The following is a 288358-nucleotide window of genomic DNA, read 5'->3' on the forward strand; positions in this document are numbered from 1 at the left end:
CAGTATTGGCTCCTTTGTGCAAGGAGAACAGGATGACACTGGCAGAGCCCTACAAAATGACCTCCAGCAGGCCACTGGTGTGAATGTTTCTGACCAATTAGAAACAGACTTTACGAGGGTGGTCTGAGGGCCCGATGTCCTCTAGAGGGCCCTGTGCTCACTGCCCAGCACCATAGAGCTTGATTGGCATTTGCCATTGAACAGAATTGGCAGGTCCGCCACTGGTCCCTATGCTTTTCACAGATGAGAGCAGGTTCACCCTGAGCACGTGACAGAGGTGAAAGGGTCTGGAGAAGCCATGAAGAACGTTATGCTGCTTGTAACATAGTTCACCGTGACCATTTTGGTGGTGGGTCAGTGATGGTCTGGTGAGGCATATCCATGGAGGGATGCACAAACCTGTACAGGCTAGACAATAACCCCCCAACTGCCATCAGGTATTGGGATGAAATCCTTGGACCCATTGTCAGACCCTACGTTGGTGCAGTGGGTCTTGGGTTCCTCCTGTGCACAACAATGCCCGGCTTCATGAGACGAGTATGCAGGCAGCTTCTGGAGGATGAAGGAATTGATACCATTGAATAGCCCTCACACTTGTTTGACCTAAATCCAATAGAACACCTCTGGGATATCATGTTTCGGTCCATCTGATGCCGCCAGGTTGCACCTCAGACTGTCCAGGAGCTTAATGATGCCCTGGTCCAGATCTGGAATAAAACACCCTAGGACATCCGTTGTCTCATTAGGAGCATGATCCGACGTTGTCAGGCATTCATATAAGCACGTGGGAGCCATACAAATTACTGAGTACCAGTACAGTTTTGAGCTGCTGCAATGAAATTTCAGCAAAATGGACTAGCCTGCTGCATCATTTTTTCACTTTGATCTTCGGGGAGTCTTTGAATTCAGTCCTCTGTAGGTTGATAATTTTTATTTCCATCAAACAATGGGACATACGTACATTCCTAACACATTACCAGTATAGATATCCAGCATGATATTTTCCTCATTGAGCTCTGATGTGTTTTCAAAGTGTTCCTTTAAATTTTTTGAGTAGAGTATAAAAAATATTTTTTTTGTTGAAAACCTGTTGGTTTCAGTTTTTGGCCAGATACATCCTGAATTTCCAGTTTCAGTCCAGAATTTTCATTTTCCCTATGTGTATTACCTGTACTGTTAGGTTCTCTTTAAAATGCCTACTGACCTGCCAGTGTTGTTCTGCTGTGATCTGCTGCTCAGAGGACATAGCTTGGGTGCATAAAACTATTTTTGATCCTCCATACGGATGGGGGCTGGCTGCCTCTTCTGGAATCAACCAGCCCTGATGAAGTACACAGGGCCCACTCTCTGGCTGTTCTGTATTGCAGGTCTTGCAGCTTCCTAAAAGATGTGATATGATACACCGAGGGGCTGAAGGACCAAGGGCGCTTCATTGTTTCCTAGGCGGCAGGGGAGCAGGCTGGATCATTTTTTTTAAATCCACTGTTTCTTTTTGCTTAGGGGGTTAGGGTTGAAAAGTAACAAACTCCTTTTGGGGAGGGAAGGTCAGCATTAATCATTTGCTTCTGCGAGATTTAAAACCCTACTCCTGTCAAAACCCTTTACTTTTTTGGATAGAGCCAGGAAAGCTTTGACATGTACCACAGATGGCATATACTATTTAACATGTAATCATTAAAAAAAACTCTTCAGAAGGGTAAACCACTTTTAAAAATATAAATAATGACAAACAAACAATGATGAAAAAAGTTTTAAGTGTTTTTAAGCTGAACGTTGTCATTTTGGCTATAGGTTAATTCAAGGAGTTTTTGAATAAAGTTGAGTGTTGTTCAAAAGCAGTTAAATAAATCCTTAAACCTCCTTTTATTACGGTTTCCCACTAAAGAAATAAGAACCTGAGAGAAATGTTAACTCTACCCCACTCCTCTCCCCCCCCCCAAAAAAAAAAAAAAAGCAATAATGGTGAATAAAACGTGTTTATAGCCCAGTTCAAAAGTATATCAGAATATAAGTTAATATTTTTGCATTTTTTGTTTTGCACAGAATTACAATAAGTTTTTAACAGGGCAGATAAAAAAACAGTCATTTATAGGTAAACTAGCAATTTAGAGAAAACTGGACTTAAGATATACATATAACTTACATATAACTTTGGACTTAAAAAAATACACATTTTAAACTATGGTTTGAACTGTACAAGGAAAAAAAAAATCCAGAGGAACACTTTTTCTGCGTAGTTTTCCCAGTCCGTACATTAGGAGCTAGCATGCCTAGTCATTCTTATCGTGTTCCAAAATCTTATATGGTGGAGAGGATGATGGTGCTTCTTCTGTTACAACAGGAAGTGTTGCAGGCATGTAAATTTCTGATAAACTATCATTACTTTGAAGAGCTCCATAAGAGAAGGAATTCCCAAAATCAGGCTGAATAGTACTGCCATGATCATGCATGTTAACCACACCTGCAAACAAACACAACAGATTTTTTTTTTTTTGGAAGATAACCGATTTAGTATAAACTTCATATCATGAGGATAATTGTAATCATAGAAGCAATTCATATACTGCATACCCAGCCTAGTACAGACTTTTTTTTTTTTTTTTAACAACTAATAGATAATTTAACAATGCTAGTGATGCATTTGCTTTATATATAGCTTTGTATACATTTGCCCAGTTTTTGTATACACTTTTGTTGAGAACACCACATGTGCTAAAGGCACAGGGCAGCCCTGAATGTCTGACAAGAGCATCAGTTTTTTTTTTTACACTTATAAAACAGATATAACAAAATGCATTCAAAAGGTGTATAAAAAAACCCCCAAAATGGAGCAAATGAGAGAGGCATATTGTTTGGGTTTACATACACAATAGGTCTCCCTATTGTTTGTGGTGCTACCCTTAGTGTAGTGTCAACATATGCCACAGAAATATATAATCTTGGGTAAAAAAATGCAAGTATTAATCCAGGACACGAGAAACCAATAATGAAGCTACTAAAATTAGACAGTAAACACTGAAACAATAATCTAAAAAGGAAAATCCAGAGAAAGCCAAACCAGGTCACTAGAAAAAAACATCCTGAGGCCTGATCTATGTAACCTCAAATTCCTCTGCTTTCTATATTACAAAACACATTGCTGTAGCCAATGTTGTTTTAAATTGGTTTCATGGCAGCAAAACACTTATTACAGATATTTTTTTTATAGAAGGCTTTCTGTATATGAGAGACAAGTAACCTGTAATGGGCATGTCTGGGAATTGCTCTTCTGCATCACAAACTGAAGTTCTCAGATTACCGCATTACAGATACACAGGACTTGGGTAGATTGGCACACAACAGACAATGCTTGGATGAAAAATTTAGGCACCAAGATAAACCAAGCTCCCGGTGTGATTTTCAAAATTTACTCAATTTGTATCACAAAAGGCACAATAGTGCCAATGGTTAGAGAGTTCAGCTTTGGGAATATGCAATTTGCAGGAAAATAGAGAAATAAGATATGAAGAGCATATTCTTATTTTGTACAATATACCAGCCATTGGATTTTAAAACACAGAACATCTGTCTGTCAACTTTTTTACTACTTGAAATCTGTGAGCAGGCAGGCTTTGTATTGCAGATGACACAAGTAATGTCTCTTCTGCAACAAAAGAAAACTACCTGCCTTTCAGTATTCTTTGGAATGTACACCAAGTTGTACAAGTGTAGCTCAGTTTACATTCTGGCACAGCTCCTGTATGTGGGGATAATTGCATTTCTGTGCACGCACAGGAGTGACTTCATCCTGCACTGGCCAATAAGAACAGCTACAGCCCAGCACCCAGGAGAAGATGGTTACAAAACGCCAGTGAGGGACATAAAACCATTGAAGAGAGGTAACTATCATGGATTTTCCACGGATCCCTGAAGTGGTAATGCATGCTCTTGCTGTTTGTTTGTGCCATCTCCAGTATCTGTATTGCCCTAAAACACTTAGGATTGAAGCAAATCAAAACTAAATGGCTAAACCAGTATAGCAAACTAATTTAAAGTGGCTATTAACCCCTTGGCGCCGGTGCCTCCCAGCTCTTTAAGGGTTTCAGAAGTCGGGAGGCGGGTTGGGGCTTTAGGGACATGTGACCGCCGTGATTCACTGTCACATGATCGGGAAAGGTCCCGATCACAAGAGGAAATCAGGACCTTTCCGTGAGTACCGGAAATGTGTGCTGGGAGAGAGCAGGGCATGCACCCTCAGCACATATGTTTTTTTAATTGCATGCAAATGTGCAGCCACTTGGTGTCGAGGCCCAGACGCTGAGCGGCCGAACATTTGCGTGCACTCGGTGTGAAGAGGTTAAAGAAAAAGCTTTTTTACCATAACACATTTTCTACATTAAGGTAAAAAACACTCTTAGCTCAGTCGTCTCTCTGTCAAGCACTAATAGGATTTGATGGCAGCGAGAGCCATTGGCGCTACTGTTAAATCAAATACTCTAAAAAGGGAGCAGGGGCAGGGCCAAGCCACGCTGTGTGTGCCTACGGATGTGCACAACTCGGCTTGCAAGTGGGCTTACACGAGTGTCCCTGTAACAAGCAGTTTGCTATGGGAGCACTTGGATAAGATAAGGAGTGGATAGTGCTCATGGGGAACTCCAGAGGATGGGGTAAAAAAACCATTGTACAGAGCAAGTAAGTATAACATCTTTTTTAATTTAAGGAAAAAAAATGCTTTACAACCGCTTAAATCCGTTTTAGTTTACCTGGCATGGAGTTAATGGCAACATAGGGTTCAAAAGGTTTTGTCTTTTTTCTGCTCCTTGTTATGAAGAACACACCCATAAAGGCAATAAGGCACCTTGGGAAATGAGAGATTTTTATTAGATAAACTAGAACACCACAAACTAAAACTAAATACATTTTACCAAAGAATGCAGTTTAAGCACTGTGTAAAGGTGTAAAAGACTACAGAGCATTTAGCATTTTCATAGCTATAGCTCATCAGCAGTAGTATTCTAGGAGAAAAATGTTAAACGAGTTTACATATTCTCAAAAAGCAGTAGATGAACTTGAAAACGAGCCATCACTGATCTCTGTAGCTACAGGCACTGAAACAATTCATCATTAAAGTTCAGAGCAGAAGCACTCAAGTCCTCACAGCAGCTCACTCTGCTCCCCCAGAGCACCTGCTCTGAGTTTGTATTGAAGATTTGTAGGCTGGAAAGATGCTGAGTCACTACTGGTAAGGAAGGGGGTGTAAAAGCAAGGTGAGCTGTGCTGGTTTAAAGCATGCCATTAGTGCTTCTAATGTGAACTTTGATGATTAGTTACTATGGCCGCAGCTAGAGAGGCCAGTGAAAGCTTGCTGTACAGCTTATTTACAGAATAATAATAATTTAATGTCTGTAGCTTAGCTACTGTCACAGATTAAACTTTTCAAAGACATTCTAAAAGTTATCTTTTAACCGCTTGCCCTCCAGAGGATTTACCCTCCTTCCTGACCAGGCCATTTTTTCTGTTACTGCTCTGCGGTACTTTAAACGGACAATTGTGCGGCTATGCACCCAAATAAAATTTACGTCCTTTTTTTCCCCACGAATAGAGATTTCTTTCGATGGTATTTGATCGCCTGTGCATTTTTTATTTTTTGCACTATAAATAAATAAAAAAAACAACAAGGACCGGACAGTTTTGAGGAAAAAAAACCAAAAACTTTTTGCTATTAAACGTCCAGAAAAAAAAAAAAGAAGAAAAAAAAAAAAAAAAAAAATCAACTTTTGTCATAAATTTAGGCCAAAATGTATTCTGCTTCATGTCTTTGCTAAAAAAAAAAAAAAATCCCAATACGTGCAAATTAATTGGTTTACGTGAAAGTTATAGCGTTTACAGATGTTGGTATATACAGTGGGGCAAAAAAGTATTTAGTCAGCCACCAATTGTGCAAGTTCTCCCACTTAAAAAGATGAGAGAGGCCTGTAATTGGCATCATAGGTAGACCTTAACTATGAGAGACAAAACGAGAAACAAAATCCAGACAATCACATTGGCTGATTTGGAAAGAATTTATTTGCAAATTATGGTGGAAAATAAGTATTTAATCAATATCAAAAGTTCTTCTCAATACTTTGTTATATATCCTTTGTTGGCATGACAGAGGTCAAACGTTTCCTGTAAGTCTTCACAAGGTTGGCACACACTGTTGCTGGTATGTTGGCCCATTCCTCCATGCAGATCTCCTCTAGAGCAGTGATGTTTTGGGGCTGTCGCTGGGCAACACAGACTTTCAACTCCCTCCAAAGGTTTTCTATGGGGTTGAGATCTGGAGACTGGCTAGGCCACTCCAGGACCTTGAAATGCTTCTTACGAAGCCACTCCTTCGTTGCCCGGGCGGTATGTTTAGGATCATTGTCATGTTGGAAGACCCAGCCACGTTTCATCTTCAATGCCCTTGCTGATGGAAGGAGGTTTGCACTCAAAATCTCACGATACATGGCCCCATTCATTCTGTCCTGTACATGGATCAGTCATCCTGGTCCCTTTGCGGAGAAACAGCCTCAAAGCATGATGTTGCCACCCCCATGCTTCACAGTAGGTATGGTGTTCTTTGGATGCAACTCAGCATTCTCTCTCCTCCAAACACGACGAGTTGTGTTTCTACCAAACAGTTCTATTTTGGTTTCATCTGACCATATGACATTCTCCCAGTCCTCTTCTGGATCATCCAAATGCTCTCTAGCAAACTTCAGACGGGCCCGGACATGTACTGGCTTAAGCAGGGAGACACGTCTGGCACTGCAGGATCTGAGTCCCTGGCGGCGTAGTGCGTTACTGATGGTAGCCTTTGTTACGTTGGTCCCAGCTCTCTGCAGGTCCTTCACTAGGTCCCCCCGTGTGGTCCTGGGATTTTTGCTCACCGTTCTTGTGATCATTTTGACCCCACAGGGTGAGATCTTGCGTGGAGCCCCAGATCGAGGGGGATTATCAGTGGTCTTGTATGTCTTCCATTTTCTAATTATTGCTCCCACAGTTGATTTGTTCACACCAAGCTGCTTGCCTATTGCAGATTCAGTCTTCCCAGCCTGGTGCAGGTCTACAATTTTGTTTCTGGTGTCCTTCGACAGCTCTTTGGTCTTCACCATAGTGGAGTTTGGAGTGCGACTGTTTGAGGTTGTGGGCAGGTGTCTTTTATACTGATAACAAGTTCAAACAGGTGCCATTGATACAGGTAATAAGTGCAGGACAGAGGAGCCTCTTAAAGAAGAAGGTACAGGTCTGTGAGAGCCAGAAATCTTGCTTGTTTGTAGGTGACCAAATACTTATTTTCCACCATAATTTGCAAATAAATTCTTTCCAAATCAGCCAATGTGATTGTCTGGATTTTTTTTCTCATTTTGTCTCTCATAGTTAAGGTCTACCTATGATGCCAATTACAGGCCTCTCTCATCTTTTTAAGTGGGAGAACTTACACAATTGGTGGCTGACTAAATACTTTTTTGCCCCACTGTATACTGGGATATTATTTGTTTTTACTATTATTGGCGGCGATCAGCGACTTGACACTGGGGGGAACTCACTTGGTGTTACTGGCATCCCCAGTGACACCAATACAGTGATCAGTGCTAATAAAAAGCACTGACACTGTACTAATGGCAATGGGCAAAAAGGTTTTAACATGTGAGGCTGTGTGCTGTTTTACTTGGGGCTGTGTCTGTGTGCTTCACTGTAAGCACACTGCTTTGCATTCCTGTGCACAGCCATGCACAGTAGTGTGCAGAAGCTGACAGGGAAGAGAACTGTTTTGTTTACAAACTGTTGTCTCAAACCCCTCCACCCCCTGGCAGAGATGCTCGGCATTCACAGGGCGCCGGCGAGTAATCACCGGCTTGGTCCCGGTGATTGACAGCTGCGGCGCAAATGGTGGCACGGGTAAGGCATGCGCATCCCTTGCGCAGAAATGCAAAATCTCGTATATATACACGTGATTTTGCGCACCTGTGCCGCCCTGGAATAGTACTTCTGCTACGGGGTGGATGGGAAGTGATTAAATAATAACAGAGCATACAATACCAAGTGAAGGAAATGTTTTACTTTAGGCTGGGTGCACATGGGTGAATTTTGCTATTACAGTCATTGCCCTTGATCTCCCTTTCATTACTAGTGACACACATAGGTAACAGTAAAAAAAGCGTACTATACAGTAGCACAATGATCTCAATTTGGACAATGAATAGCTACTACAATCAACTTGTTGTGTAGCAATTGTACATGTTCACTCACAATCATTCTTAAAGCAAAATTCACCACTGCGCGTTAGCCCTTATTGCTCACAGAATGTAACTAGTAAATTAAGCAAGAAGGAGAAAAGCAGATGACAGCAGCACCCTTTGTAGTTTATCTAGCAATGGCTAACACTGATACAATAATACAATGCACTTCAATATGAAGTAGTAACATGATTCCATAAACTGAATGAACCAATTTAAAAAGGACTAGTGTGTCTTTATATTACAGGCAGGTGCATGCTCTGACATTTGTGCCTACAACCTCATAAGTTAAACTAAAAGACTACCCAGTTTCAAGACGGTCCATTTTTGTACTTACCCTAAAGCAAACATACAAAGATGTAGAGCATCTTCATTTCGAAAGTCAATGTAAAATACCGCTCCTAAAATGTAAACCATTAAATATTAGTACAACTGCAAAGAGTTAAACAAAGCTCCGAATAAGCAGATGGCTATAGGTATGCTATCATTTTTCATGGCAGGTACACAGTATCAAGGCAATTAATGGCAAAATAAATGTTTAGAAATCTGTATTTATTTTTCCACACAAAGCCAATTTCTTGCTTTTAAAGAAATATAAATATTGAATTAATGGCATAACTTGCATGCAAAGAGTATGTGCCTTAGATAAAGCTGACATTTACTTTGTCAGAAAATCTTTGGCGAGTGAACAGCAGCTTTGTAACCTCTACTTTTGCTCCCACAACACACTGTGCTTAATTGTATTAAATTAGAACAGTCATGAAATATAACCAACTATCCTTTAGCCAAATGAAAAAGTAAAAGAAAAAAAATAAGAAATTTAAGCAGTTAAAAGGGTCTCAGCTTTAGTTAAAATGGTTTACTTTTCTCTGTAGCCAGTTCTTTACCTGGAACTGCCCTCCTAGGATTTACTCTAAAGGTTGAAGTTTTCAGACTGGATTATTGCACCTCTGCCTACTAAAACATTCTAACCTGTCTCTGCACCCTAAAACTGGCAACATTTTTGGCTCATCCTATTACAATGCAAAAATAGGATATGGTTTCAGCTGCCTGTATTGTGTCTGCTGCTGTTTTGCATATTCTCTATCATTTGAGCTTGATTAAAGCAAACCTATACAGACTATTAATTTGTTAGGGAAGCCTGAAGTTAGCATCCTAAGGTGTCAGTGCCTACCTGCACAGCATTGCCTGCTGCTCAGGGCCTTAAGCCAAGTACACGTGGGCCAAATGTCGGGCGACATTGGCCAGTTCAACAGAAGCCGGCCGACATTCGGCCTGTGTGTCGGGCTGCCGGTCCAACAAAATCTGTCGAAGGGGCATGACCGAACAAGGTCTACCAATGGCGGAGAGCGCTAACTAGAGTGTTCTGGTGGGGGGAGCACAATAGCACAGCGGGGGAGATCTCTGTACTAACATCGGATAGTTAGTACAGCAGCTACTCCTGAGCTGTCAGGTTTTTTTCGTTCAGCCTGCTGGGTTGAATGAAAACACAAAAACAAAAAACAAACAAACAAACAATCTAGAAGTGTGTACTAGGCTTTAAAGAGACCCTGTCTCCTTCCCAAAAGATATTTACATTTAACTTTTTTTTTGTATGTTATCAACCGGTAAAAGACTCGCTTGTGTAGACATCCCAAAGTTTCTGAACACATATATACACCATACTGAACTTATCTTACCTGCAGATATAGCTAAGCTTGTAGACAAGATATAATTAATGCTTGCAATTAAGGCAGAATCATAAAGCTGGAATGCCTGTGCCAAAAACCTATATACAAAAACAAAAGGTTCCATTAATTTGTTATTTTAAAAATTCAAAACCTTCTTGCCATGGACAACAATAGATTGTACATTGTGTGGGATTGTAGAGCTATAATAGCAAAGGTCACATCCTAAAGTGGACTTGAGCTCAAAAGTGAAGATTTGCCCTGTTAAAGGGATCATCCAGAAATGTTAATTGTACCTAAAGCTGGCCATACATTATAGAATTTTTTATTTATTTTCCTTTAGCTTTACCTTCAACTATATAGTGCAAAGGCTTGCCTGACTGCATACAAATTGAAAGTGTTTAGGTCTGACCTCATTGTATATGAGTCTGGTAAATCTAAAGGGACATTGTACAAGAAGAATTTATATTGTATGGCCAGCCTTAGTCAGGGCTACCATTTGTCTGGAATTCCTCCTGAAAAATTGCATTGCACTTCCTGGTATGTGAGTGTGCCTAGGAAATCTTATGCTTACACCCTCATAGCTTTATATCTAAGGTGTGAGATTAAAGGCATTGCTACCTAGGACTGCTTGCTTCAGTTGACTTGGTGATGTTACTAATGTGCTGCTAACTATTCTCCTTGATGGAGGCTTCAGGAAGTAAAACCCTGCCTTTCATGGTAATTTAGTAATGGGGAAAAGGTCAGCTGGCAATAATGGTGATTGGTCCTCCATATCTGTTGTGGCACATCTTTCACAGTTTAGTTCTTCTTTAAGACATGACAGTTACATTTTGTCATGTCATGCTTGGCAGTCATCAATGAAGTTTTAGCTGTGTATTACACTTTAAAGCTTCAATTATTCCACTCCACTTTCTTATCAACAGTACAAAGTTTAGCAGGTTCTATAATTCTTTAACTTCTTTTCCAGAAATAGTGTCTGTTGAACTGCTATTGATATTTGTAGCTAAAGTTGTGCCACATATACACTAAATGTAAATGTGTTATGGATGTGGAATAGCCCATGCCTTGCTATAATTTAATTGAAGTATTCCAAATTAACCACTTCCCTTCCGGCCCATGTAGATAAACGGCCAGACGGGAGCGCTGCCGAAGCGGGAAGATGTTTGTAAAAGTCACCCGCGTTCACTGCCTGTGCGTGCTCCTTGGGATGATCGGTGCCCGCTGTGTCCGGAGGAACACCGATCGCTGTACAGGACTGTGTGAGGTCCCAATTCATGTGATCACTGATTGGCCAATCAGTAATCACATGAATAGTAGTAAACAAGATGTCACTTCCTGACATCATTGCTTTCTACTTGTGAAATCTGTGAATGATCACAGAGGTCACATGGTACAAGGCTATTCACAACAGCCTTGTACCATGTGACAAGCTGTGACCAGTCACAGTTCTCACATTATTTCTCAATGGCTGCAAGAATGCAGCCAGAGAGAAGGAGAAATTATTGCTTTTACAGCCTTTATAGGTGTAAAAGCAATCAGTGTAAAAAAAAATAAAAAATCAGCACCCCCCGCAAGTAGTACAGTGTCACTATGGTGAGACTGTACTGCTAGGGTGACAGTATGTAAAAAAAAAAAAAACATAATTTTTTTCTAAATTTTCTAAAAAAAAATTTTATATTATAATTTTTGGTTAGAGGGGATTGTAGCCGTATTAGTGCACTTGCGACAGAAACAATTTAGTACTGTCTGTGATACTTTTTTTTATTTGCACTAACATACAATTTTGAGGACAAGCTTTCGGGGAGTATCCCCTTCTTCAGGTCTAAGCAGTACTGTTACAAAGTTTTAGCAACTTTTGAACTAAGAATTCTATTTGACACAAGAGATAACAGCCTTAATTTGGACATGGGACTCCTCACTCATTATCCAACATATTTATGACTCCCTCTGTGAGTGCTGTTCCCACCCCCCCAGTCTTTGCTTTTGCTTTGTTGTTCTTAGCACTAGGCTAACCTTAGGCTTGTGTTTCTTTCTGCCTTTTTTTTTTCTTTTTTTCTTCTTCTTCTCAATCCCCACATATCTTCTAACATTCTGCTAAAACTTTGTAACAGTACTGCTTGGACCTTGAAGAAGGGGACACTCCCCAAAAGCTTGTCCTCAAAATTGTATGTTAGTGCAAATAAAAAAAGTATCATGGACAGTACTGAATAATTTTTGGTTACAAACTAAATTTTTTTTTTTTTTTAACTAAAAAGATATCTGAATACACTGTGACCAAGATTTATGAAGAAAGATTTATTTGCAAAATTTTATAAGAAAAACACTTTTTATTTCAAAATGTTTGGACTTTTTCATTTATATAGCAAAAAACTAAAAATCCCAGTGGTGAATAAATACCACCAAAATAAAGTTTTATCTGTTTCAAAAAAATGCTAAAAAATTCATACGGGTACAGTGTTGCATGACCGTGCAATTGTCAAAGTGTGATAGCACGGAAAGCTGCAAATTGGCCTGGACTGTAAGGGGGTGAAAGTGTCCGGACTTGAAGTGGCTAAATATCTAAAAGGATGCCGAGGAAAGAAATTGTCTTTTTCATACAATTTAAATCAAATAATGAATGTACTATTATTTTTGTACAATTATAACACTGAAGAAGCATCCAAAAAGAATATATAAATTTCTTACAAGGAAATTCTTCTTAAATTAACAGTTTGACACAGAAAAAAATGCAGAATTAAATGAAATAGTTACATACTAGTATTTAGAAAATATGTCTTGTGTGGGTGTCTACTTACGATGCTTGAGCAATGGCTGTAGCCACCATACACACAAACATGATGTAGAAGATGGGGTACCCCAGCTGCATGCTGCCTTGTATAGAGACCATGATCATACCAGCCAGTGCTTTCACTGTGACCACTGTTGTAGAGCCTATAAACATTGTAGTGTAATAAAAAAAAAAAACACCAAAAATTACATTTCTAAGGAAAATGGGAATTAAAAAACAAATCCAATGTTATCATTTTTTTCCCTAGGTTTTACATTTTTTCTTCTCTCTTACTTTATCCATAATAAAATTTTAGGATAACCTTTTCAGGTTTGAAGAGGAGAGTCCTTGGATACCATTTACCTGCAACCTGTCTAGATGCTACAAATGCTTGGTACACACACACACACAAAGATTTTGTGTAAAGTGGTATAGCATCTTTTCTGTTTATAAAGAAGTGAGCTTCACACATACACTGGATATAAAAAGTCTACACACCCCTGTTAAAATGTCATGTTTCTGTGATGTAAACCTATAAACTGTACAGCTCAGTTGAACAACAAACTGAAATATTTTAGGTGGAGGGAAGTAAAAATAAAAAACTAACATAATATGATTTCATAAGTGTGCACACCCTTAAACTATTACTTTGTTGAAGCACCTTTTGATTTGATTCCAGCACTCAGTCTTTCTGGGTATGAGTCTACTAGAATGGCACATCTTGACTTGGCAATATTTGCCCACTCTTCCTTGCAAAAACACTCCAAATCTGTCACTGTGAGGGCATCTCCTGTGCACAGCCCTCTTCAGATTACCCCAAAGATTTTCAATCGGATTCAAATCTGGGCTCTGGCTGGGCCATTCCAAAAAACTTTAATCTTCTGGTGAAGCCATTCCTTTGTTGATTTGGATGTATGCTTTGGGTCGTTGTCATGCTGAAAGATGAAGTTCCTCTTCATGTTCAGCTTTCTAGCAGAAGCCTGAAGGTTTTGTGCCAATATTGACTGTTATTTGGATCTGTTCAGAATTCCCTCTACCTTGACGAAGGCCCCAGTTCCAGCTGAAGAAAAACAGCCCCAAAGCATGATGCTGCCACCACCATGCTTCACTGTGGGTATGGTATACTTTTGGTGATGTGCAGTGTTGTTTTTGCACCAAACATATCTTTTGGAAATATGGCCACAAAGTTCAACCTTGGTCTCAGCAGACCATAACACCTTTTCCCCACATGCTTTTGGGAGACTTCAAAATGTTTCTGCAAAATTTAGCCAGGCTAAATTAAAAAAGGCTTCAGTCTTGCTACTCTACCCCATAGCCCAGACATATGAAGAATACGGGAAATTGTTGTCACATGTACCACACAGCCAGTACTTGCCAGATATTCCTGCAGCTCCTTTAATGTTGCTGTAGGCCTCTTGGCAGCCTCCCAGACCAGTTTTCTTCTCGTCTTTTCATCAACTTTGGAGGGGCGTCCAGTTCTTGGTAATGTCAGTGCTGCGCCATATTTTCTCCACTTGATGATGCCGGTCTTCACTGTGTTCCATGGTATATCTAATGCCTTGGAAATTCTTTTGTACCCTTCTCCTTTTGCCTGATACCTTTTAACAATGAGATCCCTCTGATGCTTTGGATTCTTTCTGAGGACCATGGCGTTTGCTGTAGGATGCGACTAAGAAAATGTCAGAAAAGACCTACTAGAACAGCTGAACTTTATTTGGGGTTAATCAGAGGCAGTTTAAATGCAGACGTGTGTACGGACTTCTATTTAACATGATTTTGAATGCGATTGCTTAATTCTGAACACAGCTACATCCCCAGTTATAAGAGGGTGTGCACACTTATGCAACCACATTGTTTTTCAATTGAGTTGTACAGTTTATAGGTCACATTAAAAGGAGGAAAATTATTTATCTTTGTCTTTTTTTTACATCACAGAAACCTGACATTTTAACAGGGGTTTGTAGACTTTATATCCACTGTATATGATGATATTTGTTGAAGTGGCATACTTAGCTATATAAGGGGTGGATACCACCTGAGGCCATAGGGTCCAGTATAGACACTCCATTCTTAGCTTTCCATTTACCTTGCCTCCATTAATGCTGCCTGAGGCAGTCGACTCAGTTGGCCTCATGGGTGGCATGGCCTTTGGTGTACTGTCAGGTTACTTTCAAACTGCCCAGTTGCAGAAATGTGGTAAAAATAGGTGCACGTTTTTGCTGTTTCTGATGCATTTTTCACCTGCCATGTGACTTAAAAAATGCGCCAAAAGGCCAACCGAGGGTACTTTTTTGCCACACTGTTTGTGAGTTTACATTCATTTCAATGGGGAGATTAATTTTTGATGCTTTTTCCAATTCAATGGGGAGGCGTGTTTTTGGTGTGGTACATGCACCAAAAAATGCAACAAGCAGGACTTTGAAAAACGCAACGCACCCACAACTGACCAGTGTGAAGAGTTTTGTGGGAATTGTCATGTGATTTTCTTCCACTTTACTTAAAACAAAAAAAAAAAAAAAAGGGAAGAAAAACAAATCAGTATGAAAACTGCCTAAATATACCATTTTTTTTTTAAATGTTAGTGATCATTTACTGTATGGATGTAAATATTTAAAAAATTAATTATAACATGTAATTTCATGCTGTGGCACTTTTTATACACTTTATGATTTATTTAAAATTATAAGGATCCCTCTGCACATAGTATTTTTTATGCATATTCAGAATTATTAATCAAAATGATAATGGTATTCTTTAGCACTCTAATTTATAAACCAATGCAAATTTTCATTTCTTCAAACACAGTGCATGCATCATAATTCTTCAAATAAAGCAGACTAAACAGCTATCTGCTAAAATTATATCATAATATTTAATGTGTAGTCTAGGAATCCAAGATGCATAGGGCTTGGTAAAAAAGGTGATGAGATGCCCAACTCTGGAATTGTACTTTTAGTGCAGAAGCTAGTGTGGTATAACATAATTCTATAGGCTTATAGCAGGGAGCACAGGAACTAAAGGCACTCCTAGGTCCCAAAAGGTGTGATGAACACAGCATACCTTAACTACTCACATGGGAGCAATCTGTGACCTTTACTGCATCACACTGGTAGCAATGGCTGATGGAAGCCTCCTCATGCCATTACTGCCTAGCAGGAGGCTTTACGTTCCAGAAATACATTTTGTGCTGAATATGTTGCAAATACAGGGGGAAACAGAGCTTCAGAACTACAGAGAAAGTCTATGGAATTTCATGCAAATAAAATGGACAGGCTATAAATAACTTACATACCTAATAATGCAACCAGCAACAGTATGATGATCATGTAATTGGCATTCTTCTGTTTGTAGTAATACAGCAGAAAACAAAAGGCAAGGATTTCCACCAGCTGAGAAGACAACACCCAAGGCATAAGAGAAGAACAAATGAGATGTAAAGTCCTAAGGCCTTGTTCACATGAAAGTACTTAAGTGTACACCCCCTGTGCAAGGGCAATGTTTACATGGGGATGCACAAAAGTTCCTTGCATCCCCATGAAGACATTCCCATTCATCTTAATTGGGACACAATGGCTTAACGGGACACAGCTGCTGCTCCTAATTTGACAGCTGTGTGGAAGCGGGTTCCCAAACGTACACTGTCTGCATTAAAGGACCCGTACAAAGAAGCATGTGCATGGATGTCAAATTGGGAGCAGAGGCTGTATTTGTGTGGCTGCTGAGTTCCATTTGACATGAATAGAACTGTCTGCACTGGGGATGCATGGAACACCTCAAAGTGAATTGAAAGGTTGGAGTAAAGAAGGAGTAAGTAATCAGTGGGCACTGTTAAAGTCTACCATCCTGGAGGCAACTAGGTTATATGTCAGACAAGTTAGTAAGACTAAATGGAAGAAAAACCCCAATATGGTTCACTAAAGAGGCAAGTAGGACAGTAAAAGGAGAAAAAAAAAAAAAATCAGCATTTAGAACAATCAAGGAAACAGGAGGTGTAGAGTATAAAAATTTACAAAAAGAGGCCAAACACACTATCAGTGCTGCCAAAGCAAACAGAGGAGAAAATTGCTAATAATATTAAGAAAGGAGATAAAGCTTTTTTTTTTTTTTTCAGGTACATTAGTGATAGAACAAAATAATTTGTACTAACAATAACAGGCTGGGGAATCATATTGGTTCTAGTAATCACAGTTCATTTCTAGGATTTCTGGAGACAGAGGTAGCAGAGGAACTGGCTCGATTACAGCCTAATAAAGCAAAAAGCCCTGATGGTATTTATCCCACAGTTTCAATAGCACTCCCAGGTATAGTGTTTGGACCATTAAACGGATATTTTTAATCAATTTCTTCTAACAGGAGAAGTTCCCCATGACTGGCAGACAATCAACTTTGTAGCTATCCACAAGAAGGGCAACAAGGTAGAAAATGGCAATTACATGTTAGGGAGTTTAACATCAGTTGTAGTAAAGTTGTCAGGTTTCACTATCACTCCTGAAAAGAAGGATCACTGATCACTTAAAAACACACAACTTGCTGGACCCAAAGCAGCATGGCTTTACTGAGGGCAGATCATGTCAGACTAGTCTGAATTTTTTTTTTACTATATTACCAATATTTTAGACCAGGATGGTGCTGTGGACATAGCATATCTTGATTTCAGCAAGGCATATGATACAGTTCCACATAATGATCAAATCCAAAAGTTGTACTAGCTAGGACTTAACTTTTGGGTGGTTAGGTGGATATGCAGCTGGCTAAACGATAGAGTGTGGGTGTAAATGGGGTTCACTCAGAACAGAGACCAGTCACTAGTGGTGTACCCCAGGTCTCTGTATTAGGTCCTGTTCTATTTAATCTACCGTATATGTGAGTAAGTGATATAACTAAAGGGTTGTTGGGTAAGATAAGTCTTTTTGCTGATGATACAAAGGTGGGTAATAGGGTTGATGTCCCTGGAGGTGTTTGTAACAAGAAACATGATTTGGAGTTGCTCGAAGACTGGTCAAAGAAGAAGTGGAAACTGCAGTTGAACGTTTCTAAATATAAAATAATGCACCTAGGGAAAAAGAAAACCTTGAGAGAGTACAACATTGGGGGTACTAAGTTCAGATGATTGCAAAATGAGCAAACAGCGTGACCAGGCAGTGGGGAAAGTGAATAGAATTCTAGGATGCATCACTAGAGGGATCAACAACAGGAGGAAGAAGGTCCCGATTCCCATTACAGATCTTTAGTTAGACCTCATTTAGAATACTGTGTTCAGTTCTGGAGACCTCACTTACAAAAAGATATATTGATAAGATAGTCCAAAGACAAGTAACAAAAATGGTGAAAAGTCTAGTGGATAAAACATATCAAAAGCGACTTCGGGATCTTAATATGTACAGTCTGGAGGAAAGAAGGGAAAGGGAAGACATGACTGAAACCTTCAAATACATCAAGGGGGTGAATAAAATTCAGGAGGGCGGTTTTTCAATATGAAACCAAAATCAAGAACACGGGGACATGACCTCAAACTAACTGGAGGAAAGTTCAAAACTAGTCATAGAAAGTATTATTTTACTGAAAGGGTAGTTGATGCTTGGGACAAACAGATCTATACTGAGACAAGAAAAGTTAATGAAATAAAAAAAAAAAAACCACGCAAAGACCTAATGGACCGCTTGGTCTTTTTCTGCCATCACTTTTCTAAGGAGCTTTCATTTTAGATTTCATCTCCAACACTGTAGGTGAAAGCTGCCACTGGGTTGTGGGCCCAGATTTAGTGGTTCTCAAGACCCATTGTACCCAAGCACTTGGTCTTCACATTTTCAGAAGATATAGAATGATAGAACAGAGAAGATCCCTTGTACCTGACTTCCTTGCAGATGAGTGGAGATTGAACATTGCAACATTTGATATATTATAATATTTTAATTCTATTTTAGAAAAAAGTCAGTAAAAATAAACTTACCATGTACAGCAGGAATGGCCAGCTCACTAAATGCTTGACAATATTCTCTCCAGTCATCTTCTCATGGCTATTGGGTCCAAAGGTTATCAGCAAGTATGTGCCAATGACTGCTAGCCCACAGCCTATAAAGGACAAGATATAACGTCCTTGGGAGGGTAGAGAGAGAAGACATACACATATACATCAGAGGAAGCGTGGTTAGTTAACATGCAGCTAAATGTTTGTAAGTGGAAAAATCATGTAAAAAAATCATGTAATAAGAAAACCATGATAAAATGACCGATCTATTAAAAGCAACTGAAAGTGTAATGGAAGAGCCAAATTTCAGAGATAAATTCATAAGACTTATAGCGAAAAGATATTTCTTAGAAGAAAAAAAAACTAAAATAAAAAGAATCATTTAAAGGTGTACAATATTGTGCTAGCAGGGTAAGAAAAGTTAAGAAAAGCAAGTATTGAAGAACTAGACTACAATCTCCTAATTCGAAAGAGATTACCTAGCATTAATTTAGCCATCAGTGTCCTAATTACCAAAAACAATGGATTAAAACAACCACAAACTGTCCTGTGTGTAAGAGGTCAAATATGCAGAAATATGACAAAGTGCAAATAATTTTAAAATAGATATTGTTATTATGGCATTAGTATATAGGGAGTTAAAAACTCAAGATAAACTCTTGTATTTCCTGTGTGTTAAAAATTAGTCATTCCTAATTTTTTTTGTTTTTTTTTAAATTAATCTCAATATCCTCTGGGCAATAACAAAATAACTAGTATTTAGGACAAAGGTGTCAGGCAGATAGAGGTATGCTTACACTCCAGAAAACTGTTTGTCACATCTTAGCATTCTATATCCTACTACTAAAGTATTGCAGGAGAAGGATGAGAAATTGTGTCTGCTCAAACCTTAAAGTAAATATAGAGTTAAGACATTTTTTACCCTAATGCATTCCCTGCATTAAGGAAAAAAAAAAAAATATATGTCACAGTAGTCGTATCAGCCCCCCTCCACCCCCTAATACTTACCTGAGCCCTCTCTTGATCCAGCACTGTGCACTGGTTACACTTTTTATTCTGTCCTCACTCTTCTTATCACCTCCACAATTCTTTTTCCACCTCTTCTTCCTCGCTCTCCTAATCCCATGTTAGATAGCAGTGTGACAGAGTTTGATCCCTTGTGGGTTTTTAATGCTGTCCCTGACCCTAGAAGTTAACCTCTCCCACTTCTAGTAATACAGAATCAGCTTGACTTTTCATTCAAGCTATTGATATCACTGGCCCAAACCAGGCATGCCACATCATTTAATGTTTAGTGGAATATATGTAGAACCCACATCATGGTTTTACAAGTAGCTCAGTTTATAGACAAGCTCAGACTATCATACCAGTGGTGGATCTTTCATGAATTTTTCACAGAATCTGTTTTACGAACAGTCACTCTACAGAATTTTTTTGTTTTTTTAAATTGGTTTTGGAATTTATAGGGAAAAATAAAGAATCTTCTGGCCTTTTCGTATTGATCAGCCAACAGAGAATAAACAACAGATGAACACAAAACTGCAAAAAAAATATACTCACTTAAGAATTCCTTTGCTCTCCATTTTTCTTTAATAAATATAATGCCTATGATTGAGCTAGCTGAAGAAAAAAAAAAAAAAGTAAGCACATTTCCTTTTAAAAACCGTAAGCACTAAATACTTGAATACTAAGAACTCTGCTTAATACACTCAAATATTTTATATCTTCAGCATACTGAAAAAAAATTTGCCCATGCCATTGTTGCATTGTTAGCATATTTGATGTTACACAACGTAAAAGGTTAGATTGCTACAGCTGCAGAATTCATTGAAAATGTTAGGTTACATAGATCATAAAAGAAAAAAAAATACAGAGCAGCACTGCAGGGTAAAAGAATGAAGAACAATATGCAAATCTTTACTAATTATTTGCATAGATTCCTAGGATTTACATGTCACATAATGCAGTGTATAAGGCACGGCTAAGAAATGTATTACCTTTTAAATATAAAGTGTGTAGTGAATGTGTCCATATAGCGAAGGACAATGCAGTTTTAGAACAAACTTCCTGAAAATTGTCATGTTTAGGGGGTAAAAGCCATTTCAGACTTCAGTGCTTATTAGCAACAATTTGAGCAGGTCAGTGTAGACGGGGAATAACCAATTATGTGTAACTACTCATACACTGTATGTAACTTATGATTTGTTCTGCCTGTTCCAGTTAAATACTAGACCAAAATTCCAAGCAAACAGCATTACCTAATAGATTAGTAATTCTGTGCAGCCAGGTATGCGATCTAATCACCCCTGACAAAGCTAGATCCTCAACCTCTACAGTTGCAGCAACATTGCATGAGCAAGAACAATCCCTGATGGACTATAAAGTAGCAGCAACACACTGGTAAAGATTACAGCTTCTCTCTCCATCAGCACATGTACACTGCAGAAGAGCTCAATCGTCTTTCAAGTGCTTCCCCTCCTTCTCCCAATCTGAGTACTGAAGTAGGAGGACCACCAGAGACTGATATCAAGTAGATTACTCCAGTTGCATTTTAAAATGCATTTAATAATTTTTCCATGAATACGTAAAATTATATGCTTTAAAATACAGGGTGTCCGTAAAGTTTGGACACATAGGAAATATCACTAATGTTTTTTTCTCAATATGCATTTTGCCTACAGTGGATATAAAAAGTCTACACACCTCTGTTAAAATATTAGGTTTCTGTGATGTAAAGAAATTAGACAAAAATATAATTGCAGAACTTTTTCCACCTTTAATGTAACCTATAAACTGTACAACTCAGTTGAACAACAAACTGAAATCTTTTAGGTGGAGGGAAGTAAAAATAAAAAACTAAAATAATGTAGTTACGTAAATGTGCACACCCTTAACGCCGACGTAACACAAATATGCGGCCTCACAGAACTGGGGCAGCATGTTTGCGTACCTGTCTTTGTGCTGGGAGCACGCTGCATGGCACATTCCCAGCACAAAGACTGGGGTGTCACTGAGAGCCCCGGGTCCCAATTCTGGGTCACATGATCGCTGTGATAGTCTCCGATTGGCTATCACAGTGAAGCCCGCCCCCCTTGTTTTTTTTTTCCTCTGACTGGGGGAGAGAGATGCAACGTATCTCTCTCTCTCTCCTTGCATAGAGAAAAACAAAACCGTTTGTTAAAAAAATCAATAAATATTAAAAAATAAAGAGAAAATACATAGATCAAAGTTTGAACTAGTTCAGTGCCAGAGTTAGTGTTTGGGTCAAAGGTCAGGTTGTCCAAAAAGTTCAACCTTGGTTTCATCAGATTAGAACACATTTTCCCCACATGCTTTTGGGAGACTTCAGATGTGTTTTTTCAAAATTTTGCCAGTCTTAGATGTTTTTCTTGGTAAGAAAAGGCTTTAGTCTTGAAGAATATGGGGGATTGTTGTCACATGTAACCACACAGCCAGTACTTGCCAGATATTCCTGCAGCTTCTTTAACTGCTTCCCGACAGCCCTATAGCAGAAATACTGCTACAGGACAACACGGGTGTGCAAAATCACGTTTATATACGCGATTTTGCACTTCCGAGTAGGGGGCGTGTGCGCGCACCCTACCAGCACCGCAGTTCACGGCCATCAATCACCAGGTCCCAGCCAGTGATTGCCGAGCATCTCTGACAGGGAGGACTGTCCTCCCTGTCAGCTCGTGCACACTGCTTTCGATGGCTGTGCACAGCACAGCTATGCAAAGAAGTGTGCTTACAGTGAAGCACACAGGCACAGCACATAGTTAACCCTTTGATTGCCCCTCATGTTAACCCCTTCCTGCCCAGTGCCATTAGTATAGTGTTACTGCTTTTTTTTAGCACTGATCACTGTATTGGTGTCATTGGGGATGTCAGTGACACCAAGTCAGTTCCCCCCAGTGTCAGAATGCCTGCCACAGTCCCGCTACAAGTCATTGATCGCCGCCATTACTAGAAAAAAAATAAATCCAAGTATATATACCGCCATTTGTAAACGCTATAACATTCATGTAAACCAATTAATTTACACGTATTGGGATTTTTGTTTAGCAAAGACATGTAGCAGAACACATTTTGGCCTAAATGACGAAATTTGATTTTTACATTTTTTTTACTGGACATGTTTAATAGCAAAAAGTAAAAAAATATTGTTTTTTTCTCAATATTGTACATTTTTTGTTTATAGCGCAAAAAATAATAAAAACACACAGGCGATCAAATATCCCCAAAAGAAAGCTCAATTCGTGGGAAAAAAAGGATGTAAATTTCGCTTGGGTGCAGCGTTGCATGACTGCACAGTTGTCAGTTAAAGTAACGCAGCATTGTAACGCAAAAAAAGCCTGGTCAGGAAGGGGGGTAAATCCTCAGGAGGGCAAGTGGTTAATGTTGCTGTAGGCCTCTTGGTAGCCTCCCAGACCAGTTCTCTTCTCGTCTTTTCATCAATTTTGGAGGGACGTCCAGTTCTTGGTACTGTTACTGTTGCGCCATATTTTCTCCACTTAATGATGACTGTCTTCACTGTGTTCCATGGTATATCTAATGCCTTGGAAATGTTTTTGTACCCTTCTCCTGACTGATACCTTTTAACAATGAGATCCCTCTGATGCTTTGGAAGCTTTCTGCGGACCATTGCTTTTGCTATAGGATGCAACTAAGAAAATGTCAGGAAAGATCTACTAGAACAGGTGAACTTTATTTGGGGTTAATCAGAGGCACTTTAAATGATGGCAGGTGTGCACCGACTCCTATTTAACATGATTTTAAATGTGATTGCTTAATTCTGAGCACAGCTACATCCCCAGTTATAACAGGGTGTGCAAACTTATGCAAACGCATTCGTTTAGTTTATGTTTACTCCCCCCCCGTTTTTCAATTGAGTTGTACAGTTTATAGGTCACATTAAAAAGGTGGAAAAAGTTCTGAAATTATCATTGTCTCCTTTTTTTAAAATCACAGAAACCTGGCATTTTAACAGGGGTGTGTAGACTTTTTATACCCACTGTGTCCACTTTAGGGACACCCTGTATATTTCTCCATAACTATGTTTTATACCCACAGACAGTAATATAAATAATTTGAGAAACACAGAAAAATATTTTAGCCATTTTAATAAGTAAATATATCATATAATAGTGAATAAGTGTTGATAAACCTAACATCCAGAATTAATCAAAAGTCCATCAAAATTGATTAATTCTGGATGTTAGGTTTATCAACACTTATTCACTATTATATGATTTACACATCTTCAGGGGAAGGTGTTGATTGGAGTGTGGGGGAACTATATATAAAAAGTAAATAATTATTTGGGAGGTGGCTGTTATATAATAAGTAAATATACATTTTAATTTCAAAGACTTTTCAGGATGTTGGATTAATTTCATGGTAAACCTGCAATTTGTTTCATGCAAGCAAATACACCGTAATATCCTTTATACTCACCTATGAGAGAAACAGCACTGAGAGGCACAATTAGAGACATTGGAGCAAAGGCATATGAAGAAAACACCCCTGTTTCTCCTAGTATCACCAAAAAGAGACCAAGCCACCATGTCTTTGTCTTGAAGTAGGCACGAGAGTCTTTGTAAGTAGCCAAACGTATATGGCTGTATTTCTATACATGAAAAAATATGGTCATTAGCAATTGCCACCATAATAAGTCTTATAAATGTCAAACCAGGTAATTCATCCACAGTAATAACAGTAATTTTTAGCAAGGCGCAAACTAGATGCATTTCCAACTAACTCAAATTCATTATGTTTCCCATGTCCATGATGCAATATTGAGATTTCTAGATGGACAAAGTGCACATATGCTGAGATGAGGACAATAAGCTATTTACTTATTCTTAAATGACTTGAACAAGCTTTAAAGGTGAGGCATCACTCACATCTAGCTGCTTTTAATGTGATTTTATTCACTACCAAATGTCCTCAAATATCACAACTCTGAAGCTGGTTTTAATCATTCCCTAACAGCTTAGACATTGTTCACATGGGTGGCATAGGCGCTGTGAAAACAGGCTTTTGATCTGCTTTTTTACCACCCCTGGCCACTTTCCCTTGATAAACTAACATTGCCAGTAGATATACTGTATCTGTATTCGATACCATGTGTGAGTTACGGCACATTTTGTACAGCCTATCACTTTTGGTAGGTGGTACTGCCATCAAAAGCACCCTATTCAAGTGAATGGGACCACTCCACAATTGTGTCTAATGTATGCAGTGGCCGTGCAGTGGAGTTTTCCTCCAAAAAGAGGTGTCAAGGAGGTAGCATATTGCTTCCAAGCTGCCTGTAAACCAGCTCTAAAAAGCAATCTATCCCAGATAGTTTTTCGTAGCTGGCAAAAAACAGCTGCCTTAAAACCACCTGCTTTGTGTTTATATTAGAGTGTTGGCAGGCTGCCAATATTCTGTTCTCATAGAAAAAAATTAAGACTTCATTATGAAATTTAAACATTAGTTTTTCAACAATGCCTATAGATACAGAGGTGTATTACTGGCCAGATCACCCAGTGAGGAAAAGAGCCTAAGAAAACAAAACAAGTCAACATCAGAAGAGCTAGGGAGTCCCACAATTCCAGGTTAAGCTGGAGTTACAAGAAGCCTCCCCAATTACACCATGCAGCAATCTATAACATCCAATCAAGGTCAGCTTTCAACACTTTACAAATAAAAGCTAATTTCTGACTGGCTGGAATGAGTAACAGCCCATCCTTGAAACTCCATTTAATTTAAAATATCTAAAGTTGTATTAAACCCAAAACAAAAAATGTAAAATATTGCAGCTTACCAATCATTAGATGTGGTGGCTGCATTCATTTTATTTTTTAGGCTTTTCCCCCCCTCGGTTTTCACCTGGCGATCTGGTCAGTGACATACCTCTTGTATTTGGTGCCTCCACTCTGGATGATTGAGCACAGGGGGCACAGTGGACAACAGCATTGTCAGTCTGGGGGGAAGGTAGTATTAGTTGTACTAGAAAATTTAGATGCAGTAACAAATTGAAACCAAATTCCAGCTCACACTGCAGTTACAGCAACAGTTTTTTTTTGGGGGGGATAAAAGGTCTTTTTGATCTGGCCAGCAACACACCTTCTGTATTATACAGGCACCACTCTGGATGAAGGAGCACAATGGCACCTTTGGAAAGCAACATTGAAGTCTGGGGAAAGGAGATGTTAGATGAACTACCAACAAATTTAAGCCAAACTCCAGCTCACACTTTATAAGCAGTTTAATCAATCAGTTTTGTTCCTTTTGGGATAAAGGTTTTACATGAATAAATAAAAGCTGGTCATTGTAAGCATCCCTGTCAGTGTAAAGGGTTTGTCACAACACTAACTGCTACATTAGCATGGGCATTTGTTCAGTTGAAAAGCTACAGATTTAATGGCTGGATAGGAAAAAAAAAAGAAATGCAACCAACACATCTAACGATTGGTAGGCTGCAATAAAATAAAATGTTTGCTTTTGGGTTTAATGTTGCTTTAAGCAGCTGAACAAAAACTGGATCACAAGGTTCCAGGAGGTAGAGTAAAAAAAAAGTAAGTTCAAAAAACGAATTCATATTCTTTGCTAGGAATAACTGGCGTTTTTCTGTTTGCTCTAGCCACACTTTTAACTTGACAATTTTGAATAATTTCTTACCTGTAGGTTGAGTGCAATACTGATAACAAGATGTCCAAATATGGCCAACAGAGATCCAATAAGGTTGTCCTGAAAATACCATATGTTGTGAATTAGTGCATAGCGTATTACCAAGTTTTATTATTGTTAAACAGCATCACCAATGAAGCCACAATATACACTGCTGTGAAATTAAATTTGTCACCAATAGCAGTTCTGTTCTCAATAGCTTGAGTAGTTTGCTTTGTTGTAAACAATATTACAGTAAGCAGACACTGCATTATTTTATGAACACCTGGCCTACAATCAACCAACTCATTAAGTATAACCTTCTTTCTCCCCTTCAGTCTAGATTTCGCCCTCAACACTCCTCAGAAACAGCTCTCCTATATAACTCACAAACTATTTACTAACAGCTACTAAAAATGGAAACTATTCTATACTCGTACTTCTGGACCTTTCAGCTGCCTTTGATACGGTTGACCACCCCCTCCTCAAAAAAAAAAAAAAACAACAACAAAAAAAAAAAACCACTTTACTCCTTTGGTCTCTGTGATTGTGCTTTTTGTTGGTTCTCATCCTACCTACCCCACCACACCTTCAGTGTTCCTTACAATTCTATTTCCTCCTCTCCTCTTCCTTTGTCCGTTGGGGTCCCCCAAGGTTCTGTTCTTGGACCTCTCCTATTCTCTATCTGCACCTCCTCCCTGGGTCAGCTGATAGGCTCCCATGGCTTTCAATATCATTTGTACGCGGATAAAACCCAAATCTATCTCTCTACCCCTCAGCTCACAACATCCTCTCCTCACGCATCACTAACTTACTGACAGACATATCAGTCTGGATGTCACACCAATTCCTCAAACTCAATCTATCCAAAAATGAGCTCTTAATATTACCTCCCCCAAGTGCCCCTTCCCCTGACTTCTTTGTCAAGATCAATGGCACAAGCATCAACCTCCATTCAACACCCCCACATGCCAGGGTGCTAGGTGTAATCCTGGACTCAGAACTTTCCTTTCGGCCCCATACCAAATCACTATCCAAAGCTTGCTGTCTCACTCTTCGTAACATCTCCAAAAATAGCCCTTTCCCAACCAATGACACCACAAAGCTCCTAATTCACTCCTAGGTTAGCTCTTGCCTCAACTACTGCAACTTTCCTCTTTGGCTTACCTTTACATAGGCTATCCCCCCTCCAGTCCAATATGAATGCTGCTGCCAGGCTCATCCAACTTATCACCCGTTTAGTGTCTGCCACCTCTCTCTGCCAATACCTGCATTGGCTGGCACTCACCCAACAAATTAAATTCAAACTACTAACGACAACTTGAAAGGCCATCCACAGGACCCCAGCTACATCACTAACCAAGTCTCAAAATACCAACCAAAATCGGTCTCTTCATTCTTCCCAAGACCTCCTGCTCTCTAGTTCCCTTGTCACTTCCACTAGTGCTCACCTCCAGGACTTCTCCCGAGCCTCTTCCATTCTATGGAATTCCCTACCCCAATCTGTCTGACTATCCTGTACTCTGTCAAATTTTAGGCGATCCCTGAAAACTTTTCAGAAAAACCTATCCTGTCTCAACAGTGGGGTTCCCCACTGACAGCTGAATGTAAGAGAATTGCCGGCAATTAAAAAAATGTAAAAAACGGCATGGGGTTCACCCTGCCATCCATACCAAGCCCTTCGGGTCTGGTATGGATTTTGAGGGGAACTCCCACGCCAAAGTTAAAAAAAAAAAAAAAAAAAAAAAAGCATTGGGGTCCCTCCCAAAATCAAAACCAGACCCTTAACTGAGCATGCAGCCCGGCAGGTCGGAAGTGGAGGGCATCGTGATTGACCTGCCGGTCTGCATGCTCAGAAAAGGGTCTGGTATAGATTTTGAAAGGGACACCCATGCCTTTTTTTTTTTAAACATTTTGGCGTGGGAGTTCCCTTCAAAATCCATACCAGACCCAAAGGACTTGGTATGGATGGGAGGGGGGACCCCACACCGTTGTTTCATATATTATGGTGCTGGTTTTTAAATTTAATTACTGTTTTGTTTTTTTTTCACTATAGCTCAGAAATTCAACGGTCACTTTCCCCCCCAGCTAAAAGAGAGAAAGTTTCCTTTTAGTTTATTTCCTGGAGTTAAAAGAAACAAAAGTTTCCTTTTAGTTTCTTAAAAGAAACAGTTTTCTGTAACTCCGGGGAAAGTGGCAGCAAATCTTGTGAGCTATAGTGAAGAAAAAAAGCCAGTAATTGCATTTAAAAATCGGCACTGGCATACACTTCGTATTGCAAAAAAAAAAACTGTAAAAAAAGTGTAAACCGAGGCATTATTTTCAATGGATTTTCATTGGTAAACCGAAAATTACGTTAACCGAGACATTCGTAAAACGAGATACCACTGTACTATGTTATTTTTTAGTGTGCAAACAGCAGTGCACATTACCTCAACTGATGTTGAGTGCTTGTTCAAAACAAACTGAAGTGATGGGGCAAAGCAGAGGCTCAGGACCTCATGAAAGATGTTACAAGGAGGCAGGGAAACACAGTAAGAAATAAGTTAATGAAAAATAGATTAGAGGGTCATTAGGTAGTGGATGTGTATGAACTATTTTTGGAGAATAAGGATTTTGACATTTATTTTTATACTGCACTGTACTACGATCACAAGTCTTCTCCAGATAGCTGTATGTTTTGTCTTGAACTCCATTATGATCATGCTGAAGCAAATAACACATATGTGGATTACAAACATTTATACGTCCACATAAATTTTGTCTTTAAAGCAGAACTCAAGGCAAAAAACTTCTTTACATGTCCTTGTTGCTGATCTCCAACCTTCACTGAATATTAGGGATGCACCGATACAGATACCGTCTAGCCTGTACAGTCATCCCTGCACTTAGAGAGAAAGTCGCAGGGATTTCAAATCCCCAGCTTTTACTTCTGTGACAGCATGGGTTTGGTGCAGGGAGGTTTCCAGCACCGCTCCTGTGTAAACTCAGACTATGACAACAGTGGGTTCACACAGGAGCAGTAGGGAAACTGCATGCGATTTGGATAGAAGTCGCACTCCTGTTCAAATCGTGCTACTCTTTGCTGATAGTACCCAAAGTTGACGATCAAAAAAGGGTATTGGTGCATCCCTACTGAATATGTCATCCATCTTCTATTTCACTCAGTAATTTCTCTATTCATTTTCAAATCAAACCGCTAATCCTCTTTGGTTTCCTGTTTGTAAGACCTGAGGCTGCTATGCCTCCTTTTCCCGCAGCACTGGTCTTGGCCCTTCTGTAGTTCTTTCTCCAGATAGCAGTTATGTAATTCAGCCCCACCTGCAGTGGTGGGTGGACCAAGACTCACAGACACATTCCACATGCACAGGCCTAGTGTACCCACCCACATTCACTACAATTCCCCCATGGTTGATGGGAACTGTAGTTTCCGTATACTACAGAGAGAGAGGAGAGGATATGATGTAATCTCTGCTGTTACACTTCTTCCTTGACAGAGCAGATGCTGTTATCTTTTGAATTACAGAGATGAGGTCATGAAAATTCAGTTAGACTTTTGTCCTAAATGGCAAGGGTTTTCAAAATGTTATTAACTGTATAGTGTAGGGGGGTGTACAAATGGGGGATTTTTTTTGCCTATCCCAGAGTTATTCTTTAAATAAAATTAAGTACAATCAATTTAAATGAAAAATTGTCATGAGAGAAACATGGAGGATGCCACTGCTGAGCGCTCTTCAAGCAACCCAGTGTTACCATATGTACTGTATGTTGGATTAGCTGAAATATATTAGTACCTTGTAGGAAAAATAACTGTCTCCAGGCATTAGGGGAGTGGTGGCTACCAGTTTCTCTATCTGCACCGCGGGAATGGCTGTTTTCTCCATTTTTCTTTCAGTTTGTGATATTTCTACAGCATCCTCAAATCCAGTCTTAAAACATGATCACCAGCTCTCATACACAGAAAAGATTCCTGCTTTGTCATTATAAACGTCTCTTCATCTGCGGCAATATACAGTTAAAGTAGTGTCCCGGCCTAAAATATGAAAAGACAAGAGAAACACATTAAGGGTACATTACAACTTCACATGAACATATTGTCATGAATACAGCCAAAATGATCATTCAGTGCAAATACCTTTTCATAATCAATAACTGGAAAAAAATCAGCACTTTAAAGCTAATTACAAAGACTAGGGACTGTTGCATAAACATGCATGCGCAAATTGTTCTAAACATCCATGTTTATGTGAAGACTACGACTTTGCAGACACACCCAGAACCTGCTTTATCTCAGGGGGGAAACAAAAGCAAATCGGCCAAAGAAGAAAAACTCGATAAACAAATATTTTGGTCAGCCAGTGGTGTCCACTGAACCCAAACTGGTCTTTTCCTATAGAAGCAGAATTTGGGCAGTCTGCCAACCTTATACTGTAAGCCCTGGTTCACACATTTGCGGCCTCGCGGGCCGCGTTTTGCATGGGCACGAGAGCTCATTGATGTCTATTGAGAAGCAGCGGCTGCTTGGACACAGCCTCTGCTTCCATTATGACATTTGTGTCCCTGAACGCATACGGTTTACGTTCGGGGACATGCACCCGCACAGATTTCACATTGGAAGCACTGGCTGTGTCTGTGCAGCCACTGTGTCCCAATAAACAATGGAAATTTCTGCACGGGGATCTTGTGCGGGTAAATATGGTCCTCGCATAGGTATACGCATTGATATGCCCCATGTGAATGAGCCTTTACAAGTCTAATGAAACCTGACCCACTGGGTTAATTATTTTTCAGTCACTGACTTGCATATCAGTCAGATGTCCTATTTTACATACTTTTTCCATGTAAATTACGAAGTAATGAAACAAAGGGGTAAAAATAAGAGCCAGGGAACTAGATTTTGCAGAAAAAAAAGTAGCAAGTGCAGGCTTCACATTTTCCTTAAATATTAACACAAATTTGTCCACTCACATAAACTTGTGAGCACACAAACAATAGACTGGCAGGGCCATAGGTGCCACAAGTGAAAGGAGAATAAAAGCATCAAGAGCTGGATTATTTTAATGTGGTTCTAAAGCCAAGACATTTTTACCTTAATATATTCTCTGCATTAAAGTGGCGTTCTGCCCCCCACCCCCCAAAAAAAGAAGAAAATTAAACATCAGCAGCTACAAATACTGTAGCTGCTGACTTTTAATATTAGGTCACTTACCTGTCCAGGCATCCAGCAGTGTCCACACCCTGAGCCAATTCTTCAATCAGCTGTCGTGTGCTGGTGTCGCCATCTTGACTAAGGGAAACAGGCAGTGAAGCCTTGTGGCTTCACAGCCGGTTCCCTACTGCCCATATGCAAAGTACTTTGGGAATGGGCCACAGTCCTCTGGGACCTGTTGCGTTCCCCAGAGGGCTGTGAGTTGGGGTGGGCGAGCTTCCACTTTTGAATGGAACTCCGCTTTAAAACCATCCCAGTAGCAGTATCACCCCCTCCCCCCTAAATACTTACCCAAGCCCTAACTCGTTCCAGCGCTGTGCCAGTTTGTAGCGGCTCTCTCCTTGCATTCACAGGACAGAGAGGCAGCAGTGGGAGCCATTGGCTAATGATGCTATCAATCAAATTCTGTGAGGATAGAGCGGGAGGTGGTGCTGAACTGTGTGCGTCTATGAATGAACAGCCCAGCTCAGGAATGAGCTTGCGTGAGTGCCTCCATAGTAAGCAGCTTGCTATGCTGGCAGACACTGAACAGGAGGAGCTGAGAGAGGCAGTGGTGGACCCCAGAAGAGGAGGTTCAAACCTGCTCTGTGCAATACCACTGCACAGGGCAGGAAAGTATAAACACTTTAAGATCAGGCCAATTCTGACTTTGTTTACATTTAAAAATCAGTATTTTTTGCTACATTATAAATCTGTATTTCCCAGTCCACTGTATTTCTTCTCTATTATTTGCTAGAAAAGGACTTAGAACTTCCAAACATTATATGTATTTTTAAGCAGAGACTATAGAGAATAAAATGGTGGGTGTTGCAATTTTCTTTAATGTCACACGGTGTGTGCACAGCATTTTTTTTTTTAAAAACACTATTATGAATTGTAATGCACAAAAGAAAAATATAATACCCAATCGCTTGGTAAAAAATAAAAGATGATGTTATGCCAAGTAAACAGATACCTAACATGTCACGATTTAAAATTGCATGGAATGGCGACAAACTACGGTACTTAAAAATCTCTATAGGCGATGCTGTAAAAGCCTTTACAGGTGACCAGTTTAGAGCTACATAGGTCTAGTGTTAGAATTATTGCTCTCACTATACCATTTGTGGTGATACCTCACATATGTGGTGTGAACACCATTTACATATGCGCATGCAACCTATGTATGCATTCATGCTCGAGAATATACAGCCTTCTATTGACAAGAATGGCGTTGCACTGCTCTACTCAGGTAAAGGTCTGTACCATCATAAACACAAGCACAGCATACATTTGCAAAAAATGTAAATAATGTTTGCATGTGCTGTGTGCTATATTTGTTTATGATAGCATCACCATATACCCGAGTACTTGCTTGCTCCTGAGATTTACTATGAACTATGGAATTTGTAGTCTGCGTAAAGAAGTGCACATGACTCCAACGAATATGCTGCTCAATCTTAACAAATGGAAGTGAGGGGGGAAAAAGGAGAGATTCGGGAGCTCACAGAGGACATTACAAGGAGACAGAAAAACAGAGTAAGAAAGAATTTCATGGAAAATAGATAACAGGACCATTGACCAGGGTGCGCAAAATTACACATTTCCGGGTAGGGGGCACGTGCGCCCTACCTGCGCAGCCGTAGCTGTCAATCACCGGGTCCCGGGGGGGGGGGGGGTTTGGGGCTGAGAACTGTTAGTAAACTAAACAGTTCTCCTCCCTGTCAGCTCCGGCACAGCGCTTTTCATGGCTGTGCAAAGCAATGTGCTTACAGTGAAGAACTAAAACAGCACACAGTTAACCCTTTGATCACCCCTCATGTTAACCCCTTCCTGCCGAGTGCCATTAGTATAGTGTCAATGCTTTTTATTAACGCTGATCACTGTGTTGGCGACACCAAGTCAGTTCCCCCCCCCCCCCCGGTGTCAGAATGCCCGCCGCAGTTCCGCTATAAATTGCTGATTGCCACCATTACTAGCAAAAATTTAAGAAAAAAAAATATCCCAGAATATATACCGCCATTTGTAAACGCTATAACTTTCACATAAACCAATTAATTTACACATATTGGGATTCTTTTTAGCAAAGACATGTAGCAAAATACATTTTGGCCTTAATTTTTTGACAAAATCTGATTTACTGGACATGTTTAATAGCAAAAAGTCAAAAATATAGTTGTCTTTTCTTTTTCAAAAACACGCAATATTGTTTTTATTTCAAAATTAACTGCCTTTTTTTGTTTATAAAAAAATAAACCACAGAGATGATCAAATACCACCGAAAGAAAGGTCTAGTTGTGGGGGAAAAAAAATTACATAAATTTTATGTACAGCGTTGCATGACCACGCAATTGCCAGTTAAAATAATACAGCTCCGTATCACAAAAAAATGGCCTGGTCAGGAAGGGGGAGGGGGGTAAATCCTCTGGAGGGCAAGTGGTTAAGTAGTGGGTGTGTATGGATTATTTTTGAAGAGTAAGGATATTGTTTAGTGACAGGTGGGGATGAGATGGACTCTTAGATTGTAAGCTCCAAGGAGCAGGGCCCTCCTAACCCTCTTGTATTGAACTGTATTGCCTCCCGTTATATTGTAAAGCACTGAGCAAACTGTTGGCACTATATAAATCCTATATAATAATATTTACTCCTAGATTGTAAGCTCCAAGGGGCAGGGCCCTCCTAACCCTCTTGTATTGAACTGTGTTGTCTCCCTTTATATTGTAAAGCACTGAGCAAACTGTTGGCACTATATAAATCCTGTATAATAATAATATTTACTCCTAGATTGTAAGCTCCAAGGAGCAGGGCCCTCTTGTATTGAACTGTATTGTTGCTGTATTGTCTCCCGTTTCATTGTAAAGCACTGAGCAAACTGTTGGCGCTATATAATAATAATGTCCCCCAGTACAGCTGTGTCTATGGTGCTACAGACAGTAGGTCACACTCCCCCCCCCAACATTTGTCTATCCATCCTACCCACATACAGTAAGAGGAGTGTATCTATCAGCCCCAGCACCTCATTTCCTGATTACATTTGGTGTGTGTGTGTATGTATGTGTATGTATATATATATATATATATATATATATATATATATATATATAATCACTGATGTGAGTGTTCCTATAATAAGACAAGGCAGCATCACTCTCCTGGAGCCAGTGTAAAGTCCCACAGACACAGCTCACCTGTACTCCCAGCATATAGGACCAGTTTATTGCTACCACCTGTCCCTCTGTTTCTGTCTGTCAGGTCCCTGTGTTCCCCTTGTAGTATGATACCATAGCACAGTGACACCCACATTATACATTACAGACCGTATACATTACCTTCTCTATACCCGCACTTCCGTATTATATACTCCACAGAACCTGGCAACCCCTCTCCTCCGAGTTCCCTGTATACTTCCACTTCCTCCTTGTGATGCTACTGGTCACATGACACTAATCACTCCAATCACCATCCTCGCTCTGTGTGTGGACGCCCTCTTCTGGACTTCCCTTGTCTCAGTTTGTAGCCGGGTGTGTTTGTATACATCACATGTAAAACCAATTGTTCATTGTTAATGCGTAAGAACAAAGGTAGTTTTTTTTCTATATTTTCCTAAATTGTGACGCCACGGAACACGTGCTGCAGACAGCATGAAAACGTGTTTTTCTGGCTGGTGCACTTTTATTTAGGCACTCGTACTTTTTTCTTTACTGATTTAAATGTGGTATCTTGTTTTTAATGGGCCTGTGTATACTGGCACACAAATTTGCATTGCATACAGATCAGTTAAAAAAATAGCTCTGTGTTTTAAAGTATTCTAGGGCCGATTACACAAGGAACAGACATGCTTCTCCCATTCAGGGTAGGGTTGTCGCCAGGGGCAGACTGACAACTCATGGGGCCCCCAGGCAATAGGGGATCATAGGGCCCTGTGTCCTTGCCCACACTTAACCACTTCCAGACTGGACACTTTTACCCCCTTCCTGACCAGGGCAATTTTCAGCTTTCAGAGCTATCACACTTTGAATGACAATTGCGCGGTCCTGCAACACTGTACCCATGTGAATTTTTTACCATTTTTTTTGAGACAGATAAAGCTTTATTTTTGGTATTTATTCACTGCTAGGATTTTTTTTTTTTTGTAATTGAAAAAGTCCAAAAATTTTGAAAAAAAGTGTTTTTTTAATAAAATTTTGCAAATAAATAATATTTCATCATAAATCTTTGCCAAAATGTATTCCGTTATCTTTTTAGTAAAAAAAATCCAAATTAGTTTATAACCAAAAATTATAATTTTTAAACATTTTTTTTTACATTTTTTTTTTTTTATATTATTTTTTATTTTTATTTTATTTTTTTACATACTGTCACCCTAGCAGTACAGTGTCACCGTGGTGACACTGTACTACTTGTGGGGGGTGATGATTTTTTTTTTTACACTGATTGCTTTTGCACCCATAAAGGCTGTAAAAGCAATCATTTCTCTTTCTCTCTGTGTGCATTCTTGCAGTCATTGAGAAGTACTGAGTGAGCTGTGATTGGTGACAGCTTGTCACATGGTACAAGGCTGTTGTGAATAGCCTTGTACCATGTGACCTCACAAGTGACATCTTGCTTACTACTTTGCATGTGATCACTGATTGGCCAATCAGTAATCACATGATCAGGACCTCGTACAGAGGTCCCGCGCGACGATCGGTGTTTCACTGTGTCAGAGCACAGCGGGCACCGGATCGCGGTGCTGCACGGCTTGAGGGAGCGCGCACAAGCAGGGTGCGGGGAGGCCGTTTATAAACAGCCACCCGACCCTGCAGTGCCACCGTCCGGCCTATAAAAGGTACGAGGGGCATTTCATGTGGCCCCTGTGTCCTTACCCACACTCAAAGCACACCCAAAAAAGCCTATTAAAGGTACCAGAGGCATTTCATGGGGCCCCCTACTGACCCTTGGGCAGTGCTTGAATGATCAGTCTGCCCGTGGTTGCTGCCTCATCTCTTTAAAACTGAACACATTACTTAAACAGGTTCTGTGGCTAATTTAAAGTGTTACTAAACCCACAACAGTAAAATCAGTCTGTATGCAGTAAAGCATGCTTGTTAGGCTCCCCAGGTTCACATCTGTGCGGGTGGTGCCGCTGCAGATCCGCACGAAAATCCGTGCAGCCGCACCACCCGCACAGAGAAATGCGGACCCGCGGGCGGGTGCCATTAGTTCTAATGGCATGCTGCCTGCACTGGAAAATGCAACCGTACTGGGAACCGAGGTTCCTCTGCGGGCTGCGTTTTCCAAAGAAGTGCAGGGACTTCTTCCCTGCGTGTCACGGGCACAGGAGGCCATTCAAATGAATGGGCTCTCATGCCTGTGCAAAAACGCAGCCCGTACGGCCGCATATATGTGAACCGGGGGTCAATGTACACTGCAGCTGATGAACTCACGTTTAAGAGCTTTTCTGCGGTTTTTTTCCAGCAGCCCCTGAACTCTCCCTAATGTTTTCCTATGTGTCCATGTACACATCGTCGTTTATAGGCTGTTGAGTTTACAGTAATTTTTTGAACGCACCAAACTTGCATTCAGGAGTAGATTTTATCAGCGTTTCAAATGCCAAACGCATGTAAACGCGGTTAACCGTGTTTATAAGCATTTGGAAAATTTTTAACTCTTTCATTTCCAGATGCTGTTCAGAGCCTTTTTTCATCATGAAAAATGCATGGAAAGCGTTTTCCCGGTACTCAAATGGACCTGGTACACCATACTTTGAGGTTTTGCATGAAAGAAAATATGTTAGACACTGCTGCAATAATTTCTGCACAGAAATGAGCTGGAACACATCCAAATACTACAAAAAAAAGACAGCTAATCTTAACACATACTGCTCTCTCTGCTTCTCTGTTTCTCTCAAAATGTGTACAATAGTTATTTTTTTACTGTTTTTCAGTGCATTCTGGGCATTTTGGAAGGTCTCCTGAGGTTATATTTAAAAAAACTCTTCTAAACGCAAATGCACATAAACGTGGTATGCAAACGCGGCTACACAGGCGTTTTTTAACCTACATTTTCCAGCAGTCAGTTTTCATCAGTGTGTCCCATGTACATGGAGCCTTAGGGTTCATGTACACTGCAGCTGATAACCTCATGTTTAGGAGCTTTTCTGGTTTTTTTTAGCAGCCCCTGAATGTTTTCCTATGTGTCCATGTACACATAGTCGTTTACAGGCAGTTGAGTTTACAGTTGTTTTGTTGAACACACCAAACTTGCGTTCAGGAGTAGATTTTATCCGCGTTTATAAGCGTTTGTGCTTAGGAGCATTTTTTAACTGTTCCATATCCAGATGCTGTCCAGAGACTTTTTTCATCATCAGAAATGCATGCAAAGTGTTTTCCATGTACTCAAATGGACCTAGCACACCAGCACAATCAGTTCCAGGTTTTGCGTGAAGGAAAAAATGGTGGAACGTGCCGCATTATGCTCATGATGGGATCCATAGTGAATTCAACCAGAAAAGACAGGTAATCTCAACACATGCAGGTGAAACTCGAAAAATTAGAATATCGTGCAAAAGTTCATTTATTTTAGTAATGCAACTTAAAAGGTGAAACTAATATATGAGATACACTCATTACATGCAAAGCAAGATAGTTCAAGCTGTGATTTGTCATAATTGTGATGATTATGGCTTACAGCTCATGAAAACTCCAAATCCACAATCTCAGAAAATTAGAATATTGTGAAAAGGTGCAATATTCTAGGCTCAAAGTGTCCCACTCTAATCAGCTAATTAAGCCACAACACCTGCAAAGGGTTTCTGAGCCTTTAAATCTCAGTCTGGTCTCTCAGTCTGGTTCAGTAGGAATCACAATCATGGGAAAGACTGCTGACCTGACAGTTGTGCAGAAAACCATCATTGACACCCTCCATAAGGAGGGAAAGCCTCAAAAGGTAATTGCAAAAAAAGTTGGATGTTCCCAAAGTGCTGTATCAAAGCACATTAATAGAAAGTTATGTGGAAGGGAAAAGTGTGGAAGAAAAAAGGTGCACAAGCAGCAGGGATGACCGCAGCCTGGAGAGGATTTTCAGGAAAAGGCCATTCAAAAGTGTTGGGGACTTTTACAAGGAGTGACTGAGGCTGGAGTCAGTGCATCAAGAGCCAACACACACAGACAGATCCTGGACATGGGCTTCAAATGTCGTATTCCTCTTGTCAAGCTGCTCCTGAAGAACAAACAATGTCAGAAGTGTCTTACCTGGGCTAAAAAAAAAACAGACCTGGTCTGTTGCTCAATGGTCCAAAGTCCTCTTTTCTGAAGACAGCAACTTTTGCATCACATTTGGAAACCAAGGACCCAGAGTATGGAGGAAGAATGGAGAGGCACACACTGCAAGATGCTTGAAGTCCAGTGTGAAGTTTCCACAGTCTGTGTTGATTTGGAGAGCCATGTCATCTGCTGGTGTTGGTCCACTGTGCTTTATTAGGTCCAGGGTCAACGCAGCCGTCTACCAGGAGATTTTGGAGCACTTCATGCTTCCTTCCATAGACGAGCTTTATGGGGATGCCGACTTCATTTTCCAGCAGGACTTGGCACCTGCCCACACTGCCAAAAGCATCAAAACCTGGTTCAATGACCATGGGATTACGGTGCTTGATTGGCCAGCAAACTTGCCTGACCGGAACCCCATAGAGAATATATGGGGCATTGCCAAGAGAAAGATGAGAGACATGAGACCGAACAATGCAGAAGAGCTGAAGGCCGCTATTGAAGCATCCTGGTCTTCCATAACACCTCAGCAGTGCCACAGGCTGATAGCTTCCATGCCACGTAGCATTGAGGCAGTAATTGCTGCAAAAGGGGCCCAAACCAAGTACTGAGTACATATGCATGCTTATACTTTTCAGAGGTCCGATATTGTTCTATGTACAATCCTTGTTTTATTGATTGCATGTAATATTCTAATTTTCTGAGATTGTGGATTTGGGGTTTTCATGAGCTGTAAGCCATAATCATCACAATGATGACAAATCACGGCTTGAACTATCTTGCTTTGCATGTAATGAGTCTATCTCATATATTAGTTTCACCTTTTAAGTTGCATTACTGAAATAAATGAACTTTTGCAGGATATTCTAATTTTTAGAGTTTCACCTGTACTGCCATCTCTGCTTCAGCTCTCTCTATTCCTCTCAAAATGTCTGAAACAGTTATTTTTTTTACTGTTTTTCAGTGCATTCTGGGCATTTTGGAAGGTCTCCTGAGGTTATCTTAAAAAAACACTTCTAAACGCAAACGCTCATAAACACACATAAATGCGGTATGCAAACTCGGCTAAACAGACGTTTTTTAACCTACTTTTTCCAGCAGTCATTTTCCATCGTTCAGAAGTGTCCCGTGTACATGAAGCCTTAGGGTTCATGTACACAGCAGCTGATAAACTCACATTTAGGAGCTTTTCTGTGTTTTTTTCCAGCAGTCTCTGAATGTTTTCCTATGTGTCTATGTACACTGTGTCGTTTACAGTTGTTTACAGGCAGTTGAGTTTACAGTAGTTTTTTTGAACGCACCAAACTTGCGTTCAGGAGTAGATTTTATCAGCGTTTATAAGCGTTTGTGTTTAGAAGTGTTTTTTAATTGTTTCATATCCAAATGTTGTCCAGAGCCTTTATTCATAATCAGACATGCATGCAAAGCGTTTTCCATGTATTCAAATGGACTTAGCACACTAGCACAGTCAGTTCCAGGTTTTGCGTGAAGGAAAAATGGTAGACCGTGCTGCATTATGCTCATGATGGGATCCATAGTGAATACAACTACAAAAGACAGGTAATCTCAACAAATACTGCTCTCTCTGCTTCTGCTCTCTATTTCTCTCAAAATGTATGAAACAGTTTTTTTTTTTTTACTGTTTTTCAGTGCATTCTGGGCATTTGGGAAGGTCTCCTGAGGTTATCTTAAAAAAAACACTTCTAAACACAAACGCTCATAAATGCGGTATGCAAACGTGGCTAAACAGCCGTTTTTTAACCTACGTTTTCCAGCAGTCAACTTCCATCGTTCAGAAGTGCTTTCCAAACGTCCCGCGTACATGGAGCCATATACTCACTGTGGAACCTAAAGAGTTAATCCTCTGCATATTTGATCCTGTCTTCTCTGATCCTCCACTTCTTCCAGTGTCCCCCCTCTTATATCCTGATAAGACATATCTTGTGCAGATACTCTGTACATGCTACGTTTGGTGTGTATTGCTATAGAGGTTTTTGTTTTTCTTGAGAGAGTGCATGTGATCAGCACAAGGCCAATCAGTACTGTCCAGACAGAGGTCAGGGGACTTCCATCCTCCAAGAGCAGAAAGAAAACATCCTACAAGCTTTAACCAGTGCTCTGCTGGATACTGATAGAAGTCACAAGACTGCTGTAACTGCTGATAGGAAAAGATATTTAGCAGTTTATATTTACTAAAATAATTGCATTTCCATGTTGTGTGTACTATGGGAGGCCAGATATAGTGAATGCAGGGTCCTGGGTTTAGTATCACTTCAATGTGTTAACTTGATTGTTGCAGCTATTTGTCATTTGTTCCCACACCAAAGAATATCTAATGAAATAAAATAAGACTCAGCACAATCAAAAATTATTTTGCCTGTGAACTCATATGGCTACATAAAACTACCTAATACCATACAAATACAAATGTGAGTGACCCCAAAATTATCATTAAACATCCAAATTAAATATATTAAAAATGTATATATAGTGAATCAATAAAGATAATATCCCCCGAAACGCTGTATAATACAGTCTAAAAAGTCCACCACCTTTTAGTCCGTTTATATATTAAATCCACCTGTGTTGAGATCAATCACTACAACAAATAGTTCTTCCACCACCTTCCAATGATGCCGCTTACCTTAGATATTAGAAAAATAACAGGTGTGGTAACAAGTAGTGCCGTCATCCCTTGTAAGCCATATATGGAGTGAATGCAGTTTCCTGGGTTTAGTGACACTTTAATGCAGATAAGGCACTGAGTTTAATTACTACCTTATTCAGCCACAGAACCTGTATAATTAATATGTGTTCAGTTTTAAAGGGATGAGGTGGCAACCCTAGATCAGGGCCATCTTCTACCAGCACGAGGATGCACAGCTGTTTCATAGACCCCCATGCTGGCATTCCATTAGTTTCTACTGGAACACATGGCTGCACGGGCATAGCTGCCATGTCCTACTATAACATGGGGGCGGGTGCAGGCCCCCAAATGCATACAGAGTATGTTTGGGAGTCCGCACTCACCCCCATGGTATATTAGGACACAGTGGTTGTGCCCAACACAAGAACTGCATTCCCTTATAGTAAAGGATTGTATATCTGCTCCTTGTGTGAACGGGCCCTATCACACAAATACACGCATATGACACAACCCAAGAAAGCTAGAAGAATATTTACGCACATGTATACATACAGGGAAAAACACATGTTTAACCATTTAAGTACTGCAGTGTAGGCAAAGCTATAGTTCTGGAAAGGGGTCCATGGATGCCCTCCCTGGACCCTGTGTGCTGTGACCGCTGTACCCTTTGGACACAGTTGATCACAGATCGCGGTAAAGGGCCAATCACAGTGGCCATTTACCATGTGATCAGCTGTGTCTAATCACAGATGATCACATGCAAACAGACTTGTGGGTTATCAGCAGCATTTTCATCACACGCTATGTCTGTGTAAGGAAAGGACAGTCGATAACCAGCAAGGCTGTCAGTACTTTGTTTACACTGATAATCAGGGTACTAATCATCAGTGCCCTAATTATCAGTGCAGCCCCATCAGTACCGCCTTATCAGTGCAGCCTCATTAGTTCCCATCATTGTGCATCAGTGCCCATCAGTTTTTTTCTTTTAAGGATAAAAGGTTTTACATAAATAAAAGCTGATCATTGTAAGCACCCTTGCCAGTGTTAAATGGTTTGTCTCAACCCTATAATTGACACTTGTGTTGCACAGCCTGGTCTGTTACAATAAGTTGAAAAATAACAGACTTATTGGCATGATCAGGTGAAAATAAAGGAAAAGCGCCTAGAAAGACAACTAATGCAGCCATCACATATAAAATGGAACAGAACCCAATTTAACAGTTTCCCAACAAATTACATTCAAGGCATGCCTCGGATGATAACTATTACAGTTACTAGTGTGCTTTTGTTAGATTTCAACCGATCTGTGAAGCCATCAAATAATTGGTGTCAATGCTGATCACTTATGTAGTACCATGGCAACTACTGATCAAACAAAGGCTAAAGACTTGTACAAACGATGAGAATATCAGATAAATGATCATCCTTTTTTTTTCTGCATGCTAGTTTCATATTGAAAATGAATAGGTTATTAAAGTTCCGAAAATTCTCGTATGACAAAATACAACTTCGGAAGTGATGTAATGTATTCTTTAATTTCTGAGCATGTGCGGTCTTGGTCTTGTTTTTTTTTCCAGATGAATACTGTACTGATTAAACAAAAATTGTACATTTTGGTATCATATGAGTAAATTTTTCATGTTTATCCCTTCAGATAATTTCACATGAACTGTCGCTTTCGAAAACTGTGTACTATCAGATTATCATACGATTGCTTCAAAAGTGGTATTTTTTTGTCCGATTTTTTTTTGATTGTGTGCACTAGCCATAGGATGGCAGTTTCTATGGCTGCAAAGGATAGGAGGGTTTAGTTCCACTTTAAGCATGGGTAAGCGGCATTATATACATTTGTTTTAGTTCATAAACACTTTAACCCTTTGGAGTGCATTGTCCACGGTCTTTTCCATTTGGCAGAAGGTTTTAATGGTGTTAACCCCTCTCATATGTGGGTGTAGTGTTTGTATCCCCGTAAACCTCAAGTGCCCAAAGTCACTATTGTTTGAGTAAAGTGCACTTATAATGTTTTTTGCCCTTTTTTTCATGTTTACAAACATATGTGTTTTTCAATCTCTGAGCCAGGTTTCACATATTGCAATTTGTAAAGCACTGCTCAAACTGTTGACGCTATATAAATCCTGTATTATAATAATAATATAATTGCTTCGGACATTTACATTTTAGTACATTTGTATCACCTCCTCAATTTTAAACTATTCATCTATTATAGAAGAGACCACCGTATGATGGTATTCTGACGGAGAACTGAAAAAAAAGAAAAAACTATTTCCAGCATGGCGCACATGCACCTTGTAAATTAAAATCTATGTATTACCAAAATCCTTCTTTCCTTCTTTTCTGGGCTGTTTTGGTTTTGCATCATCCACACCCCCTAGATCTGTCATTCACAGCCCCTTTTGTTTCAGATGTCATTGATTAAAAACAAAGCACAGCTCAATGAGTCTGTGAGGAGGGGGAGCTGGGGAGGAGACCTAAGACAAGATCTAGTACAAAAAGATCAGAGCTGGTTTTTCTGGTCAAACCAGTCACAAAATGACATCATCTGCATTCTACTAGTGGATAATTAAATATATGTATATACTGTTTACTATAACTAAATTGGCTCATGTTATATAGGCAGTAACAATGCTTTAACACATCTGTGGAATACTTGAATCCATATGACTCAGAACCTCCTCTTGTGTATAAAATGTGCACTCTCTACTGAGCCTGAACTGATCAGGGTGTAGCAAGATGGCTGACTTTGTACAGCACATGCCTGCTTGGTGGTTGCTAAGTAACTAGTATACAGAATTGTACTAGCAAATATGCTCAGAGATCCAGCACCGTTCGCAGCATGGAAGGTATGAATACAGGAGATGTGTGTGTGTTTACTGATATTATGCACTCGATCAAAGTGCTATTGTTTATACATATCCAAATTTTATTTCAGGGGCGAAAAGGCATATACTATGTTGTTCTTTTATAGTTGTCCAACTGAAGCACTTGATCTACGTGCTAAAATGCATACTACTGAACTAAAGACACCCTCCAAAACATCATCTTTTTGGAAACCAGGGGACCTAAACATTAAAAAAAGACTATAGTCTCCTTAAAGTTGCAAATGTTTATGAAATCATTACAAAAAAACCCTCTAAAATTAATTTTAACACACACAAACACAATATAATCTCCAATTTTCCGTTAAGCCTGGGTTCACATATATGCGGTGCGATATATCGCATGTGATTCGCACAGGAACCGCACCGCATTCCTGTGCAAATCACGTGATTTGTATGCGGTGTGATTGGAGCCATACATTTTGAGTCCGCACTAGAATCGGATCGCATGGATATTCACACCTATGCGATCTGATTCTGCACATCGCAACGCGTTTTGTGAACCGCTTTCGGGGTGTTTTTAGCTTAACATACACATTCGCAGCGGTTTGCATGAATGGGGTATGATTCTGATGTGGTACGTAATTCACACAGAAACCACTGCAAATTCCGCACCACATCAGTGAGAACCAGGGCTAAATGTAATTGACAATGCTGAGTTGATAAATATAAAATATGTCAAACCTCAAAAATTTAGTCCACCTGTAAATTGGCAAAAAGCTATGATACTTAAAATTGTAATACATTCAAAATATAAAATTGTGATACATTGAAAACATAACATTGTAATATAGTTAAAAAATAAAACTGATACATTTAAAACATTATCAGCTTAGTGCTAAACCGAAATGATGACTTTCAAATAATTTCCTCAAACTTTGGTATGCGCAGAGATACCTAGTATGTGTCATACAATTTTTTTTTTTTGGGGGGGGGGGGGGGTTTGTTTTAAGCATGCACACACATCCTAGGTGTGTGTGTGTGTTGGGTGGATTTTAATTGTTTCTTTGTATTTATTTATTTAAATCGGTATTAAACCCAACACCAAAAATTTAATATATTGCAGCTTACCAATCATGTGGTGGGTGCATTATTTTTCTTTTGTTTTAGGCTTTTCCCCTCTGTTTTTATGTGGCGATCTGGCCAGAAACACAGCTCCTGTATTATACAGTCACCATTCTGGATGAAGGCACATAGGGCACCTTTGAACAGCAGCATTGCAGTCTGAGGAAAATGTTAGATGGACTAGCAGATTTAGATACACTAACACACTGAAGCCAAACTCCAGTTCACACTTTATAAGCAGTGTCATCAGTCTATTTCCTTTTGGGATAAAGGTTTTACATACGTAAATAAAAGCTGATCATTGTAAGCACCCCTGTCAGTGTAAATGGCAAGTCTCATCGCTGTAACTGACACATTCTGCTGGAAAGCTTGTCCTTTTAAAAAACAACAAACTTAGTGGCTGAATCACCAAATGAAAATAAAAGAAAGCCTAAAATGAAGACTAATTCAGCCCTCAACATCTAAGAATTGGTAAACTGAAGTAAAATAAATGCTGAACTCTGGGCTTATTCAAAAATTGAACTGAATGCATTTCTGTATTCATTAAGGTTCCATTCACATTTGGGCATTTTGTATCATGGGCAGACACTGTGAAAAAATGATAAATTGCACCACGTGTGTTCCATTCAATATCAATGGACTTAAAACGCAGTGCAATTCTGCCGCGATTGTTGCATGATAAGTGTCCCTGCAATTGCAGCAAACCACATTACAGGATGCTTGTCACCCAAAAAGAGCAGGAGCTTATTTTGGGGCGACAAGCTTCATGGGTAGAACCACCTCGCCCAGATGTGAATAAGGACAACTGCAGCTTTTATTTAAAAAAACCCCCACTATATTAAAGAGCCAAGCACACTTATTACATTTTCAGTACAGTAAGTACTATACTTTTTTCCACAGGGACTAAAATTGTGCCATGGTCTGCTTCAAGAGAAATTAAGGCACCCTATTACCATATGTGCATACACAGCTCAGTTTAAATGCCAACTACGAGCAGGATAGTTGGTTTACGTTATTGCAGCAGAGACATTGCATCTCTTCTGCAATAAATAGCCTGCCTGCTGATATGTTTTTTTTTAATTTTACCTTTAGTACCTGTCCCCGAAGATACACCGGTACTTACCTGCATTTGAACAGCACTTTCACTAGCAGCAGCCTTGCTTCTTGTGGTCAAGTGGCTGCACTCTGGCATTTCCATGCAGAAACCGGTGTCGCAGTTAACCCTCAGTGCATTCGGTGGGAGATCGTTCGGTAGTATATCTAGCAGCGCTTCCCCACAGAGATCACCTTCCTGCATCGCCTGCATATATATGGCCAAGCACCCTTTGTGTGATAAGTAAACGCTGGTGTCTGTAAGCAATTCCTCCTCCAGTTCTGCCAGCCAGTCTGCGGCATCACCCTGGATAGTCATCGCAGTCCAATAGCCAAAGAATCATATATGCGCCACCATCTTGGCACTCTCATTCCACATGTACACACTAGCTCCTCTCACTTCCACACTCTCACCATGCAGCTCCATATATCACCCCTCTTCCTCCAGTCTCCTTGGAGCCAGAGCCTCTCTTGCTTTACCCACCTGATCAATGAACTCTTTATGGTCCACTAGAAAATGTGCCCACCTGATGGCTAGCTTCTCCAGCAGAATAATACTACTGCAGCAATTCTCTGTTCTTACACACACTGGATAGTTCACAGAGCACCCCAACTTTATTCTTCCCATTGGGAAGAGAAATCCTGGACGAGCCCCCATATGTAGTGCTCACTTCTGAAAGGGCTCACTGATTTGTCACAGGTTCTTTTCCCAAGCTAGTGTCAGTCACACTTTATGGCTCAATGAACAATCTAGGAGTTTGTCTTTTGAGATTTATTGCTGAATAAACTCGAATGGGGTAAAGGGAGCTGTGGGACACTCCAGCAACACAGTGAAGAAACACTAGGACATGCTTCACTTGGACAAAACTTCTTAGTATAGTCTCTCCAATAGCAACTAAGGGAATCAGCAGCACTGGAGCACCATAAGAACGGTCCTAATTTAAAGTGGTTCTAAAGGCAAAAAGGTTTTTTTACCTTTATGCATTCTCTGCATTAAGGTAAAAACACTTTTAATGGTGGTTTCTTCCCCAGCACCCCCTAAATACTCACCTGAACCTGATATCAGTACAGCAATGTGCACATATGCAACAGCTCTTCTCCCCTCTCCCAGCTCTCACAGGCTTGGCAGAGAGCAGCGGGAGCCATTGGCTCCTGCTGCTGTCAGTCAAAACCTGTCAGCAGAGAACAGGGGGTGGGGCCAAGCCGGGCTGTGTGTCTGAATAGAAGTTTCAATCTTTACAATCACTTTAAGCAAACTCGGCACTGATGCACAAGAGACAGCAGCACACTGTCTCTAGGATCACTCAGGTCTGTGCTCACAATGTCCCTGGATACTTGGAAGCTTCCTTCCAGATATCTCCCCCTTGAGCTCTCCTGATCAGATCCTCAGTGAAATCCCTTGATTAGCTTCAGACATTCTCAGAACAGTAGGCCCCAGCTCTAGCTTAGCTGGTACCTGATTGAGCTCCTGTAAGAACTTCATCTGCACTGCCCTTTAGGCTGGGAACTTCTCCTCCTGGACAAGAGCAGGGCTGCCTCAGTCCCTCAGAATATTTATTCACTCCCCAGCCACCTACTGGGCATCCTCCCCCAGGGATTAGTTGAAACCACATAAATATTCAGGTTGCAGATTTGCTTTTTCCAGTCTACTACATTCCAGAATCAACTAGAAGGCAGGGGGAAGCAATCAAACCTGCAGCCAGTGAAACCTAGAATAGACCAAAGTAATAAAAGTCTGCTCCACTGATTACAAGGAAACCAGAAAGAATACATTTACCTAGCCTGTCTAAAAGCCTATCTAAGAGGGTGCTACACAATGATAAGAAGGGTATTTACTTTATTATTATATGTAAAGCATTTGTAAAGTTTGTAAAGTGTTTTTCTTCATAAATTAATCTCTGGTAGTGTGCCTGTCAGGGAACTATTTGGAACAAACGTGAGCATGTGCTGAGAAGGAGACGGCAGAACAAGGATATGTATGTACTGAGGAGAAGACCTGGCATGATTGCCAATTCTGTATATGGCTATGCTCATTTGCACAGGAGCATTCGTATATTGCGGCGGCTCACATATGCGTTAGCATAGGTGTGAGCACTGGCACACTTTCGTGCACATCTGCTGCTGGAACTGGCACCAAATGCTCTATATAAGGACAGTGGCTGTGCTCAGTTTGCTGGATGATCTTCAGCTACCAGTGCTCCTTGCTCTCGTATATCCTGTATTCTTTGGACAACCTGTTACTGACCCGACTTGCCTCTGGACTTTCCTTCTGCCTGACTCCTGGTTTGACCCTGGCTTGTTCAAAGGACTCTGCTTCTCTTGTTCAAATGTGTATGACTCTGGTTTGCTCCATTGACTACTCTTCTGCCTGCTCCAGTGGATCCTTGCGTATGACCTCGGCTACCATCCTGACTACACTTCCTCAGTCTGGACCTGCTAGCCTGACTTCACTTCTGCCTTGGGTGCTACCCCGCTTGTGGTCGCTGCTCTGGTCCCGCTACATCTCCAGGGGCAACAGTTCTTGCCATCTGTCCTGACAGACTAGCTGATAGCTATCTATAGGACTCCGCTGCAAGTAACTTCCAGCAGATCTTTCTAAATGGCATTGTGCTTATTTCAGCCTAGCAGTCCCTGTTCTCACCTTCAGGGGTGCTCAGCTGCAAGGGAATCCCTTCCGTCAAATTAGCTTCAGACCAAGTATGTGACAGTGACAGTGACAGTGCCCTATCCTTACAAGGTGGGAAAATATCTGGGTTCACAAGAATTTAATCTCCTTAGCATGTTCTCCAATTGGCTAGCAGGTAGGCAGGATGAACAGGGAAGGGGGTGTGTGTGTGAATGTTTCTTCATGTGCACTGAATGCAGGAATTTGTAATTCCTGCTTGTGATCTTTAAAGCTTGATTTACATGCATTTCCATGTGTTTGCATAGGGCAGCCCATTCAATTCAATGGGCTGTCCTGTGTGTGTTTGTGGCCCAAAAGAAGCTCCTGCTCCTTTTTTATGACAAGCTTTGTGCAATTTTTAAACAATTGCGGCAGGATTGCGCTGGGTTTGGGGTGCCATTAAGAATAATGGCACCCAAATGCGCATTTTGCCATGATTTGGAATCACAGACACAATCGTGGCAATTCTTCCTGCAATTTCAAATTGCATAATGTGAACGGGGTCTAAAGCGCAGGATAGTACTTAGTACTTCCTGTGTACTTGTGCCTCCACAGGAACCTGGATGGTCAGTTAATGATGTCAGCCTGACATGATTAGGTGATTTTAGCATCAGAATTAAAGTAAGGCACAATATTAATGTGGAAAGAATTATTTAACATTTAAATTGCTAATGTAAAACATACGTTTATTCAAAAAATATCGAACAAATAGAATACAAGGGCATTACATACAAGTAGTGTGCTGTGTCCCTTGTGCTGCTATCTGCTGCTTTAATTGAAATCTTCAGTCCTCTCAACCTCCACCCCAGCCGTAATCATTCAGCAAAGCGTGGTTAATAGAGCCAAGGGACCTGGCTAAATTTAAGCTGGCCATAGACTAATTGAAATTTGCCCAGGTCACCAGCAACTAGAGATGAGCGAATTATTCAAAAATTCGATTCGGCTGATTCGGCGAATTCGCGGAATAAATTCGATTCGAGTCGAATATATTCGCTGCGAATTTAACTTATAAAAAGGGTGTTTCTAGGCTTCAGAGAGCCTTTATATTAGTGCAGAACACTGTACCTTTAATTTAAATGCCCTTGGAGTCTGCTGGGGAAGAGAAATAATACTGTCAGTCAGTATGACATGCAGATGAGTGCCGTCGATCTTAGAATCACTGCACACTTCACTCATTTGGGCAGTCACGGGGCCAAAACCAGAGTGTGGAGCCACAGTGTGGCGGTGGAGGCAGCAGCAATGGGAGGCCATACAGCACCCTATGACAAAATGGAACCCACCAGCAGTGTGAGGAGACCTGAAAATGGCACATGGCAGAGTGTGGCGATGGAGACAGCAGCAATGGGAGGCGGTACAGGGGCCCATGACAGATTACGGGCCTGGCAGCAGCATGAGGAGTCGGTACGGGGGCCCATGGCAGATTACGGGCCTGGCAGCAGCAATGGGAGGCCCGTAATCTGCCAGCACCCTATGACAAAATGGAACCCACCAGCAGTGTGAGGAGACCTGAAAGTGGCACATGGCAGAGTGTGGCGATGGAGACAGCAGCAATGGGAGGCCGTACAGGGACCCATGACACACTCTGGACCTGGCAGCAGCATGAGGAGGCGGTACAGGGGCCCATGACAGATTACGGGCCTGGCAGCAGCATGATGAGTCGGTACGGGGGCCCATGGCAGATTACGGGCCTGGCAGCAGCAATGGGAGGCCCGTAATCTGCCAGCACCCTATGACAAAATGGAACCCACCAGCAGTGTGAGGAGACCTGAAAGTGGCACATGGCAGAGTGTGGCGATGGAGACAGCAGCAATGGGAGGTCGTACAGGGACCCATGACACACTCTGGACCTGGCAGCAGCATGAGGAGGCGGTACAGGGGCCCATGACAGATTACGGGCCTGGCAGCAGCATGAGGAGTCGGTACGGGGGCCCATGGCAGATTACGGGCCTGGCAGCAGCAATGGGAGGCTCATAATCTGCCAGCACCCTATGACAAAATGGAACCCACCAGCAGTGTGAGGAGACCTGAAAGTGGCACATGGCAGAGTGTGGCGATGGAGACAGCAGCAATGGGAGGCCGTACAGGGACCCATGACACACTCTGGACCTGGCAGCAGCATGAGGAGGCGGTACAGGGGCCCATGACAGATTACGGGCCTGGCAGCAGCATGAGGAGTCGGTACGGGGGCCCATGGCAGATTACGGGCCTGGCAGCAGCAATGGGAGGCTCATAATCTGCCAGCACCCTATGACAAAATGGAACCCACCAGCAGTGTGAGGAGACCTGAAAGTGGCACATGGCAGAGTGTGGCGATGGAGACAGCAGCAATGGGAGGCCGTACAGGGACCCATGACACACTCTGGACCTGGCAGCAGCATGAGGAGGCGGTACAGGGGCCCATGACAGATTACGGGCCTGGCAGCAGCATGAGGAGTCGGTACGGGGGCCCATGGCAGATTACGGGCATGGCAGCAGCAATGTGAGGCCGTACAGGGACCCATGACACACTCTGGACCTGGCAGCAGCATGAGGAGGCGGTACAGGGGCCCATGACAGATTACGGGCCTGGCAGCAGCATGAGGAGTTGGTACGGGGGCCCATGGCAGATTACGGGCCTGGCAGCAGCAATGGGAGGCCCGTAATCTGCCAGCACCCTATGACAAAATGGAACCCACCAGCAGTGTGAGGAGACCTGAAAGTGGCACATGGCAGAGTGTGGCGATGGAGACAGCAGCAATGGGAGGCCGTACAGGGACCCATGACACACTCTGGACCTGGCAGCAGCATGAGGAGGCGGTACAGGGGCCCATGACAGATTACGGGCCCGGCAGCAGCATGAGGAGTCGGTACGGGGGCCCATGGCAGATTACGGGCCTGGCAGCAGCAATGGGAGGCCGTACAGGGACCCATGACACACTCTGGACCTGGCAGCAGCATGAGGAGGCGGTACAGGGGCCCATGACAGATTACGGGCCTGGCAGCAGCATGAGGAGTCGGTACGGGGGCCCATGGCAGATTACGGGCCTGGCAGCAGCAATGGGAGGCTCATAATCTGCCAGCACCCTATGACAAAATGGAACCCACCAGCAGTGTGAGGAGACCTGAAAGTGGCACATGGCAGAGTGTGGCGATGGAGACAGCAGCAATGGGAGGCCGTACAGGGACCCATGACACACTCTGGACCTGGCAGCAGCATGAGGAGGCGGTACAGGGGCCCATGACAGATTACGGGCCTGGCAGCAGCATGAGGAGTCGGTACGGGGGCCCATGGCAGATTACGGGCATGGCAGCAGCAATGTGAGGCCGTACAGGGACCCATGACACACTCTGGACCTGGCAGCAGCATGAGGAGGCGGTACAGGGGCCCATGACAGATTACGGGCCTGGCAGCAGCATGAGGAGTCGGTACGGGGGCCCATGGCAGATTACGGGCCTGGCAGCAGCAATGGGAGGCCCGTAATCTGCCAGCACCCTATGACAAAATGGAACCCACCAGCAGTGTGAGGAGACCTGAAAGTGGCACATGGCAGAGTGTGGCGATGGAGACAGCAGCAATGGGAGGCCGTACAGGGACCCATGACACACTCTGGACCTGGCAGCAGCATGAGGAGGCGGTACAGGGGCCCATGACAGATTACGGGCCCGGCAGCAGCATGAGGAGTCGGTACGGGGGCCCATGGCAGATTACGGGCCTGGCAGCAGCAATGGGAGGCCGTACAGGGACCCATGACACACTCTGGACCTGGCAGCAGCATGAGGAGGCGGTACAGGGGCCCATGACAGATTACGGGCCTGGCAGCAGCATGAGGAGTCGGTACGGGGGCCCATGGCAGATTACGGGCCTGGCAGCAGCAATAAGAGGCCCGTAATCTGCCAGCACCCTATGACAAAATGGAACCCACCAGCAGTGTGAGGAGACCTGAAAGTGGCACATGGCAGAGTGTGGCGATGGAGACAGCAGCAATGGGAGGCCTTACAGGGACCCATGACACACTCTGGACCTGGCAGCAGCATGAGGAGGCGGTACAGGGGCCCATGACAGATTACGGGCCTGGCAGCAGCATGAGGAGTCGGTACGGGGGCCCATGGCAGATTACGGGCCTGGCAGCAGCAATGGGAGGCCCGTAATCTGCCAGCACCCTATGACAAAATGGAACCCACCAGCAGTGTGAGGAGACCTGAAAGTGGCACATGGCAGAGTGTGGCGATGGAGACAGCAGCAATGGGAGGCCGTACAGGGACCCATGACACACTCTGGACCTGGCAGCAGCATGAGGAGGCGGTACAGGGGCCCATGACAGATTACGGGCCTGGCAGCAGCATGAGGAGTCGGTACGGGGGCCCATGGCAGATTACGGGCCTGGCAGCAGCAATGGGAGGCCCGTAATCTGCCAGCACCCTATGACAAAATGGAACCCACCAGCAGTGTGAGGAGACCTGAAAGTGGCACATGGCAGAGTGTGGCGATGGAGACAGCAGCAATGGGAGGCCGTACAGGGACCCATGACACACTCTGGACCTGGCAGCAGCATGAGGAGGCGGTACAGGGGCCCATGACAGATTACGGGCCTGGCAGCAGCAATGGGAGGCCCGTAATCTGCCAGCACCCTATGACAAAATGGAACCCACCAGCAGTGTGAGGAGACCTGAAAGTGGCACATGGCAGAGTGTGGCGATGGAGACAGCAGCAATGGGAGGCCATACAGGGACCCATGACACACTCTGGACCTGGCAGCAGCATGAGGAGGCGGTACAGGGGCCCATGACAGATTACGGGCCTGGCAGCAGCATGAGGAGTCGGTACGGGGGCCCATGGCAGATTACGGGCCTGGCAGCAGCAATGGGAGGCTCATAATCTGCCAGCACCCTATGACAAAATGGAACCCACCAGCAGTGTGAGGAGACCTGAAAGTGGCACATGGCAGAGTGTGGCGATGGAGACAGCAGCAATGGGAGGCCGTACAGGGACCCATGACACACTCTGGACCTGGCAGCAGCATGAGGAGGCGGTACAGGGGCCCATGACAGATTACGGGCCTGGCAGCAGCATGAGGAGTCGGTACGGGGGCCCATGGCAGATTACGGGCCTGGCAGCAGCAATGGGAGGCCCGTAATCTGCCAGCACCCTATGACAAAATGGAACCCACCAGCAGTGTGAGGAGACCTGAAAGTGGCACATGGCAGAGTGTGGCGATGGAGACAGCAGCAATGGGAGGCCGTACAGGGACCCATGACACACTCTGGACCTGGCAGCAGCATGAGGAGGCGGTACAGGGGCCCATGACAGATTACGGGCCTGGCAGCAGCAATGGGAGGCCCGTAATCTGCCAGCACCCTATGACAAAATGGAACCCACCAGCAGTGTGAGGAGACCTGAAAGTGGCACATGGCAGAGTGTGGCGATGGAGACAGCAGCAATGTGAGGCCGTACAGGGACCCATGACACACTCTGGACCTGGCAGCAGCATGAGGAGGCAGTACAGGGGCCCATGACAGATTACGGGCCTGGCAGCAGCATGAGGAGTCGGTACGGGGGCCCATGGCAGATTACGGGCCTGGCAGATGACGACGAGGCTGCCAAGTGCGATCAGCCTCATCATCATCAATTAGGGTCTCCACCTCACTACTAGCCCCCTCGGCTGCGTGTGGGTCAGGAGACAGACCTGTCTCTAGACCGGCTACCGAGCCACTCTCCTCGCCAGTACTTCTTCGCCTGGCTGCTGAAGAGGCGGATGTCTCCCCCCGTTCCTGACCGCACTCTGTTAGCTCTTCCTCACTGTACAGTGGGGCTGAGCCCACAGCATGCGATACTTCGCTTGGTGAGGGAACACCAAAGGACAGGGGCAGGTAGAGGACACGTGATTTCAGTGGGCTTGCTCCCGGGCCATGCCAACTAACGGTTGTGTCTGACGTACCCACCGACCGTTGGCTGTAGGTGTCAGAGGTGACCTGGGAAGAGGAAGACAACCGAGCCAACCAATCGATGACGGCAGGGTTGTCGGTGGAGACACGACCGCTGGATGACACCGGGAGCACTGGCCTCTGGCTGCGACTAGTGCTGCCTCGACCCCTTCCTCTGCTGCCACGTCTGCTCGCTCCTGAAACATTGCCTCCTCTGCCACTCCTCTGCGTGTTGTCTGACATACTCTTTAATTCAACGATTCTGTGTCCCTGAGTAACGATTCTGTGTCCCTGAGTAACAATTCTGTGTCCCTGAGTAACGATTCTGTGTCCCTGAGTAACGATTCTGTGTCCCTGAGTAACAATTCTGTGTCTGTCCCTGAGTAACGATTCTGTGTCCCTCAGTAACGATTCTGTGTCCCACAGTAACGATTCTGTGTCCCTCAGTAACAATTCTGTGTCCCTGAGTAACAATTCTGTGTCCCACAGTAACGATTCTGTGTCCCTGAGTAACGATTCTGTGTCCCTCAGTAACAATTCTGTGTCCCTGAGTAACAATTCTGTGTCCCTGAGTAACAATTCTGTGTCCCTCAGTAACGATTCTGTGTCCCTCAGTAACGATTCTGTGTCCCTGAGTAACAATTCTGTGTCCCTGAGTAACAATTCTGTGTCCCTCAGTAACGATTCTGTGTCCCTGAGTAACAATTCTGTGTCCCTGAGTAACAATTCTGTGTCCCTGAGTAACAATTCTGTGTCTGTCCCTGAGTAACAATTCTGTGTCCCTGAGTAACAATTCTGTGTCCCTGAGTAATGATTCTGTGTCCCTCAGTAACAATTCTGTGTCCCTAAGTAACAATTCTGTGTCCCTGCGTAATAATTCTGTGTCTGTCCCTGAGTAACAATTCTGTGTCCCTGAGTAACAATTCTGTGTCCCTGAGTAACAATTCTGTGTCCCTCAGTAACGATTCTGTGTCCCTCAGTAACAATTCTGTGTCCCTGAGTAACAATTCTGTGTCCCTGAGTAACAATTCTGTGTCTGTCCCTGAGTAACAATTCTGTGTCCCTGAGTAACAATTCTGTGTCCCTCAGTAACGATTCTGTGTCCCTCAGTAACAATTCTGTGTCCCTGAGTAACAATTCTGTGTCCCTGAGTAACGATTCTGTGTCCCTGAGTAACGATTCTGTGTCCCTCAGTAACGATTCTGTGTCCCTGAGTAACAATTCTGTGTCCCTGAGTAACAATTCTGTGTCCCTGAGTAACAATTCTGTGTCTGTCCCTGAGTAACAATTCTGTGTCCCTGAGTAACAATTCTGTGTCTCTGAGTAACAATTCTGTGTCCCTCAGTAACAATTCTGTGTCCCTGAGTAACAATTCTGTGTCCCTCAGTAACGATTCTGTGTCCCTCAGTAACAATTCTGTGTCTCCGAGTAACAATTCTGTGTCCCTGAGTAACGATTCTGTGTCCCTGAGTAACAATTCTGTGTCCCTGAGTAACAATTTTGTGTCCCTGAGTAACAATTCTGTGTCCCTGAGTAACAATTCTGTGTCTGTCCCTGAGTAACAATTCTGTGTCCCTGAGTAACAATTCTGTGTCCCTGAGTAACAATTCTGTGTCCCTGAGTAACAATTCTGTGTCCCTCAGTAACGATTCTGTGTCCCTCAGTAACGATTCTGTGTCTCCGAGTAACAATTCTGTGTCCCTGAGTAACAATTCTGTGTCTGTCCCTGAGTAACAATTCTCTGTCCCTGAGTAACAATTCTGTGTCCCTGAGTAACGATTCTGTGTCCCTAAGTAACGATTCTGTGGCCCTAAAGTCTCTCTGGCCCTAACTCTGTCCCTAATACAGACAGGTCTGTCTCTCTTGAATGACCGGAGGCTAATGGAGAATTGTAAGATGGCCGCAATTTATAGCTCCACCATTACACAGTGCTGGCTGGCTGGCTGCTGATTGGCTAATGCGATCACATGTCATGAATGAATGCATTATGGGTCAGCGCGCCTTGTCTGCGCGCCTTCCCAGAGATCCCCGCTCCGTCGCCACACATGTCGCCGCCATTTTTGGGAAAATTCGATTCGTGCATCTGAAGTTTGCTAATTTTCGGATTCGGCGCGAATCGAATTTTTCCTGATCTTCGAAACGAATTCCACTTCGCCATGTTCGATTCGCTCATCTCTACCAGCAACCAAATGAATTTTTATGAATGGGCAGGCTGGTTGCACTGAAGTCGATATATCGATTGACTTCAGTAAACCAATCAGTTTTTTTTTGTTCAATCACCTCCAGCAGCTATAGCCGCAAGCAGTGATCATTATATTCTGATGACTGGGAAACCTCCCGCTGTCAGAATACAATAGCGTAGAGTGAAGGATTGTGTTGATGGGGGGAATGAAGCAATTTTCTTTCCTTTCAACCTGTGGTTGAAGGAAAGAGAATTTGGTTAATCTATGGCGTGCCTTTGTTTTCAAATGAACAATTTAAAATGGTTCTAAACTTAAAAGGTTTGCTCCCTCTTCTTTAAAGGTTAAGTTCTTTTTTTAAATAACAAACATGTCTATACTTACCTGCTGTGTGCAGTGGTTTTGCACAGTGAAGCCTGGATCTTCCTCTTCTCGGGTCCCCCGCAGGCTCTCTAGGCCCCTCCCTCCTGTCGGGTGCCCCCACAGCAAGCAGCTTGCTATGGGGGCACCCACTGCTGCGTGTGCCCCCTCTCTCTCCTCATTGGTTGACTGGCTGTGATTGACAGCCAATAAGGAGGCAGAGACCCGGGATAGATGAGGCTGTCATTCACATTGCTGGATCGCGATGAGGCTCAGGTAAAGATTGGGGGGGAGGGGGCTGGGGGGCAATGCTGCACACAGAAGGTTTAGAATGCATGAAGGTAAAAATCCTTCAGCCTTCTCAACTACTTTAATTTCTTTAATTTTATTAATTTAATCTTTCATTTGAATGAAGTGTTAAGTGTTGAAAGAAGAGGGAGAGTGACAACTGGCGGCCATTATTGCATCTAAAAACAAATCTGTTTGCGATTTTCTTTTACTTCAATGATAATGGTAAACAGGACAAAAAGGGTGAATCTCCTTAACGGGGGCACAGACAGCAATAAAAACTGACAGGCGTTCTAATCCATCTCCACTCTATCCAAAACTAAAAAAACTTTTTGCCTTTATGTACCGCCTCTCTAGTTAGCTAGGGTTTTTTTTTAGTTAGAAAGGCTGAGTAGCAGCCTGAGATTAAGTTAAAGGGTCATATTTAGGTCAGGGCTGAGAGGCTGTATAGATCAGTTCCTTGTCACCTCCCCTGCTCTAGACACTTGGAGAAGATTCTAGAAGCAGAGGGTGAGGAAGGGCTGATCTGCATACTTAGGGGATCCTGACCAATCCCTAGGCAGGAGGCTTGGCATGGGGTCAGGACAGCCCTTAGGTAAAACTAAGCTTGCTCAGCAGCAGGAGCGTTTGGGTGGAAGATGTGAGGAAGGTTGAGATGCAAGAGCCTCGGAGGGGACCCAGTGAGAAGAGGCCTACCTACAGGCCAGGACCTGGAAAGGAGGATCACTCAACCTCATGGGTCCCCAGAGGGAGGACCACCTGTGGAGCCAAGGAAGGAGCCAGCCCAGCAGAAGGCCTGAAGGCAGCCACCAACCCAACCAGCTCACAGACAAGGACTGAGTGAGTAATCTTGCACCCCCTGGGCAAAACAAGGGAAGAGGGCATTCTGGTGGGAAGCCTGACTAGCTCTAAACCCGGGACTGTTACATTTAAAGTGAAGCTTTGGATCCCTTTGCCCAGAGATTCCTTCAGACAGCTGGGTAAAGGAGAGGTTTTATCTGGAGTGGTACAGCAGGAGAGGCTGGAGAGCTCTCCTAGAAGAGAATTTCCTATTTTGGACTTGTACATAGTTGCCAGGATGTTTTCCTCAGTTTACTGTTCCTTTAGTATTCCATACACCCCTTAAATACAAAAGAAGGAGGTGTAGAGGAGGAAGGAAGAAAAAGAAAGCAGAAACAGTAGAGACAGGCCTATTTAATTTGAGTGATGTCCAGTTCACAGCAGATGAATTTGCAGTGCTTAGTCAGGGGCTGAAATATGACCCTAAAAAAGCATTTGGACAAATTTGAAGCCTTTGTAGATGTGGAAAAATTTTCTAGAAAATTAAACATCAAGAATCATTTTGCTGGTAAACCTACTATAACGTGTGTATGAAATACCAATAGCGCAATGGATCTCCTATATATCAAATATTGCAGCTAGCATGTAATGTGTTCCCACATATAAATCATAAATCAAAAAAATGCAGGTCAGTACTTCAATAAAGTGCTAAAATAAATAAATATACATATGTGAATACAATCGTGCTTTGCGACAATAATGTGTGCTACATAAAATGAATATCAACACATATATAAATAAACTACATATGCCGAATAGTAATGTATCCAAATACCAAATGAATAATATAAACGGTGAATTGTCCCTTAAATGCTCCAAAATCTTCACATGTGGTAATGCGATATGCCTCCTGTGCATCATATACCATCATGCAAGTATCCCAAAACAAAAAAAAAAAACATTTATTTGTATCAAATTGCTAGTGAACTGTCCCTTTAAGACCACTGTGCTCCAAGTGAATACGTGTGGTCACTCTATTACACACATATATACACACACACACACGGTGCTCCTGTGTCACCCCTCAGTGCTTATTCACCTCCGACACACTTTTGCGCTCACCTTCTGGTTTGATTTGAATATGCAGGTCAAACTGCGCCTTTCCCTTTAACCCGGGAGGGTATGTTGGTACAAAAGCTCTCCACCTCCTTCAGCTCATCTAAGCTCCAAAACGCTCCGCAGATAAATGAAAGGCTCCATATAGTGAAGTATATCCAAAATGTATTAAACTTTTATCAAAATATGTTAAAATGCACTCACATATGTAAGTGTCCACCTGGGACACTACAGGATTCAATACTCTTTGTACAGTGTATTTTATGAATGGACTGACTCGGATCCCTCATTCAAAATGGCGTTATGTACACTTCCGGTCTACGGCTTGACGTCATCAGTGTACCCTACGCGTTACGTCACGACATGTGACTTCATCAGGAGTAGCCGATTGGATGTCAGGTTATTGGAGAAGAAAAAGCAAATAGTTGTAAGGCTAGCAGATTAAGGGGGAGGGCTTGTGATCCTTACCAGGGACTATTGTGACCAAGAAATGATGAGACTTCTTGGGGATGCTACCATTTATGTAAAACTAAAAGGGGATCCAACAAGACATTTAAAGAGGAAATGAAAAGATTGGGTGAAAAAAGTTAAAACCAAAAGGTATCCTAACAAAAAAGGAACCCAAATACCTAATTCCACAAGCTCCTAGAATCCCTATAATATATCATGTCCCTAAAGTTCACAAAAACAAGGAATTACCAACAGGACGTGAGTGGTATCTGTTATGAAATATAAAAAATAGAGTGAGCGCTCCTGTAAAACAGTAAAAGTAAGCAGCTAATAGCACTAAAGGAGATCACAACCGCCTCAAGTATAAACAAATAAAAAAAATGCTGCGCTAAAAAACAACAAGCAGAAAGTTCGATCTAAAAAGTTTGATCTTAAAATTCGTTATCAAATGTTCGTTAATTCATCGATATAATAATAAAGTGGGCACAGCTATGAGGAATCCGGAAGAAATGGCAGAAATGCACACTCACCGACAGCGCATAGGAAATGCGCATGTGTGTATTAAATTCCGCAGATATCGATCTCCCCCAGGAAGGGGTGTCATCAAACGATAGTCTGCTCTGCTCACAGGACCTCCTTAAGATCAGGATGGATCAACCGGGTAAAGACTCCCTCCAGGTGAAGGCTTCCCTCCTCTGGATGTGGTATATATTGGAAGCTGTGTCTGCTGACCCCTCAATGAGGGGCAAAAAATGGAAGAGTACCCATAGTGTAGTATGTCAAAAAATTTTATTGGTAACAAACTCAGTGCAGGGTAGGTCAGTAATGGTGCTGGCAAATGCCAAAAAACAAAGTGCAAGAAATAATGTTACTGACCCTGAATAGTAGAGTGGCCGCCAGACCTCCTCGTGGTCTGGGCGGCAATAAGGTGTCACAGGCTGTCAGTTCCTCCTGAGGCCTTTCGTGCTAAGGCACATCATCAGAGGGGATACTGACAGCTCTGTGACGGAAGCCAAATGTTCAAATAGTAAAAAACGGGAGTCGCGCATGCACACTAACTCACCTCCATTTTCGGAAAGACCAGGCAACTGCGCATGCGCGCACGGCTAGGCGCCATTTTGCCGTGGATATAAGAAACTGTCAGCTGAAGTGCATTACACATCGCTGGCAGAGCACACAGAACGGTGCATTTGAGCCAGAAACAGTGGCTCATAATCCCAGGGGAGATGATCAATGTAATAACCCCAGTTTCCATTGAAATAATACAGCCACAAGCCACTTCCCAGATAATGCAGCACCAAATTGGTGATTAAATGAGGGGAATAATACTAACATACCCACGGCATAAAAAGGTGCTCCGGGTGCTCAAGTCTGTAATCTAGTTAAAATATTGCATAGAATATACATTATTATGTACAATTATATTAACAGCCGGTCAAAGAACGGGGACAGTCTCTAATGTACAAAAATCACCACCGCCAAAAGAAAGGACCGGTTTAACTGCATTTTGAGACACCATTTTTTTGCTGAGGAAATTAAAATGATAGCTGAAATATGTTTATACGCAGCGATCTTAAGCGCATAAAAACGCTTATATGCCACTGAATAGTGGTACTCAGTCCCAGGGAGGTTATCATGGATAGCGAATCCCCCTACTTATCGGGGGAAATAACACTAATTTATCCATGGCATATAAAGGTGCTCAGGGTACAGCAATAAATAATAAACGTAATAAAAATGCACAGATACATGAATAAAAAGAAGGAAATATATTCCTATGTGAAAACACCAATAATAATTCACTAAAAACTATTCATAAAATAGTGAATAGGATAGCATAAAATGAATAGAATAGCTATAAAAATCGTAAACTAAATAAAAAGCCCATATTTGTCAATCCTAAATGTACAATTGATAAAAACCACAAAAAATGACTGAAATATATTAATGGGTGTACAGGATGCTAATTATTTGCTATAAAGCAATTAACATCGATCTCGATATTGTGTCCCCTAGGGTATAGGGTATCCAATTCATAGACCCATTTTGTTTCTGATTGTGATACGGCTCTGGTTTTATTCATGCCTCTCCAGTGTGGTGATATCAGATCAATTCCCACAAACTTAAGGGAGGAGGGATCATTATTATGGAACATTCTATAATGATTTGAAAGTGAATGTTCCCTGTAGCCCTTCTTGATGTTGGCTACATGGTCTCTTAAACGGTCACAAAGTCGTCTAGTCGTGCGCCCCACATACTGTTTATGGCATGGCCATTGGAGGAGATACACCACAAATTTACTGTTACATGAAATGAACCGGTTGATTGTGTATGGTTTCCCAGTTGTGAAAGATTCAAAGGTATTGATTCTACATTTCCTAATACCATTGTATTTACAGATGACACACTTATTACAAGGGTAAAACCCTTTTAGCTCATCAAAAAATGTAGTGCCAGTCGGGGGGTTCACTACGTAATTCACTAAGGTCGAACTTTCTGCTTGTTGTTTTTTAGCGCTGCACTTTATTTATTTGGTATCTGTTATGGACCACCTGGTGTACTCTAGCATTCCACAGGACAGGATTCCCTAGGGCGCAGAGTCTAAGCCCCAGTCCGCTTGTTCACCAGAGCCCATGATGGTGGGGATGGGCTTGGAGCGGACAGTGACCAGGTCGCGCCCCTGAGTACACCCACCTGAGGTAGAGGAATCACCAGAGGTAATGACAGGTAGAGAGCCTGGTGTGAAGAGCCAGACAGGTCTGTAGAATAGCAGCTAATACGTGTGGGTCAGATGGATGGCTGAGCAATAGCGTGGTCAGATGGGCCGGGTCGGTAACGGGCGGACAGCGTGGTACAAGACAGTAGGCACAGAGGAATCAGGTCACTTGCCGGGTCTGGTAACAGAAGTTCAGATCAGAGGGGATATCCAGAAGAGTAGCCAAACGAGCCAGAGGGTCAGGGCAGGAGAATATCAGCAAGGTCAGGTTCAAGCAAAGGTCAGCAACAGTCAGGAATCAACTCACAGATTACAGGAACAAGATCAGACCATACAGCAACTTGTGTCTGTGCAGGGCTGGTTTAAGTAGCCCGCCCTGCGCCTGACAGGCGCAGCCTAGGCCTAGTGCCTGCCCAGCGCCGTCATAGGTGACGGGTGCGCCTGGGTCCTAGTGCCCTGCTGCCTGCATGTCTTGACAGACACCTACGCATGTGCAGACCCATGCGTCGCGAAGGTCCCTCACATTGCCCCCCCCGTGGGCATCCTCCGGGTGCCCAACTGATCTCTCCTCCGTGGGTGGCTACGATGGAACTCTCGGACAAGTCTAGGGGCGTGAACATTTTGAGCTGGCTCCCAGGAATTTTCCTCAGGGCCGTAGCCCTTCCATTTTATCAGGAACTGTGTCTGGCCGCCCCTCTTCCTGCAATCCAAGATTGATTCTACCTCAAATTCCTCCTGTTCGTTGATGGTTATGGCTTCCGGGGGTTTGGATCTTCGATCAAGGAAAGGATCCGGTACTGCTGGCTTTAGTAGCGAGACATGAAACACTGGGTGCATCTTCCAGGTCCCTGGTAACGAAAGTTCATATGCCACCTCGTTAATCTTTCGTTTGACCCGAAATGGACCCATAAACTTGGGCACCAATTTCCTCGAAGGACAAGACAACTTTAAGTTGGTAGTTGCCAGCCAGACCTGATCCCCTGGTTTCAAGATTAGTTCCCCTCTTCTTTTCCTGTCAAAAGCCCTCTTACTCTCTTCTTGGACCTTCATGATTGCTTCTTGAAGCACTTTGTTATTGGCAGAAAAAAAACTCAGCATATCCTGCGTGGCAGGAACTGGACCTTCAGGAATTAGGTCGGGCAAGAATGTGGGGTGGAACCCATAATTCGCAAAGAATGGGGATTGCCCCGTCGTGGAGTGATTCGCGTTGTTGTACGTGAATTCGGCCAGTGGCAAGAGCGTCAACCAATCGTCCTGGAGGAAGGATGTATAACATCTCAAGTACTGCTCAAGTGTCTGATTTGTTCTCTCTGTCTGCCTATTGGTCTGTGGGTGGTAGGCAGACAAAAATGATAGTTGAATACCCAAAATCTCACATAACGCCTTCCAAAACTTCGAGGTAAACTGGACCCCACGGTCAGAAACGATGTCTTAGGGAATTCCCTGAAGCCTTACTATTTCCTTCACGAAAATCTTTGCTGTTTCCAGGGCAGAGGGCGTGTCCCTCAGTGGCAAGAAATGGGCCATCTTTGATAGACGATCAACAACCACAAAAATCACTGAATGGTTTTGAGATGGGGGAAGCTCCACTATGAAATCCATAGAAATCATCTGCCACGGCCGACTTGGTATAGGTAAAGGTTGTAGTGAACCCCAGGCCTTGCTTCTGGTGGGCTTGTTCCTCTGACAGATGGCGCAGGACTTTACATACTGCTCACAATCTTTGAGCATGCTCGGCCACCAGAAGGTGCGCTGGAGCAACTCTAGGGTCTTGGTGATTCCAAAATGGCCCGCTAATGGGTGATCATGACAATATCCTAGAACTGAAGTTCGGACTTCCTCGGGTACCACAACTCGCCCTTCCTTCCAAAGGAGACCCTCCTTGTTCTGTAGAGAAACCCCGGGTTGGCTTGCCATTTCCACGGTTGTAGACTGAAGTCTAGAGCGGAGCTCTGTTTGGAGGGCAAGAAAGTTCCCAGTGGACAAAATTGTGTCGGGTTTAGTGGTTTCTTCTGGATCCTCAAACATTCGGGAGAGGGCGTCCGGTTTGGTGTTCTTGGACTCGGGCCTATACGTGATGTGGAACACGAATCGGGAAAAGAAAAGTGCCCATCTAGCTTGGCGTGTTCTCAGGTGTTTGGCTGTTTGGCTGTCCTCAAGTATTCCAAATTCTTGTGGTCCGTAAAGATTAGGATTGGATGTGTGGCCCCCTCCAGCATATACCTCCATTCCTCTAGTGCCGTTTTAATGGCCAAGAGTTCCCGGTTGCCGATATCGTAATTTCTTTCGGCGGATGTAGGTTTCCTAGAAAAGAATGCCACTGGGTGGCTGAGCTCCTTGGTCCCTTTCCTCTGGGACAGGATGGCCCCTACCGCGTTCTCAGACGCATCGACCTCCAGGATGTAGGGAAGCGGGGAATCTGGATGAATCTGGATGAGAATGGGGGCCGTAGTGAACAGTTTCTTCAGGGTCTCTAATGCGGACTGTGCCTTGGGCGTCCACCGAAAATGTACCACTTGTTTGGTAAGCTGGGTGATGGGGGACACAAGGCCTGAGAAGTTCCTGATAAATCTCCGTTAGAAATTCGCAAACCCAATGAAGCGTTGTACGTCCTTTTTGTCCGTGGGCACCGGCCATTCAAGAATTGCCGAAACTTTTTGAGGATCCATCGCAACCCCCGTGGTGGAGATAATCAGCCCCAGAAATGCAAAACTGTGCTGCTCAAAACTGCATTTGTCCACCTTAGCGTACAACCCATGTTGGCGTAGACGCTCCAACACACTTCTAACATGACCCTTATGGGACTCCAGGGAAGGCGAGAAAATTAGAATATCGTCTAAGTAGACGACAACAAAAATGTCCAGGTAGTCCCTAAACACATCATTGATGAAGTGCTGGAACGTGGCTGGGGCGTTACAAAGTCCAAAGGGCATAACGAGGTACTCAAAGTGCCCAAATCGAGTACGAAACTAATCCCCCTCTCTTATGCAGACCAGGTTATACGCGCCCCTCAAGTCTACCTTAGTAAACAGTACCGCTGACTTTAACCTCTGGAAAAGCTCTGGGACCAAAGGGAGGGGATAGCGGTTCTTAACCGTAATTTTATTTAAGTCCCGGTACTCTATGCATGGTCTTAAGGACTTGTCTTTCTTCTCCACGAAAAAGATTCCAGCACCGGCTGGCGAAGTGGAGGGCCGAATGAACCCCTTCTGTAGGTTTTCATCTATGTATCACTTCCTTGCATTCCAGATTGAAAGAATACCTAGATATACTGTATACCTACAACTTCTGGCTAGGTTGGGACCCTCTTACCTTGAAAGATAGTAGAGATGTAATTAATCAAATACGACATGTACAGGTAAATGAATTTAGCATATTGGTTACCAGTGACATTGAGTCATTACAGTGAAGGAAATAAATATTTGATCCCCTGCTGATTTTGAATGTTTGTCCACTCACAAAGAAATGATCAGTCTAAAGATCGAATGGTAGATGTATTGTAACACTGAGAGACAGAATAGCAACAAAAAATTCAAAAGAAATGCATGTCTAACAAATGATGCACTGATTTGCATGTTCATGAGGGAAATGAGTATTTGATCCCCTTCACAAAGCATGACTTAGTACTTAGTGGCAAATCCCTTGTTGGCAATCACAGAGGTCAGACTTTTCCTGTAGTTGGCCACCAGGTTTGCACACATCTTAGGAGGGATTTTGTCCCACTCCTCTTGGCAGATCCTCTCCAAGTCATTAAGGTTTGATGGCTGATGTTTGGCAAATCTAACTTTCAGCTCCCTCCACAGATTTTCAATGGGATTAAGGTCTGGAGACTGGCTCGGCCACTCCGGGACCTTAATGTGCTTCTTCTTGAGCCACTCCTTTGTTGCCTTGGCAGTGTGTTTTGGGTCATTGTCATGCTGGAACACCCATTCACGACCCATTTTCAATGCCCTGGCAGAGGGAAGAAGGTTCTCACCCAAGAAGGTCCATCGTCCGTTTGATGCAGTGCAGTTGTGCTGTCCCTTTAGCAGAAAAACACCCCCAAAGCAGAATGTTTCTACTACCATGTTTGACAGCTGGGATGGTGTTCTTGGGGTCATAGGCAGCATTCCTCCTCCTACAAACACGGCAAGTTGAGTTGATGCCAAAGTGCTCGATTTTGGTCACATCTGATCACAACACTTTCAACCAATCCTCCTCTGCATCATTCAGATGTTCAGTGGCAAACTTCAGAGGGGCCTGGATATGTGCTTTCTTGAGCAGAGGGACCTTGCAGGCACTGCAGGATTTCAATCCTTGTCAGCGTAGTGTTTTACCAATTGTTTTCTTGGTGACTGTGGTCCCAGCTGCCTGGAGATCATTGAAAAGATCCTCATGTGTAGTTCTGGGATGATTCCTCACTGTTCTCATGATCATTAACACTCCACGAGGTGAGATCTTGCACCAGACCTAGGGAGACTGACAGCTGTTTTGTGTTTCTTCCATTTGCGAATGATTGCACCAACTGTTTTAACCTTCTCACCAAGCTGCTTGGCCATAGTTTGGTAGCCCAGTCCAGCCTTGTTTAGGTCTACAATCTTGTCCCTGACATCTTTGGACAGCTCTTTGGTCTTTGCCATGATGGAGAGTTTGGAATCTGATTGTTTGATTGCTCCTGTGGACAGGTGAGATTAGCAGCACTCCCTTTAAGAGACTGCTTCTAATCTCAGCTTGTTACCTGTATGAAAGTCACCTGGTAGCCAGGCTGAATGATAGGGGATCAAATACTTATTTCCCTCATGAACATGCAAATCAGTGCATAATGTGTTAGACATACATTTCTTTTGAATTTGTTGTTGCTATTCTGTCTCTCAGTGTTACAATACACATACCATTTGATTTTTAGACTGATTATTTCTTTGTGAGTGGGCATTCAAAATCAGCAGGGGATCAAATACTTATTTCCTTCAATGTATATGCCAATATCAAACAGGCAAATGTACTTTTGGCCACAAAGTGGGCCCTAGAATCTTTTTCTACCATTATCCCGACTCAAATAGAACATATCCTGGAGGATCTAGACATGGAAATGCAAAATAATTATTTTTGCTTTAAGGATATATTCTATAACCAAATCAAAAGGAGTGGCCATGGGAGCTCCTAGTATAGCCAGCATTTTCTTAACAAATAGGAACATGAAAGTATCTACATGAGGGAATGGAGAGGCCTTAAGCTCTATAAAAGATTTATAGATGACATAATGAAAAAAAATGCAGATTTTTGACAAAATTGTCCTGGGCAGAATGTGGTTAAAGTAATTTTAGAAATTATTAAGTGTGCTGGGCTCAATACAATATTTATTTTGAACACAACGATGTAGTTGTCCTTTGAATGCAGGTTTTATTTTTAAAAATACAAGTCTCTTGCTGTAGAGCATAGCCCAGATTTGGAGAGGGAGGAACAGTACAAGGAGCCATTGAATTGTGCTGTATATGTTAACAAGAAAAATGCTGATAGGAGACAAGAGCAGAATTACACAGGGATGGGTTCATCAGTCTGCTGCTTCTCCTTTTACTGTCCAGTTACAGGCTGAACACAGTACCACTACATATCTTCTGTATGCTGTTGCCAGTATCTGTTCTTGTTCTGTGTACGGATGCTGCGCAGTTGCATCTCTTGTTCTGTATGCTGGTTGCAATTTTCAGTAGGTTGTAAGCTTTTACTAGCAGGGACCTCCTAACCCTTCGTATTATAATACTAGTAATAATAAAAAAATGTTGTGTCATAGTATCACTTCTATATCCTTGAAGTGATTCTTGGCATCTGTGTAACTTCAAAATACTCTATAATAATAATAATTTCCTGCATGTGTTCATCAACTTCTTCTTTACTGTAGGCATTTGTAAGTCCCTTTCCCCCTTAAACAGTCACAACGTGTCATTTCCTTATCAACCTCGAAACCACCCTTTCTCAACCCTTTTAACATAGGGGAACCCGTGAAAAAAGAATATGGTTTTGGGGAACCCCTGCTAATAATTACTATAGCTACAGCTCAGTGTGCAGTACATTAGTGTAATGGTCACTGAGAAGAATGTCCCCTACATTTGTGGTCAGTGGGAAGAATCCCCCTCTTGCAGATGGCTAAAAAGATCATTGGTATCTGTGGAAGCTTAAATGAGAGGCAGAAACTGTTCCTTGCTGAAGCAACTCCAAGCAACCTCTGAAGGAAACATATGTTAAGATTATCTTATGTAGTCAGTTTAGATGCATATAGTAATTTGTTGATTTCTTCTTTAACCTCTTGCTGACCACATAACACATACCGGTATGTATGGCAACAAGGATGGTTAAAACATCCACATGCCACACATATGCGTTTGTGGGGCAGGCGGGTGACACTTCCTTCATGTTTCCCTCCTCGTTGGGCACCAAGTGTGGGTCACATAGGAGGCCTACCTTGGGTTGGGTTCTTCTGGACTACGCTAGGTACCTATAACTGGATAACTTTACTTCACACATAAGGGGTACCTTTACTCTGTGCTGTTTTCACCAATACCCCTGTCAGGGAATACTCAACTTCTACACTTACCATGTATACTTGCACAACAACTGTTCTCCAGTTACTCTTGGGTCATCATGTAAATGTACAGTACATCTTCTCACTGTAGCTTGCAATTAGGCCAGCCATGCCAAACACTGACCACAGCCACCTGTCCAGCATTTCCCATTATTGGTCCCGGTAGCAGCATGGAACACCGCAGTGCACAAAGCGCGGGCTCCAATGTGCACTTTACTTTAACTCATGATCTTCCATACCTCGGTATAGCATGGGGACTTCTGCAGTGTAGTTCTGTTCTGATTGCTATGGGAGATAGAATGCAGCGTAGGGAGTGCCGACGACATCTCCCTTGTGGCTAGAAGCAATTCCACCTATAATAGGTACACATTTCCAACAGGCTGCTTGCTGGCTGTACCTTCGTTGCTCATGATAACCATGTGTATAACTTGCATTAAGGTGACTCTTAACATGTTAACTCCTCATACCCCATATGCTAGTGACCCAAGCTGTAGAAGAAGTATGTGACAGTACCGGTTACTTGTAGTGCACCCCTTTTTTTCTTCTGACCAGGCAGAAGGCACCGTTTCAACATTTTACTGTAGAAAATCACACCCCGTACAAAACAGTCCAAAGCAGACAAGACAGTCCAGCAGAACTTCAGTAAAACAGTAATTATGTCTAAGTCCCTAGTCTCTACTGCTAACCAGGCTATGTGTTGCCCCCATTGTACCTGTAGAGGTAGAATCCATGCTCTGATGTCTTTGGGGTGAACGCCAGGTTGGATGGCTCTCACATTCTTTGGGCTCCTAAGTGGCTGTACTTCTCACGGGGCACAGCTGATGGACCAGCTGCAAGGCTCTTGGGCTTTTGCCGGGGGGAAATAGGGAAGAAGGCATCCCTGGACATGGCCCACTATCCCTTTTTATACATAAAAAGGTTTGGACCCAAAGATCCTGCCAAAATAACAAAGAATTGGGAAAGGCATAAACCCTATTCCTCCTGTCTGGGGCAGGACTTATCTAACTAATTTCAACCTGCTTACACACCCACTGAAGCTGAGGTTTCTCAGAGTGTGCAGGCAGGCTGCTAATCTTGAGACGGATGTGACAGCCAATTGCAGTGGTCATGTAAACTGGAGGTTCACCCCCCACACCTCATGTCACAGTTGAACGGACATAGCAAGGAAGGGGTTAAAAACTAATATGTGTGGTGAGGGTTGGGCGGGCAGCACCAAGCAATTCCTGTTGCTACATACCCACTAAGTAACTTTACAGAGTCCCTGAAGTAACATGAAATCCTGGGGTACACTATAAAGGAAATTGCAAACAGGTCTTGCAAGATTATAGTTTACCTTGCTTATAGTTTACTCTTTAGTTCCACACCATCCTGCTACCTGGACATACCAATTGGGCAACATGTGTGACTTTACTAAGAAATACAAAGCCACAAGTGTGGGGAAGGAGTGGTGCTAGTCACTTTTTCTAACTACACTGGTGCTCTACAAAAGGTACTGAATATGAGTGTAGGAACCTTGAGACACCTACTATTCGAGGACAGGATACAACTTAAATTGGCTTTCACCTGAATGCATTAATGCTTACCTGTCCCACCACCCACACTACCAGTCTTTGATCTCCTGTAGAGCTAAGGCCCTATTCACAATCCGCGTAGCAGAAATGCATGTTCCCACTCACATTTCTTTTTTCTGATTTCCTCGCTTTTCCGCATGACACACATAGGGCAGGCCATTCTCTTTTACATGGGTATTTTGTCGTGCGGCAATCATTCAAAATCACACTGTTTTTAGGGTGCCAGTAAGGATGACTCGCACCCAAATGCCTGTTGAGCTTTTTGCTGAGATTTTAGCACAATGTGCCCTCGATTCCAAATCGCTAAGTGTGAATGGGTCCTTAGCTATCTGCAAAATGTACCCTTTTCTTGACATGCAGTCTTTTTTTAAGTTTTTTTTTTTATTTATGTACTGTATATAGTGACAGATTCACTTTATCACCACAAGGGTTAATTTATAGAAATGTCTGAAAAATAATTACATACTGATAAAATGTAAAATGATGTGTACACCTATTTGATTTAAATAGATTGTAACTTTTTTGCACAGGCATGATGTCATCTCGTGTAAGAACTCAAAGTAAGAGGAGCACAAAGAAGAAAAACCACCTATGGGAAGAACACTTGCAGAGAGGTAATATATTAAACAAATAATTTTTCATTCTCCTTTAAAGCATTTTCTGGACAAATTCAGAAAAGCCTTTACAATTGTCTGGCAGTAGTTCCCTTTAAAACTATTTATGCTTCATTCTTGCAAGCATTTGCGCCAGTTTCTATAATAGTACCAACATGTGCGGCAAATTTAATAGTTCTAAGAACTGCCACTTTAGAAACCTGTCGCTGTAGCTGCAACAAATTCCTGAAAAAATATCACCAGTTCACAGATTAGAAAATGGACAGTAATTAAGACTGGCACTTAGCTGGCATGCAAAGAGATGCTAGTGGGCAAATCTGTATGCTGGGAAGCTGTCATGAATACAGAGGGGGTACAGGGGTAAAAGAAACAATAGATATCCTGGTAAGCTGTAGAAGAGTGCAAACAGTATGATTATACACTGCTCAAAAAAATGAAATGAACAATTTTTAATCAGAGTATAGAATCAAGTCAATTAAACTCTTTGGATATTGATCTGGTCAGTTAAGTAGTGGGGAGTTGTTAATCAGTTTCAGCTGCTTTGGTGTTAATTAAATTAACAACAGGTGCACTAGATGGGCAACAATGAGACGACCTCCAAAACAGGAATGGTTTTACAGGTGGAGGCCATTGATATTTTTTTCCCTACTCGTCTCTTCTGACTGTTTTTCACTAGTTTTGCATTTGGCTAGGGTCAGTGTCACTACTGGTAGCATGAGGTGATACCTGGACCCTACAGAGGTTGCACAGGCAGTCCATCTCCTCCAGGATGGCACATCAATACATGCCATTGCCAAAAGGTTTTCTATGTCTCCCAGCACAGTCTTAAGAACATGGAGGAGATTCCAGGAGACAGGCAGTTACTCTAGGAGAGCTGGACAGGGCCGTCGAAGGTCCTTAACCCATCAGCAGGACTGGTATCTGCTCCTTTGAGCAGGAAGGAACAGGATGAGCACTGTCAGAGCCCTACAAAATTGCCTCCAGCAGACCACTGGTGTGAATGTCTTTGACCAACAATCAGAAACATGAGGGCGGCCTGAGGGCCCAACGTCCTCTAGTGGGCCTTGTGCTCACTGTTTGGCCCTATCGAGATCGATTGGCATTTGCCATTGAACACTAGAATTGGCAGGTCCACCACTGGTGCCCTGTGCTTTTCACAGATGAGAGCAGGTTCACTCTGAGCACATGTGACAGACGTGGAAGGGTCTGGAGAATCCATGGAGAATGTTATGCTGCCTGTAACATTGTTCAGCATGACCTTTTTGGTGGTGGATCAGTGGTGGTCTAGGGAGGCATATCTATGGAGGGATGCACAGACCTCTACAGGCTATACAATGGCACCCTGACTGCCATTGGGTATCAGGATGAAATCCTTGGACCCATTGTTAGACCCTACGCTGGTGCAGTGGGTCCTGGGTTGCTCCTGGTGCACGATAATGCCCAGCCTCATGTGACGAGAGTATGCAGGCAGTTCCTGGAGGATGAAGGAATTGTTACTATCAAATGGCCCCCCATGCTTGTCTGACCTAAATTCAATAGAGCACCTCTGGGATATCATATTTCGGTCCAGCTGATGCCGCCAGGTTGCACCTCAGACTGTCCAAAAGCGCAGTGGTGCCCTGGTCCAGATCTGGGAGGAAATACCCCAGGACACCATCCGTCATCTCATTAGGAGTCATTAGGAGCATGCCCGACATTTTCAGGCATGCATACAAGCACATGGGGGCCATACAAACTACTGAGTACCATTTTGTGTTGCTGCAATGAAATTTCAGCAAGATGGACTAGCCTGCTGCATATTTTTTTCAATTTAATTTTCTGGGTGTCTTTGAATTCAGTCCTCTGTAGGTTGATAATTTTAATTTCCATCAAATGATGGGGCATCATTACATTCCTAACACATTACGCAGTCCATATCAGTATAGTTATCCACCATTTTATTTTTTCCCATTGAGATCTGATGTGTATTCAAAGTGTTCCTTTATTGTTTTTGAGCAGTGTAGACATGGCAGGAAGTGTTTGGGGACAAGGACTGGTCAGTGCCTGCATAATTTTACTTAACCATCAGTGGCATATAATTATATCAACAAAACAGCACTGATTAACCCCTTCACGCCGACGCCTCCCGGCCCTTTAAGGGTTTCAGAAGCCGGGAGGCGGGGTTTAGGGTCATGTGACCGCCATGACACGCCGTCACGGTGGTCACATGATTGGGAAAGGTCCCAATCGAAAGAGGAGATCGGGACCTTTCCGTGAGTACCGGACATATGTGCTGGGAGCGCGCTCTGAGCACATATGTTCTTTTTCAATAGAATGCAAATGTGCGGACACTCGGCGTCTAGGCTCAGACGCCAGGAGGCAGCACATTTGCGTTCAGCCGGCATGAAGATGTTAACCAATAAATGAACAATCTGTAAATCCTTAAGTGAAAATTTTTTGTACAAATGAAACATGCAAACGAAAAAAAATATACAAAAATGTCCAATGGTGTATAGTTCTTCAACACAATCAAAAATTATTTATACTAATGAACTCGTATGGCTACATAAAACTACCTAATACCATACAAATACAAATGTGAGTGACCCAAAAATTATCATTATACATCCAAATTAAATATATTAAAAATGTATATATAGTGAATCAACAAAGATAATATCCCCCAACACTTTGCATAATACAGTGTAAAGAGTTCACGGTAAGTCTTCTTCTACCTTTATGAAAGTCTGTTTATTTATTAAATCCACCAGTGTTGAGATCAATCACCACCACAAATAGTGCTTCCACCACCTTCCAATGAGGCCGCTTACTCAGATATTTGGCCTGTATACTAGGTCAATATGCGCCTTGCCCTTTAAGGGTTCTGCTGCATACAGCTATGCTGATGTCATATTATCACAAGAATTCCAATTTCTTCAAATAGATGCTCATAGGAACAAAAAAAAACATTGCGCAACATGTAAAACTCCCGTATATCATTTATTAACCACTTGCCCTCCTGAGGATTTACCCCCCTTCCTGACCAGGCCATTTTTTGCATTATGGCGTTGTGTTACTTTAACTGCAAATTGCACGGTCATGCAACACTGCACCCAAATGAAATTTACGTCCTTTTTTTCCCATGAATTGAGCTTTCTTTTGATGGTATTTGATTGCCTGTGAATTTTTTATTTTTTGCACTATAAAAAAAAAGCGACAATTTTGAGGAAAAAAAACAGTATTAAATTGGTTTACGTGAAAGTTATAGCATTTACAAATGGCGGTATAGATACTGGAATTTTTTTTTTACTAGTAATGACAGTGATCAGTGACTTATAGCGGGACTGCGGCGGGCATTCTGACACTGGGGGGAACTGACTTGGTGTCACTGACATCCCCAGTGACACCAATAAAGTGGTCAGTGCTAAAAAAGCACTGACACTGTACTAATGATACTGGGCAGGAAGGGGTTAACATGAGGGGCAATCAAAGGGTTAAATGTGTGCTGGGATTGTTTTACTGGGGGGTGGTGTGTTGGTGCTTCACTGTAAGCACACTGCTCTGGATGGCTGTGCTGTGCACAGCCATCCAGAGTAGTGTGCCCGAGCCCACAGAGAGGAGGACTGTTAGTAAACAAAGCAGTCCTCCTCCCCGTCGGAGGTAATCACTGGGCACCAGCGGGGAATCACCGGGCGGGACCCGGTGATTTACAGCCACGGCTGCGAATGGCGCACGAGTAGGGAGTGCACGCGACTCGCGTGCACCCCTTCCTGGAGATACAAATTCATGTATATATATGTGATTTCACGCACCCCTGCTGCCCTGTATATACTTCTGCTATAGAGCAATCGGGAAGCAGTTAAAGAATAAAATAACACTCACAAATTAAGTGCACTATATCCAGTAAACATAGAATAGATCGTCTCTTTAAATCAGTTTCTCCATTAAGACTGGATAATGGTTTCAGATACCTCACCAAGGTGGCCAACGTCCGATCCCTGCACGTGACGATGTGGTCCGGCCACGTGTTTCATCATCTAATCATGACTGCTTCAGAAGGATGTGGCAGGGAAGTGATGTGTCTATTTTATACCAACGCCTCGTAACTAAGCAATATGCACCATTTTGTTGAATATTGGGCGCCGTTTTTTTGTGTACCATATGTCATCCACTAGAGGACAAACAAGAGATCCATATTGGAGCCCCAATCATGGTACAGTAGATCCAACCAACATAAATCCACCCACCAGCCTCCATTTTGTAGTCCTAAACAACAGGCACCATTTTCTCATAGCCAGCAGAGATAGCTTAAAAACTATTTTAGCATTATATTAATATTAATGTACGTCTTGTTAAATACATATTCTTACAGGTATACCCTTAAAAAACTATATACAGTGCCTTGAGAAAGTATTCATCCCCCTTGAAATCTTTCACATTTTGTCATCTTACAACCAAAAACGTAAATGTATTTTATTGGGATTTTATGTGATAGACCAACACAAAGTGGCACATAATTGTGAAGTGGAAGGAAAATTATAAATGGTTTTTAAAATTTACATTTTAGCTGCAAGTCTTTTTGGGTATGTCTGTACCAGCTTTGCGCATCTAGAGAGTGAAATGTTTGCCCATTCTTCTTTGTAAAATAGCACAAGCTCTGTCAGATTCATTTTTTTGAGCAGTGTATAACTAGAGTGTCTGTTAACAACAATATTCAAGTCTTACCACAGATTCTCAATTGGATTTAGTTCTGGACTTTGACTGGGCCATTCTAACACATCAATATGCTTTGATCTAAACCATTCCATTGTAGCTCTGTGTGTTTAGGTTCATTGTCCTGCTGGAAGGTGAACCTCTGCCCCAGTCTCAAGTCCTTTGCAGACTCTAACAGGTTTTCTTCTAAGATTGCCCTGTATTTGGCTCCATCCATCTTCCCATCAACTTTGACCAGCTTCCCTGTCCCTGCTGAAGAAAAGCATCCCTACAACATGATACTGCCACAGCCATGTTTCACGGTGGGGATGGTATGTTCAGGGTGATGTGCAGTGTTAGTTTTCCGCCACACAGCATTTTGCTTTTAGGCCAAAAAGTTCCATTTTGACCAGAGCACCTTCTTCCACTATATCCAGTAAAGGGGGCTGAAAGCACGCCACACTTGTCAGATATTTATTTGTAAAAAAAAGGCACTGTAATTAAAGACACTTACATACTGTGTGTGTGTATATATATATATATATATATATATATACCGTATTTTCCGGCGTATAAGACAAATGTTTTTACTTCAAAACATACCCCAACAATTGGGGGTCGTCTTATACGCCGGGTATAGAACCGCTGGATGTGTGGTAATACTGTACGGTAGCTTCAGTTACATACAGTGTACCGCGCTGAGCCAATCACGGAGAGTGATGTATTCTTTTAATGAATACAGAGCCTGTTCGGATTGGCTGAAGTTGTGACATCATCAGCCCGTCTCTCTGACGCAGCCAATCCGAGCAGGCTCTGTATTCATTAATAGAATACATCACTTGCCGTGATTGGCTCATATGACGTCCTCCCATTCTCCATGCAAGCACAGTGGTCAGTGGTTTCTCCAGCCCAATCGGCGTCCACATATCCAATCAGTTTTGGGTTTGACGATGCTGGAAGTCGCAGCTTCATTCGATTTTGTTCCCTTTAGGTACTGCATTACCCTCTTTACTGCATTCGAGTCGCGTTGACACGGTGTTGCGACTTTCCTGCAAAGTATGCCCACTGCTACGGTGATGTCTGGTCTTGTCACGGTGGCGATGTATAGCAATTTTCCGATTGCCCTGCGGTAATAATCATTGTTAGGTAACAAGTTTTCTGTTCCATTGTTTTTTGGATAATCTGGTTCCATTGGTGTTTTCGCTTCCTTTGCATCTTGCATGTGAAACTGTTCTAACATTTCTGTAATTTTCTGACTTTGGTTAAGAAGATAGCTTCCATCCTCTTCATTCATATAGTCCCCTCCAATGTCAGTGCGTATTATTACAGGTTTCCTTTGACACTTGTTGCTTGTCATAGCTACAAACTCTTGAAGTTTTTTTAATGTCTCACTTTTGTGCTTCATTAGATACGTTATTGTGTACCTGGAATAATCGTCGATGAAAGTCAGTAAATATCTGTTCCCGCCAGGTGTGATGGTTTTCATTGGTCCGCACACATCACTGTGTATCAGTTCCATGGGTTTAATGGTTTTACTCTGACTGGTCTGTGGAAGAGAGGTTCGGGTGGCCTTTGCTTTAATGCAACACGTGCACTTGCTGAGTGTGTGGCAAGGCAATATTTTCATGTCTTCTGATAGACCTCTCTTTGCAAAGTCCTTTATAGCTTCTGGGTTTCGATGCCCCAATCTTCTATGCCACAGGTGGATGCACTTGTCATGTGGGTTATGAGTTGCCGCATTAGCCTTCTCACTTTCAGTGACGATTTTGTACAGATGTTCATTTAACCTTCCTCTTGTTAGAATTTGCTTTCCATTTTGAATTGTGCATTCATTACCTCTGAACTGGACAGTGAGTCCATTGCTTGCAAGGGTTTTAACTGATAGGAGGCTTCCTTCTAGGCTTGGAACATATGGCTTGGAACATATAGAACATTCTTTACAAGGATGCTCTTCTTGCCTCCCGATGACGTTTTGCAGTTCAGAAATCCCTGACCATTAACTTCCGCTGGAATACTTTTCCCATTTGCTAGGAAGACTTTATCTTTTACACTAAAATCAATTTCTGTGAAGAATGTCTCGTCGCTTGTCATGTGACTTGTTGCCCCTGAATCAATGCACCATCCATGTGAGGTACTATTCTGAGTCACTTTAAAAGTACCACTCCATGATGCACTTTCATTTTCATTCATGACCGCTTTAGCACTTTCTCTTGTGGATAGCTCCGGCTTTCGCTGCTCAGCTTTCCAGATTAAACAGTTCTTTTTCAGGTGACCAGGCTTTTTGCAGCGAAAACATACCCTGGTTTCTTTGCTTTGTCTTATGCCTTCATGCACCTTCAGAGCTGCCTCTGGTCTCTCCTTCACTTCACTATGCAAATTTTCCTTTCTTCTGCTGTATTCATCAATTAATTTTCCCTTAACATATTCTAGCGTCAATTCAGTTTCCGGTCTAGTTTCTAGAGCATTTATAAGGGCACTGTATGATTCTGGAAGGCTGCATAGCAGTAGTGCTACTACATGATTGTCTTTCATTTCTATACCTATTGCACCCAGCTGGTCCACAATTTCTAGCATAGCATTTACATGTTCACCCATTTCCTGCCCTTTTTCCAGCCTCATCTTATACAGTTTGCGCAGCAGATATAGTTTACTGTTTAGGTTTGCACGTTCATGCAGTTTTTGTAATGCAGTCCACATACCTTTAGCTGTATTTTCTTTCCTTATATGAATGAGTTGATCGTCCTCCACTAACAGGCTTATGACTGCTTTTGCTTGCCTGTTTTTTCTGTCCCATTCTTCCGAGTTGTCATTGGGTCTGTGTGTATCTAGTACCTGCCACAAGTCATCTTTGGATAACAGCATTTCAAGCTTAAACTTCCATAGCTGGTATTGTTGAGCTTTGCTATTGTAAACTTCATATCTGAAGCACTTGCCATCTTTCAGTGAACTGGATACAGCTCTTGTTTCCTCACACAGGATTTGGTAGGATTGTAAATGCAGCACTTACTTGCTTGTAGTTTTCCTCTTTCCAGTGTCTGGAGCTGGGCCCATAACCTATTGGTTATGTGTTAGAGAAGACACTAGTAGCTTGTGATGAGGCAGAACTTGGTTTACTTGTGTGGCTTAAGTTGCAAACATACAAAACATTTCAGCAAACTGTAACGGCAGACATCTTGGTTTTGAAGAGAGAGAGAAAAAGAAAGAACCAACAAGTTTTTCAGATATGCACAACTGGTAACCTTAGTGTACAGTGCCATCTACTGGTCAAGTGATATTAACACACAATACTGTATATAGTACATGCTGTTGCATCCCCAACAAGTGTCACCTATCAATTTCAATCAGTGCCACCTATTAGTGCCAGTCAGTGCCGCCTATCAGTGCCATGTATCAGTGCTGCCTTTCAGTGCCCATCAGTGATGCCTGTCAATGCCCATCAGTGCCACCTATCAGTGCTGCCAATCAGTGCCACCTATCAGTGCTGCCAATCAGTGCCACCTATCAGTGTGCATCAGTGCCGCCTATCAGTGCCAGTCAGTGCCACCTATCAGTGCGCATCAGTGCCACCTATCAGTGCCAGTAAGTGCCACCTATCAGTGCCAGTCAGTGCCACCTAACAGTGCCAGTCAGTGCTGCCTATCAGTGCCATGTAGCAGTGCTGCCTTTCAGTGCCCATCAGTGATGTCTGTCAATGCCCATCAGTGCCACCTACCAGTGCCTCCTCATCAGTGCCCATCAGTGCCACCTATTTCATATGGGTACAGTGTTGCATGACCGCGCAATTGTCATTCAAAATGTGACAGCGCTGAAAGCTAAAAATTAGCCTGGGGGGAAGTGGGTATAAGTGCCCTGTAGCCAAGGGTTAAATGGTGTTGCCTCAGAAGGGGGGTAGTCTTATACGACGAGTATAGCCCAAAACCTATGTTTTAACTGGAAAATTAGGGGGTCATCTTATACACCCAGTCGCCTTATACGCCGGAAAATACGGTATGTGTGTACATGCATGTATGCGCACATAAAAAGCTTTATCTATAGAAAATTGATCTGTAAAAAAAATTAATAATTTTAAAATTAAAACATAAAAAGGAGGAGTGGGACCTAAAACCACCATACAGCCTTTTAAATCCATTATATATACTGTATATAACAATATAACCCTACATCTTAATGACATCTAGTGGCTAGAAATAAAAATGTATCCTTAAAAAACACCAATACAATCTTTACAGCAAATACCTAAAATTCTTCAATAAAACAATTTAAATCAAAGTCCACATTGAAGCCATGATGTTTTAAAGTCTTCATCCCATATATCCACCTCTTTCTGATATAGTGTTATTATTTTATTGGAACCTCTCCAATGGGAATGATATTTTTCTATCCCCCAGAACACTATTGCTGTAGGATCCTTATTGTGTACATCCCTAAACTGCTTTGATAGTAAATTATTTTTATATCCAATAGAAATGTTTTATATATGTATTCTTGTATGTGTTTCCTTTTTGTTCTACCTATATGCTGGAAACCACATATACACCGTATACAATAAATTACTCCCTCCATGTTACAAGTAATGCAATCATAAATTATATATTCTCTTCCTGTGTATTCGATGTAAAACATTTTCTCCTTTTCATATTCCCAATAGTCTTTACGCATCCATTTCATCTACCACATGCTTAAAAACCTTTTTGGGTTAAGAGGAAAGTGTTTTGTACCATACTTCTTGGGGGGTTTATAATGGTTCTCACTACTTTATCGCTCAAAGTGGGGGCTTTACGATATACAAAATTGGGTTTATCTGATAGTACCTTACCTAAATGCTTTTCAGACTTCAAAATAGACCAATGTCTATTTATAATGGACTCTATCTTCTTGTGTTGCTGATTATAATCTAATATTATAGCTGTAGTAAAATGTATAGTCTGACAAACTTTCCTATTATCTTTTAATAATTCTTCCCTTTTTTAAATTTTTTTATCTGGCATATCTGCTTTCTAATGGTTTCCTTATCATAACCTTTATTTATAAATCATCTACCAATCACTTCTGCCTGTTCCACATAATCCTGTATTTCTGTACAATTTCCATGTATACAAAGAGAGATAGAGAGACTTATGAGATTTTAACCAATAACCATACTAAGGATTTTAAAATGTAATTTTAATGTTTGGTCAAAAGAGGGGTAAAAAAGAAAATACTAAATCAAAAAGAATAAACAATTCTGGTTCCAGATAGTTGTAAAGTACATATTACCTAAAATACATAAGAGTAGGCACCCACTTGGGCGCCCTATAGTAAATGTGGTAGGATCATTATACTCGAGAATGGGGGAATATAAAAATGGCTTGTACAACCCCTGGTAAATAAAACCATGGCTTACTTGAGAGATTCCAAACATTTGCTACAATTACTTCAATAAATAAATATAGATGAGAATGTTATATTGGCAACTGCTGATCTGGAATCACTTTATACCATCACTGATCACAGTGAAGCACTGGAGGCAGTAAAATGGGCGATGAATGATCAGGGTCTATGCAATTCAAAAGTGAAAGGTATAGCCATGGGAGCTAAATTTGCTCCAGGAATGGCTAATCTTTTTATGGCAGAATGGGAGTCTGAGGAAGTTTTTTTCAAATAGACCCAAGGAACTGGTGTAATACTGTCGATTTATTGATGATCTGTTAATTATATGGAAAGGGGGACATGATAGTCTAAAGTCCTTTGTAGAAAGGTCAATCAAATGATGCCAAAAATAACAACGCTCAAAACTTGGTGCTTCACAATTCCACATGGCATCTGTCACTTGATGAAGTGCAACCCTCCCCAGATCGGGCAATCCAGGAACAGTTAAAAACAAAACACAAGAGGGCGCACTCTCCTCGTGCATTACTGGAATATCAAATTTATTGAAAGATAGATCACAAATAGATACTCACAAGCCAACCATAAAAACAGACATAGAGCCCGATCTTTCAGTCCCAGACAATGGGGTCAAATACTGTCCGGTTGGGAAAATCTGACACGTTTCAGGAGATGAATTCCCTTCCTCAGAGCTGACAGAGTTGCCACAATTTTATCATGATTTTATCCATTATTTTACCACATTTAGGGTGCGGTTATGTGACTCAAAAAATGCATCAAAACCACAGCACGTGTGTTTTTGATGCATTTTTTTAAACGCAAAAATGCAAAACGCACTGCAAAAAGTACAGCAAAACTGACAAAACACAAACTGCATTGGTGTGAACCAGACCTGAAATGCATTAAAACGCAGCAAAAATGCTTCGAAAAAAAACCACACTTGTTATGCTTTTGATGCTTTTTGCATTTTTAAACTGCCCAGCAACAAGTTGGACAAAAAAAACATAAAAGGCATAAAAAAGTGTAAAAAAAAAAACGTGCATGCAAAAATGCAAAATGCACTGCAAAACGGACAAAGTGCAAACTGCATTGGTGTGAAACAGGTCTGAAATACATTGAAAATGCAGGAAAAACACACGTGCTGTGGTTTTGATGCTTTTTTTTTAGTCACATGACCTATAAAAAATGTACCCTAAACACTGTAAAATCGTGGCTAAAATTGCGTTAAAATCATGCCAAAATTGTGGGTAAAATTGCTGCAAAATTGTGAGTAAAATCACAGGTAAAAATACGGCTAAAGCACAGCAAAGTGCGTTTGTCGCACGGAAAAATTTGCCGTGGTCATAGCAAAAACGCCCTGCGCTGTGAACATGTGAAAAAGTATGATCACGTGTTCAGGTGGCATTCATTTCAGTGGCACCTGAACATGTGATCACATGTGTAATCACACGCAGCGCAATTTCAATTCCCTCCGCAATTTAAAACGCCCTAGTGTGAACGGAGCCTTATGTCCCAGTGTTTTGTCTCTGTTGAGTTGTGGTCGGGGAAGTGATTACATGGAAGCATACAAGCAGCGGCGTCCATTAGAAAAATAGGAAGAAGAATTCTAACAGTTAATTCCAACAGACAACAGTGGATAAACAATCTAATTCTGTGGCCATATTTATTCTGGGATTAAAAACCGAATGTCAGGACAATTAGTTCCTATTCATATTCTGTTGTGACTGGAGGGTGAGTGATCACATGTGGGGATAGTAGTGGCAGCTAGGGCATGTTTGGGTTTGTTTTCTGTTGAAGTGGGCGAGTACACATTCACCATGTACAGACGTGGTGTACCCGCCCACATTCACTACAATTCCCAAAGGTTGTTGGGAAGTATAGTTTCCTGAGAGGAGAGGATATGATGTAATCCTGGCTGTTACAAAGCCTTGGCAGAGCAGATGCTGTTACTTTTTTTAATTATAGAGATGACTTCCTGAAATTTCAATTAGACTTTTCTCTTCAATGCTAAGAAATTTCACAAATGTATTAACTGTTTAGTGTTTTGTGTAGGGGGTGTACCAATGAGTGAATTTTTTTGCCTATCCTGGAGTTCTTTAAGTTCCAGTTATCTCTGCTGGCTATGGGAAAATGGTGCCTATTGTTTAAGACTACAAAATGGAGGCTGGTGGACGGATGTATGTTGGTTGGATCTGCCTTGAGCGTTGGGGCTCCGATATGGATTCCTTGCTTATCCTCCAGTGGATGACATATGGTACACAAAAAAATGGCACTCAATTTTCAACAAAATGGCACCTATTGCTTAGCGATGAGGGGCAGGCATAAATTGGGCACATCACTTCCCGGCCACATCCTTTTGAAGCAGTCATGATTTGATGATGAAACGTGTCAAGGGCGTGGCCGGATGACATCATCGCATACAGGAACCAGAAGTCGTCCATCGTGATGAAGTATCTGAAGCCAATATCCATCCTTGAGGTAGAAACTGATTTAAAGAGGCAATCTATTCTATGTGCACTGGATATAGTGTACTTATTTTGTGAGTGATTCCATTTGTCTACTCATATAAAGGAAAGCATACTTCCAGTGAAGGCAACTGTATGTGGTACAAAGGATTTCCAGTATGCTTTGAAAGTTAAAGAGGGTAATTGTATATTATCCTATATGCAGAGTGGCACCTATTTTGGCACTATTTTGTCACTGATCACAAATTGTGTATTTGTAGAGTGTCACGCATTGCAGTGGTGGTTTCACAGGACCACTAGTCAAGTGGTGTGTTGTTTTCTCACTTCACATGTGTGATGTTTATTTATGTCACCAGTGTGGCTGCATGTTATCACATATTGATTTCTATAAAAGATAATGCACTATATCTAGTATATTTTTTTTGAGGTACTTTTGGAGTGAAGGGAAGATTTGGACATTTTCACAGTTGGAAGATTGAAGAGCGAGGATCATTATTTGCACATTTTATTTTTATTTTTTATTTTTATTTTATATTTTTTATTTTTATTTTATATTTTTATCATTTTAATTATTTTTGGACTTTTTGTATGTGGGACTTTATGATGGACATTATGTTAGCAGTATGAGACTGCGGGATAGGGTGTATATGTTTGTAGAATATGAAAAGGTAGTTTGTTTTGTTTTGTTTATTTTGTGAGTGTTATTTTATTCTTTAACCACTAGCCTACCGGGCACTTTTACCCCCTTTTTGCCCAGGCCAATTTTCAGCTTTCAGTTCTGTTGCACTTTGAATGACAATTGCACAGTCATGCAACATTGTACCCATATGAAATTTTTATAATTTTTTTCACACAAATAGAGCTTTCTTTTGGTGGCATTTAATCGCTGCTGGGTGTTTTATTTTTTGCGCTATAAACAAAAGAGAGCAACAAATTTGGTAAAAAAAGTTTTTCTTTGTTTCTATTATAAAATTTTGCAAACAGGTAATTTTTCTCATTCACTGATGTGCGTTGATGAGGCTGCACTGATAGGCAGCACTGATGGGCACTACTGATGAGCACTGACAGGCCGCACTGATGGGCACTGATAGGAGGCACTGACAGGCGGCACTGATGAGCTGACACTGATGATACTGCCAATCGAAAAAGAATTCTCCTGCGCTCTGGGACTCAGACAGGTGGCAGACAGATGGAACCAGGCCTGAAGGAATCGTCCACCAATGCATAAAGGGCTGTGCGGCTCCAAACCAAGGCTGGGGAAGCCCAATCAGCACTGCAGAATGAAATAAAAAACAAGAAGCGCACCAGCCTTGCGCATTACCTCAGTAACCAAAATTTATTACTTGTAAAAAATATACTCACAAACAGCGAATAAAATCAAGCATATAAGTCCTCACAGGGACTTGAAGATAACATGAGTCCCATCAGGGGAATGGGTGTTCAGTACAGCTGACGCGTTTCGAAGGGGGTCCCTTCTTCCTCAGAGCTAACTGAACTGTGAGTGCTCTCTCCTATATATATACACTTCTGGACTAGACCTAGGCCCTCCCTAATGGGTTGGGCAGTCTCAGGTTGATAGGAGGGGCCAAGATATTGTCAACAGACCATCGATATTTGCAATGCCATTAGAGAGAAATAACATATAAAATATAAAATGTAAAATGCATAAAAAACATAAAAAACCACATTTTGCATACACCACTTAGTGTGCATATAATCCATCAATTTAGCGATGACACCATAGGAGATGATGATCATGGCTAATGCATGATGAAGCATGATATATTATAAATAATTCTCGTGTTCCATGTTTCATTAGTGAGCAATGTGTCCCCTGGACACTTCATCCAGAGGACTTGTTATGAAGCTGGATGGATATATAGCAATAAATGTGACAATAAACATAGATTATTAATAATGATTGTTAATCAACAAATGTCTTGATGGTTGAGTGTCCATAGTGACACAACCACATGTATATATATGTATAAACATATAGACATATACACCCACAATCAGACCTTCAACCCGAAGCTGTGTGTTTTGTGCTACCAGGCAACTGCATGCGTTTCATGATCCGATGATGAAGAAGATTAAATCAGTGCTCTTAAATCCATAATGCTGTATAGTCAGCCGCAGAGGGAGATCTTGGACTTCCCTCCTTGGCTGCAGGTTTACCCAGTGTATGGAACGCACGCTAGTGTACCATGCTCGTCACTGCGCATGCGTGAACCAACATGCGCATGCGCAGTATAAGGAGGAAGGTCCGTCTGCGCGATCACGTGAGCCCGCATCACGCGTATCTGACGGCCACTCTGTACGCGTGCGCCAAACCCGCTCTACTGGGTCAGATACCAGAACTGCTACCCCGCCCCCATCCTCTGACGAGGCTCTCCTTAGGGGAAAAAGACCTGTCTGGAGATTCCCCTCTGACGGGCTTACTGTTATATGCACCTTATAACGGATCAAATGGGGTGGTCAGACGGCCCTGGCTGCCCCACTCCAGGAGTATATTGAAGTGAAGGACATTATCATAAACATATATATATACATGTGTATACACGTCATGCGCACGCGTGTAACACCTTCAGTGCATATGACAGTAATGTTGCCGGTGGGTGTAGAATGTAAAACATATAGGCATACGTTCACATGGACGCCTTCCATGCTTCATGTATACAACACATGTGATGCATGATGATGAATACAGTAAAGTAAAAATAATAATAATAGAAATATAATAATATGGTATGAGATAAAAACTATAAAATACAACTAAGACCCTATACACATAATTACGATTAGATATTAAGGTAAGGACCACGTTATAGGCGCTTATGTACCCTAGTGCTTAATTCAATGATATTACTCCTGATCGTGGGAGAGTCTCCTATTGGGGTACTATGATCAAGCATATAAGGCCATCACTTGCACCCTACCCCTAAGATACTCTAATATTTTTAGTTTTAATTTTACTTCCCACTAGGGTGACTGATATTACCAACATATGTGACGGGGCCCTATGTGGAAGATCTATATATTAGGTATGGCCATAAAGAATGTTCTACATACAACAATTATGTAAAGATATGATAGACTTCACATCTATACATTCGGGAGATCCATCAACCGTGGACTTGCAGTATATTAACAGTCTTAAGGAGTCACTAGTTCGCACCAAACTACTAAAGAGACCATATATGTCCTTGTAGTATGGGACAGTAGGATGAAAGATTATTATTGTCAGGGCTAGTGATAGGTAACCACATTCCTTACACTCAGAACATTCCTGTTGACAACAATATATGTATTACTAGATACAATTGATATATTAAATCGCAAACTGAAATTGGGGTGGAAAAAAAGTAGAGATAACCTGATTGCGTTTGCACTACCTAGTGGCTAAATAACGCCAACGATGTACATCTTCCACCGAATTCTCCCGTGTTAGATGTTTTACTTGAAAAGCCTATTTTAAACATCCTTGAAGACCTTTACACGGAAGATGCGTCTACGGATAGTGATTTAGAATATCTTACTCTCACAGAGATGGCGACTGTCTCTCAGGGAGAAATTATACATACGGGGTTTAAACCCAAATCCATGTTCTATCCGCATTGGGTCAAAGGTCATTTTGTACCTACCTTTTACGAGACAGTACTTGCGGATTTTAGGAAAATCTGTAATACGAATGCATTCACACGGAGGCATTATCTACAACAGGACCCACTAAAAATCCCACTTAAGATCCTCAAAGAGAACAAGGATGTAGTGATTAGGCAAGCAGATAAAGGAGGAGGTCTGGTCATTCAAGACCGTGACACTTATATTTCCGAAGCCCTGAGACTCCTTAATGACCGCCAAACCTACGAAATCCTACCCAATGACCCCACAGTCCAATATCAATCTAAATATAAATCACTCTTAGAAACAGCACTAAGAGAAGAAATATTAACCAAAGAAGAATTTCTCTTTTTATTTGTCAAACACCCCACCACTCCATTCTTTTATCACATTCCAAAAATACATAAGAACAAAGACAATCCCCCTGGGAGACCCATTGTCTCTGGCATAGGTAGCCTGACAAGCAATCTAGGCAGCTATATCGATCACTTCCTTAAAGATATAGTAGTAAATCTTTCATCCTATGTCAAAGACTCCAGTCACATACTGGATATACTGGCAGGGTATAAGTGGGAAGAGGGGTACAGATGGCTTTCTTTGGATGTGGTATCTTTATACACGTCCATTAAACATGATCATGGTCTCCGAGCCATTCAGCATTTTCTAGCCATAAATTCACCACTCCACTATACACAAATGCAATTTTTATACAACTGCATTGAATTTGCCCTAGAGCATAATAACTTCTCCTTTCTGGATAAACACTATCGCCAGATTCAGGGCACCGCCATGGGCGCAAGATTTGCTCCTAGCTATGCAAATATTTTCATGGGTTACTGGGAAAATAACTATATCTGGACGAATAATCCCTACAGTGCAAACCTTATCCTATATGGAAGGTATATTGATGATATTATTATCATCTGGAATGGTACAGATTCCCAGCTGGAGGGGTTCCTTAAACATTGTGGAAATAATCCGTATGATATCACATTCACTCATGTAATTGATGATGACAATCTAGTCTTTTTAGACTTAGAATTAAGACATGATATCAACGGCCAGATATGCTCAAAAACATATTTCAAACCTACAGCGGGTAATTCATACCTACACGCCAAGAGCAACCACCATCCCCAATGGATTCGTAATGTTCCCTTTGGACAGTTTTGTAGGCTACAACGTACGTGTACTATGAAAAAAGACTACTTAGAACAAAGTTTGATCCTTAAAAAGAAATTTGAGGAGAAAGGGTATGATGTACAGCTTATTGAAACAGCCTTTAATAAATATCTAGCCCTTTATGACAGCAATCCCATAGATTCTATTGTCACGGAAGCTGGCGCTAACTCTCAGACTACCACTGGCACTTATATTAAGAACGAAGTACGTTTTTGTACTAGATTTAGTAACAAAGCCTGGGATATCAAACACACTCTGTCGAAAAATTGGAACATTTTAAAAAACGATCCAACTCTAGGAAAGGTACTCCCTGATAAACCCACACTAATTTTCAGGAAACCTAGAGATCTCAGGAGCATAATAGCGCCTAGTAGAGTACGTAAAAGGAACCACCAGCCGACATCTAACCCAGGTCCATGGTCAGTGATATTTGACCAAAAGGGTAGCTACAGATGTAGCGTTCCTAATTGTGGCACATGTGGAGTCATATGGCATAGAAAAAAAGATTTCTTGAGCACAGATGGCAGGAGATTTTCCATCAAACAGTTTATCAACTGTGGGACGTCGTTTGTCGTCTATGGCCTAATCTGCCCTTGTGGCCTACTATATGTAGGCCGGACCTCACGGTGTCTAAGGACACGCATCAGCGAGCATAAAAGTAATATAAAATTGATAAAAGATAAATACTCAGTCCCCCGTCATTTTAAAGAAAAACATCAGAGTAATTACGATGGACTGAAAGTCTTTGGAATAGAGGCAATTACAAAGGATTTAGATAGTGGGAGGAGATACCAAGAGCTCTGCAGAAGAGAAAGTTTTTGGATCTTCACATTGGGTACCCTGTCTCCTAGAGGTTTAAACGATGACCTTGAGATCCATACTCTTATTTAGCCACTAGGTAGTGCAAACGCAATCAGGTTATCTCTACTTTTTTTCCACCCCAATTTCAGTTTGCGATTTAATATATCAATTGTATCTAGTAATACATATATTGTTGTCAACAGGAATGTTCTGAGTGTAAGGAATGTGGTTACCTATCACTAGCCCTGACAATAATAATCTTTCATCCTACTGTCCCATACTACAAGGACATACAGTCATGGCCGAAATTGTTGGCACCCTTGATATTTCTCCAGGAAATCATGTATTTCTCACGAAACGTATTGCATTAACACATGTTTTGCTATACACATGTTTATTCCCTTTGTGTGTATTGGGACAAAACAAAAAAAGGGAGGAAAGAAAGCAAATTCGACATAATGTCACACAAACCTCCAAAAATGGGCTGGACAAAAGTATTGGCACCCTTTCACAACTGCGGATAAATAAGAATGTTACAAGCATGTGATGCTCCTGTAAACTCACCTGGGGCAAGTAACAGGTGTGGGCAATATAGAAATCACACCTGAAAGCAGATAAAAAGGAGAGACGTTCACTTAACCTTTGCATTGTGTGTCTGTCTGTGCCACACTAAGCATGGACAACAGAAAGAGGAGACGAGAACTGTCTGAGGACCTGAGAACCAAAATTGTGGCAAAATATCAACAATCTCAAGGTTACAAGTCCATCTCCAGAGAACTAGATTTGCCTTTGTCCACAGTGCGCAACATTATCAAGAAGTTTGCAACCCATGGCACTGTAGCTAATCTCCCTGGTCGTGGACGGATGAGGAAAATTGATGAAAGATTGCAACGCAGAATAGTCCGGATGGTGGATAAGCAGCCCCAAACATGTTCCAAAGACATTCAAGCTGTCCTGCAGGCTCAGGGAGCATCAGTGTCAGCGCGAACTATCCGTCGACATTTAAATGAAATGAAACGCTATGGCAGGAGACCCAGGAGGACCCCACTGCTGACACAGAGACATAAAAAAGCAAGACTACAGTTTGCCAAAATGTACTTGAGTAAGCCAAAAGCCTTCTGGGAAAACGTCTTGTGGACAGATGAGACCAAGATAGAGCTTTTCGGTAAAGCACATCATTCTACTGTTTACCGAAAACGGAATGAGGCCTACAAAGAACAAAACACAGTACCTACGGTAAAATATGGTGGAGGTTCAATGATGTTTTGGGGTTGTTTTGCTGCCTCTGGCACTGGGTGCCTTGACTGTGTGCAAGGCATCATGAAATCTGAGGATTACCAAAGGATTTTGGGTCGCACTGTAGGGCCCAGTGTCAGAAAGCTGGGTTTGCGTCCAAGATCCTGGGTCTTCCAGCAGGACAATGACCCCAAACATACGTCAAAAAGCACTCAGAAATGGATGGCAAAGAAGCGCTGGAGAGTTCTGAAGTGGCCAGCAATGAGCCCAGATCTAAATCCCATTGAACACCTGTGGAGAGATCTTAAAATTGCTGTTGGGAAAAGGTGTCCTTCCAATAAGAGAGACCTGGAGCTGTTTGCAAAGGAAGAGTGGTCCAAAATTCCGGGTGAGAGGTGTCAGAAGCTTATTGATGGTTATAGGAAGCGACTGATTTCAGTTATGTTTTCCAAAGGGTGTGCAACCAAATATTAAGTTAAGGGTGCCAATACTTTTGTCCAGCCCATTTTTGGGGTTTTGTGTGACATTATGTCATATTTGCTTTTCTGCCTCTGTTTTATATTTGTTCCAATACATACAAAGGGAATAAACATGTGTATAGCAAAACATGTGTTAATGCAATACCTTTTTTGTGTGAAATACTTGATTTTCAGGAAAAATATCAAGGGTGCCAACAATTTCGGCCATGACTGTATATGGTCTCTTTAGTAGTTTGGTGCGAACTAGTGACTCCTTAAGACTGTTAATATACTGCAAGTCCACGGTTGATGGATCTCCCGAATGTATAGATGTGAAGTCTATCATATCTTTACATAATTGTTGTATGTAGAACATTCTTTATGGCCATACCTAATATATAGATCTTCCACATAGGGCCCCGTCACATATGTTGGTAATATCAGTCACCCTAGTGGGAAGTAAAATTAAAACTAAAAATATTAGAGTATCTTAGGGGTAGGGTGCAAGTGATGGCCTTATATGCTTGATCATAGTACCCCAATAGGAGACTCTCCCACGATCAGGAGTAATATCATTGAATTAAGCACTAGGGTACATAAGCGCCTATAACGTGGTCCTTACCTTAATATCTAATCGTAATTATGTGTATAGGGTCTTAGTTGTATTTTATAGTTTTTATCTCATACCATATTATTATATTTCTATTATTATTATTTTTACTTTACTGTATTCATCATCATGCATCACATGTGTTGTATACATGAAGCATGGAAGGCGTCCATGTGAACGTATGCCTATATGTTTTACATTCTACACCCACCGGCAACATTACTGTCATATGCACTGAAGGTGTTACACGCGTGCGCATGACGTGTATACACATGTATATATATATGTTTATGATAATGTCCTTCACTTCAATATACTCCTGGAGTGGGGCAGCCAGGGCCGTCTGACCACCCCATTTGATCCGTTATAAGGTGCATATAACAGTAAGCCCGTCAGAGGGGAATCTCCAGACAGGTCTTTTTCCCCTAAGGAGAGCCTCGTCAGAGGATGGGGGCGGGGTAGCAGTTCTGGTATCTGACCCAGTAGAGCGGGTTTGGCGCACGCGTACAGAGTGGCCGTCAGATACGCGTGATGCGGGCTCACGTGATCGCGCAGACGGACCTTCCTCCTTATACTGCGCATGCGCATGTTGGTTCACGCATGCGCAGTGACGAGCATGGTACACTAGCGTGCGTTCCATACACTGGGTAAACCTGCAGCCAAGGAGGGAAGTCCAAGATCTCCCTCTGCGGCTGACTATACAGCATTATGGATTTAAGAGCACTGATTTAATCTTCTTCATCATCGGATCATGAAACGCATGCAGTTGCCTGGTAGCACAAAACACACAGCTTCGGGTTGAAGGTCTGATTGTGGGTGTATATGTCTATATGTTTATACATATATATACATGTGGTTGTGTCACTATGGACACTCAACCATCAAGACATTTGTTGATTAACAATCATTATTAATAATCTATGTTTATTGTCACATTTATTGCTATATATCCATCCAGCTTCATAACAAGTCCTCTGGATGAAGTGTCCAGGGGACACATTGCTCACTAATGAAACATGGAACACGAGAATTATTTATAATATATCATGCTTCATCATGTATTAGCCATGATCATCATCTCCTATGGTGTCATCGCTAAATTGATGGATTATATGCACACTAAGTGGTGTATGCAAAATGTGTTTTTTTATGTTTTTTATGCATTTTACATTTTATATTTTATATGTTATTTCTCTCTAATGGCATTGCAAATATCGATGGTCTGTTGACAATATCTTGGCCCCTCCTATCAACCTGAGACTGCCCAACCCATTAGGGAGGGCCTAGGTCTAGTCCAGAAGTGTATATATAGGAGAGAGCACTCACAGTTCAGTTAGCTCTGAGGAAGAAGGGACCCCCTTCGAAACGCGTCAGCTGTACTGAACACCCATTCCCCTGATGGGACTCATGTTATCTTCAAGTCCCTGTGAGGACTTATATGCTTGATTTTATTTGCTGTTTGTGAGTATATTTTTTACAAGTAATAAATTTTGGTTACTGAGGTAATGCGCAAGGCTGGTGCGCTTCTTGTTTTTTATTTCATTCTGCAGTGCTGATTGGGCTTCCCCAGCCTTGGTTTGGAGCCGCACAGCCCTTTATGCATTGGTGGACGATTCCTTCAGGCCTGGTTCCATCTGTCTGCCACCTGTCTGAGTCCCAGAGCGCAGGAGAATTCTTTTTCGATTGACTGTGGTGTGTGTGTTGGGGCTCCTGCAGCCTGGACTCAGCCTCTGAATACCTTTGACCTAATAGACTTCTATTTCAGCATTTTCAACTGTTATAAGACACACTAGACTGTAAAGACTCTCCTCTGTTTTATTATGGTCTTATCGATTGAAGAAAGGGAAGTCAGGAGAACTTCCCTAGCGAAAGGTTTTGCATGTAGCATTAATGCATTTGAACATCAGCCAAAAGGTTGTAATAATGAAGCAACTAGTGCAAATACTAAGTCGGATCATGCTATGAGGGAAGATAAAATGGTATCACTTTTTTATAATTTGAAACATGCCTTAGAGAGAGAAATTGTCCAATGGTGGGACATACTATTGTTGCAAAAATATCTAGAAACCCATAGGACCCCTAGAGGTCTTAGAATCACCAAACTATGTAGCTTCCTAGATGAAGATCTAGGTAGCAGTTGGAAGGATGAACTCCGCAAATGCAACAGAATCTGGATGAATCTTATAATCCAACAAAGAGAAAGGAATCTATTAAATATTAAATCAGATATTGCCGGTTTACAAGAAGAACTGGCTGCATACACTGATATTCCTACCTTCAATGAATGGGACATCAAGGTCAATGATCAGATTATGTATTTTGAAACCAACACCATTAGCAATAAATCAGATAAATTTGAAAGGGATAGACTGGATTACTCACATGGGTGTGAGTTCAATTGGAAACAGAAGTCTTCCAGTGCACCTGCTTCACAGTCCAATAGCTTATGGAACAATACACATCCATCTAGACCTGAAACCACAAATAATATATCAGGTCATAATTCACAAGGGCCCTCTAAATCAAAAAATGTGTATAAAGGCTCCAAACCTACCTATAATCAGTCTAAGACTCATCAGTATAACTCTTACACACAAAATAAAAAACAAAATGCTAGTAATAAAGGACATTATTCCACCAGGCAGCCATATAAGACTACGCACCATAAAGCTCATTCATCACACATCAATCACCCCAATGGCCCAGTATCATCATCCACTAGGAACCATACGGGCACTCAGTATAAGGGGTCACTAGCCTATGAAAATACAACATCGGAACCACTATCTCCTTACAATTACAGAACAGCTCAGAACTGTCCTAGTTTTCACCAAGATTTCAACCATGTGTCCAGTTATCCAAATCATATGGGCCCAAAGGGACCATTGGATACGGATGGTCATGGTAATATACATTCAGACCAAAATCAATTTCATTTTTTAAGGGAAGCGGCTGCGAACCACTCATTGTCCGCAGCCCCAGTAGATCAAACATTACCATCAATTCCCCCAAGGAAAAAGAGAGAAAGCGGACGAGACGAGGGAAGAGAGGGGGAAAGAGACACCAAAAGAGGAAGGAGATGAATAGCAAAGTTCCCCTCTCTACTACTAAAATCTATAATCTATCAAAATCAATTTTTTCTGACTCAGAACTTGAACTCCTGAAAAAGGGCCTTAATTTTGCACCTCCAAATCCACCTAACTTATTTGAACTGTTTGTGGATTTAAACAAGTTCATTCGGAATCTGACAGTAAAGAGATTTTTTCTCCTCAAAAATGACATTACTACAGACAGCGCCAACGATGTACATCTTCCACCGAATTCTCCCGTGTTAGATGTTTCACTTGAAAAGCCTATTTTAAACATCCTTGAAGACCTTTACACGGAAGATGCGTCTACGGATAGTGATTTAGAATATCTTACTCTCACAGAGATGGCGACTGTCTCTCAGGGAGAAATTATACATACGGGGTTTAAACCCAAATCCATGTTCTATCCGCATTGGGTCAAAGGTCATTTTGTACCTACCTTTTACGAGACAGTACTTGCGGATTTTAGGAAAATCTGTAATACGAATGCATTCACACGGAGGCATTATCTACAACAGGACCCACTAAAAATCCCACTTAAGATCCTCAAAGAGAACAAGGATGTAGTGATTAGGCAAGCAGATAAAGGAGGAGGTCTGGTCATTCAAGACCGTGACACTTATATTTCCGAAGCCCTGAGACTCCTTAATGACCGCCAAACCTACGAAATCCTACCCAATGACCCCACAGTCCAATATCAATCTAAATATAAATCACTCTTAGAAACAGCACTAAGAGAAGAAATATTAACCAAAGAAGAATTTCTCTTTTTATTTGTCAAACACCCCACCACTCCATTCTTTTATCACATTCCAAAAATACATAAGAACAAAGACAATCCCCCTGGGAGACCCATTGTCTCTGGCATAGGTAGCCTGACAAGCAATCTAGGCAGCTATATCGATCACTTCCTTAAAGATATAGTAGTAAATCTTTCATCCTATGTCAAAGACTCCAGTCACATACTGGATATACTGGCAGGGTATAAGTGGGAAGAGGGGTACAGATGGCTTTCTTTGGATGTGGTATCTTTATACACGTCCATTAAACATGATCATGGTCTCCGAGCCATTCAGCATTTTCTAGCCATAAATTCACCACTCCACTATACACAAATGCAATTTTTATACAACTGCATTGAATTTGCCCTAGAGCATAATAACTTCTCCTTTCTGGATAAACACTATCGCCAGATTCAGGGCACCGCCATGGGCGCAAGATTTGCTCCTAGCTATGCAAATATTTTCATGGGTTACTGGGAAAATAACTATATCTGGACGAATAATCCCTACAGTGCAAACCTTATCCTATATGGAAGGTATATTGATGATATTATTATCATCTGGAATGGTACAGATTCCCAGCTGGAGGGGTTCCTTAAACATTGTGGAAATAATCCGTATGATATCACATTCACTCATGTAATTGATGATGACAATCTAGTCTTTTTAGACTTAGAATTAAGACATGATATCAACGGCCAGATATGCTCAAAAACATATTTCAAACCTACAGCGGGTAATTCATACCTACACGCCAAGAGCAACCACCATCCCCAATGGATTCGTAATGTTCCCTTTGGACAGTTTTGTAGGCTACAACGTACGTGTACTATGAAAAAAGACTACTTAGAACAAAGTTTGATCCTTAAAAAGAAATTTGAGGAGAAAGGGTATGATGTACAGCTTATTGAAACAGCCTTTAATAAATATCTAGCCCTTTATGACAGCAATCCCATAGATTCTATTGTCACGGAAGCTGGCGCTAACTCTCAGACTACCACTGGCACTTATATTAAGAACGAAGTACGTTTTTGTACTAGATTTAGTAACAAAGCCTGGGATATCAAACACACTCTGTCGAAAAATTGGAACATTTTAAAAAACGATCCAACTCTAGGAAAGGTACTCCCTGATAAACCCACACTAATTTTCAGGAAACCTAGAGATCTCAGGAGCATAATAGCGCCTAGTAGAGTACGTAAAAGGAACCACCAGCCGACATCTAACCCAGGTCCATGGTCAGTGATATTTGACCAAAAGGGTAGCTACAGATGTAGCGTTCCTAATTGTGGCACATGTGGAGTCATATGGCATAGAAAAAAAGATTTCTTGAGCACAGATGGCAGGAGATTTTCCATCAAACAGTTTATCAACTGTGGGACGTCGTTTGTCGTCTATGGCCTAATCTGCCCTTGTGGCCTACTATATGTAGGCCGGACCTCACGGTGTCTAAGGACACGCATCAGCGAGCATAAAAGTAATATAAAATTGGTAAAAGATAAATACTCAGTCCCCCGTCATTTTAAAGAAAAACATCAGAGTAATTACGATGGACTGAAAGTCTTTGGAATAGAGGCAATTACAAAGGATTTAGATAGTGGGAGGAGATACCAAGAGCTCTGCAGAAGAGAAAGTTTTTGGATCTTCACATTGGGTACCCTGTCTCCTAGAGGTTTAAACGATGACCTTGAGATCCATACTCTTATTTAGCCACTAGGTAGTGCAAACGCAATCAGGTTATCTCTACTTTTTTTCCACCCCAATTTCAGTTTGCGATTTAATATATCAATTGTATCTAGTAATACATATATTGTTGTCAACAGGAATGTTCTGAGTGTAAGGAATGTGGTTACCTATCACTAGCCCTGACAATAATAATCTTTCATCCTACTGTCCCATACTACAAGGACATATATGGTCTCTTTAGTAGTTTGGTGCGAACTAGTGACTCCTTAAGACTGTTAATATACTGCAAGTCCACGGTTGATGGATCTCCCGAATGTATAGATGTGAAGTCTATCATATCTTTACATAATTGTTGTATGTAGAACATTCTTTATGGCCATACCTAATATATAGATCTTCCACATAGGGCCCCGTCACATATGTTGGTAATATCAGTCACCCTAGTGGGAAGTAAAATTAAAACTAAAAATATTAGAGTATCTTAGGGGTAGGGTGCAAGTGATGGCCTTATATGCTTGATCATAGTACCCCAATAGGAGACTCTCCCACGATCAGGAGTAATATCATTGAATTAAGCACTAGGGTACATAAGCGCCTATAACGTGGTCCTTACCTTAATATCTAATCGTAATTATGTGTATAGGGTCTTAGTTGTATTTTATAGTTTTTATCTCATACCATATTATTATATTTCTATTATTATTATTTTTACTTTACTGTATTCATCATCATGCATCACATGTGTTGTATACATGAAGCATGGAAGGCGTCCATGTGAACGTATGCCTATATGTTTTACATTCTACACCCACCGGCAACATTACTGTCATATGCACTGAAGGTGTTACACGCGTGCGCATGACGTGTATACACATGTATATATATATATGTTTATGATAATGTCCTTCACTTCAATATACTCCTGGAGTGGGGCAGCCAGGGCCGTCTGACCACCCCATTTGATCCGTTATAAGGTGCATATAACAGTAAGCCCGTCAGAGGGGAATCTCCAGACAGGTCTTTTTCCCCTAAGGAGAGCCTCGTCAGAGGATGGGGGCGGGGTAGCAGTTCTGGTATCTGACCCAGTAGAGCGGGTTTGGCGCACGCGTACAGAGTGGCCGTCAGATACGCGTGATGCGGGCTCACGTGATCGCGCAGACGGACCTTCCTCCTTATACTGCGCATGCGCATGTTGGTTCACGCATGCGCAGTGACGAGCATGGTACACTAGCATGCGTTCCATACACTGGGTAAACCTGCAGCCAAGGAGGGAAGTCCAAGATCTCCCTCTGCGGCTGACTATACAGCATTATGGATTTAAGAGCACTGATTTAATCTTCTTCATCATCGGATCATGAAACGCATGCAGTTGCCTGGTAGCACAAAACACACAGCTTCGGGTTGAAGGTCTGATTGTGGGTGTATATGTCTATATGTTTATACATATATATACATGTGGTTGTGTCACTATGGACACTCAACCATCAAGACATTTGTTGATTAACAATCATTATTAATAATCTATGTTTATTGTCACATTTATTGCTATATATCCATCCAGCTTCATAACAAGTCCTCTGGATGAAGTGTCCAGGGGACACATTGCTCACTAATGAAACATGGAACACGAGAATTATTTATAATATATCATGCTTCATCATGTATTAGCCATGATCATCATCTCCTATGGTGTCATCGCTAAATTGATGGATTATATGCACACTAAGTGGTGTATGCAAAATGTGGTTTTTTATGTTTTTTATGCATTTTACATTTTATATTTTATATGTTATTTCTCTCTAATGGCATTGCAAATATCGATGGTCTGTTGACAATATCTTGGCCCCTCCTATCAACCTGAGACTGCCCAACCCATTAGGGAGGGCCTAGGTCTAGTCCAGAAGTGTATATATAGGAGAGAGCACTCACAGTTCAGTTAGCTCTGAGGAAGAAGGGACCCCCTTCGAAACGCGTCAGATGTACTGAACACCCATTCCCCTGATGGGACTCATGTTATCTTCAAGTCCCTGTGAGGACTTATATGCTTGATTTTATTCGCTGTTTGTGAGTATATTTTTTACAAGTAATAAATTTTGGTTACTGAGGTAATGCGCAAGGCTGGTGCGCTTCTTGTTTTTTATTTCATTCTGCAGTACTGATGATACTGCACTGATAGGTGGCACCGATGGGCAGCACTGATGGGAGGCACTGATGGATGGTCCTGCTGGGCACTGCTGGGCACAGGTGGGTGGTACTGATGGGCACAGGTGGGTAGCACTGCTGAGTAGAGGTGGGTAGCACTGATGGGCACAGGTGGGTGACACTGATGGGTACAGGTGGGTGGCACTGCTGGGTACTGATCATCAGGGCACTGATCATCAGTGCCCTTATGATCAGTGCTGATTGCTTCTTTGACAATTTCCTGTTATCAGCAGTACTTTCCTCATGCTGTGACAGCGTGAGGAAAGTGCAGCCGATAACCGGCAACTGTATTTACCCGGTGATCTGCTGTGTCATTGGACACAGCTGATCACGTGGTAAAAGGCTGCTCTGATTGGCTGTTTACCATAGCACGTGATCAGCTGTGTCTGTAGGACACAGCGATCACCAGCGGCACCTGGTATGTGCCGCAGGGGGCGTGTTCTGGAATTACGTCAATGGACGTTATCCCAGAACTAGACAACTGCGCTGTAGCCGTCTTTTGGCTATAGCGTGGTAGGGAAAAGGTTAATATACAATATACAGGAGTTTTACATGTTGCACAATGAGTTTTTTTTGTTCCTATGAGCATCTACTTGAATAAAATGGGAATTCTTGTGATAATATGACATCGGCATACAGTAGCTGTATGGAGGAGAACCCTTAAAGTGCAAGGCGCATATTGACGTAGTACATGCGAAAATCTTTTTTGATTGCGCCAAGTTTTATTTTATTCGATATTTTTTGGTGTGGGAACACATGACAATAGCTGCTACAATCAAGTTAACACATTAAAGTGTTACTAAACCCAGGACCTTGCATTCACTATATCTCGTCTCCCACAGTACACAGAAGTGCAATTATTTTAGTAAATATAAACTGCTAAATACCTTTTCTCATCAGCAGTTAGAGAAGTCTTGTGACTTCAGCAGAGCACTGGTTAAAGCTTGTAGGAAGTGTTTTCTTTCTGCTCTAGGAGGATGTGAAAGTCCTGACTCTCTGTCTAGACAGTGCTGATTGGCCCTGTGCTGATCACATGCACTCTCCCAAGGAAAAAAATTATAGCAATACACACCAAACTGAGCATGTGCATGTGACTATGGATTCAGTCTGTATCAGGTGGTCATTTCAACAAGAGGAGTATCAGAGAAGAAAGGATTAACCTAATGCAGAGGATTAACCCCTTAGGATCCACAGTGAGTATAACAAGCATGTTTTACGGCATATACAGACTGATTTTACTGTTGTGGGTTTAGTAACACTTTAAGTATAGATATACACTTAACATTTTAGAGTTTGTTTTGATTCACATACAATTGAGTGGTAGCGCGGGAGTTTGAGAAAGAAAATTGTAACTAAGAAAATATAACAAAGAAGACTGTAACAAAGTAAATTAGGCAAACGCAGCTCAAATGATTCCAAGGTCAAAACAATGGAAGCTCAGGCTTTCCCCTTAGGACACAACTTTCTCCTCCTCCAGCAATTAGACTACCAGCACATACTTGTGGATATAAAAAAAAGCCTACATACTGTAGTGTAATACTGCAAAGCATACTTTATTGAACCCAACCAAAATATACTGCCAGGAAAAATATTGTTAATCAGCTTCCTGAAGACTCTAGCAAGGAGAGCCAGGGATCATGTACGTGCTGATGTCACTTCCGGTGATGTCGTTTCCTGCCTGTGTAATGCACATTGCTTCCACAGTTCGGAACAGGAGTGGTCGGCTACAGGCAGTATCGCAGTATGCCACTTTGTCATGTCAGTGCATACCCTCTGTTTTTATGTGATTTTTGATTGAAATAAATACAGGGTAGGCTATGTTGTCTGTCTTTGGTCTCTCCACTTTGCTGTCTCCACTGTCCTATGGGAACGAGGAGACAGCAATGCTCATCTGGGCATCTTAACTTGTGGCACAAGACCGACAAGCATATTATATATCCCATGCAAATATTGACCCATATATATTCAGGGTCACATCCATTCAGTGTGTCTCTATGTGTACAGGGGTTGTGGTGACATAGCACTGAAAGTTCAAGCCACATTGGTCATCACTGTTTTAAGTGTGTGGAGCTCGTCTTTTCACAGCAGCATTTGAAGTTTCTGAACAACATTGATGCACATTATTAGAATACAGTGGCCATTTCACGGCAGCATCTGAAGTTTATGGACACTATTGGTGCACAATATTAGTATGTAATTTATTTTATTGTATACGAAAGACACTTATATTATGGTTTATACAGTATATGTTCTACTGTGTTAGACAGGAAAACACAGTCACAGCGTGGCAGCTTTAGGGATTGAATGTTGTATTTATCACTTTTCTGGCATGGTTATTCTTTAATTTGTTATTATGTACTCCAAAAATGCAGTGATTCCTGTAGTGTCGAAACAGAATATTGCCTCCAGTCTATGACAATAAGACTTTCTGCAGGATTAAGGAGGTATAGGATATGATGCTTTTGGTAACTACTAATTCATATCCATGTAGAATTAAATAATAAAGTCCAGTGCAACCTGTAGGCAAGTTGCCTACTGTGAGCTTGTTAGCATGGCTGCCCTAGTCAGGGGGAAGGGGTTGATGTCTTTTGCCATGGTTCCCTGTCTGAATTTGCAGGCTTTTTTGGGTCTAAGCCACTGGTCCTGTATTAATATAAAAGGGGACAAGGGTCTGGATCCAAGATCGGAGTCGAGCCTGACCAAGTCTTGAGTTCCAAAAACTGTTGCTTGAGAAGAATAGGCTGACGCATCGGAACACCAGCATCTGGGATATTGCCACTATGGATTTTGCCTATATGGGTACTATTTGTGCAAGTATGCTGGGGCAGCCACATCTAGAGTCAGGTTTAATTAGGGGAAGGACATTTTGCTCTGTTATAATTGTCATGCAATGTTTACAGCAAAGCCTTGAAACGCCTGGTCTGAAGTTATTCAAAGAGGTGTATGAAAGTGACCAGTACTCTACACATCATCTGCAGCTTGGGTCAGTTAAACACATTGGGGTAGGAAGACAGCTCTGCAAGAATTAACATGGTACAGAGTCAAAACGAGTAGTTTCTAAGGGTACCGGAGGTCTAGTAACCAGCACAAGCAGTCTGTTGTGAGGCATGGTACCTGTGCCAGACAAGGCATACTCTGGCAGCGTGGGGGGTTGTCTCTGGGACTTCCTTTCCCTAGTGGTCCATCTCCCATGGCAACAGGAGCAGATCAGCGTTACTAAGGTACGGGAAGGTAAGAAGACAAGGTGCGTGCATGAGGTCCCCACTAGGTTCACAGCGGGACCCCATTCTATCACTGGGAGTGAGGTGACAGAGATATGCCGGATGGGTGGAGTGAACATAGGCTCAGCATGTCCCTCCTAAATGAAAACGGTTACATTCAAGGCCTGCCTTGACACAGGATCAGAGAGTTAACTGAAGTCTAGTTTATGCACTCGGTGTACACCGTGTACGTCTATCTCTAAATTAGAGGACCGTTTTATGGATGAATTTCCCCGACAACGGTCCCCATCTTGTCCCGGGCATTGATGAGTATGACACAGCAAAGGTATGTGTAGGGGTAGAGACCACATCCCCGATGCCTGGCCCAAAAGAACCTGGTGGGCTTACAGTCACTTGGAACAGTCAACAGCCACCTGTCCACAAAGCCTTGTCCCTAATTGATTCTAGTATGTGAGTCCAGTAAGGACTCATTCATATGGGCGCAAAGGCCTATACAGGATGCAGAAAAGCCGTGTTTATATGCCCCCTAGGCACAGAAATACTTGGATGTGTGTGAAGATCTGTACAGCCACTGCATCTATCCGCTTGCCATTCATTTTAGGCTTCATGCACAAAGAGCTTAAAAAAAGTAGCTTTTATAGACATTGACCTTTTTTTTTTAACCTGTAAAAGCACCTCTATGTAAGCTATATGTCCATGCACACATTGGTGTTTACAGGCTTATTAGAAGAGGAATGTTTGCAGGCAGAAAAAAAAACACCAAAGACATGTTCAAAAAAGGAGCTGAAGAACAGAAAAAACTTGGAATTCACCTAAATGCTAGATGTATAAATTAATATTCTGGCCATTAGAATGCATTAACACTCCAATGCTAGATGCACCTAAACATACCTTTTTAGTGCATTTTTTTTCAGCAGAATTTTCTTTTCTGGTATTCACATGGTCTTCTACTGTGTTCATGAAACCTTAACTGGCTGCCAGTGGCAGCAGCACAGAACACCTGTCACCCTAGAGTATACTGTATCAGCAAGATAATAATTTAAAATTGGATTCTTCTATTTTAGAACTAATAGACAAGGCACTGGTCCTCTAAATTACATGCTTGGGAGATGCCTTTACAATCTATATGTTGTGTTGCTAAACGGTACAATTTTGACAGTAGTGCTAGGGACACTTATTTCTTGCATCGCATATTTTGAATGTAGATTTGGCTGCAACACCTGATTTTTTATCCAGTGGTAACAATCCTGATTTAAATGGTTGCTGTAGCAGCCAAAACAAATCTAAAAGTTTAGGAAAGTTTATTTTACAAAAAGTAAAGCTTGACCTCCACACTGCCAAGCAGGCCTATTTTATCACTTTCAGTAACACCTTCTCATCCAGTCCCCCTCAACTCTTCTTTACCTTTAACTCTCTTCTTTGTCCTCCACTGCCTCCACCCACTAACTTACTGCCCAGGAGATCGCCAATCACTTCAAAAATAAGATTGATGCAATTCATAATGAAATCTCCACTCTACAGATAATTCTCCCACATAATGCCCTATGTTCACAGGTACACTCAACACCAGGGGCGGACTGACCATTTGGAAACTCGGGCACTGCCCGAGAGCCCGGGATCAGTAGGGAGCCCCATGAGATGCCCCTGGTACCTTTTTCATAGGCTTTTTTTGAGTTTGGGCAAGGACACAGGGGTACCATGATCCCCTATTGCCCGGGGGCCCCATGAGTTGTCAGTCCGCCCCTGCTCAACACTACCCTTATTCAACCCTGCTACTAGAGACAAGGTTGCTAAACTTCTTAATGCCCACATAACCACCTGTTCCCTGGACCCTATTCCCTCTCAAATACTGCAGTCACCCACTGGCTCTATCCTACACTCTAACTCACATCTTTAATCTCTCCCTCTCTTCTGGCACCTTTCTCAACACTCTAAAACATGCACTAGTCACCCCCATACTTAAAAAGCCTTCCTTGGACCCCAACAATCTTAACAACCTATGCCCCATCTCCTTGCTCCCTTTTTCCTCCAAACTCCTTGAACGCCTGGTCTATAACCAACTGAGCGAACACTTCATCAAGAATAACCTTCTTGATCCCCTTGAGTCTGGATTTCGCCTTCAACACTCCACAGAAACTGCTCTCCTAAAACTCACAAACTATTTTCTAACTGCAAAAATCAATGGACACTGTTCTGTACTCCTACTTCAGGACATTTCATCTTTGATATGGCTGACCACTCCCTCCTCCTCAAAAAAGGTTACTCCCTTGTTATCTCTGAGTGTGCTCTTCATTGGTTCTCATCCTACCTATCCCACCACACCTTCAGTGTCACTTACAATTCTACTTCCTCCTCTTCCTTTTTCCTTTGGGATCCCCCCAAGGTTCAGTTCTTGGACCTCTCCTGTTCTCAGTCTACACCTCCTCCCTGGGTCAGCTGATACTCTCCCATGGCTTTCAGTATCATTTCTATGCTGACGACACCCAAATCTGTCTCTCTACCCCTCAGCTCACAACAACAGTCTATTCACGTATCACTAACTTACTGACCGACACATCAGCCTGGATGTCACACCACTTCCTCAAACTCAATCTGTCCAAAACCGAGCTCCTAATATTTCCTGCCCCATGTGCCCCTTTCCCTGACTTCTCCTGGACCTTGAACTCTCCTTTCGGCCCCACATCCAATCACTTTCCAAAGCTTACCACCTCAAGCTATGCAACATCTCCAAAATATGCCCCTTCCTAACCAACGACACCACAAAGCTCCTAATTCACTCTCAGGTTTTCTCTCACCTGAACCACTGCAACTCCCTCCTCATTGCCTTACAGTCAATCATGAATAGGATAGCAATAAAAGGTGAGCGTTTTATAGAGTAAGCTGCTGGACACTCAGTCAATCATGAATGCTGCTGCCAGACTCATCCACCTTACCAATTGTTCAGTGTTTGCTACTCCTCTTCCATTCCTTCCATTGGCTGCTGCTCACCCAACAGATTAAATTCAAAATACAGTACTAACAACTTAAAAAGTCATGCACAACTTTTCCCCCAGCTACATCACTAACCTAGTCTCAAAATACCAACCAAATAGCACTATTTGTTCCTCCCAAGACCTCCTGTTCTCTAGTTCCTTTGTCACCTCCTCCCATACTCGCCTGCAGGACTTCTGAGCTTCTCCCATCCTATGGAATTCCCTACCCCAATCTGTTCGACTGTCTTCTACTCTACCCACTTTTAGACGATCCCTGAAACATTTTCTCCTCAGAGGAGCCTATCCTGCCTCCACCTAACAACTGTACATGTATTTTCTCCATTGGCTCATCCTCCACAGTTATTACCTTTTGCATCACTTGACCCTCCCATTTTAGATTGTAAGCTCTAACGAGTATGGCCCTTTGATTCCTCCTGTATTCAATTGTATTGTAACTGTAGTGTTTGTCCTCACATTGTAAATAACTGCTCAAACTGTTGGCGCTATTTAAATCCTGTATAATAATAATAAAAAAAAGCTAAAGCCCTCAATTTCACCAGTGGCAAAACAGTTTTAATAGTAATGCTCAGCAGTAAAGTGTGAATGGGCCCATAATGACAGCTAGCAACATGTTTTTTTTTATCAAACTCTGTGTAAACCCTGGCCTTTGTTGGCTGTATTGAAATTTGTGTACTCACTGTGGTTGGTTGATTTATTGGAGATTTTTTTCTGTCCTCATACACTGCTCAAAAAAATGAAAGGAACACTTTTTAATCAGAGTATAGCATCAGGTCAGTTAAACTCCTGGGATTTTTATCTGGTCAGTTAAGTAGCAGAAGGGGTTGTTAATCAGTTTCAGCTGCTTTGGTGTTAATGAAATTAACAACAGGTGCACTAGATGGGCAACAATGAGACAACCCCCAAAACTGGAATGGTTTTATAGGTGGAGGCCACTGACATTCTTTTCCCTACTCATCTTTTCTGACTGTTTTTCACTAGTTTTGCATTTGGTTATGGTCAGTATCACTACTGGTAGCAAGAGGCGATACCTGGACCATACAGAGGTTGCACAGGCAGTTCAACTCCTCCTAGATGGCACATCAATACATGCTATTGCCAGAAGGTTTGCTGTATCTCCCAGCACAGTATCAAGAGCTTAAAAGGACCGTAGAAGGTCCTTAACCCATCAGTGGACAGGCATCTGTTTTTTTGTGCAAGGATGAGCAGGATGAGCACTGTCAGAGCCCTACAAAATGACCTCTAGCAGGGCACTGGTGTGAATGTCTCTAACCAATCAGAAACAGACTTCATGGGGGTGTCCTGAGGGCCCAACATCCCCTAGTGGGCACTGTGCTCACTGCCCTGCACCATAGAGCTCGATTGGCATTTGCCATTGAACACCAGAATTGGCAGGACCGCCACTGGCCCCCTGTGCTTTTCACAAATGAGAGCAGGTACACCCTGAGCACATGTGTCAGACATGAAAGGGTCTCAAGAAGCCGCAGAGAATGTTATGCTGCCTGTAACATCTTTCAGCATTACTGTTTTGGTGGTGGGTCAGTGATGGTCTGGGGAGGCATATCCATGGAGGGATGCACAGACCTCTACAGGCTAAACAATGGCACTCTGACTGCCATTAGGTATCAGGATGAAAGACTAAAATCATGCCCCCCATCTAAATTTGTCCCACCCCTTCCTATTTAGGACCCACCCCTTCATTTGTAAACTCAGCCCCTTCCACTTTAGGCTCCACCTCTTCCTATTACAGCTCCACCCCAGGAGATGGCCAGAAACTGCGGACAGAATACAGGAGACGATCAGAGACTGCGGACAGGATACAAGAGACGGCCAAAGCCTGCCGACAGGATACAGGAGAGGGTCCCCACAACCCCTCCCCTTGCATCAGGGTCCGCAAAGTTTCCCCTCCTTAAATCAGGGTCTCCAGAGTTCTCCCTCAACATTAGGGTCCAAAAAGCCCCCCCAATAAATCAGGATCCTCCTTTAAATTATGTTCTCCAGAGTCCCCCAACCTTATGTCCATCAGGGTCCTCATAGTCAGGCCCGGACTGGGACAAAAAATAGACCCGGGCATTTTAGACTGAGCAGCCAATTTCCAGGAGAGGGGGATGCAAGGGCATTCGTGGAGGCAGTTGGTGACGGATGTTCACAGAGTCAATCCTCTGCACTGTAATATAAAGGGGCACTGTGGTATAAAGGGGACTGCACTGTAAAGGGGCACTGTATTGATTACAGTGCCCTTTACAGCGCAGTCCCCTTTATATCACAGTGCCTCTTTACATTACAGTGCCCCTAGAGATCTAATCACAGTGCCCCCTGTATATTCAAAGAGATGGCCCAATCCAACAAAGAGACATTCCCCATCCAGCAAAGAGACATCCCCATATAGCAAAGAGACAGCTCAGCCCAGCAAAGAGACATCCCCATATAGCAAAGAGACTTGCCAATCCACAAAGAGATGGGATGTCTCTGCTGGACAGCGATGTCTCTTTGCTGGATGGGGATGTCCCTTCTTGGACTGGGCTGTCTCTTTGCTGGATTGGGATGTCTCTTTGATGGACCCAACTGGACAAAGAGACAACTCAGTCTAGCAAAGAGACATCCCCATCCAGCAAAGAGACAGCCCAATCCAGAAAAGAGACATTACCATTCAGCAAAGAGATATCACAGTCCAGCAAAGACAGCTTTGTCCAGCAAAGAGACTTCCTGCCCAGCAAAGAGACAGCCCATTCAGCAAAGAGACAGCTCATCCAGCAAAGAGACAGCTCATCCAGCAAAGAGACATCCTGCCCAGCAAAGAGACAGCTCATCCAGCAAAGAGACATCTTGCCCAGCAAAGAGACAGCCACATCCAGCAAAGAGACAGTCCGTCCAGCAAAGAGACAGTCCGTCCAGCAAAGAGACAGTCTGTCCAACAAAGAAACAGCTCAACCAGCAAAGTGACAGCCAGTCCAGCAAAGAGACAGCCAGTCCAGCAAAGAGACAGCTTGTCCAGGAAAGAGACAGCCCATCCAGCAAAGAGACAGCCATCCAGCAAAGAGACAGCCCATCCAGCAAAGAGACACCCGTCCAGCAAAGAGACAGCCCCATCTAGCAAAGAGACAGCCCATCCATCAAGAAGACAGCCCATCCAGAAAAGAGAGCCCATCCAGCAAAGAGACAGCCCATCCAGCAAAGAGACAGCCCTCCCAGCAAGAGACAGCCAGCATATCCAGCAAAGAGCCTGTTGAGCAGAGAGACAGCCTGCCCAGCAAAGAGACAGCCTGCCTATCCAGCAAAGAGCCTGTTGAGCAAAGAGACAGCCCATCCAGCAAAGAGACAGCTCGTTCCAGCAAAGAAACAGCCCATCCAGCAAAGAGACAACCCCATATAGCAAAGAGACAGCCCATCTAGCAAAGAGACAGCCCATCCAGCAAAGAGACAGCCTATCCAGCCAAGAGCCTGTTGAGCAAAGAGACAGCCCATCCAGCAAAAAGACAGCTTGTTCCAGCAAAGAGACAGCCCATTCCAGCAAAGAGACAGCCCATCCAGCAAAGAGACAGCCCATCAAGCAAAGAGACAGCTTATTCCAGCAAAGAGACAGCCCCATATAGCAAAGAGACACCCCATCCAGCAAAGAGATTGCCCTTGCAATCTGCAGCAGGTGTAATTTCAATGCTATCGACACCCCAAACACAGGCTGCAAACTCAGTATGTTTGCCTGCACCAAATCACATGGTACAAAACTACCATGCAATCCAGTTGTAGTGTGTTTACAACATACTTCATGCACAACTTTGGTGTGTTTTGAGCCCATTAAAAATGAATGGGCTCAAATTGTGCTGCACTAAATCGCATGTGAATTGCACTGGAATGTGGTGCACTTCCTGGGCAATTCATAGTGTTAACCAGGGGTGTATCTACGGGGGTCGCAAGGGTCGCAATTGTGACCCGGCCCCATTCTGCTGGGGGCCCATGATGCCTGGATAGGAGTTGGGGGTGTGGTTGAATATAGAGTAACCAATCTCTCCACTGAATGCTGGCAGAGGGAGTGGAGGAAAAGCTGGCATTCAGCAGCTGCAAGAGGAACATGAAGAGATTGGTTCCTCTATATGCAGCTGTCCCTGCTGCTCCTCCTATTCAGCTTTTTTCTGCTGCTCCTCATGTGCTCTCTAGTCCCCCTGAGCTCCTTCCTGGCCCCCCCCTTGTCCCCCCCAGTTCTGCCGGGTTCCCCCCTCCCCTCTCCTGCCAGCTGCTGTGGGGGATTTGTCAGGATGAAGAGTAGCAAAGGGGGCTGGTAAATGTGTCATTTACCGTCTCCTTTGTTTTCTGAATAGAGAGTCAGTGATCCGTACCGATCACTGACTCTATCCATTCATAACTGAAACATAGTAAACTATTTACTAGTTTCAGTTTGTGAATGGACAGCAGCAGACTGTACAGAGCTATTTCTGTCCATTCAGTGCTGCTAAGGCTGCAGAGATGGAGATTGAGGGCTGTGTTCTCAGTCTCCTTTCCTTGTCTCAAAGGTGGAATATTAGAGGTCTGTTTAGACCCCTGCATATCTCACCAAAGCTCCCCAAATTGTAAAAAATTATTGAAAAAAAAGGTAAAAATAAAATACCACAAATAAAATAAAGCTACTGACACCAGTGGCGAAACTACAGGTCACACTGGGAACTACTGGACCCTGGCATTCCAGGGGCCCTTCATGGTTTCTTGCACCGAGGCCTCTGAGGGCTCTAGTTACACCACTGGTGTGAACCTAGGCTTAATGCTGCTGAAGAGCTTTTTTTTTTTCAAAGTGGCTTATGGGAGTGGTAAATAATAACTTAAACAGTCCCTGTCAGGTCCCTAAACAAATGCAAACAGCAATTTCCCGGCATTAGAAGAAGTGGTATACTTGCCTCACTGGTGGACCATGTCCCCTACCTTACCTCTAGTGCTACAATCTTCATAAGACACTTTGGCCTTCAGCGCTCCTGGCAGTGTCAGATGCTTGCGCACCCTGTATGCTGTGGTTCTTCTAACCCTGCATCACTGCTCTGTCCGGTAGCAATCAGGATGCAACCACGGCATGCTGTGGGAGACACAGATATCTAACAATCCCAGAGGTTTTGAATACCAAAATGTCATAGAGGCTGCAGCAAAACATGAACCATCGGAGAGGTGTGTATACCACCTCTCCCATTGTACGAGATTGCCATTTCCATTTGCTTAGTGACCTGATAGAGTCTTGAGAAAATTGATGTCATATGGTGGTAGTGCTGGAGGGAATATTTTCCCACACATACTTGGCTTCCAATCTGCTAATCCTATAGAGGAAAACTACCCTGTGCCATTTTGTTGTCTTTTTCTGCTTACATTGAGCAATGGTTAAACAACAAGTTATTTGAATGTGAAACAATACAATTTCTGTATGGATATTGTGACACTAACATGTGCTGTGAATGTTACTAGGATCCCTTTTAGTAATACATTTCATCTTATTTTTTTTTTTTATTCCACCTGCTTATAGTATCATGCCATTCATTTTTTGAAGTGCTTGACAACTGGAATGTAAATCACTTTGACACAATTTCCATCTCTAAACATTTGCTTCTGGCAAAAAATGACTCCAAAAGAGAGTGTCTTATATTTAGTATATTATTTCCTACTTGTCACTAGAGGGCAGGGTTGAACCAAATGTGGCCCCAAGTTGAAACTAAAGAAAAAATTTCAGTATGTTTATAGTGACAAGAATGTGACATTATGATTTATCAAGTTCAGCTAAACAGAACATTTTAGAGTCGCAGAACACCCCGTAGGGAAAGATAAGTATTTGAATTCAACCTTTCCTCTATTTATACCTCTTGCTCTCCAGCTATTGTTCCTACAGCCAGCCTGTTATGAGCAGAATTTTAGCATGGGTCATTTCTTGTATATGTTTTGTTCTCTGACCGAGTTAACACAGTCAGATGTTATCAGCAGATCACAAATTGCAGAGGTGCAATAAGCAAAAAATTATATTATGATTTACATACCTGAAAACAATTCATTAATATTAAAACAAACATGCAAAAGTGTGTCGAAAGACATGAGTTGAGGGCAAATCTCTCCAGTGGTAATGAAGACAGAAAAACTCATCTCGACTGTACTGAAAAAAAATATATATATACATGAAGTTGGATTTGGATTTAAAATCAGAAGCCTGTCAGTATAATACTTAGTAAATTGGCCCCAAGATTATTTACTTTATATTTAGATGTGTTCCTGGGTGACCCAAATCACAAGGCACTCTAAAAAGCAAATACTGACACATCCTCTAACCTTTCTTTTTGTATTAACAATTTTTATTGATTTTCACATATATACATATACAAAGAACACGTTGAAAGAGAACAAAATAAAAAGAAGGAACACATCGATGGTAAAATCTGAATGGTTACAAACATAATAACGTCACATAGCTACAGTGGGGAGGCTCTCAGAACAGTACAGTTGGAGAAAGGTGGGAAGGGGAGAAATTATCCCATGGGTGCCACACTGTCTCAAACACAGCTGTCGAGCCGGAATGTAAAGCAGTCAGGTATTCCATCTGTCGTACATCAGCAATAATTTTAAACAAAGTGGACATCGAGGGCGGTATAGCGGATAAGCAACACATAGGAACGCTTCTTCTGGCCGCAATAAAAATATGTGTGGAAAGTTTCCTGGACACCTTGGGAAGACCTGGGAACGGCAAGCCCAATAAAAAGTATAGAGGCTAAAAAGGGAGAGAGGTATGCAATAACAATTGTAAAAAAGACAAAAGCTCTTCCCAAAAAGGGACAATGGATCTACAAGTCCAAAAAATGTGGAAGAGGGAGCCAAAGTCTTTCCCACAACGCCAGCAGGCAGGAGAAGCATTCGGGTTAAAAGCATGAATAACCTCAGGGGTTTTGTACCACAACATCAAAACTTTGTATGTATTCTCTTTATAAACCACACAGACAGAGGATTTAGATGCGTTTTCCCAAATGTTCTTCCACTGTGGTAGATCAATGTCACATTGTAGAAACTGGGACCACTTGCACATGTAATGGTGAGTGTCGTTAGAGAGGAGGGTAGCGTCCATTAAGAGTTTATATGTTTTGGAAATTATATGTGGGCCCTGTATACATAGACGCTCAAAGGGCGAAGGTTTCCCAAGAGTCAAAGTGGGGGACATGGTGGAGAAAAAATGGCGTAGCTGAAGATATATATAAAAATGTTGGGAGGGCAGATCCTTTTTCTGGAGGTATGAGAATGGTTGCAACTTCTGAGTAATAGGGTGTACTAGATGGCGCAATTGGAAAAACCTGGCCTTTACCCAAGGGAGCAACCGGGACACGACCAAACTATCTGGAAGATTGGGATTAAAGAGAATATTAGTGGGGTTTGTTAGAGAATTCGTAGAATTTCTGCCTAACCCAGAGGAGAGATTTTGTGGACTTACAAGCATCGAGGGTTTTGATTTGGTCATGTCGAGAGGTCACTTTATACAGCCGAGGAATAGACGGCTTTGCGAGAAGTCTATGTTCAGCTAGGGTTAACTGGCAAACTAGGGTAATCCTGGCATGCTCTGAGGATTTCTTCAGGCGAGAACCCATGGAGATACAAAGACCTTGAAATACCGCCTTGTGGGCTTCCCATACGGTCGAGGTAGATGGAACAGAGCCTACATTGTGTTGAAAATACAGATCAAGTCCCTGTGAGAGCTCAGCACGGAGATGTTCCGTGGTCAAAAAGGACTCATTGAGATGCCAATGGCCTGATTTTGGCATAACATTGGGGAATAATAAATTTAAGGTCAGGGAGGCGGGGGAGGGGAAGGGACGGGGGTAAGGGGGGAAAGGGGGGGGACACTGTAGAGAAGCATCAAGCAGGCAAGTCGCTGGAACGAGAAGGACGAGGACGTTGAAAGTATGTGAAAGACGCTTCCGGCCCCTACGACCTGGTGTCCAAATCTTGTCGGGGGTAGCGGAAGGACGAGATGGAGAAGGCGATAATGAGGAATTGTCTTCAGGCAGAGGAGGTAGTCCCAATTGCTTCAGGAAGGAGTCCGCCTCAAAAAGATCTCGTAGAGAAACTTGGGAATTATCTTTGGAGACGACCAACCTGAAGGGAAAACACCAGCGATAGGGGACACGGTGGTGCTGGAGATGCGTGGTGAGTGGCTCCAGTGTTCGCCGTTTAGCCAGGGTAATCGGAGAGAGATCACAGAAGAGCTGAAGCCAGTCCCCTTTAAATTCCAGGGACGAGATGTTGCGTACAGAAGCTAACAAGGCTTCCTTGCTCTCAAAAAAGTGAAAGCAGATGATGACATCACGTGGTCTGGTGCCGTCAGCAGGTCTGGGACCGAGCGATTGGTGGGCCCTGTCCATGCGCCAATCCGCTTCTAGGACCAAGGGGGCGGTTGCGGTGAAAAAGGACAGGAGATGCCGGCAGAGTTGGGAATCGGCAATAGATTCAGACATACCACGAATGCGGACGTTTTGCCGGCGTTCCCTGTTTTCCAGGTCCTCTTATTGGAGCTGAATTTGGGACATGGTGTGCTTCAGATACACATTATCTTCTTCTAAGACATGGACGTACTGCACCCATTCATCAAATTTATTCTCCAATTGATTTGCACGTTCCACAATTTGCGCTATTTCTCCCCAAAGATCCAAAGCCAACTTGCTCACTTCAGCGGATATAGTGGCGGTAATATTGCGTAAAAAAGCCTGCAATTTTTCCTCCAGCACAGATATCGTGAGAGTATTAGTATAAGGCAGCACAGGAGGATTGGCAGAAGCAGGTGGTGGAGGGCTCAGCGGAGAGTGCACCACCGCCCCCCACTGGGGGTCCGCCGAAGCTCGGCTGCATTGCAGAGGCAGCTGCTGCAGTACCTCCGGCCACCACTGGGGGTCCGCCGGAGCTCAGCCGCGGGATCGCGGCCGAAATTGAGGCCGGGGATTGCGGCCTATGGAGGAACCGCTGCAGCGGTGACGGCCGTGGCTCATGTGGCGGCAGGGAAGGGGGCTTCTAGCGCCCGATTTTCCCCATGAGGAGGCTGGGGTCTGCTGACCTCGGTGCCCCGCTGATATGACTCACCCAGGGACGCCTGTGGAGCAGCGATGCGCCGTGGGTGAGTTTCTAGGGCCGGGAGAGGAGCGGAGCTCAGGAAGATGCGGCCATCAGGGTTCCCGGCCGTGCATGCGTCCCCCCCTCTAACCTTTCTATTGGACAGTAAGGCCAGAAAACATGAGGAGCCAATAAGAACATGTAAAAGGCAAAGTCAGCTTTTGCTAGGAGCAATGTCTGGTATATCCATCACCAATTTTAGGACCACTAAAGCTATGTGCTCTCTTGTGCTGATGGGATTATGCAGCTTGCTTTCAGGTGCATTCTGCTTGCATTTTAGATCAGACTGAGAGGCATCTGGGATTATTCACAGTTCAGTGAGAGGTGCATTTGAGCTGTATGTTGGTAGGTATTCAGCTGCAGTTTACCTGCCGAACTGAAGTTGGCACTGTGCCTTATCTTCAGACTGGAAGGAGATCATTGAGGACTAATTTACTCTCAGTTGTAGCACTATCCCCTTAGGGGCAGCTGGATTTGATTTGGGTCTCCCTATGCTCTGCACAGCCAGGCAACACGCATTTGCTCACTGGAGTCAAACAACAGTCCTTGAGATTTGTTTTGTGATTTCATTAAGGGGTCAAGAACGTGGATGGGGTCTAGGGGTATATGGGATGCCCAAGGATCTGCAGAACTTGAGGACAAACCCCTTAGCAACTATGTTCAAAAATGTGGCGCCAAACACTCCTTGAGGTACCTCCTCAGACCCTGGATAATTCCTCCTCTTCACCCAGCTGCCTGGGTATCCCTCAGTAAGAAGGCCCAAGAGCTGTTAATTTAGAACAGTCCCAGATGAGAAGCTAGTTGGGTCTTGCACCTGACTGCCGTCTGACCTTATCTGTTATGGGGGGGGAGGGGTGTAAGAGTACTCACACTGTCCTCTCCTGTTAGCTTGGTGGATTGGTGGCTGCCCTCAGGCCTTATGCTGGGCTGGCTCCTTCAATGCTACACAGACTGTCCTCCCTGGGAGACATTGAGGCAGTGGAAATCCTCTTTTTTAGCAACTTGCCTGTAGGTGGACTCCCCTTCCTGGGCCCCCTCCCAGGCTCTACACTTCAGCCCTCCTCAATCCATTTTCTTCCTGACACTACACACCTCCTCCCAAACTCTGGCACATTTGAGGGTTGCTCTGGTCACCATGCCCACCCTCTTGCCAGGGGATGGGCCAGGATCCTTTAATCATGCAGATCTGGGCCTCCTCCCCTCCTCTATCCCTCCTCCAGAAAGCTCTTAGGTTTCTGGAGAGGTGGGAGGGCTCCAGAAGCCCTGACCTCTTAGAGCCTCCCAGCCTATCCTGAGGTAACCTCACTACCTCACTCCCAGGCCGACTCATCCCGGCCGACTCATCCCCAGGCTGCTACTAAGCCTCTATCTAATAGATACTATCTGACTAAGCTGGAGGGCGTTACACAGGTATCACAGTGTGATAATGTAATACAGTAACCCCTCCAGGGGAAGTGCTCCTCAGGCATTCTGTGGGCTGTAAGTGCATGTTATATTACTACTGGAAAGTGCCTTGTGGATAAACATTGTTTTCTCTGCCTGAAGACCTTTATTGCTCTGCAAAATATGTATTACAATTGCTTCTTTTGCCTTGTTTGTGCTTATTCAGTTTCTACAATATAAACAATGTTAAATCACAATGGACTACAAGTGTAGTGATGTCACCATACTTGTGCTTCATTAAAGTCTACGTGTCCCTTATGGTGGCAGATGGAACTTGCAGTCTTTCCATTCACATATCCCCTTGAATCATTGATGTGACTGCTCAGGCAGAGCCATGCAGAATTAAAAAAAAAAAAAACAGGTGTGTGCAAGGAGAAGAATCAAGTGATTCAAGTACGTGGGGGACGGGGGGCTGGGGAATATGACCATGTTTCATATTACACCCTAAAAATAGGTGTATCATGAAACATGGTCAGAAGGGTGAACTATTCTCTTAATATAGATTGCCTTATTGCCTGCTGTTTCCATGAGGAATGCAGTCTACAGTTTCTGACAAATTATACACATAGGTAGACATGTATGATATAGGTAGACATGTAATATGTTACAGAAAAGAATGTGCTACTGAGATTCTTTTTTTCTTAACTCCAAAAATATCAGTTCATGATTTAAAAGCTAGCGTCGGAGCAATATCCAGTGCTAATTCAGTTTTACCAATGCCTGTAGCTGAATAGTAGATCTGTAAAGCATTATGATCCACATATTTGAAAAACTAGATATTCTTTCAACCAGTGCCTACAGGTAAAGGTGAAATAATGAATAAAAAAGGATGGAAGGCAATTTTGCTTTTCAATAAACATATCAATAAATGTACTGGTGTCCCATTAAAAAAGTAACCTTTGGCCCCAGAAGTTGGTATTGCCCCCTTTTGCAGAAATTACTTGTAGACATTTTGTATAACTGCCCAACAGAAGCTGACATCGACTTGGCCACAACTCTACCATGCAAATTTCCTTATTTGTAAATTTTTTTGTGGGGTTCTTTGCATGAACTGCAAATTTGAAATCCTCCCAAAACATTTCAAAGGGATTTAAATCAGGGCTTCGATTAGGTTAGTCCATAACCCCCCATTTCTTCTTTTTCAGCCATTCCATGATATATTTCCTAGTGTGCTTCAGATTATTATCATGTTGAATGTTTCATTTCTGGTTTAATTTCAACTTTTAGATAGATGGCCACACATCCTTATTAAGTGTAGCAAGTAAATGAATAAACATCCCAGTAATGCTATTACTAGGCTGCAGCTAGAGGGAGCTCTAATGATTTGTAGTGTGACATCATGAGACTAACAAGCTCACATTAAAGTTGGACTGCAAGTGAGCAACATGTGTTTTCTGTCTCCTCTTTAAATACAGGCTAATCACACTTTATTCATGCTATCTTTGTTCAGTTTTCTGTTTGTTCTGACACTCTCTATTTAGTATCCTATATGTTAGTAATGATAATTCTCTAATACAGATTGATGCGCTTTTCCATGTCGCCTGCTCTGCCACTATAAAGAGAATAATTATCTGTATAATGTGAATCTTTTCTGTTTTGCACTTTAATTTTAGAATGCAAGTGAGCAACATGTGTTTTCTGTCTCTTCTTTAAATACAGATACTGCAGGCAACATCTTTGTCATACCTCACTCAGATCACTGATAATCCTGTAACACAAGCACATTTTGATATGATGTCAAATTCTTAGTTGAATAGTTTACTACAAGCTGTCCAGGCCTTGAAGCAGGAAATAAATCCCAAACCATAACATTCCTACCACCATACTTCACAGTTAATATAAGGTTCTTCTATTGAAATGCTGTCTTTGGTGGACCCCAAACATTTCTTCAGTTACTGTGGCCAAACAGATTTCTTTGGTTCATCATTCTATCCAAAAGGTCTGGTATTTTTCAATATGTTCAGCGGATAGCTGTATGTTCTTTTTGTACAGCAAATGGCTTTTCCTGGTACTCCTCCCAGGCAAGTTATGTTGGTGCAATCACTTTCTGAATGCAGATGCATGCACTTTGACACCAACTGTTGTAAGAGTTACCTGCAGATCTCCAATCAAATTTTGAGGTTCATGGATAATTTTTTTAAGCATCAGACTGTCAGCTCTTGAGCTGAATTGGCTGGTCTGACCAGTACTGGAAAAATTTGCGTTTTTTGTAATCTCTGCCACTTGTAGATTATTTTCCCTACAGTGGAATAATTGATTTAATATCTTTTTACATTTCTCACATCCACAAATCTTTTGACCTTTGCACGATGATACCACACACATCAATAGTAAAGAGAACATTAGAGTCTAGATCTCTGAGGCTCCACCTGCGTACTTCCTAATGAGGATCTTATCATTAGCACCTGATTTGAAACAGAACTCTCACAGAGTCCCTCAGCTGTCGCCGTATTCAGAGCCTTCCAAAGGCCCTTCAGCCTCTTCCCCATAAGCGCCTTCTTTATCCTACCGACACCAGGGCAAACTTCATTCCAATGTCGCCATTAATGCAGGGGCATTATTTCTTCCAGGCAACACAGGCATTTTTTTCTTCCAAACAAAGCAAGGGCATTTTTTCCACCCACCAAGAAGGGCACCTTTTCCTTGAACACTACCCACAAGGGAACATATTTTGCCATGGTTAGCCCCATATTTTGCTTAGACACACTATGTGCACTATTTAAATCCTTTAATTGCTCTACATTAAGTGGAACACAACTATTGCCTCTAGATAATTGACACTTCAGATTTTTTTTTCTGTCTGATGGTGCATATTGTTGGAATACAATGTTCTTGTATTCTGTGGAACAACAACGGTACATAAGTATTCAGTAGGGATATATTCATCAACCAGTAGATGGCAGTGTTTATATGTTTGTACCTGCATCTATGGTACTGTAAACTCTGTCTTTTCTCTAAAATAAAGTTTCCTGTTTCCTGGTTGCAGTGAAGCAAGCAGAAAAGCACATGTAGACTGTACACTGTTTGTTCTGTAGGACTAAATACAGAATTTCTAACACATATTTAACATTTACAAATGTCATATGATATAATTTATGTAGTAGATACAATACCATAAAATGTATTCATATATGACCATATAATCTAGCCAACAATGATTTGTGTATATTTTGCAATAACAGTTGCACTTTTAGATTTTATTTTCTTATGTGTTCTTATGTGTTCTTATTCTGGTTTTTAAAGGGCTGGAAATACCTATCACTCCTTCCTCAATTCCTACGAAATACCAAACTGTGTTTATTGCTGAGTCAGAAAAGAAAGGTTTCAACTCCAGATCACTGCGATTTTCTTACAGTCTAAATCAGGTAACAGTAAGATACTTTTAGTATAGCTATGTTCATATTTAAGGATGCAGAGTTCACTGCTTCAGTACTAATTGCGTTTTCATAAAACAGTAACACATTGGTATGTCTGGATAGAATTTAAGGCGTTTCTATTTGTATATCAATTAATATTATTAAAGGTCAACTGAATTCAAAAGAGATATGTCTGTTTATGTTGTCACAAGTCACATGCTGGCTTTTTATAGCTCATCCAATCTTTATTGGTAAGATGTCTTCATAAGAATTCCTAGGGGTCAATTTACACCACTCATTGAAGAGGGATCTGCGGTAGATTACATTCAGAGGGCATTTGGCAGGCAGTGAGGAGGCAATTCTGCCTTCTCACTGCCTGTTTTAACCTTTAAAAACCTGCACCACAGTGCCGTAACTCCACTTGAATGGGTTGCGCCAGGAGGATAATTTTGCCATGCCTCAAGCAAAGCAGCATGTGTGCATAACCATGCTTGGTGGAAGGGGGGGGGCAGTGGCTGGGGTTGGGGCTGGCAAAAATGTGGCTCAACTCCCTGTTTTTATAGGCCACCAACCACAAGTGTAAACAAGCCTATTTATGTCCAAGGGCTTTGATCAAAACTAAACCAGGTGGTAATTTATTATTATATAAAACATCTGGGGAGTCCAGCCTTGAGACAGTAACTAGGCTTTATGGTAGAGTAAAGGCAAAAACTACTGTGGGGAAGTCTTGAAGTTTCATGTGAAATCTATCACAGCATTCTCTACTCAGAAAAGAAATATTAAATTTAGGTGGAGCTTGCCTTTTAGGTTTGCTAACTTTTTATTAATGAAAATTAAGACAGTCGATAGCTTCCTAGTAAGATTTTGTCCTTATATTGTCTTTTCACAATCTGCCAATGCCAAAGCCAAATCCAATATATCTGCATATTTGTTTAAAGCCAACATTATGTTTTGCCAAATCCTACTGCTCCTTATTGGTTCAAGTATTAGAAATATCTTACCAGAATAGCATACTGTTTCAAAAATATGCTTATACCCTGTGTTGCTAATTAGTGTTGCTCTGATTGTATGAAAAAGCTTGCCTGATGCACATTTGAGGACATCGGAACAAATATGGCAAACCATCTGTTGTTAATGGCAGGGAGTTGGTGCACACAGTATTCAGGCAGTATTCTATGATGGGCACACAAAAGGGCAGGCAGAGTTGAGGCAGATTTGCAACTGGCAGTTAATGTAGCGTATAGACAGTAAAATAATCATATGCCAGGTAGTAACCAAAATAATAACTAGGATCACAGAATCAGGGGCTGAAATTTATTCAGTCCAAAAACCATTTTGCAGTTGGTAAGCAAAATGTATTAACCAAAATTATCACTATAAAAAACCTATGACTAATGGCTTTTTTTTAAAACTGAATTGAACACCAGTTTCCCATCTCCTGTATGAAATGCCCGCCCACTAAATTTCCATATTTTTTACTTTTCTTACTGACAGAGGTGTACAAATCTCAAGGCTTTCTGAAGAGAATTAGAAATCATTTGGGTGGTAAAGCGAATAATATGAATTACTTTTTTTAAACCTGAGTTTTAATTGGACGTTTACTAGCTCAGTGATCCTTTGTATTATTTACAGTCTCATGTAACAAATTTATTTTTGTACCTAAAATAATTCCTGCATCATTTATATATGACTAGCAATTCTTTATTTCAAAGAAGAGTTCATCAATCAATCTTTCATTACAGAAAGCTGAATCAGTACTTGAGGCAACACCCTGTGACTTGCGTTTGTTCCTTATTTTTTTTTTCTTACGTTCTTAAGCAATCAGCCCTGAGGGCTAGCTACTATATTTCCAATGTTCTAAAGATACATGTAGTTTTAAGTAATCATAGATCATTCACTTGTTCAGCTTTTAATAGAAGCAGTCCTGAGAGGTTGTTGCTTCCTTCTCTAAGTATATTCAGGCTTTTTATCCATACATTTGTAGCACTACCCTCTGAGGAGTCACTAAATTTGGGTCCCCCTATAGTGCTGCACAGCCAGGCGTCACACTTTTTCCATTCAGACTTGCATCAGGAGACACAAAAAACAGTCCTTGAAGTTTTATTAGGGATGTAGGACTTGGATGGGGTAAGGGGTGTAGGGATGCCCAAGGGAATGGTAACTGAGGACAAACTTCCTGAACTATTTACAAGCCTTATAGTCAGATCTTCTCTCCTAGGATAGCTATCCAGCCTTTCCTGGTGCACCACCCCAGACCCCAGATAAATCCTCCTCTTCATCCAGCTGTCTGCAGGAATCCCTGGAAAAGGGAGTCCAAAGATGCCACTTAAGCTTTAACAGTCCCGGGTATGGAGCTAAATTCCCCACCCAAATGCTCTCTCCCCTTTTTGGTGCAGTGGGTGTAGGAGTACTCACTGAGTCCTTCTCTTGTGCTGCTGTTGGGTAGATGGCTGCTACCAGGCCTATCAGCTGGGGCGCTCCTTCCCTGCTGCCAGGTGGTCTTCTCTCAGGGGGCCAGTGAAGTCCTCAGCTTTCTTCTTTTCAAGGTCCCTCTGCTTGGAGGTGAGCCCCTTCCAGCCTGGGCTCCCTCCCAGGCTCCTGCATCTCAGCCTCAGGTCTCCTCCACTTCTCCTCCAACCCTCCTGCTACTGAGCAGGCTCCAACACATTTAAGGGTGTCCCTGCCCCTTGCTAAGACTTCTGGTGGGGATTGGCTAGGGTCCCACAAGAGTTCAGCCAGTCACTTCTCAAATCCACCCACTGCCTCTGGGGCCTTACTCCAATGCTCTAGAGCAGGGGGAAATTCCAGAGAGGCTAGCCTGCAGAGCCTCTCAGCCCTGACCATAATTTGACCCCAGTCTGGCTATTACACCTGGGCTACTGCTCAGCCACTATCTAGCTCCCCCTAGCTACCTACAGTGCTTTGAAAAAGCATTTGTACAATTTGAAATTTTCCACATTTTCACATGTTACAACTAGAGATGAGCGAAGTATTCAAAAATTCGATTCGACTGATTCGGCGAATTCGTGGAAAAATTTTGATTCGAGTCGAATATATTCGCTGCGAATTTAACTTATAAAAGGGTGTTTCTAGGCTTCAGAGAGCCTTTATATTAGTGCAGAACACTGTACCTTTAATTTAAATGCCCTTGGAGTCTGCTGGGGAAGAGAAATAATACTGACAGTCAGTATGACATGCAGATGAGTGCCGTCGATCTTAGAATCACCGCACACTTCACTCATTTGGGCAGTCACGGGGCCAAAACCAGAGTGTGGAGCCACAGTGTGGTGGTGGAGGCAGCAGCAATGGGAGGCCATACAGCACCCTATGACAAAAATGGAAACCACCAGCAGTGTGAGGAGACCTGAAAGTGGCACATGGCAGAGTGTGGCGATGGAGACAGCAGCAATGGGAGGCCGTACAGGGACCCATGACACACTCTGGACCTGGCAGCAGCATGAGGAGGCGGTACAGGGGCCCATGACAGATTACGGGCCTGGCAGCAGCATGAGGAGTTGGTACGGGGGCCCATGGCAGATTACGGGCCTGGCAGCAGCAATGGGAGGCCGTACAGGGACCCATGACACACTCTGGACCTGGCAGCAGCATGGGGAGGTGGTACAGGGGCCCATGACAGATTACGGGCCTGGCAGCAGCATGAGGAGTCGGTACGGGGGCCCATGACACACTCTGGACCTGGCAGCAGCATGAGGAGGCGGTACAGGGGCGCATGACAGATTACGAGCCTGGCAGCAGCAACTTGGGCAGGAGGACGTTCAGCTTCTGCACCGTCGGGTGCGTGCTCGCAAACTGTTGTCTCTTGGAAACGGATTCCAAGAAAGACTGCTGACGGAATCCGTGAAGAGGAGTAGCAGGAGAAGGAGCATCTGAACGAGCGGAATATGCCAACAAGCGACAACAGGGGCCCATGACAGATTACGGGCCTGGCAGCAGCATGAGGAGTCGGTACGGGGGCCCATGGCAGATTAGGGGCCTGGCAGCAGCTATGGGAGGCCCGTAATCTGCCAGCACCCTATGACAAAAAATGTAAAACACCAGCAGTGTGAGGAGACCTGAAAGTGGCACATGGCAGAGTGTGGCGATGGAGACAGCAGCAATGGGAGGCCGTACAGGGACCCATGAGAGACTCTGGACCTGGCAGCAGCATGAGGAGGCGGTATAGGGGCCCATGGCAGATTAGGGGCCTGGCAGCAGCTATGGGAGGCCCGTAATCTGCCAGCACCCTATGACAAAAAATGGAACCCACCAGCAGTGTGAGGAGACCTGAAAGTGGCACATGGCAGAGTGTGGCGATGGAGACAGCAGCAATGGGAGGCCGTACAGGGACCCATGAGAGACTCTGGACTTGGCAGCAGCATGAGGAGGCGGTATAGGGGCCCATGGCAGATTAGGGGCCTGGCAGCAGCTATGGGAGGCCCGTAATCTGCCAGCACCCTATGACAAAAAATGGAACACACCAGCAGTGTGAGGAGACCTGAAAGTGGCACATGTTTGGGGCATGATTCATGGCGGATTTAGTCAGTTGTGTCAGGAACTGGTGGTTTGAAATCCAGACTAATCCACGCCTGATTCATTTTCACAAACGTGAGTCTCTCCACACTTTGGGTGGACAGTCGTGTCCTCCGCGGAGTTGCAATACCTCCTGCCGCACTAAACACGCGCTCCGATGCCACGCTACTGGCCGGGCATGACAGCCTTTCAAGGGCAAATTCAGCTAGTTGGGGCCAAAGGTCAAGTTTCGTTGCCCAGTAGTCAAGGGGATTGTCTACCTCGGTTGGCAGGGTGCTGTCCAAGTAGGCCTAAGCCTGTTGTTTGAGGTCCTGCTCCAGGTCCACCTGATGCTGCTGCTGCTGCTGCTGCTGCGGCTGGTTATTAGTTTCCTCACTGCGCTGGTGAAGAAAGCTACTCATCATCGACTGCAGACTGAGGCAGCTGCTGCTGGTGGAGCTGCCACTGCTCCTACCACCCCACCCCTCCCCTGCTGCCATGGCAGCGGAACGCGAGCGCACAGGGCCCACAGTGTCTGAGGATGGACGCTGGCGCACAAAGGCAGAGACCAGCTGACTACATAGGTGGTTTTTATAGTACGTTATTTTGGCCTCCCTCTCAGCAGGTGTGAAAAAGGCCACCATTTTTGAACGGTAGCGAGGGTCCAACAAGGTGGACAGCCAAAAGTCATCCCTCTGTCTGATGGTTATTATTCGGCTGTCGGTACGCAAGCAAGCGAGCATGCTATGGGCCATTTGTGCCAAGGAATGCGAGGGACTCCCTGCCTCCATCTCCACAGCATACTGCCACGGTGCGTCTGGGTCCTCTGTCTCCTCTTCCTCCTCCTCTACCAGATGCTCCTGCTCCTCCACTCCTGTCCGCTGAGTGGAAAAACCACCCATTTCACTCAATAATTCCTGAGCACCAATGTCCTCCTCTACCTCCTCCTCTTCTTCCTGTCCTGCCCCCACAGGGGTCATGTGGCGTTGAGATCTGTGCGCCACGTCTACCGCACCCTGACCAGCCATTGTTAACAGCATTTGTTCCAGGACGTGCAACAGAGGAATGACGTCGTTCATCCCATAGTCCTGCCGACTCACGAATAGCGTGGCCTCCTCAAAGGGCCTGAGCAAGCGCAGGTGTCACGCATGAGCTGCCAATGGCTGACATCTCAGTTACACAGGGAGTACCTTTATCCGCTTTTAACATCAGGAAATCTGTGATGGCCTTTTGCTGTTCGTAAAGGCGGTCTAACATATGTAGGGTTGAATTCCACCTTGTTGCAACGTCACAGCATGAGGAGTCGGTACGGGGGCCCATGGCAGATTACGGGCCTGGCAGCAGCAATGGGAGGCCCGTAATCTGCCAGCACCCTATGTCAAAAAATTGAACACACCAGCAGTGTGTGAGGAGACCTGAAAGTGGCACATGGCAGAGTGTGGCGATGGAGACAGCAGCAATGGGAGGCCGTACAGGGACCCATGAGAGACTCTGGACCTGGCAGCAGCATGAGGAGGCGGTATAGGGGCCCATGGCAGATTAGGGGCCTGGCAGCAGCTATAGGAGGCCCGTAATCTGCCAGCACCCTATGTCAAAAAATTGAACACACCAGCAGTGTGAGGAGACCTGAAAGTGGCACATGGCATGAGACACTGTGGACCTGGCAGCAGCATGAGGAGGCGGTACAGGGGCCCATGGCAGATTAGGGGCCTGGCAGCAGCTATGGGAGGCCCGTAATCTGCCAGCACCCAATGTCAAAAAATTCAACACACCAGCAGTGTGAGGAGACCTGAAAGTGGCACATGGCAGAGTGTGGCGATGGAGACAGCAGCAATGGGAGGCCGTACAGGGACCCATGACAGACTCTGGACTTGGCAGCAGCATGAGGAGGCAGTATAGGGGCCCATGGCAGATTAGGGGCCTGGCAGCAGCTATGGGAGGCCCGTAATCTGCCAGCACCCTATGTCAAAAAATTCAACACACCAGCAGTGTGAGGAGACCTGAAAGTGGCACATGGCATGAGACACTGTGGACCTGGCAGCAGCATGAGGAGGCGGTACAGGGGCCCATGGCAGATTAGGGGCCTGGCAGCAGCTATAGGAGGCCCGTAATCTGCCAGCACCCTATGACAAAAAATGGAACACACCAGCAGTGTGAGGAGACCTGAAAGTGGCACATGGCAGAGTGTGGCGATGGAGACAGCAGCAATGGGAGGCCGTACAGGGACCCATGACAGACTCTGGACCTGGCAGCAGCATGAGGAGGCGGTATAGGGGCCCATGGCAGATTAGGGGCCTGGCAGCAGCTATGGGAGGCCCGTAATCTGCCAGCACCCTATGTCAAAAAATTGAACACACCAGCAGTGTGAGGAGACCTGAAAGTGGCACATGGCATGAGACACTGTGGACCTGGCAGCAGCATGAGGAGGCGGTACAGGGGCCCATGGCAGATTAGGGGCCTGGCAGCAGCTATAGGAGGCCCGTAATCTGCCAGCACCCTATGACAAAAAATGGAACACACCAGCAGTGTGAGGAGACCTGAAAGTGGCACATGGCAGAGTGTGGCGATGGAGACAGCAGCAATGGGAGGCCGTACAGGGACCCATGAGAGACTCTGGACCTGGCAGCAGCATGAGGAGGCGGTATAGGGGCCCATGGCAGATTAGGGGCCTGGCAGCAGCTATGGGAGGCCCGTAATCTGCCAGCACCCTATGTCAAAAAATTGAACACACCAGCAGTGTGAGGAGACCTGAAAGTGACACATGGCATGAGACACTGTGGACCTGGCAGCAGCATGAGGAGGCGGTACAGGGGCCCATGGCAGATTAGGGGCCTGGCAGCAGCTATGGGAGGCCCCTAATCTGCCAGCACCCTATGACAAAAAATGGAACACACCAGCAGTGTGAGGAGACCTGAAAGTGGCACATGGCAGAGTGTGGCGATGGAGACAGCAGCAATGGGAGGCCGTACAGGGACCCATGAGAGACTCTGGACGAGGTGGTATAGGGGCCCATGGCAGATTAGGGGCCTGGCAGCAGCTATGGGAGGCCCGTAATCTGCCAGCACCCTATGTCAAAAAATTCAACACACCAGCAGTGTGAGGAGACCTGAAAGTGGCACATGGCATGAGACACTGTGGACCTGGCAGCAGCATGAGGAGGCAGTACAGGGGCCCATGGCAGATTAGGGGCCTGGCAGCAGCTATGGGAGGCCCGTAATCTGCCAGCACCCTATGTCAAAAAATTGAACACACCAGCATTGTGTGAGGAGACCTGAAAGTGGCACATGGCAGAGTGTGGCGATGGAGACAGCAGCAATGGGAGGCCGTACAGGGACCCATGAGACACTGTGGACCTGGCAGCAGCATGAGGAGGCGGTACTGGGGCCCATGGCAGATTAGGGGCCTGGCAGCAGCAATGGGAGGCCCGTAATCTGCCAGCACCCTATGACAAAAAATGGAACACACCAGCAGTGTGTGAGGAGACCTGAAAGTGGCACATGGCAGAGTGTGGCGATGGAGACAGCAGCAATGGGAGGCCGTACAGGGACCCATGAGAGACTCTGGACTTCGCAGCAGCATTAGGAGGCGGTATAGGGGCCCATGGCAGATTAGGGGCCTGGCAGCAGCTATGGGAGGCCCGTAATCTGCCAGCACCCTATGACAAATAATTGAACACACCAGCAGTGTGAGGAGACCTGAAAGTGGCACATGGCATGAGACACTGTGGACCTGGCAGCAGCATGAGGAGGCGGTACAGGGGCCCATGGCAGATTAGGGGCCTGGCAGCAGCTATGGGAGGCCCGTAATCTGCCAGCACCCTATGTCAAAAAATTCAACACACCAGCAGTGTGAGGAGACCTGAAAGTGGCACATGGCATGAGACACTGTGGACCTGGCAGCAGCATGAGGAGGCGGTACAGGGGCCCATGGCAGATTAGGGGCCTGGCAGCAGCTATGGGAGGCCCGTAATCTGCCAGCACCCTATGTCAAAAAATTCAACACACCAGCAGTGTGAGGAGACCTGAAAGTGGCACATGGCATGAGACACTGTGGACCTGGCAGCAGCATGAGGAGGCGGTACAGGGGCCCATGGCAGATTAGGGGCCTGGCAGCAGCTATGGGAGGCCCGTAATCTGCCAGCACCCTATGTCAAAAAATTTAACACACCAGCATTGTGTGAGGAGACCTGAAAGTGGCACATGCCAGAGTGTGGCGATGGAGACAGCAGCAATGGGAGGCCGTACAGGGACCCATGACAGACTCTGGACTTGGCAGCAGCATGAGGAGGCGGTATAGGGGCCCATGGCAGATTAGGGGCCTGGCAGCAGCTATGGGAGGCCCGTAATCTGCCAGCACCCTATGTCAAAAAATTCAACACACCAGCAGTGTGAGGAGACCTGAAAGTGGCACATGGCATGAGACACTGTGGACCTGGCAGCAGCATGAGGAGGCGGTACAGAGGCCCATGGCAGATTAGGGGCCTGGCAGCAGCTATGGGAGGCCCGTAATCTGCCAGCACCCTATGACAAAAAATGGAACACACCAGCAGTGTGAGGAGACCTGAAAGTGGCACATGCCAGAGTGTGGCGATGGAGACAGCAGCAATGGGAGGCCGTACAGGGACCCATGAGAGACTCTGGACCTGGCAGCAGCATGAGGAGGCGGTATAGGGGCCCATGGCAGATTAGGGGCCTGGCAGCAGCTATGGGAGGCCCGTAATCTGCCAGCACCCTATGTCAAAAAATTCAACACACCAGCAGTGTGTGAGGAGACCTGAAAGTGGCACATGGCAGAGTGTGGCGATGGAGACAGCAGCAATGGGAGGCCGTACAGGGACCCATGAGAGACTCTGGACCTGGCAGCAGCATGAGGAGGCGGTATAGGGGCCCATGGCAGATTAGGGGCCTGGCAGCAGCTATGGGAGGCCCGTAATCTGCCAGCACCCTATGACAAAAAATGGAACACACCAGCAGTGTGAGGAGACCTGAAAGTGGCACATGTTTGGGGCATGATTCATGGCGGATTTAGTCAGTTGTGTCAGGAACTGGTGGTTTGAAATCCAGACTAATCCACGCCTGATTCATTTTCACAAACGTGAGTCTCTCCACACTTTGGGTGGACAGTCGTGTCCTCCGCGGAGTTGCAATACCTCCTGCCGCACTAAACACGCGCTCCGATGCCACGCTACTGGCCGGGCATGACAGCCTTTCAAGGGCAAATTCAGCTAGTTGGGGCCAAAGGTCAAGTTTCGTTGCCCAGTAGTCAAGGGGATTGTCTACCTCGGTTGGCAGGGTGCTGTCCAAGTAGGCCTAAGCCTGTTGTTTGAGGTCCTGCTCCAGGTCCACCTGATGCTGCTGCTGCTGCTGCTGCGGCTGGTTATTAGTTTCCTCACTGCGCTGGTGAAGAAAGCTACTCATCATCGACTGCAGACTGAGGCAGCTGCTGCTGGTGGAGCTGCCACTGCTCCTACCACCCCACCCCTCCCCTGCTGCCATGGCAGCGGAACGCGAGCGCACAGGGCCCACAGTGTCTGAGGATGGACGCTGGCGCACAAAGGCAGAGACCAGCTGACTACATAGGTGGTTTTTATAGTACGTTATTTTGGCCTCCCTCTCAGCAGGTGTGAAAAAGGCCACCATTTTTGAACGGTAGCGAGGGTCCAACAAGGTGGACAGCCAAAAGTCATCCCTCTGTCTGATGGTTATTATTCGGCTGTCGGTACGCAAGCAAGCGAGCATGCTATGGGCCATTTGTGCCAAGGAATGCGAGGGACTCCCTGCCTCCATCTCCACAGCATACTGCCACGGTGCGTCTGGGTCCTCTGTCTCCTCTTCCTCCTCCTCTACCAGATGCTCCTGCTCCTCCACTCCTGTCCGCTGAGTGGAAAAACCACCCATTTCACTCAATAATTCCTGAGCACCAATGTCCTCCTCTACCTCCTCCTCTTCTTCCTGTCCTGCCCCCACAGGGGTCATGTGGCGTTGAGATCTGTGCGCCACGTCTACCGCACCCTGACCAGCCATTGTTAACAGCATTTGTTCCAGGACGTGCAACAGAGGAATGACGTCGTTCATCCCATAGTCCTGCCGACTCACGAATAGCGTGGCCTCCTCAAAGGGCCTGAGCAAGCGCAGGTGTCACGCATGAGCTGCCAATGGCTGACATCTCAGTTACACAGGGAGTACCTTTATCCGCTTTTAACATCAGGAAATCTGTGATGGCCTTTTGCTGTTCGTAAAGGCGGTCTAACATATGTAGGGTTGAATTCCACCTTGTTGCAACGTCACAGCATGAGGAGTCGGTACGGGGGCCCATGGCAGATTACGGGCCTGGCAGCAGCAATGGGAGGCCCGTAATCTGCCAGCACCCTATGTCAAAAAATTGAACACACCAGCAGTGTGTGAGGAGACCTGAAAGTGGCACATGGCAGAGTGTGGCGATGGAGACAGCAGCAATGGGAGGCCGTACAGGGACCCATGAGAGACTCTGGACCTGGCAGCAGCATGAGGAGGCGGTATAGGGGCCCATGGCAGATTAGGGGCCTGGCAGCAGCTATAGGAGGCCCGTAATCTGCCAGCACCCTATGTCAAAAAATTGAACACACCAGCAGTGTGAGGAGACCTGAAAGTGGCACATGGCATGAGACACTGTGGACCTGGCAGCAGCATGAGGAGGCGGTACAGGGGCCCATGGCAGATTAGGGGCCTGGCAGCAGCTATGGGAGGCCCGTAATCTGCCAGCACCCAATGTCAAAATATTCAACACACCAGCAGTGTGAGGAGACCTGAAAGTGGCACATGGCAGAGTGTGGCGATGGAGACAGCAGCAATGGGAGGCCGTACAGGGACCCATGACAGACTCTGGACTTGGCAGCAGCATGAGGAGGCGGTATAGGGGCCCATGGCAGATTAGGGGCCTGGCAGCAGCTATGGGAGGCCCGTAATCTGCCAGCACCCTATGTCAAAAAATTCAACACACCAGCAGTGTGAGGAGACCTGAAAGTGGCACATGGCATGAGACACTGTGGACCTGGCAGCAGCATGAGGAGGCGGTACAGGGGCCCATGGCAGATTAGGGGCCTGGCAGCAGCTATAGGAGGCCCGTAATCTGCCAGCACCCTATGACAAAAAATGGAACACACCAGCAGTGTGAGGAGACCTGAAAGTGGCACATGGCAGAGTGTGGCGATGGAGACAGCAGCAATGGGAGGCCGTACAGGGACCCATGACAGACTCTGGACCTGGCAGCAGCATGAGGAGGCGGTATAGGGGCCCATGGCAGATTAGGGGCCTGGCAGCAGCTATGGGAGGCCCGTAATCTGCCAGCACCCTATGTCAAAAAATTCAACACACCAGCAGTGTGAGGAGACCTGAAAGTGGCACATGGCATGAGACACTGTGGACCTGGCAGCAGCATAAGGAGGCGGTACAGGGGCCCATGGCAGATTAGGGGCCTGGCAGCAGCTATAGGAGGCCCGTAATCTGCCAGCACCCTATGACAAAAAATGGAACACACCAGCAGTGTGAGGAGACCTGAAAGTGGCACATGGCAGAGTGTGGCGATGGAGACAGCAGCAATGGGAGGCCGTACAGGGACCCATGAGAGACTCTGGACCTGGCAGCAGCATGAGGAGGCGGTATAGGGGCCCATGGCAGATTAGGGGCCTGGCAGCAGCTATGGGAGGCCCGTAATCTGCCAGCACCCTATGTCAAAAAATTGAACACACCAGCAGTGTGAGGAGACCTGAAAGTGACACATGGCATGAGACACTGTGGACCTGGCAGCAGCATGAGGAGGCGGTACAGGGGCCCATGGCAGATTAGGGGCCTGGCAGCAGCTATGGGAGGCCCCTAATCTGCCAGCACCCTATGACAAAAAATGGAACACACCAGCAGTGTGAGGAGACCTGAAAGTGGCATATGGCAGAGTGTGGCGATGGAGACAGCAGCAATGGGAGGCCGTACAGGGACCCATGAGAGACTCTGGACGAGGTGGTATAGGGGCCCATGGCAGATTAGGGGCCTGGCAGCAGCTATGGGAGGCCCGTAATCTGCCAGCACCCTATGTCAAAAAATTCAACACACCAGCAGTGTGAGGAGACCTGAAAGTGGCACATGGCATGAGACACTGTGGACCTGGCAGCAGCATGAGGAGGCAGTACAGGGGCCCATGGCAGATTAGGGGCCTGGCAGCAGCTATGGGAGGCCCGTAATCTGCCAGCACCCTATGTCAAAAAATTGAACACACCAGCATTGTGTGAGGAGACCTGAAAGTGGCACATGGCAGAGTGTGGCGATGGAGACAGCAGCAATGGGAGGCCGTACAGGGACCCATGAGACACTGTGGACCTGGCAGCAGCATGAGGAGGCGGTACTGGGGCCCATGGCAGATTAGGGGCCTGGCATCAGCAATGGGAGGCCCGTAATCTGCCAGCACCCTATGACAAAAAATGGAACACACCAGCAGTGTGTGAGGAGACCTGAAAGTGGCACATGGCAGAGTGTGGCGATGGAGACAGCAGCAATGGGAGGCCGTACAGGGACCCATGAGAGACTCTGGACTTCGCAGCAGCATTAGGAGGCGGTATAGGGGCCCATGGCAGATTAGGGGCCTGGCAGCAGCTATGGGAGGCCCGTAATCTGCCAGCACCCTATGACAAATAATTGAACACACCAGCAGTGTGAGGAGACCTGAAAGTGGCACATGGCATGAGACACTGTGGACCTGGCAGCAGCATGAGGAGGCGGTACAGGGGCCCATGGCAGATTAGGGGCCTGGCAGCAGCTATGGGAGGCCCGTAATCTGCCAGCACCCTATGTCAAAAAATTGAACACACCAGCAGTGTGAGGAGACCTGAAAGTGGCACATGGCATGAGACACTGTGGACCTGGCAGCAGCATGAGGAGGCGGTACAGGGGCCCATGGCAGATTAGGGGCCTGGCAGCAGCTATGGGAGGCCCGTAATCTGCCAGCACCCTATGTCAAAAAATTCAACACACCAGCAGTGTGAGGAGACCTGAAAGTGGCACATGGCATGAGACACTGTGGACCTGGCAGCAGCATGAGGAGGCGGTACAGGGGCCCATGGCAGATTAGGGGCCTGGCAGCAGCTATGGGAGGCCCGTAATCTGCCAGCACCCTATGTCAAAAAATTTAACACACCAGCATTGTGTGAGGAGACCTGAAAGTGGCACATGCCAGAGTGTGGCGATGGAGACAGCAGCAATGGGAGGCCGTACAGGGACCCATGAGAGACTCTGGACCTGGCAGCAGCATGAGGAGGCGGTATAGGGGCCCATGGCAGATTAGGGGCCTGGCAGCAGCTATGGGAGGCCCGTAATCTGCCAGCACCCTATGTCAAAAAATTCAACACACCAGCAGTGTGTGAGGAGACCTGAAAGTGGCACATGGCAGAGTGTGGCGATGGAGACAGCAGCAATGGGAGGCCGTACAGGGACCCATGAGAGACTCTGGACCTGGCAGCAGCATGAGGAGGCAGTATAGGGGCCCATGGCAGATTAGGGGCCTGGCAGCAGCTATGGGAGGCCCGTAATCTGCCAGCACCCTATGACAAAAAATGGAACACACCAGCAGTGTGAGTAGACCTGAAAGTGGCACATGGCAGGGGCATGATTCATGGCGGATTTAATCAGTTGTGTCAGGAACTGGTGGTTTGAAATCCAGACTAATCCACGCCTGATTCATTTTCACAAACGTGAGTCTCTCCACACTTTGGGTGGACAGTCGTGTCCTCCGCGGAGTTACAATACCTCCTGCCGCACTAAACACGCGGTCCGATGCCACGCTACTGGCCGGGCATGACAGCCTTTCAAGGGCAAATTCAGCTAGTTGGGGCCAAAGGTCAAGTTTCGTTGCCCAGTAGTCAAGGGGATTGTCTACCTCGGTTGGCAGGGTGCTGTCCAAGTAGGCCCAAGCCTGTTGTTTGAGGTCCTGCTCCAGGTCCACCTGATGCTGCTGCTGCTGCTGCGGCTGGTTAGTAGTTTCCTCACTGCGCTGGTGAAGAAAGCTACTCATCATCGACTGCAGACTGAGGCAGCCGCTGCTGGTGGAGCTACCACTGCTCCTACCACCCCACCCCTCCCCTGCTGCCATGGCAGTGGAACGCGAGCGCACAGGGCCCACAGTGTCTGAGGATGGACGTTGGCGCACAAAGGCAGAGACCAACTGACTACATAGGTGGTTTTTATAGTACGTTATTTTGGCCTCCCTCTCAGCAGGTGTGAAAAAGGCCATCATTTTTGAACGGTAGCGAGGGTCCAACAAGGTGGACAGCCAAAAGTCATCCCTCTGTCTGATGGTTATTATTCGGCTGTCGCTACGCAAGCAACCGAGCATGCTATGGGCCATTTGTGCCAAGGAATGCGAGGGACTCCCTGCCTCCATCTCCACAGCATACTGCCACGGTGCGTCTGGGTCCTCTGTCTCCTCCTCCTCCTTCTCTACCACATGCTCCTGCTCCTCCACTCCTGTCCGCTGAGTGGAAAAACCACCCATTTCACTCAATAATTCCTGAGCACAAATGTCCTCCTCTACCTCCTCCTCTTCTTCCTGTCCTGCCCCCACAGGGGTCATGTGGCGTTGAGATCTGTGCGCCACGTCTACCGCACCCTGACCAGCCATTGTTACCAGCATTTGTTCCAGGACGTGCAACAGAGGAATGACGTCGTTCATCGCATAGTCCTGGCGACTCGCGAATAGCGTGGCCTCCTCACAGGGCCTGAGCAAGCGGCAGGTGTCACGCATGAGCTGCCAATGGCTGACATCGAAGTTACACAGGGGAGTACCTTTATCCGCTTGTAACATCAGGAAATCGGTGATGGCCTTTTGCTGTTCGTAAAGGCGGTCTAACATGTGTAGGGTTGAATTCCACCTTGTTGCAACGTCGCAGATCAGGCGATGCTGTGGAATTCCGTTCTGCCGCTGCAGCTCAAGGAGGGTGTGCTTTGCGGTGTAGGAATGGCTGAAATGCATGTAAAGTTTACGTGACATTTTAAGGATGTCTTGCAGTGGGATGGTGGATTTTAGGAACCGCTTGACAACCAGATTGAACACGTGAGCCATGCATGGCGCATGGCACAACCTTCCTTGACGCAGAGCAGACACCATGTTCTTTCCGTTGTTGGTCAACATGGTTCCGATTTTGAGTTTGCGCGGAGACAGCCATCTGTCGATTTCTCTGTTCATTACACTGAGAAGTTCCTCCCCTGTGTGACTACGTTCGCCAAGGCATACCAGGTGCAGCACAGCGTGACACCGTTGCGCCCTGCACATGTGATATGCCGGTCAGGTAATGGGACTTGGCACGGGGGTGGCGGCTGAGGACACGAAGGAAGAAGAGGTGGTAGAGGCGGACATGTTTTGTGGACCAAGGACGTGCAAACGTGGAGGCAAAAGCGGCGTGACCTGTCCAAGTTGCTGGTGCGGCTGTGACGGCACCACGTTCACCCAGTGGGCCGTAAATGACATGTACTGTCCCTGACCGTAGTTACAGCTCCACACGTCGGCGCTGCCGTGCACTTTGGCAGAGACCGACATGCTTAAAGACTGGCCCACCATCTCTTCTACATGTGAATGCAGGGCTGGCACTGCCTTTTTGGCGAAGAAATGACGGCTTGGCACTCTCCACCGCGGCGCGGCACAAGCCATCATTTCTCGGAAAGGTGCTGAGTCCACCACTTGGAAAGGGAGGGACTGCAGCACCAGCAACTTGGACAGGAGGATGTTCAGCTTTTGCACCGTCGGTGCGTGCTCGCAAACTGTTGTCTCTTGGAAACGGATTCCAAGAAAGACTGCTGACGGAATCCGTGAACAGGAGTAGCAGGAGAAGGAGCATCTGAACGAGCGGAAGATGGCAACGAGCGACAACTCCCGCCGTATCTTTATCACGGTTTTCCCAGGCCACCAAATGGCGACGCTGCATATGCTGCCGCAACGCTGTAGTCCCAACATGGGCCCCCTGGCCACGCTTGACTTTCTGGCCACATAGTCGACATACGGCTACGTTTACTTCCTCGGGCGGCTTGACAAAAAATTGCCACACCGCCGAGTAGGAAACTTTGCCCCCAATACTCCTCACTGGCTGACTGCTGCTTCCTCCGTGCACACCGGCACCACTACTGGCCGTGGTGGTAGGCTGCAGTGGAGCTGGTGCTCTACTCCGTGGCCGTTTGCCTCCACTGACACTGCTGCGACCCTGCTGCCTCCTGGGCAACCCACCGACTGTTTTGCTCGCTGCCAAGCTGCCACCCTCTTCTCCGGATGATGCGGAAGCAATAGCCTGATGACGACGAGGCTGCCAAGTGCGATCAGCCTCCTCATCATCAATTAGGGTCTCCGCCTCACTACTAGCCCCCTCGGCTGCGTGTGGGTCAGGAGACAGACCTGTCTCTAGACCGGCTACCGGGCCACTCTCCTCGCCACTACTTCTTCGCCTGGCTGCTGAAGAGGCGGATGTCTCCCCCCGTTCCTGACCGCCCTCTGTTTGCTCTTCCTCACTGTACAGTGGGGCTGAGCCCACAGCATGCGATACTTCGCTTGGTGAGGGAACACCAAAGGACAGGGGCAGGTAGAGGACACGTGATTTCAGTGGGCTTGGTCCCGGGCCATGGCAACTAACGGTTGTGTCTGACGTACCCACCGACCGTTGGCTGTAGGTGTCAGAGGTGACTTGGGAAGAGGAAGACGACCGAGCCAACCAATCGATGACGGCAGGGTTGTCGGTGGAGACACGACCGCTGGATGACACCGGGAGCACTGGCCTCTGGCTGCGAATAGTGCTGCCTCGACCCCTTCCTCTGCTGCCACGTCTGCTCGCTCCTAAAACATTGCCTCCTCTGCCACTCCTCTGCATGTTGTCTGACATACTCTTTAATTAAACGATTCTGTGTCCCTGAGTAACAATTCTGTGTCTGTCCCTGAGTAACAATTCTGTGTCCCTGAGTAACATTTCTGTGGCCCTAAGTAACAGTTCTGTGGCCCTCAGTAACAATTCTGTGTCCCTCAGTAACAATTCTGTGTCCCTCAGTAACAATTCTGTGTCTGTCCCTGAGTAACAATTCTGTGTCCCTGAGTAACAATTCTGTGTCCCAGAGTAACAATTCTGTGTCCCTCAGTAACAATTCTGTGTCCCTCAGTAACAATTCTGTGTCCCTGAGTAACAATTCTGTGTCCCTCAGTAACAATTCTGTGTCCCTCAATAACAATTCTGTGTCCCTGAGTAACAATTCTGTGTCTGTCCCTGAGTAACAATTCTGTGTCCCTAAGTAACGTTTCTGTGGCCCTAAGTAACGGTTCTGTGTCCCTCAGTAACAAATCTGTGTCCCTCAGTAACAATTCTGTGTCCCTCAGTAACAATTCTGTGTCTGTCCCTGAGTAACAATTCTGTGTCTGTCCCTGAGTAACAATTCTGTGTCTGTCCCTGAGTAACAATTCTGTGTCCCTGAGTAACAATTCTGTGTCCCTGAGTAACAATTCTGTGTCCCTGAGTAACAATTCTGTGTCCCTGAGTAACAATTCTGTGTCCCTAAGTAACGTTTCTGTGTCCCTAAGTAACGTTTCTGTGTCCCTAAGTAACGTTTCTGTGGCCCTAAGTAACGTTTCTGTAGCCCTAAGTAACGTTTCTGTGGCCCTAAGTAACGTTTCTGTGGCCCTAAGTAACGTTTCTGTGGCCCTAAGTAACAGTTCTGTGGCCCTCAGTAACAGTTCTGTGGCCCTCAGTAACAATTCTGTGTCCCTCAGTAACAATTCTGTGTCTGTTCCTGAGTAACAATTCTGTGTCCTTAAGTAACGTTTCTGTGGCCCTAAGTAACGGTTCTGTGGCCCTCAGTAACAATTCTGTGTCCCTCAGTAACAATTCTGTGTCTGTCCCTAAGTAACAATTCTGTGGCCCTAAGTAACGTTTCTGTGGCCCTAAGTAACGTTTCTGTGGCCCTAAGTAACGTTTCTGTGGCCCTCAGTAACAATTCTGTATCCCTCAGTAACAATTCTGTGTCTGTTCCTGAGTAACAATTCTGTGTCCCTAAGTAACAATTCTGTGGCCCTAAGTAAAGTTTCTGTGGCCCTAAGTAACGTTTCTGTGGCCCTAAGTAACGATTCTGTGGCCCTAAGTAACGTTTCTGTGGCCCTAAGTAACGTTTCTGTGGCCCTCAGTAACAAATCTGTGTCCCTCAGTAACAATTCTGTGTCTGTCCCTAAGTAACAATTCTGTGGCCCTAAGTAACGTTTCTGTGGCCCTAAGTAACGGTTCTGTGTCCCTCAGTAACAATTCTGTATCCCTCAGTAACAATTCTGTGTCTGTCCCTGAGTAACAATTCTGTGGCCCTAAGTAACGTTTCTGTGGCCCTAAGTAACGTTTCTGTGGCCCTCAGTAACAATTCTGTATCCCTCAGTAACAATTCTGTGTCTGTCCCTGAGTAACAATTCTGTGTCCCTAAGTAACAATTCTGTGGCCCTAAGTAAAGTTTCTGTGGCCCTAAGTAACGTTTCTGTGGCCCTAAGTAACGATTCTGTGGCCCTAAGTAACATTTCTGTGGCCCTAAGTAACGTTTCTGTGGCCCTCAGTAACAAATCTGTGTCCCTCAGTAACAATTCTGTGTCTGTCCCTAAGTAACAATTCTGTGGCCCTAAGTAACGTTTCTGTGGCCCTAAGTAACGTTTCTGTGGCCCTAAGTAACGATTCTGTGGCCCTAAGTAACGTTTCTGTGGCCCTAAGTAACGTTTCTGTGGCCCTCAGTAACAAATCTGTGTCCCTCAGTAACAATTCTGTGTCTGTCCCTAAGTAACAATTCTGTGGCCCTAAGTAATGTTTCTGTGGCCCTAAGTAACGTTTCTGTGGCCCTAAGTAACAATTCTGTGTCCCTCAATAACAATTCTGTGTCTGTCCCTAAGTAACAATTCTGTGGCCCTAAGTAACGTTTCTGTGGCCCTAAGTAACGTTTCTGTGGCCCTAAGTAACGTTTTTGTGGCCCTAAGTAACGATTCTGTGGCCCTCAGTAACAATTCTGTATCCCTCAGTAACAATTCTGTGTCTGTCCCTGAGTAACAATTCTGTGTCCCTAAGTAACGTTTCTGTGGCCCTAACTAACGATTCTGTGGCCCTAAGTAACGTTTCTGTGGCCCTAAGTAACGTTTCTGTGGCCCTCAGTAACAAATCTGTGTCCCTCAGTAACAATTCTGTGTCTGTCCCTAAGTAACAATTCTGTGGCCCTAAGTAACGTTTCTGTGGCCCTTAGTAACGTTTCTGTGGCCCTCAGTAACAAATCTGTGTCCCTCAGTAACAATTCTGTGTCTGTCCCTAAGTAACAATTCTGTGGCCCTAAGTAACGTTTCTGTGGCCCTAAGTAACGGTTCTGTGGCCCTCAGTAACAATTCTGTGTCCCTCAATAACAATTCTGTGTCTGTCCCTAAGTAACAATTCTGTGGCCCTAAGTAACGTTTCTGTGGCCCTAAGTAACGGTTCTGTGGCCCTCAGTAACAATTCTGTGTCCCTCAATAACAATTCTGTGTCTGTCCCTAAGTAACAATTCTGTGGCCCTAAGTAACGTTTCTGTGGCCCTAAGTAACGATTCTGTGGCCCTCAGTAACAAATCTGTGTCCCTCAGTAACAATTCTGTGTCTGTCCCTAAGTAACAATTCTGTGGCCCTAAGTAACGATTCTGTGGCCCTCAGTAACAAATCTGTGTCCCTCAGTAACAATTCTGTCTGTCCCTAAGTAACAATTCTGTGGCCCTAAGTAACGTTTCTGTGGCCCTAAGTAACGATTCTGTGGCCCTCAGTAACAATTCTGTATCCCTCAGTAACAATTCTGTCTGTCCCTGAGTAACAATTCTGTGTCCCTAAGTAACGTTTCTGTGGCCCTAAGTAACGATTCTGTGGCCCTAAGTAACAATTCTGTGGCCCTAAGTAACGTTTCTGTGCCCCTAAGTAACGTTTCTGTGGCCCTCAGTAACAATTCTGTGTCCCTCAATAACAATTCTGTGTCTGTCCCTAAGTAACAATTCTGTGGCCCTAAGTAACGTTTCTGTGGCCCTAAGTAACGATTCTGTGGCCCTCAGTAACAATTCTGTATCCCTCAGTAACAATTCTGTCTGTCCCTGAGTAACAATTCTGTGTCCCTAAGTAACGTTTCTGTGGCCCTAAGTAACGTTTCTGTGGCCCTAAGTAACGATTCTGTGGCCCTAAGTAACGTTTCTGTGGCCCTCAGTAACAATTCTGTGTCTGTCCCTAAGTAACAATTCTGTGGCTCTAAGTAACGATTCTGTGGCCCTCAGTAACAAATCTGTGTCCCTCAGTAACAATTCTGTGTCTGTCCCTAAGTAACAATTCTGTGGCCCTAAGTAACGTTTCTGTGGCCCTAACTAACGATTCTGTGGCCCTAAGTAAACGTTTCTGTGGCCCTATGTAACGTTTCTATGGCCCTAAGTAACGATTCTGTGGCCCTAACTAACGTTTCTGTGTCCCTAAGTAACGTTTCTCTGTCCCTAACTCTCTCCCTGCATACAGCCAGGTCTGCCTCTGTTGAATGACTGGAGGCAAATGGAGAATTCTAAAATGGCCGCCATTTATAGCTCGACCATTACACTGTGCTGGCTGGCTGGCTGCTGATTGGCTAATGCGATCACATGTCATGAATGAATGCATTATGGGTCAGCGCGCCTTGTCTGCGCGTCTTCCCAGACATCCCCGCTCCGTTGCCACACATGTCGCCGCCATTTTAGGAAAAATTTCGATTCGCGCATCCGAAGTCTGCTTATTTTCGGATTCGACGCGAATCGAAATTTTCCTAATATTCGAAACGAATTCCACTTCGCCAACTTCGATTCGCTCATCTCTAGTTACAACCAAAAATGTAAATGTATTTTATTGGGATTCTATGTGATAGCCCAACACAAAGTGGCACATAATCGTAAAGTGGAAGGAAAATGATAAGTGCTTTTCAAAATTTTGTACAAATAAATATCTGAAAAGTGTGGCGTGCATTTGTATTCAGCCCCCTTTACTCTGATACCCCTAACTAAAATCTAGTGGAACCAATTGCCTTCAGAAGTCACCTAATTAGTAAATAGAGTCCACCTGTGTGTAATTTCATCTCAGTATAAATACAGCTGTTCTGTGACACCCTCAGAGGTTTGTTAGAGAACATTAGTAAACAAACAGCATCATGAAGGCCAGGGAACACACAAGACAGGTCAGGGATAAAGTTGTGGAGAAGTGTAAAGCCGGGTTAGGTTATAAAAAATATTCCAAGCTTTGAACACAGTGCAATGTTCAATCCATCGTCCGAAAATGGAAAGAGCATGGCACAACTGCATACCTCTCAAGACATGGCTGTCCACCTAAACTGACAGGCCAGGCAAGGAGAGCATTAATCAAAGAAGAAGCCAAGAAGCCCATGGTAACTCTGTAGGAGCTGCAAAGATTCAAAGCTCAGGTGGGAAAATCTTTCCACAGGACAACTATTAGTTGTGCACTCCACAAATCAGGCTTTTATGGAAGAGTGGCAAGAAGAAAGCCATTGTTGAAAGAAAGCCCTGTTTGTAGTTTGCGAGAAGCCATGTGGGGGACACAGCAAACAAGTAGAAGACTGTGTTCTGGTCAGATGAGACCAAAAAGCAAAACACTATGTGTGGTGGAAAACCAACACTGCACATCACCCTGAACATACCATCCCCACTGTGAAACATGGTGGTGGCAGCATCATGTTGTGGGGATGCTTTCTTCAACAGGGACAGGGAAACTGGTCAGAGTTGATGGGAAGATGGATGGAGCCATATACAGGGCAATCTTAGAAGAAAACATGTTATAGTCTGCAAAAGACTTGAGACTGTGGTGGAGGTTGACCATCTGGCAGGACAACAACCCTAAACATATAGGCACCAGGTCAGGTGATTGACTTGGCCATTGCATAACATTCCACTTCTTTCCCTTAAAAAACCCTTTGGTTGCTTTTGCAGTCTGCTTTGGGTCATTGTCCATCTGCACTGTGAAGCGGCGTCCAATGAGTTGTGAAGCATTTGGCTGAATATGAGCAGATAATATTGCCCCAAACACTTCAGAATTCATCCGGCTGCTTTTGTCAGCAGTCACATCATCAATAAATACAAGAGAACCAGTTCCATTGGCAGCCATACATGCCCTTGCCATGACACTACCACTACCATGCTTCACTGATGAGGTGGTATGCTTAGGATCAGGAGCAGTTCCGTTCCTTCTCCATACTCTTCTCTTCCCATCACTCTGGTACAAGTTGATCTTGGTCTCATCTGTCCATAGGATGTTGTTCCAGAACTGTGAAGGCTTTTTTAGATGTCGTTTGGCAAACTCTAATCTGGCCTTCCTGTTTTTGAGGCTCACCAATGGTTTCCATCTTGTGGTGAACCCTCTGTATTCACTCTGGTGAAGTCTTCTCTTGATTGGTGACTTTGACACACATACACCTACCTCCTGGAGAGTGTTCTTGATCTGGCCAACTGTTGTGAAGGGTGTTTTCTTCACCAGGGAAAGAATTCTTCGGTCATCCACCACAGTTGTTTTCCGTGGTCTTCCGGGTCTTTTGGTGTTGCTGAGCTCACCGGTGCGTTCCTTCTTTTCATGAAGGTTCCAAACAGTTGTTTTGACCACGCCTAATGTTTTTGCTATCTCTCTGATGGGTTTGTTTTGTTTTTTCAGCCTAATGATGGCTTGCTTCACTGATAGTGACAGCTCTTTGGATCTCATCTTGAGAGTTGACAGCAACAGATTCCAAATGCAAATAGCACACTTGAAATGAACTCTGGACCTTTTATCTGCTCATTGTAATTGGGATAATGAGGGAATAACACACACCTGGCCATGGAACAGCTGAGAAGCCAATTGTCTCATTACTTTTGGTCCCTTAACAAGTGGGAGGCACATATGCAAACTGTTGTAATTCCTACACCGTTCACCTGATTTGGATGTAAATACCCTCAAATTAAAGCTGACAGTCTGCAGTTAAAGCACATCTTGTTCGTTTCATTTCAAATCCATTGTGGTGGTGTATAGAGCCAAAAATGTTAGAGTTGTGTCAATGTCCCAATATTTATGGACCTGACTGTATATATTGACACCCATGTGGCTGCCTTGTAGATAGTACTCAACCTGCTGCCACTCACAAGGTCGAGACCCTTTGAGTGGATAGTGATGCAATCCCCCTGGCACAGCCAACCCTTTCAAATTGTAGGTCAAGGAGATGAGTTTCACCAACCAAGAGGCAATAATCTTATTGCAAGCAATTAAATCATTGTACGCTCCACCTGGAATGACAAACAAGTGCTCCGACTTCCTGATACCAGATGTCTCCTTGATGTAACATTTTAAAACTTGGCCCACATCTGATGGGCTAACTTCTTGGGTACTCCACAAGAGGGACGTAGGATGGACAACGTTTTGTGTGATATGGACTCTGAAGACCACTTATGCATGATCTTGAGCATCAGCCTAAGTAACACCCAGTCTGGAATGTATGTAAGAAAGGGTTCTTTAAATCCCAGGGCTTCTAATATGGACACTCTTCTGGTTGATGCAATTGCCACCAGGAAATAATTTTTCAGTGAGATTTACCATTTAAAGGGCCACTTTGATTGAAGGCATGTGATGCAAACAAGTCCAACACCAATGGGAGATCCCAGTTCACAAACAACAATCCCTTAGGTAGGTTTCAATCAAGTTGCAGCTTGAAGAACAGTATAATTTAGTAGTTGGATGCCCACTAAATGCCGGTAAAGGTAGAGATAGGTGAAATGTGGATCCATAGCATACTTATGCATAAACCTAAATCAAGCCCTGCCTACAGAAACTTCTGAATGTGACTTTTGAAGAGCCCAGTGTCAAACCGTGATCAGCAGAAATCCTGTGAATTTATGTCATATTCTATTACAGGCACTATTAGTGCTGTACTTCTTTGCTTTCATAAGAGTATTCACAACCTTTACAGAGCAACCAAGATCTATTAGCCTCTGCCTCTCAAGATCCAAGCTATGAGCTTGAGTCTGTCAGGTGTTCGACGAATGTGACTTTGGAGAATCCAATCTCACCGGCAGAGGGAGTGGATCCTTGGCACTCATTAGGAGGGGCAGAGGGTAACATAGCTCCTTCGACCAATCTTGGATCACCAACAGAACTATCACCTTCCCCTGTCACAGCCTCAGCAGGAAGCTGCAAATCAGTGGGAGAGGTAGAAAGACATAAGCTGTCCTGTAAATGATCAGCACCTCCACCTCAATTATATATGGATGCTGGACCATGGAATAGGACTGCAGCAACTTGGTGTTGACTGGGGATGTAAAAAGTCTACCTCTGAAAGAAATTACCAAGGCTGTTAATTCTTGAAAGACTTGCGGCAGTCTGGACCAGTCATTATTGTCCAGGATTGTCCTGGACAAATATTTTGCCTAAAGATTAGGCCGCAGATAGCTGCAGGATATTGAATTGGGCCTACTCTAGAATCTGAGAACCCTCCTTCAGGAGGGAGAAACTGAGTGCCCCCTTGTTTCCGGATGTAGGCCACAGCCTTTGTGCTGTCTAACGTCACCAGGGCAGGTCCACCCTAGATGAAATGTCTGAAGGCTAAGAGCCTGAAATTCCTTTCTTAACTGCAGGATGTTGGACACCAGCTTGGACCTTTGAAAAAGGCCATTTGTCCTCAGCCCATTGCTCCTGAATTAGGGCTCTCCATCTACTTTGCTGGTGTCTGACTGCATCACCAGCCACTAGGTCATCAGATGGGAATGACATCGCAGAAGATTCTTCTTATCAAACCACACGTTTAGCCTCAATTTCAAAAAGGGCGTAATCTATATCTTCTGAGCTAGGCCCTCTGGCTGTTACCAGTCCAGAAACCCGACTTGAAAGGGGGTGAGAGTTCAACTGAACCTACCTGACCTGCTGGAGCATGGCAAATATGTGGCCCAATCTGAGATGTGAAAGCTGAAAGATCTCCCAAATATGGTCTGAAATGCTTGCCTTGAAGGACCATGTGTCTGTCACCAAATGCCCATAAGACATGTATGAATGACACAATCCCCAATATACCAGAAAGCATCCTGACATGAACCAGTTCGCTGACTTCTTAGATTACGTGCTGGCTTTTTCTTTGACTCGCAGCCAGAAAACTATTAATTTAAGCTTCACCTTTTAAGATCAAGAACAATGCAGTGATTGAGTACCTCCTTGTAGGCCACAGCACCTTCTAATGGTGATTTCATGTATCTGGCCAATCCCATAAGGGACACACTGACCCAGGGGGTGATTGAAAACCCTTGACATTCTGCTGATGCTGACAACATGCTTCAATCTTTTAGAATGAGCACTTGATTGAGTCACCATAGGAGTATTGTCAAGCCGTCCTCTGGAGGGATATTTCCACAGCTTTGCTTCTATTTACAGGCATTTCATCAACCTTATAAAAGGAATCAAAAACCTGGACACAGGTCGTCCTAATTTTCTTATTGTAAAGGGACTTGTTTAGAAGGGACTGAAGAGGATTGATCGGCTTGAGAAGGCTCTGAGACCAGTTATAATGGCCCTAAAAGGAAGACTGGACGTTGGCAGAATAGATGGCCTTTGCAGAAAGTGAATTCAGCAAATCCTTTAGAGTGTCTTGACCACATGCTTAATTAATTGTGACTGCTTGGTTACCATCATCTTAATCACTGTCTATTTGAACAAAGCAGGAATCAGACAGTCATGTTCATTCACATGATCTTTGGATGAATCTGACAAGGGTTGATTTGTCTGAGAAGGTTCTAAGACTGCTAATTGGCAGAATATATGACCCCTTCACAAGGCAAGAGGAAGGAACTCCTTTAGAATGTATTGGCCACATGGTCAATAAATCTGATAACTTGTTAGGTGTCAACCTTTTTATCCCTGGCTACTTGAACCAGCAGGGTTCGTACAGTCATGCTCATCTGACTCTTCTTTTGGAAGAGTCTGAAGAGGATTGTTTGCCTGGAAGGCTAGGAGACTGCTCCTTTATAGTGTGAGTGGAAACAATTCTTTACAGTGTAATAACCTCATGTGACAACCTGTTAGGTGTCATAATCTTTATCCTCGGTTGCTTGAAAAAAGCAGTATTTATGCAGTCATGTCCATCCACATCGTCCTCTTTGGAAATTCTGAAGAGGGATGCTTCAACTGGGAAGACTAGGCAGCTTCTCATTGCCAAAGCAGATAACCCTTTCAAAGGGTAAGCAGAAACCACATCTTTAGAGTGTATTGACAATGTGTTTATTGAATGTGACATCCTGTTAGGTGTCATTATCTCTATCCCTGGCTGCTTAAACCAGCAGGAAGCATAGTCATGCTCCTCCGCATCTTCTTCTTCATAGAGTCTGAAGAGACTGTCTTGCCTGGCATGGGTATGAGACTTATAATTACCAGAACATATAACCCTTTCACAGGGTGAGTGAAAACAACTCCTTATGAGTGCACTGGCCACTTGTTTAATGAATGTGACAACATGTTGGGTAGCATCATCCTCATTTCTGATTGCTTGAACAAAGCAAGATTCATATTGTCATGTTCATCTGTCTCTTCCCCTTTGGAAAGTCTGAAGAGGCTGTTGTGCCTGGGAAGGCTGAAACTGCTTATTGTTAGAACATATAACCCCTTCACAGGGTGAATGGAACACTTACACTCATGTGGGCAGCACAGTGGCTAAATGGTTAGCACTTCTGCCAAGGGTCATTGGTTCGAATCCTAACCATGGCACCACCTGCCTGGAGTTTGTATGTTCTCCCTGTGCCTGCGTGGGTTTCCTCTGGGTACTCCAGTTTCCTCCCACACTTCAAAGACATTCTGGTAGGTTAATTGGATCCTGTCTAAATTGGCCCTAGTATGTGTATGTATGAATGTGAGTTAGGGACCTTATATTGTACTCCCCTTGAGGGTTGTAAGTACCTGTAATAAATAAATAATAATAATAATAATAAGAGCAACAAAAAGGTAGGAATATGCAACAGAAATACAATAATATTCTGCAATGTACACAAACCATCCAAGGGAATTGTTGACATCATAAAGACCTCGTTTTTTTTTTTTTGAGAAACTGGAAAGCACAAACAAATATAAAAGGGATGTCCTGTATTCCAACAGACAATGCTGGCTACAGTAGTCATCCACAAGCGACTCCTTTACCTTCTCTGGGAATGCTGGTCTTTTGAGGGAGTTGGCATGATGGCACAATAGTAAAGCAAACATGAGAAGCCACCAACAGGTTAATGCCATGTGTGAACAGACAAAGTATTACTTTGTACACCTGTTATGCAGAGTACTAACTCTGGAGCTCAGGGTATGCACAGCGGCTGGAGGGAGCAACTATACCTAGAAATGCTGCAAACATTTGGATACACAGCATTTTAATATTTAGCTCACCCAACCTCCAGTATCCGACTGTAAACACTGGCACTGCACGGGTGTGCGTGCCTAGGGGAGACCCTGCTGACACTGGCTGTTAGCTATGATAAAAGCCACCCCATGGACTAGCAGCAGGGCTTCCTGGATTATGGGTCATTTAGCCAGTACACCAGGGACCGCGTCCACCTGAAACACACACATGGATAGGCAGCCAGCCCTTTAGACCAGCCAGGTAGAAGAACACACCCAGGTTCTGTACATGGGAGGAAAAAAGAGGAACATTGAGGCTGCAGGTGGGGTCAAATTTATGAGTTAGGTCCTGGAAGCATGGGGGTGTGGGGTCCTTACCCAGCTGTGCTGACACGGAGCTGTCAAGAAAGGGGATTTAAATTACTTTGAAAGTGGCATGGTTGTTGGTGCCAGGCAGGCTGGTCTGAGTATTTTAAAAACTATTGATCTACTAGGATTTTCACGCACAACCATCTCTAGGGTTTACAGAAAATGGTCAAAAAAAAGAGAAAATATCCAGTGAGTGTCAGTTGTGTAGACGAAAATGCCTTGTTGATGTCAGAGGTCAGAGGGGTTTAGAAAGACTGGTTTGAGATGATAGAAGGGCAACAGTAACTCAAATAACTCAATCAAGGTATGCAGAATACCATCTCTGAATGCACAACACGTCAAACCTTGAAGCAGATGGGCTACCGCAGCAGAAGACCACACTGGTGCCACTCCTGTCAGCTAAGCACAGGAAACAGAGGCTACAATTCACACAGACTCCCCAAAATTGGACAATAGAAGATTGAAAAAACATTGCTTTGTTGGATGAGTCTTGATTTCAGCTGCGACACTTGAAATTCAGATTGTAGGTTCAGAATTTGGTGTAAACAGCATTGCTTGAAGTGAGGTGATTGTAGCCGTATTAGTGCATTTGCGACAGAAACAATTGAGTACTGTCCGTGATACTTTTTTATTTGCACTAATATACAATTTTGAGGACAAGCTTTTGGGGAATGTCCCCTTCTTCAGGTACTGCTTAGACCTGAAGAAGGGGACATTCCCCGAAAGCTTGTCCTCAAAATTGTATGTTAGTGCAAATAAAAAAAGTATCACGGACAGTACTCAATTGTTTCTGTGTAAACAGCATGAATGCATGGATCCATCCTGCCTTGTAACAACAGTTCATGGATGTGCAGCCGACAAATCTGCAGCAACTGCGTGATGTTATCATGTCAATATGGACCAAAATCTCTTGAGGAATGTTTCCAACACCTTGTTGAATCTATGCCACAAAGAATTAAGGCAGTTCTGAAGGAAAAGGGGGGTCTACCCCGGTACTAGCAAGGTGTACCTAATAAAGTGGCCGTTGAGTGTATATTTATTCCTCTTGCTCCACCACTGCGATGGAGCAAGAGCGGAACTAAACCCATCGACTTAACAGTTTTAAAAAACTATTATATTCCCAACATGCCGAGAATGCTAACTACCACATCTGCTTGTGCTCTCAAACAAACTGTCAAACCATCAAATGACTGGTGTCATACCTGATCACATGTGGAGTATCATGTCAGTTGAAGATCAAATAGAAGCTAAGGTGGCATCTTCCTTGGCTGAAAAGGGTAGGGGGGTTTAGTTCCGCTTTACTTCATTTTGTTATTAAAAAAATTAAAATCAGATTGGGTTGTGAAAGCTAAAAAGGTTTGCCATATAAGCAAAGAAAATTGAAAATGGCTTTATATGTTTAGAAAACTCTGGAACCCTGAGGCCCCTTGCACTTGGGGCTGTTCAGCTGCTGTGCATCCCTCCTGGCATCTTAGTGCATCTGGGAGGGACATGTAAAGTGTCCAGCCCTGCTTTAGGCAACCTGTCAGTCAATGGCAGGCTGTGGCTGAACGGGATGAACACTGTACTGAGTGGTACCAGTGTAAAAGGCCCTATATGTTCATGGATGTTGTCCATGAAGGGACAGGGCCCTAAATGCTACCACTCAGTACAGCGTTCAACACTGGCCCATCACAACCTGCCATAGACTTTGACAGGCTGCCTTCAGCAGGGCCAAACCGTGCACTTGTCTCTGCTGGGTGCACAAAATAGCTGGGAGGGATGCACTACAGCTGAATTGGGCCTTAGGGGACTTCTTTCAGCATACATCTCTCACATAATTTTCTACAGTGCACCGGGTTGTTAGGCATTGCAAAAACAGTCCCCATTTCTGGTTCTGCATGAGCAGCATGAGCTAGGGAAGTAGAGTAACTGCAGTGGATCTGCAGAATCAGCTTTGGAGGTACAGTATGTATGATGTCACCAGGTATGTTTTTACTCTAAATCCAAAATTAAATTTACACGGCCGTGTCATGTCATGGTGTAGAGAAAATATGGTGTCACCTAGGGTTCTCACCCATGCAGGCTGAGTGGCTCCAAGATGTGTCTCATTAGGAAAAAAATTACCTTTCAGTTTTGTGCAGCAATGGTAAATCCTGGATTGGGTCATTGAGTGCAGAGCTGTTGTAAAGTATTGAGTAGGATTATTCCTTCTTCCCTGGGTCCATGTTTTGATGGTTTCCAGCACCTACTGATTGTGAAAATGTGCATAGGCCTTATGTTGTGCAAAAACGTGGATATTTGGGTTGAATCAAAAATTACAAGAGCAACCTCAAATTTGCATTCAGTGGCATGCATCATAATATCTCTTTAAGAATGGTTCTTATGAAACAAAGGGCTGAATCTGAGCATCCTGTTATTTAGCTTAGTACAGCATTAGTGCAGTCTGCTTTAAGAAACACACAGGTGTTTTTTGTCCCTGCTTGTACATACCATTGAAACTTCCTCCTTGGTGACGTGAATCCAGGTTTCATTAAAAGCTTAAGCTGTCAATGTGCAGAATTCAAGGTGAGTTTGAATTTTGTTTTGTTTCATATCCCTCCCTGTTTTCTTTGCAGAGTAGCCCTGGAGCAGATCTGAGTCAGATGGGGTGAGGAAAAAGGGAATTATTCACTGTTCACATATCTGATTTTTTTGCCACCATGTCTTTGTGCTCATTTTATTGTTTACAAATGTACTTTGACTTCAGAATGTAGAATAATGATGGCCAAACAAAAGACCAACAATCATATGAAATTCTTATAATTGTAATGTTCATTCGATTTTCAAATAATTTGTGGGTGAAAACTGATAACCATTTTCAAATTTTCAAAGCTGAAAAATCTAATAAAAAGTTTGGAAAAGCATTCTTGAATGAACGAAGCTTGAAACACTAGTGTGTTGCGCAGTAAAAATTGTACCATTTTTAATGCGTATGTATGAGATTCTGTCACTTCCTTATTACTTAGGTGAGCAAACCAAATGGTAAGTCAATTAATTTATGTCCATTGAATGATTTCCCATTTGAAATTCAGTCACTGATGATGGTAGTATTGTGAGCTCTGCATAACGCTTTTTCATTTTTCAAGTGTGAGTTGGAAGGACTTTTCATCTAGTTCATGGTCTCCATAATACCTAAAGAGGAGGTTCAGGCTCTCCCAAAAAAATTAAAAGTGAGGAGCTACAAATACTGTAGCTGCTGACTTTTAATATAAGGAAACTTAGCTGTTCAAGGGTCCAGCGCCATTGTCACCCGAGCTAGCTCTTCACTAGCCTCCGGGTTTCCTGCACCAGCATTGCAAGTGAGGGAAACTGTCTCGTGAGATCTTTTGGGACCTGTGAAGTGTCTCAGAAGACTGCGGGGGGAAGGAGGGTGGCCGAACTTTCGTCTCAGTTCGCCATGGCGAACTGAGCCAGAAGTGGGAGCGGGTACCTGTCAAAACCAGGTAACCACTTCCCCCCAAAAAATGCCAAATGTGGTAGTGGAGGGAAGGAGAAGGCAGGCAAGTGGAGCTTCCCCTTTTGGGTGGCGCTCCGCTTTAAAATACTGGACAGTAACAGGGTGTCCATAAATAAGAAAAAATTGAAATGCATCCCTTCAAACTGGCTTGTGCTATTGTGCATGTAACTATCACCAGGTATAAAAAGGCTGTATATTAATAAACAAAAAATGTATTAAATGTATCAAAAAAATATAAATAAAGGTATGACTGACAGGTTTCCCCTTTACTGTGGCAACCCACCCACAATCCAACAAAGAAGACGCAAAAATAGAGACTGTACCAGCTTTTGTATGTCTCTGGTCATCCTGCTATATTGTGTCTAGTGCACATTCCAGAAGTCACCCCATGTAGCTTGTTTTGCCATTCCCCTGCTTGATTGCTAGGACACTAGCAACTAGCATCCAACGATTATTATGGTGCAGGTGGCAAAAGTATCTTAGCAACCAGTTCAGTAACTTTGCCCTGTGCATACAGGCTAAATTACTGAGTTGCAGTGAGGATAGAGTGTTAGGTGTGGACACCTCAGTGCTGCTCATCACTGAATGCCACAGGTGTCAGTCGCTTTACTGGTGGTACGCCCTGGCTATCAGATGCTAATACTCTCAGCTCATGTGTTAGTGTGGCAGCAGGACTAGTCAGGAGAAGGACTCACTTCGGTTTTTGACACAGGAGATGGAGCAGGCAGGGTACTGTAGCAATGCAGTTTGTACCAATTTTGCAGGTAGGGCCAGCTCAGCTGCAATGTAGGCCCCTCAAAGAGTGTAAAATGAGTAGTACATTGACTGCAGGGAAATAAGTAAGTGTCACTAAGGCATGGAAGCATTATTTTTTTCATAACTACTGGGAGCAATTTATAAGGGGAGTGTTATTCTGACTTTTGTAACATGGCAGCAGTGATTTTGGTAACATACAAGTAGTGTGCAGCAGGTTCTTGTAAGTTTCTTGAGAAATAAGAAAGCTTTCCCGAAACATGGCAATGTCAAAAGAGATTTACATTAGGGATTATATTATTACTGAAAAGAAAAAAACTTTTGTGATAAACACCTTATTATTCACCTATTATTCATGAATGGATTAAGTGCTGATGAGTGAATGAATTAGTGAATTTTACCATGTGGATTTACATGGTAAAATAGGGCTAATGTGTTTTACAAACGTAGATCTACTCTCTCTATTTGTCCTAGTGACCACTGTCACTGGGTCTAAAAGTGAGGGAAAATTCAAAATGATCATCATTATTGTTGTAGCTCAGTCTGCAGCTAAGACAGGAAAAAAACTGTCTGTGCAGCAGAGGAGACTTTTATACAGGTACAGCTACAGGAGGGGACTCTTATTGCAGAGCTGTGTACAGCCAGTGTTGAGCCCACCCGCTACTCAATAGGAAAGGATGTAGGCTGCAAGGATTGTAGGAGGTGTAGTTTTGACAGACTGAGCTAGCTTGGTGAGCTGGAAGGAGTAAACTGCAAATCACATATGGCAAGCACATTTTTGCAACACATTTCCAAAACACGCGGCACAACACTTCTTTTCTGTGCGCTTTGTCATGTGTTCTGGAACCGCCAAGTGTGAATGCGGCCTAAATGTACTAATTTCAATCACTTCTATAAGAAAATGTAATTGATAATATATCTTTTTGTATTGCTATATGATACATCAAATGTAAAAAATAAAGGCATATTGCTCCCAAAAAGTTCTTTTTAAGTAATGCAGTTTATTTTTATACCAGAATGAAAATCCTGGCCCAGGATCCTATAATGTTGCCAAAGGACCAGATATCAACAGTGTTTCTTTATCAATGAAAGGGACTGGAGACTTTCCTTCAAAGGTACTATATTGGCTTAAGGTCAGAGATATATTTATTTCCATATAATACAGTATACAATTGATATATAAAACATATGTATTGAGATTACAAAGTGAGTGTACAAATAGTCCATTTAAAGGTGTACAATCTAGAAGAGGCCTTGGTAACTACCTGCTGTAGCAGAAACACATGTTTGGCAGCCGCTGGCCTGTGCTACACTTTGGCTACCTCACAGTGGCTCTGCACTTTTCAATCCATACCTGCTTCAGCAAACATTGGTGGATGTGAAAGCAGGGCCAGTAAATATCTTTCCCCTTATCACTAGATGGGGCGCAGGTGTGGAGAATGGAACCACTGTGTTCCCTACACAGACACAGGAGACTGCAGAAAGTAAACTGACAGCAGTTTTAAAGAACAAGTACACCTTCCAAATAATCAGTTTAAATCTGCTTTTTTCTTAGAAAATGAATAAATCTACCTTTGCAGTGGAGTCCCCCTGCACTGCAAGGTTTAATTGCTCATTTATTGTAGGGGCAGAGGCTTAAGGAGCAAATACTTACCTTATTGCTTGCTCCACCATGCTCCCTTTAGTGCTGCCACCCCCACAGCCTGCTCTGTTTGCTGCGACTGATTCCATCTCACTCCAGCCTCCGTGACTCTCCAGTTTCTGTTACTCTCCAGCTTCAATAAAGGCTTAAAATGATTCTAAAAGTTCATTTTTTTATTTGATTTAAATGACAAACATGTCATACTTACCTGCTCTGTGCACTGGTTTTGCACAGGGCAGCTCCGATCCTCCTCTTATCAGCCCCCCCCCCCACGAACACCCACTGCTTGCTTTGGGGGGCACTCGTGCGCACTCGCTCTTGAGCCACCTTCGTGTGTCCATAAGACTTACAGAGCATGGCTCGGCTCTGCCCCTCTCTCCCTGCTCACTGGCTATGATTGAGAGCAGCGAGAGCCAATGGCTCCAGCTGCTGTCTCTAAGCTAATGAGATGCGAGAGAGCCTGGGCTCTTGTGCACATCGCTGCATCAGGATAGGGCTCAGGAAAGTATTTAAGGGGTGCCAAAGGGGAAACTGCATAGTATGCATGAAGGTAAAAAACCTTCTGCCTTTAAAACTACTTTAATGTAGCTGTATTGTTCGTGCTGATGTTGAGGCTCTGCCACAGACTAGAGTTTTGGGCAGGGGAGGAGAGCGTTGAAGCTGGTTGGAGCGGGCATGTAGGGAAAGTCAATCTGCTTGTGCAGTAACTCCTAACAAGCATTTAACTCTTGCAGTGTGAGACAGGAAGGCAGTGCAAAGGTGGATTTTTTCATTTTCCTGAAGATGAACTTTAACCTTCCAATGCCAGGTTTTACAGCAGTTGGCTCAGATCCTACAGCCAGTTGAATGCCATTGTTTACAAATGCCTTTGTTGACTAGCCTTGTCTCCAACAATAGGCAGAGAAAAGATGGATCACTCTCCCTCTGCAGGCATCTCCAATTGCTACTTTCAGCTATAGCACGACATCTTAGTGCTAAGGGATCATACCAACCTACAACATCAGTTTTGATTCACTACCAAAAAAGATTAAAATAGAATGCACATATGGATACTCTACAACATATTAAGGCTGATTTACTAAATGAATTCAGAATCTTCACACAATAAATCGTGTGAATATCCACTTCAGAAAAGAAAAAGGTAAACAGAAGTGTATGGTGTGAAGATTTTCAACTTCTTTAGTAAATCCACTGCAGTATATGAAGTCATTTTGGGAGTGAATCAAAAGTGAGAGTTGTAGGTTGCCTTGATCTATAATATTCTTTGTATGGTCAGGACAAGATTTGAAATTGCCTAAAAAAAATCGTGTGTGGCCAGCATACTTTTCTCTCTGCATGAATAACTAAACATTCACTAACTTTGAGGTCAAGGAGGATACAGCTGCCTACATGAGGACTGGACATTAGCAAACAAAAAATTGTAGGGCAGCTCAGGATAACCCCTCCTGCAACCAGTACTCCTGAAATTTGGGACACTTCCAGCATATATGTGCCATTGTGCCTTTTAGTTCCACATCCTCTCCAACATAAAGGTGATTTATCTATTTTCTGCTTATGTGCCACACTTGGTGTAATATACCACCTTGCTAAACATTTATAATTCATAAATATTTTTGTTTTCTGTTGCTCATCAAACAATATTTCAATTTCCCTTTCCCATTTCTCAATGTACAAAGGAGGGGTAGCTTCTGTTATTTTGGTAAGAGTTTTATAAATCCGAAAAGTACCATGTTTCCATGTTTTATTTATAATAAATAGTTATTCTAATGTATTTAAATCTGTCATTGGTCTTAAGGGCTTAGGGAGCGTTACAACAAAATGTTTTAACTGAATATATCTCCACTCGTTTAATGTAAAAAAAACCTCCTTTTTTTAACTCCTGAAAGGAGCACATTTTCCCCCATCCATTATATCCTTTTAACTGTGCATTCTCTTTTCTTATCCATTTACCTGAAATATTTTCCCTCCCTGGAGGGAAGAAATCTATATCTACCAACGGCATCAATGTAGAATTGAACTCCCAACCCATTTGTTTATGAATCATATCCCAAACCCTAATTGTGCTTCGTGTATAAGTGCTTATACTTTCTTCTAACATACGATATTGATGTGGAATCCATACTATCTTGTCCAGTTGTGTCCCACTTAATGTGTTTTCTATATTCACCCAACTTTTCCTTGGTGCATTATATATCCAATCAAAAATACATGAAAGTAACACTGAATAGTAATATCTCTTAAGATCAGACACACCTAAACCCTCCTTCTCCTTGTCTCTATATAACACTTCATAGCTTATTCTCGTTTATTTATTTTCCCAAATATACCTCAGTATAATTTTTTTAATTATTTTAAAATAGGTTCCTGGAAAGTGTATAGGCAGCAAATGGAATTTATATAGGATTTTCAGGATGATTATCATTTTTATCAAATTTATTTGTCCTGCCCAAGAAAGTGGTCCTACCGACAAGTTCTTTACCCATTTCAATACCATGCAATTTTACACCTTCCTGCCCAGGCCAGTTTTCACGTTTCAGCGCTCTCACACTTTGAATGACAATTGCGCGGTCATACAACATTGTACCCAAACTAAAATTTTATAATTTTCTTCACACAACTAGAGCTTTCTTTTGGTGGTATTTAATCACCGCTGGGGTTTTTATTTTTTGCTAAATTAACAAAAAAAGACCAAAAATTTTGAAAAAAAACACGTTTTTCTTTGTTTCTGTTATAAAAGTTTACAAATAAATAATTGTTCTTCATAAATTTAGGCCGAGATGTATTCTACTACATGTCTTTGGTGAAAATAACCCAAATTAGGATGTATTTTGTAGTATGTAGGAAAGTTATAGAGTTCACAAACTATGGTATAGATCTGAATATTGATCAATCCTGAAGTACTGATGGCCAATCTAATTTCTTGAGGTCCAAGAATGTCAGAATAGTACAGATATCCCCAAATGACCCCTTTTTGCAGAGTAGACAGTCCGACATACTTCATAAGAGGAATGGCGAGTTTTTTGAAGTTGTATTTTTTTTGTCATAATTTTTCGGAAAATGAAAAAATTAAGAAAATTTATTTCACAATTTTTTTTTTTACATACTGTCACCAGTGCAGTACAGCGTCATCATATAACTGGCATGGCGGTGAACAGGGACACTGACTGGTGACAGTATGAAAAAAATAAAAAAATATATATTTTTTTAATTTTTTTTTATTTTTTTATTATTTTTAATTTTTTATTACATTTTTTTTATTTTTTTTAAGATTTTTTTTCATATTTTACTATGACCAAAGTAGTACAATGTTACCATAGTAACATTGTACTACTTTGGGGAAGTGATCAGTATTTTTTTTATTTTTTTTTTTTTTACACAATTTGCTTATAGCAAAGAATTACTTTGCTATAAGCAAGCATTTACCAGAATGAAATCGATTCATTCAGTTTTTTTTTTTTTTGTGCTTAGCTGTGATTTGGTCACAGCTAATCACATGACATGTGCATGTGACCTGCTGTGACCATTCACAGCTAGGCACTAGTATACAATGGATGGCATGAATGAACAACTGTCATGTGACCTGCTGTGATTGGTCACAGCAGGTCACATGGTACCAGCAACGGGAGCCGGTACTCGGATCTGTCATCGGCCGTGTCAGAGGTACATGGCCGGTGACAGATCGCGCCACTCTGGCATTAGATCTTTCAACCTAGTTGCCAGGACCTTTGCAAATAGTTTAGGATCCGTATTTAACAGTGAGATAGGCCGGTAACTAGCACACTGGGTCCCATCTTTTCCCTCTTTTTGTATAAGCGTAATATATGCTTGCAATGATTCCTCTCTCATTTCCAACCCGTCTCTTAATGCATTCATATATACACTCAATTTGGGGACTAATTGTTCTTTAAATTTTTTATAATATCTTACTGTTTGCCCGTTGGGCCCCGGGCTCTTCCCAGCAGCTGTCCCCTTCAATGCCCCTTGGATTTCCTCCTGCGATATCAGTTTTTCAAAGTGTTTTAACCATTATTCTTCTAATTTTGGTAGGTTCGTCTCCCTTAAATACATCTATCTCTGTCTAGTTCTCTCCTCTTCCCCACCTTTTAACTGTTTTTCGGTTTATGTCATATAGTTTACTATAATATTTTTTAAATACCGTAGCGATATCAGTGGTCGAATGCACCCGTTCTCCATTATCTTCCTTAATTTTCTCGATATAATTCCTTGATTTCTTCTTTTTCTGTGTTCTCATTAGATATTTAACTGGTTTATTCCCCCACTGATATCTCTCTCGCCATCATGTTGAAAGTTCTCCTCGTTTCTTCCTCCATTAAATTACTTAATTCCTCTCTGTTTTTTATTATTTGCTGCTGTATGTCTGTTACTCTTCTCTTTTTATGTGACTGTTCAAGTTCGTATAATTCCCTTAAAAGCGTATTCATTTTTTTTTTGCCGTTCCTTTTTTTTTACCCCAATTGCTATCAGAATTCCGCTGATATATGCCTTATGGGCTTCCCAAACCGTGGCTATTGATATTTCTTTGATCTCATTTCTTTCAAAGTACTGTTCTCATTTAACTTCCACGTATTTATCTTATTCTGCTCTCTCCCCCATAATAGCTTTACTGGAACTAGTGCATGGTCTGATATTGCTGTAACTTCTATATTTACTTTAACCAATGACTCCAATAGTCTATGTTCAATCAATATATAATCTAATCTTGAATACGTTGCATGAACTGGAAAATAGGACGTATAGTCTCTATCTCTGGGATATTTAATTCTCCATACATCCACTAGTTGACACTGATATAACATTCTTCGAATTGCTTTCTGACTTCTACTTCCTTCTATCTGCACATGCGACGTTGTTTCAGTCTGAGGATCCATTCAAGAATTAAAATCCCCTGCCACTATCAATTTGCCCATTTGAAATCCAGGAGCCTTCCCAGTATATTCTTAAGATAGGCCACTGGATTTCTATTAGGACAATACATATTTGCCAGTGTACACTCAGTTTCCTGTAATCTCCCCTTCAAGAACAAGAACTGCCTCTCCGGATCCTCCAGCCTATCCTCCAACTTGAATCTTAAATTCTTAGCTATACAAATTGCCACTCCATTAGCCCGCTTAGTAGATGAATCAGCAAAATACCAGGTTGGGTAATATCTAGAGCAGGCATCACTAAATGGTGGACCAGGGTCCGGATGCGGACCGAGTCACTATCCCATCCGGACCCATGCGGTCCCACCATTTAGGAGCCTTTTCTTTCCCCAGCTGTCTAGTGGTCATCCTCACAGAGCTGATAGCTGGAGGTAGGACAGTTCTGGTTGGAGGGCAGAAGCTGCCCGAGGTTAACTAGCAGGTGATTGGTTACTAGGATGAAGGGTAGTCTTAGCAATCAATCACTGTCTGTCAATCACTGTCTGAGTAATGTAGGACAGTGTGTGTGGGGGGTTGAAGTTAAAGAGGCTAAGGACATTAGTGTGAAGGAGGGCTGATGTGAAAAGGAGCCAAGGACTGAATGTAGGGGGACTGAGGACTGAATGTGGGGGGGGGGGACTTAGAACAGTATTGGTGGGGGGGGGGGCTGAGGACATTAAGTGGGGAGGGGGGGATGAGTACATTAAAATAAAGTGGAGGAGCTGAGAATTTAAATGTTTTAAGGGCTAGTGGCTGCGATGTGTGTGTGTGTGTGTGGGGGGGGGGCGCCTGAGAGCATTAAAGTGGGGGGGCTGAGAGCATTAAAGTGGGGGGGGACTGGGGACAGTAATGTTGGGGGCTAAGGACAGTAACATGGGGGGGCTAAGAACTGTAATGTGGGGCTGAAGATAGTAATGTGGGGTGGCTGAGGACAATAATGTGTGGGAGGGGCTGAGGATAGTAACATGGGGGGTCAGGACAGTAACATGGGGGGCTGAGGACAGTAATGTGGGAGCTGAGGATAGTAACATGGGGGGGAGCTGAAGACTGTAACATGGGAGGGCTGAGTAAGTACAGTAGCTTGCTGGGGGGTGTTTGAGGACAGTAATGTGGGGGGATGATGTAAAAAGGGGCAGAGTACTCTTCAGTGAAGGGGACAGAGGACAGTAATGTTGGGGGGTGGAAGTGTGAGAACACTACTGTGAAAGGGGTGGAGGGGGGAGATAGGGGGAGCTGAGGACCCTCATCAAGAGAGGATCTTGCTGTGATTGAGGAGGGGACTGTGATGTGCAGCGGGGATTGAGGACACTGATGTAAAAACAGGTTCAGATCTGTATATGTGCATTTGGTGCACACATCGCGGGTAGGTCGGCTCATTCATTTTAATGGGCGGCACTACCTGCAAGAAACACGAAGAAGTCCCCGACTCTTTTTTTTTTTTTCTTTACAAAATTGCACTGCAGCAACACGTGTTTTGGCGCACACAAAAACGTACCACAGGGACTTGAAATTCGGACCTTTGATGCATGAAAATTTTACTGCCCAGACCTCTGTGAATTTTAATTCAATACCACTGATCTGGAGTATAGTTTTACATTTGTTTCCTGTAATAAATGTGTCTCTTGTAAAAACGCTATTCTAATAGATCGTTGTTGTAATTCTCTAAGGATCTTATGCCTTTTTCCTGGTATATTCAATCTCTTAACATTATAAGTCATAAAATGGACCTCCTCCATCTCTCTTGTGTATATTTTTTTTTCTTCTCTTTCCCTCTCCTTTACTCTTTCCCTCCATCTACCTTTTTCCCAACAAGGGTACCATCAACCTTTCGAAGGAGCACGGAGCAATCTCCTGTATAATTCTCCCTCTCCTTCCCTCCCCCCCTTTCCCTGACCCCATATCCCACCCCTATTCCCCCTATGCTCTTACGTCACCTTTGAATTGCTTGTGGTCCTAATCCCACCTTTTGAGTCCGAGCTGGGGTGGAGCTCTGACCACAAGCGCCCATCCAGACCGTGTTCCCAGACCCTAGGCTGCATGTCTGGATGTATCTGCAGCTTCCTGTTTCCCGCCTCTCTTCTTAAATTTTTACTTTATTTAGGAGGCAATATCGAGGGAGGGAGGGAGGGAGGGAGGGAGGGAGGGAGGGAGGGAGGGGAGGAACGAATCCCCCCCCCAAAAAAAACAAAAAGAAAACAGAAATTAACTATGTACTTCCAAAAATAATTTTCCGTTCCTCCCCTATTTTATCTATAGTGCATTCTCATTTTGGGGACTGTATGCCAGCTATCACTTTCTATTCCCCTATTCTCTTCCACCCCCTTCTCCCATCCTGGAATGTCTACATGCTGTAATTCAAGTCTCTCACAAAAGTCTCTCAGATCGTCCAGAAATCTCAATCTTGCAGAGTGGCCATCTTTCCAGCCAATTAGGCATTCAGGAAAACCTCAACTGTATCGCACATTTTGTTTTTTCATTTGTTTCAGTAATGGTTTCAACATTCTCCTTCTAGCCAATGTTTTTCATGATATATCTGCAAAAATCTGTAGATTTGCTTCTCCATATTTTATTACTGGTTTTCCCTTTGTCTTCTTTCATAGCTCCACTTTGTCTTTATAATGTTGGAATCAAACAATCACATCTCTTGGGTTTCCATTTCCTCTTCCTATTCTGTGCACTCTGTCGATTTTCAGATGCTCTGTTCCTGATCTGTCTGTTATTATTTTAAACATTTTCATACTAGTCTCCATCAGGTCTTCTCCTTCCGAGGTCTCAGGTAAACCCCATATCATCAGATTACACCTACTGTCTCTGTTCTCCTGATCTTCCAGTTTATATAGCGGACTCCTTTGTTCCTTTCTCACATCTTCAATCTGTTTTTCTAATTTTATTATTGCTTGGGCATGCTTATCTAATTTCCCCTCCGTCTCTTCTACTCGCGACAAGACTTGCCCCAGATCTTTGTGTACTATTGCCATCTCCTGCTTTATAGAGCGTTCCAGTCTCATAAACATATCTGCTATATCAGCTTTAGTAAGCATCTATGGGATCCCTCCTTGCTCATCGAAGTTTTCCATAGCCAACTCATTTTCAATATCTTCCCCTTCAGCATTTTGGCTAATCTTAGATATTCCCATAGATAATTTGGAATGATCCCCATTGGTGGGTTCCATCTCCCGCCTGACGCTTACTCCTTGTTGTCTCTCTGGGGTCTGTCCCTCCAAGTTTTTTCTTGTGGGGGGTATATACTTTTTAATTGAGCTTGTTTGGGAAGTCTTTGATCCCCCTCTTTGCTGCTTTACTTTTCGTGGTATTAAATTATTTTCTATCTTTTCCCAACCAGGGATTTACTTCTGTTGGGCAAATAGGGAATATAACGCTCCAAAAATAGTGTCTCTTGGGTTTTCTTTTCCCTAAGGGTCTCCAATATCTTCACCTTTCTTATGTCTCTATGCCTGCTCCTTCTGGCCCCCCTGGGTGATTCCCCCTATTACGCTTCAAACAATGCAGATCCTTTTAACATTTTTGAAACTCACATCCCTTGTAGACCCTCTGCGCCTCCTTCTTGCCACTTTCCTCCCATTAAGGTTACCTTGGTTGCTGATGGGCTACCTTTCATCACAGGGATCTCTCACACTGTCAGGTGGCTGATCTCCCCCGTAGCAATGGCAAACTGTTTTTGGGGGGTCACCCTCTATGCAGTTCCTCGGGTCCCGGGCTCCTTAACAGTCAGAGCAGGCTTATGACAAATAGGGGGGTGGGGCCAGGCTCTCCGTACAGAGCCAGACGGTATTTCCGCTTCTCAGTGCTCCTCCACGGTGGCCACGTGACCACCCAGCGTCTGCCACTCCAGCCTCTGGCAAGGTCCGCCTCCCTTCCAGGCAGCTGCTTCCTCTCTCCATCCTCCGCGGCCCAACGGCCTGCACACAGGGGACCCACAGGATTCTCAAGCGGTAGCGGTCCTGAGCCCCAGGTGAGTTAAAGCCTCCTGGGCGATACTAGCTTGCGGGTTACAGGGAGCACTGGCTATCCGGAGGCTCTCACATTGAGCTCTTGGTCAGCACCATGTTATAGCTCCTCCCCCGACCACTAATGTACTTATATTTTAGTTCAGTGTTTTTCTTTATTTTAGCTTTGTCAAGCATATTTTATGAATGAAATAATTTGATACTGTATAATTAACTTGTTCTGATAATTAGTATTGCATAAAAAGAAAATATTTATGGCAGTGTTTACTCTTTAGGCACCTCGAAGTTCCTTCTTTAGGGTCAGTCGGACCCCTGCACCAAACTCATACCACATTAAAGATGCCCTATTTGCACAACAGGATTTTAACAAAAGCAACTCCAGCATGTTCCATCAGCCTATAGCTATAAAAGTGGAGGACACAAAACATCTTACACCAGCTCCAAATCAGTACAAAGTAAGTGTATGTCAGTTATTTTTATCCAAATGGGACAAAACACTTTGTACAGTAAAACACTACATTTTAGCTTGCAGAAAGTATTGGTTCTGGTTGGAAATACCTTGCGCTTTTAAAGTGCAGAGCACTGTTTACTTTTTTAACTTTATTGAAATGTCACAGTGTGACATTCATTCATTTCTGTGCACTGCATCTCAGCTAGAAACCCAGCTGTTTGTGAGCTGTAGGTGGAGCAGAAAAAAACAGACATGTTGCAGATTTCTTTACAGCACTACAATTCACCCAAAGGCTGCATTCAAATGTGAATAGGGCATACAGTGAGGAACAGAACATCCTGCGATTTTGCAAGTTCTCCCACTTAGAAATCATGGAGGGGTCTGAAATTCACATTGTACGTGTTTTCCCACTCTGAGAGACAGAATTAAAAAAAAAACAAATTCAGTAAATCACATTGTATGATTTTTAAAGAATGTATTTGTCTTGCACTGCTGAACATAAGTATTTGAACACCTAAGAAACAGCAAGAATTCTGGCTCTCAAAGACCTGTTACTGTGCCTTTAAAAAGTCCACCTCTACTCCACTCATTAATCTACCTTAGTAGCACCTGTCTGAGCTCTTTAAAGACACCTGTCCACCCCAGTCAGTCAGACACCAACTACTACCATGGGCAAGACCAAAGAGCTGTCAAAAGACACCAGAGACAAAATTGTGGACCTCCACAAGGCTGGAAAGGGCTACGGGGCAATTGCCAAGCAGCTTGGTGAAAATAGATCAACTGTTGGAGCAATTGTTAGAAAATGGAAGAGGCTAAAGGCGACTGTCAGTCTCCTTCGGACTGGAGCTCCATGCAAGATCTCACCTCATGGGGTATCACTGATGATAAGAAAGGTGAGGAATCAGCCCAGAACTACAAGGGAGGAGATGGTCAATGACATGAAGAGAGCTGGGACCACAGTTTCAAAGGTCACTGTAGGTAAAACACTATGCCTTCATGCTTTCAAATCATGCATTGCACAGCAGGTTCCCCTGCTCAAGTCATCACATGTCCAGGCCCGTCTGAAATTTGCCAATGACCATCTGGATGATCCAGAGGAGGCATGGGAGAAAGTGATGTGGTCAGATGAGACCAAAGTAGAACTTTTTGGTCTAAACTTCACTCGTCGTGTTTGGAGGACAAAGAAGGATGAGTTGCATCCCAGGAACACCATCCCTACTGTGAAGCATGGGGGTGGTAACATCATGCTTTGGGGGTGCTTTTCTGCGAAGGGGACAGGACAACTGCACTGTATTAAGGAGAGGATGAATGGGGCCATTTATTGTGAGATTTTGAGCAACAACCTCCTTCCCTCAGTCAGAGCATTGAAGATGGGTCGTGGCTGGGTCTTCCAACATGACAACGATCCGAAGCACACAGCCAGGATAACCAAGGAGTGGCTCCGTAAGAAGCATATCAAGGTTCTGGAGTGGCCTAGCCAGACCTAAATCCAATAGAACATCTTTGGAGGGAGCTGAAACTCCGTGTTGCTCAGCGACAGCCACGAAACCTGACAGATTTAGAGGAGATCTGTGTGGAGGAGTGGGCCAAAATCCCTGTTGCAGTGTGTGCAAACCTGATCAAGAACTACAGGAAACATTTGACCTCTGTAATTGCAAACAAAGGCTTCTGTACCAAATATTAACACTGATTTTCTCAGGTGTTCAAATACTTATGTTCAGCAGTGCAAGACAAATAAATTCTTTAAAAATCATATAATGTGATTTCCTGAATTTTTTTTTTAATTCTGTCTCTCAGAGTGGGAATGCACCTACAATGTGAATTTCAGACCCCTCCATGATTTCTAAGTGGGAGAACTTGCAAAATCGCAGGATGTTCAAATACTTCTTTTTCTCACTGTATAGAAAACAATTGTTTTCTGTGTGCCCTTGTTGAGATCGGTGTTTTTCTAGTGTAGAAAAACACAGATTTCGGCCCAAGTGTAAATGAGCCCTAAAATACAATTTCCGTTATTCTCAGTGATACACTATTTTTCTCAGTAGCACAACTGGCGAAGATTCTCTAGTTTTTTTATAAATGCACTGTTACTGGACGCGATACAATGTACTTTGTAAAATGTGATTTTGCTTCTCTACATAGTCCAATAACGTAAGGCTGGATTCATACCTGTGCATTCTCCCCTGATGAGAGTTTCATTGAAATGAATGGAAGCGTATATAAATGTGCACCAATGTACATAAATTTGTGTTGCTGCCAGTTTTCAGCATGTTCTATATTGGATATCAACATGTGTCGAAACACACACCAGCGCATGTTGATGAATGCCATGGTACATTTATGTACATTATGACATGTCCAAGTGCATCATGCTCTGTAACATTTTTTCAAGGATTTCAATGTACAACACCTCAAGCTGAAATGCAAAGATATAAATCCAGCCTAAAAGCAGACATTAAAAACAGCTTGCCCATAATTAATTTCTGGTTCCCCTTTTTAGTATGGTGAGTCCCTTAAAGGAAGTTTCTGCTCTTCTTGGCTAACAATGCAGTGACTAATAGTACTCATGCTAAATAACCTTAAGCTAGCCATAAATTAGTAGAAAATTGTTCAAAATTTCATAATAAACACCCGATTGTTAAACTTTCTAAATGTTAGTGAGCTCATATTGATTCTTGAAATGCAAAGATTTATGACAAAAAAAGAACTTGTTGTATTTATTTAGTATGAGCAAACAGGGGCGGACTGACAACTCATGGGGCCCCCCGGGCAATAGGGGATCATGGGGCCCCTGTGTCCTTGCCCACACCCACAAAAGCCTATGAAAAAGCCAATGAAAGGTGCCAGGGGCATCTCATGGGGCCCCCTACTGACCCCGGGCCCTCGAGCAGTGCCCAAGCGCTTGAATGGTCAGTCCGCCCCTGTGAGCAAACCATTTCTGAAGCGTGAATAGCAGAATCAATCAAGAAAAACATGATAAATTGTATCATGAGCGTTTATCCTATAATCAAACGAGAAAAAAAATTTACCTTTTGTGTTGTGCGCAAACAATATGTCAACAATTGGAGGGAACAGTTTATTTTAATGATGGCTTTATCACACACCTATTTGACAGATCTTTATCAAACATGAAAAATTTTTTGAATAATTTTCTACTCATCAATGGCCAGCTTTAGACAGCAACCAGTGGCAGCTACAGCTGTGATATGATCTATAAAGCCTATAAAATACGCCATTGTACAATTTCTGTAGCTTTACCAAAGCATGTAATGTTATAACCTACCTAAACAATATGTAGCACCCTCTTAGTTCAGCTAAGTGGAGATAGATCTCAATGGTTGGTCAGGAGCTGGTTAGCAGCTCAGGTGTGATAGCCAGAGGGGTACAATTGTGGTCAGGGCTGAGAGACTCTGCAGGCCAGCCCCTCTGGAATTTCCCCCTGCTCTGAGGCTTTTGGAGGAGGGCCTTGGAGGCAGTGGGTGGATCTGTGGAGTGGCTGTCTACACTCTTGAGGGACCTCAGCCAATCCCCAACAGAAGGCTTGGCAAGGGGCTTGAACTCACTTAAAAATGTTAGAGCCTACTCAGTAGCAGGAGTGTGGTGGTGGGAGACTTGTAGACAGCGGAAGGAGGAGGAAGGCTGCCAGGAGGCCTAGTGGGATGGGGCCTGACTGCAAGCCTGGAGCTGGACAGGAGGAAAACTCAGGATTCACTGGCCCCCTGAGTGAGGACCAGCAGTATGGCAGGGAAGGAGCATCCCAGCTGATAGGACTGGTAGCAGCAGCCAACCCGCAAGCAGTACAGGAGAGGATCTGAGTGAGTACACCTGCACCCTCTGGTCGGATAGCGGAAGGAGCACTCTGGTGGGAAATCAGATTAGTCCCCTACTAGTGGCTGTTCACCTCAATTAAAGGAATGGGAGCCAAATCCCCTGCTCAAGAAGAAAGTCTCCAGATTGCTGGGTGAAGGTGAGTTCATCTAGTGTCTGGGGTGGTACAGCTAGGAGATGCTGGCTAGCACTCCAACAGAGACTGCATCAGAGAAGTACAGCTTGTGAATAGTTCAGGAAGTTGTCCTCAGATATCTATTCCCTTGGGTGTCCTATACCCCTCTTACCCTATCCAAGTTCCAATCCCCTTAATAAAATAACAAAACCAATGTACAAGGATTGATTTGTGCCTCGGAATGAAAGCTTGTGTGGAAAATGCTGAATGACTGGCTATGCGGGACTATAAGGGGACCCAATTCATCAGCAATCCCTAAGGGGTAGTGCTATAAATACATTTAATCTGTATCTATTCAAGCAGGCTATTGCATTACATACTGTAGTTTTTGGTGAATCTAAAGATTGCACAATTAGATTTTAGAGATATAGAGTAGTTACTTTTTCTAGACAGATGAGGTCCTTTGGGGAAGATCTGGATGGCAGAATCTAGGGAAATAGCAAGTTTGCAAATAATAATGTATGTACATACTGTAATAATAATGCATATATGGTTCCCTGGTTTGTAATCTTGTATCTACTGTATTTATATAACTGAATTTATTTAACAATATATACTTTAAATAAAATATAGTGCTGTTGCACTTAGGAATAGATATGCATGCAACTTTGATAAGTATACGCTGCAGTCCTAATTTGTGAACCAATAACACAAAAACAAACAAAATACCATGTGTACCACGCATAAATTAAGTGCATTAAATTTGGCAATACATAAGTAATTTTGTTTCACATATACAAAGTGAATAATTGTAACATTCAGTCCCATTACAAAAAAATAAAGTGCCCAAGTGTTGAATACTAATTGGTGAACTTCATGCAAAAATGACAGGTGCTCCTCTGTGCTCAGTCGGTGCCCCACATGGATGTGCACTCATCGTTAGCCATGGACCACCTATTTCTAGGTTGATCTTAAGTGCCTGGTTTGGGACTAGCCCAATGCGTGATGGCAAGAATGGCACTAATATTTATTCCTGGGAGACATGCGATCTGGCTGATCGTAACCAATAGGATGATGACCAGCTTGGATATAAATGACCATGTAGTTTCAAAAGAGCCTTTTTAAACTTTCTCCTCTCCTCCCAGGCAGTAAACCAAGTTTCAGCACGTGAACAGATACAAAAGCAAACATCCCATAGTGTAAAACCATAAAAAACTTTAATGATGGGGAGAAATTATAAGAATAAAACTCACAAGCAAAGTGCCCATAACCTGGCATTCAGTGTATTCAGCCGTGCTGCCTGTGAATAGGAACCAAGATGGCTGCAGCGTTCCAGCGTGCATTCCAAAGGGCGAAAATGACATCAGCAGAAGTTGCGTCATCAAACCTCGACCAGTTTCGATCAATGGATCGTCATCAGAAAGTGCAAGATCTGCCATTTTGGAGATGTTATTTATACACAGCAGTAATTAAATCACTTGCTGAAGCTGTGTCACTTAATTACTTGCCCAAATCTATCCATAATTACCTGCAACATTGCTGAATACAGTGTACATATGCCGGATATGCTTGGGCTATTAAACAAAAATTAAATCATAAAGTAAATTTAGTGCATAAAATACAGCGATGGGGTTCTTAAAGCGGGGTTTTTTTTTCCCTTTAGGAACCCCATCGCTGTGTTTTTACACGAAGTTTACCAATTAGTATTCAACACCTGGACACTTTATTTTTCTGTATTGGGACTGAATGTTACAATTATTCACTTTGTTTGTATACATGAAACAATATTACTCATGTATTGCCAAATTTATTGCACTTTAATTTATGCGTGGTCCACGTGGTATTTTGTTAATATATACTTTAAATCATAGTTTTGGTATGTGTCTGATGTTTGAAAAACACCACAGGATAAACTAGAATGTCCTTTGAAGTATAAGTAAAGGCAAAATGTTTTTTTGTTTTTGTTTTGTTTGTTTTTTTTAGTGTTGGATAGAGTGGAGAGGGCTTAGAATACCTGTAAGGTTTTTTATTGCTGTCTGTGAAAGTGAATGAAATTTATAAATTTTGGGCTGCCACCAGAACAGGAATTGAGGGGAAATCTTTCAATGGGTACACAAGTTCTGGTGACACTGCTGACAACCAGGGATTCCACAGTTTAGAGGGATTTGCCCTCACTTCTTGTTGTGGATATAGGACAGGACGTAAAGGGAAATCTTTCCAATGGGACTGAGATGTCCAAAGAAAAATTGACAGCCCTTTACTTTATCCAAAATAATAAAAAAAAGTTTTTGCCTTTAGTTCTATTTCAAATGTAAATTATTTGAAGATGATATGTGGTCAGCTACGTACAGGGGCGGACTGACCATTCAAGCACTCGGGCACTGCCCGAGGGCCCGGAGTCAGTAGAGGACCCCATGAAATGCCCCTGTTACCTTTTTTATAGGCTTTTTTGAGTGTGGGCAAGTACACAGGGGCCCCATGATCCCTATTGCCCGGGGGCCCCATGAGTTGTCAGTCCGCCCCTGGCTACGTATGGCAACTCTAAGTAACATTTGTAATCCTGACAATCTTAACTGTTGAAGCTAGAAAACATATGATCTCCCTGTAATATCCATGTATACAGTATATTTTGACAAAAATATTTTTTTTCCAGGCATCTATAAATTATTGTCTTCCCAATAACAATGTATCTGCTCAAGCTGCTTTTGTCTCCAGAACAAAGAGAGAGGCTGTACAGTTAAACCCTCTTAAAGTACCTTCACCTTGTAAGTTCTCTTTATATAATGATTAATTGCATCAGCATTCCATTTAAACCTAGAGCAAAAGTTTAAAGAGAAAGATATTCATCACAACCCCACCCAACAATAATTCCTACAGCATTAGAAATGTTCATCCTACATATGACTGAAAACTCATGGCCACCGACCAGAAGATAGGTATATTTGTGTTGGTAAGTATGCAGTCTTTGCTTGGCCTTCTTCTGTTTGAGCATAATGCACTTTACATGAAACTCTTCATACCAACATATAAATTTGGATATAAAATTAAGTGTAGAGCAAGACAGTAGTTGGGGGGGAAGGGGAGGGCTTTCTGATATTTTAGCCCCAGCAAAAAGTGGGCTAGAAATCCTTTAGCCTTCCGGGAGGTTGGTTTCTAAACAGCAATTTGAAGTCTAATAGGTTTGCATCATACGTATCTATCTTGCGATATAATGAAAACTTAAAAAAAATGTGACAGGGGTTCATTCAAGACAGATTTTTGTTCTCAATTTCTGGGGCTGTCCTCTCAACAAAATTGTACAATAAACCAAAAAAAATATAAAGAAAGGGATTTTAGATGACTACCCCAGAAATGAATAGAATGAACAATTTTACATCCAGATATGAAAAATAATAGCAAAGCTTTATTACAAATAGTTTTTAAAAGACTCTTAAAATCATATCCTACAGGGACATTTCATAATGCAAAAGTCTTTAACCTTGGCGCGTTTTGCTTTTTATATTGTCCTGTTTGATCATGCAGGCACCTGTAGCTCAAGTACATACTTATGAAAGAGAATCCAGTGTTTTTACCCCACTGACAATGCAAAAATGCATGTTATGCACATTTTTCTGGTGCTCTGATAATAGGATTGCAAGGCCAAAATGCGTAACCCTTCCCCAAAGAAGTTCCTGTACGGCACTTCACTGCTAAAAACTTGTAACAATGCACAAATTAAACTACTCAAAATGGCCTAACATGAATGGGGCCTTAGATGGGCTTTAAGAAAGGACATGTGTGCACTCTTAGTTCAAGAAACCCATTACTAAACCTAAAACTCCCCCTTTTAGGTTAAACATAAGTAACTCTAAATCAATTCCATATACCATTACTAATATTAAATGTAATATATTTTCAGTGATCTATCTAAGGAGTTTTCATTTTAGTCTCCCTTAATAAAACCCTTCTTTTTTTTTTTTTTTTTTCTTTTATTTAGATATAATTGTTCTTAGGAACATCGTTATGTAATTATGCTGTCATAGTAACCAACCAATGTGTGGTACTGCCTGAGACAAATGATATTATTTCCAATCTCAGCAAACCTTGGAGAGGGATCCCTGCTGACCCCCGGGATCTCTTCCTAAAATAAAGACTTTTTTTAAATCAAACATGACAAAGAAAAGCATTTGTATGTTGCCTTAACTACCCCAAATGCATTTCCATCCTAACATTTTAAAATACAACACTAGAAAAACACATAATATATTTTATTATACATTTCTCTAAAATTACATTTTCAAGGTCATCTATAGTTTTAAAATGATTATTATGCTTTTCCTGCAATAATTAGTTTTTTAATATCAATTAAACTTTAAAAGGTGATTATTTTGGCGTGCGTAATACGAATTCTGCAGTTCCAAATTTTGCATGATCGATAATGCTTCCATTATACATACAGTATAAATTTGTCACAGATCCCACACATTTTAGCTTACTGTTCACAAATGTAAGAAACTAGTAAATGTGAAAGACAATCTAGCATTTTGAAAACTTTATTATTGCAACACACAGGCACTAGCATTTAAACTGCTAATTTTACTACAAACGTTGATGTTATGATTGCAAATCCTATGCAGCAAGTAGGCTAAGAATTGTAGCCCTCTTTTGTGGGGATTATGAGAAACGGCCCACCCCAAACAGGATAATGTACTAAACCTGTAGGTAAATAAGAAAACCAGAACCTTCGCTAAGTGGAAGAGAGAGAGAGAGTAAGTGCCTCCACGGGGCCTCTGTGAGCGGAGGGGATTCCCTTCCAGGGAAATTAATCAGTAATCTAATCAAAGTACCTGTGAGCAGAGGAACTACTGCCCAACAGGAGTCCTGTTGGAATTGTGCACAAATACGTGGGTATATATAGTTTTTAATAGAGATACCTCCAGATGAATGATTCAGCTAAGTCCAGCTAAAGGGGCCTCTGAGAATGATCACAATGTGGTGTCTGTTGTTGGACCTGAAGACACAGTGGGGGAGATTTACTAAACCAGGTGCGCTCAGAATCTGGTGCAACTGTGCATGGTAGCCAATTAGCTTCTGCTTGTTCAATCAAAGTGTTACTAAACCCACAACAGTAAAATCAGTCTGTATATGCAGTATAAGCAGTAAAGCATGCTTGTTATAGTCACTGTGAAACCTAAAGGGTTAATTCTCTGCATTGCGTAAAAAGACTGTTTTATCCTGATTTCTCTGATCCTCTCCTTCTTTCAGTGTCTCCCTCTTATCTCCTGATAAGACATATCGTGTGGAGTCACTTTGCACATGCTCAGTTTGGTTTGTATTGCTGAGAGTGCATGTGTATTTGAAAGTGCATGTGATCAGCAAAGGGCCAATCAACACTGTCCAGACAGAGTTCAGAGATTCTGCATCCTCCTAGAGCAGAATGAAAACTTGTCCTACAAGCTTTAACATGTGCTTTGCTGGACAGTGATAGGGTGTGCTGTGCTGGGGGAGAGGTTTATGGGAAGGCTGGAGTAATATTTAAACTAGGATCGAGGGGGAAAGAAAAACACAAAAGGGCGCACTCTCCTCGTGCATTACCGTAGTTGCAAATGAATTTATTAAAAATGTGACAAATGGATACTCACAAAACGAATGTAAAAAACGAACATGAAGCCAAATGGGTCAATGTCACACAACTAGAGTCCTGTGATGATGGCGCCTGGTGGGAAAAGCTAATGTGTTTCAGGAGTTGAACTCCCTTTTTCAAAGCTAAGATGATAGAGAATGCCCATGCCAGATATATAGGGAGAATGACTGATTAAAATCATCACCACACCCCCTCAATGGTCCTAAATCTATTTGCTGCGTGTGTCACTTCCATGAATTAAATGAATGGAAATAAATGATGCTTGTACAAAGATGTGTGCAAACAATGAACTGCATGCCGCAAGCATAAATGATATGAAAGACTTACTGTATGTGGTATGATGTCCCTTGTGGGAAAATTAAATTATAACGGGGTAGACAGATCAGACAGGGGTCAATACTTATTGGTGGGTGGAATGGGGAAAGATGGGGGGAAGGCTATGGCAGATGATAAGAAGGTTCCCATGTTACAAACAACCAGTGGAATTGGTACCATTTGTATGAAAATAAAAAATATGCAAAATACATGTGAACAATAGAATAAAGTGTTTGTTCACCAATGCCAGAAGTCTGCCAAGCAAAATAGGTGAGTTGGAAGCTTTGGTGCATGAAGAGAACTATGATTTAATTGGTATTGCTGAATCTTGGCTTCATTCTTCACATGACTGGGCCATTAATATTCCTGGCTATGTTCTCTTTTGGAGAGACAGGGTAAATAGGAAAGGTGGTGGTGTCTGTCTCTATGTGAGAAGAATCTCAGAGCGAGTGTGAAAGAGGACCTAGTTGATGGAGAGTGTGATGAGGCTGAAGTATTATGGGTGGAACTGCACATGGGGGTGCGTACTACAAAGGTAATCATTGGAGTGTGTTATAGGCCTCCCAATATTAATGAGGAGGTGGAAACTGACTGGAGTAATGGTACTGCAGGAACAGTTAAAGGGCAAAATTTTTTAAAATTTTTTAAACCTGCTATATGACAATTTTGTGGTACAGTTCATAGAGGCCCCAAGTAGGAATGATGCTCTGCTGGACCTGGTAATCTCAAACCATGCAGAACTTATTACGAATGTCCATATAAAAGAACATCTGAGTAGCAGTGACCATAACATGATTTAATTTATTGTTAGCTGTAAACAGCAAGTGCATACGGGAAAAATAAAACCGCTCAATTTTAAGAGAGCTAATTTTCCAAGGCTGAGAGCTGCTCTCCAAGACTTAGACTGGAAGGGAATATTGGCATCAATGAACACAACACAGAAATGGAAGTTCTTCAAAAAGACTGTATGTAAAATATATTCCCATGGGCAACAAGTTTAAAAGGATAAAAATCAAACCTATGTGGCTTACGGCCAAAGTTAAAAAAGCTATAGATAATAAGAAAAGAGCTTTTATTAAATATAAAAATGAAGGAACGCTATCATCGTTTACACATTACAAAGAGTATAACAGAATATGCTAAAAGGAAATAAAGGCTGCAAAAAATTGAAAACGAACGACAGATTGCAAAAGACAGCAGGACCAACCCCCAAAAATTCTTCAAATATATTAATAGTAAAAAGGTCCGGTCCAAGCATGTAGGCCCTTTACAAAATAATCTAGAGTGGGTGACTGGGGACAAAGAGAATGCAAATTTATTAAATACCTTCTTCAGCTCTGTGTATATAAAGAAGCATGGGGGAGCTCTTGTCCATAATGGGCATGGTATTGACACAGCTCCAGATGATCCACATTGGCTCACAACTGATATGGTCCAAAAATATTTAGACAGAATAAAGGTGACTAAAGCACCTGGACCAGATGGCATACACCCACGGGTCCTTAAAGAATTGAGCTCTGTCACTTTAAAGCCATTTTTAGGGACTCTTTAATGACTGACATAGTACCACTGGATTGGCGTAAGGCCAATGTGGTGCCTATATTTAAAAAGGGGTCAAAATCTTTACCAAGTAATTATAGATCTGTTAGTTTAACTTCTATAGTTGGGAATATACTGGAAAGTTTAATAAAAGACCACATAGAAGAGTTCTTCCTTGAAAAGAATATTTTAAGCAACAGACAGCATGGATTCATGAAAGACAGAAGTTGTCAAACAAATCTGATTTCTTTTTATTAGGAGGTGAGCAAAACCTTGGACAGAGGGGTGGCAGTGGACGTGCTATACTTGAATTTTGCAAAAGTGTTTGATACAGTTCCCCACACATGGCTAATGTGTAAGGTAAAGTCTACAGGCTTGGAAAAATCCGTATGTAAATGGATAGAAAACTGGCTAAAAGAGGTCCTTAAAGAATTGAGCTATGTCATTTCAAAGCCATTGTTTCTAATTTTTAGAGACTCTTTAATGACTGGCATAATACCACTGGATTGGTGTAAGGCCAATGTGGTGCCAATATTTAAAAATGGGTCAAATCTTTACCAAGTAATTATAGACCTGTTTGTTTAACTTCTATAGTTGGGAAGATACTGGAGAGTTTAATAAAAGACCACATAGATGAGTTCTTGCTGGAAAAAAATATTTTAAGCAACAGACAGCATTGATTCATGAAACACAGAAGTTGTCAAACAAATCTGATTTCTTTTTATGAGGAGGTGAGCAAAACCGTGGACAGAGGGGTGGCAGTGGACGTGGTATACTTGGATTTTGCAAAAGCGTTTGACATAGTTCCCCACACATGGCTAATGTGTAAGGTAAAGTCTACGGGCTTTGAAAAATCAGTATGTAAATGGATAGAAAACTGGCTAAAAGATTGTATTCAAAGAGTAGTGGTTAACGATTCATACTCTGAATGGTCTAGGGTTGTCTGCGGTGTACCCCAAGGTTCAGTGTTGGGACCCTTACTTTTTAATATATTTATAAATGATATAGGGTCTGGGATTAAAAACACCATATCAGTCTTCGCAGATGACACCAAGCTGTGCAGTGGAATAACGTCCTTACAGGATGTCTTCAATTTATAAGCTGACCTCAATGCACTGTTTAATTGAGCAACTATGTGGCAAATGGTTTAATGCTGATAAATGTAAGGTTATGCACTTGGGGGCTAAGAATATGCATGCATCATACATACTAGGGGGGTACAATTGGGGAAATCAATGGTGGCATGCAATGCCAAGCTGCGGTTTCTAAAGCGAGCAAAATCCTCTCTTGTATTAAAAGAGGTATAGACTCCAGAGAGAGAGATATCATTTTACTCCTGTACAAATCATTAATAAGACCTCATCTGGAATATGCAGTTTAGTTTTGGGCAACAATTCAAAAAATGTACATTGGGAACTGGAGAATGTACAGAGAAGGGCAACCAAACTGATAAGAGGCATGGAGGAGCTCAGCTATGAGGAAAGATTAGAGGAACTGAATGTATTCTCTCTTGAGATTAAGGGGGGATATGATCAACATGTATAAATACATCAGTGGTTCATATAGTGAACTTGGTGTAGAGTTATTCACCCTGAGGTCATCACAGAGGACAAGGGGGCACCCTTTATGTCTGGAGGAAAAGAAAATAAGTTATAAGACTGCCCTAACCGCTGATGGGAAAAGGTATTTAGCAGTTTATATTCACTAAAATAATTGCACTTCCATGTTCTGTGTACTGTTGGCGATCAGATATAGTGAATGCAGGGTCCTGGGTTTAGTAACACTTTAAGCTTTGACAATAAAACCTGGAAGCTTTTTGGTTTCTATGCAGAGCTGCACTAGATTTTGCACTCTCCAGTTTTAGTAAATCCCCCCCATTGCGTGATGATGGGGAGATCCTTCAACCATTGTCCAACTGGTCTGGAACGTAGCTTCTCACCAGCTGAAACTGGTGTAATACTGGAACCTAGGGTCACCCTATCTACTTTTCATCTTATTCCCTAGTAATTTCTACTCTGCCATGCAAATGGCCCTCTAACTACCTACTGGGCCATTGAATGCCTACAAAAACAAGAAACATAAGGCGCACCAACCTAGCGCATTACCTCAATAGTGATTTTTATTAATGATAAAAGAGTAGATATATATACACAAACAACACAAATGAAAAGGGCATATCAAACTCTAATGAACATGAGAACGTCTGGTCTTCACGAATCCCAAATGCATGAAGATCTTCAAAAAGTTTGATGCGTTTCGAGGAGTTATCCCCTGATGAGGAGGGGCTCTCATGAAAAGGAGATCACCCCTCAAAACGCGTCTATCTTTTGGAAGTTCTTCACGCATTTGTTATTCATGTAGGAAACCAGACATTCTCATGTTCAGTATAGAGTTTATTGGAGAATACTCTTCTGCCAGTTGGTGCACTTTCCTCAAGCGCAGGGGATCATATTTTCTCTCCATTGAATGTCTAGCCTGGCTTTAGCCTATGCTGGTTATTGAGCCTTGAGATAAAACTAAAAGGAACATGGTCAACAATATTAACATAGGGTGCATATGAACTCTATTGCAATAAATAGGTTCACCTACTAATATACTGGAAGGTAGCCACTACATACAGTGCTCAGCATAAACGAGTACACCCCAACAGAGTTGTCAGAAAACCTTTACTTTTCTCTCAGAATCAACATTTTCTAGAGGACACTATACTGCAAAATGCTCCCACAAATGCAGGCCTTTGATTGCAAACAAGATTTGTTAATTTGCACACACAAAAAGAATATTTCCTAATAAATTAATTCAGGACCATGTTGCAAAAATTAATACACTCCAATGAAAGTTTAAGGAGGAAAGCTAAATTTTAGACAACAAAATTCTAATTGTCATGAATTCAACTACGTGCACGCTGTCCATGGATGTTAACACCTCAAAAGGAGCGTCTTCTGATGAGAAGGGTTGAAGAAAATTGCCATGCAAGTTCACTGCAGTTAGCTAAAGAAGTAGATAGCCAAACTGGGGCGATTGTTTCCCATGACACAATACGGCATACACTGCAGAGGAATGGCATGCATGTGTGTTGTGTCCACGAAGAAAGTCTCTCCAAAAGCCAATGCACACAAAATCCCACCTAGAATTTGCCTAGGCCCATGCTGAAAAAGAAGACTACTGGGACTCTGGAGTGATGAGACCAAGATAAATGTTTTTGGAACTGATGGCTTCAAAACTGTATGGCGTCACAAAGGAGAGGCGTACAAAGAAAAATGCATGGTTCCTACAGTGAAACATGGAGGTGACAGTGTCCTTCTGTGGGGCTGCATGAGTGCTGCTGGTGTCAGGGAGATACATTTAATTCATGGTATCAGGAATTCACAGATGTACTGCTGTATCAGTCCGTGCCCTTGGTTGTTGTGCACTTTTCCAACAGGCAATGATCCAAAACACACATCTAAGACCACTGTTGCATTTCTGAAGAAGAACAGGGTGAAAGTGATTCAGTGGCCAAGCATGTCTCCTGATCTGAACCCAACACCTATGGGGAATTCTGAAGAGACAAGTTGAGCATCACTCTCCATCCAGCATCCAGGCTCTAAAAGAGGTAGTTTTTGAAGAATGGAAAAATATAGATGTTGCAATATGTCGCCAACTTGTTCATTCCATGCCTAGAAGATTTGGTGCTGTCCTTACAAATCACGGAGGTCATGCAAAATACTAAATGTAATAGTTTTTGTTGTGGAGTGTATTCATTTTTTCATCAAATAATTTGAGTAAAACTGGAGATTTTGTAATCTAAGTTATATTATTAACCTTACTTTCATTTAGTGAGCTAAATATATGTTCTATAAAAATCGGTTTTGTCAAAATTTTCGAAATTGTTCTTGTGTTCATTGAGATAGTGATTAAAATCTTACTTTTCAAAAGGGTTGTACACACTGTAGCACAGACCTAGCTTTCTATCTAATAAATTAGCTCAATCCATCATTGTTGACCAAAGCCACAGCAGCCGGTCAGGCGTTAGTTGGCAACACAGCTAGAGAGCAGCATCAACAACTCTGTCCTCCTGTCAGCATGATCCTTGTCAACAGGGCACCTGATTGGCCTCAGGTGTTCCCTCTGTCTCTTCCACCCTGAGTGCTGTTATACAGGGGATTACAAGAGGCTGATATCAAATCATAATCAGGTATTTATATTAGCTACATTTAAAAATACATTTATTGATTTTTAACATTTTGGCATTTTTACATCTCTGGTGTTCAACTTTAACCCTCTCTCTACCTAGACACTTAACACCCTGTAGCAGCTTCATGTTGACAAGCATTCTTTTCAAACAATGGGTTTGCTATTCAAATACAGTGTTTGACAGGAAAAGGCTGAATTTGTCTTGCTTTACCTGCAGTTCAAATATACCTCAATAGGACTTGCTGGATCCAAAGAAACACGGTGCAACTCAAAGCAGGTCAAACACCACCTCTGAACTGCCATGTGTACTACTTAAATAAACCCTTGGCACTGGCTCCTCCCAGCCCTTTAAGGGTTTCAGAAGCCGGGAGTCGGGGCTGGGTTTTAGGGTCATGTGACTGCTGTGATGTGCCATCACAGCGGTCACATGATTGGGAAAGGTCCCGATCGAAAGAGGAGATCGGGACCTTTCCATGAGCACCGGACATATGTGCTGGGAGCGCGCACTCTCAGCACATATGTTTTTCTAAATGTGTGGCCGCTCGGCGTCAAGACCCAGACGCTGGCAGGCCGCACATTTGCACACGGCCAGCACGAAGAGGTTAAAGTCAATGGAAATTTGCTCACCTGCATTTCATGTGTATTTCAAACGCAAGTCAAGCACAGGAAACAACACTCACCCACATGAGCTCCTAACCTGATCCTAACACTTAAACTAACCCTTAAAGCAGAACTTAAGCTTACTTGCACATTATGACACACGTACCTATCAAACTGCCCCCTCCAACAATCTCCCCTGTCTCTCTGTCTTCTTCTGGGTATGGTGTCCTCCATGTCTGCTATGAGGCAGCCACTAATGGTGTAACTCCTGCACATGCGCATAGGTGTTACATCATCCTTGGTTGCATAATAAACTGAGGTGTACACTGCCATGCATTGCAGGAAGTGTACAATAGCTAAAAAAGCAGTTTTGTTGACAGAAGAAACTGAGATTTTGATTCCACTAACCAGTTTCTATAGGCAATGGTGATGTTGCCTTCCCAGGGTGCACCAGGGAAGTAAAGGCTACTTCACCATTGCCTATAGAAACTGGGTAGTGGAATCAAAATCTCAGTTTCTTGCACAGCAAGATATCATGACATTTCTTTTTACATCCCCAGGCAAAGCTTTTTTTTTCTTTTCTCTGACAGTTTGTGGTTAGTGGTCTAAATGTTCATGCGCGAATATTATTGCTCATTGTTGCTGGCAGTGGGTAAGTAGTCTAGGAACTATAGAGAGAAAAATAATTAGTACTTTCTTAAAATGGCTGCTGAGGAGAGAATGCTGAAGAGGGAGCAACATTCTTGGAAATAAACGACTGCCAATAATAATAAATAGGGTTGATTTATAAAAGGGAAATAGGCAGTTCACTTTGCACTGAAGTTGCACTTTCCAAGGGTAGTTGCATTTGCATGAGAATTTTCCACAGAGCTTAGCGAATGTGGTACAATTTCACTTTGCAGAAAATACCCAATCAAGTGCAAGGAAAATAGAAAAACGGCATTTTTTTCTTTAATGTGATTGGATGTCGAAAGTCAGCAACACTTCACCTCATTCAGTAAGCTGTGGGAAAATTATGATTCAAAGTGCAAATTCTCTTGCAAGTGAACAGTTTTGGTCTTTTAACAACCTTTTCCAACAACCTTTTGGCTTTACTTTGTTCGTGATTGTACGGAGGAAAGTCTGCCTTAAATAAATATGATTTCTGTATATATTGGTTTTCAAGAATTGAATAGGGTCAGGTAGGGTTAGTGATTCTTTTTTTAGGACATGCTGACAAATCTGGTTATATTGGATGCTTTTAGTAGGAAGTCCATTCTAGACATTACAAGTCATCATTATGTGGCTGTTTGCTTAATACTAATACAATCCTTCTAAACTAATTGTATATCTACGGCTTTAGCAATGAAAGCATAGCAAACATAATAAATAAGTACAGTTTCACTGAAATTAGTAGGAAAGTTACAAAGCCCTGAATTCTGCAAAGTTATGATTTAAAAAAAAGTGGGCAAACCCAAAAGACACAAAAGAACAGGTTGCTTAACATTCCTAGAGTAAACCCTAAATAAATGAACATTATGTTGTTTTAGGTCACTATACAGTCAATGATTCGCTAACTAAAGAATCTCCTAAGGTTCTGGTGTCATGCTTCAAGTCAAAGACTACTCGGGATGTTTTGAATATGGCCTTGAATAACCCAGGACCAGCCAGCTATGACCCATTTGGATGCCCTGAAATAGGAAAGAAGACTGTTTTTCCGTGAGTTATCAGAAAGCTGTATTTTCAGAATCTAACTACTCTTTCCTCAAGTACTGGTGTGACTGGCTGCAGCCATGCAATATATTGCACTACCTTCATAGGACCCACTGATTTTAATTGGTTCTCTCCCAAATACCCTCTCTCTAGGACTCCAGACTCTTTATCAGCTTCCCAGTCACCATCTGGGCACACCTCCCCAGATCAAAATTTAGGCTGATTATTTGAACTCTCCTTCCCTAAAATCTAGAAACATCTTCTAGAGGCAAGGGGAAGCAATCAAACTCACAGTCTGTGAAACCCCGAACAGGCTTGCCTGAACAATCACTGCTCCCTTGATTGCAGAAGGAGCCAAAAACTAAAAATACCGGCATCTTGTTCTAGGAGAGTGCTACAAATATATCATTGGTTATGTTATTATGTAGGGATGAGGATATTCCCATTCTCACTGCATATCAGTGCACCAAAATCATCAACTGCATCTTCTCTTTGATACCACTGATCACCCCCTATAACTTATAGAGTATATGTGTCTCCTCCATGGCTGCCTGTGTTATCATTTCATGTAAGCAGGGTGGTTCTTACCTTGAGGTACTGTGAAAATCTTATTTCAGATCATGCCCTAGAGCAGAGGTTCTCAACCTGTGGCCCATGGGCCATGTGGCCCTCACAGCCCTCCACCTCAAACTGAATTCAAGAGTTTTGGTGCACTTTCAGAAAAGTGCACCACATCCACAAGTTATTATAGAAGTCTCTTGCAAAGAGCAGCAAACCCGCAGGAAAGCCACAATGCACTGTGCTGCACCCGCGGTGTGGGTAAACCACAGCATATCAGTGAGAAAGCAGCCTTATAGTGGGCTTAGGACAGTAAGGAATCCTTTACATTTGCGGTTTGGGGGGTAATAAAACCCCATAGTTGAGACATTAGTGGTGTAGTGTCAGGGGTTGCAATTGCAACCCCACCCCATGCTCTAGGAGGCCCGTGTGGCCTCCCTGTCACATTCTGTTTTACACTTGGATTGGGGGGGCAGCATATACAGGAATTGAACCTCTCCGTTTTCCCCCTGCAACTGCTGAAGGCCAGTTTCTCCTTCACTCCCTCCCACCAGCATTCAGCGACTGCTATTCAAAATAAAAAATTCAAAATTTTAAAACCATTTCATTGTGGCCCATGACTAGTAATCAAATAACTTAAGTGGCCCTAACTCCTCAAAAGGTTGAATACCTATGTCCTAGAGGTTGTCTTCTTCTCTGCTGTAATGCTCTGACAATTTTGGTAGAATGTTCTGTACAGTGAACTCTATACTGCAACCTAGGAATGAAAGAGCAAAGAAGAATGAAAGGAAGTAGTGGAGGCAGGAGCCTATTGAGTGGACCTAAAGGCCACATGAGAACTTCATGTCTACCTCAGAATGCAAATCTAGAGCACATTTTCACTTTATTCTGTGACGAACTAACTGTGGGCAAATGAAAACAGGAAATCAAAAATTCAAGAAAATGTAATGAGAATGAAATAAACACTAGAAATAAAATATGTTACCGCCCCACTGCATGAAATAAACATTCCACGTTCATTCAACAAAGAAATTGCTTCCACTGAGTGTTGGCAGTATGTCTTTAGCGAATGAACTCTTACCTTAGTATATCTTTTTAGAAAATTATTTCTGGCTCACCTAGTGGTACTTTTATATTTAAAGAAGTAGTGAACTGGCCAATTAAAAAAATCTGGACACCGCATACTAGCACATTATGACAAACTTATTTTTCAAATGAAGTCCTCCAGTGACATTCTGTCACCGATGCTGGGGCTTTCATCTTCACCCGCTCTTCCTTCCAGGATCACAGGCTCTCACCGTTTAAATAGCTGGGCCTCAACGACATTATTGCTGCTCATGCATGCAGAAGTGGCACAGCGCTCCGCATTCCACGGCACAGTGAAGGTGGCGTCATCGGCTCATGCCAACGTGAATACAGTGCCTTGAAAAAGGTATTCATACTCCTTGAAATTTTCCACATTTTGTCATGTTACAATCAAAAACGTAAATGTATTTTTTGGGGGATTTTATGTGATAGATTAACACAAAATGGAACATAATTGTATGCAGCCTCCTTTATTCTGATACCCCTAACTAAAGTCTAGTGGAATCAATCACCGTCAGAAGTCACCTGTGTGTAATTTAATCTCAGGTTTGTTGGAGAACATTAGTAAACAAACAGCATCATGAAGGCCAAGGAAAACACCAGACAGGTCAGGAATAAAGTTCTGGATAAGTTTAAAGCAGGATTAGGTTATAAAAAAGAATCACAAGATTTGAACATCTCACAGAGCACTGTTCAATCCATCATCTGAAAATAAGCATGGCACAACTGCAAACCTACCAAAACATGACCAACCACCTAAACTGACAGGCCGGGAAAAAGAGAGCATTAATCAGAGAGACGGCCAAGAGGCCCATGGTAACTCTGGAGGAGCTGCAGAGATCCACAGCTCAGGTGGGAGAATCTGTCCACAGGACAACTATTAGTTGTGCACTCCACAAATCTGGCCCTCATGGAAGAGTGGCAAGAAGAAAGCCATTGTTGACCGAAAGTCATAAGAAGTTTTGTTTGTAGTTTATGAGAAGCCATGTGGGGGACACAGCAAACATGTGGAAAAAGGTGCTCTGGTCAGATGAGACCAAAATTGAACTGTTTGGCCTAAAAGCAAAACACTATGTGTGGCGGAAAACTAACTGCACATCACCCTGAACACACCATCCTCATTCTGAAACATGATGGTGGCAGCATCATGTTTTGGGAATGCTTTTCTTTAGCAGGACCAGGGAAGCTTGTCAGAGTTGATGGGAAGATGGATGGAGCCAAATACAGGGCAATCTTAGAAGAAAATCTGTTAGAGTCTGCAAAAAGCTTGAGACTGGGGCAGATTTTCACCTTCCAGCAGGACAACAACCCTAAACATACAGCGAGAGCTACAATAGAATGGTTTAGATCAAAGCATATTGATGTGCAAGAATGGCCCAGTCAAAGTGCAGACCTTAATCTAATTGAGAATCTGTGGCAAGACTTGAAAATTGCTATTCACAGGCACTCTCCATCCAATCTGACAGAGCTTGAGCTATTTTGCCAAGTAGAATGGGCAACAATTTCACTTTCTAGATGTGCAAAGCTGGTAGACATCCCCAAAATGACTTGCAGCTGTAATTGCAGCCAAAGGTGGTTTTACAAAGTATTGACTCGGAGGCTGAATACAAATGCACGTCACACTTGATATTTATTTGTAAAACACTTTATAACACTTTATAAACAATTTATCATTTTCCTTCCACTACACAATTATGTGCCACTTTGTGTTGGTCCATCACATAAAATCTCAATAAAATACATTTATGTTTTTGGTTGTAACATGACAAAATGTGGACATTTCAAGGGGTATGAATACTTTTTCAAGGCACTGTATTTTGCAAAGGATGCACGTTTAGGAGATGTTCATTGTACCTACAGGTAAGCCTGACTGTAAGCTTACGTGTAGGTACAAGTTCAAATAGAGAGTTAACTACTGGTTTAATTCCTAAAGTTGAATTTAATGTTAACAACTAAATGCACATTTGAATTAACATATATGTTAACTACCTTACCTTCCAAAAGATTTGTAATTCTCTGAAAGCAATATATGACACAGGCACCCCTATAAGACAGAACAGCTGGGTTCTACACTTATTGATATGTCTGTGAAGGCTCACTGCAGTTGAGTAATACAGCTTGAGGAAAGACTTACCCTAGTCTGTGACTGGACAATGTAGGAGCATTGCAAAGTAACCAATCTACACTCTCCTCATTTCAGTATGTTCTCTGTACAGGGGCGGACTGACCATTTGGAAACTCGGGCACTGCCCGAGAGCCCAGGGTCAGTAGGGGGCCCCATGACATGCCCCTGGTACCTTTTTCATAGGCCTTTTTGAGTTTGGGCAATGACACAGGGGCCCCATGATCCCCTATTGCCCGGGGTCCCACGAGTTGTCAGTCCGCCCCTGTCTCTCAAATTGGATCATGCTTTGCTGGGTTTTTTTTTGCCTTCCTTTGGATCAACTGTGGGTGTAAGATTATAACTTTTTTTTTTGTTATGGTTGAACTGGATGGACTTTTGTCTTTTTTCAGCCAGACTAACTATGTAACTATTTCTTAAAATAAAATAAATTTTTCACTTTTTAAATCTTTTTTTTGTATCTTTTTGTGCTGCTGATCTTCTCTCGCTTTGTTCAGCCACGTCTTTTCCATGTGCACTTGCTCCAGCATTGACTGCATGTAATTGTTCTGGATCAGCTTCTGGAAGGTGACAGTGGTGGACTTGTCCCCATCAGGGGCCCACATGACAGGGTAACAAGTGCACAACTAGAAGACAGTTGTCACTCCATAATAAGAAGTGCCTGAATAGGGACTTTCAAGGAAGGATTCCCAGACATGCTTTTATTACAAGATGCATATTTACCTCTTTCACTGCCAGAGCCATTTTTGCATCTATTGCACACTTGTTAAAATGCACATTTTAGGCCGGAAGATTAGTTAAACAGTCCAAACATTATACAGTACATTTTCCTAAAGTATGGTCCCTGGAAAATAAAATGGTAGTTTTATTTCAAATGCTCTTCTATACATTGCCATACTTTCTTAGACCCAGTCTGTCTGGATAGTATGGTCACCTGCTGACTTTGCACCATCCACAGACAGCTTAATTCTTTATTCAAAAATAGAAGTTTAATTCATCACAAATTTACTTCAGTTAATTGCAGCACAGATGATGTTTTTCCAGACATTGAAGTGTAAGAAGACAATGACTTTCCTAAGCCCTGTCTCTCCAAGGAACTAACACTAAGGGACCATGAAAGAAACACAGAGTGGTTGTTTAACTAAAGCTGGAGAGTGCACAATCTGGTGCACCTTTGCAAGGTAGCCAATCAGCTTCTAACTGCAGCTTGTTCAATTAAGCTTTGACAAAAAAAACCCTGGAAACTGATTTGTGCAATCAGAGCTACACCAGATTTTGCACTCTCCAATTTTAGTAAATCATCCCAGCGAGTCTAGCTTGAACTGATCAAACTAACATTAAACAGGTGGGAATGGCAGATGAAGAAAACAATCAAGTAAGCAAGATATAGTAGACCAAACCCACCACTATATGTCAGCATACATCAAAACAATAGTAACCTGATGCTGTTCAATACAACACAGAAATAATACATACAGGTGGGACAGAAAAGTGATGGTTAGATTTTTTTATATCACATGACATTAGTTCACATGTTTATCAAAAGCATACTGTATGTTCAGTAAAAAATATGTTAATTTAGTACACACAAACACAATATATTGCCCATGTATTTGGTAAAATATAAAAGATGAGCTTACATCCAGTAAATCAATACCAAACCTGTAAAATCTTAAAATTGCAGGCACTCATGAAAAGGAGACAAAACTCCATTTTGCCTATAGGCAATGCTCTAAAATCTTATATAGGTCATACGTTCACAGTTAACCATAAATTTCCCCAGAATTATTGCTCTCGCTCATGGCACATGTGTAGTACAGGTGAGTAATGTATAGTACAGGCAACAGTTTTGGACATAGTCACCCCCAACATGTGTGTTTGTGTATATAGGGAGATGATTTACATTTTTGGGGGGAGGGTTTTTGTGCTTTGGTGTAACTTTATTTTTTTAAACTTTTTTTTGACAAGCCGCCTATGAGCATTTTGCTGTGACAGGTTTTCTTTACTGATACATCAGGGGTCTATTAGATTATTTAATTTTATTTTATTTCAGGTACTTATATAGCGCCATCAATTTACGCAGCGCTTTACATATATATTGTACATTCACATCAGTCCCTAACCCTCAAGGGGCGTACAATCTAAGGTCCCTAACTCACATTCCTATACAAGGGCCAATTTAGACAGGATCCAATTAACCTACCAGCATGCCTTTGGAGTGTGGGAGGAAACCGGAGTACCCGGAGGAAACCCACGCAGGCACAGGGACAACATGCAAACTCCAGGCAGGAGGTGCCATGGTTGGGATTTGAACCAACAACCCTAGTACTGCCAGGCAGAAGTGCTAACCATTTAGCCACTGTGCTGCCTGTTGTAAGGTTAAAATCAGCCTCCCCAGTCCTCCCCTAAAGCTAATGGAACACAGATCGTACTTCATTTGAATCTTCCCCGGCCACAGCAGCCAGTGAAAGTGACACCTAAAACCAGAAGTGGCATAATCCTCGTCACGTATGGGTTCTTACTAGCTAGGGGAGATCAGGGAATGGAAAATCACTGGTCACCCTCTTCTCTACCCAGCGACACCTGCCCTGTCAGTTTTGGGTATGCAGCTGGGACAGTGCAGCCTGGGAAACATGGTGGGCGGCTGTTCCATAGATCAGTGTAAGAAATCACTTCCATCTGAAAGCCAACAGTTGGCTTGTGAAATTTACACTAATTCCTGGTTGCTACAATATGTGTAAAACCCTTGCAGCTTCTGATATTAACCTTACAATGGTGAAAGCGAAAGGACTAAATAGACTAAAAGCACCTTTTTGAATTCCATTAATATTTTAAAACTTATGTGATTTTAGTGATTGGGTTTAGATTTACTTCAAAGCTGAAGTTGGCATATATATTTTACTGGGAGCTGCTTCTGGAAAAAATCTTCCCTATAATGTCTGCTTTAAAGCTGCCAAATATTGCCTTGAGAGGCTGAACTCCTGGGCTGTGAAGGTTAACAGCAGCTGCTGCTGCTGAGAAAAGTTGCACTTGCCTCCTGCTGCCCCGTCCACCTTTCATATTGCACTTATTACTATTCTACCACAATGTATTGCATTTTGAGACTTGAGGAGGAGCAGTTGAATGACAGGATCCCCACTGCCCATACACAGAATGCAATACATAGAGGAAGAGTAGTAATGCAAGTTTTGTGAATGACAGAGAAAGCTGAAGGGGCAGGCGAGTGGTGCAAGTGTTCTCAATAGCAGAGGCTGATGTTAAACTTTAATAGGTAGGCAGTATCTGGTGGCTCTGAAAGAGGCAAGGACTATTTTTAACAGAAGCATCTGCTTGTGGAAAATGGGATACACACCCTTACAAATGCCTAATGAGTTTGGTACTGTATCCTAAAAACATATACTAAACTTCAGCTTTAATTATTTTTTAAATGAATCCTTTGCTGGATTCACTGGTGTTTTTATATCTGCCTGGTATTCAACTGGAAAACACTTAAAGCTGAACTCTAGGCAGATAGAAATGAACACAAATTAAGGCAGCTCCTTTCACTGTCACAGGCCCGATCAGGTCCTAGACAGCCAGGATTCATAAGAAATGGATTGAATGATGCTGGCCATCAGACTTAGGGCATCAAGTGGCAGAAATCTACTGTGGGGAAAATCTTTAAATGGAAGAACAATTTTGTATTACATTGGAACCATTAAGTAGGCCTTGTCCAGAGATATCTGCAATGATCTGATACTTCTTACAGACAACTGATCACCCAGTCTTATTAAAATGCAGTAATGGTCAACTTATGACTATGGATACATTTACTCTCTAACAGAAGCCATAGAGATGATATAAAGCTGTAGACATTTATGTAAACACCCATTGCTGCTCTAGAGTAATTTCTAGAACTAAGGAGCTGCTAAAGGTGGTTTGTGCATGTACCTTCTTCTGGGTATGTTAATCATTTTCTTGTCCAATATTATAATTACAAAACTTTCTTATTCAGTTGCAGTTATTTAAGCATGCCACAGCCTACAATCTACTACAATGTAAGTAGTGGCACATGTACAATGCCAAAATAAGATTAACTAAACAAACAAACCTTATGATCTCCTCTCCTCTCTACAAATGTTTAGATACTTTTACATTTGGATTGCTGACAATGGTGGCACGGAAATAACTGCTTAACAAAATCATTGCAAGATTAGGAACTTTCAACAGTTATAACGGATTGTTTAGTAAAAGGTTTGCTATTCAGTAAAGCCCAAATAGATATTTCCGAGGTCAACAATATGTCCCCTCTAGGCAGTTTGTTACTGTACACCTATTTTGTTGTATAGGAATGACTTTAAGAGTAATCATATTTAGAACAGTAAAACTGACCTACTGTGTCAGCAGTATGTTGTAGCAGTGTTCAGCCTAAGATTCAGTTATTTGTCACCTTAGGCTCATGTTCTGTACCTTTTGTTTCTTTCTACTGACGACAGTAAGCCCACTTCATTCCTCTGAGATTTCATCTCAGTTTTCAACATGCTAAACATTTTTGATCGATCCACCTTCTACTATTGCTAATACCATGGAGTATTTTAAAGAGGTCTATGTAAAACTGATTTTTCAGCCTTGAATGGATGCCACCATGTTCACCCACTGGAATCTTGAAATGATCAGGTATCACAGAAAAAAGATTTTCCCACAGGAACTGTCACCACTTTGACACAAGAAAGCTTGCTCAATTTTAGGTAGTGCAGTGTGGTTACCCACTCATCCTTCTGCTGTTTAAATGATTGTCCACAGGCACATATGGAGGCATAGCTATACTGGGTGCTGAAACAAAGCAAGTTATCGCATAACCATATTAAAAGCACAGGGTTTGATTGGTGGAGCTGACACCTTTGATTGGTCTTATCACTGACATCTGCAAAAATTTATAAAAGAAAGGTGAAAGAAAAATAACCTTTAGGTGTGCATGCATTTATAAGGCATGAGAGACAGTGAAAGCATAACATAACTGCAATGACAGTATCTATTTCCTATAAAATCTTCAGCTATAGTTTAGTAGTATTGAAACAATGAATTTCTGTGGGTGATAATATATTGGTTTTGAGTCTGTTGAGAAGTGTGGAAGCTGCAAAGAAGCATCTTATTTAACAAAACAATGAGCTTTAAGCAATTCAGAAAAAAGTATATGTATTCCCAATAGCTGTGGTAAAAAAATGATACCTAAAATATTATTTAAGAGAACAGAATACAATTTTCTTCATTATATTGATCATAATTTTTATTATATCGTCAATTATATTTCTCATAGAAAGGTTTTCATACTGACCAGTTCTAACAACAACTTTGCTGTGTTTCAGGAGGAAACATTACCTCTGTTTCTCAGCCACCGCGGTACCAGTTCCCAAGACACCAAGTTTTCCAGGCCCTGGGTATTATGAACTTGTGGACTATGATGGACCTCCCAAACAGTACATTTCCAGCTCTGCATTTGTATCCAACACCAGTCGTTGGGCTGGAGATGCCTCTGGAGCAGATGTGCCTGGTCCTGGTTAGTAGAGTAATTGTGTGCTTATCGGAAAACACATATTTCTTCATTCTCATTGGAAATATATAAAATTGATAACATTGTTGCCAGTCATTAGGACAAGGTACATCATCATTCCAGTGTTTGATGTTATTTATTTTGATCCATTAATATGAGGTTTCACACTGACTGCCTTGACCTTCTGTGTTACATTTTTTATTTAGACCGAGCTAGTTTTTAATATAGCCTAATTTGATTATCTGATGTAAACTTGAATCCTAAAAGCCAATCAGTAAATTATCCACACTAGCTCACATGGTCAAATGCAGCATTATGCTGTGTGGGTATCTGTCAGTGTGAGGGTCAATAGAAAATAATAATAATAGGTCAAGTTGGTAAGTTCAGTGACCACATCCGTGTTCATGAAAAATCAGTCAAAAAAGGGAACAAGGAAGAATTAGGATTTTGACGGTGCTGATACCTTCTCTCAAAGACAGAGACAGCCACTCTTTAAAATAAAATCAACAACTCTTATTGTTCAATTAACTAAAATTGATGGGGCAAAGCACTCCCCTAAAAATAGTAAGATCAAGACAAACTAAAAGAGCAGAACCTCATATTTGTCATTAGTGTCACAACTCCCAAAATGCACTTCCCCTCTTTAGTAGACTTATAATACAGTATGGTACTATATAGCAAATAAGTATGTCGTTCTGTAAGAGGGGGTGCCAGATCCCAAAGCATTTCACACTATAGCTTCTTCAGGGGTTCAAGGGGTGCAGTTGTGAGTAACTGATAATCGGCCACGCATTCCCAGTAGCCACAAAACGCTGGCCGATATCCCATGCATGCACACTGAATGGCGGGACTGCGGTGAACCTCCCCACCACCAATCCAAACTTTGGAAGGGGGAAAAACAACTACTGACCAACATCCCAAAGTAGACAGCAAGGAAGGGGGTACTGCCCCGTTCCACCATGAGATCACCCCATACTCATATCAAACCAAAACATAGCGCACGCCATCTTGTGATAAGGAATCCAAAATACAACAGATCTTCTCCTACAAGGAGTATCCTTGTATCCAACACAAGTTGTTGGGCTGGAGATGCTTCTGGAGCAGATGTGCCTAGTCCTGGTTAGTAGAGTAGTTGTGTGCTTATCAGAAAAACACATATTTCTTCAGTTTAATTGGAAAGATACAAAATTGATAACATTGTTGCCAGTTGATCATTAAGACAAGGTACATCATCATTCCAGTGTTCGATGTTCTCTATTTTGATCCATTAATATGAGGTTTCACACTGACTGCCATGAAATTCTGTGTTACGTTTTTGATTTAGACCAAGCTAATTTTTAATATACAGGTGAAACTCGAAAAATTAGAATATCGTGCAAAAGTTTATTTATTTCAGTAATGCAACTTAAAAGGTGAAACTAATATATGAGATAGACTCATTACATGCAAAGCAAGATAGTTCAAGCAGTGATTTGTCATAATTGTGATGATTATGGCTTACAGCTCATGAAAACCCCAAATTCAAAATCTCAGAAAATTAGAATATTGTAAAAAGGTGCAATATTCTAGGCTCAAAGTGTCCCACTCTAATCAGCTAATTAAGCCATAACACCTGCAAAGGGTTCCTGAGCCTTTAAATAGTCTATCAGTCTGGTTCAGTAGGAATCACAATCATGGAAAAGACTGCTGACCTGACAGTTGTGCAGAAAACCATCATTGACACCCTCCATAAGGAGGGAAAGCCTCAAAAGGTAATTGCAAAAGAAGTTGGATGTTCCCAAAGTGCTGTATCAAAGCACATTAATAGAAAGTTATGTGGAAGGGAAAAGTGTGGAAGAAAAAGGTGCACAAGCAGCAGGGATGACCACAGCCTGGAGAGGATTGTCAGGAAAAGGCCATTCAAAAGTGTTGGGGACTTTCACAAGGAGTGGACTGAGGCTGGAGTCAGTGCATCAAGAGCTACCACACACAGACAGATCCTGGACATGGGCTTCAAATGTTGTATTCCTCTTGTCAAGCCGCTCCTGAACCACAAACAACGGCAGAAGTGTCTTACCTTGTCTGTTGCTCAGTGGTCCAAAGTCCTCTTTTCTGATGAGAGCAACTTTTGCATCTCATTTGGAAACCAAAGGCCCAGAGTATGGAGGAAGAATGGAGAGGCACACACTGCAAAATGCTTGAAGTCCAGTGTGAAGTTTCCCTAGTCTGTGTTGATTTGGGGAGCCATGTCATCTGCTGGTGTTGGTCCACTGTGCTTTATTAAGTCCAGGGTCAACGCAGCCTTCTACCTTGTGATTTTGGAGCAGTTCATGCTTCCTTCCTCATACGAGCTTTATGGGATGCTGACTTCATTTTCCAGCAGGACTTGGCACCTGCCCACACTGCCAAAAGCACCAAAACCTGGTTCAATGACCATGGGATTACGGTGCTTGATTGGCCAGCAAACTCGCCTGACCTGAACCCCATAGAGAATCTATGGGGCATTGCCAAGAGAAAGATGAGAGACATGAGACCGAACAATGCAGAAGAGCTGAAGGCCGCTATTGAAGCATCCTGGTCTTCCATAACACCTCAGCAGTGCCACAGGCTGATAGCTTCCATGCCACGCCGCATTGAGGCAGTAATTGCTGCAAAAGGGGCCCAAACCAAGTACTGAGTACATATGCATGCTTATACTTTTCAGAGGTCTGATATTGTTCAATCCTTGTTTTATTGATTGCATGTAATATTCTAATTTTCTGAGATTGTGGATTTGGGGTCTTCATGAGCTGTAAGCCATAATTAGAGATGAGCGAAGAAATGAAAAATTCGATTCGACTGATTCGGCGAATTCGTGGACAATATTCGATTCGAGTCGAATAAATTCGCTGTGAATTTAACTTAAAAAAGGGTGTTTCTAGGCTTCAGAGAGACTTAATATTAGTGCAGAACACTGTACCTTTAATTTAAATGCCCTTGGAGTCTGCTGGGGAAGAGAAATAATACTGTCAGTCAGTATGACATGCAGATGAGTGCCGTCGATCTTAGAATCACCGCACACTTCACTCATTTGGGCAGTCACGGGGCCAAAACCAGAGTGTGGAGCCACAGTGTGGCGGTGGAGGCAGCAGCAATGGGAGGCCATACAGCACCCTATGACAAAAATGGAAACCACCAGCAGTGTGAGGAGACCTGAAAGTGGCACATGGCAGAGTGTGGCGATAGAGACAGCAGCAATGGGAGGCCGTACAGGGACCCATGACACACTCTGGACCTGGCAGCAGCATGAGGAGGCGGTACAGGGGCCCATGACAGATTACGGGCCTGGCAGCAGCATGAGGAGTCGGTACAGGGGCCCATGGCAGATTACGGGCCTGGCAGCAGCAATGGGAGGCCGTACAGGGACCCATGACACACTCTGGACCTGGCAGCAGCATGGGGAGGCGGTACAGGGGCCCATGACAGATTACGGGCCTGGCAGCAGCATGAGGAGTCGGTACGAGGGCCCATGACACACTCTGGACCTGGCAGCAGCATGAGGAGGCGGTACAGGGGCGCATGACAGATTACGAGCCTGGCAGCAGCAACTTGGACAGGAGGACGTTCAGCTTCTGCACCGTCGGGTGCGTGCTCGCAAACTGTTGTCTCTTGGAAACGGATTCCAAGAAAGACTGCTGACGGAATCCGTGAAGAGGAGTAGCAGGAGAAGGAGCATCTGAACGAGCGGAATATGCCAACAAGCGACAACAGTGGCCCATGACAGATTACGGGCCTGGCAGCAGCATGAGGAGTCGGTACGGGGGCCCATGGCAGATTACGGGCCTGGCAGCAGCTATGGGAGGCCCGTAATCTGCCAGCACCCTATGACAAAAAATGGAACCCACCAGCAGTGTGAGGAGACCTGAAAGTGGCACATGGCAGAGTGTGGCGATGGAGACAGCAGCAATGGGAGGCCGTACAGGGACCCATGAGAGACTCTGGACCTGGCAGCAGCATGAGGAGGCGGTATAGGGGCCCATGGCAGATTAGGGGCCTGGCAGCAGCTATGGGAGGCCCGTAATCTGCCAGCACCCTATGACAAAAAATGGAACACACCAGCAGTGTGAGGAGACCTGAAAGTGGCACATGGCAGAGTGTGGCGATGGAGGCAGCAGCAATGGGAGGCCGTACAGGGACCCATGAGAGACTCTGGACTTGGCAGCAGCATGAGGAGGCGGTATAGGGGCCCATGGCAGATTAGGGGCCTGGCAGCAGCTATGGGAGGCCCGTAATCTGCCAGCACCCTATGACAAAAAATGGAACACACCAGCAGTGTGAGGAGACCTGAAAGTGGCACATGTTTGGGGCATGATTCATGGCGGATTTAGTCAGTTGTGTCAGGAACTGGTGGTTTGAAATCCAGACTAATCCACGCCTGATTCATTTTCACAAACGTGAGTCTCTCCACACTTTGGGTGGACAGTCGTGTCCTCCGCGGAGTTGCAATACCTCCTGCCGCACTAAACACGCGCTCCGATGCCACGCTACTGGCCGGGCATGACAGCCTTTCAAGGGCAAATTCAGCTAGTTGGGGCCAAAGGTCAAGTTTCGTTGCCCAGTAGTCAAGGGGATTGTCTACCTCGGTTGGCAGGGTGCTGTCCAAGTAGGCCTAAGCCTGTTGTTTGAGGTCCTGCTCCAGGTCCACCTGATGCTGCTGCTGCTGCTGCGGCTGGTTAGTAGTTTCCTCACTGCGCTGGTGAAGAAAGCTACTCATCATCGACTGCAGACTGAGGCAGCCGCTGCTGGTGGAGCTGCCACTGCTCCTACCACCCCACCCCTCCCCTGCTGCCATGGCAGCGGAACACGAGCGCACAGGGCCCACAGTGTCTGAGGATGGACGTTGGCGCAGACAGGCAGAGACCAGCTGACTACATAGGTGTTTTTTATAGTACGTTATTTTGGCCTCCCTCTCAGCAGGTGTGAAAAAGGCCACCATTTTTGAACGGTAGCGAGGGTCCAACAAGGTGGACAGCCAAAAGTCATCCCTCTGTCTGATGGTTATTATTCGGCTGTCGCTACGCAAGCAACCGAGCATGCTATGGGCCATTTGTGCCAAGGAATGCGAGGGACTCCCTGCCTCCATCTCCACAGCATACTGCCACGGTGCGTCTAGGTCCTCTGTCTCCTCTTCCTCCTCCTCTACCAGATGCTCCTGCTCCTCCACTCCTGTCCGCTGAGTGGAAAAACCACCCATTTCACTCAATAATTCCTGAGCACCAATGTCCTCCTCTACCTCCTCCTCTTCTTCCAGTCCTGCCCCCACAGGGGCCATGTGGCGTTGAGATCTGTGCGCCACGTCTACCGCACCCTGACCAGCCATTGTTAACAGCATTTGTTCCAGGACGTGCAACAGAGGAATGACGTCGTTCATCCCATAGTCCTGCCGACTCACGAATAGCGTGGCCTCCTCAAAGGGCCTGAGCAAGCGCAGGTGTCACGCATGAGCTGCCAATGGCTGACATCTAAGTTACACAGGGAGTACCTTTATCTGCTTTTAACATCAGGAAATCTGTGATGGCCTTTTGCTGTTCGTAAAGGCGGTCTAACATATGTAGGGTTGAATTCCACCTTGTTGCAACGTCACAGCATGAGGAGTCGGTATAGGGGCCCATGGCAGATTAGGGGCCTGGCAGCAGTTATGGGAGGCCCATAATCTGCCAGCACCCTATGACAAAAAATGGAACACACCAGCAGTGTGAGGAGACCTGAAAGTGGCACATGGCAGAGTGTGGCGATGGAGACAGCAGCAATGGGAGGCCGTACAGGGACCCATGAGAGACTCTGGACCTGGCAGCAGCATGAGGAGGCGGTATATAGGGGCCTACGGCAGATTAGGGGCCTGGCAGCAGCTATAGGAGGCCCGTAATCTGCCAGCACCCTATGTCAAAAAATTCAACACACCAGCAGTGTGTGAGGAGACCTGAAAGTGGCACATGGCAGAGTGTGGCGATGGAGACAGCAGCAATGGGAGGCCGTACAGGGACCCATGACAGACTCTGGACTTGGCAGCAGCATGAGGAGGCGGTATATAGGGGCTTATGGCAGATTAGGGGCCTGGCAGCAGCTATAGGAGGCCCGTAATCTGCCAGCACCCTATGTCAAAAAATTCAACACACCAGCAGTGTGAGGAGACCTGAAAGTGGCACATGGCAGAGTGTGGCGATGGAGACAGCAGCAATGGGAGGCCGTACAGGGACCCATGACAGACTCTGAACTTGGCAGCAGCATGAGGAGGCGGTATATAGGGGCCCATGGCAGATTAGGGGCCTGGCAGCAGCTATAGGAGGCCCGTAATCTGCCAGCACCCTATGTCAAAAAATTCAACACACCAGCAGTGTGAGGAGACCTGAAAGTGGCACATGGCAGAGTGTGGCGATGGAGACAGCAGCAATGGGAGGCCGTACAGGGACCCATGACAGACTCTGGACTTGGCAGCAGCATGAGGAGGCGGTATATAGGGGCCCATGGCAGATTAGGGGCCTGGCAGCAGCTATGGGAGGCCCGTAATCTGCCAGCACCCTATGTCAAAAAATTCTACACACCAGCAGTGTGTGAGGAGACCTGAAAGTGGCACATGGCAGAGTGTGGCGATGGAGACAGCAGCAATGGGAGGCCGTACAGGGACCCATGACAGACTCTGGACTTGGCAGCAGCATGAGGAGGCGGTATATAGGGGCTTATGGCAGATTAGGGGCCTGGCAGCAGCTATAGGAGGCCCGTAATCTGCCAGCACCCTATGTCAAAAAATTCAACACACCAGCAGTGTGAGGAGACCTGAAAGTGGCACATGGCAGAGTGTGGCGATGGAGACAGCAGCAATGGGAGGCCGTACAGGGACCCATGACAGACTCTGAACTTGGCAGCAGCATGAGGAGGCGGTATATAGGGGCCCATGGCAGATTAGGGGCCTGGCAGCAGCTATAGGAGGCCCGTAATCTGCCAGCACCCTATGTCAAAAAATTCAACACACCAGCAGTGTGAGGAGACCTGAAAGTGGCACATGGCAGAGTGTGGCGATGGAGACAGCAGCAATGGGAGGCCGTACAGGGACCCATGACAGACTCTGGACTTGGCAGCAGCATGAGGAGGCGGTATATAGGGGCCCATGGCAGATTAGGGGCCTGGCAGCAGCTATGGGAGGCCCGTAATCTGCCAGCACCCTATGTCAAAAAATTCTACACACCAGCAGTGTGTGAGGAGACCTGAAAGTGGCACATGGCAGAGTGTGGCGATGGAGACAGCAGCAATGGGAGGCCGTACAGGGACCCATGACAGACTCTGGACTTGGCAGCAGCATGAGGAGGCGGTATATAGGGGCCCATGGCAGATTAGGGGCCTGGCAGCAGCTATGGGAGGCCCGTAATCTGCCAGCACCCTATGTCAAAAAATTCAACACACCAGCAGTGTGTGAGGAGACCTGAAAGTGGCACATGGCAGAGTGTGGCGATGGAGAAAGCAGCAATGGGAGGCCGTACAGGGACCCATGAGAGACTCTGGACCTGGCAGCAGCATGAGGAGGCGGTATATAGGGGCCCATGGCAGATTAGGGGCCTGGCAGCAGCTATGTGAGGCCCGTAATCTGCCTGCACCCTATGTCAAAAAATTAAACACACCAGCAGTGTGAAGAGACCTGAAAGTGGCACATGGCATGAGAGACTCTGGACCTGGCAGCAGCAGGAGGAGGCGGTATAGGGGCCCATGGCTGATTAGGGGCCTGGCAGCAGCTATGTGAGGCCCGTTATCTTGCAGCACCCTATGTCAAAAAATTTAACACACCAGCAGTGTGAAGAGACCTGAAAGTGGCACATGGCAGCAGAGTGTGGCGATGGAGACAGCAGCAATGGGAGGCCGTACAGGGACCCATGAGAGACTCTGGACCTGGCAGCAGCAGGAGGAGGTGGTATATAGGGGCCCATGGCAGATTAGGGGCCTGGCAGCAGCTATGTGAGGCCCGTAATCTGCCTGCACCCTATGTCAAAAAATTTAACACACCAGCAGTGTGAAGAGACCTGAAAGTGGCACATGGCAGCAGAGTGTGGCGATGGAGACAGCAGCAATGGGAGGCCGTACAGGGACCATGACAGACTCTGGACTTGGCAGCAGCATGAGGAGGCGGTATATAGGGGCCTATGGCAGATTAGGGGCCTGGCAGCAGCTATGTGAGGCCCGTAATCTGCCTGCACCCTATGTCAAAAAATTTAACACACCAGCAGTGTGAAGAGACCTGAAAGTGGCACATGGCAGCAGAGTGTGGCGATGGAGACAGCAGCAATGGGAGGCCGTACAGGGACCATGACAGACTCTGGACTTGGCAGCAGCATGAGGAGGCGGTATATAGGGGCCCATGGCAGATTAGGGGCCTGGCAGCAGCTATGTGAGGCCCGTAATCTGCCTGCACCCTATGTCAAAAAATTTAACACACCAGCAGTGTGAAGAGACCTGAAAGTGGCACATGGCATGAGAGACTCTGGACCTGGCAGCAGCAGGAGGAGGCGGTATAGGGGCCCATGGCTGATTAGGGGCCTGGCAGCAGCTATGTGAGGCCCGTTATCTTGCAGCACCCTATGTCAAAAAATTTAACACACCAGCAGTGTGAAGAGACCTGAAAGTGGCACATGGCAGCAGAGTGTGGCGATGGAGACAGCAGCAATGGGAGGCCGTACAGGGACCCATGAGAGACTCTGGACCTGGCAGCAGCAGGAGGAGGTGGTATATAGGGGCCCATGGCAGATTAGGGGCCTGGCAGCAGCTATGTGAGGCCCGTAATCTGCCTGCACCCTATGTCAAAAAATTTAACACACCAGCAGTGTGAAGAGACCTGAAAGTGGCACATGGCAGCAGAGTGTGGCGATGGAGACAGCAGCAATGGGAGGCCGTACAGGGACCATGACAGACTCTGGACTTGGCAGCAGCATGAGGAGGCGGTATATAGGGGCCTATGGCAGATTAGGGGCCTGGCAGCAGCTATGTGAGGCCCGTAATCTGCCTGCACCCTATGTCAAAAAATTTAACACACCAGCAGTGTGAAGAGACCTGAAAGTGGCACATGGCAGCAGAGTGTGGCGATGGAGACAGCAGCAATGGGAGGCCGTACAGGGACCATGACAGACTCTGGACTTGGCAGCAGCATGAGGAGGCGGTATATAGGGGCCCATGGCAGATTAGGGGCCTGGCAGCAGCTATGTGAGGCCCGTAATCTGCCTGCACCCTATGTCAAAAAATTTAACACACCAGCAGTGTGAAGAGACCTGAAAGTGGCACATGGCAGCAGAGTGTGGCGATGGAGACAGCAGCAATGGGAGGCCGTACAGGGACCATGACAGACTATGGACTTGGCAGCAGCATGAGGAGGCGGTATATAGGGGCCCATGGCAGATTAGGGGCCTGGCAGCAGCTATGTGAGGCCCGTAATCTGCCTGCACCCTATGTCAAAAAATTTAACACACCAGCAGTGTGAAGAGACCTGAAAGTGGCACATGGCAGCAGAGTGTGGCGATGGAGAAAGCAGCAATGGGAGGCCGTACAGGGACCCATGAGAGACTCTGGACCTGGCAGCAGCATGAGGAGGCGGTATATAGGGGCCTATGGCAGATTAGGGGCCTGGCAGCAGCTATGTGAGGCCCGTAATCTGCCTGCACCCTATGTCAAAAAATTAAACACACCAGCAGTGTGAAGAGACCTGAAAGTGGCACATGGCATGAGAGACTCTGGACCTGGCAGCAGCAGGAGGAGGCGGTATAGGGGCCCATGGCTGATTAGGGGCCTGGCAGCAGCTATGTGAGGCCCGTTATCTTGCAGCACCCTATGTCAAAAAATTTAACACACCAGCAGTGTGAAGAGACCTGAAAGTGGCACATGGCAGCAGAGTGTGGCGATGGAGACAGCAGCAATGGGAGGCCGTACAGGGACCCATGAGAGACTCTGGACCTGGCAGCAGCAGGAGGAGGTGGTATATAGGGGCCCATGGCAGATTAGGGGCCTGGCAGCAGCTATGTGAGGCCCGTAATCTGCCTGCACCCTATGTCAAAAAATTTAACACACCAGCAGTGTGAAGAGACCTGAAAGTGGCACATGGCAGCAGAGTGTGGCGATGGAGACAGCAGCAATGGGAGGCCGTACAGGGACCATGACAGACTCTGGACTTGGCAGCAGCATGAGGAGGCGGTATATAGGGGCCCATGGCAGATTAGGGGCCTGGCAGCAGCTATGTGAGGCCCGTAATCTGCCTGCACCCTATGTCAAAAAATTTAACACACCAGCAGTGTGAAGAGACCTGAAAGTGGCACATGGCAGCAGAGTGTGGCGATGGAGACAGCAGCAATGGGAGGCCGTACAGGGACCATGACAGACTATGGACTTGGCAGCAGCATGAGGAGGCGGTATATAGGGGCCCATGGCAGATTAGGGGCCTGGCAGCAGCTATGTGAGGCCCGTAATCTGCCTGCACCCTATGTCAAAAAATTTAACACACCAGCAGTGTGAAGAGACCTGAAAGTGGCACATGGCAGCAGAGTGTGGCGATGGAGACAGCAGCAATGGGAGGCCGTACAGGGACCATGACAGACTCTGGACTTGGCAGCAGCATGAGGAGGCGGTATATAGGGGCCCATGGCAGATTAGGGGCCTGGCAGCAGCTATGTGAGGCCCGTAATCTGCCTGCACCCTATGTCAAAAAATTTAACACACCAGCAGTGTGAAGAGACCTGAAAGTGGCACATGGCAGCAGAGTGTGGCGATGGAGACAGCAGCAATGGGAGGCCGTACAGGGACCATGACAGACTCTGGACTTGGCAGCAGCATGAGGAGGCGGTATATAGGGGCCCATGGCAGATTAGGGGCCTGGCAGCAGCTATGTGAGGCCCGTAATCTGCCTGCACCCTATGTCAAAAAATTTAACACACCAGCAGTGTGAAGAGACCTGAAAGTGGCACATGGCAGCAGAGTGTGGCGATGGAGACAGCAGCAATGGGAGGCCGTACAGGGACCATGACAGACTATGGACTTGGCAGCAGCATGAGGAGGCGGTATATAGGGGCCCATGGCAGATTAGGGGCCTGGCAGCAGCTATGTGAGGCCCGTAATCTGCCTGCACCCTATGTCAAAAAATTTAACACACCAGCAGTGTGAAGAGACCTGAAAGTGGCACATGGCAGCAGAGTGTGGCGATGGAGAAAGCAGCAATGGGAGGCCGTACAGGGACCCATGAGAGACTCTGGACCTGGCAGCAGCATGAGGAGGCGGTATATAGGGGCCTATGGCAGATTAGGGGCCTGGCAGCAGCTATGTGAGGCCCGTAATCTGCCTGCACCCTATGTCAAAAAATTAAACACACCAGCAGTGTGAAGAGACCTGAAAGTGGCACATGGCATGAGAGACTCTGGACCTGGCAGCAGCAGGAGGAGGCGGTATAGGGGCCCATGGCTGATTAGGGGCCTGGCAGCAGCTATGTGAGGCCCGTTATCTTGCAGCACCCTATGTCAAAAAATTTAACACACCAGCAGTGTGAAGAGACCTGAAAGTGGCACATGGCAGCAGAGTGTGGCGATGGAGACAGCAGCAATGGGAGGCCGTACAGGGACCCATGAGAGACTCTGGACCTGGCAGCAGCAGGAGGAGGTGGTATATAGGGGCCCATGGCAGATTAGGGGCCTGGCAGCAGCTATGTGAGGCCCGTAATCTGCCTGCACCCTATGTCAAAAAATTTAACACACCAGCAGTGTGAAGAGACCTGAAAGTGGCACATGGCAGCAGAGTGTGGCGATGGAGACAGCAGCAATGGGAGGCCGTACAGGGACCATGACAGACTCTGGACTTGGCAGCAGCATGAGGAGGCGGTATATAGGGGCCCATGGCAGATTAGGGGCCTGGCAGCAGCTATGTGAGGCCCGTAATCTGCCTGCACCCTATGTCAAAAAATTTAACACACCAGCAGTGTGAAGAGACCTGAAAGTGGCACATGGCAGCAGAGTGTGGCGATGGAGACAGCAGCAATGGGAGGCCGTACAGGGACCCATGAGAGACTCTGGACCTGGCAGCAGCAGGAGGAGGTGGTATATAGGGGCCTATGGCAGATTAGGGGCCTGGCAGCAGCTATAGGAGGCCCGTAATCTGCCAGCACCCTATGTCAAAAAATTCAACACACCAGCAGTGTGAGGAGACCTGAAAGTGGCACATGTTTGAGGCATGATTCATGGCGGATTTAGTCAGTTGTGTCAGGAACTGGTGGTTTGAAATCCAGACTAATCCACGCCTGATTCATTTTCACAAACGTGAGTCTCTCCACACTTTGGGTGGACAGTCGTGTCCTCCGCGGAGTTACAATACCTCCTGCCGCACTAAACACGCGCTCCGATGCCACGCTACTGGCCGGGCATGACAGCCTTTCAAGGGCAAATTCAGCTAGTTGGGGCCAAAGGTCAAGTTTCGTTGCCCAGTAGTCAAGGGGATTGTCTACCTCGGTTGGCAGGGTGCTGTCCAAGTAGGCCCAAGCCTGTTGTTTGAGCTCCTGCTCCAGGTCCACCTGATGCTGCTGCTGCTGCTGCGGCTGGTTAGTAGTTTCCTCACTGCGCTGGTGAAGAAAGCTACTCATCATCGACTGCAGACTGAGGCAGCCGCTGCTGGTGGAGCTGCCACTGCTCCTACCACCCCACCCCTCCCCTGCTGCCATGCCAGCGGAACGCGAGCGCACAGGGCCCACAGTGTCTGAGGATGGACGATGGCGCACAAAGGCAGAGACCAACTGACTACATAGGTGGTTTTTATAGTACGTAATTTTGGCCTCCCTCTCAGCAGGTGTGAAAAAGGCCACCATTTTGGACCGGTAGCGAGGGTCCAACAAGGTGGACAGCCAAAAGTCATCCCTCTGTCTGATGGTTATTATTCGGCTGTCGCTACGCAAGCAACCGAGCATGCTATGGGCCATTTGTGCCAAGGAATGCGAGGGACTCCCTGCCTCCATCTCCACAGCATACTGCCACGGTGCGTCTGGGTCCTCTGTCTCCTCCTCCTCCTCCTCTACCAGATGCTCCTGCTCCTCCACTCCTGTCCGCTGAGTGGAAAAACCACCCATTTCACTCAATAATTCCTGAGCACAAATGTCCTCCTCTACCTCCTCCTCTTCTTCCTGTCCTGCCCCCACAGGGGTCATGTGGCGTTGAGATCTGTGCGCCACGTCTACCGCACCCTGACCAGCCATTGTTAACAGCATTTGTTCCAGGACGTGCAACAGAGGAATGACGTCGTTCATCCCATAGTCCTGCCGACTCACGAATAGCGTGGCCTCCTCAAAGGGCCTGAGCAAGCGGCAGGTGTCACGCATGAGCTGCCAATGGCTGACATCTAAGTTACACAGGGGAGTACCTTTATCCGCTTGTAACATCAGGAAATCGGTGATGGCCTTTCGCTGCTCGTAAAGGCGGTCTAACATGTGTAGGGTTGAATTCCACCTTGTTGCAACGTCGCAGATCAGGCGATGCTGTGGAATTCCGTTCTGCCGCTGCAGCTCAATGAGGGTGTTCTTTGCGGTGTAGGAATGGCTGAAATGCATGCACAGTTTACGTGACATTTTAAGGATGTCTTGCAGTGGGATGGTGGATTTTAGGAACCGCTTGACAACCAGATTGAACACGTGAGCCATGCATGGCGCATGGCACAACCTTCCTTGACGCAGAGCAGACACCATGTTCTTTCCGTTGTCAGTCAACATGGTTCCGATTTTTAGTTTGCGCGGAGACAGCCATCTGTCGATTTCTCTGTTCATTACACTCAGCAGTTCCTCCCCTGTGTGACTACGTTCGCCAAGGCATACCAGGTGCAGCACAGCGTGACACCGTTGCGCCCTGCACATGTGATATGCCGGTCGGGTAATGGGACTTGGCACGGGGGTGGCGGCTGAGGACACGGCGGAAAAAGAGGTGGTAGAGGCGGACATGCTTGCTGGACCAAGGACGTGCAAACGTGGAGGCAAAAGCGTCGTGACCTGTCCAAGTTGCTGGTGCGGCTGTGCCGGCACCACGTTCACCCAGTGGGCCGTAAATGACATGTACTGTCCCTGACCGTAGTTACAGCTCCACACGTCGGCGCTGCCGTGCACTTTGGCAGAGACCGACATGCTCAAAGACTGGCCCACCATCTCTTCTACATGTGAATGCAGGGCTGGCACTGCCTTTTGGGCAAAGAAATGACGGCTTGGCACTCTCCACCGCGGCGCGGCACAAGCCATCATTTCTCGGAAAGGTGCTGAGTCCACCAGTTGGAAAGGGAGGGACTGCAGCACCAGCAACTTGGACAGGAGGACGTTCAGCTTTTGCACCGTCGGGTGCGTGCTCGCAAACTGTTGTCTCTTGGATACGGATTCCAAGAAAGACTGTTGACGGAATCCGAGAAGAGGAGTAGCAGGAGAAGGAGCATCTGAACGAGCGGAAGATGCCAATGAGCGACAACTCCCCTCAGCAGAGGTGTTGGAGCCTTGACTGGCTGATAGAGGGCGATTGACGACGTCGGGTGACGGAGCAAGTAACGGAGCGGGTGATGGAGCGGGGGCTGGGGCAGGCAGAACCGCCGTATGTTTATCACGGTTTTCCCAGGCCACCGAATGGTGACGCTGCATATGCTGACGCAACGCTGTAGTCCCAACATGGGCCCCCTGGCCACGCTTGCATTTCTGGCCACATAGTCGACATACGGCTACATTTACTTCCTCGGGCGGCTTGAGGAAAAATTGCCACACCACCGAGTAGGAAACTTTGCCCCCGCTACTCTTCACTGGCTGACTGCTACTTCCTCCGTGCGCACCGGCACCACTACTGGCCGTGGTGGTAGGCTGCAGTGGAGCTGGTGCTCTACTCCGTGGACGTTTGGCTCCACTGACACTGATGCGACCCTGCTGCTGTCTCCTGGGCAACCCACCGACTGTTTTGCTCGCTGCCAAGCTGCCACCCTCTTCTCCTGATGATGCGGAAGAAATTGCCTGATGACGACGAGGCTGCCAAGTGCGATCAACCTCCTCATCATCAAGTAGGGTCTCCGCCTCACTACTAGCCCCCTCGGCTGCGTCTGGGTCAGGAGACAGACCTGTCTCTAGACCGGCTACCGAGCCACTCTCCTCGCCAGTACTTGTTCGCTTGGCTGCTGAAAAGGCCGATGTCTCCCCCCGTTCCTGACCGCCCTCTGTTAGCTCTTCCTCACTGTACAGTGGGGCTGAGCCCACAGCATGCGATACTTCGCTTGGTGAGGGAACAGCAAAGGACAGGGGCAGGTAGAGGACACGTGATTTCAGTGGGCTTGGTCCCGGGCCATGCCAACTAACGGTTGTGTCTGACGTACCCACCGACCGTTGGCTGTAGGTGTCAGAGGTGACCTGGGAAGAGGAAGACGACCGAGCCAACCAATCAATGACGGCAGGGTTGTCGGTGGAGACACGACCGCTGGATGACACCGGGAGCACTGGCCTCTGGCTGCGAATACTGCTGCCTCGACCCCTTCCTCTGCTGCCACGTCTGCTCGCTCCTAAAACATTGCCTCCTCTGCCACTCCTCTGCATGTTGTCTGACATACTATTTAATTCAACGATTAGGTGTCCCTGAGTAACAATTCTCTGGCACTCAGTAACAATTCTGTCTGTCCCTGAGTATGAATTCTGTGGCCCTGAGTAACAATTCTGTGTCTGTGCGAGTAACAATTCTGTGTCTGTGCGAGTAACAATTCTGTGTCTGTGCAAGTAACAATTTTGTGTCTGTGCGAGTAACAATTCTCTGGCACTCAGTAACAATTCTGTCTGTCCCTGAGTAACAATTCTCTGGCACTCAGTAACAATTCTGTCTGTCCCTGAGTAACAATTCTCTGGCACTCAGTAACAATTCTGTCTGTCCCTGAGTAACAATTCTCTGGCACTCAGTAACAATTCTGTCTGTCCCTGAGTATGAATTCTGTGGCCCTGAGTAACAATTCTGTGTCTGCGCGAGTAACAATTCTGTGTCTGTGCAAGTAACAATTTTGTGTCTGTGCAAGTAACAATTTTGTGTCTGTGCGAGTAACAATTCTCTGGCACTCAGTAACAATTCTGTCTGTCCCTGAGTAACAATTCTCTGGCACTCAGTAACAATTCTGTCTGTCCCTGAGTAACAATTCTCTGGCACTCAGTAACAATTCTGTCTGTCCCTGAGTAACAATTCTCTGGCACTCAGTAACAATTGTGTGTCTGTGCAAGTAACAATTCTGTGTCTGTGCAAGTAACAATTTTGTGTCTGTGAGAGTAACAATTCTCTGGCACTCAGTAACAATTCTGTCTGTCCCTGAGTAACAATTCTCTGGCACTCAGTAACAATTCTGTCTGTCCCTGAGTATGAATTCTGTGGCCCTGAGTAACAATTCTGTCTCTGTGCGAGTAACAATTCTGTGTCTGTGCAAGTAACAATTTTGTGTCTGTGAGAGTAACAATTCTCTGGCACTCAGTAACAATTCTGTCTGTCCCTGAGTAACAATTCTCTGGCACTCAGTAACAATTCTGTCTTCCCTGAGTAACAATTCTCTGGCACTCAGTAACAATTCTGTCTGTCCCTGAGTATGAATTCTGTGGCCCTGAGTAACAATTCTGTCTCTGTGCGAGTAACAATTCTGTGTCTGTGCAAGTAACAATTTTGTGTCTGTGAGAGTAACAATTCTCTGGCACTCAGTAACAATTCTGTCTGTCCCTGAGTAACAATTCTCTGGCACTCAGTAACAATTCTGTCTGTCCCTGAGTATGAATTCTGTGGCCCTGAGTAACAATTGTGTGTCTGTGCAAGTAACAATTCTGTGTCTGTGCAAGTAACAATTTTGTGTCTGTGAGAGTAACAATTCTCTGGCACTCAGTAACAATTCTGTCTGTCCCTGAGTAACAATTCTCTGGCACTCAGTAACAATTCTGTCTGTCCCTGAGTATGAATTCTGTGGCCCTGAGTAACAATTCTGTCTCTGTGCGAGTAACAATTCTGTCTCTGTGCGAGTAACAATTCTGTGTCTGTGCAAGTAACAATTTTGTGTCTGTGAGAGTAACAATTCTCTGGCACTCAGTAACAATTCTGTCTGTCCCTGAGTAAGAATTCTCTGGCACTCAGTAACAATTCTGTCTGTCCCTGAGTAACAATTCTCTGGCACTCAGTAACAATTCTGTCTGTCCCTGAGTAACAATTCTGTCTGTCCCTGAGTATGAATTCTGTGGCCCTGAGTAAGAATTCTCTGGCACTCAGTAACAATTCTGTCTGTCCCTGAGTATGAATTCTGTGGCCCTGAGTAACAATTGTGTGTCTGTGCAAGTAACAATTCTGTGTCTGTGCAAGTAACAATTTTGTGTCTGTGAGAGTAACAATTCTCTGGCACTCAGTAACAATTCTGTCTGTCCCTGAGTAACAATTCTCTGGCACTCAGTAACAATTCTGTCTGTCCCTGAGTAACAATTCTCTGGCACTCAGTAACAATTCTGTCTGTCCCTGAGTAACAATTCTCTGGCACTCAGTAACAATTCTGTCTGTCCCTGAGTAACAATTCTGTCTGTCCCTGAGAATGAATTCTGTGGCCCTGAGTAAGAATTCTCTGGCACTCAGTAACAATTCTGTCTGTCCCTGAGTAACAATTCTCTGGCACTCAGTAACAATTCTGTCTGTCCCTGAGTATGAATTCTGTGGCCCTGAGTAACAATTGTGTGTCTGTGCAAGTAACAATTCTGTGTCTGTGCAAGTAACAATTTTGTGTCTGTGAGAGTAACAATTCTCTGGCACTCAGTAACAATTCTGTCTGTCCCTGAGTAACAATTCTCTGGCACTCAGTAACAATTCTGTCTGTCCCTGAGTAACAATTCTGTCTGTCCCTGAGTATGAATTCTGTGGCCCTGAGTAAGAATTCTCTGGCACTCAGTAACAATTCTGTCTGTCCCTGAGTATGAATTCTGTGGCCCTGAGTAACAATTGTGTGTCTGTGCAAGTAACAATTCTGTGTCTGTGCAAGTAACAATTTTGTGTCTGTGAGAGTAACAATTCTCTGGCACTCAGTAACAATTCTGTCTGTCCCTGAGTAACAATTCTCTGGCACTCAGTAACAATTCTGTCTGTCCCTGAGTATGAATTCTGTGGCCCTGAGTAACAATTCTGTCTCTGTGCGAGTAACAATTCTGTGTCTGTGCAAGTAACAATTTTGTGTCTGTGAGAGTAACAATTCTCTGGCACTCAGTAACAATTCTGTCTGTCCCTGAGTAAGAATTCTCTGGCACTCAGTAACAATTCTGTCTGTCCCTGAGTAACAATTCTCTGGCACTCAGTAACAATTCTGTCTGTCCCTGAGTAACAATTCTGTCTGTCCCTGAGTATGAATTCTGTGGCCCTGAGTAAGAATTCTCTGGCACTCAGTAACAATTCTGTCTGTCCCTGAGTATGAATTCTGTGGCCCTGAGTAACAATTGTGTGTCTGTGCAAGTAACAATTCTGTGTCTGTGCAAGTAACAATTTTGTGTCTGTGAGAGTAACAATTCTCTGGCACTCAGTAACAATTCTGTCTGTCCCTGAGTAACAATTCTCTGGCACTCAGTAACAATTCTGTCTGTCCCTGAGTAACAATTCTCTGGCACTCAGTAACAATTCTGTCTGTCCCTGAGTAACAATTCTCTGGCACTCAGTAACAATTCTGTCTGTCCCTGAGTAACAATTCTGTCTGTCCCTGAGAATGAATTCTGTGGCCCTGAGTAAGAATTCTCTGGCACTCAGTAACAATTCTGTCTGTCCCTGAGTAACAATTCTCTGGCACTCAGTAACAATTCTGTCTGTCCCTGAGTAAAAATTCTGTGGCCCTAATAACGTTTCTGTGGCCCTAAGTAACAATTCTCTGGCACTGAGTAACAATTCTGTCTGTCCCTGAGTATGAATTCTGTGGCCCTAACTAGCGTTTCTTTGTCCCTAAATAACGATTCTGTGGCCCTCATTAACAAGTCTGTGTCCCTGAGTAATGGTTCTCTGTCCCTAAGTAACTTCTCTCTGTCCCCAATTCTCGTTTCTGTGGCCCTAACTCTGTCCCTGTCCCTAGTACAGAGCGGTCTGCCTCTGTTCAATGACTGCAGGCAAATGAAGATTTCCAAAATGGCCGCTATATATACCTCGACCATTACACAGTGCTGGCTGGCTGGCTGCTGATTGGCTGATGCGATCACATGTCGTTGAGGAATGCATTATGGGGCAGCGCGCCTTGTCTGCGCGCCTTCCCCGACATCCCCGCTCCGTCGCCGCACATGTCAGCCGCCATTTTCGGAAAAATTTCGATTCGCGCGTCCGAATTAGGCTGTTTTTCGGATTCGGCACGAATCGAAATTTTTCCGATATTCGACTCGAATTCCACTTCGGATACTTCGATTCGCTCATCTCTAGCCATAATCATCACAATTATGACAAATCACGGCTTGAACTGTCTTGCTTTGCATGTAATGAGTCTATCTCATATATTAGTTTCACCTTTTAAGTTGCATTACTGAAATAAATGAACTTTTGCATGATATTCTAATTTTTCGAGTTTCACCTGTAGACTAATTTGATGATCTGATGTAAACTTGAATCCTAAAAGCCAATCAGTAATTTCTCTTACTTTAGGGCTTTTCCACACTAGCGCACATGGTAAAATGCAGCATTATGCTATGTGCCATCTGTTGGTGTGAGGTCTTGCACAGGGTGGTGCAATGCTCGTTGGTGCTCATCACACTGCTTACTCTTTATCTTTACTTTGCTTGAGGTACCTCAAAGTGACACTTTATGTATGTCTCCACAACTACTACTAGGTGATGTGCGGTGCAATCCACTGCACTGTGGAAAAATGCAGAATGCCATCCATTGACCTTTTTTAGCTCCTATTTATGCGGTGCACACCACTCTGACACTAAAAGATAAGTCTGTTGCTTTTATCAGTGTTGTCTGCTTCTATGGAGATTGGAAACATCTTGACAAGATGTTTGCTCACCCAAGTCACCACACAAATTAACAGACTTCCAGGTAGCCATCTCTGGAGTTCTGTATCAAGCTGTTATTGCCCCATTTCCTGTGGCAGAATGGTTTTAGGAATTTTACTGTAAAACTTTTCATGGCACCCACCCAAACTCAAAAGGGGCATCCACCCCATCTTGAATTTCTAGGCACTGAATGTCCTCATTTGAGCTTAGAAATTCTGTATTAAATCCACCAGGTCTGGTATCGCCTCCCTTTACCAGAGAGACATCCTTACTTGTGTGGAAATTGAGGATGTTAAATATTTATTTCCTGTGAGTTCCCTGCCATTTAGCTTCTCTACTGCACCTTAAGAGTTTACCAAGGTGTCGGTCCCAAGACAAGCCCTGTTGTGCTCTTGAGGCATCACCAGTGTGGGATACTTAGATGACCTCCTGGTGAGGGAACAGTCCCCATGGGTTCTGCTGGGCATTGACATTGCAACAATTGAGATGAATTCTGAAACTTCAGAAATCAGAGCTGGAAAACACTCATTGTTTGGAGTTAAGGGGTCTAGTCCTAGACACAGGTCAGGCCACGTTTTTCTCATGCTCATGCTTTTCAGTCCAGGAGTCATTGGCCATAAGCTTTTGCTCGAGAGAGTCCTTGATCTGATGGTGTCTCCTTCAAGGTAGTCTCAATTGCTCCATTTTACTCTAGGCCCCTATAACGCAAAGATCTGTTGTCTAGAGACAAGTCAGTCCAGTCCCTAGACAGACCAATTATTTGGCACCAATGACCAGGTTCCCCTGACCTGGCAGCTTAGAAATCAATCAGTGCCACAGACTTGGATGTCAGAGAAATCTGGTCTCCAAATCAGCTTCTTGGAGCTTCATAATTTGTGATTTGGCCCCCTCCCTCCCCTGGTGGACTATCCTACTTGAGGGTCATCTGATCTGGATTCTATCGAACAAAGCCACTGCAGTGAGGTACATCAACCATCAGGGAGGAACTGTAAACTTCACCACAGCAAGAGAGGCAGAGGGGACCTTGTGCTGGGCAAAACTTCACATTCCAGCTTTGTCCACCATTTACATTCCAGACCTGGAAAATTAGCAGGCAGTATTCCTCAGTTGGCAGTGCCTGGACCAGGAGATGTTCCAGGACCTTTCATTTGGGAGATGCTGGATGTGGACCTTCTGGACTCTAGGCTCAATAAACAGCACCACAGTATCTCCAGGTTTGTCTCCAGGTGCAGTGTCTCTCAAATGACATCGGGGTTCCCCCAGGGAACTGCAACCACAGGATCCTGCTTTCTGTGGATCAGCCTCATGAGTTGCAATGGTGCGGGCAGGCTGGCCAGCAACCACATAGCAATGATTGATGCCGTGCCTGACCTCCAACACCTATCACCCTCTGCCTAGCTGCTGGACTATTTGATTGGGAAACTCTGTGCTGGGGGGGAGAGCTGTGTTACTGGTGGCTCTGTGATGGAGGGACTGTATAATTTGGGGCTCTATGATGGGGACTATGTGGTGATGGCTCGAAGATTGGGGGTTGGAAGGCCTGTGTGATTCTGGCTCAGTGTCATGAGTTGACATGGTGACATCTAGCAGCACCATAGCAACAAATGATGTTGTGCCTGACCTCCTTCACCTGTGATTAGGGGGCTCTGTGATGGGGAGACTGTGTGATTGGGGGGCTCTGTGATAGGGGACTGTATAATTTGGGGCTCTATGATGGGGACTATGTGGTGATGGTTTGAAGATTGGGGGTTGGAAGACCTGTGTGATTCTGGCTCAGTGTCATGAGTTGCCATGGTGCAGATTTGACATCTAGCAGCACCATAGCAACAAATTATGTTGTGCCTGACCTCCTTCACCTATGGTCTTCTGCTGCACTGGTGGAACCAAACATAAGGGGACTGTGTGATTGAGGGGCCTGTGTGACTGGGGGGGCTCTGTGAGGGGGCTACTGTGTGATTGGAGCTCTGTAATAGAGAGACTGTGTGATTGCGAGGCTCTGTGATGGGGGACTGTGTGATTGGGGGTTCTGTGATGGGGGATTATATCATGATGGGGGGGTTCTTATGTGATAGGGAGGCTCTAATGTGATGGAGAGACTCATGTATAGGTGCATCTAATGTACTGAGGCAACTCTGATATTATGAGGGGCTCTAATGTATAGGAGGGCCTCTGATTTATAGGGGTTCTCTGATGTGATTGGGGCTCTCATGTATAGGGGATTCTGATGTGATGGGGGGCCTCTGATATGAAGGGGTGACTCTGATATGATGGGAGTCCTCTGATGTGGTGGGGGGCCTTTTTTTTCCAAAAGTAATTTTATTGAGAAAGTAAAGGCAGATCAATGTACATACAAATATGGATTACAGTCCGAACATAGACACAATATGCAGCATCCCGTTTCGCAGACGGGCTATGGGTTTGAATTGTAGTACAAATCGAGGTGAGGTATATCTTTATATCAAAGGTGTATAGCAAACCAGCATATACAAAGAGGAAAATAGATAAATCATTTTAGGTATAGTAACTCCTGACCTGTCTACTTGAAAGCTCTTATGTCGAGGGAATGTGAAGTACTGGGAAAGAATAGCACACGGTGATGTGTGCGTTATGATTTGTGTGCCCATTTCGGGAGCATGTGATCCACATGACGTTAGTCACACCTGAATGAGAGATTAAATGCTATATTTTGTTGGGGATATATGAATGATGAAAGCGTAAAAAAGGTGTGAGATAAAGAAGTCAGAGAGGTGAATAGATAGAAGAGGAGATGTAGAGTGATGTAGTAGGGGGGAATATGAGGTAAAAAAAAGGGGGGGGGAGGGGGGGGAGGGTGAAATGGAGGGGTGGGGGGATGGGGGGAGGGGAGAATGGGTAAGGCGTATAGAAGATGTTAGAATGGGTAGCTGCAGATAAAATAAATCACATCATTTTATACAAGCCAGAAAGATAGCTATGTAGCTTAGGATTTAATATGTGCAAGATCAGTTAAAGGGGCAATATGTGGGTCAAGAACCTGAAAGGTAGGTTATGATGTTGAGTCTCAGTCCATCTAAATGTGCATTAAATGCGTCACTGGTGGACAGAGTGTTTTTTGAGATAACATTGTGTCCATTTAATCAGGGGGAGTAGGCTGTTCCTGCAATAATAGGTGATAGGTAGTGGTGGTTTTGAAATGACTCCAACAAGCCCATGTCTTCCTGAATCTCTCGGGATGGTCTTTTGCTACAGAAATCAATTCCTCCATTTCCTCAATTTTGTTAATCCTAGCAAACCATCCTCGAGTAGTGGGAACATTTGTTGAGCGCCAGTGGACTGGGATACATTGTTTTGCCGCGTTTACCATGTGCATGGCGAGTGATTTACGGTACGTGCTAAATGGAAGTGTGGAGTAAGAATTGTGTGGGGGAGAGGTCTAGGGAGTACGTAGTTACTTGCGTGATTATGGGTTGGATTTTCCTTCGGAAAGGTTGCAGCAATGGGCAGTCCCACCAGATAAGAGTGTACCCGTCGCCTGGTGACATCTCCAACACGAATCTGAGATGTTAGGGTCAAATTTGTGAAGTAGAGACGGAACTCTGTACCATCTAGAATCTAGTTTAAAATTGTTCTCTTGTGTGGAGACACATATGGACCCTTTGTGTATATGTTTGTAAATGTGATCCAAGTCTTCTGGCGATAGTTGGAGTTGTAAGTCAGAGCTCCAGGCCTTGCAAGCTTTCCTAGACGGAAGGTCAATGGTGTTTTCGAGGCATGTGTAGAGCTTAGATATAACATGTCTCTGGGGAGAGTCTGTTGAGCAGAGTTTTTCAAATGGGTTGAGTGGTCTAGTATAATCTTTTAGGTGTGAGGAGCTATGTATAAAGTGGTGGAGCTGTCTGTACATCCACGGCGTCAGGGTTAGGGATGGCCATTTGTTCAAAAGGTGGTCTCTGAGTAAGAATGTCCCATCTTTGAAGAGTTGATGCAGATTCAAATTGAAGGGGGGGCTTTTATGTGATGGGGGATTTCTGATGTGAGTCAGTTTACTTTTTAGCACTTTTGACTGTGGTGCCTTGGGAGTTTATGCTTTTTCAATCTTTTAAAAGGTGCTGCGACTAACAAAAGGTTAAGAAATACTTATTTAGTGGAAGCAGTGAATGCTGTGGTGTCTCCATGCGATCAGTACTGCCCTTCCTCCCTTGAAACCTCTTCCTCATTTACTATGCAGGATAAAAATGGATTGTGTTCTAGTGATCATCATTGCCCAGGGTTGGCCCAGACAAATGTAGTACTCCAAGCTAATAAGACTCCTGGTGGAGGAAAATCCGTGGGTTTTTGGCTCAGGAATAGATTTATCATCCTGTTTCATAGTCTCTGGCTTTAATGGCATTCCTGTTGAAATTTAGGTTCAGATAGACAAAAACAACACTGGATCAGTCATTTTCAAAGTGTTAAAAGCTTGGAAGTCTACTTCTTCCAAGTTCTATAATTGCACATGAAAAACAATGGGGATCAACCCTAGGAGACTAATCCTCTCCTTTCTTTAGCTATGGACAAGTATTTGTTTCTTAGCACCTTTAGTGGTCAAGTCTCTGTATCAGGGATCTCCACGATCCCCGCAGCGATGGTCCCGGCGCAGGCGCAGTGAGCCGCCCTGTGCAGGGACACGGGCACTAGGTCCGGGCTGGCCGCGGCGTTCGAGTTCGCGCATGTGCAGTAGAAGCCGCGGCCGCCCGCTGGGCACCAATGGCAGCGCAGGGCGGGATATTTAAATGGCCCTGAGCTGTCATTCAGTGCCTTCTGGTCTTACCGGCATCCTGTATCCTGCGAACCTGTGCCCTGTAAGTTTTTGACCCGGATTGTACCTGACCTTGCTATATTCTCCTGTCCTGACCCTTGCTTTGCCTGACCTCTCTCCTGGATGCTCCCTATTGGATTTGACCTGCTGTTGCTGACCTGGCGTGTGACCCGACTATTCTCTGCCTGCTGCCTTGTACCTTACCGTCCTCTCTGTTACCGACCCGGCCTGTCTGACCTTGCTCATCCATCCATCCCTCGCAGTGGGGTCTTCAGACCTCCTCATATCAGACTCTTTCCCGTGGGAGCCCTCGGCTCATACCACTACCACTGAAGGACGTACCCAGTAGCCACGACCTGGTCTCGGGGTGCTCCAAGTCCATCCCCACCATCAGGGGCCCTGGTGAACAAGCACTCTAGGACTTAGATTCCGTGCACTGGGGACATCTATTCAGTGGAGTGCTAGTGGTACCGCCGGGCGGTCCCTTACACTCTGCTTCTTCTATGTTGTTTCAGAGAATATTAGCCCCTCCTTCATTGATTAAGACCTTTGTTCAGGGAATCTCCCAAAAAGCTCTTCCTCTTCACTTCCCTGTGACTCCACTGCATCTTGATCTGGCTCTCACTGTGGTTCAAAATTGGCATTTTACCCTAATAAAGACACACTGTGGTGTTCCTTGTAGCCATCACCTCTGTGAGGAAAGTATCTGAGGTTTTCAGTCATATTCTCCAAAGAACCTTTTTTTGGTTTTGCAAAAGGACAAGTTTGTGTTGAGGCCAGAACTTCTTTTCCTCCTAAGGTAATTTTCACCTATCAACTCCTACCAAGGCATCATTCTTCCATCCCTTCATCAAAATGAGATTTCCTTCCATTGTCTGCATTTGTGGTTCACCATATCTGGGTGGCTTAGACAGATCATTATTCAAACCTCAAAGATTGATTTCCATTCTTTCCTCTTAAGTCCCACTCTACAAAGTCTGTGTGTGTCTCTTTGGCTTTTTGGCATTGGGCTGCTCAGATTTTGAAGGCTACTGCCTTGTCCTCTGTGCACGTTTTCTAAGTTCTAGCAGGTGGATGTTCAGGACTTATCTGATGCCACCTTCAGATGTAAGGTCCTTTAAGCAGCTCTTTAAACTGCTGGCAGTCAACAGTTCTGTTTTTTTCTTTGGCCTGTTAGCATTGGTTATCTGTGTTTCCCAACCCTCAGTTGAATGGGTTTTGAATGTCCCAAAATGTAAGACTTTAATGGACAAGAGTTTTGCACTCTCCATGAAATCGTTTTCTTGAAGTCTGTTAAGGGACACTGGTCTCGCTACTCTGTGTTTATGATCATGCTCTTGGTACTGCTTTGCTACAAAACTAAAGCATGCTGGTAGTAGGGAGGGGTTATCCTGGGCTGGCCTAAAGTTTTTTTGCTAGTCAGTGTCCGTTCCACCTGTAGGCAGCATTATGACCTGGAAGACTTTCTGTGTCCCTCAATGAACTCCAAGAAAAGGATTTTACGGTAAGTACAAAAATTCTTCTGTTCCAGTTACAGTTGTAACATTTTGGATTTTCTTTCACTTTCAGTTCTGGTAGAAACTGTCACCAAGAAAATAGAGACAGTAAAATCCCCCAGCAGGGACATCAACAGCAACACAAACCTAATGTTCAACATCCTATCCTGCACTTTTACCCAAGTTAAATTAGAAGGGTGCATGGCAAACAGTGGCAATATATAAATCCAAATTATAGAAATAGCCAACAATCCTTTAACATTATTCATTAAAAGCGGATGTGTTAATCGCATGTGGTAGTCACACTGCCTTAGGAGGAATTAGATACCTTCAGGTATACTTGTTAGACTAGAGTTAAAGATCATGATATGCAGAGGGGCCTTGAAGAAGTAGTGTGGCTTTTACATAGATTTGCAAATTTGTGCTAATAAGACCTTTGCTTTTAATGCATATCATGTTTAACTATGCTCGCTATTTCTTCAGTTTAGCAATACAAACCTGACATAAATCTCAACACTAGCATGTTCTGTTTAAGACTACAGAAAAGGTTTTTGGCTTTAGATACATTTTAACAATTACATCACAATATGTGGTGTATATTGATTTATAGTGGTCTCTGCCCGAATCACACACCTACTGAGCGACATATCAGACTGGATTTCGCTCTACTTCCTTAAACTGAACCTCTCCAAAACCGAGTTTCTTGTCTTCCCCCCAGCCCGGACACCACCCCCCATTGACTTCTCCATCACATCCAACAACGCCACCATCAAACTTGCCCCGCAGGCCAGAGTACTTGGTGTCATTCTGGACTCCAACCTATCCTTCCAGCCCCAAGTCCAATCTTTAACAAACTTGTGCAGACTCCACCTCCGCAATATCGCCAAAATACGCACGTTCCTAACCCCAGAAACCACTAAACAGCTCATCCACTCCCTCATCATATCACGACTCGACTACTGCAACTCCCTCCGCACTGGCCTGCCTCGCCGCTGGTTATCCCCGCTTCAGTCGATCCTGAATACGGCTGCCAGACTCATTCACCTTTCCAACCGCTCCGTTTCCGCCACCCCCCTCTGCCAATCCCTCCACTGGCTTCCGATTGCGCAACGGATCAAATTCTAAATCCTAACACTGACGTACAAAGCTGTCCACCATACTGCCTTGTACTACATCACTGACCTAATATCCAAGTACTGCCCAGCATGCACACTCTGCTCCTCACAAGACCTCCTTCTCTCTAGTTCCCTGGTCTCCTTCTCCCATGCCCGCCTCCAGGACTTCTCTAGGGTGTCACCCATCCTCTGGAACTCCCTGCCCCAACCCATCAGATTATCACCTACTCTCCTCTCCTTTAGGCGCACCCTGAAAACCCATCTCTTCAGGGTAGCCTACCCCACCCCCTGCTAACTTGCCGACCTTCTCCACTCTTCCTACCACTCCATCCCCCACAGCTATCTCCTCCTGTGCCACCATCCCCTCCCTCCTAGATTGTAAACTCGAAAGAGCAGGGCCCTCAATCCCCTCATGTTTTGCATTGTATTGGTATTGTTCTGTCACATGTTCTGTCCCCCTTTGTAATGTACAGCGCTGAGCGAACTATTGGCGCTTTATAAATACTGTATAATAATAATAATAATAGTGGGACCGCTGTGATTGTGCTGCTTCTTTGCATTTCTCTTGCAGTGGGACAAAAATAGAATTGCCCCTATCAATTCAGAACAAGTCACAGTGAGTGTGTTGACTGTATTAACAGTTGTTACTAAGGTAAAACTATGTGATGGAGGAAAGGATTAATGATCAGTAAATTGCAGCACATCAGTGTTCAGCATGGAGCATTGTACTAGAAACAGGACACACTATAATCTATATATTCTTCCAATGCATCTGTGACTCATGGGCATTCCAAAATACTAATCCACTCACAATAATGTTTTCAATACTAATGTCACACTGAAGTTCTTCAAAGTTGACATTCCACCTTGGTAGATCTTGCAATAGCCCTTAAGGTCTGAATGTGTGAAGATGTCAGAATAAGATAGTGCTTTCCAGAATACATGGCTTATTCTCTGAAGGAATGCTGTTTAGGCACGTAATGTTCTAACTGCAGGGAGCTTAACCATTTCTCCGCTGAAAACTTACAGCACTGTTATTTTAACTCTGATGTTTTTGAGTGGCTGTATGAAAAGCATATGTGTCACAGTACAATAAGTTTTTTGTTCTATAAAAACAGTTTGATGATCTGTATGACTAGAGAAGTACAATACTAGTTGATGGTATTGCAATTGCTCTTCCTTGTTACATATTTTGTGCAATACTTAGTTGTGACCTAGAGATGACAGTGTTAGTGTTGTTCCTGACAAAGAAATGGTGAGTTGATCAGAGAAAAAGTTCAGAAAAAGGTGTCAGGGAGGCTGACATAGTACTGGCTGAAAAAAACAACAAAATAAGGAACAATCAAAACAAATTAAAATCAGTGCTCAGCTGTCTTTAAACTTCTTGTGAACCTACCAGTTTTTTTAGAATTGAATGACCCTATGCTCTATCTAATCATATTGTATTGGAACATCGTAGTCCTATGGCTGGTGCCCATGTGGGGATGAGGAGGAGTGTGCGCTCATGCCCTTGTACACTGTCAGATGCAGGGCTGTGGATAAGAGGGTGCCACCAGTTCTCCTGTACGGGGCCCAGGCTAGCAGGGAGGCCCAGGCAACTATGTGAATCAGATGTGGGCAGGGAGGATGATCAGCACAGCATAGGGGGCAATTACTGGAACCAATCCCCTGTATAACTCCTTCTGCAGCAGCTGAAATCTGGCTTCCTCTTCTCTCACTCCCACTGGCTTTCAGCTGCTGTAGAGAGAGCCATACAGGGGATCAGTTCCAGTAAATCCCCCTCCCCCCCCTTGCAGCACCCATAACCCTCACAATGCACCATATATTTTACCCTGCTTCCCAAGCCCCCCTGTGTGCCCCCACCCCCACAGTGCTGACGACTTGCCTCCTCTCCTACCCAGCAGCTGAAAGCACACAGTAGGATCCTTCAGGATGAATAGTGGGGGAATGGTCTGGTTAATATGTCACATTTCATATTAAGGGGCACTCTGATGGGCACATGTTATGTTAAGGGGGCACATAGGGGCACATACTATAGAAAGGGGCACTCTGATGGGCACATGTGATGGAAAGGGGCACTCTTATGGGGAATATGATGTAAAGGGGCACTCTGATGGGAAAATATGATGGAAAGAGGTACTTTGAGTCTAAGGGGGCACTCTGACAGGAATACCTGATGTAAAGGGGCACTCTGCTGGGGACAACTGATATAAAGGAGCACTCTGATGGGCACACCTGATGTGATGGTGATACATGATCTAAAGTTGGACTCTGATGGAGACACCTAAAGTAAGGGGGCATGCTGATGGGCACACCCTCTGTAAGGTGTCACCGTGACAGGGGAACTGTCAGGAATGGACTTGCCAGTGGTGGTGGGACTTACCTGCCTTGTGGGCTGCAGTACCAGGGCTGGCCAGCGGGTGCTCTCAGCAACCAGAGGCTCACTCCTGCAATGAGCCATCACCTGAGGCTGATTACAGCAGGTGTATTTAAGGAATGGCCATGCCTGTGATCAGGGCCTTGGTGTATGTTTCCCATGAGCCCCTGTACCTGCATCCTGTCTGCTTCCTGCCTGATCCTGCTTTAATCCTGACTCTGCCTGTCCTGACCTCAGCTATTCCTGACTTCGCTTCCGCCTGCTCCTTGTACCTTGCCTGCCCGTTTGCTACCGACCCGGCCTGCCTGACTACGTTTAGTATTGTTCTTATTGTTATCTGTTGGAGGTTTGGTTGCACTGTGTTTATGTTTAGTCTTGCACTGCGTTTATGTATTGTTTAGTTTTTAATAAATTGTATTGTTTATACTATACCTGGAGCCTGTGTTTCCCTTTGTCAGTCCACACATTTCTGGTCATACCCGGATCCCTAACAGGAACCTTATATAATGGGGCACTCTAATGGAGACAACTAATGTAAGGGGGCACACTGATGGGAGACACCAAATGTAAGGGGGCCTTCTGATGCAGAAACCTCATGTAAGGGGGCACTCTGATGGGAATGCCTGATGCAAGGGGACACTCTGAGTAGAATGCGCAATGTAAGGGGGCACTCTGATCGAAATGCCTGATGTATGGGGGCACATTGATGGGAACACATTACTTAAGGGGGCGCTCTGATGGGAACGCCTTATACAGGAGGGTACTTTGATGGTGGCAACTGATTTATGGGGGAAGTCTGATGGTGGTACCCAATATAATAAATTACTCTGGAGGGGGAACCTAATGTAAGGGGGAACACTAATGGGGACATTTATTTTTGGACCTCGGCCAGAAGAAGATTTTAGTGACCGGACCTCCTTGAGTTTTTATTCAATACCCCTAGATGAACATTTAAGCCATGACTCCTTCTTGCAGTGATAATATGTATGGCACATGAGGACATTCTGTTGTGCCTCACATCTAGAGCAAACTTAAAAACGCTGTTCTTACACATGTACAGTAAGGGAAAAAAACATCATTGCATACTCACTATATTGGTTTTCCTGTATAGACAGATTTTAAAGGAAAAGCCCCCTTTTAATTGACTTATTGAACCCTACCTTAGGGTTTACTAAAGTGCATGGCAGTTTTATAAGCGCTATTCTGTTGGTTCGGTGCTTTGTTCTACTAGCACTCTGCCTTATCTGACAAGAAGCAAACATTTTTCAGGTATACAGTTCAGAGATGTCTTGGCAAATCATGAGACAAATTGGCCCTGACCTGAACACCTGACATCACAAACACCTGTCTCTTACTCAAAGAGGAATTTGGGAGAACCCTACAATGTGCAATCCTGGTTCTGTTTAATAGTAACCACTTTTCCTTTAAATATTGGAAATAAAGGTTTTACACTGGCTATGAGGTCAGATTTGTACACTTTAAAAGAAAATGAGCATAATAATTATGTGTGTAACTTTGTTTATGTTGCCTTAGTGTTTCCTTTCATTTTAACACCACAGTAGCTATACATTTTTTTATTTGCTGAAAATTTATTTCTACCAACATTTTATGGTACATTTTTATATAGAACATTTACTGAGGTAAAGCGAAGCGTATCCATGGTCAACATTTAAAATCAAATATTAATTTCCACATTGTATTTCAATAATTTATACCCTACTCCTATTATTCTGAATAATCTCGAAGTTTGTAAGGTAATTTTCCTTACATGAAGATCCAACCACACATTTTCTTTCTTGAATTCTGTAACACATTCATTATGCCCTGTTAGTAGACACTGCTGTGTCACACATTTCACAGAGCCTGACTTCTGAACTACAGACATGCTGAGAGGGGGGGTTTCAAGAGGCAGCATCAACAAGGTACCATGGGATATTTAAGGTAAAAACCAAAGATACCAGCAGGGGATAAGCTGCAAAGCATGCAGGAAATCCAGGAAGTTATTTGAACAGATGGCCAGCAGGCAGGCAGCACTCACAACATGAAGGGACATTTTTCAAGCTTATATTGGATTGTCAAAAATAACAACTTTTTGTATTGCTATTGCATTAATTAATAAATTAATTAACTATCAAACTTTTTTTTTACCATGTAAAACCCACCATAGCAGACAAAACTTACTTTGAGGCTGTCCTTTGCCTGGTTCGAACCTGGACTCCGTCATATGATAAAGAATGAGTAACTGCCCTGGTGGCTCATTAAGTTCTGTAAACAAGTGGCTGCTTTCAGCCCAGATAAAATGATACAATGATAACAATGTGAAAATGAGCCTACAGCTAAGCCTGCTGGCTGGATAAAGACTACGTATTGTTAGAGACACAGACAAATGTACTGTACCTCTGACCTCACCATATGACAAGTATAAAGATTCCTCTTGGTTCTTTTTGCTTGAGGTGATTGTAGCCGTATTAGTGCACTTGCGACAGAAAAAATTGAGTACTGTCCGTGAAACATTTTTTATTTGCACTAACATACAATTTTGAGGACAATTAGTGCAAATAAAAAAAGTATCACAGACAGTACTCAATTGTTTCTTGGTCCTTTGCTACTTGTGCTGTGTGCTGGGCGCAGGGGCGGACTGACCATTTGGAAACTCGGGCACTGCCCGGGGTCAGTAGGGGGCCCCTTGAGATGCCCCTGGTACCTTTTTCATAGGCTTTTTTGAGTTTGGGCAAGGACACAGGGGCCCCATGATCCCTTATTGCCCGGGGGCCCCATGAGTTGTCAGTCCACCCCTGGCTGGGCCTCTTATATCCTGCTTCTGGTCTGCATAGGAATGCAGGCCACACGTTATCCCTCTTCCCCAAATATCTATACTTAATTTAAATAATGACACACACACAATATTTCTTTTTTTTTGGCATAAAATTTTGGCCGTGGCACTTTTATTGGTAATTTCACATAACATAAATTAAATTTGTAATATAATTTATTCAAACCTCCTACACTTTAATTATTAACCATGAATAAACTTGCTCAGTCTTTAAGGACTCGAGCTATCTGAAATAATTTTATCAATAAGTCCCCCTTTTCTATAGAAAAGGTGACACAAACCACATAAATAGTGCCTTGCGACAAGGGAAGGAGGTTGGGGAGCTCATTGGCCAACTCTGACCAACTGTGGAGAAATCGGTCACAGTGTGCCCTTTATATAATGAGCCCCTAAAATTCCACAGTGTTCCAGGTCTTGTGATTTTTCCCACTTTTTCCAAGGTCACGTGGGTATTCTCTTCTTGTTTTTTTCCTTGTCTAATTTCTCAGTGGGGCCTTAGCCTAATTCCTACCTATTTCTGAGGATATTTTTTTATTTTTATTTTTTTAATTAATAAGGAGTGGCGTCCGCATGCCCATGCTTTCGGGCTCTTATGTTAGAGCCCTCGTTTTCATTCTGGATTATATCATATCTTTCAGCTATCCTGACTTTTGTCTGATTCATTATTTCTGATTGTCATCTGTCAGCCACAAACTGTATTATATGTTATCGGCTAATTGCCAACTGCTTTGAATTTTGTTACCTCTACATATCATGCTTCTGTTTCTTGAACAATTATTTCATCTTTATTTTTGTGTACTTGTCAGCCATTGAGGCCTGCAACCTATACATTGTATAGGGGACCATAGTAATTACTTCACCAAAAAGGCATCAGAGTATAACAAATATATATTGCAAATATATGTTAGAAACACACAAATAATGTACATATCAGCTCTTTGTAACAGCACTCCATCCTATTTTTAAAAAGGGCACCTTTCAAACAAAATAAGACCACTGTGGTCAATTCAACAAATGTAGCATAACTGCTGAGACTACGGTAAAATAAGCTCCCTTGCCATAAGGGAGCAAGCTATTCCAACACAGTAACCTCTTTGGCATCTTTTTTAGTTGTTTAGTATATAAAGATTTTTTTGTACTTTGTTTTATGTTTCTAGGCAGTTTATTGCTGTCACACAAGTCGAAAATAAGTTCTGTATACTGTCTGTATATGTAGGCCAATAAGCAGTGAAGTATGAAAGAACACCTTTACTTGTGATACCTACTAATGGAACCTATCTTTGGCTTCTGTGTCTTCCCTTTCGAGTCTACTAACAAGTATCCTACAAATATGAAATGTAAGTAAAACTACGTCAGCGAGTAGTAGTTGGCCTGAAGCACATGAAAATATGTCAGACAGGAGACAAATAGGATTTTCTAATCTCAAGGCTATATGTAACCTTCCTAATAATATGTTCTTTAGATATCTGCAGTTGAGACCTCGAAGTCTGACTCTACCAAACGACAACTCACCTCAAGTGTGCTGGGGAATTCCTTTTATTTTCTATATCTTAGGCTGGCCCTAACTTATACCACTAACTTAGCTTGTACCTATCAGAAATGGAAAGGTGACCTGCCTGATCTTGATTCGGAAGAATAGGAAATGTGCACCAGTCCTTATGTCACACATATGATCTCTCCTAAAGGTTGGTTTATACAATTAAACTTTCTCCATAGAGTTTTTTTTACCTTGCAACAACCAGTTGCTTTTTACTATTTGACTGATCTTTCCTGTACACATTGCCATTTCTCCCTAGGTTCCTTCTTACACATGGTTATACACATGGTATGGGCTTGCCCCTCCATTAGACCTTTCTGAGTGGTGGTGGTGGCTGACCTTAATAGGCTCTGTGACTCAACTCTTGGTTTGGACCCCAAAATGCTCCTTTTGGAAATCCTGAAGGGAATGGATTTGGATTGTCATTTTAAGCATTTTCTTTGATGTCTGCAGAGCGATTCTCTTAAAGTGGAAGTCACCTAACCCCCCTACTCTGGCTTCATTGTGTTCCCCTATAGATAATGTTTTACCAATGTACAAGATAAAGTGGGTGCAAAGGCTCAAGGTTTTTTGCCTTCATGTATGCTATGCATGAAAGTAAAAAACCTTCTGTGTGCAGCAGCGTCCCTAGCCCCCCCCCCCCAAATACTTACCTGAGCCACATCACGATCCAGCAATGTGCACGAGAGCCTCGGCCATTGGCTCCCAATGATGTTAATCACAGCCAGTAAGCCAATGTGGAGTGAGAGGGGATGGGCCGAGCTGCATCTCTGTATGTGAATGGACCAACAAAAGACCAAAAATGTTGGAATTTGAAAAAAAAAAAATCTTTATTCATAAATTTAGGCCAAAATGTATACTGCGTCATTGCTTTCATGAAAATAACCCAAGTCATTGTTTATTATTTAGTCTGTAAGAAAGTTATAGAGTCCACAAACTATAGTTCTGAAAATCGATCAACACTGATCATTTCTTGAGGCCTGAACATGGCAGGACAGCGCAAATATCCCCTAAATGACCCCTTTTTGGAAAGTAGACAGCCGTAGGTATTTAGTAAGGTACATATCTAGTTTTTTGAAGTTGGAATTTTCTGTCACAATTTTTTGGAAAAAGAACAAATGAAAACAATACAGCATCCTCATATAACTGGTGTGGTGGTGATCAGGGTTACTGGCTGGTGATGGTATGTAAAAAAAAAAAAGTGTAGTCATTTTTTTTCAATATTCTAAATATTTTTTATGTTTTTGTTTTTTTAAATACAGTGAGCAGAGCAATACAGTGTTACCAGCGAATTTCACTCTTATAAGCAACCATTTATACTGAATCAAATTGATTCATTCAGTATTTACTATTGTGTTTAGTAGTGATTGGCCACAGCTAATCACATGGTACAGATGGGCTGTGATTGGCCCTGTCTGTACCATATGATCACTGTGACAATAGTACACAATGGATGGCATGAATGAAGGCCATCCATTGTGGACAATTGTCATGTGATCTGCTGTGATTGGTTACAGCGATCACATGGTACAGCAGCAGCCGATACACTGATCGGTCACCCGCTGTGTCCAGTGGACATAGTTGGTGACAGATTGTGCCGCATCGTGGCTCGTGGGTTGTGCACGAGGTGCGTTCCAGGGAAAATGTCATATGACATCCACCTGGAGCGATGCATGTTCCGCCAGATGTAATTTGTCTATAGGCTAGGTGGGGACTGGTTAATTTCACTTGCCCAAAGACGTTTTACAAGATTTGGTCTGCCTGGATAGACTCCTGGGGATCAAGTTGACCCACTATTTGAGCCAGTGAGCATATACTGCTGAGAGGCTTTTATGAATATTGTGGCTCTTCACCCCCCCCCCCCCCCACACAGCCTTGAGAATATCCCAGTATCAGCATACACTCTCCCATGCAGACTGCTGCTTCGGAATTTGTTTAACATACCTTCTGATCTGCCTTCCTATAGTTTCTTACCGTATCATATTTTTGGGATTTATGTTGTACTTTTGGGTAATGCTGTCTCCAAAAAAGCTTTTGTATAAGAGTTAAAATGGTCTATACCTGTGCCATCCTGTTGTAAATCATATAACATTATGCTGCATCACTTGTATCTAATTGGTCTTTTCCTCAATAAAAATTTTCTAAAAAAAGCAACAAAAATATTACCAAAAAATAGACTTTAACTGAACCATGGCCGGTGGTTGTGGGGGTCTGCAGGCAGGGGGCTTATCGAAATCTGGATGCCCCCTTTAACAAGATCCCTACCATGTGAATGAGTATGGGGTACATGGTACCGCTACTCATTCACAAAAAAAAGTGTAGTGTAAAAAACTGACAGAAAGCAGTCTTTGACAAGTCCTTTATTAAAAACAAAATTTAAAAAAATGTCCCCTAAGTAGATCAAGCCCAACTCTAATATGCATCATAAAATCCTTCTATACAAATACAATAGCAGAGTCTCCCACGCTACCACAATAGAATGTGAAACAAAACTAAAAGAACTAAAAATATATATGAAATAAACATAAATTATTGCAGCTTCTGAAGCAGCCATGATTGGATGACGAAATGCTTCAAGAGCGTGGCTGGATGACGTCATTATGCTAGGTGGAACTGGAGGTGTGCCATCTTGGATAGGTATCTGAAGCCAAAGCTTTACCATAAGGGGGAAATGCTTGTTTAAAGAGGCAATAGTTTCTATGTACACTGGATGAAGTGCACTTTTTAAGCGAGATTTTAACCATTTTTAAAATAAATTTGCTTGGTGAGCTGATATATTGCGCAATAAAGTTTTTTCATTCATTCCTCTGAACTATATATGGAAAAATGGTTTATGGATGTGGATAAAGATACAGATTAAAGCTACATGGAAATATAGCCCTTCTTAAAGAGCAAGGCGCAAATCGACCTAATTTTCAGTAGGTCAAAAAAGCAGCTTGGTTGGAAGGTGGAAGATGCACTGCTTGGTGGTGATCTACAAAATAATCACTTTGCATGTTTATTTGGACTTATACTGATGGTGGAAGAAAAAGGGGAACTACAAATATTGCTTTATTTTAATTACTTTCACAGAAGTGGATAAAATATTCAATTCTGGACTTTGCACTATAATTTTAGAGGTGGAAGACACTGTGATAATACTTTATTATTAATATTCACTTATTTAGTCGTATGAATTATTATATATGTATATGGTTTAGGTGATATATTGTTATATTTGTTTGATTACACAGAGTTTCATTTTATTTTGATAAAATTCATTTATGTATATTATAGTGAGCTTTTTTAACCTTTTAATTCACTTTAATCATTTTTTATATTTCGGTATTGACACTTAGATTTAGAGTCCAAAATACTGCCCTTAATCCTTTGGAATAAACTTGCCATAATTAGTGATTCCTAGGAATCATTTTAAAATATTGGTAACTAGGTTTTGCATAATGTTCTCTGTGAACAAAAGACAATATAGCATTATGTAAAAGATCTATTCATAATAGAAAATACATCATATAAATTGAACTAAATGATGTTTCTAAGCCATCCGTGTATGTTTTTTCCAGTATGTAATGCAAATTTTAAAGTCCTCCTTTAGGTGTGACACCATGACCCACTTAAAAGGTGGATGCAGAGACTGCAAGCTTTGCATATATTAATTTGGATTCTTTTGTGTACATTCACATTTTAGGAAGTAAGGCAACTCCTTTGTCAAAACAGCATGCACACCCAGTGATTGATGCATCTTCTTCCTGTTATTTTCTCAAGTAAATAATCATAGATAAAGGGTGATACCTGTATGTACACATCACATATAATAACAATCTTGTTATGACTGGGTTATTTAAAAAACAAAATTCAGATGGGTATGGCCCAGTATCTTTCTTTCATTGTTTAGTTGTCACTAAAGCTAAAACTTAAAGAAACATACAAAAAAAAAACAGTTGATCGATATTGCGGTATAAAGATTGGGGGTAATAAAAAACCTAAAATTTCTGACAAAATGTTATTACTTGGGGGGAGGGGCATATATTGATACACATTTTTGACTTCCTGGTCATTGAAAAATAATGCCGCGAGATACTTTTATACCTTGTTCTAGGCTATAATGAAGAGATATTGTTTTTGAAGGACTTGTTTATTAATAGTTTTTAAATTAAATCAGATGGAGATTTATCATTAGACCCTTTAGCTCTGCACATAGCCCTCATGACATTTGCCAGGTTCATAGTAATGTATAGCAATGTATGCAGCCCCCCTGCACCCAGCCCACAATGGAATGCATAAAAGTTTTGATTGATCTAAAAGCATCTCAGGGCCATGTTATGCTACCAACATTTTAAAATGATTCCTAGGAATCACTAATTATGGCAAGTTTATTCCACAGGATTAAAGGCAGTATTTTGTACTTTAAAATCTAGATTAAATTCAGATTATATATGCTGTACATGTGTAAATAATGACCTTCCGAAAGTCACAACCTTCATATACTATAAACTGTCCATACAGGTTTCGATCTAGTTGTACATTTTCCTTTAGACCTACAACATCTATGTGCTACAAGAATCTGTCTGGTTGGCTATAAATTGATTAGATTGTTTAGATAGGCCTTCACATTACATAGTTTGATAAATCTAAAGAAGATTGTACAGAAATTGTGCAACAGTATTGTATTTTGTATGGTCAATTTAAGGAGGGCTTTAGTCATTGGTAGTGGGACAACTGTTAAAGTGTATGTATAGCAAAACCTGTTTTTTAAAAGTTTTGGATAGATTAGGGAAGGGTTAAAAAACATATAATGTTATTTTTTTCCTTGTCTCTGTCACTTTGGAGATATTTATCTTCACTTCCTGTCCTGGAGATGCTCCAAGAAGTGAGGGGAATTCCCCTATTATATATTTGTCACTGGAAGATTTGTCCTCATTGGATGACTTACCCTCACCTCTGGTCTGGTGACAATCTGGACAAACAAAAAGGTGAATATGAGGGCACAGTCAACACTAAAACTTAACAGTCTAACCCTTCCCCGCTGTAGCCTAAATTTAAAAAAAAATTATCTTCTGTTTATTAAAGTACACGGTGCAGATCTCGAATCTCTGACCATGAGATTCAAAACCTTTGCTGTGTCCTTCTGCTGTATGAATGGAAGACAAATGAAATTTAAAGTGAGTAGAAAAAAAGAAATCTTATTTTAGCTTTAACTTTAGATTCAAATGTATGTAGCGACATCTTATATTATCAGTTGTCCGGCCCTACTAGTAGTAGGACCAGAGTAGTTAGTAACTTCCCAGGTTCGGTGTGTAAATTAGTATTGAGCTTTTGTATAGGTATAACACTACCTTTGCTTAGAGTTACATTTATTGTGGATTTACACAATTTTTTAAATGATTTAACCTCCCTGGCGGTATTCCCGAGTGTAGCTCGGAGTAAAGTTTCAGCACCACAAGTGGTAACCCGGAGCTACACTCGGGAACACTATGTGGCGCTGCTCCACAATCCCTCGATCACTTACCTTGTCCTGCGCTCCCTCGATGTCCCTCCTGCAGTGTCCCTGGCAATGTAATCCGGAGGATGCCGGCATCTGTCTTCTGGGTTCTGTCCCCTGTAAGCGTCGGGACGTACGGGGACGGAACGGTGGGAAATTCAAAAATGACAAAAAGTGACATTCACTAAAATCACTAAAATAACATAGTATAACATTACTGTATCAAACCATTTCACATACATTTTGTCCCCAGTGCTTTGTCCTGTGCCCTGCCTGCATTTTGTCTGTTCTTTCTGCCTGGAAACTGAGAAAAGTCCATGGCCTCCAAAAAGCGTCCCTTTAGGTCAAAGAGAACAGCTAGAGAACAGCGATAGTAAATCAGAACCACTTGCAGAATTGAGTGATAATGATTCGTGGGGAAATTCGTCATCAGACACTGAAAATGATTTTGCGACTTTGCTCAGTGATGTGCAAACTTGGCGCTATATTTCAAATTTCAGTGTTTTTGGTTTTATTATATTATGGAATTAAATTTATTATTATTATATTATTATTTTATGATTATTTATTAAATTATAATTTATGATTTTGTGTTTCAAATTTTATCCTACCCGGGATGTTTACTAGACTCTTGTTTGGACTGATTTCAGGGAGTTATTCCTAAAAGTTACAGCCTACAATAAAAAAAATACATATATCTATGCAAAAAAAGTACCACTTTCAGCACCAAAAATCTGAAATAATCATACCGCCAGGGAGGTTAAGCAATGCATATGAAGATTTTCTAACTTAAAGCTAAACTCTGAGATCAGAAAATATTGTATAAATACAAGAGTTGTGTATTTTTCCTTCAGTCTTGGTGTGCTTTGTGTATTTCTTCCAGATCTGTGCAGTAAATTTTCCTCTGTGCAGGGCTTTCCTGTAATTAGGACTGCTCACTGCTGCTCTCTCCTTTGTTCAGAGTGGCTGGTCCTGTCTCTGTCCCCCTCTGTAATTTTCTTCAGGCAGGCTGTAGTGTGTGCAGGGCTGCTGTTAGAAACCAAGGGGCCCTGTACAGCCAACCTGACAGCCCTCCCCCCCCCAAAAAAAAATGCATGTTATTAGGCTTCAGTTATGAATGAATGAGCACAGTAGGTGATTGGTACTGATCATTCATTGTGTTCATTCAGGAAAGGAAGGGGTTGGTAAATGTGAAATATTTACCAGTCCCTTCCCCCCCCTCTCCATCCCGAAGGATCCTATTGTGTGCTTGCAGCTGCTGGTGGGAAGGAGAGGAGGGAAGACAGCAGCACTGCAGGGTTAGGGGCACACAGGGGATCCTGGGCAGCAGGGGGAACGTATAAGGCACAAAGAGCGTTATGGGTGCAATGGGGGGGCAATTACTGGAACCTATCCCCTGTATGGCTCTCTCAGCAGCAGCTGAAAGCCAGTGGGAGGGAGAGGAGAAGAAGCCAGCTTTCAGCTGCTGCAGAGAGAGCCATACAGGGGATCGGTTCCAGGAATTGCCCCCCCCCCACCATACCAAAAACCCTCAGTGCACACATCCAATTCACCAAGCTGCCTGAGCCGCCCTGCTGTCCTGGGTCCTTTATCGGAGGACTGCTGGTACCCCCTTATGTACCCACTTATCCATGGCCATGAGAGGATGGGGCCTGTTGGGTCCCTCCCATGGCTGGGCACTCTGCACAGTGATGATGTCACTGCTTCTTTGCAAGATAATATGTGGATTTACAAAAAAGTTTCATACATACAAAGTGGAGTTATATATTCTGTATCTTTTGAGAAATATATACTAAATAAGGTTTTTGTGCCTTTAGCTTTAATATATGCCTTAAAGGCTACCAAGGTAGCAAGCAGGTGAACATTAAAAGTTTAACATTCATGCTTAAAATATTTTTAGAATTTTATGTCCTTTATTACTTTGAATTTGCTACAAATAATAAAGAAAAACAATGCTAAATGTCAATATTCTTGAACTCTCGTGTGTGGTTATACCTTTGTGCTTAGTCACTTAATAGAGCTGACTCATCCAAATGAGAGCCAGTTTAAAATGTTCAACAGCAAGTCATCTGCTTAACAGGACATCCTGTTGGTCCATGTCATTTACAATAACATGTTGATATGTAGTATGGCTTGTTACATATTCTATCAAAGATAAACATATGTTTGCTCTATAGTACTTTGTTAGCCTCCATGCACACTGTGCTTAAAAAGAACGCCACTTCCCTTGGCAGAAAAAAAAAGCTCATATAGAGCATTTTTCAACAGTGTTTAGGTGTCTTTAGGAGTGTTTAGTGTTTTTTTTCTCAAACACGATCAGGGTTTTTTTCTTCCTCTAAACGCTGATCTTAAAATATGCATTGACACATAGGATAACAGTATGATTCTTTTAAACGCTAAACACATAACTCATGTAGAAACAGCATTATTTAAGCCAGTGTGCACAGAGCCTTAACCCCTTGGTGCCAACGTAACACAAATATGCAACCTCACAGAATTGGGCTTTTTTCCGCGGGGCTACATATTTGCGTACCTGTCTTTGTGCTGAGAGCACGCCACACGGTGCAGTCTCAGCACAAAGACTGGAGTGTCACTTAGAGCATCGAGTCCCGTTCTAACGATTGGGACCCCTGATTCTGGGTCACATGATCGCTGTGATAGCCTCTGATTGGCTATCACAATGATCAGTCACTGTACAGTCCGGCCCCCTTGTTTTGTTTTCTCTTTCTATGAATGGATATTTCTCTGACTCCTGACATAGAGGGAAAAAAAAAAGTTTGTTAGAAAAAAAAAAAAAAGATAAATAAATAAGTAGATATTTAAAAAGAAAAGAAAAAATAAATATTAAAAAATAAGAAAAAAATACATAGATCAAGGTTTGATCTAGGTTCAGTGCCAGGGTAAGTGGGTCAAGTTCAGGGTCAAAGGTCAGGATTTTAAAAAAAAAATTGGTGTCAGTGTGTTTTTGGTAAACAAAAAACAAAATGCACACTATTGTTTTTGGGCTGTACTATGGGTACAAACAACAAATAACATATATGGTATCGCTGCGATCATCAAGAGCTGCAAAATTTATTTTGAGTCGTTCTTTGGTGGTAGGTTATGGTAGTAACAAGAAGCCCACAGCTAAATTTTAAAAAAATTATTTTTTTTTTACTACTTTGGGCCAGTTTTCCTTTGATAATAAAAAAAAATCACGAGATATCCATTACCATTTACCACCAAATGAAAGCCCAATTTGTCCTGAAAAAAACAAGGTATAATTCACTTGGATGTACAAAGTAATTGTGATGATATGGACGGTTTTACTAACACATGTCAACGTTGCAAAATTGTGCTTAGGCATTAATATTTGTTTTACCCTTAGGCATGAAGGGGTTAATATTGTTAAATTGAGTTTAATTTTAGTCATAATTACCTGTGTATTTTTTTTCTCAACATGTTATTGATGAGTACAAATTGTGATTACTTAAAAAAAAAAAGATCCAATAACAGTTTGCAGTTTAAATATTGCCTACAATATCTTAAATTAAAAGTCACGCACCTGCTATTAACCCGGTGTTCTTATTCACTTTATATTTTTAACAGTTACTGTCACTGTTTATTAAATTCCAAATGTTCTTTGGATTCCATATTTGATTGGCACTTTGTCATGGAACCACAGAGCAGCCCCTGTGCTGCCTTTTACCATTGAAATGCAATCTTTCAATACAAAGCTGCTATTTTATGTATATGCCATAATGAAAGGTTTTACCAGCTGTTGGTTCTGCAGGTAAAAATCTGCATTAAAGTAGAACTAAAGGCAAGACTTTTTTTTTTTCATTTGGGATTGATTAAGGGAGGGTTATAACCCCTTTCAGTGTCTTTTTGCAACCTGTGTCCCATTGGGGAGTTTTTCTTTCACTTCCTGGCCCATTGTCAAACAGGAGGAAAAAAAAAAAAAAAAAAAAGAAATCTCTCCAAAGTGAGAGAATCCCTGGTTGTCACCAGAAATACTGGAAGATTTCCTCTCTATTCCTGTTCTGTGACAACCCACAGTTTGGAATTTTCTTTTGCTTTTACTCTTCTTGCTAACAGGACAAACATAGAGGGTGAATCTCATTAATGGGGACATGCAAAAAAAAACCCTAAGAACAAAACTGACAGATGTTTTAATCCCTCTCCACTCTATCCAAAACAACAAAAAAAAGTGTTGCCTTTAGTTATACTTGTACAGCTCCCCTGTCGTGCTACATACAAGGAAGGAGATATTAGTGCTTATTAGCAATTTACACAGGAGACACTATTACACTATTTGACACTACAAGCTTATTTTAATGGAAATAAATTGTCAAGGAATGCCTTGCTGTGGTTATAATTTATTAACCATTATATACAGTATTTATTTTCAGAATATTAACCATTATATTCTATTTTAATAATACAGTATGTACCCTTGTATTTTTATTATAGATTATTTTTAATAAGGATTTAATTATGTGAGTTCTGTTTTCAAACTATTATTATTATACATTATTTATAAAGCGCCAATAGTTCACTCAGCGCTGTACATTACAAAGGGGGACAGAACATGTGACAGAACAATACCAATACAATGCAAAACATGAGGGGATCGAGGGCCCTGCTCTTTCGAGCTTACAATCTAGGAGTAGTAATTGTTTTTTTTTGTTGTTGTTTTTATGTCCGGTCAGATGGTGGCACAGGAGGAGATAGCTGTGGGGGATGGGGTGGTAGGAAGAGTGGAGGAGGTCGGCAAGTTAGCAGGGGGTGGGGTAGGCTTCCCTGAAGAGATGGGTTTTCAGGGTGCGCCTAAAGGAGAGGAGAGTAGGTGATAATCTGATGGGTTGGGGCAGGGAGTTCCAGAGGATGGGTGACACCCTGGAGAGGTCCTGGAGGCGGGCATGGGAGGAGGAGACCAGGGAACTAGAGAGAAGGAGGTCTTGTGAGGAGCAGAGTGTGCGTGCTGGGCGGTACTTGGATATTAGGTCAGTGATGTAGTTCAGGGCAGTATGGTGGACAGCTTTGTACGTCAGTGTTAGGATTTTAAATTTGATCCGTTGCGCAATCGGAAGCCAGTGGAGGGATTGGCAGAGGGGGGTGGAGGAAATGGAGCGGTTGGAAAGGTGAATGAGTCTGGCAGCCGTATTCAGAATCGACTGAAGCGGGGATAGCCAGCAGTGAGGCAGGCCAGTGAGGAGGGAGTTGCAGTAGTCGAGTCGTGATATGATGAGGGAGTGGATGAGCTGTTTAGTGGTTTCTGGGGTTAGGAACGTGTGCGTATTTTGGCGATGTTGCGGAGGTGGAGTCTGCACGAGTTTGTTAAAGATTGGACCTGGGGCTGAAAGGATAGGTTGGAGTCCAGAATGACACCAAGTACTCTGGCCTGCGGGGCGGGTTTGATGGTGGCGTTGTTGGATGTGATGGAGAAGTCAATGGGGGGGCAACTACATTGCATCTTCATAAATCAAATGAGCTGTTATTTGTATTATATTTGGCTTGCCATGTAGCAATTATCTGCTAGCTCATGATGTAAGTTTCATCTAATTAAGCATTCTGTTTTTCTTTGACAAAAGGAGGACAGTTGTGATTGGGACAGAAAATGAGGGGGTATCTCTCCAACAGAGCACAAACTGACATAAATGCCGGAGAGTTATTTTAATCCTTAAGGAAAAAGAATGTTCTGGTTGGAGTATGCAATAGATATACAGTATGTCACAAGAGCTGAATACCATTATTTTATTTTAAAATCCACAATATAAAATAGACCTAACATAAAAAAAATTAACATCCAAAAAGGAAGATTTAATTTCTGTAATAAAAACTAGCTTATCCCAGTCATATTGTTGATTACAGCTTGGCAAAAATCTTTATGCTGGTCAGTTAGCCTGCCAGTGGTCTTGGTGTACTGGTCATACAGAGTATATTGTCATCATTGTTGTTCCCTTCCAGCTCTGAGGTGGCATGGGGAGGCAAGACATGAAGTGAAAAGAGCTCCTAGCGGTCTTTTCTTGAGCCACTACGATCCCTCCAACCCTTCCTATTGACTAAACATGAACAAGAGTGCAAGAGCACAACATAATGGCATGTCCATGAGTAGATCATTAAGGCACATCCATGCACTGGCCATGTAGGTACATCAATGTGCTGGCCATAAAGGCACATCCATGAGCTGGCCATGATGGCACAGCAATGAGCAAGTCATGACAGCACATACATGAGCAGAAATCTATGCATCCTAAATGAACTATGATGTAAATTTTTTTTTAGAATTTTAGGTTTTTATAAAGATAACACTGACACAGATAACACTGACTGAACTGCATTGTTTACATGTTCAGAGCTCGCTTCTTCTATCATATACTGACAATCTCAGTGCTGGCCTCCGCTCAACCTAGAAAGATATGAAAAGAGACCAGCCACACTCCAATCTTAGCTCTTCTTGCAATATTTATTGATTCATTGATTGTCAGCGAAGTGACTGCATACAACAGGTCTCTAACCAAAAACCAACCTTTCTTAGGAAACATGTTGGATGCAGTCACTTTGCTAACAATCAATATGTAGTGCCCCTCTATTTAGCCAGGGGGAGCTAGCTAGGTTTTTAGCAGAGGCTGAGCAGCAGCCTGTGTATGAGTCAGCCTGAGTGTGAGTCAGCCAGGTCACCTTAGGTCAGGGCTGAGGGCTCTGCAGCTCAGTTCCCTGATACCTCCCCTGCTCTAGAAGCTTGAGAATTTTCTAGAAGGTAGTGGGTGGGGGTGAGAAGGGGCTGATCTGCACACCTAAAGAACTCTGGCCAATCCCCAAGCAGGAGGCTTGGCATGGGGCCAGGGCAGCCTTTAAAGTGTTCTAATCCCAGGACCCGGCATTCACTATACCTGGTCTCCACAGTACACAGAACATGAAAGTGCAATTATTTTAGTAAATATAATCTGCTAAATACCTTTTCTCATCAGCAGTTACAGCAGTCTTGTGACTTTTCAGTGTCCAGCAGAGCACTGGTTACAGCTTGTAGGAGGAGTTTTCATTCTTCTGTAGGAGGATGCAGGACACCTGACTGTCTGAAGAGCACTGATTGGCTCTGTGCTGATCAAATGCATCATCCCAAGAAACAAAAACTCTAGCAATACACACCAAACTGAGCATGTGCAGCTTGCCCCCGAGCCTCTGTTCTATCAGGAGAAATTTAGGAGACACTTGAAGAAGGGGAGGATCAGAGAAGAGTGGATCAAACATCCTTTTTACACAATGTGGAGGATTAACCCCTTAGGTTCCACAATGAGTATAACAAGCATGCTTTACTGCATATACAGACTCATTTTACTGTTGTGGGTTTAGTAACACTTTAAGTGTGACTGAGCCTGCTCATTAGCAGTAGAGTTTGGGTGGAAGATGGAGTGAGAGGCTGGGATGAAGGAGCCTGGGGGGGTGCCAGGGAAGGGCTACCTACTGGCAGAGTTGCTGGATAAGAGTATCTCTCAACCTCACCATCCCCTGAGAAAGGACAGCCTGGGAAGCAGGGAAGGAGCCAGCCCAGCATAAGGCATGAAGTCAACCATCAACCCTATAGTTGAGAGGGCATTCTGTTACGGTTAATTTTAAAGTGGCAGCTTCTGCATCCCCTTGCCCAGAGATTCCCTCAGGTAGCTAGATGAAGAGGAGAATTCATATGGGTGGTACACCTAGAGGGCTGGAGAGCTCTCTCAACAAAGAGACTTTGCTGTTTAATGGAGTTGTACATAGTTGCTAAGGAGTTAGTCCTCAGTTACAGTTCCCTTGGGCATCCCATACACCCCTTAACCCCATCCAAGTTCAGTATCCCTTAATGAAACCACAAAAAAAAGCTCAAGGACTGTTTACTGTCTCCCGTGTGCAAGGTCTGAAGAAAATGTGTGTTGCCTGGCTGTGCAGAACTATAGGGGAATCCATAACTAAGCACTTTCTAAGAGGGTAGTGCTACAAATAAATATAGCAAATATCTTTTCATACCTATTGTTTAAAACGTGTTTTTAGGTAAATAGGTAAAAAAATCACTTTGGCGCCATTGCACATTCTTCTCTATCTTTTTGCACTACTGTTGAATAAAACCTGTTTCTATAACTCAGTGGCGGAAGCTGAAGTTTACACACAGAGCAGTGTCATATCACAGAGACTTGTACCTTTTGAGTGTACTCCATCTGAGGTTTCAATCAGACAAAGCAGGCAGCATATGCTGTCTTTTTAGATAATTATCCAATGTGATGCAAGAATTCCTGGTTATGCATTAACTGTTGATTTGTAAAAAAAAGCTTGTATATGTAAGTACGTAGTATAATATATAAAATAGCAGTTAAAAAAAACATAACTGTAAGAGAAGACAAAGAAAAACACAACATCATTATCGTTTCTGTTTAACATGAGGAAATGTGTGTATACCTTTCCAGTTAGTGAGGTGTGATTTAACTGGAAGGAAGTGGATCTTTACAAAAGAGTGATTTCATCTTGAAAAGTGCATACTTTGGAAAGTATTTGTACCACACTACATTCCTACCCCCATTTTTCTGTTTGTATTTCTTTTTGAAGAGACGTGATGTGAGAATTTGTGAGGAAATACTTATGGGAATCTGTAAATCCTCATGCACACTGGACATTTTTACAGCTGCTGTTTTTGGCTTTTTCTTCTACAGCCAGTAAACCCCCCAGCACATTATCTTATGTGTCCATGCACACATAGACTGTAATTTGGGTTGGGACATTTTTTGGCTGGAAAAAATACCCAGAACTAGTGGGTTTCTAGAGTTTTTTAGCTGTAAAAATGATCTAACGCTGAAAAAATGTGGTAAAACGCCGTACACTGGCGTTTTTGGACTTTTTTAACCAAAAAAATTATTATTATTGGTAAAAAAATTATAAAAACTGCAAAAATGCAAACGCAGAAAAAACGCAGGAAAACGCCGCTAATTCCAGCAAAACGCCGCTAATGCAAAAACGCTAAAAAAAGCTGAAGAACTCACGTTTTTAACATGACTTTACACAACTAACGTTACCAGCGTTATCAAAACATCCAGTGTGCATGGAGCCTAAGAATTACAATGCAACTTTCCATCATTTTATATTTGTGTTTATCCTGTTTTTGATTTGGTTTTTTTTGTCTACCACAGGATCCTACAATCCTGAGCACTTTGGAAAACAATCATTTCTCTTCAATAATAACCAGAAATGGATTCCAGCATAAGAAGGAAATCAGGAAAGCAAAAGTTGTATTGGGCTACATCTTGCTTCTAGTGTTTTGCTTAGATCAGGGGTAGGCAACCTGTGAGGAACTACATTTACCACGAGGCATTGCAACATTACAAAACTGACAGTTACAGCTATGACTTGCAGAGGCATGATGGAACTTGTAGTCCTGCAACAGCTTGAGAGCCGCAGGTTGCCTACCCCTGGCTTAGATCAACCCTGAATATTTCAGCATTTACTTCTGAAAGTCTATACACATTCATAATTATATGCAGCTTTTATTGTGGAAATATATACGCATAATTTGTCAGAGCAATAAAGCAGAACTCCAGTCTATGATTAAATTCACGCCCCCCCCCCAGCTCAGTGACATTGCTGTCCCTTCCTTTTCTGTGACGGTGTGATGGTGGTTCTTCCTCATGGCCTGAGTGGTGCTTACGTAATGATGTGTGTGCACTATTCAGTCCAGTAGTACTATGAATGCAGCCTGAATGATGATGGCTAGGTCAATGACAGCTTAGGCTCAGAGCAAGTAGCTTCAATGATGGTTCTTCTCACTCAATTTGGTAGCCTGGCAGTATCTAGCAGATGAGAGGAAGCACTGCAGGGGACATTTGTAGACTGAGATTTACCTTTTTTGCCAAATATGATTTTCTGTTTTTTCTTTATTTTAGCTTGACTATTTGATTTTAGGTTACATGGAAATATGCTTTTAGGTGTCAAAGGCGTTTAAACTTGTTTTATTAAAGTGTTATTAAAGTTTTCTTCATTTTATTTTGTGTTCCATTTGTACTTGTAAAATGTTATTTTTTAATGTTCCTTGAGGGACACAAAAATGTATAGATTGATGGGTTATACTACCGCCTACAGGAGGATTTGGACACTGGAAAACCAAAAAAAAAAACATTTGTTCAGCATGTAACAGGGTGAAGAATAAGTTCAGGGGACTCACCAAATTTAGGACAAATGGGAAGTTATTTGAGATTCCGGCTTTCATCACATGCAAGACAACTCATGTTGTCTATGCATTAGGGTGCCCATGTGGTCTCATCTATAATGGATGTACCAGAAGGCATCTTAGGAAAAGGGTTAATGAACATTTAAACAATATATCTATCAGATTTAAATATCACAGTGTGAAAGTATCATAATAGGGATCCTTCTTGTGTTAAATGTTGGGGAATCGACACCATCCCCCGTTCTTGGCGAGGTTCTAATAGGGTGAGGGAATTATCTAAAAGGGAAACCAAATGGATTTTCCTTACTGATGCTTTAACACCTAATGGCTTAAATATTGAACTAGACATTAATTATTTTATTAGTGATTATTGATTTATTATGATTTATTATTTATGGTTATTGCCAATTAATTTATTTGCTGATCTAAATTTGTTTATTAAATATCATTTTTTATTATTATTTAATTTAAATTAGTTTATTTAATTTCATTTTAATTTAAATTTTTTATATAATTCCTGTCATTTATAATTTATTAATTTAATTATTTGTATGTGGGGTTTGATCTTGAATATTTAAGTGTCCAATTGGTTGCCTTTTGATCTTGTGCAGTCAGTTTTGTTATGTGTAGAGATAGGTTTTAGAATGTCCATCAAACTTATTATCGATTAATTTTATGTCATCTTAAATTTATCCACAAGATGGAGGTCATGAGCATTAATTAACTAACCAATAGTATAACCTTATATAACCTTATGTAAGGCCGCCCTCTTTCACATATGGTCACACCCTCAGAGGAAGTTGGATATGACGAAACGCGTCAGGGTGTGACCATCCATCACGTCAGCACGCACGCCAGGACCACGTGGCGAGAGCACGTGATTGTTGTTTTAAGATCTTAGTTACCAGTGTGCGGTGAGACTGTCACTAGCTGCTGTAGTCGGTGGCCATTTTATTGGAAGTATATATACAATGTGCATTACCATGTTACTCAATGGGAGTGCTTTTCTGAAGGAGGGTTCTCTATGGCAATAAATGATTGTTTTTACGGTATCACGCTATGTGGCTGTTTTTTTCTTGCCCACATAAATAATTGATATTTCCCAATCTGAATGAGGAGGAGATCAGAGTATGAGATACTAATAATCTACTGATTTGAGGTCCTTTTGGGCTGTTGGCTGATTATCAAGTTCAAGATTTCACAACCATTCATTATTAAGGAGATTGATTGAATTCCTACTAATTTTTCACTGCTGGTTACTCACCAGCTTCTGGTAAGTGTTGAATCCAATGGGGTGTTAATCACTGCAGGATCACATGGATGGTGAATCACTTTATCTTAAAGAGACACTTACCACTGGAATGAATTGAACACTTTATAATTTTATTTTATATTTTTTTTAGTGGAAGTTTTTTTCTTTCTTTTATCCCTTTATATTAATTGGACATTGTGTTTTGACAGTCACTGTTTATAGATTTTTTGTTATTTAAAATGGCAGCTTGCTTTAACTATTTAATTACTGGTTTAATAATTTTTATTTTATTTTCATATACTAATATTTTCACAATTTTTTCAGTGCGGGGATATAGGCTAGTTTCATCCTATATATTTATTAAAAAAAACATTGCCAATCTCAAATATTTCCTCCTACTCCCAGCACACCTTACTTTTTTGCTACTGCCCTGGAGGATTGACATCTTTTCTAAAGTATGCTTTGAAAAGTCTAACCTTTTTTTGATAGCTAATTTTCCTGCAATTAAGCTTTCTACTTTAAGTTTTCTCTACAAGCTGCTTGAGCAGGTCTCTATACACAACTATTCAGATTGATGTTTCCTCAGCAATAATGCTGGAGGCCTTCCAAGGAATCTTCTGAAATTGATGATTGTGGGGCCAGCCTGAAATGTGACCTTTGGGCACTGGGCTTTGCATTGTGATGCTTTCCAGACTTGAGTGTACTGTGTTAGTTAGCCTCATCTTCTGTGTCCAGAGCCATGGTATTGCCCCACGTGTGACCCTATCTCCGAATACTCACTTTGTAAGTAAGCTGTGTTTACCATGGAAGGGAGTTAGCACTGAAGCACTGACATCATACACTGGGTACTAGGTACACTGGGGGTCTTCCCTGCCATTCACTTTTGAGGAAGCATCTTTAAACTGTCTGAACATCTCCTACTACCAGCTTGATGGTTTGTGAGTATGATGTTTATGATCTAGTGTTGCCTGCAGTGCACCCGTTGAAGGTCGTGACACTGACAGCATGGAAGAATTTTGCTGTCTGCTTGAGTCTATGCCTTCCTCGGAGTCTTTCCTAGCTCCATCGGGTGTGGCCCCTTCCTTTTATCCCAGAAAGATTTCATTGCAGTTATGCACGATTTCAGTGGCCAAATTGCAACCCTGATTGCTAACGCTTACACTGATCTGAGATCATAGGAGTACCTCCACATCTTTCCCTGCAGGATCCTTATCAGATCTGCCTGTGGCATCTGATCTTTCAGCCGCTCAGATTTATATTATACCGAGTCCCATAAGTCCGTAACGTACAATGGTATTCCTGAGGAGTTGCAGGTTGCTGCCATTACTTACAGACTTAGAGACCTTTGTGGCTCTTATTGACATGGCTCACATCACTTTAAAGCATGAGGATCAGCCTGAAGTTGTTACCAGTGCTGTCCCAGGTCAAGGCTTCATTAAGGTCCCTAATGCTTCCAGGACTTTTCCAGTGCACCTGCTGTTTTTAGTTGTCCTTTGGAAGAACCCTGGCAAGCTGTTCATTCCTACCAAATGGCTAGCATCCCTGTACACATTTAAGGGGGAATGCCTCTGCTTTGGATCCTGTCCTAAAAAGTTTTAACAATCCCTGGGGAAGATTTTACTGTGTTTAAGAACCTCATTACCAAGGAACCTTGTTCTTGTTGGCCTTTCAATTTGCCCTGGCTGTGACACTTGCCTGTCCGACTGCAGCTAACCAGGGTAAGGTCATGAAAAGGGATCTGGGTTCTATTCAGGATTATCCCATAATAACAGAGTGTTTAGAGCTCATGCCAGCAGCCTTAGGCTACAGTGTAGACAGGTTGTTAGTGGTCTCTTGTCTCATTTCCATTCTGAGTCTCCTGTGAGTGAACATGCAGATTAAAGTGTAGGGTTGCAGAACCCACATGCAAAAATAAACTGCTTTCCATGCTGCTTATAGTGGTAGAAAAGCAACTTTGTTACTTTTTACCTTCGGGTAAGCTTATAATAAAACTTACTTGTAGGTAAAAAGAATATCTCGTAAACATTTACTGTTCTGGAGACTTTCAGGTTTTTCTTACCCATACCGTTCTTTCAGAGCACTGTGCCGTGTCCCGAGACTCCTGTGTGCATTTTTGGGAGTGATTTGATCATGGCTCAGCCAGCCAGTTGGCTGGAGCTCGCAAACCCGGAAGGAAGACCATGTGGAGGTAGAAGCCTCTAGAGGGCTTCTTAGAAGCCGCTAGAGGGCTTCTTTTTTAGGTAAGTTTTTTATAATGTGCTATTATGCGATGCATTACTATCTTGCAGGGGATTTTTTTTTAGACATGGTTTACTACCGCTTTAAGGAACAGCTTCTTTTTGGACCTACCCTGGACTCCCTTATCAGTGATGTCACCATGGGCAAGAGTACTAACTGGTCCCAGCAGAAGAAGCCTAGGGCTCAGCCTGGAAAGGAAGAGTTCCTTTATTGCTCCCAGGTCTCAACATCCAAATCCAAGCTCAAGCTTAGCCCCCAGTTTGTCCACAAACCTTGGCCTTCCAAGTCCTCCAAGACCTCAGATAAATCTTCTTCAGCATGCGGAGACATCTGTATCTTTGGGAACATTTGGATTCTTGGGTTCAGGAACTGGTTTCTGGGGATTATTAGCTGGAATTACACTCTCAACTTCCTCTGTGATTTATTTCCTCCAGCCTCACCATGTCACCACGCAGATTAGCAGATTTTTATACAGCAGTTCCATGGGTTCTATTCCAACATATTACCAGTTCCAAAATTAAAAGGGGGCATCCACCCATCTTGGATCTCAAGGTCCTAAATGTCTGCATTCAGGCCCAGAAATTTTGAATGTAATCCACCAAGCCTGTCATAGTCTCTCTTCATCAGGGGGGCTTTCGGGACTTTAGATATCAAGGATGCATACTTACATTTCCCCATTTTTCCAGTGCATAAATGATTCCTTTGGCATTTCCAGTTTTGGGTTTCTGTCACTCAAACTAGCTTCTGCATCTTGAGTGATCACCAAGGTGCTGGCCTCTTGTTGAGGGAGCACTCAGCATGGGTTCTGCCAAACAACTTACTTCGAATCATCCAGCTCTTGCAAAGGTTCAGCTGGATCAGCATCTGGACTTTGAATATCAAGGATGCATACTTATATTTCCCCATTTTTCCAGTGCATAAATGATTCCTTTGGCATTTCCAATTTTGGGTTTCTGTCATTCAAACTAGCTTCTGCATCTTGAGTGATCACCAAGGTGCTGGCCTCTTGTTGAGGGAGCACTCAGCATGGGTTCTGCCCAACAGCTTACTTTGAATCATCCAGCTCTTGTAAAGGTTCAGCTGGATCAGCATTATCAACATTGGAACCAATTCATCAATTGGAGTATCTGGATCTCATTCTTGGCACCGTTCAAGCCAGGGTTTTTCTACTTTAAAAGCAGTTTCAAACTCTCCACTCCCTTATTGAGACTCCTTAGTCCAGGAGTAAACCAACTCTTCTCTTTTGGAGAGTTAGAGAGTTCTATGGCTTAGAGACTTTAGAGAGTTCTATGGCTGATGGTAGCCTCCTTTGAGGTAGTACCATTTGTACAGTCCCAATCAACACAACATCCTGTCATCATGTGGCAAGTCAGTCCAGTCCCTGGCTTACTGGCTAAGGAATCCTGCTCAGGAGCTTGGAAAATCCTTTTTTCTTGTCTCATGGAAGATCCTCTTGACAGATGTCAACCTGTTTGTCTGAGGAGGAGACCTGGTGACCCTTTTGTTTTAAGGGACTTGGACATTAGAGGAACCTCCTCTCCTAATTAACATCCTGGAGCTGTGGCTGATTTGGTTGCCAGAAGCAGTGGATGCTCCGGTGGTTCTATACAGTTTATACAACCTGATCTACTCCACAGGATCAAGATGGAGGGCATTCCAGTAATCCTCAGAGCTCTGGACTGGCCCAGGCACATATTTTACCCCGACACGATAAGACTTCTGGCAGATGCTTGGTGGACTCATCCAGATTGTTTAGTTTACCATTGTGCAGTGCTGGACACCCTGACTGAAAAGTCGTCTGATCAGGATTCAGTTGGACAATGCCACAGGAGTGGCACACATCAACTATTAGTGAAAAACCAGAAGGCTTGCCGCAGAAAAAGAGGTAGAAAGGATTCTGTCCTTAGCAGAGGGTCATGTTCAATCCTTTTCTGAGGTTTACATCCCAGGTGTGGACAATTAGCAGGAAGAGTACCTCAGCTGGTAGTGCCTGGACTTCTGTGTGTCACAGGTGGAGGTTGCCAGATGTGGACCTGCTGATCTCCAGGTTCAACAACAAACTGGATAGGTTTGTCTCCAGGAAGCAGTGGATGCTCTGGTTTCTCTGTTGGATCAGTACAACCTGATCTACTCCTTTCCTCACTGAAAACTCCTTTGTCTGCTCTACAGGATTGAGGTGGAGGCCACTTTGGTAATCCTCAGGCAGCAGTTTAACAGTCTTTGCTCTTTAATGAACTACAAGAAATAGAATTTTTGGCGTGTACATAAATCCCATTTTAAAACATATAAATTGGAATGATTTTGATTATGTCCCAAATGTAAACCAGAGCTACAAAAGATATGTGTAAAGTGACTAATAGAATTTTCAGCTAGGTTTAAAAAAGATCTTACATCTCTATTATTTATTTCAGGTATTTATATAGTGCTGTCAATTTACACAGAGCTTTACATATATATATTATACATTCACATCAGTCCCTAACCCTCAAGGGGTGTACAATCTAAGGTTTCTAACTTACATTCATACATACACATACTAGGGCCAATTTAGACAGGATCCAATTAACCTACCAGCATGTCTTTGGAGAGTGGGAGGAAACCAGAGTACCTGGGGAAACTCACTCAGGCACAGGGAGAACATGCAAACTCCAGGCAGGTGGTGCCGTGGCTGGGATTCGAATCAATGACCCTAGTGCTGCCAGGCAGAAGTGCTAACCATTTAGCCACTGTGCTGCACAATCAATATTTTTTTAACTTTGTTTTGTAACCTATTGTTCTTTGTTGTATTATTAGTCAAAAGAAAACAACCAATAACATTGATAGTATTATTCTTTTTTCATTATTCATTTAATTTTTACTAGAAAAAGAGAAACATTTTCCAGATCACAGCAATGATCATGAGAAAAAAAGAGAATCAATCCATTCTCTGTTTCTATCTAAATCCAAACATTATAGTTCCATAAACAACAAACAGATTATGCTGAGGAGAAAAATAAAGAAAGAGGAGAGCATTGATTTTTCTAAGCTCAGACATTTTCATAGCATACTTCTTTAGGACTATTGAGGAATAATTTTATGTTTGAAAAATATTAATTCCAAATAACACATTGTATACCAACTGTATTTAAAGGTTAAAGCAGAACTAAACTGTTCTATTCTTTACAGCAAAGGAAGGTTCCATCTTATTCTCTGTTTAGATCTGCAGTTTCCATAGTACTTGCACATGTGATCTGCTATGACACCAGTCATTTGAGGGCTTGAACATTTGGTTGGGAGCTTACATAAGCACACTAGCAACTGTGACAGTTATCGCCCGAATGGTGCCTTGAATGCAACTATTTTGGGAAACGGTTTAATCAGCGTTTTTTCCTCTTAAAGTGTTACTTCATTAAACGTATTCTTTTCAGGGCTTCCTATCCTTGCCCAGTATTTTTGTAATGTAACATCACTGAAATGCAGCTTTTTGTTGATGTTTGCTATGTGGCCTGACCATGGCTGCTTAGCAGGTCTTCAAAGTATTCCTGAACTTGCTTGTCATCCTTGGCACGTATGCAGCTTGAACTCCCTTTGATTCAGTGTCTGTACACAGCAGCAGTCTGTGCACAGCTCATTAGGCTGTTGGCATGCTTTCCATTAAAATGAATGGACTTCAGGTTTTACATATGCCTGGAACAAAATTCAAGACTGGGAAAGAGTTGGTATGGGGTGTCAGGCATGCCACCCAGAGAAAATCATGAAGGAATTGGTATTTCAAGTAAATTGGTTATGCTACAAAAATTATGAGGGAAGGAAGAGGAGCAGAGAAGAAGAAGTGTACTAAAAGTTTTTCTGTTCCAGTAATCTCTTGAAACTGTTAGACAGTCACCTATGAATGTTATGAAAGCAGTTCTTCACTTTGTAAAAAAAAAACCTAAAAGTCAGCAGCTACAAATCCTGTAGCTGCTGACTTTTAATAAAAGGACACTTACGTGTCCAAGGATCCAGCGATGTCCTCACCTGGGTCGGTTCTTCACTGGCTTTTGGGTTTCGGACGCCAGCATCCTAACTTTGGTCAGCCGACATTGGGCTTCACAGCTGGCTGCCCACTGCAATTCTGCAGTTGTGAATGGTCCTGCAGTCTTCTGGGACTTGTGAAGTGTTGCAGAAGAGTGCAGGGAAAGAGGGGGTAGGAGATCTTTCACTCAGATCACCTAGGTGTTCCAAGCAGAAGCGGGAGTCAAAACTAGATACCCACTCGTCCCCCAAAAAATGATATGCTAAATATGGTAGAGGAGAGTGGAGGAGAACTTAAAGCGGAACTTCTTCTTTTGGTTGAACCAGAGTTATGAAAGTTAAGTTTTGTGGGTCTAAAATACGACTACCTGACACAGTAATAGTCATACAATATTCAAAAGAAAGGGTTCATAGTAAACTGTCTAAGAGCAAACATTAGAGCACCTGAGTTCACAAATTAGAGCATTTATCACATCACACAAACACTGGTTATTTATTTTACAGTTCACATTTCAGTCGATGAATGCACAGTCGTCAAAAATGTGATCTATCTAACATGAATCAAAAGTGGTAGTTTTCTATAGGGTTCACTATAAGGGTTCACTTCATCTGTGGACATATACTCATTGGGCTCAACTCATGAAGCTATTACACTGGGATAAGTAACCTTATTTTTAGAAAAGTGAGTTATTTTCAATTGATTCTAATGTCACTGTCATATGTCTAAAAATGTGCACCTTAGGCTACTGTTACATTTTTGTGAATTACACTTGGATATACAGTGGGGCAAAAAAGTATTTAGTCAGCCACCAATTGTAAAAAGATGAGAGAGGCCTGTAATTGGCATCATAGGTAGACCTCAACTATGAGAGACAAAATGAGAAAAAAAATCCAGACAATCACATTAACTGATTTGGAAAGAATTTATTTGCAAATTATGGTGGAAAATAAGTATTTGGTCACCTACAAACAAGCAAGATTTCTGGCTCTCACAGACCTGTACCTTCTTCTTTAAGAGGTTCCTCTGTCCTGCACTCATTACCTGTATTAATGGCACCTGTTTGAACTTGTTATCAGTATAAAAGACACCTGTCCACAACCTCAAACAGTCACACTCCAAACTCCACTATGGTGAAGATCAAAGAGCTGTCGAAGGACACCAGAAACAAAATTGTACACCAGGCTGGGAAGACTGAATCTGCAATAGGCAAGCAGCTTGGTGTGAACAAATCAACTGTGGGAGCAATAATTAGAAAATGGAAGACATACAAGACCACTGATAATCTCCCTCGATCTGGGGCTCCACGCAAGATCTCACCCCATGGGGTCAAAATGATCACAAGAACGGTGAGCAAAAATCCCAGGACCACACGGGGGGACCTAGCGAATGACCTGCAGAGAGCTGGGACCAACGTAACAAAGGCTACCATCAGTAATACACTACGCCGCCAGGGACTCAGATCCTGCAGTGCCAGACGTGTCCCCCTGCTTAAGCCAGTACATGTCCGGGCCCATCTGAAGTTTGCTAGAGAGCATTTGGATGATCCAGAAGAGGATTGGGAGAATGTCATATGGTCAGATGAAACCAAAATAGAACTGTTTGGTAGAAACACAACTCGTCGTGTTTGGAGTAGAGAGAATGCTGAGTTGCATCCAAAGAACACCATACCTACTGTGAATCATGGGGGTGGCAACATCATGCTTTGGGGCTGTTTCTCCGCAAAGGGACCAGGACGACTGATCCATGTAGAGGACAGAATGAATGGGGCCATGTATCAGGAGATTTTGAGTGCAAACCTCCTTCCATCAGCAAGGGCATTGAAGATGAAACGTGGCTGGGTCTTCCAACATGACAATGATCCCAAACATACTACCCGTGCAACGAAGGAGTGGCTTCGTAAGAAGCATTTCAAGGTCCTAGAGTGGCCTAGCCAGTCTCCAGATCTCAACCCCATAGAAAGCCTTTGGAGGGAGTTGAAAGTCCGTGTTGCCCAGCGACAGCCCCGAAACATCACTGCTCTAGAGGAGATCTGCATGGAGGAATGGGCCAACATACCAGCAACAGTGTGTGCCAACCTTGTGAAGACTTACAGGAAACGTTTGACCTCTGTCATTGCCAACAAAGGATATATAACAAAGTATTGAGATGTATTTTTGATATTGACCAAATACTTATTTTCCACCATAATTTGCAAATAAATTCTTTCCAAATCGGCCAATGTGATTGTCTGTTTTTTTTTTCTCATTTTGTCTCTCATAGTTGAGGTCTACCTAGGATGCCAATTACAGGCCTCTCTCATCTTTTTAAGTGGGAGAACTTGCACAATTGGTGGCTGACTAAATACGTTTTTGCCCCACTGTACTTTCAATAAAAATCCCAGGATAATACACAGACTTTATTTAGGTGAAAAAGTATATATAATTCACATATATTAATACACAGAAAACAGGTATTAAATTGCTAGTGAGAAGATATAGGAATAAGAAGAGAAACCTAGGCAAAATATTATTTAAAAGAACCCAGTTCCAGTATAAAAATATCAGTTTGTTATATATCATTATTTCTTCCACTACTTTGAATGCCATATGAAATTCAGTTGAAATGCTGGTGCTGAATGCTGTTAGGAAGAGGAGAAGCAAGAATGGGTGACACAGGTACAGATATATAGGGTGTTTCATAAATAACAGTTATAAAATAATCATATTTCAGGCACTAGGAAAGTGTAATGAAGTGCTTAGAAAGGAACACACGCTTCAAGAGGCAGGTGTGTCACACAAAAAGAAGTTAAAAGTTTTTTCTTGCCACAATATTTTTTAAAAATTAAATTGTAGCTTATGAGAAAAAATAATGCAGATGTTTTCCAAAATTAAATGTGATATGTAGTGCTGAAAATACAATTAGAATATAACTAATCCCAAACCAAACAATTTCAGGATTACCAGGTGAAAATAAATAACAATAAACAAAAAAAAACATGAAAAAAGAAAACATCTCAGGACTGCAAATACAATACATTTTTGTGTTTGGATTTAGATGTTTTAACTGATATTGAAATTGAAAAAATTTATTGCAAAATTGTCTCTTGATTTTATATGTAACATTTCTGCACTTTATATTGTAAATAAACTATTGAAATCAACATTCTTACCTGCCTAAGGAGGATTCTTTTCTAGCACTTAGTGTGTGTATATACTGTACTGTGTGTGTGTGTATATATATACAGTGAAGGAATTAAATATTTGATCCCCTGCTGATTTTGAATGTTTGCCCACTCACAAAGAAATGATCAGTCTAAAAATGGAATAGTAGGTTTATTGTAACACTGAGAGACAGAATAGCAACAAATAATTCAAAAGAAATGCATGTCTAACAAATTATGCACTGATTTTCATGTTCATGAGGGAAATAAGTATTTGATCCCCTTCACAATACATGACTTAGTAATTGGTGGCAAATCCCTTGTTGGCAATCACAGAGGTCAGACTTTTCCTGTAGTTGGCCACCAGGTTTGCACACATCTCAGGAGGGATTTTGGCCCACTCCTCTTGGCAGATCCTCTCCAAGTCCTTAAGGTTTGGTAGATGACATTTGGCAACTCGAGCTTTCAGCTCCCTCCACAGATTTTCAATCAGATTAAGGTCTGGAGACTGGCTAGACCACTCCTGGACCATAATGTGCTTCTTCTTGAGCCACTCCTTTGTTGCCTTGGCCATGTGTTTTACATCATTGTCATGCTGGAACACCCATCCATGACCCATTTTCAATGCACTGGCTGAGGGAAGAAGGTTCTTACCCAAGATTTGACGGTACATTGCCCAATCCATCGTCCCTTTGATGCGATGCAGTTGTCCTGTCCCCTTAGGAGAAAAACACCCCAAAGCAGAATGTTTCCACCGCCATGTTTGACAGTTGGGATGGTGTTCTTGGGGTCATAGGCAGAATTCTTCCTCCAAACACGGCGAGTTGAGTTGATGCCAAAGAGCCCGATTTTGGTCTCATCTGACCACAACACTTTCAGCCAGTCCTCCTCTGCATCATTCAGATGTTCAGTGGCAAGCTTCAGACGGGCTTGAACATGTGCTTTCTTGAGCAGAGGGACCTTGCGGGCACTGCAGGATTTCAATCCTTGTCGGCGTAGTGTGTTACCAATTATTTTTTGGTGACTGTGGTCCTAGCTGCCTGGAGATCATTGACAAGATCCTCATGTGTTCTGGGATGATTCCTCACTGTTCTCATGATCATTGACACTCCACGAGGTGAGATCTTGCATGGTGCACCAGACCTAGGGAGACTGATAGTTGTTTTGTGTTTCTTCCATTTGCGAATGATTGCACCAACTGTTGTCACCAAGCTGCTTGATGATAGTTTTGTAGCCCAGTCCAGCCTTGTGTAGGTCTACAATCTTGTCCCTGACATCCTTGGACAGAGTTTGGAATCTAATTGTTTGATTGCTCCTGTGGACAGATGTCTTTTATACAGGTAACAAAATGAGATTAGCAGCACTCCCTTCAAGAGACTGTTTCTAATCTCAGCTTGTTACCTGTATGAAAGACACCTGGTAGCCAGAAATCCTGATGAATGATAGGGGATCAAATACTATTAAAATTATACAAAATTAATCAAAAACAAGTCATTAAGTGAGATATCTTCATTATAAAGTGCCACTCAGTATTATTCCCTATCACTTAGTGCCCATATAATCAAACAAATATACAAAATAAGATACCATTTGAAAAAACAATTTTCACAGTGCTCCAAGTGTAATAACGTGACCACACTTTATAAACTACTCAAAAAATTGTAGAAATGTCCATAAAAAAATGATAATAATAAATTCATGCAATGTGCAAACAAAAGTGCAAAACGAATGTGTTCTTATTCCGCAACCGTGCCACTCTTCACCTCCTAAGGCTAGATTGCCTCCTCATCTCCTTAAACTGACCCCTAAGGGCCAAACAGCTTTCAGGATCACTCTGGATCCTTATCCCCTGGCGACAAGCACTTCTCCTGGGAATGCCCAGAGGAAGTCACGAGTGATAGTGACGTAACGCGTAGGCACGGTAGCACGTTAACTTCCAGGACGCGGTGACGCATTTACGGCACCAGCCGCCATCTTGGTATACCCAGGAAGTCCTTCTGATTACATGCAGCACACCCACATACTGGCTAAGGAAGACTATGGACATATGTGAGTGGCTATGTATATTTGAGTATTACCATTAAAGTGTTTTGGCCTTAATACTGCACTTAGAGGATTCTTATATTCTGCTCACTGGGTTGGTGAGCGATTGTTCTTCAGAGGCTTCCGATTGGGGGTAATGGATGTCCCCTAAAGTGATCTACAACGTCAGGAGAAGTGCTTGTCACCAGGGGATAAGGATCCAGAGTGATCCTGAAAGCTGTTTGGCCCTTAGGGGTCGGTTTAAGGAGGTGAGGAGGCAATCTAGCCTTAGGAGGTGAAGAGTGGCACGTTTGCGGAATAGGAACACATTCGTTTTGCACTTTTGTTTGCACATTGCATGAATTTATTATTAGCAGTTTTTTATGGACATTTCTACAATTTTTTGGACTTTTTTGAGTAGTTTATAAAGTGTGGTCACGTTATTACACTTGGAGCACTGTGAAAATTGTTTTTTCAAATAGTATTTTATTTTTTATATTTGTTTGATTATATGGGCACTAAGTGATAGGGAATAATACTGAGTGGCACTTTATAATGAAGATATCTCACTTAATGACTTGTTTTTGATTAATTTTGTGACACTATTGCATGTGAGCACATTTATTATATTATTTGAGTTAGTATTGTTTCTTGAGCGCTGCACTAGTTATAATTTTAATAATATTTACACTGTTTGGGTAGCAGGTTAAGTGTTGGCAGCTTCCAGTAGGTGTATTTCCCGTTTGCGCAGGAGGATCTCTGTCTGTATTTTAGGGGATCAAATACTTATTTCCCTCATGAACATGAATACCAGTGCATAATTTTTTAGACATGCATTTCTTCTGAATTTTAGGTCACTATTTTGTCTTTCAGTGTTACAATACACCTACCATTCGATTTTTAGACTGATCATTTCTTTGTGAGTGGGCAAACATTCAAAATCAGCAAGGGATCAAATACTTATTGCCTTCACTATATATATATATATATATATATATATATATATATATATACATATGTATATATATATATATATATACATACACACTATATTGCCAAAAGTATTGGGACACCCCTCCAAATCATTGGATTCAGGTGTTCCAATCACCTCCATGGCCACAGGTGTATAAAATCAAGCACCTAGGCATGGAGACTGCTTCTGCAAACATTTGTGAAAGAATGGGTCGCTCTCAGGAGCTCAGTGAATTCAAGCGTGGTACCGTTATAGGTTGCCACCTGTGCAATGTGGCTCCCACATCGAAGGGTATTAGACCAGCAACTGTGCGGTTCCCACATCAGTGAATATTCAGACCGGCAAGTGTATGCTCCCACATTAGCAGGTGAAAGACCAACATAGATGGCTTCGGAACACCGTGGATAACGTTCACTCCACTCATCGGATGTGACATCACAGAGCTTTTGCCGGAACCAGAAACTATGTAGACGCATTTCACCCCTCTTATAAGGCGTTCTCACAAAATTAAAAATATGGCAGTGTTTCTAACCCTTTCCCAGTTCATTCAGAAACAAGATAAAACATTTTGATGGGACATTAACTTATAGCAGAATTATGGGATATCACTAATTATTCTTAAAATGTTCCCACTCTCCTAACACCTGTACTAACTAATGTGTAGAAGAATTTTTCAGGCCACTTTGGTCCTGTCACTTAATCAGCTCCCCTCTATCAGTTAGTAACAACTTCATGGTAGAGGAGGGAGAGCTGACAACAGATGGCCCATAGTAAGCCTATGGGTCAGAGTGCTGTCTTCTCTCCCCTGTCGCTAGTGCTGGGTAACACAGGGGAGATCATGTGAAAGGACCAGAGTGGACTGAAAATAATTAAGTATATGCACCTTTCTTCTACAGGTTAGTTAGTATAGGTGTTAGAAGGGAGGTGGGAGCAGTTTTAACATTAGTTAGTGATATCCCAGAACTCCACTTTAAAAATTTTCAATGCAGTTGGGCTGGTGGTCCACTCTGTTGGCATTTAGGCCTCATTCACACCACATGTGCAGAAAAGCTGATGGAAACTGACGAGAAGATTTCACTTGCAGAGACATCAGTTTACATCAGTTTTCATTTGTGCTACAATTACTTTTTATACACGTTGCAGATCCCTGTGCAGAAAAAAATCTGCACGTGATACCAGTGTTTTGGTGTCAACGGGGCACATAGAGAACAATTGTTTTCTGTGTGCCCTTGTGAAAGCATGCAGAAAAAAATCACGTCTCTGCACACCATGTGAATAAGGCTTTACTGTTTGCATTATACCAGTCAAATGATGTTGGGTAATCATTGCCAATCTCTCCTTCTAAATATGCTAACTGCCTGGCTGTCATACTTATGTTTTGGCTTCAATATTACTTTTTGTCACTTTTTCTATCATAAACTGCATGCTTGTTTCTGGTCAGTTGCTCAGAAATACTTATGCCAGGTACAGCTAGACAACTAGAAATTTCATAATGAGGTCAGCAATGGCAGGCAGCCTTGTTCTGTCTCGGGTTCAGTGTAGCTTAAAGAATATGTAAACCCAACATTTCATATTTCTGAAATGTTCCTGCTGTACCATGTAATTATATATACAAATCATATGGTGCAAACCTCAAGTGCAAAAACAATACAGAAAATAAATTAAAACTAGCAATGGAGCAAACAAATTTAAGTTCATATAGTCCATATTTATTTATTTCAGGTATTTATATAGCGCCATCAATTTACACAGCACTTTACATATATATTGTACATTCACATCAGTCCCTAACCCGCAAGGGGTGTACAATCTAAGGTCCCTAACTCACATTCATATACAACGGCCAATTTAGACAGGATCCAATTAACCTATCAGCATATCTTTGGAGTGTGGGAGGAAACCGGAATACCCAGAGGAAACCCACACAGGCACAGGGAGAACATGCAAACTCCAGGCAGGAGGTGCCGTGGCTGGGATTCGAACCAACGACCCTAATACTGCCAGGTGGAAGTGCTAACCATTTAGCCACTGTGCTGCCCATATCATTTTGGAAGTCCATAATCAATAATCAGTAAAAAGCACACAGTAGGCAGCTCCACCAAGAGACTGGAATATATCCTTGTAAGAAGCAAAGAGGAAAACAAGGGGGCGCCACTAAGTGCAGTATTAAAATCAATTTTTAATAAGCCATAAGTATTGCACTCACATGATATTAGAAGTAAAGAGCATGTAATGACATAGATCCACAGAATGCTGGAGCTATGAACTGTTGGAATATGAAATGTTGAGTTTGCATATTCTTTTTAATACTGGTGCCCCCTTATGTTTCCCTTCACTCTGTATCATGTAGTTGTAGTGGTGTTACAGAATTAGGTAAATGTATTGACTCACTCAGTAGTTTAGAGTGAGCATGTCTGAGTGGAGGTCAAATCCAGGTCAGTTCAGATTAGGCTGGATAACTCAACAGGTTAGACCTTTATCGCCTCCACCTGGTTCTAGAGGTCCATGGAAGCTTCCAGAAGCTAGTGGACAGAGGGGTGGAGACCTGGATTTGCATATTCATGGGAGTATGACCAATCCCAGGCAGGAGGTTCTGGTAGTGTGGCAGACTGCCCCTGGATATAAAGAGCCATCTCAGCAGGGGTCTAGAGTCAGGTGGAAGATGGAGGCTGGGGTCTGCCTCCAGGCAGGAAGCTGCAGGAAAGTAAAGGAAGCTAACAGAGGGAGCTCCATTACCTTACAGTCCACCAGGTAAGGACAACCTACAAGCGGGGACAGAAACAGGCTCAGTGAGAGGCCTGAATGCAGTTTACCCAAATGTACAGGATACAAGGACAGTGTGAGTACCTCTGCACCCCTGGGGCCATCAGGCGAGAGATCTGCTGGGCCCGATACTTAACCAGTTCTCCCTGGCACAGTGCTGCATACCTATCTTGGAACCTTGTTCCAGGGTACTTCTCAAAGGACAGCTAGATGGATGGGCATTTCCTAGGTAGAGTCTGAAGAGAGTTCACTTGCTAAGAGACAGCACTGTTGATGTATTAAGAGACTGTGCCACTCCAGCTGGATCTGTACATAATCAAGACGTTTGTCCTCAAAGTTATTACTGCAACTCAAGTTGGGCATAACATATACCCCCAAACCCTATCCAAGTTGTTTATCCCCTAAATAAAACAACAAAAACAAGTTCTTGGACTGGTTACTGACTCTGAGTGGATGTCTGAAAAGGCGTGTTGCATGGCTGTGCAGGGAAAAGGGGACCCTATTCTCAGCGGCTCCTTCAGGTGTGAGCACTACATATAAAAAAGTATCCTGTTCTCTTTGTATTATTCCCTTTGTGTGAAATCCTTGGTGTTCCTGCCAGTCCCTCTGCTTTCCTATTAAAAACTGTCTACACTAGAAATGAAAGCACAGCATGGTCAGTTCTCTCTGCTATGCTGGGAACTCAGTGTGCTCTTCTCACAAAATATAATGACAAATTAATAAATTCAAGTCCTCAAAAAAGTCCAATAAATATGACCATGTGTTAGATAAAAACCATATCTTCAAAAAGTGATGAGCCACCAACAGGAAAAAAGAAAGAATCCTCCACCATACTGGAAAATATGACCACAGATCAAGCGGTCAAAAACAGCAAATACGGAATAACATTGGGCATGTTGGATCCTTGCTCTTCTCCCCCAAAAAGGCAGTTCCACTGCTAGCATCTCGTTGATAAAGATCCAGTGTTACGCTTCAAAGATAATGGGATGTATACAAAGGGAACAAAAGCTCCTCATAGTGCAGTGTTTAAAATAATCCAAAGTTTAATAAAAGTATTGCACTTACAGACAGAAGATAAAAAATCAGCGTTTGAGATCATAAAAGTTTCCAACCAACAAAATGACCACAGTGCATGGCGCGATGATGTCATAAGCCATAGCTCCACCCTACACGTTTCATCACAAGCAGACTGCATTTAGTATGAGCTTGCACAAGTTCCCTCAGTGCTTTCCTTGGTCACAACTAACACACGTATGGAAGCAAAATAGTGTGAATTGTGGTTTATGAGAGTCTGATTTACATGAACTGCCCCAGTCTGCTGCAATATCTTATTAGAACAGATGGGTTTACTTATCTATGAGCCATTAACTCACAGATAGTGTACAATGTGACATTTATATAATGACAGCTCCAGAAAGACATGGTTAAACTGATGCTCATATATACAAAGTTGTGTGAATATTTGCCTATGCTGACAAATTAAAAAAATTGTTGGATAGACTGCCCTGTGCACAGAAATATCCATAGTCAACTCTCTTTCAGGAAAACGCCACCACCTGAAACAACTGCCAAGTACTGGTGGGTGCTCTGATTGGAATGAACTTTCTCACACTAACCTTTGCCTGGTTTCTATAAAGATATAGGATTAGCAGCCACTTTCTTATTTACATGAAGCCCTCATCAATGTAGGTACAAATGTGGGTGTCTGCATGTCATGCATACAGTATATATCACTTATAGTCTAAGCTGTAGGAGACAGTACTAATGTGATTATCTATCACTAATTCTTCCTCATTCCATGTAGGCATGTGATTTGTGAAATCAGCCAGGTATATCCCTTCCCAATAATATTTGCTACATTTTTATGCTATTAGATTCTATTATTTCTTGGTAGAGAAACACGACTTTGTTAATGCTGTGAAAACACTGTTTTTCAAATATTTTCATTGTTTTTTTTTCCTTAAAACTAAAAATGAACACTGACCCTTAGGTGACAACGTTACAGTAATAAATATCATAATTGCAATATTGTATAATGTAGAAGGTCCCAGCTCAGTATGTGCAAACATTTTTAGCCACTTCAGGACCACCCGCCCGCAATGTACTAAGGACGGGCGGCCTGTACAGGCACAGCGATGTACTGCTTTCTTCCGGGCATCCACTGTCATTGGCAGCAGGACAAGTTTGTCAGCGGGTCCCAGCCAGAGATTTTGCCTGGGAAGCTGCTGATTACCTGCAGGCAATGACAGATCACCCCTGAGCCTGTATTTGTAAATACAGACACTTGATCTTGCTGCTTCTTCTCTTCCTGGACCCTTTTTTGGTCCAGAAAGAGAAGTGAGACACATAGGGGTTTATTTACTAAATCTGGAGAGTGCAAAATCAGGCTAACTTGCAGAGAAACCAATCAGCTTCCAGGTTTTATTGCCAAAGCTTAATTGAACAAGCTGACGTTAGAAGCTGATTGGTTTCTATGCAGAAGTGAGCCTATTTTTGCACTCTTCAGCTTTAGTAAGTAAACCCCATACTGTGAGTAAAATCAGTACATTTACGCACTCACACCTTAGTTAGGCACATTTAACCCTTTGATCACTCCTGTCACCCAGCCAGTGCCTTTAGCATAGCATAGTGTCAGTGTACAGTATTTTTCACTGATCACTGTATTAGTGTCACTTGCAATAGCATCAGGGTCAGTTAGTGTCCTTGCCAGCCAGGGTCAGTTAGCATTAGATTCCCGTACACTATTGCACCCACACTATGGGGTTTATTTACTAAAGCTGGAGAGTCCAAAATCAGACTCCCTTCTGCATAGAAACCAATCAGCTTCTAACCTCAGCTTGTTCAATGAAGTTTTGGCAATGAAACCTGGAAGCTGATTGGTTTCGATGCAGAAAGGAGTCTGATTTTGGACTCTCCAGCTTTAGTAAATAAACCCCTATAGGTCACTGATCACCACCATTACTAGTATAGTGTCTGTACGGATCAATATATTGATCACAAACAGAACTATGCTAGTATCCCCCTTATAAGTATAGTGTACCTAAAAAGGCAGAGTTTGCGGGATCAGCGCTTGCATTTAACTGTATCCCCATACTCAAGAGAAGTAGCAGAATGTGTTTTGGGGTGTATTGCCACATATACCCATGGCCTGTGTGAGAAATATCTAATTAAAGTGACAACTTTGTGTAAAAAATTTTTTGCCATTCTTTAAAAACGTGTGGCAAAAAATAAAATCTTCCATGGACTTAGCATGCCTCTCAGCAAATAGCTTTGAGTGTCTACTTTCTGCAAAAGGGTCATTTGGGGGTGTTTGTGCTACCCTGCTATTTCAGGGCCTGTTAAGCTTTGATAAGTAGTCCGGAAGTGAAATGAGGAAATTATACCCCTTGAAAGCCTGAAGGTGGTCATTTTTTTTTGGATCCCATTCGTGGCTAGGCTCCCAAAAAGTCACATACAGTGGTATCCCCATACTCGGGAGGAGTAGAAGGATGTGTTTTGGGGTTTAATTTTACATATACCCATAACATGTTTGAGAAATACCCCATTAAATTGACAACTTTGTGTAAAAAAAAGGAAAAAACATTTTTTTGTAATTTTTTAAAAAAACGTGACAAAAAATAAAACTTCCATGGGCTCAACATGCCTCTCAGCAAATTTCTTGGGGTGTCTACTTTCCAAAAAGGGGTCATTTGTGGGGATTTGTACTGCCCTGGCATTTTAGCACCTCAAGAAATTTGATAGGCAGTCAGAAAGTAAAAGCTGCGTAAATTCCAGAATATATATCATTTAGAGACTAGATGCTTTAACTTTCACACAAACCAATTAATATAAAGCCATTGGGATTTTTATTTACCAAAGACATGTAGTCAAATACACTTTGGCCTAAATTTATGGCAAAATTTGAGTTTATTGAATATTTTTTTATAATAGAAAGGACATAATATAATTTTTTCAAAATGTTTGATTTGTTTTTGCTTATATAATTAAAAAAACAGTGCTGCTCAAATATCACTAAAATAAAGCTCTATTTGTGTAAAAAAAATTCTATCAATTTAATTTGGGTACAGCGTTGCATGACCAAGCAATTTCAAGTTAGTAGTGCAGTGCTGAATAGCAAAAAATGCTCTGGTCATGGGGGTAAACCCTTTTGGAGCTCAAGTGGTTTTAACTGTTCCCATGCAATTAGGTTTTATTAGTAGGACTGAAATGATTAGCTAGACATATGCAATTTTTAAAGTTGGCTAAAGATATTTTGAATTACATTGACTTTATAAAATTAAGATATTCTCTTTAAAACAATTAACTTTTTTAACATTCTAAAGCACTAAGGGGTGGGGACATGAGCAACTTTGTAGGCTCACATTTCAAACTTCATAGTTTACAAACCCATGCTTGGGTGCCATGTCCTGGTTGGCTGGTGCCAGAAACCCTGCGCCTTACTTGGAAAACACGTCTGCCAGTCAAAACCATGAATGTTGTTCTTTATCCAACAAAACATATTGGGCTGTGTACAAGACATGTTTTAGTTGCTGGCGTCTGCTTCAGGTCTGTTATTGATAGGAATTACAGCCTTTGCAAACACCCTGTGAAATTTCTAGGGAGTACCTAGATAATACAGGTGCTTCAGTAAATTATCAGGGTCATGTATTCAGACTTTAAAAATGAGTTGCAATAAAGCTGCATTCCAGGTTCTCAGCGGAACAATAAAAATGTCAAATTCTAGCAGAGGTGACTAATGTCAAACCACCCCCTCGGGGAACTTTGGAGACAGACAGTCAACAAGAGATTTCCTGAAGGTAGAGCTGATGAGGGACCAGAAGCCCTCCAGTTCTTTTTCTTAGGTGTTGATTGAATGCTGTAGGAGCTTCTGACTTCATACTGGTTATTCTAGTTCATCCGGGTCTACAAGTTTTTCTTTTTTTCAGGGTCTCTGAGTATTTTACTATATGTTGATATACTGATGTATCCCTAACAAATCACATTTTTAATTCCTACCATAGAACAGTATACCATGATACAAAAAGAGAAACTATAGCATGCTGTCTTCAAACAAAGCTAAAATATTCAACATTTCTGTATATACAGTACGTGTATTAAACAAAGCTACAATGAGATACCAAGTGAACTGCACAACATATATATTTTAGTTGTTGTTATCCTCAGCCTTTTTGTGGTGAAATGCTTTGCTTCAGCCCTGGTTCACATACAGTATATGCCAATTGGATGCATTTGAATCGCATCCAATTTCCATGACATGTGAACCAAAAGCCTTTTCTATGGAGTTGGTTCACATATGTGCGGGCGGACGCAGTAAGATCTCAAAAAGAGTCCAGTGCGTTTCAGGTGTTCAGGTGCGATATCTAATGTCATACACTTAACAATTTGCACCTGAATCGCACCAGAACTGCTGAACGAAGTTGCACCAGATGGGGATTGAAATCACGCTGCAAACTGGCCCTACACATATGTGAACCCAGGCTCAGTGTGTAACAGAAAAAAATAATAACAATAAAAATAGAGAGATCTTATAGCCTTTCTCACCTTTCCCAAAAATATATATGTTTGGAGCCTGGTTTTACAGAATAACTAGACCCAAGAAAAAAATGTAATATAGGTCAGATTGCCAGTCCTTACATGTGATGGCTGTATTCATTTTCAAGCTAATACCATTTTCACCAAATACATTTTTTTAGCACTACCCCCTTAGGAGTTGATGAGTTTTGGGTCCCCCCTATGGTCCTGCACAGCCACTCAACATGCATTTTCTTTGACCTTACGCATTGGAGACAGTAAACAGTCTTTGAGCTTGTTTTTTTAAGGTATTGAACTTGGGTAGGGATGAGGAGTGTATGGGATGCCCAAGGGAACTGCAACTCCTTAACAACTATGCACAAGTCCATAACAGCAAAATCTCTTCTTGAAGAGCTCTCCAGCCCTCCTGGTGTACCACCCCAGACCCCAGATAAATCCTCTTCTCATCCAGATGTAATGAGGGAATCCCTGAGCAAGGGGACCCAGAATCTGTTGCTTTAAATGCACAATTCCAAATGGGGGTTAGTCAGGTTTCCCACCAGAATGCCCTCTCCCCTTGACTGCACAGAGGGTGTAGGTTTACTCACTATTCCTCTCCTGCAGGCTTGTTGGGTAAATGGCTGCTTTCAGGCATTCTGCTGGCTCTTTTCCTGGCTCTACTGGTGGTCATCTCTCTGGGGACTGATGAGGTTCAGCGATCCTCCTTTCCAGATCCAGCCTGTAGGTAGGCCTCTTCCCGCTGTGCCCCCTGCCAGGCTCCTGCATCCCAGCCTCTCACTCCATCTTCCACCTGAACTTTCATGCACTGGATTTTATTTATTTTTTTGGTTTGCACAAAGAGCTATTCATACAGGGTCAGAGAATGTCTTCCCCACAAAGAAAACATTGGTGCCTACTAGTGAAGGCTGTCAGAACGTGTGGCTTCTGAAATGGATGTAAAAGAATGTGATATTTTCTGACCAGAGGAGTCATTTCTAGGGGACCTCCTCCTCAGGGCCATCCTAATAGCATCATGGTCCCCTGGGCAAAGTAATGCACAGGGGCCCCTTTATGCCTGCCCCAATTTACACACCTACTCTCAAGAATTAAAGTATAAATAGTTGATAGATATATTCAATTTGTTATTAGATTATTACTGTAGTTTATTAGATTTGATAGGTCCATGCTGCAACTTCCCCACAACCAGGTGCAATGCACGTGGTTGTGGTGGGGTGATGCAGCATTTGGGGAGTTAAAATAAGTGGTGAGGAGACGACATCGCTTTCTCACTGCCTGACAAATGCCTCTAAAAATAAATCCATATGTGTATTGTTTTTCAGAGGGGTGGCTGCCTTTTTCACTCTGTATTCACATGATTCACCACACCAGCAGCTTTGCATTGCTGGTTGTGGTGGGGGAAGTGTGGTAAGCAATTCAGCGCATCACACGGCTCTCTTTTTTTTATACCAACTTTATTTGAAGTGTAAAAAAAGTACACTTCATTCAGTAAGACGTGCTGCATTGCTGTACATTGCTGTATGATTCGGCGCTACGATAAAATTCAGCATGTCAGTATTTCATTGCAACACGCTGAAGCGCAGCCATAGACTGCATTGTAGTGTAAATGGTACACAAAGGAAACAATTGTTTCCTGAATGTCCCTGAGGTGTCAGACTCTTTATAATGCAGTAAAACATCTGTCACCATATACTGTACAGTGAGAATTAGGCAACATTAGGGCCTGTGTGAATTGTAGTGGCAGTTCATCCTGCAGCTGTCAGTGGCTATCAGTGGGTAGGTGCAACCGCTGGCCCTTTTCACTATAATGACAGGCAGCCGCACCTACACTTTGTTGCCAAAAGTATAGGGACACCCCTCCAAATCATTGGATTCAGGTGTTCCAATCACCTCCTTGGCTACAGGTGTATAAAATCAAGCACCTAGGCATGCAGACTGCTTCTACAAACATTTGTGAAAGAATGGGTCACTCTCAGGAGCTCACTGAATTCAAGCGTGGTACCGTGATAGGTTGCCACCTGTGTAATAAATCCATCTGTGACATTTCTTTGCTACTAAATATTCCACAGTCAACTGTTAGTGGTATTAGAACAAAGTGGAAGCAACTGGGAACAGCAGCAACTCAGCCATGAGGTGGTAGGCCAGGTAAAAAGACAGCGGGGTCAGAGCATGCTGAAGCGCACATTGCGCAGACAACGCCAACTGTCTGCAGAGTCAATAGCTAAAGACCTCCAAACTTTGTGTGGCCTGCAGATTAGCACTACAACAGTGCGTAGAGAGCTTCATGGAATGGGTTTCTATGGCCGAGCAGCTGCATCCAAGCCTTATATAACCAAGTGCAATGCAAAGCGTCGGATGCAGTGGTGTAAAGCAGGCCACCACTGGATTCTAGAGAAGTGGAGACGTGTTCTCTGGAGTGAAGAATCACGCTTCTCTGTCTGGCAATCTGGTGGACGTGTCTTAATTTGGCAGTTGCCAGGAGAACAGTACTTTCCTGACTGCATTGTGCCAAGTGTAAAGTTTGGTGGAGGGGGGATTATGATGTGGGGTTGTTTTTCAGGGGTTGGGCTTGACCCCTTAGTTCCAGTGAAGGGAGCTCTTAAGGTGTCAGCATACCAAGACATTTTGTACAATTTCATGCTCCCAACTTTGTGGGAACAGTTTGGGGATGGCCCCTTCCTGTTCCAACATGACTGCGCCCCAGTGCACAAAGCAAGGTCCATAAAGACATGGATGAGTGAGTTTGGGGTGGAGAAACTTGACTGGCCTGCACAGAGTCCTGACCTCAACCCAATAGAGCACCTTTGGGATGAATTACAGCAGAGACTGTGAGCCAGGCCTTCTCGTCCAACATCAGTGCCTGATCTCACAAATGCGCTTCTGGAAGAATGGTCAAACATTCCCATAGACACACTCCTAAACCTTGTGGACAGCCTTCCCCGAAGAGTTAAAGCTGTTATAGCTGCAAAGGGTGGGCCAAGTCAATATTGAACCCTACGGACTAAGACTGGGGTGCCATTAAAGTTCATGTGCGTGTAAAGGCAGGCCGACCAATACTTTTGGCAATATAGTATAATATATAGTATAATATAGTATATTTGCACAGCCAGTGATTATGTGTGGTGATCATTGCTAGATGCAGACAAAGTGCACCCAGCAGCAATCACCGCAGGTAATTATTGTCTGAACAGAGAGCCATGAATAGGTGCGGCTGTCACTGACCTGTCATTGTAGTGGCCCTGGCCAGCAGCTGCATGTACCCACTGACAGCTGCAGGAGGAACTGCCGCTACAATCAGTACCGCCCCTAATCACCGGGGTGAATGTAGCCTTAGCCCTTAATAAGAGACTCAGAGCAGCAGAGGGAGGGCCATCTGCAGTTGTCAAGAGGGAAGAAGTTTAGACACACTCACCAATTATCCAGCCAGGATCTACCACTATGCGCCACCTAGAGGAGGTGGAGCAGAATCACTGGCTTGTTCAACTTGTGCGGCACACGGAAAAACATGTAAATCGCTAAAAGAAAAATCAGGAGTGGAAACACAAGTTCCCGCTACTTGAAATGTGAGCGTGGCCTTAATGTAACAAAGCAATCAGTAACAAAAATGTATGTTTAGAATATAAATCTAGCAGAGTGTTTCCTCCCAGATGAATGTGCCTAGGATCACTGTGAGGTTGGTTTACTAAAACCGGAGAGTGCAAAATCTGGTGCAGCTGGGCATGGTAGCCAATCAGCTTCTAACTTCAGCTTGTTCAATTACGTTTTGAAAAAAAAAAAACTCAAAGCTGATTTCTACGCAGAGCTGCACCACTATTTATACTCTCCAGCTTTAGTAAATCAACACGTGTTCCTCTCATAGAAGCCTATCAGTAATTTGATGTGTAATCTGCCCACTCCTGCTTCTGATTACATTGATGGTGTCATTAGGGCTTGGGGTCTAATATTGAGAAGAATTTCTCCACAGAGACACTGTGCAATGGATAAAAGTGTGAGCCAAGGCAAAAGATCAGATGCTCAGTGCTGTCTGGTGTGTGTGTGTGGGGTCATTGATCAGCTGGGTCTTAGCCTTTTTTGGTCCATGAAAACAGGGCAAGGTCTAAAGTACTGAGCATTATACACTGCTTTAGGTGGCTCATGTACACCAAGGGGTCCCAAGGAGTGCTCTGGGAGAAATACAAACATGTAGGAAGTCAAAATGCCACAATATACCATGGCCGATGTGTTTTGGGGGTTGCAAACACTCCCCCTTTATCAGAACTTTAGGAGCTGCATGAGACTGTGACAGAATTCTCGTGAGATAAAAAGGAATCGAAGTAGCTGACTTGATTCATAAGTGCTACAGCAGTCAAGCAGTTATAGAAGCCAATCAGTTTTCTGTATGACATTCAGGGCCGCTGATAAGGCAGTACAGCCAGCCCTCCTGTACTGGGTCCAGATGCCATCAGTTCACAAAGGGGGCCTGGGTACCTGCCCAGAAGAGTACTGTCTGACACTGATTCGTTTGATGCAGCTGCAGGCTGCATCCCCTGTGGCTTCTTTTCTGGCGAGACTTGCCGGAACTCCGTGACTTGCAAAAGGGAGGCGTTCGATACATGTTGTCGCCTAGTTGCTTTCCTTGGTGTAGATCCAGCTGGTATTGGTTCTCTGTGTCATTTCTATTGCCAGCGACCCCTGCATGTCCCTATTTATCCATTTACCAGAGGAGTTTTCCTTATGCTGGCGGTTAGTCGGTGGTATTTTGTGTCCTCTCATGGCTGTCTGTAGTCCTCTTACGACAGTTCCTTTGGTTCACCTTTCAGTGGAGCCTTCCATGGATGAGCAGGACCTGGTGGCTGGTTACACTTAATCAACGGCTGTTGACAGGTACTCACCACATCTCTCCCACCCTGTCCTAGATAATCCTTTGGTCCACCTTTTATTGGAGCCCTCCTTGGATGAATGGGACTTGGTGGCTTGTCACGCTGACCCGTCGACTGCTGACAGGTACTCTACACATCTCTCCCTCCCTGTCCTAGAGAATCCTTTGGTCCACCTTTTATTGGAGCCCTTCATGGATGAGTGGGACCTGGTGGCTTGTCCCGCTGACCTGTTGGCTGCTGACAGGTACTCTACACATCTTTCCCTCCCTGTCCTAGAGAATCCTTTGGTCCACCTTTTACTGGAGCCCTCCGTGGACGAGTGGGACCTGGTGGCTTGTCACGCTGACCTGTCAACTGCTGACAGGTACTCTACACATCTCTCCCTCCCTGTACTAGAAAATCCTTTGGTCCACCTTTCACTGGAGCCCTCCATGGATGAGCGGGACCTGGTGGCTTGTCACGCTGACCCGTCGACTGCTGACAGGTGCTCTACACATCTCTCCCTCCCTGTACTAGAGACCCATCCACCTGGGAATCCTTTTACACACATAAGATGAACATGATCATGTCAATAATTATTCATCATGATTTTCCCCAAGTGGCCTATTGCAAAGTGACTTCTACAATAAAGTGACTTATACAGTTCTGAACTTTGGTTTCCTGCCTTTCAGCATATGCTGTGGCAGATTACATATGGACTTTTATTATTTTATTTGCTCTTCAGGGCCCATTCACACTAAAGCAGTGACTAGTGTTTTTCTGCACTGGAAGAATGCCAGTCAGTGCTGGGGCACATAGAAAACAACTGTTTTCCATGTACCTCGCTCTCATTGCAATACAGCCTGGAGGTACAGTGTAGTGAGCTGCAATAAAATGCAGACATGCTGCATTTTATTGCAGGTCACAGAAAGGCACCGCATGTCACTGCACAGCAGCACAATGCACCGTGCTCCAATTTGGTGACACTTTGTACTTCAAATAAAGTTAGCAAAAAAAAAGAACTGTATAGTACAAGAAACCATGCATCATACCACCCCTACGGCTAGCTCACCGCAGTTGAAACTTTTTCCTGCACACAGCTCCAGTTTAGTGTGCAGGCAAGTGTGAACTGGCAATAGAGAGCATTTGGCAGGAGGTGAGGAGGCTACACAAAAGATCAGCTTGGTTGAGTATAGCAAAGAGAATTTGCCATAAACTTTGTAATTTAGTTTGGCAATACACTGACTTTTGCATTAGTGAACACAAATATTATGAATAAGAACATGGCTGCTGTTAGAAACCATGGGGCCCCATATAGCCAACCTGACAGGGCCCCCTTAAAAAGAAACAAAAGAAAAACACAGTTTACTATGCTTCAGTTATGAATGAACACAGTGAGTGATCAGTACCGATCACTCATTGGGTTCATTTAGGAAAGTAAGGGTTTTTTTAATGTGACATAATTATCGGACCCTTCCTCCACTCTTCATTATTATTATACAGTATTTATAAAGCGCCAACAGTTCGCTCAGCGCTGTACATTACAAAGGGAGACAGAACATGCGACAGTACAATAACAATACAATGGGATACACGAGGGGTTCAAGGGCCCTGCTCCTTTGAGCTTACAATCTAGGAGGGAGGGGATAGTGGTACAGGAGGAGATAGCTGTGGGGGATGGGGTGGTAGGAGGAGTGGAGGAGGTTGGCAATTAGCAGGGGGTGGGGTAGGCTTCCCTGAAGAGGTGGGTTTTTAGGGTGCGCCTTAAGGAGAGGAGAGTAGGTGATAGTTTGATGGATTGGGGTAGGGAGTTCCAGAGGATGGGTGACGTCCTGAAGAAATCCCTGAGGCGTGCATGGGAGGAGGAGACCAGGGAACTGGAGAGTAGGAGGTCTTGTGAGGAGCGGAGTGTGCATGTTGGGTGGTACTTGGATATTAGGTTGGTGATGTAATTTGGGGCAGTATGATGCACAGCTTTGTACGTCAGTGTTGGGATTTTGAATTTGATCCGTTGTGCAATCATGCACTCCATCATGAAGGATCCTATTGTGTGCTTGCAGCTGCCGGTGGTAAACCGGCACTGTGGGGGCCCAGACAGCTGGGTGAATCAGAGGTGCACAGGGAGGGAGATCGGCATGGTGGGAGGAGGGGGGAGGGGCAATTACTGGAACCGATCCCCTGTATGGCTCTCCCTGCTACAGCGGAAAACCAGCGGGAGGGAGAGGAGAAATCCAGCTTTCCAATACTGCAGAGAGAGCCCAGTTCCAGTAATTGTTCCCCCACGGTTCCGATCACCCTTCCTGCCCACATCCAATTCACCCAGCTGCCTGGGCCCCCCTGCTGGCCTGGGCCCCGTCCAGGTGGAATGGTGGTACCCCCTTATCCACAGCCCTGAATAAGAATATAATAATTACTTCAATCATAAAGATGCCACATATTCATAGCAAAGGAGGATGTGATTTGAACATGGCTCAGTTGCAAGCTGACTACGTCAAACAACATGTAATTCCAGCCCATATCCCTAATACATTATATAAGACACAACAAATGCAGTCAGTTCAAACTCTTTCATGCTCCTTCCAGTGCCGTTATCATAAACACCCTTATGAATGTCATGAAACAAGCTTTCTGAAATACAAAAGCAGCTATGCTATACTTTCTACAGCCACAAGAATACTGGAATGTCTATAATGAGTAAGCACCATAGGCTATTTTGTCAGTTGCATTACTCATATGAGGAAGCACCCTTACATCCCTTATACATCCCTTATACTTACAATGTACGCCATAATGTGTTGGGGGGCATTCAAGTAACAAACTGATCTCATGTCAGTTGGAATAACAAAAATGCATAGGTGTTAATGGAATAAAAAAATGCCCCTGCAATGGTGGTCAGTGGGAGTAAAAAAAAAAGCTCCAGTGTCAATGGGAGTAAAAAAATGCTCCAATGTCAATGATCAGTAGTAGTAAAAAAATGCCCTGGCATAAGTGTGAGTAAAAATGCCTCTGCAATGGTGGTCAGTGGGAGTAAAAAAAAGCTCCCGTTTCAATGGGAGTAAAATAATGCTCCAATGTCAATGGTCAGTAGTAGTAAAAAATGCCCTGGTGTCAGTGTGAATAAAAATCTATTTCAAACTGACCGCATTGAACACATTCATCCAAGTATGGTCAGTTTTGCATTTCTATTTCAAACTAAATGGGTTGTTTTAAAAGGTGAGGGTTCTACTTAACTTAACTTAAGTTATACTTAAACTTTGAACAGGCACCATGTCCTGGACTGCTTTCTTACTAGCTGGATGACTTCATACCATTTCCAAGTGCTGGAACTCTCTACTTTCTAGCATCTGGCACTCACTAGCACAGATTGTTGCAGGTTGTGCACGGCCTATACATTTTTGCACAGAGAGCTAATAGTTCTCAGTGGTGTTCTATAAACCTATCTGACCTTAACTGCTCCTGGAATACCTAAACTGAGAAATACAGGCATTTTTACTTTCCTGTGATGAATTACCCCTTAGGCTTATTTTCTGTCACTATGATACAGTCAAATAAAGGTAAAATATTAGAATTCTTGGCTGAAAATCTGAAACGTTTTCAGCCTTTTCTTTGTAATCCTCTTTTCACGAATTCATGCGTGCAAGAACTCACTGAATTTTTTTATTCATTGTTCTTCTGAATTATCAAACCACCATGACCAATTTCTGTGTGACTGTCATACTGTATGATGTGAAGTTACTCATTCCCAGCATAGAAAGCGATTGTCGGTACTACGTTAAAGCTGAAGTCCAAGACGTGCTCCTCAGACCCAACACAGATTTTGAATCCATACTTACCCAATCTGATAAACCTACACATGTGTTATTGCTGTTATATCAACTTCTCATTGCTTTTCCAAGTGGCAGCAAGAACTAGTGGCATTGCTACAGACAGGCAATTTTACCCCTAGGTAATTCCTTCCCCCCCCCCCACTAAATTAGGCTGCTGAGCAGTTTTGTAATTTTATTTATATATGCTTATTTAGTTTTTACAGTGGTATAATTTAGTGGTGAAAATTATCAGTGCCCCCCCCCCCAGTTTTGACTGTGGTATCTTATGTGCCCCCCTATATATTGTTTCTAAAGTCGCCACTGGGCAGAACTCAATACCACAGTGGAAGAGCTAGATTGAGACGAGATATTAATATTTACATGCAAGCTTCCATACAGTGGTATAATTTAGTGGTGAAAATTATCAGTGCCCCCCCCCCCCCCAGTTTTGACTGTGGTATCTTATGTGCCCCCCTATATATTGTTTCTAAAGTCGCCACTGGGAAGAACTCAATACCACAGTGGAAGAGCTAGATTGAGACAAGATATTAATATTTACACGCAAGCTTCCATATCGACTAAGGCACAAGAGCGCAACTACAAACTCCTGTCAAGGTGATATCGATGACCTACAGTGCTGTATAACATTGATGTTTTGATTCCAGATACCTGCTGGAGGTGTCAGACCACCCATGATTCATATTTGGAGAACATGTCTCCTAGTCGCTCCCTTCTGGGACAAAATAGTTCTAATGTACTACAAACTTGTTGGCGATCAGATTCCTAACACTCCTGACACCACTTTATTGTCCATGTTGCCTGGCTCTTATAAACAGAGCAAAAATAGCTTGATCTGCCACTTTCTAAGTGCAGCACATGCTGTTATTTACACCTACTTGCCTTGACTGGGCTTGTGAGTTGGACTCTCTCTGCCACCTAGAGTAGATGATCTCTTGGGAAAACAACAATTCAGAGGCCTACAAGATCATGTGGAGACCTTTTTTACTGGGTCCAACACCAACATGCTTATCAGGCCTGGCTGTATTAGTTTTGGATGTCAAAGTGAAATTTTTATATACTCATGATGCTTGTAGCCCTTAACTACTACCTCCTATGGTGCATCCTTGAGACTTTTTTGTTTTGTAGAGGTGACTCATGACTTTTATATTCCTATTGTCATATCATGGAGCTTTGCACTGATGAGTAAGTTTTTTAATGAGAACCAATAAAAAAAATAGTATTACCACTCTACACCAATGGAAATTCAGTATTTTTTTTAAATCTGTCATTCAGATATTTAGAATTCAATTTTGATTTACATTTATTTATTATTTATTTATTTTTTAGTGTTTTTTTTTTACATACATTTTTGCTATATCTACAATTTATTAATTACATGAATGTACTGAGAGCTGTAGATGAGAGATCAGATCAGATCTGGGCACTTTATGGTATCCAAGCCACATATGGCATTCTGGCTGTTCTTGTCTGGTCTGCACGAGGTTAATTGGACATTAGAAATGAAATGTAGATAAGTGTATGCCATGCACATGCATTGATTTTTTTTTAAGGTGACTGCTATTTTTTTTCCAATTCATGTATGTGCATGCCTGCCTACGTGCCTTCACAATAATGTGTTGGAGAATAGGTGTCTACAAGAGATGGCAGTGGTTGAACTTCAGCCCCCCCCCCCCCCCCCACCTCAGGGCATTTGACACTGCTCCATGGCTCTGAGGGAGAAGTGTGGGTTCCCTGGATCCAGGCCAGTCAGCCAACAAGACTGTGGCAGCTGTTCTTCTGCTGTCGTTGGTACATTGATTGCCAAGATGACAGTGGTCACACTTTCACCCTTTCCAAGCAAGTTTTGCTGTGTAGGTGGGGGGACCATGGAAGATGGACAACAAGGATATGATGCTTGTGAGGGCATGTGGGGAGGTGTTTCCAGGTCCCTCTCTCCACCCCACAGGTAATGGGTGGAACCTACATCCCCACTAGTCAGCATAAATTTCTGCATTGCTGTGGAAGTAACCTCACACACCAGGGTGTGTGTATACCAGTAGAGAAAGTATATAAATGCCTATCCTGTTGGTTTAGCCCTCCACAACAGTCCCAGTTTCTCATGAGGCCCTTGAGAATTAATTGGCCACCCATGCCCAATATCTTCAAATATTCTAAAGGATTCCTCAAGAATAAAATTGATGTTGTTGTGGAGGGAGACTGCTAGACATTAAAATGACTGTGTTATGCTTCCCATTCAGGGCAGAGTGACATAATCTTTTTAATTTTGTAATATAGTATATAGCAGTTTGGAAAACAAGGTTGCAAAAATTTTAAACGAATGACAGGTTGAAAAAGATAGTAAGACAAACCCCCCCAAATTAGTCAAATACATTAAAAGTAAAAAGGTCAGGTCTGCGTATGTAGGCTCTTTACAAGATATTTTAGAATTGGTGACTGAGGACAAAGAAAAGGCAAATGTATCAATTCCTTCTTCAGCTCTGTATATATAGGAGCATGGGGGAGCTCAAGTCCATAATGAGGATGATATTGACATAGCCCCAAATGAACCGCTATGGCTCAAAATTGATATGGTCCAGAAATATTTAGACAGAATACAGATGAATAAAGCACCTGGACCACATGGTTTAAATCCATATGTCCTAAAAGAGTTGAGCTCTGATATTTCAAAGCCATTGTTTCTTATTTTTAGGGACTCTTTAACCACTTCCCGACTGCCCTAAAGCAGAACTACTGCTACAGGGCGGCCGGGCTGCGCAAAATTGGGCCAGGAGGAGGAGGACTGAGTTTGGGATGAAGCTGCATTGTGTGTGCCTGCTGGAGAGATTCACATTCCTGGTCACTCTGAGAGTGAAGATGTGCGGGGGAGTCCAACATTTTTCACTGGAACGGGAATAAAGGAGTCCAGAGACATCTCCATACAAGACACTGAAGTCCATCCTCTGGAGGAGATAGAAGAGCCTCCTTCTGGTTATCCTCCTCACCATTTTACTTCTCTTCTACCTGGGAATATTCCTCCACTACTTCCCATGCAAGCAATTCCTACAGTATCCACTACTGGTACACTAGATGAGATTTCTATAGCTGTTTATTGCTTGGAAAGATCTCTCTGTTCAGAGCTTGTTCCATTCCACTTCTGGTACACCATAAGAAATTCCTACAGCTGAGGAGCTTTATGTTGCCTGGAGGGATTTCTCTGCTTTTAGCCTGATCCTATTTTATTTCTGGTGAGTGCATAGTGGTGGAGGACTGTCACAGACGTTTTTTTTGCCCTCATGCATGGCACTTTTATTTTGATTACTGAAGATGTGAAGGACATTTCACTTGGGACTTTCACATATATATATATATATATATATATATATATATATATATATATATATTACCCATGAGCACACATTATGTTTATATTATACAGCGATCATGTGACCCGGAATCAGGAGTCCTGGGTCCAGATCGCTAGACACAGGGCTCTCAGTTACACCCCGGTCTTTGTACTGGGAGTGCACCGTGCAGTGTGCTCCCAGAACAAAGACAGGTACACAAGTTTACAGCCCCATGGAAAAAAAGCCAAGTTCTTTGAGGCCGCATATTTGTGTTACGTCGAAGCCTAGGGGTTAAAAAAGGTATAGACTGCAGAGAGAGACATCATTTTCCCTCTGTACAAATCATTAGTAATACCTCATCTATAATATGCAGTTCAATTTTTAGTGCCAGTTAACAAAAATTATATTGAGGAACTGGAGAATGCAAAGAAGAACAAACCATGAAAGAGTCATGGAGGAGTTCAACTATGAGGAAAGATTAGAGGAACTGAATGTATTCTCTCTTAAGAGGTGATTAAGCAGGGATATAATGACATGTATAAATATGTAAGTGGTTCATTCAATAAACTTGGTGCAGTTATTCCCAGGTCATCATGAAGGACAAAAGGGCACTCTTTATATCTAGAGGAAACCTGCAAATATGGAAACGCTTCTTCACAGTGAGAGCTGTGAAAATGTGGAATAGACTCCCTCAAGAATTTGCTAGCTCAGTAGGTTGTTTTAAAAAAGGCCTGGATTTCTTACTAAATGTACAAAATATAACTGTCAACAGAAGCTGTCTCCATATATCTTTCCTCACAGGTTTTCTTTGAAGCAGAAAAGACAACAAGGCACACTACATGTCTGAGTTAGGAGATCATTTAACATGGAAATTTGGACCCTCTGTTCTTCAGAAACAGTCAACATATAAAGATTACTGTATATTAGGGATCTGAATTACCTTGTTGTTAGAAACAGAATAAGACTTCATGTGTAGAATTAAGTTATCATGTAAGAAAAGACAACTATTTCTGCTTCTTAGCACCTTATGAAATAAGTGGTCACCATTTACACAGACCCTGTGGCTTTCTTGGATTCTGCTTGCCAGTATTTGAGAGCCAAAATGTTTCCCAGTAGAACCCTATATATAACCCAAAAATAATTATGGTACTCTCATTCCCCAGGTTACAGAAATATGTTCACTCTCCAGGCTTTCTTTCTGAATGTCTACGTGTATGCAGACCACATTTATAGACATTTATTTATCTTATTTATGTTCAAACAAAAATGCAGTTGCATGTTTTGGCTCACAATATTTATGTGTTTGTACATGTAGCAAAACTGTGATAATGACACGTTTGTGACAGGCAACCTCACTTTATATCAACACGTATGTGTGTGTAAACAATCTAGATGGGTAATATGCACACATTCTGTTAGAAGGGTCTGACTTTAGACACACAGGTATAATACAAACAAAAAGATCCCAGCAATTCCTTTGGGTTCCAGACTTTATCCAATCCAAATTAAATCACACCAAAGAGGACATTTTTTGGAATTTTTAAGCTGAGTCAACACAGAAAAGTCTTCACTTACCTCTAGGTACCTATGTACTGTAGTCTTACCTCTAGGTACCTCTGTAATCAATCACTTGCTGGTCAAGGCTCGATCACTAGCAGTTGGAACAATACCTCCCTGGCACAGCTAGCATGGGAGAGATTCTATAGGGACTGGCAAGCAGTCACTTAGAGATCCTGATGATGTTGATTGTCACCAGTTTCCAGATTGCCTGTGTGATGTCACCAATTTCATTAAAAAGACATAGGGAGGGATGTACTAAAACTGGAGCACTCAGAATCTGGTGCAGCTGTGCATGGTAGCCAATCAGCTTCTAACTTTAGCTTGTTCAGTTAAGCTTTGACAATAAAACCTGGAAGCTGATTGGTTTCCATGCAGAGCTGCACCAGATTTTGCACTCTCCAGTGTAAATAACCCCCAGAGTATTTTTAAAACACAGGACAAAAATCAATACATTTCCATTAATCATGGCCAGATCTAGGGGGTGTTGTGGTGGTTTGTGCCCCCCCCACCCCAGATTCTAGTTGCCTCCCCCCCCCCAAAGCCAAGGAATATCCTGTATTCAAGGAGGGGCACCATGGCCAGATCTAGGGAGTGCTGGGGTGGGCTATGCCCCTCAGGTTTCAGTTGCCCCGCCCTCCCTAAAGCCAAGGAATATACTGTATTCAGGGAGGGCCACTTTTCCCGGGTGCAGTGCTTTCATGATTTGGGGAGGAGCACCGCTCATCATCCACCAGACAAATAAAAACAGCATAGCAGTGTAATAACTCTCACTGGGTCGTGCTGTCAGAGCAGGTGGGAAGTAATGGGTTAAGTGGGCAGATCAGTCCCATAGAAGGTGCGGCTTTCCCAGGAAGAAGGAGAGGGGCCAGACTCACTGGAGTAATTGATCAGCTCCTTGATTACCTGGGTTCACATTTTATGTAGGAATGTCCCCCTCCCCAGTCTGCACTTCATTGCAGAGCTCTGTGTGGCTCAGGCTGGCACTGTCCTGGGTGCCCAGAACTCATCTCCACCAGGAAAATGTGGCATGGCATGCTGGATCTTTTTTTTTCTTTTTATATTATTACTGTCACTTCTGCCTACAGATTATCTCTGGGCCATATAAGACTTGAATTTTATAATATACCCTTAGGCTGCTTTCACGCTGATTTTGTGCACTTCTCCCACAGCTCATGTGCAGAGCAGTGTACCCACGTTTTGGTGTGGGTTAGCTGTGCTTTACCATAGACATCTATTATGTATCCTGGTTTTGTGGTTCAGAAAGCACACCAATACCGCATGGCATAATAAATGTCTGTGGTAAAGCACAGCTAACCCACACCAAAACGCGGGTACACTGCACTGCACATGAGCTGCGGGAGAAGTGCACCAAATCAGTGTCAAGTGAACCTTAACGTGGAGCTCCAGTCTCCAATGAAAAAAATATAAGTCAACAGCTACAAAACTGTAGCTGCTGACTTTTAAAAAACAGCCACTCACCTGTCCTATGATCCAGCGGTGTCCTCCCTGCTGCCAGGTTCACTGGCCGCTCTATGTCCCCCTGCGCCGATGTCTTAAGTGTGGGCACCCAGCTGTGACAGCTTTCGGCTTCACAGCCGGGTGCCCACTGCGCATGCACTAGCAGCACTGAGCATTGTGAATGGTCCTGCAGTCTTCTGGGACCTGTCATGTGTCCCAAAAGACTACAGAGGGGAGGAGGGGATCCCCTAGGCAATTGCAGCGGAAGTGGGATCCTGTCAAGATCGGGTATCTGCTCTCCCCCTCCCCCACTCCCCAAAGGTGCCAATCCTTTACAGGTAGCCGGGGACAAGGTGGAGTTCTGCTTTAAATCTTGTTCACATCTACAGTAGGTTATTTGCCACACTACAGCTGTCAAACAACAATCTATTGTCTGCCCCCCCTGACATTTTTTACTGCATTGTCTGTATTGTGCAGGGCTGTAGATAATTTGTTTTTTCCTGGGGGGTCAACCTTGGGCACCGAGAGGACAATACCTAGGCAGCATACCTGCCATGTTGTGACAAATTGTGGATGTGTCAAAATTGGAAGGGGCTTAAAACTTCAACCTACTCCCTGTGTACACAGTAACATATGCCACAGTCCTTGTAACCAAAAATATGATACTCTACTAGTACATATACTTATCTGCACACAACCTGCCTAGAAAAAGAATTTTATTACCAGTTACCAGTGGGCAACCAGCATCTTTTGTACAATATGGCATAAATAGTGCAGGGGTCAGGTGTATGTCATATATAGCCTTGTGTATTCAGTCCCCATTAAGCAGAACTCTACTGGCAGCAGCAAATCCCTGTGACAGCAAACAAGTATAAAACAAATAAAGGTTGCCAAAGGCCTCTCACCACACCCATGTTGCAGATGACCTCCTGATGGTAATCAATCTCACATTCTCTGGCTCAGCAATCCATCCCCTGATGACCAATCCAGAATGCTTTTCATTTTCTGAATGAATGCAAAGCATTCTCTGATCAGACAAGGTTGGGAGGTGTGACGTCAATGCAACCTCGTCTGCAGCAGGGAATCTGATCAGCACAGGACCTGGAAGCAAGTGGTTATAACAACAGTAGCAGTGTCTGTGTCAAGTATGGAATATACGTATAGTTACAAAGCACATTGCTCCAATTAATAAACCCTAACATTGGTGCCGGTGGAAGCAATAATAAACCTCAGGACTGGTGTCAGTGGATGCAATAATAATCCTAACATTGGTGTCATTGGATGCAAAAAATAACCCCCATCATTGGTGCCAGTGGATGCAGTAACAACCCCCAGTGCTAGTGTCAGTGGAAACATTAATAACCACCAGCATTGTTGTCATTGGATACAATAATAACCCCCTGTGTTAATGTCAGTGGATGCATTTATAATTACCAGCATTGGTGTCAGTGAATGCAATAATACCCTCCAGTGCTAGTGTCAGTGAATACAATAATAACCCCTAGTATTGCTGTCAATGGACGCATTAGTAACCCGGAGCATTGGTGTCAGTGGACACAATAATAACTCCCAGCACTGGAGTCCATGGATGCAAAAATAACCCCCAGAATTGGTGTCAATAGACGCAATAATAAACTCAGACACTGGTGTCACTGGATGCAATAATAAACCCCCTGCATTGGTGTCTGTAGATGCAATAATACCCCTCAGTATTGGTGTCAGTGGATGCAAATATAACCTTCAACATTGGTGTCAGTACTATTAACCCCAACCACTGCGTTGGTGGTCAGTGGAATTGAAATTTACCCTCCCCATGACCACCAATGAGAGCGGAGGTGGGTTAACTTTCGCTGAAATACAGCAAATGCAGAAGGAGAGATGGTGGGTTCAAATTTCACTGATAAGACCACCAATGCTTATTGAGTAGGTTGATGGGGGGGTTAACATTTACTTCCACTGACCACCAATGAGGAGGGAGCAGTAGCAGTGAAAGTACACCCCCCATTCCCATCCTACATCGGTGATCATGGCAGTGACATTTTAACCCGCCATCCCCCCCTTCTGCATCTGGGGTCATATAGCGAGTTACCCACCTCCCTCCTGCATTGATGGCCATGGGGATGGGTTAAATTTCAATGCCGCTCAATTCCAGCCTCCTCCACTGCCCAATTGTTGATCACTTACCTGATCAGAGGTTCCTATGCTGCTCTCCATGCTGGGACTTTGCTTTTACTGTGAATACAGATAACTTTGCTCACAGTACCATGTACCTTTCATTGCTGAGTGCTGGAAGGCAGAGAATGCTCCAATGCTCAAAATCTTTCTGGCATGTTTTGGGCACAAGGGACAAGACTGCTGTATTCACAGCTCAGATCCAGGACATAAGTTGAGATGCAGCTGCTGTGGGACAGTTACAAAGTATGTTCTCTCTGCACTGTATATCAGTGTGCGGAGGAGAGAGGCTGACGTGCGGCTTCCGTGGCTGAAAGGCTACACTAGCCTAGCCGCGGCACTGTGGATGGTCACTCTGGGGGTGGGGTTTGGACCCCTCCTGACCCCCTTATCTACGCCCCTGGTATTGTTCATCTGTTTGTACTGATAAACTTTGGTCCAGCAATGAGGAACGTGTATTTTTGTTTTAAGTTAGAATTATAGTGCTAAGACTAAAGCTGTTCAAAATTCTTGTGGTCCAGCAGGAATTGGCAGAATTTTGTTTGGTGTGTGTGGGCAGGGCCACTCGCGCTGCACGTGGGGGGCACCTTTTGCACATAGCGAACTTATCAATGCCCCGGACGAGGCGGGGACCGCATTCATGTGAGAATCAAACATTATGGCAGTTCCCTGACTTAGAGATGAGCTGTACACTGTGTGCAGTAGTTAATTACACAGAGTCCCTGGCAGGAAAGGAGAAATATGCCAAGGGGCATAATTATGAGAATACCTGTTTGCTGGACCCGTGCTAATGCACATGCGCCCAGTGGGCCATTTAAACATCACTGCTGCACTAGGACGTTGCCTTATGGTCTACAGCACTCTGCTGCCTGTTCCTGGACTTAATCTCCTGTTGCAGTCCTGATCTGTCTAACCACGCTTGAACTCCTTTTGCTCGCTGCTCTGTTACTGACGTGCCTGCTAGTGACTGATCCAGCTTGCCTGACCCTGCTCTGTGTCCAGCCTGTGATTTCCATTCTTACCAGTTCTGCCTGGGTCTTACTGACTTCTAAAAGATGAACTGGCTCATGTAGGGGTTCCCAGCTCACTGGCAGGATTGATTAATTTATACATCCAGATTGATTGTTGCCTCAGGGAATGAAGGTTGGAAAGGTCCTCTGGACAAGCCCGTCCTGTATGGATGTTGCCTAAAGCTCCGCCACCAACAAACATGACTCCAGCCATTTCTGCCTTATCCACAACTGAGAAACCTGAGCCAATGCAGTTACTATGTACTTGCCTTACACTCAAAGAGTGTCAACACTGCCAGCAGAACAACCTGTGTCTCTACTGTGGAGAACCAGGGCACTGTGTGCAGAACTGTCCAGCAAAACTGCATAAGTGTTTGACCATCTCACCTGTTGATCTGCCACTGGTGCCTTTTAGTTCCATTCATGTTGCTCTCCCCATCTCTTTCCAGCTTCCCGGGAAGAGCTGGTCCAGTCTCCTCTATAGTTGATTCAGTAGCCTGCAGCTGCTTTATTGATCTGACTTTCACCATCCAGCACCAGCTACCTTTGCAAGCCAAGGCCCAAGGACTTTCTGTTTATCTGGCTGATGGAGCTAGCATAAAATCTGGAACAGTCACTCAAGAGACTATTCCCTTGCCAATCTTGACATCGCCATCTGTTTACAAGGAACTGTTGTGCCTGGACGCCATCTCTGTTTCTAGTCATTCTGGGTATAATCTGGCTACAGGCACACAACCCCAGTATGGACTGGGTGTCTGGCAAAGTGGACTTTCAATCCTCATATTGTCATGAACACTGCCTTGCAGAATCTCCAGCCCAACTGTTGCCTTTACTTTGCATAGACTTTGATGCTGAATTACACCTATCATCCCAACAGTTTATCGCAACGTCTTGGATGTATTTAGCAAACGTGGAGCTGATATACTTCCACCATACAGACCCTACAACTGCCCAATTGCATTGTTACCTAAGGATGAAATCTTGTTTGGCCAAGTTTTTCCTTTGAAAAAACGTGAGCTGGAGGCATCAAAGTATTACATAGATGACAGCTTGAGTAAGGGCTTCATTCGTCCTTCCACTTCACCAGCAGGGGCGGGTATCTTTTTTTGTGGAGAAGAAAAACCACTCCCTGCAGCCCTGTGTAAATTACCAGGAATTAAATAAAATTACAGTTAAAAACTGCTATCCCCTTCTGTTAGTTCCAGAATTGTTCCAAAGACTCCGCAACAATATTTACCAAACATGAATTATGGGGAGATTATTATCTGGTACACAATCAGAAAGATGAGTGAAAGACGGCCTTTCGTACCAGATTTGGACATTTCTAGTATTTAGTAATGCCCTTCGGACTATGTAAGGCACAGGCAACCTTCCAACACTTTGATAACGATATTTTCAAGGATTTTTTATTTTTTAAGGACAGTTTTATTGTTTATCTCAAGGACATTTTGATTTTTTCTGTTTCTCTTTAGCTTCACCAGCCTCATGTCAAGAAGGTCCTCAGCTGACTTAGGTTACATGGGCTATACGTCAAGCTCGTGAAGTGCGAATTTTAACAACAGAGCATTCAATTCATGGACTTATGATGCCTACTGAAGGCATCAGAATGGACCCATAGAAAGTTTTTGCCATACTAGAGTGGCCTGCGCCATCAGACAAGAAAGGAGTCCAGTGCTTTGTGGGATTTTTATTGGAAATTCATTAAAGGATTTTCTTCCATTATTTTTCCCATCACTCAGCTGACCAAACAGGGCATTAGACTCTGTTGGGCACCTGAAGCACAAGCTGCTTTTAAAACTTTAAAGGTACCTCAGACCCTGTGAAGATTACTCATAGATTTGTGGATTTTTTGTCCTCTCTTTACCAAAAACCGAACACCTTTGTCGCTGAACATGCTGATAGTTTTTTCGCTGAGCTGCACCTACCCTCTTTATCTGTTGCAGCCCGAGATGCCCTGAATGCGGATATCTCTGAATCTGAATTCTACCAAACCATCAAATCTTTGAAGGCCTCCAAGGCTCCAGGCCCAGATGGGTTATCTGGGTTCTACTATAAAAAATTTGCCACCGTTCTGGTTCCTCATTTGACTGCCTTTTTCAATTCTTTGAAGCAGGGTTCCCGGCTTTCTTTGGAGTCTCTTCAGGCGCATATTACTATAATCCCTAAGAAAACTGAAGATGCTTTTAAACCGCAAGCTTTCAGACCAATCTCCCTGCTAAATGTGGACTTGAAGATTCTTTGAAAGCTTCTGAGCACCCGAATAAATAAGTATCTACTCTAACTTATTCATCGAGATCAGGTTGGCTTCGTTCCGGAGCGACAAGCTGCTGATAACATCCGTAAAGTCATCTATCTTATTCATAATTTACATAGCCGCAGGATGCCAGTATTCCTTTTATCCCTGGACATTTATAAAGCGTTCGATATACTTTCTTTGGAATATTTGACATATACGCTGTCTAGATGGGGGTTTGGTGACGCATTTCTGGCTTGGATCTCAGCTTTATATTTTTCTCCCTCGGCCTCTGTTAAATTTGCTTTTTTCCTCATCTTTCCCTATTTTCAAGGGCATGAGACAGGGATGCCCATTATCATCTGCTCTTTTTGTTCTCCGCTCTTGAACCTTTAGCTGCAGCCATTCGAAATCACCTGGATATTTCCGGTGTCTCCTATGCCGTCACTCAATACAAGGCCAACTTTTATGCGGATGATGCCCTTTTGGCTTTAACCAATCCTCTCATCATTCTCTTCCCATCCCCCGGTCATATTGGACCGTTTTTCGACTATATCTGTCTTTCGCATCAATTTGTCTAAAACCACGGCATTGAATATTACTCTCCCTTACGACCTGAACGGTTAGGACACAATTTCCCTACTGTTGGGCATCCCAGTCATTGGCTTATCTTGGGGTTTCACTTACTTCCTCCTACTCTGCCTTATTTTCGGCTAATTATTACCCCTTATTGCGCTCTGTTACTTCCCTGCTTTATTCTTGGCAGTTTCCTTCTTTATCATGGATTGGCCAGATCCATGCTGTCAAGAAGACTATCTTGCCAAAGATCCTGTACTTTGTCCGCACTCTCCCTATTTAGGTCCCTGCGTCTTTTCTTTGTGTACTGAAAAGCAGGATTCTCAGTTTTATTTGGGCTCATAAATGTCCCAGAGCTACTCTGTATACTCATAGATTACAGGGAGGTTTGGGAGTTCCACATGTTTCTAGATCAGCAATGGGCAAACTACGGCCCGCTGGCCGTATACGGCCCGGCGGACCTTTTAATCTGGCCCGCGGAGCGTGATACTGTCAGGATGGCTGTCAGGATGTGTGTAGGCGGGGCAGCGTGATGAACGTGTGGGGAGCTAGGCTCCTCTCACAGTCCGCCCTGAAGACCAGAACGGCGCGGGAACACGGCGAGAGGAACGCGCGGAGCAAAGGTAAGTGAATTGACACAGGGGGGACTTGGGGACTTAATATGGGGGATGAATTAATATGGGGAATGAATTACTATAGGGGGGATGAATTACTATAGGGGGGATGAATTACTATATGGGGGATGAATTACTATGGGGGATGAATTACTATATGGGGGATTAATTATTATGGGGGATGAATTACTATGGGGGATGAATTACTATATGGGGGATTAATTACTATGGGGGATGAATTACTATGGGGGATGAATTACTATGGGGAATGAATTACTATGGGGGATGAATTACTATATGGGGGATTAATTACTATGGGGGATGAATTACTATATGGGGGATTAATTACTATGGGGGATGAATTACTATGGGGGAGGAATTACTATATGGGGGATGAATTACTATGGGGGATGAATTACTATGGGGGGTGAATTACTATGGGGGATTAATTACTATATGGGGGATTAATTACTATGGGGGATGAATTACTATGGGGGATGAATTACTATATGGGGGATTAATTACTATGGGGGATGAATTACTATGGGGGATGAATTACTATATGGGGGATTAATTACTATGGGGGATGAATTACTATGGGGGATGAATTACTATATTAGGGATTAATTACTATGCTTACTATGGGGGAATATTACTATACTTACTATGGATGACACATACACATCATTCATCTACTCTTGGTCCGGCCCCCGGGTCCAATATATGAACCCATTGCGGCCCTCAAGTCAAAAAGTTTGCCCACCCCTGTTCTAGATACTACTTGGCAGCTCAGATTTCCCAGTTGTCTATGCTTCATGCCACGACAGATATCCCGTTATGGATACTCTTGTAATTACCCAACTGTGCTCCGCTTTCCTTAACTACATTGCTTTGGCTCCTGCCTAAGTTGTGTCCCTCCGGATTTGAGCCCTATCATGCTTCACAGTTTACGAACATGGGATTCTGTAAAATAATCGAGTAATTTGATTTCATCATTTCTACCTCTTTTGCCGATTACGCATAATCCTTTATTTCCGCCAGGCCTAGAACATTCCCCTTCTTTCTCTTGTGGACCTCCCATGGCTTTGTTATTGTACATGATTTTCTGAGCGCTCGTATGTTTCCATCATGGGAGTCTCTTCGAGAATCAAGGGGGGTTCCGCCACGGGAATATTATCGGTATTTGCAATTGCGCCACTGGGTCCTATCCCTCCATACCCTTTCCGCAAAACGCCCTTTGAGCGCATTTGTCAGCATTCCCCAGGGTCCCCTGGTCTCAGTTCTGTAATTTATGCCTCCCTTAACAGTATGTTCTCCTCACCACCCCTGTCTTATGTCTCTCAATGGGAGCAAGATCTGGGTGTCTCGATTGCAGTGGAGGTTTGGCATAGGACCTGGGGGATGGTGGCATAATGTTTGTTCAATGCAGTCACTCTTGATGCAGCCTACACAGTTCTCCAGTGGTGGTATTGGGTCCCAGCTCGGACTGCTCACTTTAATCCGACTGATGGAGATAGGTGTTTCTGGAACTGTGGTCTACATGAGGATGGTTTGCACATTTGGTAGTCGTGCCCGCGATTGATAGGCTTCTGGTCTACGGTTTTTGGTTTGCTACAAACGCTTTTTCATATTACGTTCCGACGGGATGCAAGGGTGGCCCTCCTGCATTGCCCAATTTTAGGTCTCTCTATGTCTCAGCAGAAATTGGCATCCTACCTAACATTCTATAGCACAAGCTTGGAGAACTCCTTTGGTTGTCTTCCAGGGGGTGAAGACCCAGATGAATGGTATGTTGATCAATGAACAGATGTATAGCATTCTTCCTGATGCTCATCCGAGATTCCTTAAGGTTTGGGAACCTTGGATACGTTATTCCTTGCCATCCCTGCCTCCTACTAGTTATGGCCTCTTATAGTCGCTGCCTGTGCTAGCCCTGGATCCGTGATTCTTCTAGATTCCTTTTCCTTCATGTTTTCTTTCTGATTCCCTTTTTTTTTTTTTTTTGTCGTTTTATTTTCTTTTTCATTTCTTCTAACCTTTTCTCTTTCCTTTTCTTTTTTTTTAATATGTTGGATTACTGCTGCTATTATTTGGTTTGGCTTTTTGCTGTCCCTCTTTGATGTCATAGGACATTTCATTATTTGGCTAATACAAGTCAGCAGGATGTATCTGTTTATGTGTTATTGTTCTGCTCTGCCCCTGCGTGGGCGTATCTTGAGCTTGTTGTATTCCTAAAACAAAACTTTCTTAATAAAAATATTGAAACAGAAACTTTAAAGGGACTCTTTACATTAGCACGCATTCTGAGCCCTGTCCTGTATGTTTGATGACTGTAAAGATCTGATACTGAATGATGAATGGATCTCCTGTCGCAATTCAAACAGGCCTCATGGGAGGTTCCCTCTCCACCTGGGATGACTATATCCACAAAAGAAGGCTTACTGTGGTTTGGAGACAAGATATTTGTACCAGAGAGTGTTTGAATGGCTGTTCTAGGGCTGTGTCCCAATCACCCCTTGGCGGGGCATTTTGGAATTTCCAAAACTACGAATCTTGTACAATGTCTGTTCTGGTGGCTTAACACGGACAAGGACTGTAAGTAATATGTGACCTCTTGCACCACTTGAATTCCCATCTGGTCCCATCCGGTCCCCAATAGACCCTGGAAGATGATATTCGTGGATTTTATAGTAGAAATACCACCATCTGAGGGGTGCTTGACCATCTTTGTCATGCTAGACCGGTTTTCAAAGATGACTTACTTCTTGCTCATGAAAGGGGTACCCTCTGCAATAGAGACGACCCGAGTCTTTATAAAGGACATTGTGAGGCTCCATGGCATTCCTGGAAACATTGTCTCTGACCGAGGAGTCCAATTTATGGCAGAGTTCTGCAGGGCTGTCTGTGAAACACTAAAGGTATAACTTTCTTTTTCATCTGCTTACCACCCTCAGACTAAAAGTCCGACGGAAAGAACTAATCAGACTCTCGAACAATATGTCTGTTGTTTTACATCTTTTTCTCAAGATGATGGGGTGTCAGAATTACTGTTGGCTGAATTTGCATAGAATAGCTCAAAACACTCTGCTACAAAATAATCTCCCTTCTTTGCTAACTATGGGTTTCACCCTTTATTTCTGTCAAATACTATTTCTGATTCTTTAATTCCAGCTGTGCAAGACACCCTTGAATTCTTCCAATGTAACAACAGGATCTTGCAGGAGACAATCTCTAAGGCTGAGGAGGTCAACAAGAGATTCTTTGATAAGAGGAAGAAGGGAGATTTGAAACCGGGTGAACAAGTGTGGTTATACACAACCAATCTGAAGTTGGCATGAAGAAGCTTGATCCCAAATTTGTGGGACCTCTTCCAGTAAAAAGGAAGATTAATGATGTATCCTATGAACTTACATTGCCGGACTTGTTGAAAATTCATCCTGCGTTCCATGTGTGTCTGCTGAAGCCAACGGTTACCAATAATTTTCCAGATTGGAACTCTGATCCTCCTGAACCAATGATTACTATTGGTGAAGAAGAGTATGAAGTGGAGGACATTTTAGATTGTAAGAAAAGGAGAAATCAGCTACAATATTTACTCAAATGGAAAGGCTATGGGCCTGAAGAAAATTTGTGGGAAACAAAGTCAAATATTCACATCCAAGAACTAATTCAGGCTTTCTGCCACAAGTACCCATCGGTTTGCCCCGTTGGGCTTTCGAAGGCTGCCTGCAAAGGGGGGGGGGGGGAATGACAGAAAAAAACAGTAGGTGGGCCAAGCTCTAAGTTGCACAATATGGATCGCAAGTGTCATATGCTGCTGTACAGTCCCCTTGGGAATAAAGGTAGAGCAGTGTAAACAAAAAGGAGAGAAAACAGCACACTAGGAAATTGCAGTTGGCGAGCAATATTTGGTCTGTATAAATATCGCCCAAAAAGAGCAGTACAGTCCAACGATGGAAAGTTATAGTCCTTTTAATAAAATAGTAAACCATGTATGTTGACAATTCACATTAAAAACTGCCATAGTAGTGCATAGATTCATTGGTAGCCCAGTACAGTCTCACCAAAGTGATAGTAACATCCCCAATTTAAAGTGGAGACTAATAAACTATAAATGGCATGTGGCAGGTCAGGTGACCATCAATGTGTATGCTGTAGTGACACTAGATGGTCCAAGCATTTTCTCTGAAATGCGTTCTCCCTGGTCTCTAGACTGTTGCTTCTTCCAGGACACCATTCGCAACACCGAGGTTCCATGGACGTCATATCCGGCCAAGTGGTGACATCACTTCCGGTCTTGCATATCGCCGGCAGAGCGGTTGGCCATTTTCCTGGTTAGTTTCCAACCAGCGAATGTGGGAAATAGCAGAACTGGCATCTGAGCTGTGTGCTAGAACCATCCAGTGTCAACACACCCGGCATATGCCTTAATGGGCACCTGACCTTCCATACGCCACGAATGGTTTATCGGTCTCTACATTTCATTGGAGAATGCCACCATCACTATAGTGAGAC

At 43.3% G+C, this 288358-nt stretch overlaps 2 protein-coding genes across 3 annotated transcripts; one reads left to right on the forward strand and one right to left on the reverse strand.

Moving 5' to 3' along the window:
- Positions 1-1960: 1960 nt before the first annotated feature.
- Positions 1961-34954, reverse strand: NIPAL3 (NIPA like domain containing 3). 2 transcript variants are annotated; one of them, XM_089665177.1, is made up of 12 exons: positions 34822-34954; positions 30099-30337; positions 26317-26385; positions 24106-24277; positions 20209-20268; positions 18631-18752; positions 15973-16069; positions 12709-12844; positions 9923-10011; positions 8581-8644; positions 4743-4837; positions 1961-2461 (listed from the first exon to the last, which is right to left on the reverse strand). In XM_089665177.1, the coding sequence occupies exons 2-12, from the start codon at positions 30186-30188 to the stop codon at positions 2271-2273; spliced, it is 1185 nt and encodes a 394-aa protein (XP_089521303.1). In that variant the 5' UTR covers positions 30189-30337; positions 34822-34954; the 3' UTR covers positions 1961-2270. The 2 variants fall into 2 exon arrangements, with proteins under 2 accessions (XP_089521303.1, XP_089521302.1); XM_089665176.1 differs by having other exon boundaries at positions 18631-18776.
- Positions 34955-44135: 9181 nt separating this feature from the next.
- On the forward strand, positions 44136-240138 carry STPG1 (sperm tail PG-rich repeat containing 1). The gene is made up of 9 exons (XM_089665192.1): positions 44136-44244; positions 71551-71634; positions 119810-119931; positions 153412-153510; positions 163203-163382; positions 169972-170083; positions 181101-181269; positions 190375-190565; positions 239289-240138. Exons 1-9 carry the CDS (start codon positions 44238-44240, stop codon positions 239360-239362), a joined length of 1038 nt encoding a protein of 345 aa, XP_089521318.1. The 5' UTR covers positions 44136-44237; the 3' UTR covers positions 239363-240138.
- Positions 240139-288358: the final 48220 nt, after the last annotated feature.

Source organism: Staurois parvus, unplaced genomic scaffold, assembly GCF_062004578.1.
Source record: "Staurois parvus isolate SC_StPar_1 unplaced genomic scaffold, SC_StPar_1.0 ptg002140l, whole genome shotgun sequence".
NCBI lineage: Eukaryota > Metazoa > Chordata > Amphibia > Anura > Ranidae > Staurois > Staurois parvus.

Coding starts and splice junctions, on each gene's coding strand:
- STPG1 (XM_089665192.1), top strand. Junction 153,511..163,202: donor CTGGAGACTTTCCTTCAAAG/GTACTATATTGG, acceptor TTTACTCTTTAG/GCACCTCGAAGTTCCTTCTT. Junction 190,566..239,288: donor AGCAGATGTGCCTGGTCCTG/GTTAGTAGAGTA, acceptor TGTCTACCACAG/GATCCTACAATCCTGAGCAC.
- NIPAL3 (XM_089665176.1), bottom strand. CDS start 30,188: ATGGAGAAAACAGCCATTCCCGCGGTGCAGATAGAGAAACTGGTAGCC. Junction 24,278..26,316: donor GTATTGCACTCAACCTACAG/GTAAGAAATTAT, acceptor TTTCATGTATAG/AAATACAGCCATATACGTTT. Junction 2,462..4,742: donor TGCCATTAACTCCATGCCAG/GTAAACTAAAAC, acceptor GTTTGTTTGCAG/GTGTGGTTAACATGCATGAT.